The 268,355-nt window shown below is 47.4% G+C and overlaps 66 protein-coding genes and 1 non-coding gene across 67 annotated transcripts; 37 read left to right on the top strand and 30 right to left on the bottom strand.

Annotated features, from left to right (window-relative positions):
* Positions 1-5,719: 5,719 nt before the first annotated feature.
* Positions 5,720-8,513, top strand: HD556DRAFT_1307223 (uncharacterized protein; the record flags this gene model as incomplete). Its single annotated transcript, XM_041300013.1, has 3 exons — positions 5,720-7,495; positions 7,535-8,414; positions 8,470-8,513. The coding sequence occupies 3 exons, from the start codon at positions 5,720-5,722 to the stop codon at positions 8,511-8,513; spliced, it is 2,700 nt and encodes an 899-aa protein (XP_041161660.1).
* Positions 8,514-13,036: 4,523 nt separating this feature from the next.
* On the top strand, positions 13,037-13,801 carry HD556DRAFT_1307224 (uncharacterized protein; the record flags this gene model as incomplete). Its single annotated transcript, XM_041300014.1, has 1 exon — positions 13,037-13,801. One exon carries the CDS (start codon positions 13,037-13,039, stop codon positions 13,799-13,801), a length of 765 nt encoding a protein of 254 aa, XP_041161661.1.
* Positions 13,802-14,866: 1,065 nt separating this feature from the next.
* Positions 14,867-16,609, top strand: HD556DRAFT_1307225 (uncharacterized protein; the record flags this gene model as incomplete). Its single annotated transcript, XM_041300015.1, has 8 exons — positions 14,867-14,883; positions 15,187-15,269; positions 15,316-15,386; positions 15,617-15,757; positions 15,797-15,867; positions 15,944-15,984; positions 16,038-16,223; positions 16,407-16,609. 8 exons carry the CDS (start codon positions 14,867-14,869, stop codon positions 16,607-16,609), a joined length of 813 nt encoding a protein of 270 aa, XP_041161662.1.
* Positions 16,610-18,630: 2,021 nt separating this feature from the next.
* On the bottom strand, positions 18,631-20,334 carry HD556DRAFT_1441841 (cytoplasmic protein; the record flags this gene model as incomplete). Its single annotated transcript, XM_041306360.1, has 3 exons — positions 18,631-19,277; positions 19,358-19,476; positions 19,532-20,334. 3 exons carry the CDS (start codon positions 20,332-20,334, stop codon positions 18,631-18,633), a joined length of 1,569 nt encoding a protein of 522 aa, XP_041161663.1.
* A 1,858-nt stretch (positions 20,335-22,192) lies between these two features.
* HD556DRAFT_1234770 (CHAT domain-containing protein) lies at positions 22,193-25,879 on the bottom strand (the record flags this gene model as incomplete). The annotated part of the gene is made up of 2 exons (XM_041297685.1): positions 22,193-25,372; positions 25,604-25,879. 2 exons carry the CDS (start codon positions 25,877-25,879, stop codon positions 22,193-22,195), a joined length of 3,456 nt encoding a protein of 1,151 aa, XP_041161664.1.
* A 7,979-nt stretch (positions 25,880-33,858) lies between these two features.
* On the bottom strand, positions 33,859-39,467 carry HD556DRAFT_1526468 (CHAT domain-containing protein; the record flags this gene model as incomplete). Its single annotated transcript, XM_041309313.1, has 7 exons — positions 39,156-39,467; positions 38,923-39,105; positions 38,746-38,868; positions 38,549-38,699; positions 38,358-38,497; positions 38,186-38,304; positions 33,859-38,133 (listed from the first exon to the last, which is right to left on the bottom strand). The coding sequence occupies exons 1-7, from the start codon at positions 39,280-39,282 to the stop codon at positions 33,859-33,861; spliced, it is 5,118 nt and encodes a 1,705-aa protein (XP_041161665.1). The 5' UTR covers positions 39,283-39,467.
* Positions 39,468-43,195: 3,728 nt separating this feature from the next.
* On the top strand, positions 43,196-44,699 carry HD556DRAFT_358384 (isoprenoid synthase domain-containing protein). The gene is made up of 4 exons (XM_041310369.1): positions 43,196-43,780; positions 43,835-44,123; positions 44,179-44,535; positions 44,594-44,699. The coding sequence occupies exons 1-3, from the start codon at positions 43,359-43,361 to the stop codon at positions 44,512-44,514; spliced, it is 1,047 nt and encodes a 348-aa protein (XP_041161666.1). The 5' UTR covers positions 43,196-43,358; the 3' UTR covers positions 44,515-44,535; positions 44,594-44,699.
* A 1,998-nt stretch (positions 44,700-46,697) lies between these two features.
* On the top strand, positions 46,698-48,406 carry HD556DRAFT_1441847 (uncharacterized protein; the record flags this gene model as incomplete). Its single annotated transcript, XM_041306361.1, has 13 exons — positions 46,698-46,770; positions 46,822-46,854; positions 46,905-46,924; positions 46,977-46,991; positions 47,051-47,089; positions 47,153-47,181; positions 47,239-47,252; positions 47,306-47,335; positions 47,498-47,557; positions 47,616-47,750; positions 47,802-48,039; positions 48,096-48,147; positions 48,203-48,406. 13 exons carry the CDS (start codon positions 46,698-46,700, stop codon positions 48,404-48,406), a joined length of 942 nt encoding a protein of 313 aa, XP_041161667.1.
* A 430-nt stretch (positions 48,407-48,836) lies between these two features.
* On the bottom strand, positions 48,837-49,340 carry HD556DRAFT_1362386 (uncharacterized protein). The gene is made up of 3 exons (XM_041302667.1): positions 49,024-49,340; positions 48,916-48,964; positions 48,837-48,856 (listed from the first exon to the last, which is right to left on the bottom strand). Exon 1 carries the CDS (start codon positions 49,263-49,265, stop codon positions 49,029-49,031), a length of 237 nt encoding a protein of 78 aa, XP_041161668.1. The 5' UTR covers positions 49,266-49,340; the 3' UTR covers positions 48,837-48,856; positions 48,916-48,964; positions 49,024-49,028.
* HD556DRAFT_1441848 (uncharacterized protein) lies at positions 49,314-50,044 on the top strand (the record flags this gene model as incomplete). The annotated part of the gene is made up of 3 exons (XM_041306362.1): positions 49,314-49,521; positions 49,637-49,711; positions 49,887-50,044. The coding sequence occupies 3 exons, from the start codon at positions 49,314-49,316 to the stop codon at positions 50,042-50,044; spliced, it is 441 nt and encodes a 146-aa protein (XP_041161669.1).
* Positions 50,045-54,034: 3,990 nt separating this feature from the next.
* On the bottom strand, positions 54,035-56,885 carry HD556DRAFT_358998 (ferric reductase NAD binding domain-containing protein). Its single transcript, XM_041310370.1, has 11 exons — positions 56,105-56,885; positions 55,929-56,048; positions 55,853-55,878; positions 55,712-55,797; positions 55,517-55,660; positions 55,424-55,465; positions 54,847-55,373; positions 54,751-54,799; positions 54,635-54,699; positions 54,274-54,582; positions 54,035-54,221 (listed from the first exon to the last, which is right to left on the bottom strand). The coding sequence occupies exons 1-11, from the start codon at positions 56,469-56,471 to the stop codon at positions 54,094-54,096; spliced, it is 1,863 nt and encodes a 620-aa protein (XP_041161670.1). The 5' UTR covers positions 56,472-56,885; the 3' UTR covers positions 54,035-54,093.
* Positions 56,886-62,778: 5,893 nt separating this feature from the next.
* Positions 62,779-64,875, top strand: HD556DRAFT_1471426 (uncharacterized protein; the record flags this gene model as incomplete). The annotated part of the gene is made up of 5 exons (XM_041308442.1): positions 62,779-63,043; positions 63,069-63,257; positions 63,311-63,356; positions 63,961-64,102; positions 64,128-64,875. Coding segments are annotated over 5 exons (1,227 nt in total), but the record flags the coding sequence as incomplete, so codon positions are not given.
* A 358-nt stretch (positions 64,876-65,233) lies between these two features.
* Positions 65,234-71,283, bottom strand: HD556DRAFT_1290291 (uncharacterized protein). Its single transcript, XM_041299381.1, has 12 exons — positions 70,672-71,283; positions 70,567-70,618; positions 70,479-70,519; positions 69,189-70,407; positions 67,977-69,142; positions 67,611-67,927; positions 67,322-67,555; positions 67,223-67,269; positions 67,086-67,171; positions 66,753-67,035; positions 66,509-66,699; positions 65,234-66,457 (listed from the first exon to the last, which is right to left on the bottom strand). Exons 1-12 carry the CDS (start codon positions 71,039-71,041, stop codon positions 65,733-65,735), a joined length of 4,731 nt encoding a protein of 1,576 aa, XP_041161672.1. The 5' UTR covers positions 71,042-71,283; the 3' UTR covers positions 65,234-65,732.
* A 2,053-nt stretch (positions 71,284-73,336) lies between these two features.
* HD556DRAFT_1362426 (uncharacterized protein) lies at positions 73,337-75,550 on the top strand. Its single transcript, XM_041302668.1, has 14 exons — positions 73,337-73,855; positions 73,907-73,916; positions 73,978-73,997; positions 74,048-74,080; positions 74,133-74,229; positions 74,278-74,300; positions 74,355-74,457; positions 74,516-74,592; positions 74,640-74,700; positions 74,750-74,833; positions 74,884-74,994; positions 75,050-75,090; positions 75,155-75,180; positions 75,235-75,550. Exons 1-14 carry the CDS (start codon positions 73,808-73,810, stop codon positions 75,407-75,409), a joined length of 909 nt encoding a protein of 302 aa, XP_041161673.1. The 5' UTR covers positions 73,337-73,807; the 3' UTR covers positions 75,410-75,550.
* Positions 75,551-75,617: 67 nt separating this feature from the next.
* On the top strand, positions 75,618-77,977 carry HD556DRAFT_359285 (uncharacterized protein). Its single transcript, XM_041310371.1, has 2 exons — positions 75,618-76,184; positions 76,238-77,977. Exons 1-2 carry the CDS (start codon positions 75,784-75,786, stop codon positions 77,592-77,594), a joined length of 1,758 nt encoding a protein of 585 aa, XP_041161674.1. The 5' UTR covers positions 75,618-75,783; the 3' UTR covers positions 77,595-77,977.
* Positions 77,978-79,649: 1,672 nt separating this feature from the next.
* Positions 79,650-82,962, top strand: HD556DRAFT_1290298 (fungal-specific transcription factor domain-containing protein). The gene is made up of 8 exons (XM_041299382.1): positions 79,650-79,892; positions 79,952-79,969; positions 80,025-80,135; positions 80,186-80,833; positions 80,890-80,959; positions 81,014-82,013; positions 82,065-82,268; positions 82,324-82,962. Exons 1-8 carry the CDS (start codon positions 79,819-79,821, stop codon positions 82,833-82,835), a joined length of 2,637 nt encoding a protein of 878 aa, XP_041161675.1. The 5' UTR covers positions 79,650-79,818; the 3' UTR covers positions 82,836-82,962.
* Positions 82,963-83,293: 331 nt separating this feature from the next.
* Positions 83,294-85,562, top strand: HD556DRAFT_1362467 (aspartic peptidase domain-containing protein). Its single transcript, XM_041302669.1, has 7 exons — positions 83,294-83,416; positions 83,465-83,767; positions 83,815-84,259; positions 84,313-84,426; positions 84,479-84,747; positions 84,919-85,067; positions 85,119-85,562. The coding sequence occupies exons 2-7, from the start codon at positions 83,631-83,633 to the stop codon at positions 85,328-85,330; spliced, it is 1,326 nt and encodes a 441-aa protein (XP_041161676.1). The 5' UTR covers positions 83,294-83,416; positions 83,465-83,630; the 3' UTR covers positions 85,331-85,562.
* A 981-nt stretch (positions 85,563-86,543) lies between these two features.
* Positions 86,544-88,953, bottom strand: HD556DRAFT_1268698 (mitochondrial carrier domain-containing protein; the record flags this gene model as incomplete). The annotated part of the gene is made up of 8 exons (XM_041299146.1): positions 86,544-87,150; positions 87,206-87,286; positions 87,340-87,424; positions 87,479-87,570; positions 88,213-88,290; positions 88,437-88,447; positions 88,508-88,543; positions 88,596-88,953. The coding sequence occupies 8 exons, from the start codon at positions 88,951-88,953 to the stop codon at positions 86,986-86,988; spliced, it is 906 nt and encodes a 301-aa protein (XP_041161677.1). The 3' UTR covers positions 86,544-86,985.
* A 3,761-nt stretch (positions 88,954-92,714) lies between these two features.
* HD556DRAFT_359375 (uncharacterized protein) lies at positions 92,715-94,480 on the top strand. Its single transcript, XM_041310372.1, has 10 exons — positions 92,715-93,197; positions 93,263-93,308; positions 93,364-93,504; positions 93,555-93,620; positions 93,676-93,744; positions 93,799-93,845; positions 93,905-94,001; positions 94,071-94,078; positions 94,134-94,237; positions 94,297-94,480. The coding sequence occupies exons 1-9, from the start codon at positions 92,919-92,921 to the stop codon at positions 94,164-94,166; spliced, it is 786 nt and encodes a 261-aa protein (XP_041161678.1). The 5' UTR covers positions 92,715-92,918; the 3' UTR covers positions 94,167-94,237; positions 94,297-94,480.
* A 1,441-nt stretch (positions 94,481-95,921) lies between these two features.
* HD556DRAFT_1362488 (ferric reductase NAD binding domain-containing protein) lies at positions 95,922-98,742 on the top strand. The gene is made up of 11 exons (XM_041302670.1): positions 95,922-96,549; positions 96,607-96,726; positions 96,776-96,801; positions 96,851-96,936; positions 96,989-97,132; positions 97,186-97,227; positions 97,278-97,786; positions 97,834-97,882; positions 97,934-97,998; positions 98,060-98,353; positions 98,410-98,742. The coding sequence occupies exons 1-11, from the start codon at positions 96,180-96,182 to the stop codon at positions 98,535-98,537; spliced, it is 1,833 nt and encodes a 610-aa protein (XP_041161679.1). The 5' UTR covers positions 95,922-96,179; the 3' UTR covers positions 98,538-98,742.
* A 623-nt stretch (positions 98,743-99,365) lies between these two features.
* Positions 99,366-99,850, bottom strand: HD556DRAFT_1362493 (uncharacterized protein). Its single transcript, XM_041302671.1, has 2 exons — positions 99,687-99,850; positions 99,366-99,625 (listed from the first exon to the last, which is right to left on the bottom strand). Exons 1-2 carry the CDS (start codon positions 99,774-99,776, stop codon positions 99,515-99,517), a joined length of 201 nt encoding a protein of 66 aa, XP_041161680.1. The 5' UTR covers positions 99,777-99,850; the 3' UTR covers positions 99,366-99,514.
* Positions 99,851-100,599: 749 nt separating this feature from the next.
* On the top strand, positions 100,600-101,910 carry HD556DRAFT_1234840 (terpenoid synthase; the record flags this gene model as incomplete). The annotated part of the gene is made up of 5 exons (XM_041297693.1): positions 100,600-100,807; positions 100,861-100,899; positions 100,955-101,129; positions 101,185-101,467; positions 101,527-101,910. The coding sequence occupies 5 exons, from the start codon at positions 100,600-100,602 to the stop codon at positions 101,908-101,910; spliced, it is 1,089 nt and encodes a 362-aa protein (XP_041161681.1).
* A 957-nt stretch (positions 101,911-102,867) lies between these two features.
* Positions 102,868-104,482, bottom strand: HD556DRAFT_360240 (Pex19 protein family-domain-containing protein). Its single transcript, XM_041310374.1, has 6 exons — positions 104,323-104,482; positions 104,171-104,250; positions 103,513-104,117; positions 103,287-103,454; positions 103,065-103,224; positions 102,868-103,004 (listed from the first exon to the last, which is right to left on the bottom strand). Exons 2-5 carry the CDS (start codon positions 104,226-104,228, stop codon positions 103,114-103,116), a joined length of 942 nt encoding a protein of 313 aa, XP_041161682.1. The 5' UTR covers positions 104,229-104,250; positions 104,323-104,482; the 3' UTR covers positions 102,868-103,004; positions 103,065-103,113.
* A 936-nt stretch (positions 104,483-105,418) lies between these two features.
* HD556DRAFT_360335 (CHAT domain-containing protein) lies at positions 105,419-110,207 on the top strand. The gene is made up of 7 exons (XM_041310375.1): positions 105,419-105,747; positions 105,803-105,900; positions 105,950-106,100; positions 106,152-106,291; positions 106,345-106,460; positions 106,513-109,988; positions 110,048-110,207. The coding sequence occupies exons 2-6, from the start codon at positions 105,864-105,866 to the stop codon at positions 109,978-109,980; spliced, it is 3,912 nt and encodes a 1,303-aa protein (XP_041161683.1). The 5' UTR covers positions 105,419-105,747; positions 105,803-105,863; the 3' UTR covers positions 109,981-109,988; positions 110,048-110,207.
* A 1,155-nt stretch (positions 110,208-111,362) lies between these two features.
* On the bottom strand, positions 111,363-118,871 carry HD556DRAFT_1441863 (P-loop containing nucleoside triphosphate hydrolase protein; the record flags this gene model as incomplete). The annotated part of the gene is made up of 11 exons (XM_041306363.1): positions 111,363-111,833; positions 111,896-112,788; positions 112,845-113,334; positions 113,450-113,536; positions 113,586-113,695; positions 113,751-114,653; positions 114,707-115,425; positions 115,479-115,806; positions 115,856-116,424; positions 116,480-117,362; positions 117,413-118,871. 11 exons carry the CDS (start codon positions 118,869-118,871, stop codon positions 111,363-111,365), a joined length of 6,912 nt encoding a protein of 2,303 aa, XP_041161684.1.
* A 905-nt stretch (positions 118,872-119,776) lies between these two features.
* Positions 119,777-127,698, bottom strand: HD556DRAFT_1441864 (P-loop containing nucleoside triphosphate hydrolase protein; the record flags this gene model as incomplete). Its single annotated transcript, XM_041306364.1, has 10 exons — positions 119,777-121,449; positions 121,504-121,993; positions 122,050-122,202; positions 122,253-122,362; positions 122,418-123,320; positions 123,371-124,266; positions 124,316-124,652; positions 124,704-125,269; positions 125,325-126,198; positions 126,249-127,698. The coding sequence occupies 10 exons, from the start codon at positions 127,696-127,698 to the stop codon at positions 119,777-119,779; spliced, it is 7,452 nt and encodes a 2,483-aa protein (XP_041161685.1).
* Positions 127,699-128,637: 939 nt separating this feature from the next.
* On the top strand, positions 128,638-129,879 carry HD556DRAFT_1441865 (NAD(P)-binding protein; the record flags this gene model as incomplete). Its single annotated transcript, XM_041306365.1, has 9 exons — positions 128,638-128,898; positions 128,954-128,999; positions 129,059-129,211; positions 129,262-129,327; positions 129,384-129,452; positions 129,504-129,571; positions 129,637-129,733; positions 129,791-129,798; positions 129,847-129,879. The coding sequence occupies 9 exons, from the start codon at positions 128,638-128,640 to the stop codon at positions 129,877-129,879; spliced, it is 801 nt and encodes a 266-aa protein (XP_041161686.1).
* A 169-nt stretch (positions 129,880-130,048) lies between these two features.
* Positions 130,049-130,857, bottom strand: HD556DRAFT_1526489 (Cerato-platanin; the record flags this gene model as incomplete). Its single annotated transcript, XM_041309314.1, has 2 exons — positions 130,049-130,356; positions 130,447-130,857. The coding sequence occupies 2 exons, from the start codon at positions 130,855-130,857 to the stop codon at positions 130,330-130,332; spliced, it is 438 nt and encodes a 145-aa protein (XP_041161687.1). The 3' UTR covers positions 130,049-130,329.
* Positions 130,858-132,545: 1,688 nt separating this feature from the next.
* On the top strand, positions 132,546-136,185 carry HD556DRAFT_1518988 (uncharacterized protein; the record flags this gene model as incomplete). The annotated part of the gene is made up of 3 exons (XM_041309119.1): positions 132,546-133,900; positions 135,226-135,255; positions 136,160-136,185. The coding sequence occupies exons 1-3, from the start codon at positions 132,607-132,609 to the stop codon at positions 136,183-136,185; spliced, it is 1,350 nt and encodes a 449-aa protein (XP_041161688.1). The 5' UTR covers positions 132,546-132,606.
* Positions 136,043-138,800, bottom strand: HD556DRAFT_1362569 (nucleoporin protein Ndc1-Nup). The gene is made up of 7 exons (XM_041302672.1): positions 138,381-138,800; positions 138,152-138,332; positions 137,907-138,048; positions 137,555-137,857; positions 136,776-137,505; positions 136,472-136,726; positions 136,043-136,418 (listed from the first exon to the last, which is right to left on the bottom strand). Exons 1-7 carry the CDS (start codon positions 138,694-138,696, stop codon positions 136,306-136,308), a joined length of 2,040 nt encoding a protein of 679 aa, XP_041161689.1. The 5' UTR covers positions 138,697-138,800; the 3' UTR covers positions 136,043-136,305.
* Positions 138,801-139,272: 472 nt separating this feature from the next.
* On the top strand, positions 139,273-140,744 carry HD556DRAFT_1362573 (uncharacterized protein). Its single transcript, XM_041302673.1, has 4 exons — positions 139,273-139,639; positions 139,692-139,836; positions 139,884-140,172; positions 140,234-140,744. Exons 1-4 carry the CDS (start codon positions 139,371-139,373, stop codon positions 140,476-140,478), a joined length of 948 nt encoding a protein of 315 aa, XP_041161690.1. The 5' UTR covers positions 139,273-139,370; the 3' UTR covers positions 140,479-140,744.
* Positions 140,714-140,795, top strand: HD556DRAFT_t51. The gene has a single exon. It is a non-coding gene; the product is annotated as a tRNA-Arg (tRNA).
* Positions 140,796-143,960: 3,165 nt separating this feature from the next.
* On the top strand, positions 143,961-146,355 carry HD556DRAFT_1234769 (ferric reductase NAD binding domain-containing protein; the record flags this gene model as incomplete). Its single annotated transcript, XM_041297684.1, has 11 exons — positions 143,961-144,318; positions 144,366-144,485; positions 144,535-144,560; positions 144,617-144,702; positions 144,749-144,892; positions 144,943-144,984; positions 145,036-145,568; positions 145,625-145,673; positions 145,726-145,790; positions 145,846-146,172; positions 146,228-146,355. 11 exons carry the CDS (start codon positions 143,961-143,963, stop codon positions 146,353-146,355), a joined length of 1,878 nt encoding a protein of 625 aa, XP_041161691.1.
* A 2,640-nt stretch (positions 146,356-148,995) lies between these two features.
* HD556DRAFT_1362588 (uncharacterized protein) lies at positions 148,996-149,512 on the bottom strand. Its single transcript, XM_041302674.1, has one exon. It carries the CDS (start codon positions 149,354-149,356, stop codon positions 149,099-149,101), a length of 258 nt encoding a protein of 85 aa, XP_041161692.1. The 5' UTR covers positions 149,357-149,512; the 3' UTR covers positions 148,996-149,098.
* A 6,333-nt stretch (positions 149,513-155,845) lies between these two features.
* HD556DRAFT_1441874 (uncharacterized protein) lies at positions 155,846-156,759 on the bottom strand (the record flags this gene model as incomplete). Its single annotated transcript, XM_041306366.1, has 5 exons — positions 155,846-155,927; positions 155,981-156,147; positions 156,204-156,386; positions 156,451-156,600; positions 156,655-156,759. 5 exons carry the CDS (start codon positions 156,757-156,759, stop codon positions 155,846-155,848), a joined length of 687 nt encoding a protein of 228 aa, XP_041161693.1.
* Positions 156,760-158,817: 2,058 nt separating this feature from the next.
* Positions 158,818-160,633, top strand: HD556DRAFT_1471536 (uncharacterized protein; the record flags this gene model as incomplete). Its single annotated transcript, XM_041308443.1, has 4 exons — positions 158,818-158,979; positions 159,861-160,171; positions 160,226-160,379; positions 160,466-160,633. The coding sequence occupies 4 exons, from the start codon at positions 158,818-158,820 to the stop codon at positions 160,631-160,633; spliced, it is 795 nt and encodes a 264-aa protein (XP_041161694.1).
* Positions 160,634-162,504: 1,871 nt separating this feature from the next.
* On the top strand, positions 162,505-163,367 carry HD556DRAFT_1441876 (uncharacterized protein; the record flags this gene model as incomplete). Its single annotated transcript, XM_041306367.1, has 6 exons — positions 162,505-162,730; positions 162,781-162,881; positions 162,929-162,943; positions 162,997-163,185; positions 163,241-163,299; positions 163,352-163,367. 6 exons carry the CDS (start codon positions 162,505-162,507, stop codon positions 163,365-163,367), a joined length of 606 nt encoding a protein of 201 aa, XP_041161695.1.
* Positions 163,368-168,371: 5,004 nt separating this feature from the next.
* HD556DRAFT_1234860 (uncharacterized protein) lies at positions 168,372-168,704 on the bottom strand (the record flags this gene model as incomplete). The annotated part of the gene is made up of 1 exon (XM_041297695.1): positions 168,372-168,704. The coding sequence occupies one exon, from the start codon at positions 168,702-168,704 to the stop codon at positions 168,372-168,374; it is 333 nt and encodes a 110-aa protein (XP_041161696.1).
* Positions 168,705-170,749: 2,045 nt separating this feature from the next.
* HD556DRAFT_1431507 (uncharacterized protein) lies at positions 170,750-174,268 on the bottom strand (the record flags this gene model as incomplete). The annotated part of the gene is made up of 12 exons (XM_041305023.1): positions 170,750-171,108; positions 171,156-171,814; positions 171,867-172,005; positions 172,058-172,234; positions 172,270-172,550; positions 172,592-172,595; positions 172,662-172,788; positions 172,835-173,000; positions 173,054-173,247; positions 173,306-173,466; positions 173,506-173,893; positions 173,942-174,268. The coding sequence occupies 12 exons, from the start codon at positions 174,266-174,268 to the stop codon at positions 170,750-170,752; spliced, it is 2,982 nt and encodes a 993-aa protein (XP_041161697.1).
* A 2,607-nt stretch (positions 174,269-176,875) lies between these two features.
* Positions 176,876-179,139, top strand: HD556DRAFT_1441880 (uncharacterized protein; the record flags this gene model as incomplete). Its single annotated transcript, XM_041306368.1, has 7 exons — positions 176,876-177,112; positions 177,166-177,481; positions 177,551-177,650; positions 177,700-177,935; positions 177,986-179,000; positions 179,066-179,075; positions 179,122-179,139. The coding sequence occupies 7 exons, from the start codon at positions 176,876-176,878 to the stop codon at positions 179,137-179,139; spliced, it is 1,932 nt and encodes a 643-aa protein (XP_041161698.1).
* Positions 179,140-184,480: 5,341 nt separating this feature from the next.
* Positions 184,481-185,268, bottom strand: HD556DRAFT_1234897 (uncharacterized protein; the record flags this gene model as incomplete). The annotated part of the gene is made up of 2 exons (XM_041297699.1): positions 184,481-184,842; positions 184,893-185,268. Coding segments are annotated over 2 exons (738 nt in total), but the record flags the coding sequence as incomplete, so codon positions are not given.
* A 1,238-nt stretch (positions 185,269-186,506) lies between these two features.
* Positions 186,507-187,373, top strand: HD556DRAFT_1441882 (uncharacterized protein; the record flags this gene model as incomplete). Its single annotated transcript, XM_041306369.1, has 4 exons — positions 186,507-186,723; positions 186,782-186,990; positions 187,046-187,216; positions 187,269-187,373. The coding sequence occupies 4 exons, from the start codon at positions 186,507-186,509 to the stop codon at positions 187,371-187,373; spliced, it is 702 nt and encodes a 233-aa protein (XP_041161700.1).
* Positions 187,374-189,901: 2,528 nt separating this feature from the next.
* HD556DRAFT_1441883 (uncharacterized protein) lies at positions 189,902-190,499 on the top strand (the record flags this gene model as incomplete). Its single annotated transcript, XM_041306370.1, has 3 exons — positions 189,902-189,921; positions 189,980-190,035; positions 190,087-190,499. 3 exons carry the CDS (start codon positions 189,902-189,904, stop codon positions 190,497-190,499), a joined length of 489 nt encoding a protein of 162 aa, XP_041161701.1.
* A 2,563-nt stretch (positions 190,500-193,062) lies between these two features.
* Positions 193,063-195,319, bottom strand: HD556DRAFT_1441884 (uncharacterized protein; the record flags this gene model as incomplete). Its single annotated transcript, XM_041306371.1, has 4 exons — positions 193,063-194,283; positions 194,355-194,561; positions 194,612-194,902; positions 194,957-195,319. The coding sequence occupies 4 exons, from the start codon at positions 195,317-195,319 to the stop codon at positions 193,063-193,065; spliced, it is 2,082 nt and encodes a 693-aa protein (XP_041161702.1).
* A 235-nt stretch (positions 195,320-195,554) lies between these two features.
* Positions 195,555-195,946, top strand: HD556DRAFT_1441885 (uncharacterized protein; the record flags this gene model as incomplete). Its single annotated transcript, XM_041306372.1, has 3 exons — positions 195,555-195,588; positions 195,634-195,704; positions 195,752-195,946. The coding sequence occupies 3 exons, from the start codon at positions 195,555-195,557 to the stop codon at positions 195,944-195,946; spliced, it is 300 nt and encodes a 99-aa protein (XP_041161703.1).
* A 171-nt stretch (positions 195,947-196,117) lies between these two features.
* On the top strand, positions 196,118-196,986 carry HD556DRAFT_1471538 (uncharacterized protein; the record flags this gene model as incomplete). The annotated part of the gene is made up of 4 exons (XM_041308444.1): positions 196,118-196,258; positions 196,308-196,572; positions 196,646-196,758; positions 196,834-196,986. The coding sequence occupies 4 exons, from the start codon at positions 196,118-196,120 to the stop codon at positions 196,984-196,986; spliced, it is 672 nt and encodes a 223-aa protein (XP_041161704.1).
* A 2,433-nt stretch (positions 196,987-199,419) lies between these two features.
* Positions 199,420-200,689, bottom strand: HD556DRAFT_1471539 (uncharacterized protein; the record flags this gene model as incomplete). The annotated part of the gene is made up of 4 exons (XM_041308445.1): positions 199,420-199,554; positions 199,608-199,870; positions 199,932-200,364; positions 200,420-200,689. 4 exons carry the CDS (start codon positions 200,687-200,689, stop codon positions 199,420-199,422), a joined length of 1,101 nt encoding a protein of 366 aa, XP_041161705.1.
* Positions 200,690-203,452: 2,763 nt separating this feature from the next.
* HD556DRAFT_1234786 (uncharacterized protein) lies at positions 203,453-204,190 on the bottom strand (the record flags this gene model as incomplete). Its single annotated transcript, XM_041297689.1, has 1 exon — positions 203,453-204,190. The coding sequence occupies one exon, from the start codon at positions 204,188-204,190 to the stop codon at positions 203,453-203,455; it is 738 nt and encodes a 245-aa protein (XP_041161706.1).
* An 8,579-nt stretch (positions 204,191-212,769) lies between these two features.
* Positions 212,770-213,587, top strand: HD556DRAFT_1234960 (uncharacterized protein; the record flags this gene model as incomplete). Its single annotated transcript, XM_041297708.1, has 2 exons — positions 212,770-213,039; positions 213,090-213,587. The coding sequence occupies 2 exons, from the start codon at positions 212,770-212,772 to the stop codon at positions 213,585-213,587; spliced, it is 768 nt and encodes a 255-aa protein (XP_041161707.1).
* A 160-nt stretch (positions 213,588-213,747) lies between these two features.
* On the top strand, positions 213,748-214,737 carry HD556DRAFT_1234911 (uncharacterized protein; the record flags this gene model as incomplete). Its single annotated transcript, XM_041297701.1, has 3 exons — positions 213,748-214,059; positions 214,258-214,293; positions 214,414-214,737. Coding segments are annotated over 3 exons (672 nt in total), but the record flags the coding sequence as incomplete, so codon positions are not given.
* A 2,161-nt stretch (positions 214,738-216,898) lies between these two features.
* Positions 216,899-217,539, bottom strand: HD556DRAFT_1431511 (uncharacterized protein; the record flags this gene model as incomplete). Its single annotated transcript, XM_041305024.1, has 5 exons — positions 216,899-216,913; positions 216,959-217,108; positions 217,156-217,284; positions 217,338-217,438; positions 217,503-217,539. The coding sequence occupies 5 exons, from the start codon at positions 217,537-217,539 to the stop codon at positions 216,899-216,901; spliced, it is 432 nt and encodes a 143-aa protein (XP_041161709.1).
* A 541-nt stretch (positions 217,540-218,080) lies between these two features.
* On the top strand, positions 218,081-219,063 carry HD556DRAFT_1307269 (uncharacterized protein; the record flags this gene model as incomplete). The annotated part of the gene is made up of 6 exons (XM_041300016.1): positions 218,081-218,156; positions 218,224-218,262; positions 218,417-218,493; positions 218,528-218,625; positions 218,678-218,727; positions 218,786-219,063. 6 exons carry the CDS (start codon positions 218,081-218,083, stop codon positions 219,061-219,063), a joined length of 618 nt encoding a protein of 205 aa, XP_041161710.1.
* A 3,402-nt stretch (positions 219,064-222,465) lies between these two features.
* On the bottom strand, positions 222,466-224,486 carry HD556DRAFT_1441895 (uncharacterized protein; the record flags this gene model as incomplete). The annotated part of the gene is made up of 9 exons (XM_041306373.1): positions 222,466-222,654; positions 222,720-222,884; positions 222,935-223,117; positions 223,164-223,835; positions 223,885-223,974; positions 224,024-224,128; positions 224,175-224,198; positions 224,248-224,328; positions 224,391-224,486. The coding sequence occupies 9 exons, from the start codon at positions 224,484-224,486 to the stop codon at positions 222,466-222,468; spliced, it is 1,605 nt and encodes a 534-aa protein (XP_041161711.1).
* Positions 224,487-235,830: 11,344 nt separating this feature from the next.
* On the bottom strand, positions 235,831-236,528 carry HD556DRAFT_361235 (uncharacterized protein). The gene is made up of 2 exons (XM_041310377.1): positions 236,241-236,528; positions 235,831-236,187 (listed from the first exon to the last, which is right to left on the bottom strand). Exons 1-2 carry the CDS (start codon positions 236,382-236,384, stop codon positions 235,954-235,956), a joined length of 378 nt encoding a protein of 125 aa, XP_041161712.1. The 5' UTR covers positions 236,385-236,528; the 3' UTR covers positions 235,831-235,953.
* A 560-nt stretch (positions 236,529-237,088) lies between these two features.
* On the bottom strand, positions 237,089-239,361 carry HD556DRAFT_1471547 (uncharacterized protein; the record flags this gene model as incomplete). Its single annotated transcript, XM_041308446.1, has 3 exons — positions 237,089-237,708; positions 237,759-237,866; positions 239,195-239,361. 3 exons carry the CDS (start codon positions 239,359-239,361, stop codon positions 237,276-237,278), a joined length of 708 nt encoding a protein of 235 aa, XP_041161713.1. The 3' UTR covers positions 237,089-237,275.
* A 363-nt stretch (positions 239,362-239,724) lies between these two features.
* HD556DRAFT_361193 (uncharacterized protein) lies at positions 239,725-240,365 on the top strand. Its single transcript, XM_041310376.1, has 2 exons — positions 239,725-239,970; positions 240,026-240,365. The coding sequence occupies exons 1-2, from the start codon at positions 239,847-239,849 to the stop codon at positions 240,259-240,261; spliced, it is 360 nt and encodes a 119-aa protein (XP_041161714.1). The 5' UTR covers positions 239,725-239,846; the 3' UTR covers positions 240,262-240,365.
* A 599-nt stretch (positions 240,366-240,964) lies between these two features.
* Positions 240,965-241,949, bottom strand: HD556DRAFT_361347 (uncharacterized protein). The gene is made up of 3 exons (XM_041310378.1): positions 241,922-241,949; positions 241,453-241,863; positions 240,965-241,397 (listed from the first exon to the last, which is right to left on the bottom strand). The coding sequence occupies exons 2-3, from the start codon at positions 241,798-241,800 to the stop codon at positions 241,206-241,208; spliced, it is 540 nt and encodes a 179-aa protein (XP_041161715.1). The 5' UTR covers positions 241,801-241,863; positions 241,922-241,949; the 3' UTR covers positions 240,965-241,205.
* Positions 241,950-242,239: 290 nt separating this feature from the next.
* HD556DRAFT_1441899 (uncharacterized protein) lies at positions 242,240-243,504 on the top strand (the record flags this gene model as incomplete). Its single annotated transcript, XM_041306374.1, has 4 exons — positions 242,240-242,509; positions 242,565-242,997; positions 243,054-243,316; positions 243,370-243,504. The coding sequence occupies 4 exons, from the start codon at positions 242,240-242,242 to the stop codon at positions 243,502-243,504; spliced, it is 1,101 nt and encodes a 366-aa protein (XP_041161716.1).
* A 725-nt stretch (positions 243,505-244,229) lies between these two features.
* On the top strand, positions 244,230-245,385 carry HD556DRAFT_1234930 (S-adenosyl-L-methionine-dependent methyltransferase; the record flags this gene model as incomplete). The annotated part of the gene is made up of 5 exons (XM_041297705.1): positions 244,230-244,383; positions 244,453-244,641; positions 244,703-244,788; positions 244,850-245,057; positions 245,108-245,385. 5 exons carry the CDS (start codon positions 244,230-244,232, stop codon positions 245,383-245,385), a joined length of 915 nt encoding a protein of 304 aa, XP_041161717.1.
* A 1,865-nt stretch (positions 245,386-247,250) lies between these two features.
* Positions 247,251-248,136, top strand: HD556DRAFT_361391 (uncharacterized protein). The gene is made up of 4 exons (XM_041310379.1): positions 247,251-247,535; positions 247,590-247,622; positions 247,673-247,974; positions 248,032-248,136. Exons 1-3 carry the CDS (start codon positions 247,383-247,385, stop codon positions 247,889-247,891), a joined length of 405 nt encoding a protein of 134 aa, XP_041161718.1. The 5' UTR covers positions 247,251-247,382; the 3' UTR covers positions 247,892-247,974; positions 248,032-248,136.
* Positions 248,137-250,293: 2,157 nt separating this feature from the next.
* On the top strand, positions 250,294-251,452 carry HD556DRAFT_1535608 (S-adenosyl-L-methionine-dependent methyltransferase; the record flags this gene model as incomplete). Its single annotated transcript, XM_041309606.1, has 5 exons — positions 250,294-250,447; positions 250,518-250,706; positions 250,771-250,856; positions 250,919-251,126; positions 251,175-251,452. The coding sequence occupies 5 exons, from the start codon at positions 250,294-250,296 to the stop codon at positions 251,450-251,452; spliced, it is 915 nt and encodes a 304-aa protein (XP_041161719.1).
* A 1,070-nt stretch (positions 251,453-252,522) lies between these two features.
* On the bottom strand, positions 252,523-254,120 carry HD556DRAFT_1362675 (uncharacterized protein). Its single transcript, XM_041302675.1, is given in 8 exon segments — positions 252,523-252,732; positions 252,743-253,147; positions 253,199-253,307; positions 253,368-253,458; positions 253,510-253,534; positions 253,585-253,616; positions 253,731-253,967; positions 254,018-254,120. The coding sequence occupies 7 exon segments, from the start codon at positions 254,098-254,100 to the stop codon at positions 252,771-252,773; spliced, it is 954 nt and encodes a 317-aa protein (XP_041161720.1). The 5' UTR covers positions 254,101-254,120; the 3' UTR covers positions 252,523-252,732; positions 252,743-252,770.
* A 686-nt stretch (positions 254,121-254,806) lies between these two features.
* Positions 254,807-256,597, bottom strand: HD556DRAFT_1362676 (NAD(P)-binding protein). The gene is made up of 8 exons (XM_041302676.1): positions 256,347-256,597; positions 256,061-256,293; positions 255,992-256,007; positions 255,911-255,942; positions 255,836-255,860; positions 255,692-255,782; positions 255,522-255,630; positions 254,807-255,470 (listed from the first exon to the last, which is right to left on the bottom strand). The coding sequence occupies exons 1-8, from the start codon at positions 256,427-256,429 to the stop codon at positions 255,094-255,096; spliced, it is 966 nt and encodes a 321-aa protein (XP_041161721.1). The 5' UTR covers positions 256,430-256,597; the 3' UTR covers positions 254,807-255,093.
* Positions 256,598-259,847: 3,250 nt separating this feature from the next.
* On the bottom strand, positions 259,848-261,183 carry HD556DRAFT_1441905 (uncharacterized protein; the record flags this gene model as incomplete). Its single annotated transcript, XM_041306375.1, has 8 exons — positions 259,848-260,215; positions 260,271-260,379; positions 260,441-260,531; positions 260,590-260,614; positions 260,665-260,696; positions 260,746-260,761; positions 260,815-261,047; positions 261,101-261,183. 8 exons carry the CDS (start codon positions 261,181-261,183, stop codon positions 259,848-259,850), a joined length of 957 nt encoding a protein of 318 aa, XP_041161722.1.
* Positions 261,184-261,721: 538 nt separating this feature from the next.
* Positions 261,722-264,401, top strand: HD556DRAFT_1362699 (uncharacterized protein). The gene is made up of 13 exons (XM_041302677.1): positions 261,722-262,073; positions 262,130-262,183; positions 262,232-262,304; positions 262,352-262,616; positions 262,674-262,698; positions 262,800-262,888; positions 262,951-263,034; positions 263,092-263,133; positions 263,192-263,212; positions 263,258-263,505; positions 263,559-263,720; positions 263,775-263,866; positions 263,920-264,401. Exons 1-13 carry the CDS (start codon positions 261,784-261,786, stop codon positions 264,086-264,088), a joined length of 1,614 nt encoding a protein of 537 aa, XP_041161723.1. The 5' UTR covers positions 261,722-261,783; the 3' UTR covers positions 264,089-264,401.
* A 232-nt stretch (positions 264,402-264,633) lies between these two features.
* HD556DRAFT_1431516 (Sucraseferredoxin-like protein) lies at positions 264,634-265,547 on the top strand (the record flags this gene model as incomplete). The annotated part of the gene is made up of 3 exons (XM_041305025.1): positions 264,634-265,217; positions 265,273-265,311; positions 265,376-265,547. The coding sequence occupies 3 exons, from the start codon at positions 264,634-264,636 to the stop codon at positions 265,545-265,547; spliced, it is 795 nt and encodes a 264-aa protein (XP_041161724.1).
* Positions 265,548-266,655: 1,108 nt separating this feature from the next.
* Positions 266,656-267,282, bottom strand: HD556DRAFT_1234772 (uncharacterized protein; the record flags this gene model as incomplete). Its single annotated transcript, XM_041297687.1, has 1 exon — positions 266,656-267,282. The coding sequence occupies one exon, from the start codon at positions 267,280-267,282 to the stop codon at positions 266,656-266,658; it is 627 nt and encodes a 208-aa protein (XP_041161725.1).
* Positions 267,283-268,355: the final 1,073 nt, after the last annotated feature.

Here is a 268,355-nt window from a genome sequence, read left to right on the forward strand (position 1 = left end):
CCAAGGCTATGGTGGGATAATAGTACAAGAGCCGAATATGGAAGTGAGACCAAGAAAGGGAAGTCAAGACAGGAAGCGTCAATATGGTACATGGCGATAGATAAGTAAAGAGTAAGTTGATTGTAACACGGTGCTTCTTGTGTTACTGCGTGCGGATTACCAAGGAGATGGATTTCATTATTGGAGTGTGCATCAGCTTGCATATTTTGGCTTACAACTTTCTCCGAGTATAGTCCCAGCACTAACGAGAACAAGTAAAAAATCAACGCGGTTGAGTTTAAAAGGCCTCAGAGACGAACACCTCCTGTTGCAGTGAGTAGCACTCTTACGCCACATTAATGCATATTTCGTTGAGCAACATATAATAGCTCTTCCAAGATTTTGTCACAGCAACACCGTGCACAACGCACAATCAAAATTTCTGTCAGTGTGGTTTCCCTAGGTTCGTCGGTCGCATCGCAGACTGAAGCATAGTTATACCAGATACCATGAAGCTCGTTCAGATCGCTTACCTCGTACTCCTTGCAGCCTCCAGTGTCACAGCTAATAGTGCCAGTATGGTGGTGACAGCACCTTTTCCCCAACCATCTCTAAACTGCGTAGACGTTTGCTTCACTCGACCGCCTTCGTGCCAGTCAGGGTCGCCTTACCTTATAGACCCTACGTGCTGGCAGTGCTGCTCGCAGGTCAATTGAAAATGACCTTTGAACTGCTCGACAGGAACGGTATCTTATCATTTGGGTCCCTACGTGCTGAGTTGTATCTACATCACAAAATGTTAGTCGAACTGGGTTATTTTTGCTCTCAAATCAGAGTCTCAATACAAGCAAAATGTACGTCATATATCATTTTCCAAAAAGATTGAGTACGAGTCAAAGACATGATGGAAGTTATGAGTGTCGTGACACGGGCTCTCTGAAGCTGTAAACTTCACGGTATTTGCACAGAACACTTTCTCTAGGCATTTTTGTCGTGTCGTTATGACAGAAAATTAAGACACCGCCATTGTCACTAGTTCACTGAGCACACTAAGCTGCTGGGAAGGCGTTGTCCGTCGACTACCTACCCGCCTATGCGCGTAGAGTAAAGCTGGTGACAATAGAAGTCGAAGACGTGGCTCAACGAGATTGTTCTGGAACAACGTTTGACGCTGCACGCATGACGAAGCACGTGTATGGTCACAGTATTGATATCAAAATTGCAAAGTTGTTTAATAACATCGGAGTGGATATATCGATGTGGTTTGCACGTCCGATGGCAGTCGATAATTCAGACACAGCAGATAAAATGAGGTGCGGGAGTTTCTTTTCGACAATTTCGATTGAAGGTACTAAGGCGCTGGTTAACACGATAATCTGGATGGGACCGAGCAAAGCATGTATACGGATGATTGTGGAATACAGCAGGCAGAAGGTGATAAGTAAGCTCCTCAATAATACTTGAGCAGTCTGAGGTTGGTCCTCGAGGCTCGTATAGGTACTTCGGGCAAGTAATGCCTGGGATGAGTACGGGATCTCCATACTGCAGGATAATAATTAAGATGGAACAGCAGAAATATAGAGTTGGGATGGGAACTCAAGCATGAAAATTTTGACTCGTGTCAATGGAAGCAAGTGTTGCAAGGAGACGTTGAACAGGCTCGATGGGTTGGAGCTTCCCAGAGATTGAATCATATTCGACACTACCACTTGGAAAGCACCAGCCAACCCGCATAGGTCTGTGGGTGGGTGGGGCAGTATACAGGTTGGGGATCATAGACAAGTGACGATGTTAGCAGGAAGATGAACCTGGATTATACAGTAGGCCGATCACCGTGGTAAACGAAGTTGATCATCGTTATTATGGGCTTTGGCCCATATTTATTGTGGTAAAACGTGCGTATCGAGAAATGAGCCAAATCATCATACAAGCCTGAAGGAAGAAAGTCTGTTTTGGACTCCGACCGCGTTATGAAATTTGGCACGTCACACACGTCCCGCTGCGTCAAAATAGCCTGAATTCTGATTCATGTGGCTGACTCGGACAAGTTCTGACGACTTAAAGGTGTTACTTGACCAGCATCCTTACCCTCCACTCACAAATGGCCATGTTGAGGCTCCAAGAACGCTCAGCTCAACGGTGGTCAATATTTCACCTTATGCAAATACTAATTTACTGGGTCCTGACAATCCTTCCTGCTGGATCACTACAACCCGCTGGCTCGGTTCAACTTGGATTTGGCTTATCAGCAACTTGGCACGTCTCAGGCTTGCCTGCGTATTACCAAGGAGATGCATATCTTCTCGGTATCTTTTTCCGAGTATAGCTCACGAGAACAAGTATAAAACCAACGTGGTTGGGTTGAAATAGCCTCAGACGATTCGACGCCTCCTGTTGCAGTAAGTAGCCCTCTTGCGCTACACTATGCACATTTTATTGATTTGACATGTAATAGCTCTTCTAAGACTTTTTCATAGCAACGCCACACACATCGCACAGTCAGACTTTTGTCAGTATGTGGTTTGCTCACACGTTCGCATCATATGCTGATGCATAGTTATACCAGATACCATGAAGCTCGTTCAAATTGTTTACTTCACAATCATTGCCGCTTCCAGTGCCGCTTCCAGTGTCACTGGGGTGAACAGAGCTACAGCCCCTCAGAGTATAACCTGCGATGCCTCATGCGCCTCCTCTCCAAAATCTTTGGACTGCAAGCAATATGCAGGGACATCGCCTTACCTTGTGGGCCCCGGGTGCTGGTCGTGCTGTATCCTAAGTTGAGCCTCTCGGTTAGTTTTACTCTCCATACAAGCAACATGTGTGTCGTGTACCGTTCTCCAAAAACATTGAGTACTCAACATCGATAAGGTCCCTCTGTGAAGCGCAAACAGAGATGCACCGTTAGCTCTCTTTTGACCTGCATCCCCAACAACCTCCGAAGACTTGAGTGCGTCGCTTGATCACTGTCCCTCTGCTCTGCTCAGAGATGGCCGATGGTCGTGCGTTGATCCGAAGCCATGATTCGCGTAGTGGGGCGTAGCTGGCGTCGGTGTTGCTCATTATAATCGCACTTTTACAGGTAACTTGAAGTGTAGGTCACAATCGTTTACTTCGTATATATTTCTATTTATCTGAGGTATACTAAGGCATGGTCGTTTTCCAGGGCACCCTTCTCACTAATGGTGATACTGGTCCATCATTAGTAGGCCGATCACCATGGTGGACGAAGTTGGCCATCATCATCCATGGGCTATGGCCCGTATTTCTTGTGGTGGGATGTGCGCATCAAAAAATGAGCCGAGTTCCCAGTGTTGTAACTCCCAGGTTGGGTTTTGTCTGCAGCTGCAGGAAACGTGCCATATTCTCTGCGGACAATTTTTCACAGCCTGGGAAACTACTGAGCCTTGCAAGCCAATCATCTGCATCATCTACAACCCGTTCGGTCGGCATACTCATGTCTAAACACTCACATTCACGAACACTATCAAGTGGAAAGGCCTGGGAGTTGAGGATCGCGACAAGCTGAGCCGATAAAGTGGAACCATGAAATAAAAACAATGGTGGGCAAACTTGAACTTGCTTTGGAATTATAAAACTACGGAGTTCCGAAGGATCGAACAGCCTGGAGGTATTGGCAATTGGGGCGACAAGCCAGAAGGAGGACAGCACTAGGACGACTCAGATACGCGCACTCCGCGTTATGTGATTTGGCACGTATGTGCGTCAAATTCTCTGCTGACTCGCGTCAACCCGTCTGCCGACTTAAAAGTGTTGCTTCATCAGCATCCCAATAGCAGTGGCCAATATTTGTTCTTATGCAAATATTGTTACTATTTGTTCGTCATCCTTCTTGTTGTGCTGGCTCGGTTTAACTTGTAACTAACTTGGTGCATTTCAGGTAGCATGCGGAGATGGATCTCATAAATGGACCTCTGCATATCTTACCGGTATAAAACTTTCTCCGAGTATAGTTCCAGCGCTAACGAGAACAAGTATAAAATCAACGCGGTTGAATTGAAAAAGGCCTCAGAGACGAACGCCTCCTGTTGCAGTGAGTAGCCCTCCCGCACTACACTTTGCGCATTTCATTAAACCGACATGTAATGGCTCTTCTAAGACTTTTTCATAGCAACTTCCCGCACATTGCACAATCAGTCTTTTGTTGGTGTGTGGTTTCCTCACAAGGTCACATCAGCTGATGCATAATTATACCAGATATCAATCATAATCATGAAGCTCTTTCGAATCGTTTACATCACATTCCTTACTGCTTCCAGTGCCGCTGCCAGTGCCACTAGGGCGATGACAGCATCGCCTCCTCAAATATCCTGCGAAGGCCTATGCGTTTCCTCTAAACAATCTTTGGACTGCATATCAGGGACATCACCTTTCTTTACGCAGCATGGGTGCTGGCAGTGCTGTAGCGAAATTGGTTGAATCTTCTGTCATTTTTGCTCTCAGGATGTATTGATCTGCACAGCAGACAGCGCCGCTACAATTCACCTACTCCAGACTATAAATTTCCAGAGACCGATATGTACAATCCAGCCCTGACCGGCTGCTGAGTTCAGCATGAGAAATCGTTTGAGCACGGTAGGTCTATACCATCTGTGCACAATGTAGACCACTGTCGACAAATTGGCATTTTACTGATGCCAACCGTTAAGCGCGAGAGCGAACCCAAGGCAGCACAGATCTCTGAGTCAGATGACGAGCCTGGACCTTAAACCCATTACAAGCGCCGAGCCGCTGCGTTTCCATCAGGAACCTCATCAGTACATAGATCGGCGAGAAAGAACCATCGCTTTCGCTTCCAGACGCGTTCATTCGTACTTTGCTTTTGCTTTGCTATTCATCGCCCTGTCGTTCCGAATTACGCCGCACGCACGTACCAGCCACGTCATCTGTCCTCGTCCATGCCCGAAATGCTTGGATGGATTGCAGTCCACGTAAGTACATGCAGATGATAAAGTCAAGAGAATGTCCCACGAGGTTCTAGCCATAATGCCAGTAGGCTACTGCTGGATAGAAAGTCGCTGGCATCGATTGTATGGGTATATGTATCGCCGAGACTTGGCAGTGAAGCATAAGGAGACAGTGTGTCAAATAGGACAGCGCATGATGGGAAAATCATCATGATCGTGCTCTCTTTTGAAGGGTGCGGCAGCTGCGGCTACGTGTGAGTCGTAAAAGCTGCAACTCAGTGCTCATCGATGCATCATCCAAGTCAGGGAATCCATGTGTCCACTAAATCGCTGCGTATATTTCTCACGGTGGCATAACGAGCTCAAGCGGGAGAAGACCAAGGTGGCCTGTGATTGAGTTGCTTGAGAGAAGAAAAGAAGTCACCGTGTGACGGATGGACTGGTCCAGACCGATCACTGACTAAGTGCGAGCTACTAAGCCCCCTGCCACGTACGTTATCTGAAACAAAGAGAGAATCATATGTCTGTTAGAAATAATCACGAGCCTCTGTCTACATTACAGTATATAAGACTCTTACCTAGTATTGTAACAGTTGGCGCTCTTAAAATCCTATCTTGTATCTGGTTACTTGAACGTCTGAATTCCCTGAGTCTTGTGACGTCTCTAAAAGCTTATCGCTTCTTACCGCCGTCACATATTTTTTAACCTTCAACAAGCTTAACTTTTTACCTGCCTTTGATTCGGGAACTCTGGTTTGGCCAACCCGTTGTTTTGAATCTAGGCAACAATATTATTATCAACTACTACGACAATGTCTACTACTCGTTACCAAACCCGGTCTCGCGCACGTCAAGCGCCGAATGACCAATCGACACCGAACGCGAGGGCAGCTAGGCTGCCTCGCGCCAATAGTGAGTCTTCTCTTTCTACCGTCTCTGCACCTCCGGGGGAAGCAACGCCACGGGCGTCTTCCCCTGCGTATTCCGTCGACACGCCCATCCGCTTGTATAGCGATGTGGTGTTGACGCGTATTCCCTCGATGCCTGGCGCACTCGAGGCGACCCCGATCAGGGCGTTGAAACCTTCAGGTCCAAAGCCTAGGAAGCCGGCTTTGGCAAGGGCAGACTCTGTAGAAACAACACCTGTAAACTCAGAAATCAGTAGAGAAGAATATAAGAGACCTAGGGTCACCTTTGACCTGCACGACGAGTCAGAACTATCGTCCAGTGAGAAATCCGCTGAGTCTGGTGATGACCAGCACAGCGGATGGACGGATGTACAACGGAAGCGAGGGAGAAAGATCCCATCGCGTGAGGTATCGCAAGAGAGACGAGAATCCTCCGAGTTGAGCCAGGAACAAGAAAACCTGGTAAAGTTAGCAGAGAATGAGCTAACCGAAAACGATCGAAAGAAAATTGAGGCTAGGCAGCGCACCATGACCCTCAACAGAGAAAGTACCGAATCCAGAGGGGAGGGCTCCTCCTGGGACAAGGGTAAAGCTCCGGACCCTCGAAACTGGGGCGACGTTGAGCTAGACGACGGAGACTTGGACCTGGACGCCCAAAGAGCGGCACTAGCGTCCTTCCGTAAGGCCCGAGAACTTGACGAAGCTGAGCGACAGGAACAGCGTGAAGTTCTGCGCTCTCTCGACGAGTCTCGGGAAGACGATAGCTTGGTCTCGGGTTCCAGGGATAAAGGGGACTTTGTACCCCGCGCCCGAGCCGAATCAGCTGTGAGAGCTATTCGGGAAAAGGTTTCCAAGCAATATGAGGCCCGCATCCAAGAATTGGAAGCAAAACTTGCCTTAAACGAGGGTAGCGGTGGGAGAAAAGGTCGGAAGAGACCCTCCAACCCTGTAGATGGGATGGTGAACCGGGTGCTCGAGAGGGCGTCCAGTCCCCCACCAGCTAGATCCACCCCACAGGCGATGGAACCCATCCAGCAGGTGGCGCCCCGGAGTTATATTGGGCAGGCTCTCGGCAGACTGAAAACCTCAAATAAGGGTAAGAGTAAGAAAGCTAAAAGAAAGAAGAAACACACCTCACGTGACACCAGCGATAGCGAGGACTCTAGTGATCCGAGCTCGTCGTCGAGCTCGGCAGAGTCCTCCCCCAAATCCTCTGAGTCCAGCGAGTCGTCTTCGGACGATTCCAGCACTAAGTCCTCGCGACGGCGCACTAAGAAGAAACGTAGCCGTAAGAGTAAGAAAAACACTTTAAAACCAATCCCACCTGTGAACTATGACGGATCTCCAGATTCCCGTGCATTCCATCAATTCTTGACGGAAGGCACGGCGTATGTCAAAGACGGACAGGTGGAACGTGAAAGAAGGGTTTTTATACTAGCGCATTACCTAAAGGGTCGCGCGCGTGAGTTCTATACTAGGGAGGTATCTGGGGACCCTTACCGTTGGAGGCTGAGGAGGTTCTTCACCGAGTTATTCAATCATTGCTTTCCCATTGACTTCCGGATGAAGCAGAGGGAGAAGTTAAACCGATGCTACCAAAACGGTAAGACCGTTAGAGAGTACATCTACGAATTGAGTGAGCTTTGGAACATGATTGGGGACGTTGCTGAGAGACAGAGGGTGACGCGCCTTTGGACGGGATGAAACCCCAGCATACAGACCGAACTTTGGAAGAAAGAACTTAACCCGGAATCTTCGTCATTCCGGGAAGTGCAAAGTGCGGCCGAGGTCATTGAAATAGCCCACTCCGTGCCGGTCAGGTCCCGGGAGCATCGCACCAAAGAAGGGAGAGATGGCGCCAACCCTGGCACTAAGCCAGGTGACGGTGGAGGAAGGACCCAGTCCAAAACGGACGACCACAAAGGAAGGCGTGGAGACTGTCGTCGGAATGGCCGAAGCCAAGGGGGAGGTGATCGAACCCAAGGTGACGGACACTCTAGGAACGATGGCAATCAGAAAAGAGAAGGGGGGAGGTCAAAGAACTCACCCACAGAACGGAAACCGGAGAGACTAAGTCCGGCTGAGAAGGAACGTCACGCAGCAGAAGGACTGTGCTATGTGTGTCACCAGGCAGGACACATCTCACGAAACTGTCCAAAGAAAACGACAGTTAAGTCTGGAAACAGTGGGAGCTCACCTCCGGCGATCCAACATTATGGCATGGACGTTCTCGGCGATGACGCGCAAGAACAGACACCGGATGACCTGTTGCAATCTAATGATCTTTCAGGATTAGCATGTGCTTCAATGACGTTAGGCTATGAGGAAAACTCACCTCCAGTGATGCCTAGACCAACGCCTACTGCGATGGGAGACCCTCTAGCGGAACGAGCAATGGAATTACTCCACCGGGAGTCAGGACACTACCCCGGCGACGATGCTGACAAGACCCCGGATCCAGAGCGGTTCCTGGTGTATCGAGTCTCCGAATCGGAACATGCTATCATGGATCGTGAGGATAGAAGAGACCCAGAGGTAACCATACTCACCTCGTCGCTGCTGAACCCCCGGTTCTGCTTAGAAGGATGGTACTCCCAACGTGTAGGCAGGCTCCGCGGATATCTCCCAAGGAAGATCCGAGAAATGAGATCTAGACCACGGGGACCCGTCATGGGAGTACCGTTGGGACAACGAGTGACAGAGCTCTTGCAAAAGAACGGACCTTATGAAAAGGACTTAGTGCAATATTCTCATCCGAATCGATTTGAGTGCTTACGTTTACACGATGGATCTTACGAAGTGCGGGACTACGCGAAGGCGTATCGCGTATCGGTCCCGTTCCACCTTTTACTTCGAGAAATGTTCGATGTGGTCCGATGGTTCAAGTCCACGCTGACTCGTGCCTATGGAAGATTGTGCGACGCGATCGCTGCTAATGCGCCTGAGTATGATATACTCCGCCTTCTGGAAAGGGGAAATCTGACACCAGCAGAGTGTCAGCTAGATGATGTTGCGAGGAGAATCTATACCCCACCTCCGGACGCGAAAGTCGTGTGTAAGGACGCGCACCTGTTCGTACTTGAGCTCAATGGACAGCAGATTCCGGCAGGGACCTACCCTGCGCTGCATAGAACGGCTGCGGTTGCTAAAGACTTTAAGCGGGTGATCCCGAAACCCTTGGTGGTGACGGTCCACATCAATGGAAACCCAGCAAGGGCCTTAATCGACTCTGGGTCATTGTCAGATTTCATGTCCGTTACTTTAGCAGACCAGTTGAACATACCTCGCATTGAGCTGGCTAAGCCCATAGTCGTCCAGCTCGCCGTGCAGGGCTCTCGCTCCAAGGTGAATCATGGGGCCACGGCCCAGCTTAAGTACCAAACTGTCGACTCGAAACGCTATTTCGACATAATAAATCTGCAAAACTACGATTTAGTATTGGGAACCCCGTTTCTGTTCCAGCACAAGGTGATGATTGGACTGAACCCACCTAGAGTTGTGATCGGGAGCGTCGATCAGCAGCCCATGAGGGGCGAGCAGGTCACGACGTTGGAGTCTCGCATGTCGGAAGTGTACGAGGAAAGCCTGGATAAGGTTCGAGCGAAGTTGAACGAATTAGCCAGGCCATTGTGCGCTAAAGCGAGCGAGACGGGCTTACCTCCGTTACGCGCGATAAATCACACCATCCCGTTGATTGACGAAGGGAAGATCTATCCCTGGCGGCCGTCACGCTGTCCAGAACCGTTAAGGCCCCAATGGGCAGACAAACGGCAATCTTACCTTGCATCCGGCCGCTGGCAGGTGACCAGTGCCGGGAATACGGTACCCATGCTCTTCATTAGGAAGCCCGGGTCAGACAGACTGCGCACTGTAGTGGACCTGCGTGAGCGGAACAAGAACACGAGAAAATTAACCTCACCTTTGCCAGATATGGAGGGAATCTTGCGGAGGGTCGCCGGGAAGAAGTTTAAGTCCGTCTTGGACGGACAAGACGCCTATGAACAAATCCGGGTGGTGCCAGAGCACGTGCATCGCACGGCTATGACCACCCCGGACGGAAACATGGTTAGTCACGTTCTGCAGCAAGGCGATTGTAACGCCCCCGCGACTTACCAAGCGCTGATGAACCATCTGTTTGGCGAGTACCTGGGGAGGTGGATGGATGTATATCTTGATGACATAATAATATACTCGGATGACCTGCATGAGCACATTGAGCATGTTAAGACCGTTCTGAAGATACTAGACCGGGAGAAACTTTACCTGAGTCAAAAGAAGATCCAGTTCTTATGCAACGATGTGAAGATCCTGGGCAGGATAGTCGGAAGGGATGGCATACGCATGGATCCGGAGAAGGTCGACAACGTCCTGAACTGGAAGACGCCGACGAACCGCGACCTTTGTCGTGGGTTCATCGGCTCCGTAGGGTACTTGTCGGATGATATCTATCGAGTCCGAATCCCATTAGGCGTATTGTCTGAAGTGACTGGGGATGCCGTACCGTTTAGATGGGACTATGCCCAGCAACGCGCCTTTGAAACGATTAAACAGTATGTGGCGACTTGCGCACCACACTGTCGCGTGCCCTTGGTGTATGGTCCGGATGCGCCGGCCATCTACATGATGACGGATGCCTGTTTGGGAGGAATAGGAGGTGTGGTTGCCCAGGGCGCAGACTGGTGTACGGCTAAAGTGGCCGCCTTTTATTCGGCCAAGTTGAACCCGGCCCAAAGAAATTATCCTGTGCATGAACAGGAAATGTTAGCGGGTGTAGAGACCATGCTGCGACACCGGGACATCTTACAAGGAGCTAAGTTTGTATGGCTCACGGACCACAAGGGACTGGTTCATCTACTGAACCAGCGAAACCTGTCTGGAAGGCAGGCGAGGTGGATTGAGAAGCTGGGAGAATTCGATTTCGAAGTGAGGTATCTGCCGGGTGTCGAGAACCTACTGCCGGACGCCCTGTCCAGGATGTACGTGTTTGACGCGCCTGGAACGGTACGAACTCCTAGCGAGTATGTTCAGCACGACATGGGCAACTCCTTTGCCAAAACTGCTCACCTGGCGTCTATGCCCATGATAGTGGGCGATGAAGCGTTAGCAACCAAACCCCGGCGTGGGGGGAGGACGGAGGCGTTAGCGACCAGTCCTCGGTTGCCCGCGCTGGAAGCGTTAGCAACCGACCCTCGGCGTAGTGCGAGGGTGGCTCAGCGGGCTGTGGACGTACCGGTCCCGGCCGATCCTCATGCACTAGGGTCGGATAGCATGAGGAGGATGGCTGTTCATAAGGGGGTCCTGGCAGCATCGGACGTTGGGGTGGTGACACCTACCCAAGCCAGGATCAGGCGTGCACAGGCGGTGGTGGCGCCTGCGGAAACTGGGCGCCCAGAGACTGCGGCTGAGTTTGCACGACGCATGAGAAACCATTTCGTCCTCCTGGGCCCAGGAGAACGAAAGAAGGGGGGGAAGAGCGTGGACGCTTATCAACCCGAACCTGAACACTTTGAACACGTTAGCAACCCTAGCGCAATCCCAGACAATGGACTCACGGAAGGGCCCTTAGTAGGGATGCAGCTACCAGTGTACCCAGAAGAAGAGCTAATGGGTGACATAAGACATCAATATCATAGGGACCCATTCTATAGGAAGGTCCTAGACTCACCAAAGGAGTTCCGAAACTTTGTGGTAGAAGACGGTATCATTAGAATCAAGCTAAAAGACCGAACGGTTACGTGTGTGCCGGACCTCAAAGTAGAGGAACGACGACTACAAGAGATGGTCATCAGCCAGGCACACTCTTTACTAGCCCACTTAGGAGCTAGAAAGACACTTACCTACCTTCGCGACCACGTATGGTGGAAGACGATGGTGCAGGATGTCCAGGCCTATTGCGAGTCTTGCACTACCTGTCAACGGAGTAAGCCGTCCAACCAACAGCCATATGGGCTATTGAACTCACTAACGGTGCCCTCCCATCCTTGGGAGGCAATAGGAATAGATTTTGTGGGGCCGCTGCCCATATCTAAGAACAGAGACGCTGAGTATGATTCAGTGACAGTCGTAATCGACTTACTCACTGGAATGGTTCACCTCGTGCCTAGCCGAATCACTTACACGGCGCGAGAGGTCGCCGAACTCGTATTCTCGGAGGTGTACAAGTTACACGGACTCCCTAAAGCCATCATCAGTGACCGGGATGTCCTATTTACGAGCGGATTCTGGACTCACTTTCAGAAATTGATCGGCGTGAAACAAAAGATGTCGAGCGCCTACCACCCCGAAACCGATGGGGCAACTGAACGAGCGAACCGGACCGTGACACAGATGCTGAGGTCGTGCATATCCCCAGGTCAAAGGGACTGGGTCTCGAGGCTGCCGGCCATAGAGTTTGCGATCAACATAGCAAGTTCAGAAAGCACGGGATACTCACCGTTCTTCACCAACTATGGGAGGATACCTAGACCAATGATTTGGAACCACCCTGAGCCGTCTGAGTATCCGGGAGTTAGAGCATACGCAGTGAAATTGAAACATACCATTATGTCTGCGCATGACTCCATGATAGCGGCCAGAGTGAAGCAAACAAAGGACGCGAACCGGCGCAGACGCCCGTGCCCGTTGCAGAAAGAAGACTTGGTGTATCTGTCGACCAAGAACATCAGCTTCCCGAAAGGCTTGGCTAGAAAGTTCCTACCTAAATTCGTGGGACCTTATCGAATTCTGGAAGACTTTGGTAACAATTCGTTTAGGCTGGAATTACCTAACCGAATGAAGCAGCGTGGGATTCACGACGTGTTTCACTTGTCGTACCTCCGCATCCACCTACCGAACGACGACAGACTCTTTCCTGGGCGATTGGATAACCAGGTCGCCGAGTTCGAAGAAGAAGAACGGGAATGGGCGGTAGAAAGGATCCTGTCCCACAAAGGGACGCGGTCAGACGCTGTGTTTGAGGTGAAGTGGAAGTCTGGGGACGTGACGTGGATGCCCCACGACCGAGTCGATCATCTTGCTGCGTTGCAGGAGTATTTCGACGTCCTGGACATCGGAGATGTCTCAGAGCTGACAGAAGGTAACGGGTTGCCACCCTCCGATGACCCGCAGGTGTTTCTAGGCTGTCTTGGCACTGAGCTGGACTATATAGCCTCCACCCCTCCGTCAGATTCACCCATCCCTCCTTCATTTTCTACCACTTCGACATCACGACAACTATCTAACATGTCCACCCCCAACTCCGTTCCGTTATTTCGTGCCTTGGGCAATGGCCGTTTCGCCATGCCCGACCGGTACCGACCTGGTGTCACCCTCCTCCTCACCCTAGATCAAATCAGACTCTACCTTCAGCACGATGCTGACCTTCGAGGAGGCATTGAACCTACCACTATTCCTTCTCCCGTCGGCTACGATGAATTCGCCGTCGCGCTCAATAGCAACGCGGAGAACGGCATCCAAGTTGCCCTTGTGTTGGAGGACAATGCCGGGGTACGCATCAAGGGCCGCCCACCCACGTTGGCCGAGCTGGTTGGCATCGAGGCCACCCAGCGTGCTGCCTCCAACCCTCGCGACCCCAGAGAAGAGGCCGGAGGCAAGTGGTTGGATCCCCGTCGCATAGAGTTAATTGACGATGCGTTGTGGGACAACCTCGATCGTAACCGTAAGCAGAGGAAGTGGAGAGAGAGAGGTGTGGCTGAAAGACAGGCCAAACGTCAGCGCCGTGAGGATGAGGAAGCGCTCAGGCCATTCGCACCTTCGAGGGCCGGCCCAAACATCATCAACGCCGTAGCCGGACCCTCCAACACCACTCGCAGCCGTGCACCTTCCCCATTCCTTACCACCAATAATCCTCCTCCTCCTCAGTCGTCTGCGCCGGAGCAACCTGCGCCTCCAAACGATGACGACGCCGAGATGACGGACGGCGAGGCCACAGAGGCCGCCAAGGAAGCAGCGCGCGAGAAGGTCAAGGGGCGCATTCCCAAGAAGTAGAGATCGCAGGACGACCTCTGAAGGGGGGTATGTGACGGATGGACTGGTCCAGACCGATCACTGACTAAGTGCGAGCTACTAAGCCCCCTGCCATGTACGTTATCTGAAACAAAGAGAGAATCATATGTCTGTTAGAAATAATCACGAGCCTCTGTCTACATTACAGTATATAAGACTCTTACCTAGTATTGTAACAGTTGGCGCTCTTAAAATCCTATCTTGTATCTGGTTACTTGAACGTCTGAATTCCCTGAGTCTTGTGACGTCTCTAAAAGCTTATCGCTTCTTACCGCCGTCACACACCGGCAACGCCCGAAAAGTGGCTAACGTAGCAATTGGTTCTCTTCTCTCGCTGGTTCCATGATTGTCAAGGTCGGTGCTTTCGCTACTATGCATGTTCATGTTGGATTGTCATATTTCTGAATATCCTCGCACAGTCTGCTGCATGCGATCCAGCATACCGATGTCTTTCAAGTTAGATTGTCTCTTCGATTGGCATTTTACCGATTGTTGTTTATCTTGTCCAGGTAATTTGGATTGTTCCTAGAGGTAACATCAGTGAATACTTGGGCTTGCGTGCTCACCCCGCTCTTGGACGATGATCGATGATCTTCAAATATTGGCTTTCATTCTGGAATCTGTGCTTTGGCGTCGCCTTGGGTTACTCGCAACACAATTGTGATGGCCGTTCAAATTAGTCGGATCCTTTCAGCGCCGCTGCGCATGTATGTTCTCCCTCCCTCCCCGTGTCAAAAATCTGCATCATTTTCGTGCACCCTGACACAGTCCGGAGACAGACAGCTCTTGTGTGGGTTGTACTGTCGCCCTGCTCCGAGTATTTTCTGGCAGTCCTGGTAGTGGGGCCTTTGAGCACATGGGTGTACCGTCAATCCCCATTATAATCATGTTTCGTGACACTGATCTCCACCAGAGAATTACTAACTTTGTGTTAATATATCACGCGCGTTTTCGCCGTCGCCCGCCATGGTGCACTCTTCCCGAGTTCCTTGTTTATAGTCATGGGTGAACACGGAACAGATCTTGGACTTTAACTTGAGACTTGGAATGGCCCCTTCCAGAGTGTGAGTATAGACCCAATTCCTAGATTACAGAATTTTCGGAGCGTAGACTTCTATTGACCTCCGAGTCACCTCGCTCTCTCATGACGCATCTTTCTAGATCCTACTTGCACGTTTCTTGGAACACGGGCCTCTACTAGGCATCCACAAGACCTTCGCGCTGAATTTCAAATTCTGTATGCTATCCACCGATAGGTGTTTCAAAAGAGCATACGCATCTCTTAACGCCTTTACACTCCCCTAGCTCTTGATCGATTGTCATCCTATATTAGCAGTTCGGGCTCTGGCCCATATTTCTTGTGGTAGGACTTGCGTATCGAGAAATGAGTTGAGTCATCATACGCACAAGCCTGAAGGAAAAGAAAAACACCGCTCTGGGACACGCAGAGGTAAGTCACGTGAGTTCTGCGCACCCACAACCAAACAAGTCCCCAGAAAAACGCCGGGCCTCCAAGCAACCGCTAATGACGATCGAGATCCGACGACGACGAACGAAGGGCAGAGAAGTACGTGTTCGGTGTCATTCGAATGTGTGCGCTGAAACACGTATCAACAGCAACGTACTTGGATACGCCGCTGCTTTGGACTCCGACCGCGTCCACATTATGCAATTTGGCACAACCCGATTCATGCATGTGGCTGACTCGTCAGAAATGGCCATGTTGAGGCTCTAAGAACACTCAGCGCTCAACAGTGGTCAATATTCCATCTTATGCAAATACTAATTTGCTGACAGTTTTTCCTGCTGGATCACTACAATCCGCTGGCTTGGTTCAACTTGGATTTGGCTATCAGCAACTTGGCACGTCTCAGGCTTGCCAGTGCATGCGTATTTCCAAGGAGATGGATTTACTTAACAGAGCTGCATATCTTCTCGGTATAATTTTTTTCCGAGTACAATTTCATTGCTCACGAGAACAAGTATAAAACCAACGTAGTTGGGTTGAAAAGGCCTCAGACTCTCAGAGACGAACGCCTCCTGTTGAAGTGAGTAACCCTCTTACGCCACACTATGCACATTTTGTTGATTTGACATGTAATAGCTCTTCTAAGAATTTCGTAGCAACGTCACACACATACACATTGCACAGTCAGACTTTGTCAGTATGTGGTTTGCTCACATGTTCGCATCATAGGCTGATGCATAATTATACCAGATACCATGAAGCTCGTTCAAATTGTTTACTTCACAATCCTTGCCGCTGCCAGTGTCGCTGGGGTAAACAGAGCCACGGCCCTTCAGAGTATAACCTGCAACGGCCAATGTGAAGCCTCTGAAACAGATTTGGACTGCCATCATGGGGAATCGCCTTACCTTGTGGACGACGGGTGCTGGGCGTGCTGTAAATAAATTAGTTGAACCTCTCGGTCATTTTTGCTCTCAATACAAGCAACATGTGTGCCGTGTGCCGTTCTCCAAAAATACTCAACATCGATAAGATCCTCATCCCTCTGTGAAGCACAAACAGAGATGCACCGTTAGCTCTCTTTTGACCTGCATCCCCAACAACCTCCGACGACTTGAGTGCGTCGCTTGACCACTATCCCTGCGCTCCGCTCAGAGATGGCTGATAGCCATGCATTGAGCCAAGGTCGTGATACGCAAGTCCGAAGGAAAAACAATACTGTCGGCGAAATTGACGCAGTCGTGACGAGCCAGTACTCGGTCAATATTTTCCGCGTCAATATTGGCACGTCCCATGTGTATCACGCTGTGCCAAAATATTAGGATTTACTTCTGACCCGTGTGGCTCTCACAGCCAAATTCAAATAAAGGTGTTGCTTGACCACATCTCTGCAGAAACGACGATATCAAGGCTCCAACTTGAAGAACGCTCAGTGGTGACCAATATTGGATCTTATGCCAATATTAAATACTCGTCAATTTACCCTTTCTGTGGTCGCTGCAACATACTGTAACCCGCTGCATCAGGAAAATATCGTTCTCCTTATTGGATGACTTGCCGTAGGCTAAATAATCCAGAATATCTTATTTCGGAGCCTGAAATACATTTGCAATAACGTCAATAATTTAATCTATGCAACAATAATCCCCCATACGCTCGAGTCTTTAGATTTAGTCCAGTCTGAGTCGATGGACAGTCTGCTGCAGCCTGCATGCGATACAGCATACCGATGTCTTTCGAGTTAGATTGTCTCCCCGATTGGCATTTTACCGATTGTTGTTTATGTCCAGGTAATTTGGACTGTTCCTAGAGGCAACACCAGTGAATACTTAGGCTTGCGTGTTCACCCCGCTCTTGGACGAGGTCGATGATCTTCAAGTATTGGCTTTCATTCTGGAATCTGTGCTTTGGCGTCGCCTTGGGTTACTCGCAACACAATTGTGATGGCCGTTCAAATTAGTCGGATCCTTTCAGTGCCGCTGCGCATGTATGTTCCCCCTCCCTTCCCGTTGTCAAAATTTTGGCATCATTTTCGTGCACCTTGACACTGTCCAGAGATAAACCTCTCTTGTGTGGGTTGTACTGTCGCCCTGCTCCGAGTCTCGAATGCTATTTTCTGGCAGGTCTGGTGGTGGGGTGGGGCCTTTGAGCACATGGGTGTACCGTTTAATTATGTTTCGTGACACTGATATCCACCAGAGAATTACGAACTTTGTGCTAATATATCACGCGCATTCTCGCCGTCGTCCGCCATGGTACACTCCTCGCGAGTTCCTTGTTCATATCATGGGTGAACACGAAACAGATCTTGGACTTTAACTTGAGACTGGAAATGGCCCCTTCCAGAGCGTGAGTATAGACCCAATTCCTAGATCACAGAATTTTCGGAGCGTAGCCTTCTATTGACCTCCGAGTCACCTCGCTCTCTCATGACACATCTTTCTAGATCCTACTTGCACGTTTCTTGGAACACGGGGCCTCTACTAGGCATCCACAAGACCTTTGCGCTGAATTTCAAGTATTCATCGACAGGTGTTTCAGGAGAGCATATACATCTCTCGACGTCCTTACACCCCCCTCGCTCTTGACCGATCGACTGTTATCCTGTATCAGCAGTTCGACGCCTCCCAGTCCACGTACACATCCCATCCACTGAAATGCGTTTTACATGATTCTGATTCTGACTATGTACGTCCCCCCCTTGTCAATTGGAATGGATTTTAACGATATATGCGCCGAATTTTCAGTACGAGTTAAACAGCGCTCCTCTCCCCTACCCTCGGGAGCCTCTGAAGTTGAAATATCAACAGATCTTTCAGCAGGGGTGACCATATCCACGCCCGATTTGGTGTAAAGCGGCCAATGGTCTAAATCCACAACTCAGCTCAACTCAACTCAAATGGGCATTACAACAAGCTTTATTAACATTTCGTCGTAAAGGAGTGTCTGGACAGAAGAACGAAATATGTGGGTAGGATAATATCATGGGCAAGTGGGGAAGAATGAAAACGAGAATGAAAGGAAATGTGATATAAGTGTAAGTGTGTAAAGTGATAAACCTATGAAACTGCGATAAAGGAATGAAACTGTGATAGACCTATAGAACTGCGTTGAGCCTATGTAAGAGTATGTATAACTTGTGATTTGAACCCATGCAAGCGCAATACCGTGCGATGTCAAAGCTACATGTACAACGCCATAGTAGGCTCCAGATATGGTGAACAACAACAAAATAAGATAATCTCCGGGTTCCGGCCGCTCCAGGCAAAAAACAAAGGAAAGAAAAGGAAAAAGAAGAAAGGTAGCGCATGCTTATACAAGCGCCATCAACTCAGACCCCATCTTAACGTTTCCGCTTCACGCTGATAACGCCTTCCCCATCCACCATCATGGCCACCCCTCCCATCCCGCTCTCAATACCCATCCCCTCTGCACTCCCGTTGCCGCTCCCGTTACCACTCCCACCCCTCACAAACACCCCCGCATCTAAATCACCCTCGTCTGAATCTACGTCTATCAGATCCATCAGCTCTTCGTCGAGATCTGCATCGTCGCGGGGTGGATGAGTTTGGGCGATTGGGTAGGGGTGTGATAGACATTGTGGATTTGATTGTGATTGTGTTTGGGATTGAGGATGGATGACATGTCCCGCAGTCCGTATCCTAGCGCGCGGACCCCTCGCATCGCCCTCTACCTCCGTCTCAGCTCCATCTCTCACCATGGGAGGCGCCAGTTTATCCTTCTCCCCACTACCTCTATCGAGCTCGTCATCGTCGTCTTCTTCAGGTGACGAAACAGCCTCGGCTTCGAGCTCAAGTTCAGGTTCGATCTCAACTTCGACGTCTTCATCGAGATCTGCGAATGTGCGACAGAGGGGACAGCTGAATGCGGAAGTGTGAGCGTCGAGGAGAGGACGAATGCATTTGTAGTGGAATGCGTGACTGCAGGGGGCTATGAATAGGGCTTGGCGGATTGTTACTGCGAAGAGGCCTGTGCGTTATATTAGCGTGTGAGATAGCGTGCGGTGGTATGGGGAGATAAGGAAGGGGTGAAAGAGAGAATAGACGCACAGATACAACAATCGGGGATGTTAGTCTTTGGCATTCGTTTTTTGCCATGGGCGATTGCGCCTTGTGGGTGGCTGTGGGGGTCTGCGGAGAGGGAGCGGAGTTGTGAGAGGGCGTTTGTGCTAGAACACAGGTCAACATCAACTGAGATACATGAATCGATGGGGGAAAACTCACTTGAAAGCATTAGGAGCAGCCTGCCACTCCCTCCCTACCTCGATCCTAATCTTTACAGACTTGTAAATATCCTCGGTTCCTCCCTGGTAATCGACTCCCAGCTGAACGATATCCCCATCTTTAAGCTGATGGGGTTTACTCTCCGAGCCCGCGGGACTGAGGCGTAGATGATTAAGGAAGGTGCCTGAAGAAGATTTCGTATCTTTGATATAGAATTTGCCATTGTCAGCCCAGATCTCAGCATGGGCACGAGAGACGACTTTGCTCTTGAAGGCGAGTTTATTCGTGTTTAGAGCATTTACTGCTGCGAGACCTATTCCTGAGCGATCTGTGAAGCGGCCAATGCGGAGGGGGATGTCGTTGTCCTTGAGGTCGCGGGTTATGGGTTCGAAGCGGAGTGTGCGGCGAGAGTCGAGGTGGGGAACTAAGCGGATACGGTGGGTTTGGTTATTGTTATTGGAGAACGTTGTTGCTCTGAGGAGAGGTTGTGGAGCGGGCATTATTGGTTGATTGTTGACGGTGCCGGCTGACCGCCTGCGACGTAGAATGTTTGAGATTGGACCAAGGCTTGTGGTGTTATTTGAAGATGAGTTTATTTGAGGTACAAAACTTCGTCGCCTTATTGCTGACGGGGTTGTTGGAGAGGGTGGGGAATCTGCTGGTGATGGTTGTTGCTGCGAAGTAGAAGTTCCTCTTGGGCGTCGAAGAAAGGATCCTAAAATGGTCACTGTGGACCGTTGCGGTGCAACAACAACTGGAGAATCATGATTTGAAACAAGACCACCACCAGTTGTCGGCGTCATTGTTATCGATGTCGTGGTCGCTCCTTCCATCTTGCTCGTCGTTGAAGATGACAGTTGTTGTCAACTTGTGTTGTCGTCGCAATTTGTCGCTCAATTATTTTCCTATGCCTGATGGAGGCGCTGCGAGCGGCGCCGTAGTTCAAGGCACTTGAACATTTACGGTATCAATAAGGTCCGCTTCAACCGACACGACTCGGAGTTCACTGCTTTTAGTTAACAACCATCCTCACACCGTACTAGTACTGTCAGCAGTACTGAGCTAGTGTTATCGACCTAATCAGCATAGCTTCTTTGCCACACAGGAATCCCTTACAACATCCATTCAACTTCGACCGAGATGCCCTTTGTGAGCCGTTCAGGCCCACTCGCTTGCTCCGGTCGGTTAAGGTTTCACCGTTACGTGCCTAGATGATTTCTGTCCGATAAGTACTACCACCACCAGCGCTACCTCGCAAACAAAGAGATCCGCCCATTGTTCTCAATTCACATTCAATAACCTGTCACAAAGGCATTTGTCCGCATATGTACGATTCCAACTGATCTAATTTGTTATCGTTGCGAGTACTTTCATCTTGAGAAGTTTTCGCCTCCAAATGAATGCTGCTGTTGTCTTCTAAACTCCCAATTCCAAGCTTCACTCCTTCAGTGCTGTACCCCATGTCGGAATCCAATACCTATTACGGCTTTGGGCAGTGCCTGCTATGATATCGAGCAAAGTTAATCAAGATCACAACGTCATTACCTTTGAAGCTCACTTGATGAGATCATTGCAGTTGGAACCACTGCCCTTCGAGTTTTGCTCTTCAAAGCTTCTCTCTCCAGGTTCGCATCGTATCTTAGCTTGATGCCCGTCGTTGATCTCCCAGAAACATCAATATCATTTTTCTTTGCAGCACCATTACCTGATGTCATTTTTTCTCGACAAACGGGAGAAAAAATGCCAGGTGGTGAAGTTGCGTTTCGAACACATCGCAGGGTGGTTTGTGTCTTGGTTTTTAAGACACGGTATAGCACTGACCACGTATTTTGCCCCTCCCAGCGCAGGAGGCTCATTTAGTTTATTTCATTAAAGGTTCCCTGAGGTCGTTACACCATTTGGTCTTGAACTTGTGGCAGTACGCATATCAAGCTTTGGGCAGGCCCAATATTAGGCGTTCACCGGACTCGTAGCGTCATCGCCTGCGAGGTGTATTGTAGAGATCCCCGCAGGTGGCGTCACTCCCTTCCAAACTCACACTTCAAACTTTCACTCTCCCTACGGTACCCCCAATCTGATCGGAGCCGTAGCGTTATCACTCAGGAAGGTTCTCTTCAGAGTTACAAGACATCTTTGCAGGTGGCGGCGTTGCAGTTCAAGTATATCATAGGGTTAATCTTCACTACCATTTTCTAGGTTCGCATTACCTAGCTTGAATAACACAATACACGTGCTGACCACGTATCCTGGGGAGTCCCGCTATTCGTCTACGGTCTCCTACCGCGTCAAAGCTATTCATAAGCACCAGATTTCGGTGCTGCATAATGGATGGGAGTGCATTCAACGCCCTCACGCAATTCAGACATTCGGTGACTATCACGTTCATCACAAATTGTATCTTATCACATGAGGTGTTATGCTAGATCAGCATCGTGAAACTTCATTCTAACCGTAAGAGCGATCACCTTTGGCTCCGAGGCAACCAACTGGAAGATACAAATTGAAGTCGAAATTGATGTACATGTCGTGTAGGTATACAGTCTCAAAGTCTACAAAATCGAAGTCCTTAGCAAGTAACAAGTTGTGCACGTCTATGACTGGATGCTACATCAGATTGTCTCAAGAATGCTTTAATCAAGGTGGGAGGACGCACGGAATGGATCATATGCCAATATGCACGAACACTATGCGCTGGTCCAAGGTCATTGGAATGTCCTTGTCACAAGCCAACGAATGGACCGCTTGGTGCAGCGCCCAGGCAGCTCGTTTGGAATTCATTGGACCATCCCCGCGCAAGTTTTTGTAGAATGCCTCCACTAAGTGCTGCACGGTGCTATCCGTGACCCTCCACAATGTCCCGACGACGCTGTTGACCCCGGCAAATTGCAGGCCAGCTGCTAGGTGTATCATTTCGTCGGGCATGCTAAAGTCACCGACCGCGGTTTGACAGGCAGAAAGAAATGCGAATTCATGTTGAGACAGATCCATTTGTGTGATGTCGAGGAGCGAAAGCGGCTGATCACGCATAAGAAAGGCTGACTTGAAGGGTTCGTCAAGATCTTGTGTCCCGTGACACGCGAGATGAAACCAAGTATTGTCTCGCAATGCGCGCAGTGCTCTCGATTTCGTGGCATCGACGCTGGTTATCCTGGAGAAGGACACAGTGGGGGGAGGGGGCAAAAGTCTCTGAACCAATTCCAGCTCGGGCTCCACAGCATCCAAAGTAAACGAGGCACCGGCTGGGCGATTTTGACCAATGGCAACGAAGGGAACTGACGAAGACCTGTCATGACTTCGGCGGGCCTTGATCAGCGCGGTGAGTGATGGCGTGTATGAAGAAATATACTGCTGCGAAACGGATTTTCCCTTTGGCCTGTACTCGCCAGCAGCATGCAACGGCAAAGAATTAAAGAGAGACGTTGGACACCACCATATTCGGGAACCTCGTCGTACAAATCCGTCCAGAATCTTAACCACTGGGGAGACGACGACATCCCATAACTCTCTCAAAGCTTTTGTCAGCGCTGTCTGGTTCCCTTTAGGACTAGCCTCTTTCCTGGCCGCTTCTCGGAGTGTGACCAACAATGTGGCGAGTTTCCACAAATCGGTAGGAAGTTGGATGCTAGTCGGAGGTTGCCTGTGCGGGATGATAATGGCATGGCAAGATGACTTGCTTGCGATGAGCATGATGATGGGCCCATCACGAGCTGCATCCTGAAGATCGGAAAATAAGGGGGGAAGGAGGAAGCGAGAGAAGCCGTTGATCTTCCGGATCTCTTCTACAGTTCTATTCCACTCCTCCACTAGACGTCTGTGCTGTGTTTCCTCCGCTTCTACACCGACTCTTGGGGTTGCTTCTAGATAGTTCGCAGGAGGTTTATCGAGGAGGGAGCTAAGGTTTGTGAATTTCTTCTTCAGTGCCACTGCATGCACGCCGTGAGTCTGGAGGCCATCGAGAGGGGTACGAAGTCGCGTCATCTGGGTCCAGTTGATATTCCTGCCTTGCTCCAATAACTCAACAGCACGACAAACGTCACCACTACGAAGAGCGCACGATGCAGCATCCACGGCAAGTGCACGTGGGAAGTCCTTCATGGCCCTATGACGAGACGATACCGAAGCTGTCACAGACATATAAGCGTCGAGAAGTTGCATAGAAGTCGTGTAAGCCTCTAGTTGAGTATCATGTTTGTGTTGATCAGCGTGCTGAACCCAGAGTAAACTTGCTCGCAGGTGGGATAGCAAGCCTCCAGAGACAACATTTGCTGCTACCTTGAGGTGGTGCATGGCAGCACTCACACTGTCCGCACCTTCATCCGCGCTGATTCCATCAAGCCCTGACAGATAGACATAAGCTAGCGACTGGTGGACTGCTAATTGACGAGGATCATGTTGACTCAACAGAGCCAATGCACAGCGTAGGTTCTCTCGCGACTCGTCGAGGTCTTCTCTGTTGCCTCGGTGTTTAAAGCGGGATAAGAGTTGGGCCGCGAGGTTATTTAATGACATAGTCCGATCTGTATGACCGACCGGGCGCAAAGCCAAGGCTTCCCTGTGAAGTGCGATAGCTTGGCTCAAGTCTTGGTCATTGCCTCGGTGGTCAAAGCGAGAAGAGAGTTGAGCCGCGAGGTTATTTAATGACGAAGGCCGATCTATGCGACCAACCGGGCACAAAGCCAGCACTTCCATCTGAAGTGCGATAGCCTGATCCAAGTCTTCGTCGTTGCCTCGGTGCTTAAAGTGGGATGAGAGTTGATTCGCAAGATTATGTAGTGACATGGACCAACATGTGTGACCGACCGGATGCAAGGCCAGGGCTTCCCTATAAAGTGCGATAGCCTCATCCAAGTCTCCGACCTTGCCTCGGTGGCGAAAGCGGATAGAGAGTTGAGTTGCAAGGTTATTTAATTGCGTGGGCCATTCTATATAACTAAGCGGAAGCAAGGCCAGCGCTTCCCTGAGAAGCGCGATAGCCTGATCCAAGTCTTCATCATCCCCTTGGTGGTCAAAACGGATGGAGAGTCGAACTGCAAGGTCATTTAATGGCACGGGCCAACCTGTGTGACAGACCGGCCACAAGGCCAGCGCGTCCCTGTGAAGTGCGATAGCCTGATCCAAGTCTTCGTTGTGGCCTCGGTGGTCAAAGCGGGTGCCGAGTCGGTTCGCAAGGTTGTTTAACGACGTGGACCGATATATGTGACCAACCGGATGCAATGCCAACGCTTCCCTGTCAAGTGCGATGGCCTCATCCAAGTCTTCGTCGTTGCATCGGTGGTCAAAGCGGGTGGCGAGTTGTGCCGCGAGGTTATTTAATGACATGGACCGACGTGGGTGACCGACCGGGCGCAAGGCCAGCGCTTCCCTGTCAAGTGCGATAGCCTCATCCAAGTCTTCGTCGTTGAATCGGTAGTCAAGGCGGGTGGCGAGATGAGCGGCGAGGTTACTCAATGACATGGACCGATCTGTGTGACCAACCGGGCACAAGGCCAGCGCTTCCCTGTCAAGTGCGATGGCCTCATCCAAGTCTTCGTTGTTGCATCGGTGGTTAAAGTGGATGGCAAGTTGAACTGCGAAGTCATTTAATGATATGGACCGATCTGGGTGACCGACCGGGCACAAAGCCAGCGCCTCCCCGCCAAGTGCGATGGCCTCATCCAAGTCTTTGTCGTTGCCTCGACGCTCGAATCGAGTTTGCAGCATTGCAGCTAGATTACCTAGCAATCGCCCTCGGGAAGTATGCCCGGTGTTGTAGTATCCCAGGGCATGATAATGAAGGGATATCACTTCATCTAAGTCACGGGGTTCATCTCTCTGTGAACACCGCCATGCTTGATGTGTAAGCTGATTCGGCGATAACGGAAGCATGGATACGGGCCACTCCTGCCCAAGATTATGTACGTCAATGCTTCGAGCAGAATGCAGAGCAGATGTTTCGATTGCGATCAAAGCTACTCTGTAAATGTGGCTGTTGGCGTGACAGACATCGAGCACTTCGCTCAGTAACTCTTCAGCTGCATCAGCATCCGTTTGAAATCCACGTGTCGCGAAGCGAAAGAGCAGAGCAATGGCAACATGGAGTTGAGTGATGGGTCGGTCCGGATGATCAGTGGGACGCAAATCAAGTGCATCTTGAAATAGAGAGAGAGGAATGTCGATGTCACAATATGTTTTGTTGGCTTGACAATGAATAAACTTTGCGGTGGCCAGATTGGACAGTCCTGCAGGGCGGTAGGGATGATCTATGGGGCAGAGACTCAAGGCCCGTTCAAAGTGGTTTATGCATTGGTCCAGATCCACACTGTTCTGCGTCCTGCAGTATCGAGCGAGGAGACGATGTCCGGCATCCATCTTTAGTGCTAATGCATCCATATCGTGGGATGTAAGCTACACATTACAGGCCTCAGCATCAGAATGCCAGACTGCATCAATCACTAACGGTAGTAAGGGTACAAATAACTCCAGCATCGTTTTGATCAGAAAACTGCTGCCCCACTGTGATGAGCAGTGAAGTACAAGCGGATACGACTTCCTCCTGCTTTGGCTGAAAGATGATGGCTGTAATGCTTGTTAGCATCCGGTAGGCGTTTTTTGCAGTGGATAAAACTGACGATGTGATTTTTCGCTGCGATCCAGTAATTCTCCGACTGAGATCTCGAATGTGCGGAGGAGTTCCCCGTGACAGAGCATGGGACCGAATTTAAGTGAGGCATACACGCTGACACGAACTTTAGAAGATGGTTCACAAGGCCTAAAATCTTGCTCAATACCTGCAGAACAGACGGGGTTAACGACAACTTACAAGGAAATGCGCTCGTGCCATTCGACGAAAGTCTGGTCCACGTTTACAGATTTGTTACTTGTCTGGTGTTCAGCGCCGTCAGCCTTGACAACTACATGGAAGCTAGTGGGGATCCATCGAAGGCCAAGAGCGAGATCAGTTGCGCGAATGACTTGGGGGAAATAGTGAATACGAGCTTAGCAGAGATAGGTAAAACATACCAGTAATGACGACTCGTCGCACTCCACTGAGGTGTATCTCTCCTGGGTTCGGGGTGTGTTCTGGGTAGCTTGGCTCTTCACTAAACAATGCGCATATCGTAAAGCGTTTAGATGATCCGTGCTTTATAGGCTTACTTGTCCTTTCTTTGCCTGAAACCCCAAGATTAAGTCTAGACATGTGCCATATAACACAAACGACTTACGATCGTGAACTTTCTGAACTCTTCGTCTTGTTGTCATTACCGTTGTCTGACTTACGCTGACAATTTCTCCCTTTCAAGGGCTCGCCGGTACTGGGAGCATGTTTCTCTATTGGAGGACTTGAGGAAGTTTTGTGCGATGACGCTGAAGAAAAGTCTGATTCTGATCCTGATGAGCTTGAAGACTCGAAAGTGATATGTCGACGATGAGCCATAGTAATGATTGCTGAGGGATGGATTTAAACCAGCACTTGAGAGTAAGATGTGTGCTAGAGGTCAGGAAACACTGAAGTACCTTCAAGTCACAGTCCTGAAAGATTATAGAAAAGAAAATCACACCGTGCACATGGTATCCACACCGTACAGCGACTCAGATGGTGAGTCAACAGGACAGAAACGACTCGTAGCCGCCCATAGCCTCATTCACAATGGGCATCAACAGAGGCACGTTGTAGGGTGCGATCAGTGATTAAGAATCTACGCTTAAGAAAGGTCTCATGTTTTAGGGCACACAGAGTCCCCCAGCTCCATGCTCGGGGGTCTCGGTCACGTTTTATATTGGAGTCAAGTCGCGGAATACAAGTACAGACAGTTACAGTCAAGGACTTCGAGAATAGAGGCTTAAGAGAGACGGACGGAGAAGCGGAGGTTCGAGAGACTCGGAGAGACAGATGGTGAGTCGGGCTCGACCTGGGGATGGTGGGTGGGAAGCTTAAAAAACGCAGTTGAGCAGGTGGTGCTTTGCGAAAGCAAGAATGACGAGCCAAAATCTTAGCTCATGAGTAGATATACATTATGATAGAGGGGCCTCATGTGTAAGCCGCAGAGGCTGAGTCATGAATAAGATTTGACCGGCGTCGCGAATTGATTCAACTTGGTTAAACAAGTTAAACCGCGATGAATCAATCTACGCTTAAGAAAGGTCTCATGTTTTAGGGCACACAGAGTCCCCCAGCTCCATGCTCGGGGGTCTCGGTCACGTTTTATATTGGAGTCAAGTCGCGGAATACAAGTACAGACAGTTACAGTCAAGGACTTCGAGAATAGAGGCTTAAGAGAGACGGACGGAGAAGCGGAGGTTCGAGAGACTCGGAGAGACAGATGGTGAGTCGGGCTCGACCTGGATCCTAATGGGCTATTTTTTATTTTTTTATTTTTATTTTTATTTTTGGTAGAAGTCGATTTGAGCGAAGGCGATGCGATTGGAGTGAAGCAGATGAAGACCATGACTGATGAATGATGACCGATGCCGAAGAGAAGAGACTTGTGACGTGGGTTTAAGGCGCGCGAGCTGTGCCATGCATGAGTGCGTGCAATAAGAACGGATGCTGACGAATGTATTTGTTAAACTCGTCCGATGACCACCGTCCAGCCGCGCGAATAAGGTCTCCAGACATTCCAGCGCTCGCAAGGGCTGTTGCACCTCCTGCTCTCAATGAATGACCGCTAAATTCCTGGCTACCGAAGTCGTGCAGCTTATTCAAGAACCACCCGCGAGTAGGCACGGTACCTGCGCTCGTCACCCACAAAGCCGGGTGGTGCAAATGTTTGCGATCTCGCGCAGTAAGGTACTGCTCGACGTGTTCCACTGGGTCCACATGAGGTTCGTGTGATCTGCAGAGCAAGATCTTGTGACCCGTCCCCAGACTATCGTTCTTCTGGTAGGGTAGGACGTATGAGATGGTGTCTGCAGTCCGTGTCAGCGTGTGCCGCAATGACACCTTCCTGTAGCTCTGCAGTTTCACGGAGTCCGGCCAAGCTAACTCGCCCAAATGTTGCAAACTTTTAAACCCAGTAATTAGCATAGCGATGAACAGGGTGTTATCGTAGTCAGGTAGGAACCCAACTGCCTCAATGATACGAGTGATGTCGTGTTCCCCAATGGGGACTTTCTGACGTATTGGTTTCGATAGTCGCCGTTTGCATCCCTGCAGAGTACGCGTGACGAGAGGTGAACGTCGAGCCGCACGCACCTCAGGAAACATGAATTCGAGTTTGTTTGCGATCCCTGATAGATATGTGTCGACTGAGCGAGGTTCTATATGGTGTGAAAGCCACACCACGTAATAAGATAAAGTGTCTGGTGTAGGATCAATAAGGCGATGGTGTAATTGGCAGAAGTTGATGAAGGAATTGAGATGTGAATCGTAAGCAGCTGATGTGGAAGGTTCGATGGCTAGTCCAAGAGCGATTGAGCGTTCGAGGAACAAACGCTCCTCTGTCCAGGCAACCCTTAAGGGTTGCCTGGACCCTGCGGCTAGTGGGATCATTTTTCCACTCCCCCCAGCGCATTTCGAGGGGGTTCAAAGTCATAAATTTGCGCATTTGGCGCGAATTTGTATACACGTTCGTTCTGGAAACGTGATAAAGCATCAGCGACATTGTTGTCAATCCCACTGACGTGTTCCACTCGTAAATCGACATCGTGCGTCAGAAGTACATCCATTGCTGACATCAGGATCGTGTTATATGGAGGATGAGCGCGCAGGGAGTTGAACATGGACACGACGTTGGTGTTGTCCGTATAAATGAGCATGCGTTGTGGTGCCTCGGGCATAGTTTCAATGGCGTGAACAGCCGAACACACTGCTAAGGCTTCTGCAAAGAAAATGGTGTCCTTGGGACTATCATCCGGCAATGAACATTGACACGCGAAGTCTTCATCAGGGAACCAGAGTCCCAAACCTACTCCAGACGCGTCCGTATAGGCCACCACAACCTCCTCTGATGCTGGGCTAAAGTCAAGAGATTTATACAAGAGCAATCCAGGCGAGCGATCCACGTGATCCGCCATCCAGTGAAGCTCGTGAATGATGCTCTGATTGACGTGCAGACGTGCGAAGGGTTCTGTCTTCCCTCGGATTTTCTCGTATATGGCCGACAGCCCTGGTTTGAGCAAAGGGAACACATTAAAACTCCACTCACACCAACCTGCCAACTGTTGATATTCCCGGAGTGACCATCTAAAGCCCTTTCCTGCGAAACGACACAAGTGTGCAACCAATTCCCTCTTCTTATCTTCGGGCAGTGTAGCTGACATTGCATTCGGGTCCACGTCAAAGCCGATGACAGTCAGTGGTGAACCGAATACTTGTTTGGGACGCTCATGAGGTAACCCGATGTCGTCCCATAGCTGAAGCAAACGTGTTTGCTTCGCTGGAAAATAGCAGGCATATGGGCCATAGTAGAGTTGCCGTGATGCCAGCTCAAACGAAAAGGAATCGTCCATATATGTCTTTAGCGCCTCGATCAGGATTCGATGTATCGCAATCCAAGATACGAGGGACATAAAGGAGATCCATACCTTAGGTGAGCCACGGCCTCCAAAGTTATTATTCCGGTCAACGTGTCGTTCCCCGTTGACAGTTAGAATCTGCTTAGTCTGCCATAGTGGATGCATAGGCAGCCTACGAAAGGCTTGCGAGACATCTGATTTGAACATAACGAGTTCGTCGTTTGGATGTAACTCGCGAAAACGAAGGAGTGAGGCACCTAGCGAGTGCAAGCCGTCCAGCTTCGTGCCTTTGATTGAATCTGAATCAATCATAGAATTAAGTGAATAATCACCAGCCGTATGATCGACCACGAGGCGCAGCTTGTCTGAGTTTGGCTTTGGGACCGTGTGCATAGGTACACTATACATTCCTGGGAGTAAGTCTCGCCCGAAACTTTCTGAGACCCGTCCTAAGCGTATTTCCTCCGTGAGTTGCTTTTCTATGAAAGTTAATTGTTCTTCAGACTTGTGACAAGTGCGCATGGAATTGTCGTTAATGGATGGGTAGGTGGCATCAGGTACTCCGGCCCATGGCCAAAATCCTTCTCGTAAGGCGCGACAAACGGATAGCACGAAAGGCTGATTTGGGTGATTGGATAATAGTTGCTGAAAACGATCAACATTGATAGGGCAGATAATCTTGAACAAGTCCGGTCGGCTTGCGACTGTGTACTCGGAGTCACTCCCAACAAGACCATTGGGTGCGTCCGGTACAGGATCAGCATATTCAGTTGAACGTGCAGTCGGACTAAAACTGGAATCTAAGGGTGACCAAATGAGTCCTCGACGATGACGAGGACGTTTTAAAGGTCTCTCAATTTGACTTGGAGTTTGACTCCTCGAGGTGTTTTGCTTTAATGTGGCGCCGCCCGCAATAGTGTCCATCTTGCTCGTACGAGCAGATATGTGCGTAGCGACAGGAGCTTGCACTGCGAGTGCATTCTCCCGAATTCCACTTGCGACAAGGTTCGCGTTTGTTATTGGAAGCTGAGTTTCCAGAGATGGGTTTGGAATCATAGGGATCAGTGCGTTGTCTTCCATCGGAGTTGAAATGCGAGAAAATAAGGTCCTCGAACTCACGGAAGTCTGTGAGCTCGAGTCTCCTTGAACACCCGACCCTGTTCCTAACGGCTTTGTCGAAACGAATGACCCTTCCATGAGCTGATGCGTTGGCTTGAGAGAAGTATCTGGAGATGAAGGCGAAGTATCCATTAAGTTCAGCCTCTCGATGAGGGAAGGCGAACTTGACTGCATCAGCTGATTTGTTCCACGCTGCGTACCAATCTGAATCGGTGGCAACTTTCTTGGATGCAGTTTCTGAGACTCCGTATTTGATTTCGACTCCTCCGAGAACTTCTGTCTGTTTATCAACAGTTCGGGACGAGGAGATAATGGTATGGACGACGTCGAGGTTGATACATTCACCTGCGACGATCTCGGTCCATCCACTCTTGTGGAACTCTGGTGCGAATTTGTGATACATGAGGTATCGGCGTACTTCCTTTTGGTCTTGCGACCAGTTTTTTGAGTATCTCATTTGTTCGTTCGAGGTTAGGGGAGAGCGGTTCATATTTCCTGCTTTTAATCGCTGCCTCAATAGATGAGTAGTCAAGCTTTGAACGTTTCCGAGCAGGTTCTCCTGGCTCGACTGTCCCTGCTGTACTCCTATCCTCAGGTAAAGGGGCTTCTTCGTCGACGAATGCCGGTTCATCCGTGCATCCTCTTTGATTCTCAGCTGACGTGTTGCCAGCTCGTGTAAACTCTGCTTCGATCTCATCGAGCATGGAGATATAAGGTCCTGCAACTGTTGAGACCCGTTGTCCGGGTATGTTGAACAGTTCCTCTGAAATGGCTTCAATGACTCCAACGTTGGCATCGAGTTTGTTGATGCGTGAACGTCTGTAGTCGTCAACGTAGCCGAGACAGGACGTCGCCAAGATTTGTTGGGGTGTACGCGCTGTATTAACGTTGGTCTCAATTGTATTCCCTGATGTCGCTGGTCCTGCGGCTGTAGACGATCCAGCAGTTTCTGCCGTTTTTGACGATGTGCTGGCATTGTTGGACATGAGTGTGAATGATCAAATCAAGGATTTAATAGAAGCTTAAAAAACGCAGTTGAGCAGGTGGTGCTTTGCGAAAGCAAGAACGACGAGCCAAAATCTTAGCTCATGAGTAGATATACATTATGATAGAGGGGCCTCATGTGTAAGCCGCAGAGGCTGAGTCATGAATAAGATTTGACCGGCGTCGCGAATTGATTCAACTTGGTTAAACAAGTTAAACCGCGACAAAACGAGGAGGCTGTGCCAGGTATTCCACACTGACTTCACATCTTGCGAAGCCACACAGCTGGTACTAGTAGTGGCACTTGAACCCAACGATCCATTGCACTCACTTTCGAAAAAGACAACAACATTCATGGCCTATCTAGGTATCCTTGCTAGATCCTTGCTCCATCCCACATTCACACAGTAGTCACTACCAGTCAACCATCATTGAATAGTACTTATATTTGTGCCATGTCACGTGCCCTTGGATTGTCTGCTCTGACTCGGACGCCGGGTGGCCTCCAAAAGTAAGATTTGCATTTCTTGCTGTATCAAGCATGCACCCCTGGTATCATTGTTTGAAGACAGTGATAGAGATAACCAGTTACAGAGTTTGGCAACGTACGTTTTAGACGTAGTTGCATTGCAGTGTGTGGTGAGTACACGGTGCTGGCTTCCTTTTGTGTCCTCACTCATGTCACGGTGACGCTCTAAGTTGTCCGATCTGAGTCAACGGTTATCGGGTCCTCGAGGAGGCTCAAAGTTTTGCATCCCATTACGCGACATGTGCCAATCACCCGAGCCTTGCGTCAAACCACACCAAATTCTCGTGTCCTTCCTTTCCGGTGCACCCTCGTATATTCCGTGCTGGTGCTAATAGCTAGATCTGTTGCTGCATCAGTTGGGTAGCTGCTGACATGTCGTCTTGAATCAGATATAGTGCAACCACAGGCACCTTGGAGTGTGCGTACCGTGGAGAAATATCTATATCTTTGACTATAAGTGTGGTGAGTAGCATCGAGCTTCTGCCCATAACCTATCCCACTACTAGTTTGTATTAGCGTGTATATGATTTTCACTTCTTTGTGACTGCCACTTCACTGTTCACAGCTGAATTTCCATCCTTCCCTCAAGCCAAGTGAACTAACTCGGAAGAGTATGTGTCTGATGCCATGATGCGGCACAGTCACTTCTGCAGTCACAACTCTGTTCCATCTGCAAGTTTTTTCACTACCCATTGTAGGGTAGCATGCTTTTCTCTGACGTGAAGAATGCCAACAGGTCTCAATGAGGACATTCGCCATCATATTTTCAAAGGAGCAAGGTATTTTTCGAGCTAATATATGGGATTTCAGCATGTCGAGAAGCATAATCTATTGTATTCACTCTTGGAAAAGAGAACAGCAGTCATCGCCCATCTGGGTGATATCACTCGGATGAGCTTGTTGTGATCTGTTCCGATGGGTGGGAGTACATTCAATACCCTCGTGCAATTCAGACTCAACTATCATGCTCATCGCAAACTGTGTCTTGCCACATGAGCAGATCAGTTTGTGCAATCTCGTTCTTACCCGCAAATCGTGCACCTTAAGAACGATCACCTTTGGCACCGAGGTAACCAGCTGGAAAATACAAACTGAAGTCGAAATTGGTGTACATATCGTGTAAGTATACAGTTTCAAAGTCTGCAATATCAGTCCTTGTCGAGTAACGGATTGAGCGTGGTCATGGCTGGATGCTACATGCAAAGTCGTCAGATCGTCTCAAGAATGCTTTGATCGACAAGGTGAGGGGGACGTACGGAATTCATATGCCAATGTGCACGAACACTATGCGCTGGTCCAAGGTCATTGGAATGTCCTTGTCACAAGCCAACGACTGGACCGCTCGGTGCAGCGCCCAGGCAGCTCGTTTGGAATTCATTGGACCATCCCCGTGCATATTTTTGTAGAATGCCTCCACCAAGTGCTGCACGGTGCTATCCGTGACCTTCCACAGTGTTCCGACCACGCTGTTAACTCCGGCAAATTGCAGGGCAGCCGCTAGGTGTATCACTTCGTCAGGTGTACTAAAGGTACCGACTGCGGTTTCACAGGCAGAAAGAAATGCGAATTCATGTTGAGACAGATCCATTTGTGTGATGTCGAGGAGCGAAAGCGGCTCGTCACGCATGCGAAAGGCCGACTTAAAGGGTTCGTCAAATTCTTGTATCCCATGACACGCGAGATGAAACCAAGTATTGTCTCTCAATGCGCGCAGTGCTCTCGATTTCGTGGCATCGACACTGGTTATCTTGGAGAATGAAACAGTGGGGGGAGGGGGCAAAAGTCTTCGCACCAATTCCAGTTCGGGCTCCACAGCATCCAAAGTGAACGAGGCACCGGCTGGGCAATCCTGACCAATGGCAACGAAGGAAATTGATGGAGACCTGTCATGACTTCGGCGAGCCTTGATCAGTGCGTTGAGCGATGGCGTGTATGACGATATATATTGTTGCGAAACGGATTTTCCCTTTGACCTGTACTCGCCAGCAGCATGCAATGGCAAGAAATTGAAGACAGAGGTCGGGCACCACCATATTCGGGAACCTCGTCGTACAAATCCGTCCAGATTCTCGACCACTGGGGAGACGACGACGTCCCACAACTCTCTCAAAGCTTTTGTCAGCGCTGTCTGGTTCCCTTTGGGACTGGCCTCTTTTCCAACTGCTCTTTGGAGTGCGTCCACCAATTTGCCGAGTTTCCGGAAATCAGTAGGGAGGTGGATGCTAGTTGGAGGTTGCCTGTGCGGGATAATAATGGCGTGGCAAGACGACCTGCTTGCGACGAGCACGATGATAGGCCCATCACGAGCTGCATCCTGAAGGTCAGAAAACAAAGGGGGAAGGAGGAAGCGAGAGAAGCCGTCGATCTTCCGGATCTCTTCTACAGCTCTATTCCACTCCTCCACAAGACGTCTGTACTGGGTTTCCTCTGCTTCTACATCAACTCTTGGGGTTGCTTCTGGATTGTTCGCAGGAGGTTTGTCCAGGAGGGAGCTGAGGTCTCTGAATTTCTTCGTCAGGGCCGCTGCGTGACTGCCGCGCGTCTGGAGGTTATCAAGAGGGGTGCGGAGCCGTGTTATCTGAGTCCAGATGACAGTCCTTCCCTGTTCCAACAACTCAACAGCGCGACACACATCACCACTACGAAGAGCACACGATGCAGCATCCACAGCAAGTGTAGACAGGAAGTGCTTCATGAAATTGTGGCGAGACGAAACCGAAGCTGTGACAGACATGTAAGCGTCCAGAAGTTGCATGGAAGTCGCATATGCCTCCAGTTCGGTACCGTGTGAATATAGACTAGCATGGTGTATCCAACGTATACTTTCTCGCAGGCGTGATAGCAAGCCTCCAGAGACAACGTTTGCTGCTGCCTTGAGATGATATATGGCAGCATTAAGAGTGTCCGTATCTTCACCTGTGCCGGCGTCGTCAAGGCCTGATCGATAGAACGTCAGATAGACCTCAGCTAGCGATCGATGGGCTGATAATCGACGAGGATCATGTTGTGTCAACAGAGTCAATGCACAGCGCAGGTTCTCTCGTGACTGATCAAAGTCTTCCCTATTGCGCTGGTGCTCAAAACGGGTGGAGAGTTGAGCGGCAAGGTTATGTAATGACGTGGGCCGATTTGTGTGACCGACCGGGCACAAGGCCAGCGCTTCCCTGTGAAGTGCGATAGCCTGATCCAAGTCTTCGTCGTTGCCTTGGCGCTCAAAGCGGAGGCCGAGGTGAATCGCAAGGCCATTCAATGCCCCAAACCGATCTTTGTGACCGACCGGGCGCAAGGCCAGCGCTTCCCTCTGAAATGCGATAGCCTGCTCCAAGTCTTCGTGGTTATCTCGGCGGAGAAAGCGGATGGAGAGCTGGGCCGCGAGGTTGTTTAATGGCGTGGAACGATCTGTGTCACCGACCGGGCACAAGGCCAGCGCTCCCCTGTAAAGTGCGATGGTCTGATTCAGGTCTTCGTCGTTGCCTCGGTGGTCAAAGCGGGTGGAGAGTTGATTTGCAAGGCTGTTTAATGCCATGGACCGACCTGTGTGACCCACCGGGCATAAGGCTAGCGCTTCCCTGTCAAGTGCAATAGCTTGATCCAAGTCTTCGTCGTTGCCTTGATGCTCAAATCGGGAGGAGAGTTGAATCGCAAGGTTATTCAATGCCCCAGATCGATCTTTGTGACCGACCGGGCGCAAAGCTAGAACTTCTCTGTGTAGTGCAATAGCCTGTTCCGAGTCTTCGTCATTGCCTCGGTGCTCAAAGCGAATGGAAAGTGATTTTGCAAGGATGCTTAATGACATGGACCGATCTGTGTGATCGACCGGGCATAAGGCCAGCGCTTCCCTGTGAAGTGCGATAGCCTGATCCAAGTCTTCGTCATTACGTCGGCGCTCAAAGCGGGTGGAGAGTTGAGTTGCGAGGCCATTTAATGAGCTGGACCGATCTGTGTGGCCGACCGGGCACAACGCTAGCGCTTCCCTGTGAAGCGCGATAGCCTCATCCAAGTCTTCGTCATTGCCTCGGTGGTAAAAGCGGGTGGAGAGTCGATTTGCAAGGTTATTTAATGACTTGGACCGATCTGTATGACCGGCCAGATGTAAGGCTAGCGTTTCTCTGTAAAGTGCGATAGCCTGATCCAAGTCCTCGTCGTTGCTTCGGTGGTCAAAGCGAACAGAGAGTGCATTTGCAAGGTTGTTCAATGCCCCAGACCGATCTTTGTGACCCATTGGGCGCGAGTCCAGCGCTTCCCTCTGAAGTGCAATAGCCTGATCTAAGTCTTCGTCGCTTCCTCGGTGCTTAGAGCGGAAGGTGAGGTGAATCGCAAGGTTATTCAATGCCCCAAACCGATCTGTGTGACCGACCGGACGCAAGGCCAGCGCTTCCCTCTGAAGTGCGATAGCCTGATCCAAGTCTTCGCCGCTTCCCCGGTGTTCAAAACGGATGGAGAGTTGGGTCGCGAGGCTATTTAACGAGCTGGACCGATTTGGGTGACCAACAGGGCACAAAGCTAGCGCTTCCCTGTGAAGTGCGATAGCCTGATCCAAGTCTTCATAGTTGCCTCGATGGTCAAAGCGGGTGGAGAGTTGATTTGCGAGATTCATTAATGATGTGGACCGATCGGTGTGGCCAACGAAGTGCAAGGCCAGCGCTTCCTTGTGAAGTGCGATGGACTGATCCAAGTCGTCGACGTTGCCTCTGTGTTCAAAGCGGGTGGAGAGTTGAATCGCAAGGTTATTCAATGACTTGGACCGATCTGGGTGACCGACTGGGCACAATGCCAACATTTCCATCTGAAGCGCGATAGCCTGATCCATGTCTTTGTCGTTGCCTTGACGCCTGAAGCGAGTTTGCAGGATTATAGCCAGATTAGTTAGCAATTGTCCTCGGTAAGCATGCCCGGTGTTGTAGTATCCCAGTGCATCATAATGGAGGGATATGACTTCATCCAGGTCACGGGGTTCATCCACCTGCAAACACCGCTTTGCTCGATTAGCAAGCTGATTCAGCGATAACGGAAGCATCGATGTGGCAGGACGCTCCTGCCCGCGATCATTTGCATCAATGCTTCCAGTAGAATGCGCAGCGGATGTTTGGATCGCGATCAAAGCTGCTCTGTAAATGTGGCTGTTGGCGTGGCAGACATCGAGAACATCGCTCAGCAACTCTTTAGCTGCATCGGCATCCGTTTGAAATCCCCGTTTGGCAAAGCGAGACGACAGAGCAATGGCAAGATGGAGCTGGGTGATGATTCGATCCGGATGATCAGTGGGACGTAAATCAAGTGCGTCTTGAAAAAGAGAGATAGGGGTGTCGAGGTCGAGGTATGCTCCGTTAACCTGGCAGCTTACAAGCTTTGCAATGGCTAAATTGAACAGTGCTGCAGGGTGGTATGGATGATGCATGGGGCAGAGATACAAAGCCCGTTCAAAGTGCTTTATGGATTGGTCGAGATCTTTACTGTTCTGTGTCCTGCGGTATCGTGCGAGAAGACGATGTCCGGCGTCCGTACTTAGTGCTAACGCATCCATGCGAGATGTAAGCTGCACGTTAGAGCTCTCAGTATCAGAATGCCAGACTGCATTGATCACTCACTCTAATAAAGGGGCAAAGAACTCCGGCGTCAATTTGATCAGAAAGTCGCTGCTCCACCGTCATGGAGAGCGAAGTACAAGACGATAAGACTTCCTCCTGCTTTGGCTGAAAGACCATGGCTGTGATACTCGTTAGCATCTGTCGGGCGTTATTTGCAATAAACAATACTGACGATGCGACCTTTCGCTACGATCCAGTAATTCTCTAACAGAGACCTCGAATGTGCGGAGGAGTTCTCCGTGACAGACCATGGGACCCAATTCGAATGAGGCATACACGCTAACCCGAACTTCAGAACATGGCTCGCACGGCCTGGAGTCTGTCTGAATACCTGCAGGACAGACGGGGTTAAGAACCACTTACAGAAGAATGCGCTCGTGCCATTCGACGACAGACTGGTTTACGTATATAGATTTATTGCTTGTCTGGTATTCAGCACTGTCAGCCTTGACCACCACATGGAAGCCAGCCGGGATCCGTCGGAGACCAAGAGTGAGATCGGTTGCGCGAATGGCTTGGAAATCGTCAATATGTGCTAAACGGAGATAGATATCACAAACCAGTAATAACAACCTGTTGCACTCCACCAAGGTGTATCTCTCCCGGGTCCTGGGTGCGTTCCGGGTGGCTAGACTCTTCACCCGAGGCTGCGAGGGTATTGTCGAGTAGGTCCGATGCGGAATCTGTCATAGAAGATCATGGGTACCACGCGCTGAGTGAAAGTGGATAGCACATACTGATGGTGGCGACTTGTAGCACTTCAGTGATCACGAGGTTTGTCTTTCCCGAATCCTGGGGTTGTTCTGGTTGGCCTGGCTCCTCACCCAATGCTTGAGTGGTATCATCGAGCGGGTCTGGCGCGGAGCCTGCCGTCATACAAAATAGGAGATTAACGACGAAATAAAGTGTCGCCAGAGTTACTTTGGGTAATCATTAGTACGTGGTAAATGAAGATGGATGTGATACATACTATTGGCGACAACTTGTAGCGTTCCACTGATCGCGAATCCTCTGTCATGGGGGCGTTCTGGGCGGCTCGGGTCCTCTCCCGAGGATGGAGGGTTGTCATTGAAATGTCCAGGGACGAATTTTGACATGCGAGTAAGGGATAGATTCAAACTAACACTTGAGAATACGATGTGTGCTGGAAGCCACGAACACACTGCATCTGAGGTCCTGATGGATTATAAGTGAGGGAATCACAGCATACATGTGGCATCCACACCATGCAGCGCTAATGTCAATAGGACGTAAGTGACTCGCGGGATATCGAACGGCCCATAACCTCATTGAGTTAAAGTAGACTCATCATGTTTGTACAGCAGAGACACGTTGTAGGGTGCAATGTTGATTAAAGCCGCCGAAACGAGAAGCTGCGAGGCTGTTGAAAAGCGCAGGGCATTTCACAAGAATTCACATATTCGAAGCCGCACTAGTACTGCCTGAATCCTACTGCTGTCTGATAATATGTTGCGGGAGAAGGCACAGAACTGACAAGAAGTTATCTGACTGACATTTTGAAGTTGTTTTGCTCAAGGAGCAATGCCGCCATTAGTGCGAAGGATAAAAGCTGTTTATTGAGGCCACCGGATTAGCCCGTAATGAAAAGGCAGCTGCCTTCTAATAATAGAAATCCTGCAGACGTGCCGCATGCCATAGTTTCTGGTTTCAAAAAGATTTATAACTTTGCGATGCCAGGCCTTTCAACATTTGATACCCACGGACAAGTTAGCATCGACATTCTGCCTATAATTTATCTCACTACTACCATCCATCGCCCATTCATGTAGTACAACTCCACGCAAGTTGCTCCCCTTTCAGGCTCCGTCCCCATCAAAGTACGAGATTCCTACAGCGCTGTTACATCTCCGCCCGGTGGTGGGTGGAGTCAATACATGGCTTTATCACTGAGGTGTTCTCACCCATCATACTGGCGTCTACTTAAGCATCTACTTAAAGTTACAATCACATGGACGTACGTCTACTCCTCTTCTATGCCATTTTGCGTTCTCAACGCCACGACTCTGCTCTCATTCTGATTGTTGTTATACAGTATGAAGCAATCGTGCTTGTCCCATGGCAGACATTTAATGCCCAGTAGGTAAATTTTGTTTTCTCTTTTTCAGTCTGACTCGCATCTCCAGGGTTCCAAGGCATGGGTCTGTGGAGGACATCAGGTCAGATTAAGATGCATGTTTTATCGCACCCACGCATACGCTGTGCTTGATGATTGGTCCTTCCCGTACGGTGGTACGAAATGGTTCTGTCGTCGAGAAGTTCCAATCCTTGTGAAATACAGTGATAGACGCGATGACTGTACGTCTTGGACGTCGTTGCGTTGTGTGGGGAGTAGCACTGGCTTCCTCCTCATAACCCAACTGTCCCAACTCATGTGGCGCTTGATGTCAACGGTTATCAGGTCCGCCAAGGCTCAAAGTTTTATATCCCATTACCCGACATGCACCAACCACCCGAACCGCATCAGACCACACCCAGTTCTTGTGTCCTTTCTTTCCCATACGCCCCGTATCTTCCGCGCTGGCGCCAAGAGCAAGGTATGGATCTGTTGCTGCATTAATTGGGTAGCTGCTGACATGTCGTCTTGGACCAGATAGAGTATAACCATGCATGGAATGTGCGTGTCAATATATGCAATGACCGCCTCATAAACCCATGCAGCAATGCCCCTGAGATTGGTGCACTATTGGTGAAGTTCATTTTGGCAGCACTTGATATCGGGCATTCATCGGAGTCGTCACCTGTGAATAGCAGCTGAAACCCATCTAATAGATCTTCGCAGGTGGCCGCGCTGCGTTTTGAGTAGATCGAAGATTTCTCTTCACTCGCTCTCTAGGTTTGCGTCTTGGTTCTATGACATGTTACAGCACTGACCAGTGACCACATATTTTACCCTCCCAGCGCAAGAGACTTATTTATTAAAGATTCTCTGGGGCTCATCAGACCATTTGGACTTGCACATGTCGCAGGCCCAACATCGGGAGTTCGGCGGAGTCGCGGCATCATCACATGCGAGGTGCTTCCTAGAAATTCTCGCTAGCGTCACTCTCTTTCAAACTCACACTTCAAACCTTCACTCTCCCTCCGGTACCCCTAATCTGATCGGACTTGTGGTGTGATCTCTTCAGAATCCAAAAGATCTTCGCAGGTGGTGGCATTGCGGTTCGAGTATATTGTAGGGTTGATCTTCACTAGCATTCTCTAGGTTTGCATTGCCTAGTTTGAACAACACAGCACACGTGCTGACCACATATCCTAGACAGTCCTGCTATCCATTTCACCCCTTCCAGCGCAGGAGAAAGACAACATCACTACCACAGCCAAATGGCCATCAGTTCGCTGCACATCTATGCGGTACCTCCAATATCAGATGTTGTCCAACAGCACCCAGTTGGGCAACATCTGAGCGTGTAGTTGCATTGAAGCAACATCACCAGTGAACTATCTACATAAGCAATGGTCTGACTGCGGGAGCGACGTATCGGCGGAGGTGGTCGTGAGCACTGAGGATCGACCCTTCTGAAGCATGCGCGTGATGATTGGCTCCAGCTTGATTCACTGCGGAACGGGAGAATAATTTTACCCTAAGATCGATTTTCCAGATATAACCCAACATGAGTAGTGACGAAGTATCTTTTCTGGACTCAAATTCGACCTGGCGAAATTTTTCACGTTATAGACCTGTGAGATCAATTACATAAATCGTACGTTAGTTAGAGCAAACACGTATCAGACTAAATACTAACGCCCGACTCCATTGTTACAGTGTGTTGCATATGAGATTGCAGTACGTGTTTTTCAAAACTCGGCCTCACTAACGGAACCGGCACTTTTGCACCCTAATTAGGTCAAGGGATGTCACGTCTTGTATACTGGCTAGAGTGATATGTCACATCCCTTGACCTAATTAGGGTGTAAAAGTGCCGGCTCCGCTAGTGAGGCCGAGTTTTGAAAAACACGTACTGCAATCTCATATGCAACACACTGTATATATTGCTGTAGGAATCGAATCCATGCAGGCGCACGTAATGATTCAATTAATTCATAATTGCCAGCAGGCATGGACAATTTTCTTCCTCGTCGCCACAGAACGTTCGCTCGAACCCCCGGTATCTCATATATCTCCCTTATCGCTCGATGCTTTGAACCTGCAGTGACCCTGCGCAGAGACGAAGTTGAGAAGTTGATGTTCATTCTCACACAGATATCCATGAGCTAGCCTCCAAAGTTAGGCGGACAGATTCAAGAATGTTTGCGCAGTGTGTTCCATCTTCGCGAGAAGCGCAAAAATTTGTCAAAAAACAAACGTACTGATCGACTCCGAACTAGGTATTGCGCCATCAACGTTGCATCAACCACGATACCAAAGCGAAAGGAGAAACATGACTCGCTGTCGCTCCGGTTTCTGGCTCAATTTGGAGCATATGTGCTGGACAACAATGCATTCTAATATGCACAGGTGAGTAAACGTGGTCGAACCCTGGTTGCATGGCGACCTGCTCATACTACTTACTTTGTCAGGCTCACACATTCCTTACCCGAGCCATGGTTCAGGCCAGGGCCGGGCAAAAGCCATCTGGTGCCAGGCCAAAGCCGTGGCTTTTATGCCAAGCAGGGCCAGAACATCACCAATTGAGGACATTGGTCTTGATGTGGCGGCGATGAATCGTTGAGGCAGACCATTAGCTTTTGCCGCGTCTACCATTTGATTCCGAGTTGCACAACTCTATGAGTTTTTGGCGGTTTTCAAACTTGTGTAAGTCGATCAGGAACTCGTCTTTGCTCTATAAACTCATGCATGACCATGTAATAACCCGTAGCAGAATTATACTGGTGCTCGTGATTAATCTCTATACAAGGTGATATATGTCCTTCTCAGTTTTTCCTCAGTTCACTGATGCGTTGTGTTCTGCCGATAGATCAGTCGATCACCGGACACAGAGAATCACTCACTAGTGGCGCATAAACTGCACATCACGATAGAATGCGCCGTCAGTATTTCCAAAAGCATACAATAGTCCGAGCCAAAGGCCAGCAAGATCAGCATAAGTATAAAGGCTGACACGTTTCACAGCCCTTGTCTCATAACTCGGGTCTCTGATTTTTCCGAGTATTCACTCATCTCGACGTTCACGACACGAGTCCGACAACCTCCATGACTTCTACCGTAACACACACCATCAAATGTTCTGACTCCGAGTCCACAGAGTTCATTTTACCTGACTTCTTCAGCAATTGCCGCTATCCCATGCGATTAAACCCTCACCATGATCAAGTATCTTATGCTTCTGATCAATGGGCTCGTAGCGAAGCCAATCTACCAGAATCCAAGGCTCTCAAATATTCTACGTTATTGCGCCCAGCTTACTTCGCTTCATCTTGTTACCCTGATGCAGATGCTTTCCATCTCAGGGTCTGTGCGGACTTCCTGGGCTGGACATTCATAATAGACGACTGGCTCGAGCTCGATAAGTTTGAAGTTAATGATGCGTTGGAGATCCGTGACTGCTGCATGTCTGCGTTCCGTGATCCTGTCAACTTCCAGACGGAAAATCATATTGCAAAGTTGTGCAAATCGTGTGTCTATCTTTGACCGTCGCGCACACATTCTAACCATTGTGCGCTTTTTAGATTCTTCAGCCGGTTTAAGGAGACTGCCGGCCCTGGCTGTACAGAGCGCTTTATCCAGAGAATGGAGTTATGGTACACCTCTGCGGCAAAGGAGATGGACAGCCGCACCAAGGGATATGTCTATGATGTTGAATCCTACATCGAATTGAGGCGCGACTTGAGCGGCTGCAAGCCTTGCTTTGCCTTTATAGAATTCGCCTGTCAGATTGATCTTCCCGACGAAGTAATCTCGCATCCGGTCATCACAGCCCTGGAGGAGGCTGCCAATGACTTTGTTGCTTGGTCGAATGTAATACCTCATTCCGTCGTCGAAGTTGGGGCACTACTGATATCACTGCTGACAGGATATATTCTCCTATGATATGGAGCAATCTAACCATAGCACACGTAATTTAGTTCATATCCTCATGGTCAAACAAGGTCTCGACCTGCAAGGCGCTGTTGACTACTGCGGCCGGCTATGCAATATCTGCGTCCAAAACTTTGAAGAACACCGTGCTATCCTCCCCTCGTGGGGAGAAGAAGTTGACAAGGATGTAGCTATCTACGTCCAAGGACTGCAGAACTGGATTGCCGGTTCGGTTCAGTGGTCCTTCGAGTCCGCCCGCTATTTCGGGAAGGATGGGCATGTTGTCAAGCGGAACAGAGTCGTCAAGCTGTCTCCCAAGCGACCACTATGAAATCCACAGCTATTGCTCTATGTAAGGCTGTTTTCCCTTCTTGCTCGCATTTCATGATTCTCATTGCGATGGCTACCAGTATAGAAAGTTTCATCATTATCTGTGTCTTGCTATGTGTTAAGCTGCTTTTTTATTACTGAATGCGCATCATATTTCGCCTTCCTTCCTACTCAGAACGTTTTTGACTTTTGCTGCTGTGTGTATGATAGCACTAGTACTGTCGGACCAGAATGGAAGGAATACTATCTATGTAGAACGTACATCAGCCTCGCCAGCCCTCGGATTACGTCGCTTGGATAACCATCATAGATATCAATTCACTCTAGATGTCGGACCAACCCACCTTTTAGATCGAAACAATGACATTGGCAGTCTAACGTGTACATGCCGGTTGAAGCTATATGTGGTATTATGTGTTTGAATGCTGGCACAGATATCGGGTCCTTGATCCCATGTTCGAGTTATATGCGTACGGGAGACAGACTACGTTGAAGTAGGAGTTCCAGGAGACTGCACATGATTCGGGGTCTCCACGGTCCAAACACTAGTCAACACGTAAACTAGGTTTCACTGTGCTCGTGTTAAGTTTGTATCATGATCACAGCTTGTCTGCATTGCTCTGGCTCTGGCCCCTGGCCCCTGCTCCAACGTGTAAAATTTTTAGTCCGCCAAAGACTTCTTTGATCTGACGGACTCACTCTCACAGAATAGAAGCTTACTGAAACATGATATCATCAGGATCAGCCTGTACAATTAGAAATAAGGCTTCTAGCGTGTCACAGGCTTATTGACAGGCTTATTGTCTCCCGTGTGCAATTTCTCTTTCGATTTGAGGATGGTGTCGTATAGGTATTCAACCACGAATCATCAATCATGATGTATCTGGCAATGCAATACATCACCATCACATCAAGCGCATGATGCATTGAATATAGTGCGTTTTGGATTAGATTCGCTTCAACCTTGTCATATCTTTGTTCATCTTTTTGATATAATCATGATGGCCCAATATTTTAAGCGTATGAGGCGGCGGATAAGGTGAGATACAGTTGCTCCACTTCGACTTACTCTGTATCACTGTTTCTTGTCTGACTTCTCTGGTGCTATGCCGCAGAATGGCCCTTTTCCCGTAAGAGTCATCGGAGGGCAGTTACGCCTCGGGCTCGGCCTTGCTGGCTGAAAAGGGTGTACATGCGTGTTTCGATCACATCATGTTTAAACCTGTGTTAGATCGATGCCTACATGATTTCATAAAGAGCTTCTCGACTTTTGCAAGCTTGCAGCAAAAATACCCAAAAAATGGCATTGGAAAGAAGTTGCCGACATCACCAACGACTGGAACTTTCCTGGTGTCCGAGTAGTGGCAAATCAAATTATATTTTGGATATCGAGGGGCTTCCTCTTTTATTTTATTTTGCACCGCAATACTCACTTCGCCTGTGATATAGGTTTCTTCTTTCCCATGTGCAACTTCCTCTTCGACCTTGGGATGTGGCATATAAGTATCTAACAAATATCAATCATGAATCAGGATGTATCTGCCTGTGAAATATATCACCATCACACAAGTGTACAATGTATTAAATATGGTGCGCTTTGTATTGGATTCGTTCTATGCTTACATTCTCTTTGTTCATCGTTTTTGATATAATCATAATAGCTCAATGACCCAAGTGTACGAGGTGCTATGCCGTAGAATGGCTCTTGTTCCATAAGAGTAATCGGAGGGCTGTTGCGCCTCAGGCTTGGCCGGTGAAGCCAAAGAAAGTGCTCGTACTTGCTAGCTTCGATCACATCATGCTTTGACCTGTGTTAAATCGCTGACTACATGACTTATAAGGAACTCCTTCATTTTTCAAAGCTTGCAGCAGAAACATCTCAAAAATCACATTAGAGTCGTCGACATCACCGATGACTGGAACTTGTTCAAGTAGTCACGTGCGTAACACTGGTTCGGAAATAAAAATTTACTTTGATTCGAATCATTCGATCAAGGGATTCCACGTGCTTTTTGCTCGAGTTTGCACTCAAGCTGTTTGGTCTTGAGGCGGGATCAAATGTACATCTCCATTATACTGATTTGGGCGATAGAAATGCTGAGCGGTGGTATATCTATATCTAGCACGAATGCTGTCGTTATACATCACTAACCTTCCCCATTCGCTCACACCCATCCCTCGAACATGACCTACGTCTCAAATGATCCCAGTAACTGGCCGTATATCAGTGCAATTATGTTTTTAAATTATTGGAACGGTTCGTCGCATCATGATGTCTTAGATCTAACATTGACATGCAGTTTCGCAGTTGCCGCAGGCGTCGTGGTGGTATATAATTGGAGTGAGCAGGACAGTGTTCGAAAATCGCTGATGTTCTCATGATATTTCCAGTCTTAACACTCGGACAAGAGGTACGTCGATGTTATCGCCAGAGCAGCTATCTCACTGAGAATGGTGTCTTAGATTGAACTCATCTGGGTGAGTGACAAGGGTCCCGTATCAGAAGAAAACAAGAGAATGCAATGAATTCGCGACAGAGACAACCCTGGTCTCTCATGACCATGCTGTATTTGATTGTTCGTACCTCATGTTGTGCTTTAGCGTGGCGGGCAACTTGTGCTGAATCCAAAATGTTCTAGATACGCTATATTGGAATACCGTATTCTGTGTGTGTGTCGAGATCAACAACTTTGCACTGTAATAATAGCTCATCTCTTACAACTAGTGTCCATCTTCTGGGTATGTCTCATATGCGCCGCCAGTGTTCCATTTTTCTGACCAGCGGGACACAGAATTTTCCATCAGTATCGCTGACAGATGCAGTAAGTATTCTGCAACCATCTCGTTCCCATCCAATCAATACGTTCACATGTAGGGGTGAGTGATATTCCAACCATTGAGCGTGGCTCAATATAATGACTCAATAGGTGTGAGTCGGAGTCTTTGATACTAGTGCGAGGGCGTTCACTAATTGCGAGTTTTAGGCGCTATCACGTACTACGGAGTGAATGGCACAAATGCGGCCTCGACTGCCATGTTGGGCGGTAAGTTGCCCAGGTGCAATACCACTGTGATATTGACCTGACTGACGCACGATGCAAGTCATCATGATTTCTCGGTTGTATGCCATGTATCAGGGATCTAGAATGATGCTTATGTTCCTTGTTATTATCTTCCTGGCTGTAAACATCGCCTACGGAGTAATCGCAGCAATAGCACTCAAAGATGCTGTACTGGGTAAGCTTTACTTGTTGACTTGAAGAACACGACTGATTGGACAAACACCAGAGGAGTCGATACTTTCTGGCATATATATGTGCGGTTATGTATTTGAAGGGGACGAGCAGCTTCTTATATCGATGGTTTGGATGCTCAACGCTGTTTGGGAGGTCCTCGTACTGTGCCTTTCAGTCTGGGTTGCTATAAAACACTTCCGTGAGCTGCGACGACTCGGCCCATCGACAGGATCAACCATCGGGGACTGTTTCAGAGTGCTCATACAATCTCATGTTCTCTATTTTGCAAGGTGAGCTTGTGATATGAACGCGGTTATATTTTCTGCTCAAGTTCCGCACATGTTAGCTTTGTGGGCGTCTCTTGCTTCCTGCTTGTTCATATCTCTCCAGAAATCTGGGTGCGCTGACCTGTTGCTGATATCTGCATGTAACCACTGCTCATCATTTCTGTAGAATTCAGATTCTATTGGAACTCAGATACTCAATGGTACTCTTCAAATTTTATTGGTCGTGCAGACGTTTGTGCTGGGACCACGCCTCATCCTGAGCGTTCGAGAATACCACGCCAAACTCGTGGAACACACTGGCACAGAAACTAGCATGAATTCGATTGTTTTCCAGGAGCGTGTACATGTATCAACTAGCAGTACTGTGTAGGGAAATGCTTGCCGAGTGGTCTGCAGGGAGGAGAAATTTGGTGCAGGATCCGTCGTGGTATTTATTTAACGTATGGTGTTTCGAAGTACATTTGAAAGGTCTAGGCAAAGCTATTTCTTGTTGTATCACTACTGGAACGCAATACCCGCGCTTGAACCAAGTGGTAAGCTGAAATTATCCGAAACCAACCTGGTCCTTGATGACTGATGTTAAAAGACAACAAGAATCAGTTCAAGTGCCTTGACAGCTGATTCCGATTCTGCGCGTTGGTGGTCTACTGTCTGAACATATAGATACTGCGAATTGCGAAGCCAGATAGCTGATAATTCATTAGTGCTCAGATGCAATTTCCTCTATCTGATGGGCCAAGGAAAATGAAAGGAATGAATCGCGTAGACTCATGGCTGGACTGCACGTCTCTCGCGAATGAGCATGACAAGAATATGGGGTCTGCTGGGTGTGGAGTGGAGAATCAGGAAATTTTGTCAGAGAACCTCAAGCGTACGTACCTATCAAAACTACTGATGAGGCATCAATGCATCAACTACCAGCGATATTCTGTTGGAACCATCGTTAGGCACGACCCATCAGAGTAAAGCACCGAACGAGATATAGACATGGATCACAGTTCTAGGGCAAGCGAATGATCACTTGAACGAAGTATCTGATAGATTGTGGGAAACGGGGAAATTCGAAGATATTTGTTCGAGCGAATTGGGAACAAGGCATGCCTGGGAGACTCTGCATGGACCTCCTCGCTGATGCAACTCCAAAACATGCTCCCAGTCCAGTTTCTGTCGCAGAGGACCCGCCCTCGTAGCACGCTCCCAAGAACCCCCATCATTATGGCACTCCCCATATTTGATAAAACTCCCAGAACACCCTCATCAGCAGTTTGCGCGTGTGAATGGATGAAGAGGACGGACTGAGGAAACGGTATAACGAAGCTACTCAGTGGGCACTCACTGGAGAGCCCTTACTGAGTGATGGTGCTCTCTGGACGATTGACGGGGGAAAAGCCAAGGCTGTTCATGGACCGAAGAAGGATATGAAGCTTGTCGTCGACTTTAACCATCGTCAAAATCACGCTTTTCCGATGTGGCGTAGAACAGGTCGTATTGAACGGGCGCAGCTTACTGCATATGGAGCATTTCAGAACTAAGGAGGATGCTAAACTAGCTGAACACATCGAAGACGAAGGATAATCCGTTCTCAAATTCAACCCTGCAGCATGGTTCGAAAGTGACACCCAAGACGCCTTCTGGGACGAAACCTTCTCCACATGGACAGACACAAAACCCAAAGGTACGTCCCACACTCATTATTAACACTGAGACTACGACACTCAGCGCCCACAGGCCCCGAATCTCTATCCCTCGACATAACCTTCCCTAACCACGCCCACGTCTACTACGGAATCCCAAACACGCCACGGACCTCTCCCTCCCAAGCACAACAGGCCCCACCTCAAGATACACAGGCCCCTTCCATCTCTACAACGCAGACATATTTGGATACCCCTTGGATTCGCCGACTTCTCTCTACGGCTCGATCTCGCTCATGGATGCGCATTCTGCAACGCCGACGGTGGCTATTTTCAATGCCATTGCTTCGGAAACATGGATCGAATTGGAGTGAGCTACCATGCTCATATTGTTGAGATCGTCTGTGCTTTGCGTTGCCGATGTTGATCGCTTTCATGTGTTGATCGATCGTGCAAGGCTGTTTCGGAACGATATCTTGAGGCATACGACATCTACTTTTTGGACGACAAAGTACGGTTTGTCTTTACAAGATTCCTACAGCGCTGTTACATTCCCGCGCGGTGGTGCCATACATGGCTTCATGAGTCACTGAGACGTTCTCAACCCATCATGCTGGCATCTACTTAAGCATCTACTTCAAGTTACATGACCGTACGTCTACTCGTCTTCTATGCCCAACGCCACGATTCTGCTCTCATTCTTATTTTTGTTCTGCACTACGGAGGAATCGTGCTCGCCCCATGGTAGACATTTGTAATACCCTGTAGGTAAATTTTGTTTTCTCTTTTCAGTCTACTCGCATCTTCAGGGCTCTAAGGCATTGGTCTGCGGAAGATATCAGGTTCAAATCGCACCACGCATACGCTGTACTTGATGATTGGTACTTCTTGTGTGGTGGAATGTGCTATGGTTCCGTCAACGAGAAGTTCCAACCCTTGACACAGAGCGATAGACGGCCAGTGGATTTTTATATTGGCGAGGACCGTACGTTTTGGACGTCGTGGTGAGTATCACTGGCTTCCTTCTTATAAACCAACTGTCCAAACTGATGTTGCGCTTCGAAGTTGTCTGATGTCGGGTCCGTGAGACTCAGTCTTACATTCCATTATGCAACATGCACCAATCACCCGAACTACGTCAGACCATACCCAATTCTCGTTCCAACATCGTCTCTGCATGGAGACAATCTCTTTTCGGTTCGGAAATGACTGAAACAGCTCAAGGCCACGAGACTTGCGATCTGAAGCTTTCCACCCCCTTCCCTAACCATAAACTACCCTGCCGGTGGGTCACGGTTACTGAATACAGCTGAGCGGTCATCGGACGCGGTTTCAGTCATGCGACGGAACCTATATTCCCACTAGGTATATAGGTTCAGTGGTATTATCCTAAACAAAACGAGAAGGTCGGCGCAATTGGGGTAGTGGTAGCCCCTCGATGAGAACTTTCACAGGCTCGAAACCGCTGCCATCCCCACCATCCTACGTTCCTCTTACCCTAGCTAACAGACACTCTTATCCTAGGAGACGGGTGACTGCAGTAGGTGCTAAGAACGTTCTACCTCGCGACACTCTGCTGGACGCTCTGGGTTGGGCTTTGCTCATCCAAGCCGGTCGCTATGTCCTTCCTTTCCCATGCACCCTGTATCTTTCGCGCTAGCACCAATAGCAAGGTATGCATCTGTTGCTGTATCAATTGGGTAGCTGCTGACATGTCGTCTTGGACCAGAGAGAGTATAACTATGCACGTACCGTGGACAAATGGCCATATCTTCAGCTACAAGTGTGGTGAGTAGCATCGGGCTTTTGCCCATAAACCATTTCACTACTAGTTTGTGTCAACGTGGGGATGATTTTCACTTCTTCGTGACCGCCACTTCACTATTCACAGCTGAATTTACATTTTTTCTCGAGTCAGGTGAACTGTCGGGTAGCATACTTTGCTGTGACGTGAAGAACGCCGACGGGTTTCAATGAGGACATTTCGCCATCGTATTTTTTTACAAGGGAGCAAGGTGTTTTTCGAGCCAATATATGTCCAAAGCTACACTCGAAAGTCGTAGAGTTGCTCTAGACATTAGAATTTAGTAATGTGGATATCTACCTTATCGCCACCTGGGTCGACAATCTCATCTTGACATCTTATCATCAGGCGACGATGTAGTCCGAGGTAGTCCAAGAACCGCAGATGCTGGCGGAGGGGAAATTGGCAAGGCACAGGCCAACCTTGTCCAATAGTTTGTAACTTTTTTTGGCAAGCTCAAAAGAAGGCACAAGCTGGCACATCATACTAGTGGCTTCTAGGATATCTAATACTCCGCCTCCGGATCGAGAGAAAAACGCGATAAATAGTACTAGCAGCAGAATTACTCGTTTCTGAGAACTTTAAATCTGACTCACCCTCCTGTAGCTTATTCATAGCGTTTCGAATACTCTTTCCTCCAGTCGTAGAGGCGAAAAGCCTCGCTTCCACACCTTTGGGCATACATTATATGATATAGCACATGCATAATTCAGAACAATAAGAGTGAGAGCGGAAGATTGATAATGGTACGGGAAAATGACATGGAAGAAAAGACTCATTCTAAGACATCAGCGTCATGCACATGAATCAGTGCTTCTCAGTGATTGCGCCATTCCGCCACCATCAGAAGGAAAGCACTAATCAACCTTGTACAAGCAAGGTCTTTCGCCTCTACGACTGGAGGAAAGAGTATTCGATCGAAACGCTATGAATAAGCTACAGGAGGGTGAGTCAGATTTAAAGTTCTCAGAAACGAGCAATTCTGCTACTAGTACTATTTATCGCGTTTTTCTCTCGATCCGGAGGCGGAGTATTAGATATCCTAGAAGCTACTAGTATGATGTACCAGCTTGTGCATCTGCGGTTCTTGGACTACCTCAAACTACACCATCGCCTGATGATAAGATGCCAAGATGAGATTGTCGACCCTTGTACTCGGGCATGGATGCTTATCACCGAGACAACTACAGCGTCTCTCCCCATGGACATTACGAAACCTTTACCCGAGATCTAGCATCATGGGGCGCTGACGGTATGCCAAACATGCTGGGGAACTGTGTTATCAGTTCAACGCATGTCGACAGAGGAAACGAGTAACTTTGTATGAAATACCCGAGTTTGGAGTTCCCACGACATCACTGATCTAATTCTTTTCGTAAGGGTTTATCATGTACTAGTACTCGTGACACGGAAGCGGGCGCCAGCCATACCTGGCGCTACGCTTTGTTTGCTGTTTTGCGATATGAAGACTCAATGTGAGTCATAAACTTTCTCACTACTTGGCTCCTTATCGTAGCACTGGCAGGTGAGGAGTCCTTAATATCAATACTATGGATGCGGAAAAAATACAGCCGCAGCTTACGAATTCAAAGTTTACTAGCTCATGCATTTATGAAATCAACACTATAGAGCCCTCGAACAATTAAGTATATGCTGTTGCGCTCTTTCAAGTGCTTTACTAGCATGTGGCGTTGAGTACAAATCGGCCCCGAGGGAGAGTACTCTAGTTCTGTAAGTAATTATAATTGACTCTTTCATGTGATCAAAATGCTGACATCTCCTGCATGATCCATATCGCAAGATGTACCATATCAGATTGGTCGCCAATCATTGCATGCACGCATTGGTTAACGTCAACCCTACCTCGAGTATCAATCATCCTGCGGCACCTGCGCTTCTTTGTGCCTGGAGAAATTTAGTGCTGCTTCCCAACTTCTTTCCGTGATGTCTGAGACGCCCGAATATAACATATGGGCGAGGCTCTCATTTGTATCAGTCATGGCGCTCAGACATTCAGTGCTGATCGGATCAAGGGTGTGATGCCAGAAGTTTAATTCCGTTCTATGGGTATTTGCGAACTGCGCAACATATGTATTAACTATTCTACAGCCAGCGCGAGCCGCTCAATCGACTTTTTTCCGCAGCTGATAACCCAATGTTAACAAATAATATATATATTGACAATTAAAATGGAGTATTTCTGACGAGGGGGCAATGCTCTGGGGCGCCTGGATGAGGCCTAGGCACCGGCGGAACAGTTGCAGTTACTATGCCTGTACATGTAGCCTTCATACATCACACATATATACTTGTTCTGACTCGAAGCTGGCCGAAATTAAGGTTATTTGATGATACCTTAAAATGGTATTGTTTGTGGAAAAACTACGAAAACGCGCGAAACTTGAGCTCACTGTTGTCCACAACCAGCACGAATTTCATAAAAGTACATCTGCGACAAATTTACAAGCATACTTGGGGTATACTATCGGACTTCCATGGTAACGTGAACTATTGTCCACCACTTGTTAAACAGCTACAGCATCAAATCGCACAAAACCCAGGTGACAAAGAAACAGGATAGGTCATATATGAAAGTGAACCAGGTGACTCAGGAGATCATCAGGCATATCCGAACGATTCGACATATAGGGTTACACTCGGTCCTCCACTGAGAATACTGGAAGGTCCAGAGACAGGGAAGCGAAGTGAATGACGGACTGCGCGCGATATGCTCTGAGATCCGCAAACTAATGTAATACCCGTAAGTTGCCATCGGAGGCCGGTGGAATTAGTACTTACCGCTGACCGACATACTCCCCGAGGCCATGCTGACTTCTTCTTTGAGCAGTCCATCCAGATCCGATCGTCCACTTTCCATTTTGACCCCGTGTAAAGAGAATAGCATTGACGACGTTGAAGAAGTTTTCCTTGTCACAACTTGTTCAGGAATACCGTTCTTCTCTGTAGGAGTTGAAGGGCTGCAATTCTCTTCCATAGATTGTACCTTTGATAAAGAACTGGTGTCAAAGATACGGATGGATACTGTCAAAGAAGGCGGGGCAAGCTGAACAGCCTTGATAAGTGCTTCTTCAATCCATTGGACATGGCCTATAAAATATGACGTTAGTAGAAGCTATGGATGAATCATGAATCTACGCACCAACTCCGCGTATTGACCAAATGAACACAACTCGTTTGCAGGAGCTTTTCCCCTTGCGTACGCTCCTGCGAGAACAATGAGACATCGATGACAGTAAGTGAAATTAATCCCCGTACTCAATAACGCTCAGGAAGACCGGAAGGGTATATGATATACCAGACCCTCCTGAATTTGATAAGTACTGCGTGATTACGAAACGATACACAACTCACCTGCCACAAATACGCACGTGTCGTAAGAACCCAGGTCAGCAGACGGTCCGTAAGGACCGTCTACAAAAACCTTAACTATGCCCTTCGTGGCAGCTACCTCCTTTAGCTTTTTCGTAAACCCTCCATGTACGTTGACCAAAAACACGAGCTCTTTCCAGAACGGAGCGCTTGATCCCAAAACCTGGGTTTCATCATTTTCTCCGCTCCCAGATTGATCCTCCGTTTTGGGGGTTGAAAGCAGACTAGAATCGAAACTCGCAATAGTAAAGGGGTGCGCTTCGAATGGCAGTGTCGAAACCGAGGGCATGATTAGATATGCTGTTTGTCCTGGGGACCAATGGAAATGCGGGGGCCGGCGTAAGCGCAATCGAATGATATCTGAGGAAAGCATTTCAGTCGTTGCATCCATCGTTCCAGATCCTGACTTGAACCCAAAGTAAGAGTGATTGAATACAACAAGTCGAACCACTCGGATGAAGCGATCGAGAGCCCAGAACACAAACGAGGGCCATATCCAGTACGACCCGCTGTTCGCTACAAGTCAGAAACCAAGCTGTCTGTATTAATTTGCACTTACTAAGCACCCTTGGTGTGGTAATACCCTCCCACCAGAAATATCCTGTGCTCTGTGTCAGCGACAATTACAAGCGAATAGAAGTGCTACACCAACAGGACGCCAAGGAAGTGGACGTAAAAGAAGACCTCATAGACATCACTACGAACAGGACGCAGTGATACTATGATCAGAATAGAGAAGGCAACCATCGCAGTGATACCGGCACGAAGCCATGGCTCGCTCAACATCTCCTGGAAGCTTTCGGTAAACTCCATTAGAAAAGCGCAAGCCTAGATCGGAGGTACGTACGAGGGAAGGGATACTATTTCGCCCGCTGCATGTACCCAAAGGAGCATGAAGCATGTTCTAGCCATCATTCGATGAATATAATTGAGCTTCATAATCCATGATTAATTAAAGTGCCGTGTCGAGAATAATTAAGGGCCGTACCCTATCGTAGCTGATGCCCGTGACCACTGGTGCAAAAAACTCAGCGACATGTCTGATTCGTAGCTTTTCCACCTACGAGACACGATATTGTTCTTTGTGCCAAGAGCGGTGACAATGGGAAATTGACTGCTCGCCAGCATGGCTATGCGGTTGCTCCAGTAGATGATATCAAGTTTCTGACCCTCGACTGAGGTGGCTGCGTGATTTAGTTAATGCAGTGTAAATGGGACACAGGCGATTCCGTGAGCTCACTGTTAACGAAGGCATAGATCAACAGAAGGGCGATGTATGCCACAGTGACAAAAACCTCTGCCATATTGAGGGTATAAGATTGCCCTATTTCCAGGGTCCACCGGAAAGCAACAACACGATAGACATTTACGATCGCGAGCGGGATACGGCGGAGAGAGAATTTGTATTGAATGTCATTGGTGGCAGCAGTTTCTTCGTCAGACTCGTAGTGTCTGCGCCTGGCGAATTTGGAGTGAATGCGTGAGCCCCACTGGAAGCAGCCAACTACGAAGAGAAACGCGGCGATAGTATACCACACTTGTTCGGGGTAAGTATCATTTTCATGCACGAGTGCAATTATGTCAGCTTCGGAGAAATCAGAAGACATCCTAAGTGGCAAGGGAGGGAAATGGGCTGAGGCAGAAGGGGAGGAACGAGTGGATTAAATATGAGGACCATAGCTATGGTGCGACTTTGCATATAACCGACCCTCAGGCATGCTGTAGGGATCAATTCTCAGGATTACATCACCGAGGTATTCGTATTCGCCTTGTTCGCCGTTCAGGACATGATAGCTGTTGAACCTCGGTTTCCTAACCTAGGATTATCAAATAGAGGATATCGGGATTTGATCTGACCCCAGCCTATCCGGAAAACGATCTGCGGAACCGAAGCATTTTAGCAAAATGAATGGGTGCCGATGAGATAATCATCAGAGATCTTATCTAGACACTGCGATTATGTTAAAGGAAATTCCCCGCAGTCCAAATTCAACTTGACGTTGAGTCAGTGCTCAGCGCTCAGGGTTATTCTTTCCTGCGCGCTCAGGGCGAGGTGATGCTGTCATAAGTAATATAATTGTATAACGCGTACTTGCCCGGGACCACCAACCCATCATACAGGATGCACATGGCCTGCGAATTCAACGAAACCACTTCGCGGAACCTGAAAAGTTCTTGAATTGGGCTACAATTTATGACATCTATCGATGCGTTGCCAAATGATGATGTGAAAGTCTGTGAATTCAAGGCACGACTTGCGCTGTTGTCTGAAGTGAGTGTTGTTACCTTTGTTTACAAGGTCGGTGACTGGAACTGAGCCACTGAGTATTTTAAATATTTTTTTAACATGTGCAAATTCTGAGTGGCGCAGGGTAGATATATATGGTATCTATTTCCCATCACCGGAAAGATTCCACGTCGAAAGCATCATTTCATGCACACGCGCTCGCACCGTGCTAGGCTGCAAACTTAGCGCACGTTTGCTATCAGAAGACAGCTGCCTCTCCCAAGAACTCACCGGTTCGCCGATCCGGGCTAGTCACGAACTAATGTGGAGGTCATTTGGAAGACTTTATTCATTCATATCAGCCCATTGCCATGATGAGAACCACGTTCTCATCCCGAAGTTCACATGGCTTTTTGGTGGCTATTCGAGGACCGAGTCATCGCCGGTCAACAAATGGAAGTACGAAAACTCATTGTGCTGACACCGCCTGCGGTAGCTATGCCTTCATGTTGCTGTTTCGATGTATCACCGATTAGAGGCTCTGAGTCTTCACCTCGGAATGTGTTTACTCCGATCATTGATGTCTGTACATTAATTGCCTTCATAGTAACATCGCAGAGGCTATCCAAAGCAGGATCATACGATGTTGTACTTATACCATTACAGATTATCAACATACTCGATATTCATCACTGAAGGATTGCAGCTCATGTAAGTACATACAAAGTTGTATTTCACTGGTGCCGTTGCCATTACTATTTTACACTGCTAAGAAACGTTCCTACAGATCGCACATTACTATGCGTTAAATTGATCATCAAGCATACTTCGTGCCATTGTTCTCGGTCGCCAAGAGTTGGCAGGCCTAATACGTTACTTTGCTGTATAAACCAGTAATGGCTCGGATGTTTCGACAACCAATAGGAGCTGCGCTCATTGTCAACCTCCCACTATGTGAGTGGAGGCAGATACAGTGGATCACGACTCGGATCAGAATCAGATCTGCTAGATATAGACTCATCTTTTTTTCCTCTATGATTTACTTCTTTTCTGCACCCTAATTAGCCCGAGGTCGAGGTCAGAGGTTCCTCCCGCAGTAATCTTCCCGCACCAGCCCTATCAACACTGCATGTCGTACCATGCGTACACTGTGTTTTGTGAATTAGTGTTTCTCATGCGGTGATGCTAGATTACTCCGTCGCCGAGATCTCAGAATCTCACTAGCCCTTGTGGCCACCTTCCACTTTTACTCCTTTTGCTGAGTGCTCGGTCGAGCAACAGAAATATCCTAAATCGCCTTTGTTTTCAACCTTCCGATGGTTTCTCTGCGGTGTTCCAGTGAACAGCGACGCATTCGATGCAAACAGGCTTTCAAGATGTTCTAGACGACCCTATAAAAGGTCGTTCGTCATTCTTGACCGTTCTATCCGCTATCGTAGTAAGCAGGTCTAGTTTCTTTGTCTTCAGTGAATTGCGATAGGCTTCCACAGATACTACCACTTACCTTCATTATCCTGCGGTCATGCGTTGACCCTGTGTTCCAAATCGTGCCTTTTTGACCCTGGCATAGATCAGAATTAGGCATCTTACAACCGTCGATCTCGCTGGCAACCTGACTCAAGCATCTCCATGCTTCGCTTGGTTTCCTATATGTTTCTCAACTGACACCCCGACAACTTTCATTAACATGAAACCGTCCAAAAGGCGCTTCCGCACTTCTAGCCAGGACATGGATACGGATTTTGGGGAATCGGGTCTGAGTCCAAGAATACGAGGGGGGAAAAGGACGCCGCACTCGCAGCTCGTATGACTCTGTATTGACGAAGGGTAAACAGGCAGGACGTGGGTAAATCGAATTTGGGAACGCAATTGGCTCTCCAAGGGGCTTTGCTGTTTGTTTCTTCGGATACTAGTCGACATGGCGAGGGTGACAAGGATAATCATATCCAAATTGAGTGGTGCGAAACCGCACATCGTAACATATGACAACATGAATTATTCCATGCAGGTACTGCCAAGGGTTGAACGAGATATTCCCGGCCCGATGAGTCCATCATGTCACATCGATAGATCGATAGTGGCCATGTACCTGAATTGTGTTATGATATTGTGATATGACGCAATGTTCTAGTGCTCCCCGAATCGACACGCTACTACTAGTAGTGCGCTAGCAATAGTGCGCCACAGGGCTATCCCAGGAAGTCAACTTGAATGTTTGCGACTGAGCAATAAATGAATTTTCTCCTCGAACCGACTAGGACACTGTGTGCCAATCTTCTGAAAAAAGTTAGGCAGTCCGAGGCCATAACGATGCCACGGATGCGACGGGCAATAATGTCTGCCGAATAGTAGAGGCTTGCCGGTGAGAATTGAACTAACTTGTCTTGACATCATTCTCGTCCCAGGCTTGTGACAGGAAACGCGATGCAAGGCAGTTGCAGTCGGGAGTTCGCGAAACAAGGAACGAGGAACACTGAGGTTGTCAAGAAGGGTAAGTATATGATATAGATTCAAGGCAGCCTCCACCGCCACACTGTTATTTTGCAACTCGGAGGCAACTTTAAAACTCGGAGGATTTTCCGACCCAGTCTATTAGGGCAGCAATGTCACCCGAGCGAGCGACAATCTCCTGTGACCGCATTTTATCTTGTCTCGCAGGTACACGGTGGACGCGGAAGATGCCAAATGATGAGTATGCAGGGTCATACTGCGACGTCGTGACACGCGTCGACGCCCATTGCAATTTCTCTCGCGCGCCATTCATGCCTGGACGAAAGGTGACAAGAGCCTGTGTATCTAAGCAGTTAGCAAAAGCTAAAAGTGCGCGCTCCCAAGCACCAACTAAATCAGGAGCGGTGAGCCTCAGAGGCTACTCAAAGGTTCGTTTTTGGATTTTCAACTTTCAAATACTACTTGCGAGGCAACCGTCCGTGAAAGCTCGGTACTATGTATTCTCAAGGGCTTACTCACTGTGGATGAGCGCTTATGAAATTCATCGCTGCTTCTGATGGACCTATGAAATAGCTGAAGATAATATTCGCATCGATGGTTGGCCACCGACTGAGATCGTTCGAGACTAGGGTCATACTATTAGAGGATGGGAGGGAGTGAGTGGGGGAATTTGATGGATGTATAACGATCGCATTCGTGCTTGATATACCACCATCCATAATTTAGTACATCGATGAAGTGATTTCAGGGTTGATCGAAGAGTTCAAGCACGAATTCGAGTAGAAAGGGAATGTGCATCCAGGGTTATATCGATGAGATCAAAGTAGCAGTTGTTGATAAAACCATGTAATGCAGTGACACGCGCTCAATGTTTGAGCGCCGCATAAGATCGATGCGTAATATCTGCAACGTGCCAGATCGATCGATCTTCGAAGTATCTTCGCCACAGCACAGCCTGCAGATGGATTCTACCTCAATGTTCTAACACAGCTTTGTTGTTGTGGGGTACGCAGGTTTGCTCTGCGAAAGGAACGCCGCTTCAGGTTTGCCGTTACCGATGTATATGTATCCTGGGACCCTGCCTGTTGTGACGATGTCAATTCTGGTGGAAAGGCAAATGCCACTGGCCAGAAGACGTTGACTGGTTCATGGACTATTCCGATGATGTTTCAGGCAGCAAGTGACGACGTCCTTTTGCTACTGGGTAGCATGGGAGTGAGCAGCAGCATGCCTCATCATTTATGCCATGCTACCTTTCGCATCGCTCACAGCTCTCGAAAAAAATTGTCCTCCATCGATGTCATTGATTAATCAAGGCTACGGTACACAGTTTTGACCAAGTTCTCCTCTGTTGTCCTGTCTGCGACCAGATGCAATGCCAGAGGCCGATGATGTTCCTGATTACTTCGATAGTGACTGCGACTTTTTCCATCTTGAACTGGTCTTTTCCCCCGTGAGGAATTCCACCTGGTGGTTCCGTCTGTTCAGGAATTGCTATATAGATAGGTGCATTAAAATTATTGCAGAGTGCTGCAAATCACATACGCTGCGTGCTCTGCCTTTTACCTAGCTGGTATCTTCCTCCGAGTGGCATCTGAACAGATGTCGGTCATGGTTCTATCAGAACAGCATGTTTCAGTTCGTGCCCAAAATAATATGATGAAGCTTAGCATTGATCTCAACGACTTACGCTTTGGTGGTATCAGCACAATTGCTGCTACAATGATGAATACGGTCCGCGCATTTTGCGCGTCGTGAAGGGCCGAATTCAAGTGTAATCTTCAGTATAGATATGCTTACTGCAGTACCGGTGTGCGAGGAGGAATTAGCATGAAGAATCCAAGAGTCTTCATCATTGCGACGGCCGAATACAAGTTAATGACTGCCTCGTGGTTTCTTGCAGCGATAGCCTCGATTCCCTGGCGCCAGCACGCGGTGCAGTCTCTCTTGAAGGCTAAACAACCTCGGAGTAAGTGATCCGATTAGTAGCCTAGGCTCACTTTGGCTGTTATCCAGGGTTCTTGCACTGTGGGAAGCCCATGAATTTAAGTAGGAGAAAACGTTGAAAGTCAATAGCCTGAGAGAGCCACTGAAACCAATGAGGTAGCGCAATGAATTGGAACTACGTAAAGAGATCATCGGAACAAGACAGACTCAGCAGCAAAAAAACGTGCATATAGAACGTGTTACATGTCACGGTTTGGTAACGGTTTGTGTACAATTTGGACCTAATCTCTCCGTTTAAGTTCTCTCCTGTTTCACGCTCGTCTCGCACGCCGACTTTTTCTCACTTATGTTTGTTCTTAGCTTGTCCGTTTACAATATTTACAGATGCCTGGACCGATCCTCTTCAAACTTAACTGCATTGTCTTGAGCAATGATCCTCGCCGTACCAATATTTTCTCAGTCCACATTCCGCCGACGCAGACTGTTGATGACCTCAGAAAGGTTATCAAGAACGCGAAGCAAGATTTTGACCATGTAGATGTGGACCGCCTCGAGCTATGGCAGGTGAGTGATCTGATGCCTATGATTGGATGTTGATAATCTGATATTTTGGAAGGTCGACCTGCCTATCGACGAGACGATCGAGCACAATCTTAACAATCTTACACTTAACCCAAAGGAATCTATCACCTGTGGATGAAATGCTCGAGATTTTTGGCAATGCTCTTCAGCGTAGGCGTCTGCATATTGCTATCCAGGTCTTACCTGCCGGTGAGTTGTCTTTCGATATTGCCACCCTTTCTTCCTTACTGATCGCGGTCTGACTTAGTGTCTTATGGACCGCCCCACCTCAATCTCAACTGTATTATATTGGACGATGATTCTCGCAATCCATTTGAGATCAAGATTGCACCGACAGAGAGTGTCAGCGCCCTACAAAAGGTTATCAAACAGAATACGCATAAATTTGATGGTGTTGATGCTAAGGATCTCAAGCTATGGAAGGTGAGTGATCTGATGCCTACCATTGGATGTTGATGATCTGATCATTTGGGAGGTCAAGCTTCAAGATCGATGTGACCGACCTACATTTAGTCCGCGCGATCGGAAAGGAAGCCATGGAGTTGAATCTGTTAAACAAGCTGTCTAAAGAGTTCGCGGATGGAGTAGAGGACGGATACATTCATGTCGTCGTACAACATTCTGCCGTTGCACGACTCATTCCAATTGTCGAACGCCGATTGGCTTATCTCAAGAAGGGCGCAGGTACTCCGTCAGCTGGTGCAAAACCGGGCGTATTCTCTGTAAAGCAGGAGGAGCAAGAGTACCTTTGCAATCGTCCTCGCAGAGCCGCGAACCCTGTTCCGGTCACTCTTCTCGAGCCTATCTTCGCCGAGTTCGTGGATAATTGTCAAAATCATCAATCGATGGTCTATGATAACGAGCTTGTTTGGCGACTTTCGGAAAAGATGTCCTGCTTCTATCCCGATGAGCTCTCGCGGATGAATGTATTCCGGCATGTGCTCCGCCAGTGCGGTATCATACTCAATTCTGGTTGGCTCGACAAAATGTATGACAGACGGACATCTTTTGTCCTCCGACGGAATGTTTGTGCAGGTGATACTGGAGGGTAAGAACGAGATCGGAAGCGACGGTGCCGAACCATTCGCGGAGGCAATGTTGTACCACCGCAAGTTTATGCAAGACTCGAAGGTTGAGTTAGCCAAGCTCTGGTCTGTCATGCCATGCATCCATATCATCGTCTTCGGTTAGTTCATTTCATCAGATTCATTACTAAAGCCCTTTATTGGCCACAACTAGGGGCATGCATTGGCTTTGCAGGCTCTGTTTTCACATACAAGGTCCAGTCTGATGTCCTGGTCCCTATTGTAAGGACTACCGAGCGGTTGACGCCGGAAATAGCCGAAGTAACGCTCACCTCTGCCATCACCATCGAAAACTTCAGCACGGACCTCGTCATCATCCTATCCTTGTTCCCCATCAATGCCTCGTATAATCGACCCTTATTATTCTCGTCTCCGTTATCCTGCTCGCAGCCAAACCGCCGAAAACTGTCAAACCCATGCGCACTCTCGTTATCCTGTCAAACCATACCCATTCATACCTCCGCTCGCTCATTTTCGTACTCTTTCGCGCTACATCTACTCTACCTTCTCGGACGCGACGATTCTACCTTCGGACTCCGTTTTTCGCATTTAATTTCGGCCTAGCCATCAATAAGGACCCTTACTATTCTAGAGTATGAGTAGCCCATGTACAGTCCATACTGACAGGCAATCATACCCAGTCTCGAAGTCTCACTCTCGCATTCATTGATATAACTATAACTATCGTCTAAAAACGTCTCAAAATCATCACATTCCCTATTTGTCTAACGTTCGCTGATAGCTATCTACTCTTTAGCGCTCGTATATCCTCCAGCGGTCTCCACACCCCTTCGCACTCGCGAGTCTTACGCCGACTTACACTATCATTCCTCTGTTTTGGCATTCAACAGACCTCCGTATGCAAGTGATGGCGGCTCGTACTTTCGGGGCTCTCAAAATCGCCGTCGAGAAAATGACAGATCTGTACTCCTGTCCAATTCCGACCGTCGAATCCAAAGATCGATCTCTAGGATGTCCTTATCCTCGGGAGTTATACCCATTCAACCTCAATTGGTGACACTCAGGAATTCTCGTATGATGAGACTCAAATCCTCAGGGATCGACTTATCTTCTTCGGGGAAACCGTCGGCGATGCGGCTGGGAGCAAGATATGTATCAAGTTCGTCAGGCACTATTCCCCTGAGGCCCACAAATTCTGTGCCAACAAGGGGCACGCTCCCAAACTGATCGCCTACAATCCTTTACCCGGCGGCTGGAATATGGTGATTATGGATGCCCTTGATATTGATCATGATTACCTCCCGCAACAGCCTGGCTCATATCGACCGCTCAGTAAGATGGCTGTTATGGACCGTCAGCCGCTGAAGGAGGCCATCACCTCTCTCATCCAGGAGTTACACAAAGACGGCTACGTTCATGGCGACCTTCGGGATGCCAATTTCGTTGTGAGAAACAACCAAGACTTCATGCTGCTCGATTTCGATTGGGCTGGACTGAAGCAGGAGACCCATTATCCTATGCATGTTAATCGGAAGGATATTCGACGTCCTGATGATGCGTGGGATGGGCAGAAGATTACGTACGGTGGAGCATGACTTGGAGATGCTAAGCTACATGTTTAATCCTGAGCAAGATGATTGGGAGTCGGCTCCAAAGCGCCGCCGTATATCTAGTGAAGGGTCGCTGATGATTCATTCATAATTCGTTGTATCACCATTCGTTGTATCTCTACTACTTATTTTCACGTCATACTGCTAGTCAATAATTGCAGCCGGTTTCTTCGCGTTTCGAGGAACCGTTTTTTGGCTATACCGGCGCACGGGAGCCTCCTGGAATCCCATTAGGCTATCATACAGCGACTTTCTTTAGGAGAATGGCCACATAGCTAATTAGTATCTGTTGTATTGTAGTCAGCAAAAACAATGCGCGTGCCATCGGTGTATCTGAGATTTCCGAGTAAAATTGCCATGCATGACCTCAGTCGATCCTCGTATCGTGTATGTACTCTTGTTAACTCTCCCTCTATTCAGTACCTCCTTGGGGTCCACCGCCGCCTCTCCCCACTCTCATGTGGACACCTGCAACTAAGCATTTAATATCGAACGTCACATCCGGCAAGAGGAAAAGTAGCGTGGTCTTGACATCTCAGGCTTGAGTACTAGTATTGACAGAATGGAACGTGCTAAGGATAAGTAAGAGAGACTGCACTGCGTGCTAGGGCCAGGGAATCGAGGCTATCGCTACAAGAAACCATACTACAGATGCATAGAAGAATAGCTGCGCCATGTGAGATCCCTGGTCCTTTTCGAAACTACAAAATCTCCAGCGTCCTGAAATCTATCATCATGTGTTGGTCCTGAACGCCTGAACGCCTGGCCTTGACAAGTCCATTAAAAAATCAATGTTAAAAGTCTTTAGCTTGACATCGAAAAAAGGTGTAGGACAATAGATAGGGATGGCCATCTCGGTACCGACTACGAGTCCATGTAAATGCGAAATGCACAAGAGTGTTGCAATAAGATGTAGACAGGTCAGAACGAAAGCAAGGGTGAGTACAACAGTTTCACAACGTCACTCGTATGATACATCGACATCCAGCAGAAGCCAAAAAGACCTCAGAGAACCCGCGGCTCGTCCCACGCCAGTGAGCTGTCTGCCTGGTCTTCTTGATCAGATTCTTCTGGTCGATACCGACCTTCGCCAGCGTCGTGATCATGAAGTCCCTCTGGTTGAAGTTGAACGAGGGATTGCCGTCCAGGTGCCAGGGAATGAGGGTGTGAAGGGGTCTGCAGACGCGAAGGGGATTGGGACCAATCACGCGAGGGGCGTGGATAATTTAATCTAGGAACGGGAGGTTCAGGGCTCAGGGAGTGTGAGCGCGACGGCCCGGCAAATGTTTGGCTGCTTATTTCTCCTGATGGATACTTGTATAACGAGGGTGGTATGGGCGAGGGCGCAGGGATGTCAGATGGCGAGTAGTAAGAGGGACTGGGTGAGACACTATCTTCCGTGTTGTATGGATTCAGTAGAGTGGCCCGGGGGACCAGCTCGATAGCATCTGCGCCATTGTCGTCAGGACTTTTCCTATCAGAACCTGCGGGGGATCTTGAAGATGTCGGCTCGTAACTTTGCTGCAGAGCTAATTCCGACGCTGAACGAGCGTGAGGTTCGCGAAACATGGGTGCAGTCTCAAGATCAACAACATGTTTGTTTTTTGATTCCTTGCGATGGCGGATTCCCAGACGATCTTTGAGATCCCCGATAACCCACATCTCGCGAACAATGTCTTTATCCAAGGGCATATACGTCGACTTGAAGAACTTGGTGAGGAACCGAGGCGCTAATCGATTGTCAGTTAGGATGGGTCTCCAAAAACACCATTTCGACTTACCCAGTGCCACCAAAACGGAGAAAACAACTGTCGTCCAAAACGTGACATTGGAGAATAGAATCTCTACTTCGTCTATAAATCCATCCGTGTTAGAGAAGAAGGTGTTGACCGGAAGGAACGAGTAGATCACGATCCAAAGCATCATGACAAGGGATGATCCGACGATGACTATCCAAGTGATAGAGGTCCAGCTAGAATAAGCAACATTTAGCGTTATCAAACCAGCGCGAAAAAGCGTACTCACTAGTGAGTGTTCATCCCGACATATGTATTCGCTGCAAAAATAGCAGCAACCGCAACGGTTGTCCCGAAGTCAGCTAAAGAATCAATCCCTCTGCCGTTGGACGCCACAGCCAGCCCAAGCTGCCAGACCAAGTAGGGAATGAAGAAGACGACCGCAGATTGGTAAAGACCATCGAGCATGTAGAACCAGAACTTTGTCCGCGTGTACTCCAAGCCTCTGATGCCACGAACATAGAGCTGAGGGAAAGCAAGGGCAGCTTTTGCATTAATATCTTGATCGAATGCTAGAACAAACAGTTGAGCGGGATCCAGTGAATAATGAACAAAGGCTCACATCCGAGCACGATGACAGGCAGTGAGGTAAAGATGAGGTTGTAAAACAAAATAAAGCTGTAATCATATAGATAGGTTGCATCGAAGCTTTTAAAAGTGTTGTCAGCTAGTTCATATAAACCAAGAAGAGAAACTCACTAGCAAAATGGCATAAACCAAAACATGGCCAACGTCCAGATAACGTTCTGAAGTGACGAATTAACGGCAGGTACAATCAAACAAAATCGCTTGACATACCTTGTAGAAGAAATTACTATGCATATCAGCAATACGCTGGTACGACCACCTCCCATGGACGAGCAGCAACTTTGTCAAAAACCTGAATTGACCAAAGGCATAATCGGCAGACATAGCAGCTTGTGAACCTTCGTGTCCAAGCAGACCACAACCAACATTGGCTTCTTGAATCATTGCGACATCATTAGCACCATCTCCTATGGACAACGTCATCGCCTTCCGACCCTCCTTGACCTTGACACCGAACTCGAAGTCAGTAAGATACCTCAGGAAGTGACGGTATACTCACCAGCTTCACGGTCAATGCCTTCTGGGCAGGGGAGACACGACAGCATACGACAGTTTCGCACTGGGTACCAAGGTTCAGGAACAACGGCTTGATATCCGGCGTCAATGCATGACGTAGGGTGTCACCATCGATAACGACCGCAAAGGAAACCTTGGCGCCAATGACAAACCCGCGTTCCAGTGTTTTCGAGGTAGGCGGGCCCAATATTGACGCAATTTTGTTGAGACCCGCTTCTATCTGAGCAAGAGCGCCTTCGGGGGTGTCAGCAGACAGGATCATAACTTCCATATCTTGTTTCAGGAGGTTACAGCTGAAACCTAGGGAACGATGAAATCCAGTTGTGACGACATCAAAGACCCCACTTACCAATCTCGATCGCGGTCTGGAGTTTGTCGCCTGTGAGAATCCAAAGCTTGATTCCGGCGCGATGGAGCATTTCAATAGCTTCCGGCACTCCTTCTTGTAGCTTGTCCTCAAGAGCCGTAGCGCCCAGTATCTGCAACGAGTGTTCCACCTCCGCAGCCGCGTTTTCAATGGCCTCGTCGCGGTTGTCGATAGCCGACTGAGCATCTTCATACGTCCGCACCCACCTCAAGAACTCATCCTCCTCGAGCACTCTATAACCAATACAGAGCGTGCGCAAACCACCATTAGCGAAAAAGTCCATGTCCTTGGTCGTCTTCTCCTTCAAAGCAGGGTCTGCATCCTCGGCAAGCCGTTCGTATATAACACTGTCCGCTCCTTTGCAGTATAAGATGAGGCGTCCATCTGATGCACGAACGATGACGCTCATGCGCTTACGTGCGCTAGAGAACTCGAGCGTCTTCATATGCGTGAACCGTTCAGGTTGTCCAAGCACTTCAATGTCAATCGTGTCCCTCTGCTTGCCCACAAAAGGAAAGCCAACATCCCGCGCAGCAGCAACCAACGCCGCCTCATCTGGAGACTCAGCCTTATACTCCAAGTGATAAGGGCGCTCCTGTGGTTCAGGCTTATCTGCCAAGACCGAGTGACACACAGCCAAGGCACGGAAAAACGCGACGATATGAGAATATTGTTCCGTCGAGCGGTCTGCGAGGTCCTCTGCAAGCTTGGGCGAAACGAGCGTGAGTTTGTTGACCTGCATATAGCGGTTCTTGAATAGCTTTGTCAGCTTGGTAACCATGGTATCCTTGAGCGATGCAAGCTTTTCTGCCAGCTCTTCTGGTGCTACTGCGTCAGCCTGGCCTTCCCTCGTTGCAGCCCCGCGCTGCGCTTCTGTAACGCCCTCTCCGTATATGACTCCGTGCACCGAGCATTTTTGGAACTCCATCACGTTTTGGGTCAGCGTTCCAGTCTTGTCGGAGAATATATATTCGATTTGCCCGAGATCATCAGAAATACCCCAGTTCTTCGGGACACAGGCGGTGTTGAAAGGCTTGTAGTACATATCCAAATCTTGAGCGATGAAGTAGGCTTGGATGGTCTTGACGATCTCAATAGAGATGAACAGGGAGATTGGGACGATGTTCTGAAAGGCGATGAGACATGACCTGAAAGAGTGTTAGCGAGCGTGAAGATGGCATTACAAGGACATACACGAAAGTAACGAGTGCGTTGAGTGCATTGGAACTGGTGGGTTCAACACCTTGCTCATATATAAACGTGCTTGTGGCCGTTAGCCCATCCATGACGCCGTTGATGGTCGCCGACACCGAACAGATGATGACCAAGAACAGGAAGTTCATTATGACATTAAAGTTTGTCTCCTTCGCGATCTTCGATTGCTTGGATGGTGTCTGTCCACCGTTCAAGTATATCTTGGTGTCCGGGCCGGTGAAGACGACCAGTCCGATGATCCATGCGGTGTTGCGCACGGTGCAGCCACGAAGGAGCAGCTCATTGATAGTGACACCCTCTTTACGTGGTTCGCCTGTGGTAGCATCCGTATATCGCAGGACCCCATTGTATACATACAAGTTCTGGTGCGGAGGTTCTGAATCAAGGACAAAGGAGGATTTTTCGATGTCTTCTTCTGAGCTAAGGGATGCCGTAGCCTGTATTGCCTTCCGTACCTTGAGGTTCGTTTCGCCGTCAAGGTTCTTGGTTTCGAGATAGCACAGTCCGCTTGCATCTGATGTCGATAATACGACGATATCAGCAGGAACCTGCTCATCTTCCCGTAGAAGCACGATGTCGCCGACCTCCAGCTTCTTCCACAACGTCCTCTCCCAACGGGCTGTCCCATTCGTGCGCCTGCTCCAATCTACCACGCCCAGATATGACCGTGAAGGAGATGACTGCACATAGTTTGATAGGGACATACTGTGCTGGCCCCATGCTCCAAGCTCGTTTTCGGAGAGCCCTGGAGGATAGGTATGTAAGTCCACGCTGCCTATACTGCCTTCAATGTCCTCCAGTTGCCGGCCACCTGCCGTTGTAGGAGGGTGAGATCCGCCCAAGGCTGTAATACTATCGTTCATGTCTGTGGTACTCATGCTGACCCTATCCTCACCGCCCTTGCTCAAGATGACCTGCTTTCCTTCGCCTGCTTCCTTCTCCCGTAATTTCTGCACTCCACGAGTGATTTTTCCAGGAGCATTTATATGGAGCAGTCGTTGGTACCATGGCCGGGGATCAAGGGCCAGATTTACGTTGCGCCACTGCCCGAGTCGCGTTATTGCTGAAGTGTTCACTTCCTCATCGAGTCGGGCTCGTCTATAATCCTCAACAGCGTCCTTGACTGCCGTCACGACTAAGATGAACAACAACGGGAGAGCTGCAGTCTGCGGAGATGCGGCACCGAAGACGGAGAAAACTGCGCAAGTCTCATCAGCAAATGTTGCTCCACAAGGCACTGCTCTGATTATCCATATGAGCTGTACTCACGTTGAAAAATCACGAGCGCTAAAAAGTAAATATTGGCGATTCTAGGGGCAATCAATGGGGCTACTGTTTCATCGAGAGTGACACGTACCGGTGAAATTGTTCAAACAAGTTCTTTGGCAGAAATGTCAAGAGGGTATACCCTATGAACAATGTTACACTCGAATCGGAACTGAAATTTAAATATGAAACATACTGCTTGTGCGAACTTTGTTCCGTGCATACCGGGCGAGCGGTTCGCCATGATGGTCTGTCTCCATAGCAGAGAGTGGTTGATTAACGTATATGTTCCTCCGTGCGCCTGGAATCCGTGATTGCGGGGCAGAGGGGGCCTCAGCTACTTGGGGCGTTGATGGGCCTGGTTCTGAAATCTTTGGTTTCTTTGCATTCTTGCGAGAAAACAAGAATCTCTTCTGGGTCCGCCTCTTTTGCGCTCTAATTTCTGAACGGATGGATTCTGCGATAGTGGAAGCCGCTGTGTGCACTGTGCGGAGACGAAGTTGTGGGTCTATGGTATCATTCTCGTCGATGTCGGACGGCGGCGGATGCCGCTTGAACAAAGACATTGAAATGGTGAATTAGTGACCAGGGGTATTGTGAAAGGGCCTAGGGGCCGAGAACCAGCACGGCAAGGTAGAAATCAGGGAAAGAACGACAAGTGGAAAGACAAGCTTGATGTAGCTCGTGTTGTAGCCTTCGCAGCTATGCAGTGCCGCACCAATTTTGGTCGGTGTGTGATTAGGACCCCGATCACCACCAATATAAAATCGAATTCCGATAGATTTGGATTGGACTCTTGACGAAGTTGTCGAGGACGGTGGTGAAGCAAAGAGTTCAAGTTGTCAACGTGGCCGTCAAGCCACTCAATCGAATTATCTCCGCAAGTACATTACTAGTACGTTGGACACGACGACCACGGTCATAATTAACTTCATTTCCAATCGCAGTGATTATTATTTTCAGCACACGTTGATACATGCAGGCTAAACTATGGTGACCATGCCGCAGGGTAAGTACCCCGCATACTGCGCACTGCGGCCCGGGGTTGTAATATTGTTTAGGTGATCATTCGAGCGAGCGGGTCCCCGACTTTGTCGATGCACATCTACAGAGGTGTTGTTTACTAAAGTGACTCTAGTCACTAGTTTAGTAAAACGTTTCAGAGCGTACTTTGAATACCGTCTTAGTAATTAGTAACTAGTAATTGCAATATCTTCATTAATGTTGTTTCATATCTGCCGCTCCATATGATACAAGTTAGTGATAATGTTCCGCATGGTTTACAACTTAGAAAGTCTCATCAAGTGGAAGAGCTACTATGTATACATACCTTCAGACACGCACCGTGCCAATTATACTGCATGTCGTAATGTTGCCATGGGTTTTGGTTAACGTTCATCGTTCATCGATGCATCTTTGCACCCAGTCAATTGCATCTTGAACATGTTGATGTCGGAGAAAGTGTCGGCAATATCAGACACTGATTGTGGATCTCGATCATTGACACTATTTTGAACATTCTTCACGATCGAAACAAGTTTAAGGCGCTTAGCAGCATCGATGAAAGACAAGTCTGCTGGAGATACCTCACTGACTGACGGAGGGGTCAAGGAAAACACCCACGAGGCTGGCCGCTGTAATCACGATTCACAACAAACACGTTCTCCTGGGTTACGGGGTGATATATTTCAACGTCATTGCGAAGAGGATGTCGCCCTCCAAATTCGAGGTAGACCCGTTCAGCTCCCAACCCAACGGATTCAACCACGGCGCAAACATGTCGGCCTCGAGATTGCGTACGTCGGACGCCATGGCAGGAGTCCAGTTGGGAAAAAGGACGAGGGAGAAATGAGTAACGAAGGACACACTGTCGGAGGTTTGAGCGTAGTAGGATCGTACGATAAACGAAGAGCTGTATGTATTGAAACAGAGAGTCGAAGGTCCAACTTCGTCTGACTCTAGGGTCGCTGAGTCGCTGACATGTTGAGCTGGGCCGAGCGTTAGCAGGAAAGAACCGGATCGCTGGCTGAGCTGGAATCCTTGTTCCGAGATATTCCGGCGGGCTGACCCGGCACGTGCACCAAATATTAGTGACCATGTGCCACTGCCGCGACCAAGTCTTTCGGTCTTCTAAACAATCTTTCATTATAAATATTGTAGTCTGAATCCTCCCCATATTTCTTTCTTCAAAACGGCGTAGTCGCGGGCGTCATCTCAAGACGCGGTCAGTGCCACCTTTCTTCGCTTCTGAGGTCCTGACTTGTGTGTTGCTTGATATTGTCAATATCACTGAAATTTGGCCCGCGCCAAGGTCATCGTTATCTAGGACTGTTCCGGAAAGTGGATCACAAGCTCTTTCTCATCATAATCATAATCTCCTTCATCATGATCCTCGTGGTTCCAGTGGGATAGAAGCCCGGTATATGGCCCTGGGATCCAACCATCAAGATGGTTCCCAGCATCCATTCCCCGCTGATGGTTTCCTGCAAAGCCCAACCGAGCTGACTTTGAACAGGTGTTCGAAGATGGATCCACATTCCAGTCAACATCACTGTGCCTCTGCTAGACTGCTTCAAAAGGGTCATCCATGCAAATTCGAGAATGAATTCCTGTTGCGCGCCCATGATGCCATCGATGTCTGGGGTAGTCAGGATCTTTGCGCGTCGTATTGCAGACTCACATTGTGATATATGTGTTAGTGGCAGATGTTTGTGTCGTCTCAGAATCCAGAAAGCCGAAATCTGACATAGGCCTGCGGCGCTGGAACGCATTATAAATTAGTGTTCAGTGCAGACACCAGGAACCGAGTAGGTTATATGATCATGTGAAGTCCAAGGCGCTGATGTAGAGTTCAGTGGTCAAGTTGTATTTTTAGCAGCGTGAAACTCGAGTTTGGAACGTCACAACAAATACGGCAACAACAGTTGCAACAGTGGCACAGCAGTTTCCTGGTGCCCAAAGGTAGTGCTGTGAACACAGGTCACTATCTCCTGGCCTGGCAAGCGAATGACAAAACCTGTCACTGTCCTACGGCGTATAGTAAATATCAACAAGTACTATCCGTTGGACTGCACATAGTAAACAAACACTTCTCTCGACATCACGATCACCATATCGTAAGGCGTGCCAAATGAGTTTCTATTTTTGCCCTCTCAAGTGCTGTGCTAGATTGATCTGCATCTTATGATGATCACGACTTGGAGTCTCCAGAACTGGGTGGAAAGCTCTCATACGTGTGTCGACGACTGTACTTAAGTGGGGCCTGCAGCGACGTTAGTCCCTCAAGCAGGTCTAATAGAAGACAAGGGCAAGGTTTTATTTTTGTTTCTAAAATGACTTCTATTTTATTTTCGGAGATTGCGGATCTGCAGATATCCAAGGTGTGTGAAGATCGCAGCTTCGAAGTCACTGATCATTGATTCTTTACTTAGTTTGCTAATAGTAAGTGCCCTCGGATTGTCCGCGAGGGAGACGGCGACTAATTACTGCGTTGTATCGTCAGTCGGTGCTTTTGCGATTCTTGTAAGCATCAAGCCATTCATTGTTATCAATGACTCTTTTCGGCGTGTCAGATATTCGATTTCTGTATCACGTTCCAAGATGAGGTCAAGATTAAAATACTATGTCCGTGGCTGCTGTTCTCATCACTGTCTATAGGTAAAGTGGACCTGGACCAGGCCATGGGATATAATTCGTGTCATCTTCACCATATCTCGATATCTGCCTTTCATAGGCTCTGGATTGACTGCATATGGTGATTCATCTATCCTTATCTTTTGCGTATCATTCACGGTTGTCGTAGCTGCACTGCGTGTCAGCGGCCCGGTAAGCATCCATAAGAAATGGCTTCTAACGATAAGCTGATCCCATGACACAAAGCCGGCCCCCAGTCTCGCAGAAAACAGCAAGTCGTCGTTTAGTGGTTTCGACCTAACAACGCGATATTCAGTCATTCATATCATAGGTATCGTGGCTGCGGAAGGTGCGAGTTGCTCTTATCACCCATACAAAGAGCGGGCAAGATCATACTTCTTTGACAGGCTTGTTGGTCGTTCGAACATGGGCTTTCTGGAGAAAGAGCAAGAGGGTGCTGATTGGATTAGTAACTTATAGCGTTGTACGTGTTCCACAGGACTGGAACATTGACCTTTAACTTTGCAATAGGTGACAGTAATCGCCGCTGTTTCTATAAACGTCCTTCCCAATCACCACTTGATATCAGCAGGTGAGTTCATTCGTATTACCAACACGTGTCGTTTTAATATAGCTATCAGGCGTGTCTACGATACCCGGGCAAGACTTCTACTCGTCAAGAAATGCTGCTTTGGTATATGCTGTATTGGCACTCTTCGAATGTGGTTAGTTACTGTGTAGGGCGTACTGTTGGCCATCTGACCCGACCTGACAGTGATACTGGCCCTTACTGCGTACAAGAAGTTCAGCGACTACCGGAAAATTAAGAGCTCCATCATAAACACCATTTACGGCGGTAGCATATTTTACATGCTATGCATCATCGGTGCGTGAAAATAATTTTCTTCGACGTTATTGTTGTTTAAATTCGTTTCGCAAAGCCATCACAGTCACCAATGTGATTATTGACGCTGTATTTCCGGTGCGTGTGCTTGTCTATTAAACCCCAGCCATTCGGCGACTTATCTTTTGTTTCTCGGCTGTAGATTGGCTATACACAGATATTCGATACGTATGTCACCGGTTGAACTGCCATTGCTTATGAACTCACTGATGGGCTATTAAGGCTACAACTTGTCATTCACAGCGTCCTAGCCTCTCGAATTATGTTCCACCTTCGCAGTAGTCACCATGTCTGCGAGATGCACGCATCATCGATGTTGATGACTTCAGAAGCTATACAATATGGACAGCTTTCGCAAATGCAAACAAACGACTTGGAGAGAAGGAGTAATGTTTGACAGTATGCAAGCCAGCTTAGTTTGTCGTCAAGATTGGACATGCTTTTGTTAGAGTCCACTTTAATAAAACGTTCATGTAGCTACGCAAGTAGTATTTGAAAAAAGTCCTTTGAAAGGACGCCTCACTGCCGTAGACACTGCACGGAAGTAATTCGCTTCCCGTCGGATCCGACCGAAACAATTGTTGCGTGATGTCGTTAGTACGGCACGCTCTCATGACAATTGAATTCCCCTTCTCTTTTGTCTTGCATGACAGCTGAAACAAAGGGAGTGGCATCGCTGTATCGCAGAATTACAGCCTTGCTTAAGTAGGCGTAATAAGTATGGCATGAACGTTCAACTTGACTGCGATCCTCTTCTGCTCTCAAACCATCATGAACTACCAGATTCACCGTCCACAGTGTCATATCAACATTCTCCCAGTTGAGATACTATCGTACATATTCACGCTGGCCACCCACCACACCATATCCACCGATATTGATCCCAAACGAAGATATGAGGTCCCTTTCAGTCCCGAAAGCGTCACAATGCCAACTGTACTCGCTTCCGTACATCGCCAATGGAGACATATTGCACTATCTACCTCGACGTTATGGTCAAGCCTCTCAATGAGTCTTGAGCAGGTTGTTCGTGTTAAAGTCGGATCAGACGAACGCGCATACACCACTTTCCTCGACGTGCAGCGCCTAGCCGCTCATATCGCGCGGTCACGAAACTCCCCAGTGGACATTCTCATCGACACTCGAGATCCAGAATGGGACTTTGAAGAAGAGTAAGTCATGCTTTGTTTGAAGCTCGCATCGGTCCCAACATCTTCGCGCTCAGGGAAGAATGCTCATCTCACAATGCTGCGACGTTCTTCCAATATGCCACTTTCATCCCCCAAATCCTCGACCTTCTGTTCCCGCAGATGTACAGGTGGCGTTCGCTGACGATCCTCAGCGACACGTGGGCACCTCTTCGTGTCGCTCTTGAACGCCTCAGTGTGCCTACTCTGATAAAGGGCTCGGGTGCTCCGTGCCTTGAAACTCTGATACTCATGCGATGCAATGAGTTCTTGGGTCACTCGGACGTCTTCTCCCCACGCACACAACATATGTTCGACGGGATACCATTTGCTGCTTTGACGGGCGCGCCCCACTCTGCACAATCACACCCCCTTCCGAAGCTGCGAAACCTAACTCTTGTCGGCGTTCACCTAAACTGGGCACATCTCTCTCGTTATACTCTTGGTGTAGCTCTCAATGAGCCGCTTTCACATGTTTCCAGCTGCATTCAGTCATTGGAGCTTTCGCAACATTGCCGTGAAGTCAGGCCGACAGTGGATGAGTTTACGGGAATTCTCAAGGCTTGTCCTCTCTTGCGAAAACTCGTGATCAGGGTTTCTGGACCGAAGTTTGATGCAGGGGTGCAACGCAGCGATCGTCCGGTTTCGCTTCCCCTGCTTGAAGAGATTCATTTGGGGTATACCAATGTCGAAGATGCTGCCATGCTTCTCAGTCACATCCATGCCCCTAACCTCATCTCGCTTTCCATCGAGGATGCCAATCACATTGCCAGTCCTGATATCGAGGACTCTGGCCATCTCCTGACTTATCTCGCAACCGGCTTTCTTGATTTATGGGACATCTCTACGGAAGCTGGCTTGAATCATGGAGTGTGCACCTACTACTTGGCCACGTCCAAAGATTCCGTCGCCAAGACGCCATTTCCACACCTGGAGCGATTGTCGCTCAACGGTGTCGCTGCATGCTTGATTCCCTTCAGTCTCTTGATGGCTGTCATTCCGAAACTCCGCAACCTGTCGCTATCTCGTACCCCAAATGCGCTGCTAGCTCTGTTACCCATCCAGACTCCTTTTGCGGATGCCTGTACCCGCATCATACCTTGCCGTGCTCTCGAGTCCATCGAAGTATTTTGCATTGAAGAACAGACAAGAAACCTGCTCGAGTTTGTGCAGAGGGAACGCGAGCAGAGCGGTGCGCCACGTGTGTGTAACGTCGACATGCACCTTGAGGTATCCTCCGCGGATACCGGTGAAGAGATCGAAGGGTACCAGATTATTGAAGACGACGTGGTTGAGAACCCGACTGCATATGGGGAGTGGGAGCAAGATCCATTTGCGCCTGGTGGTGTCTTTAATGATCCCGATTTTGACGAAGCGTATCATTATCTATCGTAAGCATCGATATCGAAGCCTTCTGCGTACAGTGTACAGCCCTTTGATCTATATTACTTGTGGTCGTCGTAAGCAGCGGATAATGTTATTAACCTTGTCGTGACTATCCGCTGGGCCGGATTTGAGTCATCCGGCGGCAATGCGTGTTTAAGACGGTGCTACGGCCGCATGTCACCAAGTTACGCACGAAAGCTTCTCGTGTCGCAGCAAGTTTGAGGAATTACTTCATTCGGTGGCCTCATTACCTTATTGAAGTTTCTGTCAGAGTTTGGATTTCATTACTTGGAGTGTGAGAGTTGGTGGGGAAAGAAAGATAGACTCGTAACCATCATGATTCTGCGTATGCGCGTTTCAATTTTGCGATATAGACAGGGAACGTGGGGCAAGTCACTACTTGCTGTGTAGACGCATGACTGGCAGGCTCGGCATGTCGGGTATCGTTTCCGATGAGTCGTACGTTGTCTTTGTGCAGGGCCTCACCTAGACAAGCCAAGGCAAGCCCAGCCCACTAGTCCATACGATCACAGCCCAGTGAGCAGAGACTAAGTAGCATAGGATGTCAAAATGGGTCTAAGTGGAAATGAACGCGCAGTAAAGGGAAGACGTCGATCGAGATCCGGGTGCTTCGTCATTATTGCATCATGTGTCTTAGAACGTTCGTCCAATATGAATCAGTGCGCGATTAAAGCCGCGTTGTCACACATTCAATTGAACGAACTTCGGACTTGTTGGTTGCAGTGAGGTAACGTCATCTACTTGCGTGTCACGATGGGCCTTTTTTTTTTCTTTTTGAAGAGCCGGGGTGGCCGACGAGGATTGCGTGATACGTGGGAGGTCATGGGATGTGGATCTTCGTCCGAAACGTTCCGAACGAATGCTGACTGTAGGACGATGATTAACAAGAAAATCTCCGAGAGATGTGATGCACTTGACAATGAATGTGTGGAAATAAGATCTAGCGAACGTATATATCCTCTAATAGATGGAAAAGTCCGCGATTTGTCGCGTTCTGGACCCAAACAAGCGGCGCGCGAAGCTAAATAAGGACTCCGCGTCTGATATCAGGGTTACTGGAGACTGATAGGCTATTTGGCAACAACGCACTATTGAGAAGGCCGAGAACTAGGCCGTATGAATTCAAGAATGTCACGAGGAACTGTCTTCAAGAGGGGGGCTGCAGATCCAAAGCGTATGCTCCCAGCGCATAGGCTCGGGAAGTTTCGACCGATGGGTGGTGGAAGTGACGGTTGCAGGAGCTACCAGAGCTATGCTTTGTTAGGAAACATTGGGCCATAGCATCAGCTTGACGTGTCCATCAGTTCAATTAACCCTTTACTGTTACCTCGTGTTGCATTGAAAGCTCGTGGCGCCCATAAATGTGACGTTGCAACGACTTGACTTGCCTCTGGATGTTATGGATTGAAGATTCGGGCCATCATCCGGGTGTGTTCACTGTTGAGATACCGCGCTGTTCACGGGTTTATTTTCAACTTGATGTCGTTAGCTTGTAACCATCCACCCCAGATTTACGTTATACGACACGTCGAGGGGCTGTCGAGGATGTGTTAATGGTTCAGGTTCAGAAGAACATTTATTGAGCGTCTGGGTGAAGAATGAAGCTGTATCAGCCAATCAACGTTAACGATGAACGTAATGTTATGAAAGAACTTTATAATAACTGACCTGATGACTCGAGTGACACAAAGTTCAGATCGGGCAACATTATAGCGTCCGTCGTTACTTGGTCGCGTTCAGGGGGTAACTCTGAACAGGAAACTAGCATCTTACACACACCTTTGACAGCACCTGGACAGTCCGCGGAGTTATCCAGTAGCTAGCGCTGAGTTGCACAAACTATTACTGAACATTCGGGTGCTAGTCAGATGCAGCAGTGTAGCTACATGCAATTAGCTGTGTAAAATTTTAGTGTGCTAGAGGATGAATGATGTCGATCTTCACTTCATGATGCGATCTGGAGTCTACTCGGTCCGGATGAACAACAAATGTACAAAACTGATTGGGCAACCAACTCCAATACCCAGGAACAGACCGGGGGAACAGACCATAATTTCCCGATCTAGTACCTACACTTGGCTGCCGATACGGGCCGGCCATGGGAAGGATCATTAATATTGGGCCGCTCCTGCCAGACAAAGTCCGTTGCACTTGCTCTGATACTTGACTGCCAACCCTTTCAATTCACTTTTCATTCCTCATCTAAAAAATCATGTCCCCAGCTCAGGAGGAGCAAGAAAAGGCTTCAACGTCCATCCTCAAGGAGAGACGATTCAAGCTCAGTAGGTCAGTCGTACTCTCCCTCTCCTACTATACCAATTTACTCACCTCGGCCTATCTCTCAGAGCGTGTGATCGCTGTCGGTCAGTGCCTACTTCATATCTTATCTGTCATCAGCCATCGCTCACCATACTTCAGTCGAAGGAGAATCAAATGCGATGAGGGTCATCCATGTCAGGCTTGTCTCACCGCAAATTCACCCTGTACCTTCGAAGAACCAGGAAAGCGAACACATCCTCATAAATCAAAGTTCGTGGTCTATCCATATCGTTCTGAAATAGATACTCATCACCTTGTAGAAGAACTGCGACCCTAGAAGATAGAATGCATCAACTCGAAACTCTCATTCAAGCAATCCCCCCTGCTGTCTTCGCTGCTGGAGGTGCGGGTGCATCTGCACTTACATCCTCACAATTGTTATCTTCAGATAACATTGCTAGCCCTTTGGTGTCTTTCGCCTCAGCAAACCATAGCTTTCCTTCGGGTGTCCCACCCCCATCTCTCCACGTTTTCCCACTCACCAATCCATCTACCCACTTCAGGGCATCTCCATCCATGAGTTCTCCGCGGGCTCAGAGTCCAAACACGGCATTTTCCTCCATGCTTGGGCAGTCGTCTCATACCCCAAATGGATCAAACTGCGAACAACCGGAAGAGACTACACGCATGTCTATATGTGCCTCCTATCTGTACTTCGATGATGAAGGCTACACCCGTTGGCAAGGAGAGACTTCTGGCCTTCCTCTCTTAGACCTTTTGGTCGAAAATCACACCCAAGTCAAGTCTGAAACGGAGAAAGACTCCCCAGATCCGGCATGGGCAAATCCATCCCCTCATACTGCCAACCCAACTTGGTTTCCGAATAGGACGCCTAGACGCACAGACGTCAATCCTGAAACGTTGTGGCGCCTTATCACATCATATATAGTTCCAGAGCTCATGGACAGGTAGATTTTCTATTTTTTCCTTTTAATATCGCTTAGGCTAATCTTATAATCGTCAGCCTAGTTCAATGCTTTTTGTGTACTTCTTACTACCTGCTGCCATTCCTACATGTTCCGACATTTCTAGGGGTGTGTGACATTCACATGGTATCCTTCCCGTACTCACACGATCCACAATTTCAGGACTATGGAAATCCCAGAAAGTGGGGTGAACCCGGTTTCGCAGCGTTAATTGTAGCTATATGCTGCCTCGCGTCCCGTCATATCGATGATCCGAGAGTACGATCAGATCCTAGTGATGGGATATCTGCCGGCACTCAATGGTTCGAATTGTTTGGACGCCTACGTACTCTTCCGATTGCGGACCATCCCACATTGTACACTATCCAGGCCGATCTAATCGCCGCGGTCTATGCTGTTGGTCTGGGAAAACTTTCAAAAGCAGCAGCACTCTTATCAGAGGCTATCACCGTGTCGATAGATACTGGCCTCCATCGATCGGCCGACACCTATGACCTCTTTAATCCCATCGAGGACGAAGTCCGCAAGCGCACATTCTGGTGCGTATACCTATGGGATAAACAGCTATCTGCCCACTTTGGCAGACCCCCGATGATTCGCCTTCGGGACACAGACATTGGAGAACCTGCTGTTGTAGATGACGAGTTCATCACACTTGATGGGATGCTTCCACAACCCGCAGGAACAGAGAGCCGTATGAGTGCGTTTATCGCCGCTGTGAGGATCATGGTCGTAATGGAGTCGGTGTTGGACATACCGCCTCCACGCGATCGGTCGGGTGACACTTCTCCATTCTTGTTACGCGCTGCAGGCGTACTGTCTGGCCACGTACGTCCAAAAGACCTGCGCGAAGAGGAAGCATTGCTAGACGAAATCCGCCGATCAATACCCCCGTACTGGGCGCACACGTCGGCAACATTAGCGAGTGATGATGTGATCAGGGTCACCCAGGCCGTGCGTTTGCACTGCGCTGAGCAGTATGTCAGAATGTTGATCCATCGACATCGCTTCTCAAATTTTGTGGCGGAGAGAGCGTACAATGCGCTGATGGAGGAGGATCCCGCGGACATGGAGAAGGAGGAGATGAGTGCGGCGCAGTCATGTGCGCTGCAGATTATCTCGTCGCACATGCAGGTAGCAGGGAAGGGTCTGATGACGTATTGTGAGTGTTCTCATTATAGATCGTCTTGCATTGGTTGATCATTCATGTCAGATGGTGTGCATGTGATTCACCAGCTCACACAAGCAGGAAGAACCCTTATCACCATATTGATTAATTGCAAGACCGAGAAACTCCAACATTTGATTCAGCCGGCGATTGACGCGCTTCGATCGTGTGTTGGGTTATTAAGGCGATTCAGTGGGCGATACGTGTGTGGACAAAGATCAGGCGATCTGATGGAAGAATTTTGTCGTTGTGAGTGTTTTTTCCTGGCATCAGTGATCCTCTCGGCTGATTCATGTGACCAAAGTGACGCAAATTCCTCTGGAGCCCTCTCGCCCAGAAGGTCAGGAACAGCCAAGTTCGCGGCCTCCCTGGATCAGACCTATCCGCAAGAAAACACCCAGCGTGGCTGCCAAGGGTGCAGGCAGTGACGGTGGGTCGCAACATAGCAGTCCCGAGGCTTTCTCACCCTCCGAGTTCTTCGTTGACCCTGTTCTTGGAGCCACGAGCCCACAAACCATACCGCAGAGCGCCTTTTCGCCAGCACCTATGCCCTCATCATCACAATATCTACGGCGGTTGTCGCTTTCGGCGCCGAGTTTTATGGACCCAGGTGGCATGGGCATGGACGCGTCTCCGGGAATGTATTTGTCGTCACCGGCAGATATGATGAATATGTTCGGGGACGGATCCGTGGATGTTGCGGCCCTTTTTTCTGGCGCGTCTGATTTCAATATGGGTCAGAGTCTTGCTGAACCACATGAACCGTTGTACGGGCACATGAATGGGGGTAATAATAATCTGATCGCGTCCCCTTAAAACGGTCGCGTGCATTCTTATGCAGTCGAGCTGTATGATTTATTGCAGGCTTTTCTATTACTGTATTCCCATTATTACTTCGTTGTATGACGCCAGGCTTTCGCGAAATATGATACATTTGTTGAGATGCGATCACGTGTTGAAAGTCACTCGAAACAATCAATGTCATTACACTCACTTTCAACATATTCCCCCAACCTGAGATTTTGGCTGAAATCCGCTGAAGTCAACTAGCTGCTGCCGACTCGGTGATCCGTGCCTCGGGGATGCACAAACGCGTACGGTCCATTCTTGCAGCGTTCATTCTCTTGTACTCCGCCGCCGCCGCCGAACTCGCTTCGAGGAATTCTAGTTACTCTTCACATGTTGGGAAGCGAATGCAGGGCGGTTTGCACTTGCCCTTGAGCCGGAGGCTTATTCCCAAACGGATCACGCTCGGCGCGGATACCGGCGTAGCGGGACTTGGCGATTTCTTCGACGTGTGAGTCGTACGTATGAGACTTTTCTTCTTGACTGACGCTCCACCAGAACGTATAGTGTCCTCATAGACATCGGCGGCACATCCTTGCCTGTCGTCCTAGGTGAGCTTTCAAATATACAGCAGGAGCACTGCATCTGAGGCTGAGGAGCGCACAAGACACGGGTTCCTCGGATTTGTGGGTTCTGTCCAACGTATGCCAGGGAACATGCTCTTCAGCAGATACGGCTCTTTACCCACCGAACACGTTCCATGGTATAGGCCTGGATGCTTCCCTCGTATATGGCGATTCGAAGACTGGGACGTATGCGAGAGGGATGATTGGATATGACGCTGTGTCATTGGCGGGTCTTACTTTGCAGGATCAGTATTTCGCGGCGATCAACGATACCAATACGTCTGTGGCTCAGACTCGGTGCTCTGGGATCTTTGGGCTTGGGTTTCCTCTCAACAGGTGAGCGTCTACCTGAGACAAGGATGTTGTGCTGATAGTCTGTGGAGCGTGATATGGACCGATATGTTCATGAACCAACAACAGGTCTCGAGACCACGAAGTCTTCATCGTGATGTAGTTTCGCGTATCTCGGCTATGCGGAAGCGTTGGTTTGACAAGTCTGTCCTTGGAATTTCCTCGTTTCGACATATCGATCCTCCCTCTTACCAGTCTATGCCTCAGCTGAAACGTCAGGCGACGACCTCGTCTTCCGTCATTTCTTCTTTTGGAGTATCCGGTCCATTTATTCCTCGCCTTGTTTCGCTCGGAGGGCTTGCGTCGCCCATGTTCGCGATTGCTCTGCAGCGAGATACGATCGAGATTGGGGGGAACGAAGGCATGCTTTCTATAGGCGGACTGCCATCTGGGGTTCAGAATGAGAGCCTGACGTGGGTTCCTGTGCGTCAATATACGCTTCAACAAGACGGTTTGACACAGGATACTTCTCTCGAGGTATGTTTCACCTTGGAGTGTTGTACATCAAGCATTTAATCCGCCCGCGAAAGGCGTATCCTATTGCTTGGGAGATTCCGATAGATGATGTCTTTCTTGACGGCGTGAAACTTCCCCGGTCGCAGTTGTGTTCTAGTAACATCTCGTTGTCAGCGTTGATTGACACAGTTCGTCATCCATAGTCCACTGACTCGTACCGGATCTAACATCTCTTTGCAGGGCAATTCTTTGATTCGAGGTCCGCCTGACGTCATCTCGTACATCCAGAATATGCTGGGGGGACCTCACTTTGCCTGTTCATCTCCTCATACACTGGCATTCCAGATTGGTGGTCGCATGTTCCCCGTCGACCCAAGAGACTTTGTGAATCAAGTGCACTCCGGAGACGCACAAGTGTGCGGGGCGAATCTTGCGCAGACTGATGTGCCTGTTCTCGGTGGGGGTGGATACCTGTACAGCTGGAGTCTAGGAGATCCGTTTCTGAAAGGGTGAGTGACCGTCATATATGTATTTGTCTGCAGCTGTGGAGATAGAGAGGACGGATCCATGCGGAGCTCCTCGCGTATTCCAAGCGGGAGCTGCGGCTCACCGTTTTTTTGTTTCTTACTCCTTCGGTTGTCCTTTAGGTTTATTGTTCCAGACCGCTCATTTCTTGCTAGTGTGCTCGCAGCGTTCTATTATGGTTCTTTCACAGGACTTTCGCAAGACCCTCCTCGGATCGGGTTCCTGTCTACCGTTCCTTCTGATGCCGGTCAACGTTTAGAGGATGCTGTCTCGGCAGCATCTGCAGGACAGTATGATCTTCCTGGTTGGTTGTCATCTTTTGACATTGGCAGACTGTCTTATCATTCTCCTGCAGGAACGAAAATGTTGCCGCCATCTTCCCTTTCTTATCCATTGAGCACCGGAATTGGGGGGATTCCTATGGCATCTTCTCTTTCCGGATCTGCTCATGGTATAAGCGGGAGCAACCAAGTTGGACAGGTAAGTAGTGCACGAGAGCGCATGCAGGTGGGCTCTGCTGCCACTTTGTGGTGTTCATTCTTTACTTTAGCGATGTGGACATTTTAATCCGCATTTCAAGTTTCTTCCATTTGTATCATGTACCTCGCATTTGATATACTGTAGCCCTATCTACCCGCATACGTTTTTTATTTCATATTTTGGCTACCAGTGACGTTCAAGTTGTATCCACTATCGCAAAAATGGCGCCTATCGACCATTAATCGGTGGGCAAACATGTATCATTTCCTTTCCTGCAACTCACTGGTTCTGATTTCGAGAATCAATATGTTTTTGGTAGGGTAAGTACATAGGTTTGTGTAGCTTAGTCAGCCACAACGTCTAAGCAGAGGCCTTGTTTGAAATTGCTCTTGATCTACACAGTCTAACATGCAGTTTAGTTTGGGTCCAACTTCCGTCGTGGTGTCATTTTGCGTTAGGTGATAACGCATAACGCCGCAAGTTGAAACGTTGAACGTTGAAGCTTGACAGTCGTTCAGCAGTTCGTTCTTGAGTCATGACATCTATCACTCGGCTGAACGAGGCTGATCAAATAGATCAATGGAAGGATTCCACGGCTGTCTTCCTGCTATTGGTCTAGATGGGACTAGACCACTGACAAGCTCACTTCATAGACAGACTAGTCTCGGGAGACTCCTTCAAACAAACGCTATTCATGCAAGCGCGGCTCATACTACTCGCCTCCACCAACTCCTAGTCCTTATCTACCACGCCTACAGCGGGCCGCAGATATCCATACCCCTGAATCGATAGCTTAAGCTTCTTGAAGAACTGCATCCTCGCCAAGACTAGTACTATTCCCACAGCAAGTACGAGTAATTCCTGGGAGCCCCGGATCGCCGAGGGACCGAACAACGTCCGTTTGCTATTGTGGTCTCGACTTCGCCAACGATCGGGCAGGGTCGGTACTAGTACTAAAGCGTTCCTGGTGTACCGCATCCGTGGCCGAAGAAGTGAGTAAACTCGATGCAGGGTTATGCTACGCGAGAGGATGGTGACAGTTCATATACGTAGAGGATTGGCGTTGACATGGGCATGAAAATCCGCTTGATCTACGTATCAACTCCTAAGTGGAGAATGGATAATTCACAGGCTATGAAAATAAGGCGGTGTCCACGGATCAAATCGAATGTTTGGACGTGTGGATAACAAGAACTTCGCCTTGGCTTGACAAGTGCGAGAATGATTACAATGTGGGTGCTCAAAATTCGAGATCGATCGATACCCTTTTACTAATCTTTCTCCTGGTCCGGTATCGCAGTTCGTTTTCAGCATCCTCCCAGTCCCCTCTGACACGAATAATTTGTCAGATCGACAGAGGCCTCCGACCTCTACCCAGCGTTATGACGCGACTGGTCAGCGAATTCTCATCATCACATTAGCGGGTAGGTCGCGCTACAATATTAATAACGACAATCAAACACCATCCCCAATAACACGCTCACAAAATACGACCCTATTTTCTAACAACACGAGACAAAATCCACAAAAGCGTTATGCAACTAAAGTAAAATACAAAACCACAGCGTGGCGCAACGATATATTCTAGCGAGCGCCTAGAAATCAAAGATCGACAACTAACAGTACTTCCACTCAGTGATATCTCCGGGATAAATCTATGCGTGGTATCGCACACATGGTCCCTCCAAGCAAATCCACATTCAAATATTTTGATCATTCAAAAGGGATGAAGCACAATCAGTTTACAACGATCCGCGCTTCCAGTCGACGAGTTGTTTCAGTTGCTCGAGGGTTAAGAAAATCAGGATTGTGGTAGGCTGGAGACGCGACCATGCGGGGAGCCAGCCTTTAAACATGAACATCGGGCCTTCGGTCGCTAGAGAGGACCGGATCACTCCAATCGTCGACTTTAAGTGTCTCAGTGTCACGCGTGGCCGATTAATCGCAAAAAACGAGACTCACGCTCGATCCGGGCCCAGAAGCATTCATGATACGGCTCTTTAGCACGTCTGCGGGTGAGCAAACAGTTGTTGCAACCGTTCCCTGAAAGAGAGCTTGACATAAGAATGTAGGAAATGAGAAGAGCTAAAACGTACTGCTGCAAAACTGGCTGTGAAATGACAACCAATGTTGTCATCGAAGTACTTTGTCTTCAGGAGCTCAGCCTTGAAGAAGTCGTACCTGAATGCGGGTTAGACATGTGACATGGATGAGAAGGTGAGAAGGGCAACTTACGAAGCCAGCTGACTGGAGTTCATCAAGATACTCCGAAAGACATTTGGACCCACACCTCGCAATAGCGATGATGGGCCCTCCTCGCGGACCATCTGCAATAATGACGTCAGCACCTCGGCCTCGGAATAAACAAGACCGGATATCAGGGACAGTCCAAAACAGTTGGGAAATGACTGGAAGTGGATACTAAAAGGTAAGGAGAAGAAAGAAGTAGACTACAGTGTTGCACAATGCGGTGTTCCAGATTGGTACCCGCTGACCTCTGAGTGATCGGCAAATTAATGTCATATGAACGCATTAATCCATGTGTCCATCCGTAATGCATTATGACCTGGCCGTCAATGATAGCGCGCTTTCCGCATACCATGGCGCAGAGTCGTCGCGTGTAAACCAGAACCGTCCAAGCACGGGTGAATGCTCGGCACAGCCAATAATATCACAAGGATGACGAAAATGGCGGAATAGGCAAGATAGGAGATAGAGCGGCGCATGGGAGTATAAAGGATGAGCAAGCGAGGAACAATACACTCTTTCGCGTTCCCATTCTCCCATCGCTGCTACGCGGCCAGTTTAGATCCGTATGGCTTGCTGCGTTTGGATTCGCGCAGTGACGCCCCCCGATAATACTGTCCTTGAGACAAAGTCGACACTAGGAAGACCGACGACCAAAATAAAGAAACACGGAGCACGGAACCGCGCGGGACACGTCTAGATCAACTGGGCATGATGCTTACTCTGAACAATGCGTCAAAGCAGTGCTTATAATTAAACCGCTTTTCGGGTGGTTTCGCGAAGTCTCCTTGCAGACGGACCTGATAAATATGGCGCGATTTGAATCAGAGGGGGCGAAGACGTTCCGGGCGGGAGCGGAAATCATGGTTCGATGGCGAAATTGAAAATCACGTAATGGAAGGCATATTGTGAGCACGAGGCAAAGGTGATAGAGGAAGACACACACCATGACGACCTCTAATCAGGCGAAATCGCTGCTCAGCGCATGGGGTCACAACATATGACATCGAGACTTACCGCCAGGGTTACCAACGACACCTGCGATGGAGCCAGCTAACTCGGGTCTCAGTATCATCGATCGTACGATATAGGATTTCGTACTCACCCATGACACCTGCTGTGGCGAGAACCCATGCAGGGCTTTGAGGTGTAGCTCCCAAGATCCTCTTACTCTCATCGTATGCCCAAAAGCGACACAAGCTGTAGCTCATCTGGCGCATCCATGTTCCAGAGATACCATCGAAGAGCCCCCGGACGCCGGCAGTGCGGACGGTCTTCTTTATGGAATCTACCATACCCTTGTCACCCGACGCTTGAAGGCGGACCTTGGTAAGGTCAAGGGGGTGGGTGATGGAAGCAGCAATTGTTGCTGCAACACCACCGAGGTAGAAGGGGTAGGGTTGCTTCTTGGGCTTCGAAGCCACGGGAGGTAACGAAGAAGGTGCTGCAGCTTGTGTGGACATGGTGGTTTGTGAGAGAAGATGTTAGATTCAGTTGGAGTGAACCGGGCGCAACTAGTTCTTCCGATGAAGGCCTAATGAAGCCAGGTCTTGATTTATCAATAGGGGATTGAACATCTTACACTTCCGCTGACTAAGCCTTCCAGTACTTAATACCATTATGACCAGGCATTCGTCATCGTGCTAGCGCTGAGATCTTCCTTCTTCAGAATCTAGGCGTTCATGTGCTTTACAACGAGCTTCATAGTCCGTTCATCGCAAGTGCTCTGTTTTCATCACGCAGCCCTGCAAGAGACCCTGCCGCATGTTTAGAATTCATCAGCTGCAATAGACAGGCGGTCACATTGTGGCAAGTCGTGTGACTGCTCTTCCCGTCATCTCCCGACTCATGTTATCTCCGCTGCGCCGCATCTCCCTTCTTCGTCTTTCTACCACCATCGATTGCATAAAATCATCGCTTTCCTAAGCTACCTTTCATCCTCTCTTCCTTGCACCTCATCTATCTAGATGACCTTTCACGCCTTGAGCATATTTGTCATGATACGTTCTATCCAGCCGGCTTCATGAAATTGAATCGTGGGTCAGTACGCGACGAGGCACCAAAGCTCACGGACACTTTTGCGTGGACGATGCGCTGGAAAAATTATTGTGGCCCACGGTGCGTGCGATCCCTCGTACTCATAGTAAAGGAAGGCTCTATTGTCATTCGGTATGTTTTACAAGTGGTATGAGACAATTCACTCGATCGTATCGATCACCCTCGATCTTGGACGTGTCGGTGTGAAATTTACCACCCACGTTTCTTCTCAACACAGGCCTTGAACGTTAACTTTGACATCGTGAGTCCTGTTGCAGCCATTCTGAACCCTTGATCTTCCAGATGCTGTGCTACTCGAGGTTTGTTCCTTGTCCTTATCCTTGGCATCCATTTGAAGGATGGATTTTATTCCAGCTTTACTTGAGGGTATTTCCCAACTCGCGTACCGTGGATGACCATTTCCCTCATTCTGAGCAAACCGTTGCTGTGCACGGGTGCTCGGAATGACGTGAATGATGTATCTGACTGGACCATATAATTCAGACCAAGTGTTGTATTGAATCTGCTAACACGAAGAGCGGAACACATCAATGACTAATTCGTATCACATATCCACCGTCCAACGGTCTCGGTCCGTCCTGATAGGAAGGAAGCGTCTCCCAATGTTAAGAACTTTTCAATATTGCCCCGCCGACTGATCAGGCACATATCCATTCGCAGCAACAACATCCCAGTGCGCATACATACCTAGCTACAACATCCGTACTTGACGCAACCCATCCTGTCCCTCTGTCAGCGCAGGCTTACGACCGTCCCACGTCAAACTCGTCGATCAGCATTGATTTATGCATGGAACTCCCACCCGAGAGTCTTTTGGCCGCACCTTGTTCTGACGTTGGCTATTGTTCAAGATGCCATGAGAATGAGACCAAGCCCGGAAGCAACATCGATATAAAGGCGGGTCGTGTTTTAACCAGAAGGTGTTCCGCACGGTTGGCTTAAAATCCCTCCAGAAGTAATAACCAGAGTTCGCCATCTTCGACACACGCTTTGTTAGTTGTCACCGTGGACGAAGACTAGAACTGGGTGCCGACTTGCATGTCTTCGTTGGGAGCCGCATAAAATATTGATAGACAAGCAAGAATGATCTTGCGACACTCAGTGTCTGCATTTGCTATTTGTGGCGTCTTCTGTACATTCCCCCTGAATGTATCGATGAGCTACTTTGAGAGCCATAATATAATACCCGGCCCGTTCGTCCACGGTGAACGTTGGAAATCAAATGTCAATTCCCTTATCTTCTCTTCCAAACCAAGGAGCATACGGTATGTACTAGCAGGCTAACTTGAAGGAGTTACCGAATCAAAGCTCCGATAATTAGTGCATCCCAACGACAATGGAATCACAAGGCAAACTCAACCTTGGTTTGTGCGTCCATTTGGCCGAGATCACTAATTATAAACGTTTCATGTCCATGAAATGGTCAAGGATGACTTGATAAGTACATGGGCCTGCTTACGTGGCAAGGCGCTCAGCGCTAATGATCGACTCAATCCATGAGGCGAATGATAAACCCGGACAGTCTGTGCCAGCACCGCACCGAGATAGTACACCTTTAATATGACCTTATCAAACAATATCCAGCGCACGAATGTTTTCTCGGCGATTCGATATCTGTAGCGCCGACGGGAATCGACGTGGACTCGGAGTGGCGAGGGTCCGAGGGAGGCGTCACTGTGCTGCAAACACCAATCGAATTGCACGTCGACAGCAACCTGGCCCAAACTTTGGGCGACTTTACTACTTGCAAAGCAATTCCAAAAGGAAAGCCTGACTCTGCATAACGGCGCTCGCCCGCACCACCAGTCCCCGATAACAGAAAGGTGTCGTTGTCTGCGGTAGAATCAAGCTCAAGTCACAATAAACGCTCACCTATTCGAGAAGGGAAGTGATTTCCGTGCACTTCCTTGCCAAGGCAGTGGGAATAATGCGACCTATAGAACAACGAAATCAACGGAAAGTTGCTGTCGAACAAGGTTAGTAACTAAACGAGGCTTAGAATAGTAGCACGCAATTGCAAGAGAGCAGACGCTTCAATTGCAATGGGTACATATTACAGATCGGCGGCCGACCAGCGCACAGGAGTCATTTCCCGGAATCGGGAGACTACGAGCCCTCTTCATTGTGTATGTATGTATATGGTCGATTCATCGCTATCTAAGCTTTCAGTTCGTCGACGTCGAAAAAAGCATCAAGACTCTGTGCACAGGCGCCAATGCGTGATGTATGTTCTTGAGCCGACATCCAATAGACACGCGTCCTGTGTGCATTCTCTTTAAACTTGGGAAAGGGCAATAGGCACCTTCGTGAAGCTCATGGTGCAGTGCAAGAGGGACTGACACTTATTGTAGACACGCGCTTGCTTGTTAATAAACAAACGTGGACCAGGAAGGGACTTTCTGGACCGGGAGTTGTCGAGAAAAAAAGTAGTGTTAACGAGCGAGTAGAGGCAGAGCAGATTGTGCAGGTACCGAGTATCTTAGTCACAGGAACGTAAAGAAGGTCCAACAGAGTCAAGTGACAGGCTAATCCTTATAAACGACTACATAGAAAATATATTTCATGAGCAGTGATCCGACAAAGTCAGATAACAATAACAAGCTTTCCTAAAAATATACTTGGTGAGCAAGGGGCCGACGGAGTCGGATAACAATTGACAAGCTATTCCCTATAAATGACTAGAAAATATACTTGGTGAGTGGTGATTGAAATCTTGACTACTCTGCTGACACGTACCTCATTTACTTTGAGATCTGGGACTTGTGCTGTCTTAGAACAGGAAAAATTAGGGTCAGGAATGGAACAATCTAGGTTGACTCGGAACGTTAAGAGAGGCCTAATGTCAAATAGAAGAATACCTCCGTGTGCTCCGCTACAGGATAAGATATTGCCGAAAGGTCGCAGCAAAGTATCGATTACCGCGGGTTCTGCTGCCTTGTTTCGGGCAATACTACGCAAGTAATGCCACAAGCACCTCGTGCATAACAAAATGAGTTCGGTCTTGGCGGATGAAATGATGACGGGACGGATGAAATAACAGAATCAAATGGAACAAATAAGCCGCCTGTGCCAATTGGAGGACAGATGGGCCCGACAAAGAATCCCTAGCACAGCTCAGCTCTAAATGCGATGTTGTCGTGGAATGGTAACGTGAACAATGTACAGGAAGAGGACTAGGCACCTTCGTGAAGCTTCTGGTGCAGTGTAAAAAAAAAAACAAGGTTAGAAGCTTATGGTCAGGTGGCTCGCGCATCTATATTCTGAACAAATCGAGACGTCGGCATTAGCTGAGTGTTGGATACAAAAGGACCTGCGCCCCATGAAATGATAGTAAGAAATCAGCGTTTCCCCATATCCCAGGTCAAAGAATATGACGTCCACACAATCCAACTCCAAAGGCGTCGCAGTCGTCACTGGATCTGCGCAAGGAATTGGGCGCAGCATCGCAATACGCCTTGCAGGGGATGGCTACGACATCGTGATCAACGACTTGGAAAGCAACAAAGAGAATCTGGAGGAAGTCAAGAAGGACATCACTACCGATTTCCCGGAGCGCAGAGTGTTGATTGTGTTTGGGAATGTCAGTGTCGAGGAGGATGTCAAAGGCTTGGTCGAGAATACAGTCAAAGAATTTGGTCGCTTGAATGTTGTGAGTTGTTTACGACTGGTTCAATTGCTGGCAATCATGACTTGCCAAACTTATCTTATTCATAGTTTGTTGCAAACGCGGGCATCATCAGAACAAAACCACTATTGGAAAGTAAGACTTTATAGTCGACCGTCTAACACTGGAGCTTACTGAAAGCTTTCCGCAGCGACTTCTGAAGACTTTGAGTCCGTGCTTTCCGTCAATGTTACGGGCACCTTCTACAGTTATAAGTATGCAGCGCAGCAGATGATAGCTCAAGGTGAGGGTGGGCGAATTGTCGGTGCGAGCTCCCTTGCGGGAAAGAAAGGCAGGTCTACATATGCAGCTGTTTCTTCTTGTATGATGACATCTTTTCAGGGCATGCTTCACTTAGCGCTTACAGTGCGTCTAAGTTTGCTATCCGAGGGTTGACGCAATCCGCAGGTATGAGTGTACTTTAGTCTTATAAGCGCCCGACCTCAGTAACATTTTCCGTAAGCCATCGAACTTGGTCGCAATGGAATCACAGTGAACGCATATGCGCCAGGAACAATTCAAACACCAATGCGTAAGTTTCATTATCTGTGCGTTAATATATGGTGGTAAACTTTACCTCGTGTAGTTGCTAGGTTGGCTGGATCAGCAGATTACAACGACGTTTACGATGAGGTGACCTTTTTGCCAATGTGCATGAGATACTAATTTAACACTTTTTTTCTTCCTTTAAGTTCAAACGGTTGTCATCCGTGGGCGACCTCGGAACTCCCCAGGATGTTGCGAACCTGGTTTCATTTCTGGTGACCCCGGAAGCACGTTTCATCACAGGTGTGTATATCGTACATGGCCGGGTTTCATAAGATCAGCAACTGATGGATGTAATGCGCTGTTTCGCAGGCCAAACAGTAAGCATATTCTCACTCGTACCGAGGGACGCAATCTGATATGATTCACGGACAGATAACGATCGATGGTGGTATCTTCTTTGATTGATGGTGAATTGCCACAATGTTACGCGTTATATTCTGAACAGCAGAAATCTTCTCACATGTACCCACGGCCGTGTACGCCTCCGTGTCCAGTTTTGTACTTTTAAACTTTAATGATGGTACGCCTCCCGCAGCATGTTACATCCTGATCCATGCGAATCGTGTATTCCCAGACGGACATTCATAACAGTAGCCTTACTAAATAAAATTTTACTTCGCCAAGTTTTTTTGGAGCGTGCAGTACGAAATAAAGTGCGATAAACTATGATGTAAGTGATGTTCCTGTCGTGGAGAGTGAGATCTCACGAGCAGTCGAACGACTTGAAGGATTCTGCTTTCCATCTTCGTTCCAGTAGTCGCTTATACTGGATGACGTTCATGTCTTTCCCGTGAAAAGCAACTACCGGAACGAAGTACTCTGCCATGAAGGAATGCCCAGTATACTCATTATGGTGCGCGATAACTCAGTACATCGACAACGTCAGCACAGATGGAGCAGTAAGATAGAATCTGGAACGAACCTCTTGAAAACTCTCGCAGTTGCGATCTTCGCTGAGGTAAAGGGTTGGAGATCACGATGGGAGTGACAGGTAGGGCAAAGAGCTGATCAGAAAGATGGCGACGTGGTCCCATGAAGCAAGCTCGAGTGAGAGCTGTTGTCCAGTATGCTTATCATGGCGCGAATCACGGTAATGGTTGAATTTTTGGAAGAATCTGATGCTTTTAAGAAGAGACAAGATAAAAAAGATATCGAATGAAGAATAGAAGAGAGACAGAAGAAAGGGTAGCAGCAGGGGAGGAAAGAGTGGATGAGTGGAAGAGGAAAGAGGACGGCGAGGAGTAGCGGACCGCTTTAAATTGAAGAAGGATGTGAAGAGCTTGGAGAGTATGGATTAGCGCAGATTAGCGCCCTTTATTGCAATAGTGACCGTGGCTTACATAATAGTTTCGGTTGTAGAAATTCTCTCATCGCTTATATCTGGGTTAATCCGTTATATCGGCGGTTCAGCGTACACGATGGTCAATTCAATACGCTTATTCGAATCACACATTCCTCGTTAACGTGCCATCAAATCTTAACTAAATCAACGGCGACCATCATGGAGACGACAATATCAGAAGATTCAGAACTCAGCCACTGTGTTGGCGGTGAAAAGCTCATCCATGACTCGAAAAGTCTTCGTCCATTATCACACACGGATGAGTCTGATTATTCACCTCACGGAACTTACTGACTTTGACTTTTCATGTCCGCTATATCATCGGTAATCTAGAATCCGCAGCTTGGACACCTTGTGAACCCGCGAATCCAGGACGGAATATGTCAAGGCTGTCACGGCAATGAGTCAATATACGGAATTGGCCCGCGAGGCGTTGCCTTTGCATCCATGCGTTCGCAGCGTTCAGACGCAAACTAAGCAATATTAAATGATGATCATAGTTGAGGCAGCGGAGAGCGGTCGAGAATCAAGCTACAAGCTCAAATTGTAGATCCATCTCCCCGTTCATACATCCAATGGAGACAGAACACGAACACGACATAATGTGTAATACTGGCGTGCTCAAACATGTACCAAACCAATTGTGACAGCATGCGACGCTGGATGAGCTGCGCGATTACGGTAAAGCTTGCTATCGCACTGTTTTCGACTTTCGAGTTTTATGTAACTCTTGGAGCATTCGCACCTTGCAATTGCATCTTTGCTAGATAAGATTTTTGATGGTTACCCACTGAATTAACTGAAGTACTTCCGCAGCCCGTTCACCCGGTTTTCAGTAAGGCAGCCCTGAAGCGATCAATCCCCTCTTGGCCATCCTTCAAATCTTCATTCTTAGCCAGACGTGGTATGTAGTACGTGGCGTATGAGTATCGATTTCGGCATACAGAAATATCATTCCCTCGTGAACTCACACTGTATTCCAATTTGTCAAGCCGCACTGATATGTTCCTCCTATTTAATCTGCTCTTTTCTTGGCCTTCAAACCACTGGAGCCCACATTTTCTTCACAACTTGGGATGTCGAGCTCTCCATTCTCTGACGCTGACCTAACCTTGTTCAGAGATGAAAATACCAAGTACCCTGAACAAGTGTGGTATACTCTCGCCGCTTTTCTCTTCGTGATCGGCTGCTTCCAGTGGGGATTGTTCCTTCATTCCAAGTTCGCCAGGCGGGGACACCACGAGTCCGACGAAGAAGCGACTACCACCAATGGCCTTCATCAGAAATTTTCTCTTCGTCGAATTCCGCTTGCGGTCATAAATTTCTACCGCGTTGTTGCCTTCCGATGGACCCTGGAAATAGGACAATCCTATACCCTCAACATGGCAGAGGTCTTTGTCAGTGTGGCATACATCGTCCTTCTGTTGATCTATGCTTTCATTAATAGTAAGCACGCAAGATTGTGGGCGGCGGTCACACCACATTAACCACTAAATCACGCAGCTACCTCAGTCGAGGGTCAGAAGCTTGATATCGTCTACTGGAGCAACCGCATAGCATTGCTGGCGTCCAGTCAGTTTCCCATCGTCACGGCTCTTGGTACAAAGAACAATCCCGTATCTCGTAGGTGGAAACGCTCTTAATCCAATGTTTCGCTGAATTTTCGCATCAGTGGTCACGGGCATCAGTTACGATAAGGTATGACACTTAATTACCATCCACGTGGCACCTACTTATGAACGCAAAGCTTAATTATATCCATCGAATGACGGCTAGGACATGCTTCATGCTACTTTGGGTACATGGAGCTGGCCATATTGTATCCGATCCCTAGTATGTATCTTCAATTTCATATTTGCCATTTTCTGATAGAAATCATCGAAAGCTTCCGGGAGAGTTTGAGCGAACCATGGCTTCGTGCCGGTGTCACTGCCATGGTCGCTTTCTCTATTCTAATCATAGTATCACTGCGTCCCGTTCGCAGCAACATGTATGAGGTCTTCTTTTATGTTCACTTCCTTGGCGTCCTGTGGGTGCACCACGTCTGTTCGCTTGTAATTGTCATTGACAGACGAAACGCAGCATATTTCTGGTGGGAGGATATTACCACACCAAAGGTGCTCAGTAAGTGCAAACGAATACAGACAGCTTGGTTTTTGACTTGCAGCGAACAGCGGGTCATATTGGATATGGCCCTCGTTTGTCTTCTGGGCTTTCGATCGCTTCATCCGGGCGGTTCGACTAGTTGTATTCAACCACTCTTACTTTGGGTTCAAGTCAGGAACTGGGACAATGGACGCAGCGACAGAATTGCTTTCCGAAAATGTCGTTCGATTGCGCCTACGTCGACCCCAGCATTTCCATTGGTCCCCAGGACAAACGGCGTATCTAATTATGCCCTCAGTTTCGACCCTGCCATTCGAAGCGCACCCCTTTACTATTGCGAGTTTTGATTCTAGTCTGCTGTCAACCGCATCAGCGGAAGATCAATCCAGCGCTGAGGTTACGGGACCTAGCGCTCCGTTCTGGAAGGAACTGGTATTTTTGGTCAACGTGCAGGGAGGTTTCACGAAAAAGCTCAAGGAAGTAGCTGCCAAGAAGGAAACTATCAAAGTTTTTGTAGATGGTCCTTATGGGCCATCTCCTGACCTCGGTTCATACGATACCTCTGTATTGGTGGCAGGTGAGTTGTGTATCGTCTCGTAATCACATGGTACTGATCGAATTCAGGCGGGTCTGGTATCTCGTATACCCTCCCGGTCTTCCTTAACATCATCGAGTATGCGCGCTCATTTTGATTGTTGTCATTGATGATTGATCCTTCTTATAGACGCGTACGCAAAGGGAAAAGCTCTTGCACACGCGTGGTGTTCATTTGGTCCATTCGTGGGGCTGGTGCGTGTATTCACAACAATCCGCAGCTTCTTCTTAAGGTTATTAACGTCATGCATCGTAGAGTATGTCCAATGGATCGAAGAAGCACTTATCAATGCTGTTCAGCTTGCTCCGCCTTCCTTGGCAGTCTCTATCCGCATCTTTATCACCGCATCTTCATCCAGGGAAGATGATTCAAGCATTTCAAGTTCGACTGAGAAGAAAGGCAATCCAGAACACAGGGTAGTTAGGAAAAATTCCTTATCACTGTCATTCTTGTCGCTGCGCGGCGTTAGGACGGAAAATGGAAGGGCGGATCTAGATGCACTACTCAAAGAAGAGGTCGATGTAACCTCGGGGAGGATGTCAGTGGGCGGTAAGTACTTATTACCCCGACCTCCAAGAACGAGCAACTTACGGGTACGACATTAGTTTGCGGATCGCAGGGTATAGCACGTGCGGTCCGTCATGCGCTTCGGTTCCCGGTCTCTGGGCCTTCTAGTATCCTCAGTGGTGGACCGAGCGTGACGCTGCACGTTGAATCGTTCGGATACGCTTGATAGTCTCGAGTCCCTTTTTCTTAAACTTCTTATTCACTTACCTTTGATTACTGCGTAATCAGGGTTGCTCGCGATTTGTTGTTGTGGGTTTCAAGGATTCTTAGTATTGTATCCGTCAGCTGTGAAAAAAGTTTAAATGGTTCGCAACTAGAATAGAATATGTATTGATACATGGGCGCGACGAACATCAAGAGAACTTCTGACTTTGTTCAATCACGCCATCATCCATCAGTACTCTTGATCCCGATGAGCGACACTAATAGGGAGGGACCGAAATGCCCGGTCCTATAGTATCGAAGGAGTTTGTCAAGAAGTTAGAAAGATTATAGCCACCATCACGCATCACGCTCGGAGACATGGGCGCAAAGAAAAGCAGCATCAAATGGCCGTATGTATTACTGCTATTTCAGTCCTTAGCTAGCTAAGGAGTTTCGCCAAGTACAGTACTAGGTATAAGGTTGATGATGACGCACTGGCAGGAGGAGACACATTGAAATGTCATCATACTATCTTGAAGTGACTCACAGATCGGAAATTAACATCGAACTCGGGCTGATGCGCACTGACAGCCACCACTAAGTACGAGCCCGTCGGCAAAGCGCGTGAAACAGTTGACGACATATTTTATGTTTCACATCCACAGCGGAAATAGTTCGAAGAGTAAGTTTGCGGTCCAGGTAGACAACCTTGCGTGAACATACGATTAATATTATCAACAATTCCAGATATACCTTCGGTTCATCGTTCGGCACCGACTTTATCATGTGCGTGATAAATGAGTTCCCAGTTGTCCGGAAGAACTCTAGCTTGTAGGCTACATCAACATCGTATACTTATTAAAGCAACGTTCTGATTTTGGTTCATGTCAGTTCGACATCCGGACCCTTCGCCCTCTGATGCTACATTTATAGCTTGGGGTTTGAATCATGCTCTCAGGTATTCCCTTAAAGTTATTCATTCCCTCGGCCGATATGCATTCAACTGATAACACAGTTATCTGGCATATTTGGCATACCGTCAGCGCCCATGCTCAATCCGGGGGGCAATGGGCCCATGATTTCCTCTGGGGGAGACCCGTGTTTTTGAAGCTGTGATTGTACCGGCGATGTCAGTGCTATGTCGAGTTTAGTAGACTTGGGGCTGACGCACCTCGCCCATGATGTCGACGATTTCAAGTCTCGTCTTGTCGTCGTTGTCAGCGTAATCTTTCGATTCGAAAATTTCGAGGAGTTGCTTCATGCAGATGATCTGTGCATCGTAGCGTGACTTATCATCGGCCGTTAGTGTAGCTGCATTGGCCTTGAGGTAGTCCGGGAACTGCAGATATGACGAAGGGGAAAAATCAGAGGTTTCGCTATGTCAAGAACAGGCCTACCTTGTCCGAGAGTTCTTCTAATTACTGCTCATGTACGACGTTAAGCGACTTGGGTATAAATCAAAGTACGCTCGACGAGCGATTTCAAGCTTATCTTACGATGTCATAACGACTCGGATACGGCCGGTACCCGAGTCGGAAATTATCGTTCGGCTCCCACGGTATGACCTCGCTCACCGCATGGACCTTACATCATAAGCCCATTGATATTTTCGTTCTTTTTCTTGCAAATGAGCATTGTGGCTGCACTCCCTCTGATATTGGTAGTATATATATCAGTTCAGTATGACAGAGGCACTACTTACTAATTATCAGAGCTGACAAGGTTTCTGAGGTCGTTTTACGTTACACTGCTGATACCTTGTTTTCGCCCCGGCTTGGCAGCCGAACGGTGGCTCCGGGAGTGGTATCAGGTCACTACACACTCACTCGGATATGCTCACAGTTCCGCATGCAGTTTGATTTTTCGTTTACAAAGTTTGCGTCCGAACTTCGGTTGAGCACCCACCCAACGGTGGCAATACCAACGCATATATAAAACCTGACCAGTGCATGTATGAATACAAACCAGAGTAGGATCTTTCAGGAATCAGCATGGCGATCAGTGAAATATTCAACACTATCCTTGCCTGGAGCACGCATCTAGCGTCAAATGTAGGAGCGCAGTTGGCCATGAACCAGCGCGGTATGATTGCTTCCGATCGTCCCATTGCTGGCGATGGATGTGATCAACCTCTGAAGAAAATCTTCATACCTGACGTACTCGCAAGATGGCCGTTTTCCCGTCGTCTCAATCAGCACTATTCCAGCGTCCGTGCTGAATCATCTGCTTGGTTCGCAAGCTTTAAAGTCTTTAGCCCCAAAGCACAAGAAGCCTTCGATCACTGCGATTTCAGTAAGACATGGTGGCCCATAATAAGCCTGTTGATGTGCTCACGCTTTTGTCAGATCTTCTTACATGTTTATGCTACCCAAATGCGTGCGAAGGTGATCCCTAGAACTATACCAGTCAACGACTTACTGAAGAGTCGGATCCACACAGAGCACATTCGCAGCGCTTGCGATTTCATGAATCTTTCATTCTTCATAGATGAATGCTCCGATATCTCGGAAGAGGACAAGTTCCGTCAACAAAAAGATGCCATAATGGATGCTCTGCGTCACCCTCATAAGCCACGTCCCAAAGGGGAATGGGTCGGTGGAGAAATCGCTCGCCAGTGGGTGATTTACAATCTGATATTCAACGTCAGTACCTAAGTACCACACCGACAGATTCTGGGAACGTACTATACGTAACGCCAGTGGTCAATCGCAGAAACGGTTTATCTCGACATTCGATGACTGTCTAGGGGGAATATTGCAGCAAGTCATCGACCGAAGCGGACATCACACTCGTGACGTCCAAAGTTATTTCGACGTGCGCCGCAACACGGGCGGAGCATGGCCTTCATTTGCCCTCTTGGAGCTGGGTCTCGATATCCCGGATGAAGTAATTTCACACCCAACAATTGAGGATATGGTGGTGGCATCCGTTGATATGATCGTTCTGGCTAATGTCAGTATCTTTCTACAAACATCAAAAATGTCACTCATCAAGTTGGCATGATCTTACAGGACATCACATCCTACAATGTAGAGCAAGCGCGCGGAGATGACCGTCACAATATAGTAACAATTGTCATGCACGAGTTTGATACGGATATCAACGGTGCCATGTTATGGGTGACGGATTACCATACAAAACTTGAGAAGAAATACTTCGAGGCCATGGCAGCCATTCCGAAATGGGGAGAACCCATTGACTCACAGGTTAGGGAGTACTGTGATGGTCTGGGAAACTGGGTGCGCGGCAACTACGATTGGTGCTTCGAGAGCGAGAAGTACTTTGGCACCAATAATCTGGGAATTCAACAGAATAGGTGGATTTTGCTTATGCCGAAAGACCACTTGAAAGGAGAGATTGGACCTATACTTCCACAAGTCGGTGGGACCCATTGAACGACTCGTTTCTTAACAGATTTCGACCATGTTACACGCTCAGCCATGTCATCCATGTCATAACTTTTCCTCCGCATTCCGGATTATCTTCTTGGTCACTTGCTTGTTTTCGACGTGCTATTGCCACTATCCCATTCGCTCCTATGCCGTCTACAGCGATGGTGCTGTAGAAGTTGTACACCTTCCACTCCTGCAACTGATCTATTATGTAGCTAGTAATAATGCGAAATTCTTACTATGTGTTCCAAAGCTCGCAACTCCAAATTTATGGTCCTTCGCTTTGGGCACCAATGAAAACGCAAGCTAAAGTAAGCTCAGCATCGAACCTGTTGTTCGTGGTTGCGAGCATGAATTCTATTCATCGAACGATGTGTTCATGATCCGACAGCAGTGTTTGTGAGAAGGTTGCTCTGTTATTGAAGCCTTGGCCTTGATCGAAAGCCTGTTCGTCGCCCTATGGCGCAGGCACGGACTTGCACCCTTGTCGTCTGCCACTGGTCGAGGACGTTCAGCCGCCGCATCGAAGTGGGGGGGGGATAAAGATACCTTTTACAGAATTTACATTAGCTAATCGTAAATTTCTCCGGATATCCCGACTTATTGGGAAACCCAGGTGCATCATTATCAACGTTATACTCGAACACAGTTCCGTGACTCAATATCGAAAATGCACTGGCAGGAGGAGACAGAATAAAAAAAAGTTTGGAAGTGACATGTCAATCTCGGGCTGATGCGGACAGCCACTAATTAAGCACCTCTTGGCAAAACACGTGAAAGAGTTGACAACATTATGTCAACATAACACAACCAGACCTTAGAAATAATCTGAAGAATAAGTTTGCGGTCGAAACAAGAGGAATCTTCCTTGTACAGTCTTACCGATCAGGTAGGCAACCTTGAATGAACATGCGATTAAGATCATCGACAGTTCCAGACATACCTTCGGTTGGTCTTTCGGCCGCGGCGTCGATTTCATCATGTACGTGATAGATGAGTTGCGACTCATCCCGAAGAACTCTAGAGCATGATTCAAACCCCAAGTCGCTCAGCCATAAATGTAGCATCAGAGGGCGAAGGGTCCACCGGATATCGAACTGACATGAACCAAAATCAGAACGTTGCTTTCATAAGTATACGATGTTGATGTAGCCTACAAGCTCAGGTATTCCCTTAAAGCTATTCATTCCCTCGGCCGATAGGCATTCAACTGATGATACAGTTATCCGGCATATTTGGCATACCGTCAGCGCCCATGCTCAATCCGGGGGGCAATGGGCCCATGATTTCCTCTGGGGGAGACCCGTGTTTTTGAAGCTGTGATTGTACCGGCGATGTCAATGCTATGTCGAGTTTAGTAGACTTGGGGGCTGACGCACCTCGCCCATGAGGTCGACGATTTCAAGTCTCGTCTTGTCGTCGTTGTCAGCGTAATCTTTCGATTCAAAAATTTCGAGGAGTTGCTTCATGCAGATGATCTGTGCATCGTAGCGTGACTTATCATCGGCCGTTAGTGTAGCTGCATTGGCCTTGAGGTAGTCCGGGAACTGCAGATATGACGAAGGGGAAAAATCAGAGGTTTCGCTATGTTAAGAACAGGCCTACCTTGTCCGAAAGTTCTTTTAAGGGCTCGTACAGGACGTCCTTGCCCATAAGCTGGCCCATCATGGCTTCTAGGACACCCTGCATCTCTTCTTCATCCTCGTCTCCGAATTGAGATAGAAGCGCCTCGAGTGAATCAGCATTAGGAGCAGAACTGCTCGGATCCGATGACTTCAAGCCTGACTCGCTCTCCTTGAGCTTGTTCATAGTGTTCCGAATGCGTGATTGGAAGTCGTCCTTCAAGTTTTCGCCAGTTTTCGGGGTAATAGGTGGTGCTCCCTGTGTGAGCGATGGGTCGGTCGCGCCATCCATCTCTTCTATCAGCATGGCTTCCCAAGTTGCTGCAAGGGTACGCTCCCGCTCTTCTCGTTGTTCTGCGGTCTCGTCTTCATGGGTTATACCTTCAGTCGCTCCTTGTTGCGAAAAACCGCGCCAAAGAGCCTCCATTTCTTCAGCCAGCGATTTCGCAAAGTCAGCTTCGAAGTCGGCATTTGATGAAGACGTATTTCGTTTGGACGAGGTTGATTCATTCACAGCAGGTGATGACGTCGATGGTTGAGATAAACTGGACGCGGGAGCCTTGGACGGAGTAAACTGATCCAGGACATCTGCTAGCCTTTATAAGCGCATCTAGATAACGAAAACATGGTCGGCTTCTGACCGTCGAGATCATCGACGTCGTCCTCATCGTCAACACGTGGTTTGGTGCTGTTGGACATGAAGCTTAAGTACTGTGTTGCACTCGATTCAAGCTGCGATTAGTACATGACTACTGATGCATCGATGCCTTCTCACGGTTGGGCAGCCATTCACCATTTCTTTTATTCCCTGTATCTCTGGGGCCGAATTTACCGCACGCTGTATAAAAGGCATGGCGTTGATTGGTCTTTGATCGAGTACACAATTTGACAGCAGTTGCATGTGCCTAGACTGAGTAAACAAAAGCTAGTACTACGTACGGAGAATTGCAAAGTTCTAAGAAAAAAACCAAACTATTGCAGTGGCAGTGTCGAAGCGCACTGATGGAAACCATGCTCCAGCGCTCCAGCTGTGGCGGCACAGCCTGAGCTTCTATTTCATGCAGTAAAGGCGAGCTCAAATATGTACACTCATAACGTCTTATCAGTTCCCTGCCTTCTCACAGAACATGCTATCTTACAGCAGTAGGATAGCTTGTCCATGAGTGGGCCGCCGGCCGTGTTGACCGGGCGCAACTTCCTGCACATGCAACATTTCAGAACCAAGGAAGATTCCAAACCAACTGAACACGTCGAAAGCATTGGTTCTCCAAGTCAACTCTGCAGCAAGGTTCAAATTTCGAAAGCGACACCCATGACGCCTTCTGGGACGAAACCTTCTCCACATAGACAGACACAAAACCGAAAGGTACGTCCCACACTCACCATTGACACTGATACTACGACACCCAATGCTGCAAGGCTGAAGCTTATGTAAAGACTCGCAGGCCATTCCGCCATTCCACACTTTGACAAGAATTTACGTACCCTGAGAAGCCGCACTGCTTGGATACCATCGTCGTTGATATGCGGCCATTCCATACCACCCCGGATTCCAGCCATTAACCCGCGCATGAAGCCTCTACGCAGACTGAGGGTAAACACCGAGGGCGAGTATAGATCAACGAGTGAGTCTGGGAGACTCGTTCGGCGCGCAGAAAGACTCTTGGTTCGTCCAGTGCGAGCTCCACCTATACAAACATGGACATACAAGCACCCGCCTGAGGCAGGCGCATGTAGAACCAGAGCTGCCTCCGCCTGAGGCAGAAGTGGTCAACTGTGGGTAGAGAGGAGGGATATGGAAAAGCCGCAGCAGTAGGTAAGGCGTCATACGGAATGTTTGAAATGTTCAATCATCAGAAGTCAGGTTTGAGTCGGAGTGTCAAAACAGCGCGGGAAAATGTAACACAGCATTGCAGATCGACTGACGCATGGGAATCCGACAGAGCCTCCCCCACTAACGTGGGACTCGGGGATTGGGAGTCATACTTTCAAACGCAGTCACACGAAGTTGATAGTGACCAAGGTGATATGACACCCTACATGATTGTAACAATGTGCCTCTGTACAAGTCTGACGTCCACTGTAACTTAATGAGGCTATGGCAGCCGGCCGCCTGCGAGTTTCTTCTGTCCCGCTGACTTATCTAGGCTCTGCATGGTGTGGATGCCATGTGCATCCTGTGGTTCCCTCCTTTATAATATCCTCCAGGACTTCACAGGTACTGCAGTCTTTCGTGACCTCCAGCACACACATCTTACTCTCAATTTTCAAAGCGTTCGTTTGAATCCATCCCTCAGGCTTCAGCTATCATAACACCCCCAGGACCCAGGAGAGATGAACCTCGGTGGAGTGCAACAAGTCGTCATTACTTGTATGTGTTATCTACCTCTGCTCAGCTCGTATTGACGATCTCCCTCAAGCCATTCGTGCAACTGATCTCTCGATTGGTCTCCAACGGATCCCCGCCGGGTTTCATGCGGTAGTCAAGGCTGACGGTGCTGAATACCAGACAAGCAATCTATCTATACACGTAGACCAGGCTGTCGTCGAATGGCACGAGCGCATTCCTCTGTAAGTGGTCCTCAACCCCATCTGTCTTGCAGGTATTGAGAAAGACTCGAGGCCGTGCGATCCATCTTCTAAAGTTCGGGTCAGCGTGTATGCCTCATTTGAATTGGGTCCCATGGTTTGTCACGGAGAACTCCTCCGTACATTCGATATCTCTGTCGCAGAATTGCTGGATCACAGCGAAAGGTCTCATCGTCAGTATTATCTATTGCAAATTACACCTCATGGATGCTGACGAGTATCACAGCCGTGATCTTTGAGCCAAAGCAGGACATCGTATCCGCTTGCACTTCAGTGTTCATGACGGTGGGGCAGCGACATTCTGATCAAGACGACGGCGATCTTCTTTGTCCCCTTACTACCGTGAGTGATCAATGCAGTTTGGCATTCTGATACTGATCACTGTAACGTGTAGTTTACCTCCCGTGAAATGGATGCGTTAACTGTAAAGACGGATGCCGGACATCGTCTTCTCGCACGATACCGGAGAACGCAGAACAGTAGAGATCTGGACCAATCCATAAACCATTTCAAACGCGCCTCGGATCTGTGCCACGTGGATCATCCCTACCGCCCTGCGGCACTGTTTAATCTAGCCACGGCAAAGTTCATTCGTTGCCAAGCTAACGGAAGATCCCTGGACCTCGATATACCCATATCTCTTTTTGAAGAGGCACTTGATTTGCGTCCCGCTGGCCATCCAGACCGACCCACCACCCAGCTCCATCTTGCCATTTCTCTGCTCTCTCGCTTAGCGAAACGGGGATATCAAACAGATGTCGACATGGCTGAAGAGTTACTGAGCGAAGTCCTTGACGTCTGCCACCCCAAAAGCCACATTTACAAAGAAGCTTCGATTGCAATGGAAACACCCGCTCTGCCTTCTGCTGGAAGCGTGGATGCAAACAATGTTGAGCAGGAGCGGCCTGCCGCATCCATACTTCCGTTATCGCCGAATCAACTTACTGATCGAGCAAAGGGGTGTTTGCAGAGAGATGAACCGCGTGACTTAGATGAAGTGATATCCCTTCATTATGATGCACTGCGATGTTACAACACCGGATATGCTTCCCGAGGGCAATTGCTGTGTAATGTGTCCGTAATGTTGCTAACTCGGTTCAAGCGTCGAGGGAACGGCAAAGACCTGGATCAGGCTTTCGCACTTCAGACGGAAGAGCTGGCCTTGTGTCCGGTTGGTCACACAGGTCGGTCCATGTCATTAAATAACCTCGCGAATATACTCTTCTCCCGCTTTGACCTCCGAGGCAACGACGAAGACTTGGATGAGGCTATCGCACTTGACAGGGAAGCGCTGGCCTTGCGCCCGGTCGGTCACACGGATCGGTCCAGGTCATTAAATAACCTCCCGACTTCACTCTTCTCCCGCTTTAAGCACCGAGGCAACGACGAGGACTTGGATCAGGCTATCGCACTTTCCAGGGAAGCACTGGCCTTGCGCCCGGTCGGTCACCCAAATCGGTCCATATCATTGAGTAACCTGGCGAATCATCTCTCCTCCCGGTTTGAACACCGAGGCAACGAGGAAGATTTGGATCAGGCCATCGCACTTCTGAAGGAATCGTTGTCTTTGTGCCCGGTCGGTCACATAGATCGGCCCTTGTCATTAAATAACCTTGCGACTCATATCGCCCATCGCTTTGACCACCGGGGCAACGAGAAAGACTTGGACCAGGCTATCATACTTCACAGGGAAGCGTTGGCCTTGTGCCCTGTCGGTCACAAAGATCGGTCCATGTCATTGAGTAACCTCTCGAATCTACTCTCCTCCCGGTTTGAACGCCGAGGCAATGACAAAGACTTGGGTCAGGCCACAGCACTTCAGAAGGAAGCGCTGGCCTTGCGCCCGGTCGGTCACACAGATAGGTCCGCGTCATTAAATAACCTTGCGACTCTATTCTCCTCCAGCTTTAAGCACCGAGGCAACGACGAAGACATGGATGAGGCTATCGCACTTCACAGGGAAGCACTGGCCTTGCGCCCGGTCGGTAACCCAGATCGGTCCAGGTCATTAAATAATCTCGCAGCCGAACTCACCTCCCGTTTTGACCACCGAGGCAACCGAGAAGACTTCGACGAGTCACGAGAGAGCCTACGCTATGCATTGACGCTGTTGACACAACATGATCCTTATCAATTAGTCGTCCATCTGTCGCTAGCCAAAGTCTATCTGTCGTTCCATCGTTCAGGCCTTGAGGACACCAGCGCAGGTGAAGATACTGATAGTCTGAATGCTGCCATGCATCATTTCAAGGCAGCAGCAAATGTTGTCTCTGCAGGCTTGATGTTTCGCCTGGAACTAAGTCTATTTTGGGTTCACCATGCTGATGAACACAGACATGGTACTCAATTGGAGGCTTATGCAACTTCCATGCAACTTCTGGATGCTTACATGTCTCAGACGGCTTCAGTATCGTCTCGTCACAATATCATGAAGGGCTTCCCAACTACACTTGCCGTCGATGCAGCGTCGTGTGCTCTTCGTAGCGGTGATGTGTGTTGCGCTGTTGAATTGCTGGAACAAGGCAGGACCATCATTTGGACCCAGATGACACGACTCCGCACCCCTCTTGACAGCCTCCAGACTCGCGGCGATCATGCAGCAGCCCTGCTGAAGAAATTCAGAGACCTCAGCTCCCTCCTCGACAAACCTCCTGCGAGCCATCCAGAAGGGACTCCAATAGTCAATGTGGAAGCAGAAGAAACCCGGTACAGACGTATAGTGGAGGATTGGAATAGAGCTGTAGAAGAGATCCGGAAGATTGAGGGCATGTCTCGCTTCCTCCTTCCCCCCTTATTCTCAGATCTTCAAGATGCAGCTCGTGATGGGCCTATCATCCTACTCATCGCAAGCAAGTCATCCTGCCACGCCATTATCATTCCGCACAAGCAACCTCCGACTAGCATTCAACTCCCTACCAATCTTGACAAACTCCAGATATTAGTGCGCGCGTTCCAAGAGGGAGCTCAAAAAGAGGCCGGTCCTAAAGGGAACCAAACAGCGCTGAAAAAACCTTTGAGAGAGTTGTGGGACCTCGTCGCCTGCCCAGTGGTGGAGAGTCTGGAAGGATTTGCACGACGAGGTTCTCGAATATGGTGGTGCCCAACGTCTCTGTTCAATTTCTTGCCGTTGCATGCTGCCGGCGAGTATAGGGCAAAGGGAAAGTCTGTTTCGCAGCGATACATCTCTTCATACACGCCATCGCTCACCGCCTTGATCAAGGCTCGCGCAAGTCATAATAGGCCCTCGTCAGTTCCCTTCGTTGCCATTGGTCAGGATTGCCCAGCCGGTGCCGAATTCACTTTGGATGCTGTGGAGCCTGAGCTGGAATTGGTGCGGAGACTTTTGCCTCCTCCTCCAACGGTTTCTTTCTCCAAGATAACCAGTGCTGATGCCACAAAATCGAGAGCACTGCGCGCATTACGAGACAATACTTGGTTCCATCTCGCGTGTCATGGGACGCAGAAAATTGAGGAACCCTTCAAGTCGGCCTTTCTGATGCGCGACGAACCGCTTTCGCTCCTCGACATCTCACAGACGGATTTGTCTCAACATGAATTTGCATTTCTTTCTGCCTGTGAAACCGCAGTCGGCGTCTTCAGTACGCCCGATGAGGTGATACACCTAGCGGCCGGCCTGCAATTTTCCGGGGTGAACAGCGTTGTGGGGACATTGTGGAAGGTCACAGATAATACCGTGCAACGCTTAGTAGAGGCATTCTACAAAAATCTTTGCGGGGATGGCCCAATGAATTCCAAACGAGCTGCCTGGGCGCTGCACCGAGCGGTCCAGTTGTTAGCTTGCGATACGGACAATATAATGCCCTTGGACCAGCGCATAGTGTTCGTGCATATTGGCATATGATTCATTTCGTGCGTCCTCCTACCTTGATTAAAGCATTCTTGAGACAATCTGACGACTTCCCGTGTAGCGTCCAGTCATGACCACGCACAACCTGTTACTTGCCAAGGACTTCGATATTGCGGACTTTGAACTGTATGGTAATCTACACGATATGTACATTCGATTTAGACTTGAATTTTTATTTTCTAGCTTGTTGCCTCTGAATGTGATCGCTCCTGTGCACTGAAGTACTGATGCATTTGTGTTTAAGAATGAAGTTGCACAACGCTAATTAATCTAGCACAGTAGCATAGTACCTCATGTGGCAAGACATGGATATGCCACTGGTAGCGGAGTGTCTGAATTACATGGCGTTGAATGTGTTCCCATCCATCATGCGAAATCTGGTGTTTATGCCAAGGAGCATGGCCCCAACTCCGACCATGGGAGCTGCAGTCTCCAGCGATGATTGAGTCGAACTTGGCCCATCTGCGGCACTGTGCTCCACACCATCAGCTTCAATGAGACATTCAAAGAAGGCCAACTCATTGATCGAGATATCTAGCGGATCAAATTCATTGGATCGACAAGACTCAGATTCGAATCCTTCAATTTGTTCTTCTCTATCCGTCTAAATCCGTATACACGTTGCGCACCAAGTACTCCTCTCTTGCTCACCTAGCGGAAGGCCCAACTTCGACAGGCAAGATGTCCATTAGTCCGAGTCTGTGGTCAGTCATCGATTCATCGTTCTCAATCACAGTAACGCTTACTCTGGTAAATGTTTGTAGTGCGCGGCTCCCAGGAGCTAGTTCGATTTAGAGTCGTCGCGCCATTCAATTCCCGGCGTTGCAATGTTGAGCGCTGAGCCCTCTTAGCTAGTGTAGCCAATGGTGGTCCGAATGTTACTCCACACATCGAGTCCTTTTGGGTACACCTAGTACAACAGACGTCAGGCATATCCTGAAGCTCCTCTACTTCGAGCACTGTTATAATTAGACCTGCATGCATAATAATCGAATTTCAGTCTGCCTTGAATATTGTTGGAAATTCTTTGAGCCACGCGTGTAAGATCATTCGTATCTTCGAAGTATTGACCGCAGCTTTGATCCCTAATCTCGTGCTCGACGGTGGATAGTTCAATCTAGTCTTTGCAAACTATCCTAACGTTTCCTCAATGATTTACTCAAAGGTTTCAATGGCAGATACTATGATCATATTGAGTCAGGTAACATTGGATTGGCATTTGATTCGTCAGATTAACAGTAACTTACAGCAGAGAGTTCAATCAAGTTCAATGCATATAAACAAGAATAGAAAGAATGTTCGTCCATGATCCACCTTGGAAGACTAATGACAATGTAAGGCCGTCCAAGTGGGTTGGTCAGGATGTCGAATCTGACCTAGATACCCAGCCGGTCATTCGAAATGAAATGGGTACCACCAGCACATCGATAACCGTGCGACTGCTTGATCCAGCGAAAGCCTGCAACGCACACACCCATTTCCTGCAACTTCCGCTGTACTTGAGCCTCTTCGCGCCTCCTCCTCACTTCCTCTTCCTGCTTCTTCCTCAGCGCGGCCAAGGCATTCTCTCGAGCAGCCTTAGCCTCTAGCTCTCGGATGCGAGCAGCCTCTCGCTGGCGCATGAGCTCTTCATTGGCGGCATTATCATTTGCTTTTTTCTGCGCGAGTTTTCGTGCAGCAGCTTCTGCAGCTCGCAGCTCGTTCAGGGCATTCTGCTGCGCAATATTATGCTTTCGTAACTCTTCAGCGGCATCCTCTTCGGCTGCTTCCGCAGCTGCCTTGTCCGCCTGTAGCCTCATCCAAGTAGCATCATCTACACCGGGATCCCGTTGCGCCTCATCATTTGTCTGGGTAAGCGATGAACTTTGTTTCAGTAACCCTTCGCTGTCTTATGTAGTGTGACACTAACCTGAGATGAAACCGTGGTGTTTGGTGGAGATGGCCCACTCAGGCTGGAGGCAGGTTCGGGCCGCTGCCATGTTTGTTGACGAGATGGCTTGGAAGCAGGGGGATTTGGAGGAGCTTTATGAGACACATTCTGAGAGGTTGAAGGAGGAGGAGGTGCGATATTTCTCGACATAGCCATCTGTGGGATACCAGGGGTTGATGAAACTGTCTTGTCTGGTAAGTTGAGACGTTGTCGCTGCTCAGAGAGTTGATCTCTCATGATACGCAATGCGTCTTCTGATGAAACGACCAGTGAACTCCCTGGAGCTTTCCCAGCTGAGATGAACGCAGGGCGAGCCAACCGTTTCGCAATAGATTTTACGTCGCGCGCATTACCCCAGTTTTCGAGGCTCGACATATCAGTGATGATGTTGAGCATATCCTCGTACAGTGATGACGATGGATCAGACAGCCCTTGAACGGCGACCTTTGACCCACACAGATCTTTGTCAAGCAGTTCGAGGCATCGGGTTGGCGACATATTAGGCAGAATGAAATCCTCGGAAAACCGACTGGAAAGCCCAGGGTTTGCGCCCAAAAGTTGGTTCATCTCCTTCTCGTATCCTGCCAGGATGATGACCATCTTGCCCATGAACTTCTCGTTGGTCATCAGCCCTACAACTTCGTCAATGGCTTCCTGCGCAAAATGACCTTGGCTGAGTCGATAGGCTTCGTCCACAAAGAGGACTTTGCCGACGGCCTTCTCGAAAAGTTTCTTCGTCTTGGGACCTGTTTGGCCAACGTACTCGCCAACGAGATCCGACGCGGAACACTCTACTAGTTCTGTAGATGCGAGGAAGCCCATGTCATAATAGACTTGACCAAATTTCCTTGCGATGGTCGTCTTTCCAGTTCCTGAAGAGAAGGCATCAATGCGTGAACAACAACTTTGGATATTCGGATTTGATTACCAGGTGGTCCCTTGAAGATGAAGCTAGTAGGTATTTGCTTGCGCATATCCAGTCCCGATGCTTTCATCCCTTGCGCCATGTTCTGGTAATCTCCCAGCTTCTGAATGACAGCTTCGCATCCAACCATGTCTTCGAATAACTGAGCCAAGTTTGCTGCAGCGTGCTGATCACGATCCCAATTAGGATCGAAGTCTTCTGGTTCGAAGACGATGTCCTGAGACAGATGGGAAGGTTGCGATGCCTGCCGTTTGAGATATCGGTCTTTTGCAAAAGTCAGCATGTTTTCCACTTCCCCTCCGTTCCCAAAGTTCGGACGATTCTTTCTTCGGCTCAAAAGACCAAGCGCTATTTGCTTGGCTTTCTCTGTTGCACTGAGGTCTTGGTCGTTTAGCTTGCGTTCAAAAATCTCCTGTAGCTGAGGTTCAGTAAAGTCTTCAAACATGAACGCGTCCTCAATCGCAAAGCGCCGAGCAAAGCCGGGATTAACATCCTGATTCGTGTGTCAGAGTTGGCTTTTGATCATGAAGTCGTGCACTTGCCTTGAACATGTCTTCCATTTGCTCCTTGTATCCCAATAACAAGACACAACGATCATCCCCCGGTACGTTCTGTATCTCCGCAACCATGGTATCAATGACACCGGTCTTATAGGGGTCCTGGGCACCGCCATTCTTACTGTGCAGCATGTATGCCTAGCGGGGCGTTGAGAATCACAAGTTGAAGGCGGACATATATACTCACCTCGTCAATGACTAGAACCTTTCCGACAGTACTCTCCAAGATGGCCTTAGTGTTCTGTTCAGATTGGCCGAGGTGTTGGCCGGTAAAATCTGAAGGGTTCTTCACCACAACTAAAGACGGCAATCAGGTAATGATCCTCAAAGATTCTTCAGCAGAATTACAAACCTTCACCGTTACTGAGAAGCCCTAGGTCTGCCAGTGCTTGACCATAGAGTTTGGCGACAGTGGTCTTGCCAGTGCCTGGGGAGCCCAAGAAAACCCGGTTCAGACCCATATTGAGAGGCTGCTTTTCTGCCAACTCGCGATGATAGTTCGCCCTAATAAGGTTGAATAGGTTGTTGACAGATTGCTTCACGGATTCAAGACCAGTGAGTTTTTGCAACTTTATCCACGAAGGGCAGTGCGGAAGAACTGAGTCTGGATTGGGACCAATAAGATCTTCCTTAACGAGCAAGAAATCGTCCGGTAATGATCCGTTTTTGCGTTCTTTTCCTACCCTTGCAGCCTGTCGTTGACGTATCTGTGCAAACATGTTTTGCAGTGCACGGGCATTGCCAAACCCTTCGCGGCCACGACCACGGCCCAGGCGTCGGACTGCGATTCGGCCATAAAGACCCTGGATGCCGTCTTCGACCTTCATCCTGCCTCCATACTGTTTCTCCACCATATCAGCAAGCATATCAAGGAGCTCTTCGTCGGTGTAGTCCTCGAATGTGAATCTATGTGGCACACGACTCGGAAGGCCTGGGTTGTGACTGAAGAATTTCTCCATCTGACGGCTGTAGCCGGCAAGGATGAAAACAAGGCTTCCAACGCGGTTCTCCATCTCTGCTAACAGGAAGTCCAGAACATCGGTACCAGACCCACCCTGTGCGCTAACTAGCTGATAGGCCTCATCGATGAATATGGCGCCCCCACCGACTTTCATAACGTCCTCGATGAGCTTCTTTGCACCACCGACGCCATCATGTGCCAGGCTCGCTCCTGTGGTTTCCTTGAATGCGTTTCCTGGGAGTACTTGTATCGATTCGAGAAACTGGGCATATAGCCTTGCGACCGTTGTTTTCCCTGTAGAAAATTTTAAATTAGCGCAAGAAAATTACACGAAGAAGGGTTCCTACCTGTCCCTGGATTTCCCAAGAGCGCAAGATTCAGACGCTCCTTGTTGGCAGGCGTTCCTTGACGTTTCATCAAGTCTAGCTTCTCCTTGGTTTGTAGAACTTGCGACTTCACTCCTTCCAGTCCAGTCATCGCCATAATACTATCAATTGCGTCATTTTGCTCGCCCATGAGCCTCTTCTGCGATTCCCAGTCGTCGCGAGCAGCAGAACTTTTTTGGCTACCAGAAGGTTGCGAAGGAGCAGATGAAGGATGTGGGGATTGCTGTGAGGGAGAGGTCGTTGGTTTGGATGCGTCTGTACTGCCGTCTTTCGAGGAACCTGCTGTTTTCTGTGCGCGAACTTTTGCCTCTTGGATCTCTCGTTCCTTCTGCTTGAGCATAGCCTCTCTTTGCTTCGCAGTATTGACATCCGCAATAATTTCAACCTCGGCTTTAAGTCGCGCATCCATTTCAGCCATTTGGGTATCATGAGCAGCTTGCTCGGCATCACGTTTTTCCTGGAGTATTGCATCATGCAGTAACTGCTTTGTAGTGCGCTCCGCATCCTTCTCGCATGGAGTGCATTTTAGGGAAGGCCCTTTATGACACTTCCACGAAACTTTGTGGACGCCCGCACCACACTTCCCAAATAACGGCTGTTGGCAAGGTACTTTGGAGTGATCAGAAAGTTGATGGCACTTTGAAGGACAAGGGTGCACGTTGCAACTGAGAATGGTGCCACTAAAGGACCAACGTCAGCGAGATGCACCGAACATTGTTGAAAGGACACTCACCAAGGTTCCGCACAACCTCCATCTGGACATTGATCGTCGAAATCATTAGCATCTCGCAGAATAGCCTTCCGCGCAGGATGGCGCTCGCACTTAACGGGGAACCCTTCATAGATGTGTGATGCCTGTCTGAGAAGATCGAATAGACGATTCCAAAGGAGCGATTTGCTCTCGAACGTGTTCATATTGCCGATGAGAATGAAACCGTCACGGGCCCGAGACAAGAGGACGTTCAAACGTTCAGGGGACTTCATGAAGCCGATAGCGCCATCAGGATTCGATCGTGTCAAACTAGCAACCACGATATCACTTTCCTCTCCCTGGTAATTGTCTGCTCCAGTCAGTCAAACGTCAGGTATTCGTTCTAATGGAATTCATACCTATAGTAGCGAGCCTTATCTTCCTTTTGGATGACTTTGCAGCGTCGGGAGAGAGTAGCCCCGCACGGACCAAGTCATAAGAATCGAGGTCGTTTAACACTGGGTCATTGTCTGCCTTGAGGGCTTCCCGAAGTTTGGAGAGCTGTCCGAGATAAGGTGTTAGGATGACAATATTATCTGTCCCATAGCCTTGTTGAGCGAGGTACCGGACGATCTTCAGAACCATGCCAGCTTCGTAAGAGTTTTGTTTTGAAGTCATGGAACCAAGATCGCTGCGATCGCTGACTCTGCCCTCATTGTCCTCAGGATGTGCATGGTTGACGAAAATGATGTTATCTTGGATGCCACGAATATCAGCTCGGCCGCGAGTGCTGGCAGCATCGGTGAGTTCGGGGTATGTGAGTTCGCGCACGAGTGCAGATATTTCAGGCCGCATACGATGTTGCTGGGTGAGAGTAGCATGAGGGAATCCTTTTAGAACAAGGCGCTCGAAAAGCGACCTGTTCAAGTCGTATCCTTGGTCACTCTCAACCTGCAGGGGATAACTATTGATTTTCGGTCTCAATTGCCTAAATTCATAACTCAGAATGAGGCGCTAAAGGTAGTGATTGAAAGCATGCTTACTTGTGGTCTCCAACAAGGATCAGCTGATTTGTGTTTGCGCCAAGAGCAGTCAGAATATGGCTCTCCAAAATCTCTCCAGCCTCCTCTACAAGGACAACGTCGGGAGCGGCAGTTCGAAGGTCTTCACTAAATTTCGCAGCCCCTGTTGTAGTGCATGCAATGATCCTTTTCTCCTTGAGTGTTGCGACCAACGACTCGCCGAACTTCCGAGTGAGGTCTATCTGACAGCTATTGTATTCTCTGCCAACGGTGCCAATATCGTCTACCATCTGCTTCTGAAGTTCGTTCTTCCACTTCGCCAACAAGCTCTGACGGACAGGCAAGGGGGTAGTCCAAATCCGAGCCGATTCTTCCGTCTTCAGGTGAGCCGCATTTTTGAAGATACCCGCATCACGGCCTCTTTCCCATAGTGCGATTAGATATGTTGGGTCAATCTCCCGACCTCTGCGGCCTACAACGGCCATGCCATCATCTGAGCTGGGAACGCGAAACGCTTCAAAATGAGCCTCATCCTCGAATTCGATATGCGTTAAAATATCCTCGTAGCCAATCCTATTTCTCATGAACTCTACAACAGAGCTGTCAAGGCGACCGCAGAGATATTTGAGTCTGTTCTTGAATTCATCGATCATCGTCCAATCTGCTTTAGTCCGTGAGGGCTGGGACGTTCTCTGACTGGGATTGAAGAGGTTGAGATGCGCCAGCTGCGGTTTGGCTCTGCCCCCAAGTCGAACCATATTGTTATCAGGAATGCCGATTTTGCGAAGATCTTCTAAAAACTGGTCCAGAGCATGGTTAGTATAACAGACAACGAGAATTGTCTGATCGGTGAAGTCGTGAAGAGCTTTGGCTAAGAGGGCGCCCACAAACGACTTTCCGGTCCCTGACCCGCCACATAAGCATTGACTTAGCATCCAGCGTCAAAGAACATACCTGGAGGGCCCTGTATCAAAGACACCCTCTGAGTCAGGCCAGAAAGAATAGACGAGGCTTGCGAACGATCTAAGTGTATGGGGTCTGGAGTCTGAAGCAAGTGTTGCAAGTTTCCAGAGTGGTTGGCTTCGATAGCCGTAATAACATGATCAGCCATTTGCGGAGGGTTCTGCAGAGTAACACCACGCTTCCAGAACAGTAGTTCATCTGATACTGAGATGTACTGCGTTTTCTGCAATGCCTTGAGCACCGGCTCAAAAGCAAAAAGAGCAGTGTCAATCTGGAGGAGCTTCGCGTCTTTGGCATTGCGGAGCTGGAGAATGGTTCTGCTTGTACTCGCCCGCCCGTCCAGTTGAATAACGATAACAGGAGGGCTGCGGATCAAGAGATCTTCCACTCGATTCACAGTGCCAAAGCCGACCACTTCCTTATCAACCACCACACAGACGAGTGATTGATGACGAAGGATCTTGGAGCCAGCATGATCATCTGTGAGATACGCTTTCCTATCCTTCAGGGGAATGCGCTTCAGAGATGGCAGGTCGTCGACACACTCTAATGTTATTCCCCACAACATCTTCCGGTCATCAGTGCCATGATAAACGCCTTTGAGTATAACACCATCTATCAGGTTGGCGCGGTGGCGCTTGACGTTCTTTCCTTCTAGCGCTTGAAGTTCCTCTCTCATCTCTGCTATCATGTCTTCGCGAAGAAGACGAAATGTATTATCGAGGTAATCCGCGGTACGAGTGCTTTCTCCAGATTCATCTTCCAGTTCCGAGCTATGGCGCAAGAATGGTAGCTGTTTAGATCTGATCTCGTCTGCTGTGGGAAGGATAGCAATGTCGCGAAAATTGACAAGATCATTGTCATGTCGTCCGCCTGGGCCATTGACAGCCGATGGAGGGGTTGAGGAGCCATATGTCGAAAGGATATGCTTGATCTTCTCTCCAATAAGCCGGACTTCCAAGTTTGCAGAACTTGTAAGTTTTGGGAGCACAGTTGGCCTGCCAGCTAGTTCGAGATAAGGTGTTGTGTCGTGGTTGGAAAGGTTCAACAGCCGAAGGAGGAGGCCAGCAAACGCATGTTGAGCCTTTTCGAGTAGCTCTCCACGAGTAAAAGCGTGGCTAAACGCCGACCAGAAGAAATCTGGTTCGACTATCTGGACAAGCAGGTGATCCAGCACATTACTGCTGATGCTTGTGGCCTGGAGGAGATATACAAGAACGTTAGCACCAATGCCATTCATAAACTCTACCGACAAGTCCAGTCGCATCGCCTCCTGGACAATAGAGGGTCCTTTTGATTCTCCCACTATCTTATTTACGCATAACGCAACATCCGGTTGGGAGCATATGGAATCGAGAAATAAGTGACAGTTTCGTGGCTCGATAGGGACTTTGCCCTTGAGAACATCATAGAACCGTTTGTTCAATAATGCAGCTCGTCGATCAGACATATTCTGGGTGTCCTTCAGCGGCAACAGCGGTGTTGATGGTAGTGTGGAGAAAAAATACGTTCGAGATTGTGTGGTAATAGAAAGGTCTGATAGGTTGAACTTTGAGGGTTAGACTCGGAAGTGCACGTGTGATCGAAGGACAACAAACAGGATCTGCGCAAGCACCAGTTAGCACTAGTATGTGTTGGCGAATCCTGGATCCTTCACATGATGATAAGAGAGCGCCCAAGAAGATCCGAGCCCGTCGGCCTGTGGAACCCTAGAATTTGATCGATAAGGCTTCCGAATCGTCGCGACGGTATCATATTATTATGTGACCTATGGCTGAGGTGTAGTACTCCAGCTAGCGCTCAGCGCTCATTTCTTAACAAGGTTTTCAAGTTGTCCCAACGCCTGCATCATGATTGATGATTATAAATAGCCAATGCACTCGTTTGAACATCTAGGTTCTAGTTGAACGTTAACGTTGAACGTGTGTCATGGACGGATGCTGATTCGAAGCACAGGTTTCAAGTGCTCAGACCTAGTTGTTACTGGGGGAAGTACACTGTGTCCCGATTCCTGTCTGATCGCTATTAATTGTATTTATTCAAACCAGGCCGCCAGCCTATACGAACTTTGGAATGCGAACAGAACTCACAGTGAGTGTAATGACAGTGTAATCATTGGACTTGATGCATGATGCTTTGTGATTGCAGTACCACGCTAAGCTCCAGCTATTGTGAATTTCTGATCGCATTGAGCATGAGATATGTTTTTGTGTTGACGACATGTCTGCAAAAAGTAGTAGCTTCGACAGTTCGACTCAGTGTGACAGTCACACGAAATTCGTCATTACTCTAGTCTAAAACACAATCATCTAAAGAAAATGCTACCGTACGTAGAATCGACAGTGCACGGAACTACTAGCGCAGCTGGAAGTCGGGAATAAAATGGAATCCGCCCGCACAACGGTAACCAGATGCTTGTTTGATCCATGCGTAGCCTTGTACGCAGACACCTAGATTTCTCAACTTCTGTTGTATCCTCTCTTCTTCGCGTTTCTTCTTCTCTTCCTCCCGACGCATCTGGAAGAGTGCAGCAGCAGCTCTCTCCCTTTCTGCCTTTGCCTCCGCCTCTCGAATTCGAGCCGCTTCCTGCTGGCGCCTGAGTTCTTCCCACTCAGCCTGGTCTCGTGCCCTTTGCTGAGCAAGGGCCCGAGCTGCAGCCTCCGCAGCTTGCTGTCTTTGAGCGGCTCTACTCAATTCAGCATCACGCCTCTTGATCTCCTCGATCGCTTTCTTTTTTGCCTCCTCCGCCGCTGCTTTATCGGCCTCCAACTGCCTCCAGACAGCGTTGGCAACTCCTAGGTCACGCCGAACATCATTGGTAGACTGGGGCCGTGGTGTGCTTTGAACCGGTGACTGCGTGTTTTTCCCTCGCCGATCTGGAGTCGGCGGGATACTGCCTTTCGAAAGAATGGGAGAGGCAGTTTTGGCATCTGAAATAGAGAAAGGAGGAAGACTGTTTGAGCTGGATGGTGCGGGCGATGCCTGCTGGGAACCTCTGGGCTGTCTTGAGCGACGAGAAGTCGCTTGTGGAGTGACCTTTGCAGTAGACGAGGGAGTTGATGATCGGGGAGGTGGAACTTTCGGATGCGATGTGGTAGATGGTGCGTTGGAGCGTGAAGGTGGCTTATTAGGCGGTTGGGATCCGCCGGGTGTAGAGGGTGGCCCTGATTTCGGAGGAGGCCTTGGCGGCGACTGGTTGGATGAAGAGCTCTTTTGGGAAGGTGGTTTAGGTGGTTGAGATCCATTGGTTGCGGAAGAAGAACCTGATTGGGAAGGGGGCGGAGGAGGGGCGGAATTGCTGGACGATGCCACCGGCAGTTGGGTTGACGGGGGTGAAGTGGTTATACGTGGAATATTCAGTCGCTGGCGTTGCTGATTGAGTAGGTCTTTCATGATAGCTATCGCCTCGTCTGCAGTGAGTGATGGGGTACTCCCAGGAGTGTTTGCCACAGTATTGAATGCGTGATGGATGAGTCTCTGGGCAATAGTCTTGATGTCTCGGGCATTTCCCCAGTTCGACAAGCGTGACATTCGCTCGACAATAATCTCCATCTCGGAGTAAGGAGAAGAAGTGGTGTCGGCTAGCTCGGACAAGATGATCTGCGTCTTCTGCAATTCCTTGTCGAGCACTTGAAGACACTTGGCCGCCGTCATGTTGGTCAAAGTGATTTCTTCAGAGAAACGACTGGCGAGACCCGGATTAACACTCAAAAGAGCGTTCATTTCTTTCTCATAACCTGCAAGAACGATGACCATCTTGTTCATGAACTTCTCGTTGGTCATGAGGCCAACAACTTCATCAATAGCTTCTTGCGCAAAATGCCCGTTGCTAAGTCGGTACGCTTCATCCACGAAAAGTACTTTGCCCAAGGCCTTTTCGAAAAGTTTCTTCGTCTTGGGGCCGGTCTGACCCACGTATTGCCCTACGAGGTCGGAAGCGGAACACTCGATAAGGTCAGACGAAGAAAGAAATCCCATGTCGTAATACACCTGACCAAACTTCCTCGCAATAGTTGTTTTGCCAGTACCTAGGGATAAGTAAAGCATCAACATTCCGCTCTAGATAAGAAATTGTTACTTACCTGGTGGTCCTTTGAAAATGAAACTCGTTGGAATTTGTTTCCGCATATCCACACCAGTAGCCTTCATCGCACGAGCAATTTTCTGATAGTTGCCCAGCTTTGTCACAATGTCATCACAACCAACAAGATCCTCAAAGAGTTTCGTCAGATTAGCTGCAGCATTGCGATCGCGATCCCAATCTGGATCGAAATCTTGAGGCTCGAAGATCACATCGGAACGTTGATCGGGAGGGACTGATGCTTGACGCTTCTGATAGCGGGATTTTGCCAGACCGAGCATGTTCTCCACCTCACCAGCATTGCCAAAGTTAGGGCGGTTCTTGGCTCTGTTCAGAAGATCACTAGCGACTTGTTTCGCTGAGTCAGTGGCCCCAAGGTCCTGATCCTTCAGCTTGAAGTCCAAGATATCCCGCAGTTGGGATTCAGTGAAGTCCTCGAAAGTGAATGCGTTTTCAATGGCAAACCTGCGAGAAAGCCCAGGGTTCACGTTCTGAGTAGACATATCAAATTTTACACCCGGTAATTCAAGCGAACTTTTGAACGTACCTGGAACATTTCCTCCATCTGTTCCTTGTATCCCAATAACAAGACACAGCGGTCTTCTCCAGGTACACTTTGAATCTCTGCGACCAAGGTGTCGATTACAGTCGTTTTAAATTGGTCTTGGGATCCAGAATTCTTGCTATACAGCATGTAAGCCTGTCAGATGAGGTCAATATTAATACCAGCTAGAATCTGGGATCGCATACCTCGTCTATAACTAAGACTTTACCAACAGTACTATCCAAGATAGCTTTGGTGTTCTTCTCTGAGTGACCAAGGTATGCGCCCACAAAATCAGATGGATTCTTGACGACGACTGATAGAATGTCATCAGTCAACGGGCAGACAACAACACAAGTATGGATTATCACCTTCATTGTTGCTCAAGAGTCCTAGTTCTGCGAGTATTTGTCCATAGAGCTTCGCAACTGTCGTTTTGCCGGTTCCTGGAGAGCCAAGAAAGACGCGGTTCAAAGACATCGCAAGAGGCTCTTTCTCTTGAAGCTCTCGATGATAGTTTGTGTCAACAATATCAAAGAAATTACGAACAGAGTCTTTCACGGAACCAAGGCCTATCATTTTCTGTAGCTTCTCCCAAGGAGCGCACTGCGGAAGGACCTGGGATGGGTCAGGACCGATGAAGTCCTCTTTGGCGATTAGAAAATCATCTGCGATCCACCCCTGCTGGCGTTGCTTCTTAAGTCGTTCGGCTAGTCTCTGGGCGACCTTCGCAAACATATTTTGTAATGCCCGAGCGTTTCCGAACCCCTCGCGACCACGACCGCGTCCAAGTCGACGCACTGCAATTCGAGCATATAAGCCCCTGATACCATCTTCCACCTTCATCTGTCCCGAATATCGTTTCTCAACGAGTGCTTCCAGCATCGTTAGAAGCTCCGGGTCGGTGTAGTCTGCAAACTTGAGAGTATACGGAACACGACTGGGAAGGCCAGGGTTGTGCTCAAAGAATTTCTCCATCTGCTTGCTGTACCCCGCGAGAATGAAGACTAGAGTACCCACTTGGTTCTCCATTTCAGCAAGGAGAAAGTCCAGCACCTGACCTCCTGTATGCTGGTGTTCGCTGACGAGCTGGTATGCTTCATCGATGAAAATAGCGCCTCCTCCAACCTTCATGGCGTCTGCTATGAGCTTTTTTGCTCCACCCACCCCTTCATGCGCCAGACTCGAACCCGTCGTTTCAATGAACGCATCGCCTGGGAGAACTTGAACTGATTCAAGGAATTGCGCATACAATCTTGCGACTGTGGTTTTTCCTGGAGGGATGTGAGTGGCTCATTCACTAAAAACCTCGACCATTACTCACCAGTTCCTGGATTGCCGAGCAAGACCAGATTGAGACGCTCCTTGTTTAGAGGGACGCCTTGCCGTTTCATCAAGTCAATGTGGGCCTTGATACGGAGCACTTGGGCTTTCACATCCTCGAGCCCTGTCAACTCCATGATACCATCGATGGCGCTATTTTTCTCTCCATTGACTTGCTTCTGATGCAACCAATCCTGATGGGCAGCCGACGTAGGTACTGCATTCATCGGGGACGTCGAGTAAGGTCCAGGTTGTTGAGGCTTCGATTGCTTAGAATTCGAAGGAGTCTGGGTAGTTGGAGGTTTCGTTTTTGGTGGTGGGTTCAGCGACGGCGGCGATAATGGAGGAGTAGCGTTTGGCGGAGGTACGTTTGATTGCGCATTGGATGGAGGTGTGGGAGGTAGGGGATTTGTCGTCCTGGATGACGAAGCAGAATGGGCGGCATCAGCATGCGCCTGCGCATTTGCAGCTGCCTTCAGTGCATTGGCTCTGGCTGCCTCGATATCTTTGATTTTCTGCCTCATGGCATTTGCTCGCTGCTGCGCGACCTGGGCATCAGCTACAGCATCCATTTCCGCCTTCAACTCAGCATTCAGCTCAGCCATTTGTAATTCGTGCTCCAACCGCTCCTGTTCGCGTTGTATTTGACGTTGCAGTTCCTCTTCCTCCAGTTTCTGCTTCAGTTCGAGTTCGCGTTTTCGCTTCTCCTCGGCACGTTCGGCTTCCTTGACACAAAACGGACAAGGGTCTGGCTTTGACTGATGGCACTTCCATTTCAACTTGTGGTTGACAGGACACGTGTCCGAGTACGGGTGTTGACACGGCATTTGGGAATGGTCTGCGATTTGATGACATTTAAGTGGACAAGGATGGATGCCGCAGTTCAGCATGGTATTACTAGAGATAGTGTGAGCGAGAACAGTGTTAACAATTTCCAAATACTTACCATATCTCTGTGCATCCACCGTCGGGACAGAGAGTATCGAATTCGGACGCAGATTTAATCAGGACAGTTCGATTCGGGTGTCGTTCACATTTGATCGGGAAACCTTCGTACATGTGGTCGCCTTCTTTGACGAGCTTGAAAAAATTCCCCCATAGCTCCTTGCCCTTCCTCGCATTCATAAATGTCTGCGAGTTCCCGATCAGGATGAGTCCATCTCGAGCCCGGGAGATAAGCACGTTCAGACGTTCGGGGGAGTTCATGAAGCCGATGTCGTTGGATTTATTGGACCTCGTCAGACTGGCGATGACGATATCACTCTCTTCACCCTGATAATTATCTATTCAAACAATGTTAAATGTGCGCTATGAGTCGAGTAGCAGATCCATACCTATCGTGGCAAGCCTGATGCGCTTCTTGGACGTGTTGTCAGCTGCGGACATAAGTCCGGCACGGATGAGATCATGTGAGTCGAGGTCATTGAGCACAGGGTCATTGTCCCTCTTTAGGACATCTCGAAGCCTCGAAAGCTGCCCAAGGTAGGGTGTGAGAACGACTAGCCTCTCCGTCCCATAGCCTTGCTGAGCGAGGTAGCGTACGATCTTCCAAACCATTTCTACTTCATAGGTGTTCTGTTTTGACCCAGACGAAGCCCCATCACCTTTGTCTGAGATACGAGAGTCGTCATCCTCAGGATGAGTGTGGTCAATGAAGATGACGTTGTTCTGAATACCGCGAATGTTGTCACGGCCTTGGGTCTTGGCAGCATCCGTGAGGTCAGGGTACGTAATTTTCCTGATAAATGCTGAAATTTCTGGACGCATACGATGTTGGGCTGTCAGAGTTTCATGAGGAAAGCCTTTGAGAACCAGGCGCTCGAATAGTGATCTGTTGAGCTCAAACCCATCACCCTTTTCAACAGTCAGCTTGTAGTTGTTGACTTTGGGGCGCAGTTGCCTGTAAGGAGTCAACTTCAGGGAGATGTACTGGAAATCACTAATGATTCACGTACTTGTGGTCACCAATGAGAATCATCTGGCTTGTGGTCTCACCCATCGCGGTTAGGACGTGGCTTTCTAGGATCTCACCAGCCTCTTCAACGAGAAGGACATCAGGATTCGCCGCACGAATGTCCTGCGCAAACATAGCTGCTCCAGTCGTTGTGCATCCGATGATTCTCTTTCCCATGAGGGTTGCCACCCTGGCTTCCCCGAACTTGCGTGTCAGTTGATCTTGGCATCCGTTGTAGTTTGTGCCAAGTGTGCAAATCTCCTCGAGGATTAATTTGCGTATCTCTGACTTCCATCTCTCTATCACGTCCCGGCGAGCATCTGGAGGCATTTTCCAAATATCTTGAGCCTCACGTACATTGGGCTCGGCTTTGAACTGCCCAGCGTCGAATCCTCTGGCCCATCGAAAGATGAGTTCCTCAGTATCGACAGCTTTGCCGTCCTTGCCGACACGAGTCATTCCCGAAGTGTCGTATTCAGATACGTGGAATGCGTTGAAGTAGGTCGGTTCTTCGAATTCGATATACGTGAGGATGTCCGTGAAACTAATCTTCGAAGCTATGAACCTATCCATAGCGGTCTCTAGAGCTTTGCAGTGAAACGTCGACGACTTTTTCAAGTCGTCAATAATAGTCCAATCAGCTTTGGATCGAATGAAACGCTCTTTCTTCTGGCCCGCAATGCCAAGATGAGCGACCTGCGCATTTGGTCTGCCGCCGAGGCGGACCATGCTAATGTCCGGAATCCCAATCTTCATGAGATCTTCCAGGAATTGATCTAGGGCATGGTTCGTATAGCAGACTACAAGGATTTTCTGCTCGGTGTGATCGTAGATGGCCTTCGCTAGCAGCGCGCCAATGAACGATTTTCCAGTCCCTTTGGGATGTCAACAAAACAGATATGAGTGAGTGGCTGATGAACACTACCTGGAGGGCCTTGGATAAGGGAAAGCCTCTGCGTAAGTCCAGCCAATAGCGATGCCGCCTGCGACTTATCAAGGACAATACTAGATGAAAGCCCTAGAAGCTGCTTCAAATCCATGGACGGATTCATAGCAAGTGGACGCGTAACCTGAGCCGCGGTCACCGCAGCGCTACCGATGGTGTTCCCGTCTTTCCAGAATAGGAGCTCCTCCGACAGCGGAAGGACTTGCGTCCTCTGCAGAGCCTTCAAGACCGGCTCGAATGCAAAGAGGGCAGTGTCAATCTGAACGAGCCGGATGGCATTGGATGATTGCAACTGAAAGAGTGTTTTTGTGATGCTAGCCTCCCCTTCTAGCTGAAGTACAACGACAGGTGGTTTCTGCGCAAGAAGTGCCTCGACGCGATTGACGCTTGCGAGACTGATTGCTTTATTTCCCGAAAGTATGCATACGAGAGACTGATGTTTGAGAATTCTAACGCCCGCTGGATCTTTTTCGAGAAAAGTCTTGCGCTGCTTGTCGGGGACATTCTTCATCGACTTGAAATCATCTTGGCATTTGAGTTTGATGCCCCACCGAGTTTTTCTATCATCCGCACCGCTGTAAACGCCGTCGAGTGTGACACCGTCGATGGTGACCCCACGGTGACGGCCTTTCTTCTGCCCTATAGCGGTCTGGAGCTCTTCTCTTATCTCATATAACATGTCTTCGCGCAGCAAGCGGAAGGTATTATCCAGGTAGTCAGCTGTACGAGTTGCCTCGCCATCAGGATCCTCCAATACGCTGCTCGGGCGAATGAAAGGAGGCTGCTGGCAGAGAATCTCGTCTGCAGTTGGAAGAATGGAGATCTCCCTGAAGTCGTTGAAATCATTATCATGGCGACCACCAGGTCCCCCGACTGCAGTGACAGGTGTACCAGAATTGAATGTGGAAAGGATGTGTTGGATACGGTAGCCAATGTCTTTGACTTTCCATTGCGATGAGTCGAGAAGCTTCGTAAGAATACTAGACTTCTTTGCGATGTCACGATAACACGAGGTATTCCCCGTAGTGAGGCACATGAGGCGAAGGAGGAGTGCCGCGAATGCTTCCTGGGCTGGCTCATCGAGATCACCTTGATCAAATGCTTGGGTAAAGGCAGTCCAAAAAATGGGAGGATCAACTATGGCGATGAGTAAGTGATCCAAGACGTCACCGAGGTCTGTTGCTCGGAAGAGATATAGCAGAAGCTTGGTTGCAGGACCATTGAGGAACTGGGAGTTAGTATTGTGACGCATGGCAGCCTGAACTGCGGTTGAGCCTTGGGAGCTCTCAACGATTTTGTGGATGCAGGCTGCAGGGTCTTGCTGTACACAAATCGCTTCCAAAAAGTGAGCGTAGTTTTGTGCATTTGCAGGAACTCTGCCTTTGAGAATGTCGTTAAAACGTTTCTCAAGTTGAGCTTCACGATTCATGAGAAGCAAGCTAGTAAGTGATTATGACTCGTTGTAGGTTGTGGGTAGTAGCTGAGTGTTGAGAGCAAAATTGCGGGCGTTCGTACGTGGGTACTGGGCCTACTAATCTAATTATAGGGCCACTTTATTGGCAGTGCCACAAACCTAATGAATAGTAAGCACTGTACAGTCTTTTGAATGTACGCGAGTCAATTGGCACACGAGATCCAGGGATCTACGCACCATTGGCAATTTGGCGAGTCTGAATGTTGTTCGCAAATGATGCATATAAAACGCAAATCCGAGTACTATTAGAACAGGAAATGCAGTTAATTATGAATTCAGCGCTTAGCTGGGCTCATAGTAGTACACACCATCATGTATCAGCCCTGGCTAATCGTGATATGACCATCCATTGGTGAACGAAAACCCTGCAATGAGAATGCTAGGATGTCGCCTATCACTGCGCAGAGGAGCGGTGGGTGACATTCCTGCAGATAATTTACTATCAGAGCTGATGGAAAATTGAACTTCATCAGCGCCAACTTCGATGCCGTCTCAGCGAACGTAGAACTTGCACTTGCAGAGCCACTATATCAGTGAGTTGTACTTCTTGTGGATGTATATGATCAATGGACGAGAAATTCATCTTTTGAAATACAGATCTCAGAAAGGTCAATCATGACATATGATATGATAATCCAATTCCTCGGTCTCACTAATATTATTGATAGATCATACCGCTTCATATGTTTTGTTCGTTCAAGAAAATCACTCATAGCATCGATTGCAAAGCTAGTCATACCCTGTCATAGGGCCGTATCTCGGACCTTTGCTACCGAGTACTATTTTTGACATGTTCGAGGACTGAGACCCATGACCTGATGGACGCTTGGTCTTACAGTTATAATCTCAGGTTGCAGACACGATTCCCAGCATTGACTTACATCTCTGGCTACCATGTCTAAAGGGGTCGCTCTAATCACCGGTGCTGGTCAAGGCATTGGCCGTTCCATTTCTCTTAGGCTGGCCGCTGATGGCTTCGACATTGGACTCAGTGATATTCCTACCAACAAGTCGAACCTCGAGGAAGTCGCACGGGAGATAACGAGGACTTATGCAGGACGAAGGGCCTGCGTACTTCTTGCAGATGTCACAGTCGAAGATGACGTTCGTAAGATGATGGACGGCGTTGTGACAGAGCTTGGTGGTCTGGATGTCGTGAGTATAGATGCCATAGCATCGATTTATTCTCACCATTGATGCCACTTTTGAGATGGTCGCAAATGCCGGTATCATTGCAGTCGCATCATTGGTAGAAAGTAAGAAATTTAGCTCTGTAAATTATATCTGCAACGTCGTACTGACTTTGCTTGACTAGCTACATTGGCAGACTGGGAAAAGATCTTTGCTGTCAATGTCACGGGCGTGTTTTTAAGCTACAAATACGCCGCTCGAAAGATGATTGCCTTGAATGAGACCCACAAACGAGGTCGACGCATCATCGGCGCCAGCTCCCTAGTAGGGAAAAGAGGTGTGTGTGTCCATTCGTAGGTTTTAACGCTAATACATTCTTTCGCACAGGTGAACAATACCTTAGCGCGTATTCTGCTTCCAAGTTTGCAGTCCGAGGGATTACGCAGTCTGCTGGTATGGTGTCTATCTACATTGCGTTCCGACAATCTTGACAAGTGATCATATGTCAGCTATCGAACTCGGATGCCACGGTATCACCGTGAATGCCTATGCTCCAGGACCAATCATGACGGCTATGGGTGAGTAAAGCCATAAACAAGATATCTCGTGATGCAAGCTGAGCTTCAAAGTCGACGAACTAAATGAGGCAAGCATGAAGCTGATGGGGTCATCTGACCCTAGTGTCTATAACGAAAAGGTAAGACAAGACAACAGGGCTGTTCTCATGACTTCGCTCAAGTTGTTTACTGCTTTTCTCGGTAGTCTAAGAAGAATACGTGTGTCGGGTATTTGGGGGCTCCAGACGACATTGCAGGACTGGTCTCTTACATTGCCTCTGCAGAATCTCATTTCATCACAGGTAAGTATAATAGAACCTTCTTTGCAGTCTGTCTTGCTCATGTGAAATAATCAACAGGGCAAAGTGTAAGTGCTACTCTGAGAGCCTGTGCACGAAGACTGACAACTGTGTAGATCACGATCGATGGTGGAATGCGCTTTGATTAAATCTTGCTGGTTGGTGTAGGGTTTATACCTTTACATACGCTAAAGCCTGCAGTTGTATCATCTCGTGTACAATAGCCTACTATAGGCAAGCTCTCGCTAACGTTCAGGAACATGCCAATGATATTACCTTGCATGTCGGGGTACCGCTTAAGTCAGGTCCGCACCACATCCTCCTTCAAGTTTTGCACAAAATGCTGTATGGAATATGCTGCGATATCTACAATTGGTCTGTAACACTGTCAAGTCTGTGACACTACGTAAAGTATCCATGGACGATGCAGGTAAGTACAGAGTCGATAAGTCCAAATAACCGCAGTCTACATATGAAAGCCACTCCACAAAGAGCCTGTTGTCCGTTTATTCAGCTAATTTTGATATGCGATTCAAGTCCATCGAAACCGTAAGTCCCAAGTCTCAGCTTGAACATTATTGTCTGTCTGGCACTCAGAGTCAGAGTCCAGACGCAGAAGAAACTTCCTGAAGAGGTAAATGTTCAGCTTGCATATCAGACATGCAACAGCATACATACCGATACACTCCGACACAATGCAACTACAAGCCACATACTGACGCATCCACTTGGGTTGCCGTAGCATCCACTCTTCCCAGCTCAACGGCCAGGCCACCAGTCAAGGTGTTCATGGCCGACTCTGAAACAGTGAAGCCGGTTTTGGATACGTCGACCGCGAGGATAGCAACAGATTTACCCCCGTATGTGACGTTATAGCAGGCCCCGCACGCAGCGGAATTCCACCCCGTCACGGTGTAGACACCGCCGACATTAGGGAATGTGGGAAGTGATCCAAGGGTCGCGTATCCCTTTGTCTCAAGCCCGTTGGCACCATCTGAACAAGCGACGCTGGAAAGGGAGAGGGTGGCGTCATCGTACGTGCTGTCATATGAAAGGGTTTCTGTCGTTTGTGCTAAAGCGGAAAGGACAAAGACGGAGACGGAGAACAGGACGGATGAAAATTTCATGATGCGCTTGTGAGGTGTATGAAGTGTGGTAGTGTAGCTGAGGAAGGAATGAGCTGAAAGTTGAGGCCCGAGGTGCAATTTGCTTTTTAAAAGTCGCCTTTCTTTATGCGTTTATGTTTCGACTTCTCCGTTGGATACATGCACCCTAAAACGTCAGTACATGTGGTCGTATAGTGTCTCGAGAGAATCGTCGCACTCGGGAAGTCATAACCGCATCATTTGGGTCATTAATTCGCGTTAGGAAGAGTAATAGTAAATGCAAGAATCAAATATACTCGCGAGTGTAATGAAAATATGGAAGACTGAGCTTCGGCGATTGATCATAATTTTCCGATCGGCATGGAAACCACTGTCTAGTCTGTAGATTCTACCCTGCCGATACTAGAACGTGTCTTATTGTTTAGCGGAAATGATGGAATCTGCATTGCCACACTCACTGACTGAAGGAACACGATGTAGAAAAAACACAGCTTGGCCGGCAATAGTGTGGCGCGAAAACCATAGAACTGGTGTCAATGAGACAGTTAAAAGAAGCGAGCCTGTCGGGTAAATTAGTCACAGACCTACTGAGGTGGCGGGAGCCTGAGTGACAGTCAGAGAAGCAAGGCCTAGTAGCCAGATGTATACAAGCATACGGAACAACCTGGTAGCACCCGGGGCTGGCCTTGTATACATTGGGAACAGGCTTTTACAGCCCTCCGGGCACTTGGACCCGACAAAGTATATATCATGAGAGAATTTGCACACGCAAGAGACTAATCCCCTATATTTTTTGCAAGTGAATGAGCAGCACTATATCCATGCAGAGAACGGCGAGTGCGAGAAGGCGGCCCTGCGCACACCTGTCATGAGCTGGCGCTTCTCATGATGATTCTTGTTGATAAGAGGTCTGTCAACCAGTGCTAATTTCCGGGCGCTCCTTTCTATCCGAAATCAAGCTTAAGCTTGATTGTTGGCTATTTGGTAGCGTATAGAGCCGCGTGTATAGATGGTGATCGAGTGCTAACCTGAAGGATCTAAGTGCAAGGCTATGATGGAAAGTTCGGAAGCAATGGAGCAAGGCGTGGGCTGGACGTTGTCGTGCCGATGGTAGCCTCCCTTAGACCGAGCTGATGACGGACGTTTAACTTCCTTCTAATGTGTTGGGAGGTTTGAAGGGATGGAGTAAGGATGACGCGTACGAAGATGAAGGTACTCACAGTACATCATGTACACATGAACTTTCAACAACAAACATGGTCTCTGCGACCTCGGCTCAGTGGCTGACAAAGTGACAGGCATCCCGATTAAATCCCGAGAATTTGCCAATGTCGGATGGCACCAACATCAGCTCGAGGTAGCCAGCTCCTGTTTCAAACGTTACCAGAGAGAATATGTGTGGTGTGTTTGACTTGCATAAGAAGCAAAAGGCAGTAGTCAATGCAAAATATCAAAAGTAAACTTGAACGCGTCCAGGTGCTGTTACAAGTGAAATATGATCATGGGAATATCATACGAAAGAGGGTGATAATGAAAGACTGACGATAGCACAAAAGATGCTTGAGACATATGATTCCTACCAATCCGTGCATGCGACGTGTGTTGATGATGATTGCATGTAGAATGCAGTGCGTATCTCCGAGCCGTTGTCGTTGTCCAACTTGAACACATCTCCAATGCGGTAAAATCATTTCCCAGGAAGTTAGCGCCTAGAGGCTATGTAGATGCCAAATGAGCATGTTCGGCTCGCGGAGATAGTTTTACAACACCATGAATACCACCATTCTGCCCACCTTTATTGTACCCATTAACCAGTCGAATTTCAATCTCAATACATCTAACGTTGCTGGATTCCTTGGTGGCGATGAAGTTATCGCTGCAATGGCTACTGTGCATCTCTATCGTGGGAGGCGCTGGCTAGGCTGGTATAATTCACCAGGAAGCTATACCGTCGCCAAAAAGTTCGGGCAGCTTTCAAGCTCAAGATTCTGGGATGGTCTTTTCCCTGGCCCAAATCTCACACCCGCAGAGGTATTTGGGCTAGATGGAAAACCTGGCCCTCGTTATTGGGGTGTTTTCTCGGGTACAGAGATGATCACTGGTCACCTGGCGTACCTCATGGTACAGAGGTCGAAAGAAGTTGAGCCAGAGGCGGAAGTGCAAGGGAGGGAGACTACACCTCTGTCCGTCACCATCGTCGATGTCGGAGACGCAGACGTGAAGCACTTGGACCGGGCGCCTATGATGAGCATCCATCATGCTCTCTTGGCTGCTATTCCCATTACCATCAGTCTCGCGACGTGCATTGCTTCTGCTGCTTCAGGAGATTGGCTAGCATTTTCCCTCATCATGTTAGGAATCATTTCAAGTGGCGTATCTTGCCTTGTCATGGGCACTGCTCAAGTCGAATTTGCTTCCGTTAAGGAAGCCGCTCCGGGTGTGCCGCCTGCAGACGGGATACTCCTCATGCGAACCGATGTAGTCATCCTCAGAGGTGCAGAGAAAGACATCGATCCAATAACCAAAGGGAAATTTGATTTGAAAATCCCTGGTGGCCCAGAGTTCAGGCGAATCGGACTCTGCTCGCTTCTCCTCCTCGCACAATTTCTTCTCCAGCTCCTTCTTATCCCTCAGGCAACGACGTTCGGTCAGATCATGTTCATCGTATCGCTTGTAGCATCATGGGCATACAACTCATTCCTGTCGTCACTGGAGCCGGAGAAAATACAAACCGATATCCTGTTGAAAGCGCTTCATCATCCACCCATGTTGAAAATTGCACTAAAAAACAGAGCTGCTCAGGCAGTTTTTGCATGTTTGGTTCTCAGCGATAATACCCGGAGGCCTCCGAATTCTGACTTCAAGCCAAAAGAGGTGTTACAATGTTTCATCCCAAACGAAACAAGAGTATGGAATACATGGAGAGACAAAGTAGTGGAGGAACTGGAAGAAAACGGTGGAGAAAAGTCGTTCGACCTTAGCTCTAGTGACCTGTCCGAGTTTAAAGTTGGTGAGAAGGAACTCCTGAAGTCATTGCTTCGTGATGCCCGCAATGCGTATCAAGGTTACCACAATCACATACACAAAATCAGGTCGATTTCTTCGTCAAACGAGAAACGACCATCTTAACTAGACTACTATGTCCGAAGTTGTATTATACTTGTTGTAACATAGCATCCATTCCGCAATAAGTCCAATGAATACATGGCCTTAACTGAAATGACTCGAAACTCCTCAACTTCGGAAACTGGGTGACGCTATGCATCTGGCGTGCTCCAAATTATACCACCATCTCCCCCATCGCCTCCACGACCCTTGGCCCGATTTTACTCTTCTTCTGCGAGGCCGTAGTTGACGCGCTCGCACTACGGGCCCTAGGAGTGAGAAAATCAACTGCGAGCCTAGACCCTGTGGGGATCATCGGTAGCACCTGCATTATCTTCTCCGCATCGTGCACGAATTCGGCAGGATCGACAACTTTGGATGTAGCGCGCCCGCGTCGAAAATGATACTTAGGGCGTGTAAGAGTGACATTGGCATCGGATTGAGCACGCTTGAGCTTCGAGACCTGCACAGGCGTTGTAAGGCTTGTCCTTTGGGAGTGCGAACGGAGCATGCGGGGAGGTTGTGCTGTGGGTGAAGATGCAAAGGGGAGGCGAATTACAACTTCGCGCGGGTGGGAGTTGTTTCTGGAGAGACGAGCACTGCGTCGACGCTGTACATTCCGTTGAGCGCTGGTCAGGGAGCTCACGACCTCGCTGCTGTCTGACCCGAGCAGAGGAGAGGCTGAAATGTCAAGACTCTCGAGGAGGCGTGAGCCCGACGTAGTAGGCACACGACCAGGTGGGGTATTAGCATTCTCCGGTGAAGCACGCCTCCGTTTTTTCAAAGGTTCCTCTTGTTCTTGTTCCTCCCTCAGCATTTCCAAGCGCGGGCGACGCATGGCAAGTGGGCTAGAAGGAGAAACAATAGTCCGTTCGTCCGTCACGGTTGCACTCGAGTCAATATCCACATCCCAGGGTGCTTCATCAAATGCCGCACCCATGCTCTTTATTCGTACCGCCCTAGGTGCGCCTGGAACGGGTGGGACTGATTCCCGTGTTGTCTCTGCGCGGATCCCAGTTAGGACTTCTATCGCTCCCCGAATATCTGCATCTTCCACGTCATCACCGCATGCAATTTGCAGTGCCTTTGGCAGACGTCCATTGATGTTCTGAGCAACCTGCACAAGTTCAGGGCGAGGCATGGTAACAAGGTCCTCATGGCAGCAGAATGGTGCGTGTTGGAAGGATGTGATGATGATACTGTCGGTGGATAGAGACGCGGTCTGAAGAGCGACCGCGGGGGGAGGAGTGTAATAAAGGGGGCGACTGATTGATGGCCTTACAGTGTCCGTAGAGTGTGAACGTGGACGGGAATGTACCCCGATTTGAAGCGGAGAACGCAAGAGAGAAGTTACACGCCGAATGGGAGTCTGGGATTTGGCGAGAGGGATGGAAGAGACAGGCATAGACGAAGATCTGTCGGTGAAACGCATGGCAATCACTAAAAAGAGGAAGTTGGTGGGACGTTACCGACTTGAAGAGCAGCCATGAAATATGACAACTGATTCAGTGGAGGCTGACTGCGAAGCATTCACGCAGGAGTGGTCAGCCACTACTTGCAGTTGATGATGTCCTCCAGGTTATCCACGGGGTATCGGTGCATGTATTCTAAACCTTAGATTACGCGTATGACTGTTGGGAATTTAGAAAGATCGAAACGATCAATGCAGGTGGCCTTCAATATCAAGAAATGGTTCAGTACATACCCTCGATTGGAGGAGTTGAACGATCTAGTGCAGTGGGCTACTAGTGCTTGTCAACTTGCCCGCCAAGTGTACTGCCAATGTTGTTCGTTCGATAGATACCATTCTGACATGTAATGAAATCTTCAAAATGCAAACAAGTTGTCTATCGTCGACGTTGAACGTGAGCAAAGGAAAGTCACGTGACTACGTTGTGCGTTCACTGCACGTTGCAAACTTCACTCAATCCAGCATGTTGTTCGGTGATAACAGCCAAGAAGTTATGCCGGGTTGGGGCTTCACCCAAAACGTGCTCAAAGATATGTCGATGAATGCGATAAGCACACGTTCACGACGCACGTTCTCCCCTGCCGTCACGCATGTTGGGCAAAAAAGCACTATGGAGTTCTTGTCCGCGGCTCGTCGATAACTGCCATGTTTTATTTGGCAAAGTGTATTTTTGTTACTGTAAAGCAAGCGGCACACAGGATTATTGATTGCGATAGATAGTTTGACGTTCTGAATCTCGAAGGATAGATACAGTGTGGGGACTGCTTGCCTGAAGTGTCAACAACGCTGCCCACTATTACCTCACGAGATGCATAATACGGGAGCAGTCCCAGGGCGCCTGAGATTTATAGGACACGGGGATTCATCATCCACGGCTCCAACTCGCCGAAACACTAAGTGTAGTCAACAAATGACTGTAGTTTCCGTGCAGTCCGAGGGGGAAACTTGAAAGCAACTAGCTTATCGCCGAACGTCCGCGATATGTTTGCCACCCCAGTTTTCAGTGCTGTGAAATTTGAATTATCAGCTAATTTCTGGGCGAGGCATGAAGTCACAAACCATCTGAGACAACGACCAGTACGTCACCGGCTCTGGCAACTTCTAAACGCATCATCTCCTTTTCTTCCAATATTTTTGTGTCGCCTTGAGAGAGTTCATCAGGCGTCGGTGGTGTGTATTTCGCGTTCACCTCGATCTGATACTCTTCGATTGCAGATAAAAACGAGAGGAAAGCTTCGATGATGCGTGGTATATCCCTTTGAACCACACCATACCGATCTTCGCTCAGGGAAGTACAGACGAAGTGCGATAGCGCTGTTGTTGGGTTCAATAGCCGCATATAAAGTATGGAAGTCGGCCGCACCTTCAATGATGAGTGCATCAAGCTCCCTGTTTGGCAGGCAAACTTCAACGGCCTTATTCAAGCGCTCTCGATAAAACCATTTATTCCATCTCATCGCCGACTCCTTCAACCAGACTGGACAATAGCCCACAACGAGACCCCTACTGTGCGATTCCACCTGTGCAATGAAGCTGGATATAATACTTGATGTAGGTTTAGCCACAACAGCATTGGCTGATGGGGCAGCCGCAGATGACGGCGCCACAGACCGGAAGAGCTCTGGAATGTGCATTTGACTGGCCCGTCCCTCCATTTCGCCTGCCACTGCCTCGGCAGCCTTCGAGAGCTCCGAATCTGACGAAACTGAATCCAACATAGTGCTAAGAGGAGATTGTCGTGGAGCCCTGAAAATAGCCTTTCGAATCAGAGGGGTCGATGGCGGATCCTTGGGTTTGGGGATTGTCGGCGCTACAATGACAGGAGGAGTGATCGGTGCGCCGCGTCGCAGGAATGTTTGATAATCCTGTCCAAGACGGAAGAGCGATTGGCGGGCCACGACATTCCACAAGCTCGGGCTATATTTTTGGTCACCAAATAGGGCTATTCTACGTGCGTTCCCTGTCGAGGATTCGTCTGAAGCGAGCTCTGCTAACTCAGAATATGCAAAATGTGCGAACACCGTGTCTTGAGTCGTAATCCCCGAGACAACTGTCACATTGGGATCTGCAGTAAGGTTACCAACTTTGATCGGCTGGAAAAGACCTCAGAATGCAGATTTGCCGTTGCAAAAGGATAACTACCTGGGGAACATATGCGTCAAATAGCGACTCCGCGAACTCCCAACTCATCAGAGTCACAAGGCCCATCATAAATGAACGAACCAGAAGCGACCAGTGTAATATAGGTAGAGTTAGAGTCCATGTACCCTTTGCATAATGTGCAACAAACGGTCGGATAATGTTGCTTACCGCTGGAAGCTTTAAGAGTAGTGGAAGAACAAGCATCCGCGATAGACCAAAAGCGACGCTATACACCATCAATGAAAATGAGGTGAAAAGAGCCATTGTTAAGACCAGTTTCAGAAGATTGCTTGTGGCGTATGGCTACGGGTGGATCGTCAAACATGGTCCAGAAAGGAAGGAAAACACTGACAAGTTCCGACGAATTCAAAGGTTTCGTCCACTTGAACACAAAGCGGTCTAACATGATGTTTCGAAGCAAGAAACTAGCGGCTAACCACAACTGGGCCAGGACGAGGAAGAGCAGTCGACCATTGAGGTAATACGGATGTTTCCTGGTAAAAATCTCAGCCTCCAAAATTTAACAATACTCGGGATGAGATCGTGCACACGCAACTCTCTTCCGGGCACATCCAGTAAGATTGCTAAATCACATACCTTGACTTTACGAAGACATTCAGACGAAGGGTTTCGCGTTCTTCCGATGTAAACGAGCTCATATAGAGCGCAAAAAGCATCAATGTACATGACATGTACACTGCCAAGCACCGTCGTGTGCTTGGTTTTGCAATAGCATTCGTGAGCATTTTGGCTGGTGAAGTTGCAGGTGTGGCGGCAGCTATGCAACAGATATAAGACAGCATGCACACGAGGTGAAGTAACTCACAGGTAAGATAAACCTTTCTCATAGCAATCACAGGCAACACGCCAACGAACCACTTAAGGCACGCTATCGTCCAAGTTCCAGGCGAAAGCAACCTGGCGAAAGCACTCGTCTCATCCTCTCCCCCCAAAAGAATGCTGACAACTAAGGTAAATGCAACAGAGAACACGAATATATTGTGGGTGAGTCGCTGTCGAAGGGCGGACCTAACAAGGGGTTCATAAGTTTGAGAAGCAGATGGCACAGTCGGGGATAAGCGTGCAGTCAATGTGGATGTTATTGCTCGTGTTCGCAAAGTTTCTCCCATTCCCGCAGACATCGTAGCCTTGAACTATTCCAGTTCTGAGTATCTGTCGCCACAGTAAAAGGATAGGCGACGGTAAAGTTCTTGGTGAAACTTTGATGGGAAGAGACAAATGAAGTTGACGTTTTGAAGCGCCTGGTGATGCGTAGGGTTAGGGTCCCCAGCTGGACTCGAACTTTGCAATTCCAATACATAAACAATTACTGTACAATTGAATGCTGCAGTCTGCAGAGAAGAACGCGATAAAGTGGATTTAACGCGCAACCAATAGTACTTATATTTACTGGTGAATCACTTATGACCAAATTTTCACATGTAGGACCGTCGTGCACGTTCGTTTAACACGAACAACGTGCAAAGCCAAAACTCAGTAGTAGGCGCTCTTGGGTCTTATTACTAGTAGTACTGTCGCTGTCAGAAAGCTGTACATGGCACTGTGTGTCCCTTCGGGCCTTCAGGTTGGTGTGGCAGACTCTAGGGTGATGCAGCTGCAGTCCCGAGTCCGTCCGTGTGACAGCGAATGCCTGTATTTTGTATTGACAAAAATGGATTTTTCAGGCTGCGAAGTTTTTGCCAAGGCTCGCACCATATCGGTAAACGTGCCATAAACTGCCATTATTGGGCTCTTTAAAATTACAACTCGATGAGCGGGACGTTGGTTCCTTCTCTCGCCCCTTCACGTTCGTGTCATGTTCGACGTGTCCATCGAGGATGCGATACCCCCTGCGTTTTTGTACTCACTTCTGGCGCTGATAGTGGCTTATCACATCTTTGCACCTTTATGTTCCACCGTGAAACAACAATCATGGATATTGACCACAATCAGTAGCGCTGCGATGTCTCTGTCAAGTTTACCTCTTTTCTTTCTCTACGTCGGTTCTCGTGGAGATTTAAGAGGGATAAGGTCGACACTTTGGACGGAGAGCACCAGTCGATTCTTTCAAGCTTATCTTGTCACGTAGGTCCGAGTTTCCGCTTTTAAAACGTGCGCTCATGTGATGTATTTATAGAGACCTACTGATGGGTGTGATTTACTACCGTAGCAAGGTTAACTTGCTAACAGGCTGGATTCATCACACGATATACATTTTCATCGTCGAGTATGCCTGTCGTCAGGGCTGGAGTCATCTGTTTGCGCTGTCTGCTGTGATGGAGGTGAAACTCCAATTCTTATGGCTCACAAGAGCGCTAACTTAATACAGGCACCTACCTTCCTCCTCGCCATTGCGAGTCTCAACCCTCGCTTCCGCTCGGACGTGGTTTTCGCGATGTCATTTTTTGCGACTCGTATTGTTCTTCATGTAGTCTTATGTGTATCGATGGTCGCCAGCCGGCACCATGTTGCGAATGATTCGTATGGCCCAGGCCTGATCATGGCTTGCATATTTCCTCTTCACGCATACTGGTTTTATGGGTGCCTGAAGGGGTTCGTCAAGCGCGCCAAATCCCCAAAGCCTCAGCCCGTCAGCCAAGGAACTGTCACGGCATCAGGTCAGTATCGCCGCTTGTACTTCAAATATAGTCACTGAGCCCTAGCGCTACCCTTGCTTAGGCTTTACTTCCTTGCGTGCAAGGTCTTGGATGCTGCCACGCCGCCGTGGCTCGCTTAGGCAGGCTGTTCATGTTTGGGACAGGCTTGAACTCAGAAAGGCAGCTGGACGTTTCAGGGATGTCCAGCGCCGTCTGAGGGCTTCAATACCCGCGGCGCGCGAGCACGTGTATGCTTATGTTGGATTAGAGAGGCCCCCGAGTGGAGAGCCGCAACAGACTGGTGCTAAGACTGAATCCTCTTTCTGATATAAAGACATTTTACAAGGTGTAGTCTTTTTCATCCTTTATACCTCGATGGTTTATGTGGGATAACTTTATGCTAAACAATCCTATACCCATACCCCTGTAATAACAGTATACCAGGCCAGTAACGGCTTCTACCCTTTATCCATGATGTTTTAGATGCTACCACTGTCTTATGTACTCATGTATCCCACTGGACATTTTCCCCAAATATCTAGGGGTTTATCCATGCATACATGGCCGCCTGGCGAAATGGCATCGCGTCTGACTACGATGACACGGCGATCAGGAGATTGCAGGTTCGACCCCTGCGGTGGTCATTTTTAGCGCTTATTCTGTTTTGGATCGAAACGTCGAAACATACCTAAATTGCACCTCAAGCTCAAGTGCTAAATAGCCCCTGATACACCTATCCGAAGAAAACGCTCTTACGGTGTGTGTGGTGCGCGGCATGCCATGGGAATTTTTGACCCGCTAGGGTATCCTAAATTTGGATGGCTTACTGGCTCGTAAGATAAGTCAACTTTATATTCCAGGGTTGTCAGGTAACTAATAAGTTTCACTGTCAAGATCAGTAAGCTGATTCTGAAATAAGGGTCCTCAGAGGGCCCTGGTGATTGATCTTGTTGGGAGCTGGTCAGGGTCTGTCAGAGCACACCATGATTTTTTTTTTTTGGTTTTCCTCTTGGTTCCTCAGCGGTGTCTTGATTGACCCGCAATCTGATTTGTGCCTTAGGGTTCTGTTGAAGGGCCCACCCATCTTAGGAGTTCATATTTTGGTCCGACGGGCCTGTTCGATGTGGCGTTCGACGCGCCGGGGTTACTCAGTAGTCAGTGCTCGTGCTCAGTCACTGACTCTGATACTGTTCGGTGCTTGTGATTATTCTGGTTCATGCGGCAGCGCGAACTTGAATTCAGAATATCATCTATTACCGTTTCCAAAACAAGGAAGTCGAACAAAACAACAAGGACAAACAACTCAATCCTGGCTGGGGCGCGCTTTTTCCGAGTCCAATTTCTGTCCATTCAGTATATCATGATGTAGAATGCAGGGCCCGCTCGCCAAGCATCATCTCACGTCTGTAACGCTCCGTCTACTTACTCGTAAGCCGGTGCTAATCGCATGGCAGCAGGATACACCGTGATCACGTTCAAACGAACGGCAAACACAGCTTTGACCCCAAAGTCTGTGTTAACATCCTGGATGGGCTGCTACACGAAGAGCCGCGCAGGCAATTGAAATCGTAGAGAGTTGCCTCTCAAGGTCAATAAGATGAGCTAAGATAAGTATTTCAAATTCGAGTCTGTATGTCTTTCCTTTTACTTTAATATTTGTGCGTCCTTTCCTCTCGTATTTTTATTTCCTCTTACCGACATATTCCTTCCAGAATCCCGTTGCTGGACTTGACACAAATCAGGTACCTGATACATTGACTGCCGTGTCTGAGTCTTGTGCGCGCTTGGGCTGCTACATTGAGACATTTTCATCAGAAGCCCAAGGATCCGTTCTTAAAAGCTAAAGAAGGCACGCAGGGCCTATCGAGCTGTCAGAACCCATGTTTGCGGTTCGGGCAATTAACGGTGTGCCTCAGGTAGCGCCTGTCACCGATAAACTGAAGTTGGTTAAACGCGTACGCTGTGGATGTCTACAAACATCAAGTTGATCACACCGATGATCTCGGGCCTAAACTTGACATTTATTGAGTCAATCGGACAATCCCACCCTCAGTGATCTCAAGGTAGCAGACACGAGCTCGCCACGAATGTGATTTTACGACGGACGGACATGTCAGTAAACATGCAGGACTCCTGCTAGTCCTGAGCTAGACGTTCCAGGTCTATGTAAGTCTTTTGGATGAACGGGGCCCAGGGATAAATTGACCGATTAGTGCTGATAAAGATTTTAGCTTGACAGCTCCTGGTGCTATTAACATTTCTTTAACACCAATGGTCGTTTTGCGTTAAATGACGAAAGAAAGGGTCGCTTATTGCACAAATTGCGATTCGCCACATGTCTGTTTTCTGTGCATTAGGGGGCCGAAAATATCGCATCATTCCGGTGTGCTCACATACTTTTCCAGGCTACAATGTTGATGATACGCCTCGTTTTCGTTCTGCCGTGGAAGCTATGTACCTGAGATTGTGATGAAATGATGCATCAAACAATGGTTCTGAGAGGAACTAAACATGTCAATCGGGCCATAGTCCGAGTTATGGTGAAATTCTTGACTCGACCAATGACAATAAATAGCACATTGTTCGAAAAGATACCCATTTTCCCTGGTCTTCAGAATGACCTGCACCATGAGTCTCGTGTCTTCATCGCTAGTTAGCTCCATGACAGACCTTTCCACTAGATGCTTGAAGACGAAGATGTGCAGCGCACGAGACAAGATGTATTGTCAAGTCTCTGCCCGGGCAGCCCGGCAAGTGCTCGACATCTGTCATTATGAGGTGGACACGTATCACTGTGGGATATTTTATAAGATGTGAATCTTGCCTGTTTCGGAGCAAACAATCGCCCGAACGACTCTAGTGGCTGCAGCCAGTCGCCTCTATTTGCAATGTGGCAAGCGCCGGTGCCGAAAGTGTTAATTTTATTATTATGGTATTATACAGGTGGTTAGTTACAATGTACTAAACCGGAACCTTCCTGTCATGGTACCTTATCAGACGTTATCAGATAAGAAGACGATTCAGACAGGCTTGGACAGGGGTGATTGGTTTCGTACATTTTTTGACCTATCGAATTCTATGAGAAACAGTTACCTACAGGCTAGCGACGGCGGAGAAAGGGTTCAATCGACCCACGAGTTAACTTGGCGAGGTACTGATATGGCATGTGTGTAGACACGACCTACCCAGAGATCTGGCACCGGGAAGATTGAGGGGGAACGTCCATTGAACTATAACTCCGACTTAGCCTTTAAAGCCGCCCGATTAGAGCCGACGAGCTTCGGACCACTAGGTAATATCGATCGATCCTGCCAAGAAATGCGGACAACATTGTAGGTCTGTCCATCCAGTAATAAGACTCTTTTCAGATCTTTGATGCACACGGGTGGGAGGCTCTGGTAAAATGGATAAATAGTGTACTAACAACAAGATGCATTATGAATGTCAGTAGCTGGGTAAGTATGCAGAATAACGATCAGATCGCCGTTTATGAGTGTCAATTGGATGCTACGGGGCTGGTGCTTTATTAGGCAGGTGGAGACGGTCTTGCACGCACACGTCTGGTCGTGTGTAATTCAAAAGTTTCGCGGAGTGCCAATTAGAGCCAAGAGCTTGATTACATAATCTTACGGGTTCGATTTCTTTGCATATTTCTTTCATCTGGGCGATTATCTGATAATTCTTATTTTTTCCAGGCACTTCTGTATACATACAACTTATATGTGGACGTCGACTATAAAGGGGGCCATGCTTCGAGGGTGGTCTGACAACTCCTTGGTGTGAGTTTACTTGGGCTCCCTTTTTCATTCATGGCTGTCACCGACAAGTTTCTGCGAGGCGCCCGAAACAAGCTGTACCCGAAACAAGCATGGTATTGCATTGGACTCTTCATTTTTATCATTGCCATCTTCCAATGGATCTCTTTCCTTCACTCCAAGTTCGCCGGGAGGCGTCAAGCGTCCAACGCCTCCGACCCAGAACATGCTTCTGTGCATCGTCGTCATGCTTTTTCTTGGCGTCGCATTCCATTGGGACTCGTCAATGCGTACCGTGTCATTTCTTTCCGCTGGACACTCGAATTTGGAAAGTCGTACACCCTCAACATGGCTGAGGTTTTTGTGACTGTGGCATACATCATTTTTCTTTTTGTATGGACATTTATCAACAGTGAGTTCCCTGGCGATGTCACTCGCATATTCTGAGAGAGCTTCTAGCAACCGACCTCCAGGGCCACAAATTGAACATTTCATACTGGTGCAACCGCTCAGGCATGCTGGCATCGAGCCAGTTCCCGCTGATCACTGCACTTGGAACTAAAAACAACATAGTATCCTGTACGGCCTCTGTGCTTGCATATTAACTTGCTTTGCTGACTGCCTGCAGTAATCACCGGTATCAGCTATGACAAGGTAAATCTATTCACGATATTCGCCATTGCTTTATTCTAACGTGATTTTTCTTCAAGCTCAACTACGTTCATCGCATGATGTCTAGAGTCGCCTTCGTCTTGCTCTGGGTTCATGTAGGCGGCGAGGTTGTCCGACATGCACCGTACGTGCAACATGTATAAAGGATTCAATGCACTAACACGACACAGATTCCAACCATACTTTACGCAGCCGTGGCTCTTATGGGGCTTGGTTTCCATGGTCGCATCTGCCATTCTATGTGTCGTCTCCTTGCGTCCCGTCCGAGCCCAAGCATACGAGCTTTTCTTCTACGTTCATTTCGCTATGGTTTCGTGAGCCAATTCCAGTTCTATTTCTTTGTCACACTCACACAAATTTTCAGCATTTTCCTCATCGGCGCTTACATCCACACACAAGATTCTGAGTGAGTTTCATCAAATACACGACTTACATGTTCCACACTGATAATCACCAGCGTCGCCTTCTGGATCTACCCCTGTTTCATAATCTGGGGATTGGACAGGCTCATTCGGACCCTTCGTCTAGTGGTGTTCAACCACTCATACTTCGGATTCAGGTCAGGGTCTACGATGGACGCGACCGCCGAACTCCTATCAGATGATTTTGTTCGGTTGCGTTTCCACCGCCCGTCTCATTTCCACTGGACGCCCGGGCAAACTGCCTATCTCATCATGCCGTCCGTCTCACGCTTGCCATTCGAGGCCCACCCTTTCACCATTGCGAGCTTCAATTCGACCCTTTTTGATGTGCCTAAGGAACAGAAACCAGCAAGTGAAAAATATGCTGAGATGAGCCTTGCAGAAGGGAATCTTGGTTCTAGTGCTCCGTTCTGGAAAGAGCTCGTATTTTTCATAAACGTGCGGGAGGGGTTCACTGCCCGCTTGAAAGATGCTGCCTTGAAAGGTGACAAAGTAAAAGTCTTTGTCGATGGGCCATACGGGCCTTCTCCTAACCTGGGTTCATATGACACATCTGTGCTCATTGCTGGTTAGTCGCTGAACTTTCTACATGTCGAACATTGCTCATGCATGTCCCGCATTCAGGTGGATCCGGAGTCTCGTATACGCTACCGGTATTGTTGGATACAATAGAGTATGTCGACTGCATTATCGATTCTGTATATTTAACCTGATTTTTGTTTCAGGCGTGTCCGCAACGGTGAAAGCAGGTGCCGTCGTGTTGTTTTCATCTGGTCAATTCGGAGTATCGGTAAGAATTGGTAATACGAGGCTTGTGGCGAGGTTAATGTGTCTATGCTCCTCAGATCATATTCACTGGATCGACGATGTGCTTATCCGGGCACTCCGGCTTGCGCCTCCTTCTCTATCTATTTCAATCCACATTCATGTTACCGGTACACCAGAAACTGCTGAGACTTTGCCAGGATCGTATGGCCGAACTGACGACGTCAAACCTGTGCGCGACGATTCCCGCTCTGAGGTGGTTGAGTTGCAGGATGGAAAAGCTATGGAAATAAGCAATGACTCCCTTTTCGCGATAGAGTCAGTCAAGCTCGTACATCAAAGGGCCGACCTCCGGGCTATCCTCAGAGACGAAGTGACAGTGGCGACAGGCAGGATGTCTGTTAGCGGTCAGTTTTTGCCTCCATACGCTGCAAATTATGGTGACACTGACTCTGTTTTCAGTGTGTGGCTCACAGAGTATAACTCGGTCTGTTCGTGGTGCTCTTCGGTTCCCGGTTTCTAGTCCTCTCAGTGTAGCCAACGGTGGGCCGAGTGTGACTCTACACATCGAGTCGTTTGGTTACGCTTGAAAGAGGGTTTGGACGTCTACACTGAAACAGACCTTAGATATTATTGATATTTACGAAATGACAGTGTGCCCATGTACTTCAAGTGATTCTTGCGGATCTCGGACAAAGGGTATTTAGACGACTTCGGGACTGACTGCAATTGGTGCTGTATTGAAATTCTACCCTTCTATCATTCCTATGAATTGTTCCTGCGATGTAGTCGACCTGGAGCTTGATCGTCGATCGTATAACCTTACCGAAGGAATGGGGTGACAGTGGTTGTCGCCCAGGAAGAAGACTTCACACGCAAAATCATGCTAACTCAGCTTCTTAGGGGGTACCTAGTACGGCATCACAGATGCCAGCAGTCCCTGGAGGTGGGAGTCCGGTCACGGTTGGTGCGGTCCAACTGCCCAACTGGTATGCACCGTTGTCGCTACGTGTGCAATTCTTATTACAACTCGTATGGCTATTGCCGTGATTTGAAATAATCATAGACCCATTGTTCGTGCCCTTGCTTCCTGACCGGGCCCAGGCTGCCGTGATCGAAGCTTGGCGCCGGCGATGTAGACACAGGCGATAATTATTAAAGGTGACCTACCTGCACTAGTTCCGTTCTGGTGGTTACCAGGTAGCGAGTGGAAGCACATATTTGTATTAGTCGTCTGTAGCTGCAGTGGATGTAGATCTTAAACCCCGCAGATGATGATATCAGTAGATTCTATGTGCATTGTGCGACGAACGCAAGGGCCATTATCAGCGTCAAAGTGACCAAAGAAGAAGCCGATCGCCAGAATAGTAGAGTGGTGAAAGCGTGTAATCATAATATGGGCCTGACAGTGCTGGTACTCACAGATACTTTCATGAGTGCTATGTATGCGAGTCTAGGATGACAAGGATCCCATGTATGATATCGCTCGCTTGCCGGGTGCCTTCACAATGTCGCGGACTGCTGGCCGACAATTTAGGACAAATTGCAGCATAAGGTCGACTGTAGATCCAGGCACATATGAAGGAGAGGACAAATCTAGCATCAGAAGTGACTCAAATACCTTAAAATGCTCTTGTTCTCCTAGTTTCATAGCTATGCAATCCTTCGACTTTGCATCCGCTCGCTGCTTATGATGTGTGGGGTTTGAACGGATAGTGATCATACAAAGCATCCTTCCGGATCATACAAAGCCTTTGTACCCTCCGCTCACGCCATGCACTAAAAGAAAAAATTATCAGTGAGGTGCGAGTAGTATTGCTTGAGGCCCACACTAGTACCACTGGCGGCCGGGTTGAAGGAATTTTGAAGTGTTCAGAGGGTGATGTCAGAGCAGTGGCGGGAATTACGCGACCAAGAGAGGTACCGGTTTTGACTGCCGAAAGACTTAGATAGATCAACTGGTGGGCGAGACATTTTAGAGGTCGATATGATAGAGATACATATAAGCACCAAAAGAGAAAGGACATCCCAAGTGAAAGCTTTGAAACGTCGGATATTCAAATCAGGATATGAGGACGTATGGTGAACGTGAACAACTATTACTCACTATACAGCGTCGAAATCGAAGAGCTTGAGACATGAAACAAGAGCCGTATGCTGCTTCAACTCAGTAGGCTGATGACGAGAGGGTAGATGAGTTCTAGGAAGGCGACCACAGTATGATCATTTTCTGCAGTTCTTCGATCTATGGAATTTGCTCGAGGTTCTGAATCTACTGAGAATACTTCCTGCTGGCGCGCAAGTACTTCGAACAACTTTATTCCATCTTTGCTGTGATACCGGGATAATCTTCAGAGCACTCCTGAAGCTTTTGCCAAGATACGCACATCTCACCAGCTGAAACATATACTCAATAACCCCCCTTCGCAGTCATAGTTCGAGTGGCGACTCTTGTTGTGCCTCCCACCTCACATGGTCATCAAAGTCACCTCAGAAGCACCTGGAAAGCGGAAGAACGAAGGTGATGTATGTGTAGCTCCTCGATGATACTTGTGTAATCTGCAATGTCACGCCTCGAGAAGGCGCTTGGAGTCACATAATACCTAGATGAGGACGGGTTCTCCATACTGCAAAGTAGCAATTAGAATGGCACAACAGAAGTGTGGCGTTCGGATGGGAACTCACATACAGAAGAGTCGACGGACACGTTGTAAGGAGAAGTTGCACAGACCCGATAGGTCAAAACTTCCACGCATGAAAGAGGGAGAGTCAATGGAGGCAAATATTGTGAGGAGACTAGGGCTCCGTGAAAAACTATCCACGGAGTTAACGACGAGTTTTTAACTCACCCCCACCCTCGAGGGGTTTTTGACACGAGTTAAAAACTAGTTTTTGACCAGTTTTTGACAGACTCAAAAAATGCGTTTTTTCAGGTCATTTTGACATTTTTTCGCTACGGTAATGCAAATGCCCACTGTACAGGCCCTCCCGGAGGCGTTGGAACTGTGCTATCCTGTAGTTGAGGTGTCCTGCTTGCCCCTTCCACCGGCTTCTCTGATAGTAAGTCCAACAATCGAGGAGCATCAAGATGAGCATCCTCGCTACCCACAAGTACTCTCGTATCACAAGACCAGTACATTGGATCACGCTCAATCTCCGGGTCCTCGCTCTCCTCCAACCAATTGTCCTCCGAGTCTGAATTAGAGTCCTGCGGCTCCGGGTTAGCCTGTTGTCGTGTTTCCTTTTCTGACCATTGCTATCGAGATCGACATCGAAAAGAGTACTTTCCAGGTCACGAAACTTAACTGTTGGTTTTGAGGGAGGCCTTTTGGTCTACGGGACATCTTGAAACTCGAATGGACACGGTGCCGACTCATCCTTCCGGCCTCTGGGTGCAAATGTGACCTCGAGCACATTATTCAGTGCGGCTTCGGTACTGCCATAGAGTTCGACCCTCTCCGGATCTGGAGCATAGTGCTCAAAATTATATTTGGAGTTTCCGAGGGGGATACTATGTGGAAGTTGTGCGAGTGCCTTTCGGAGGTGGCTCAACTGTGCGTTGTTGCGCCCAATGTCCTCGAAGAAGCTCATCAAGGTAAATTTTTGTTGTAATCATTGAGCCGATTCAGCCGAACGCTCAATTGGACGGTAGTTGACAGATTGTCGGTCATATCTTAACGATTTTTCGGTGATTTCGGATGTTCGGATGGAAAATTCGATAGGCTATGTTCCCGAGATCATATACATATATATTTTAGTTTTTGACACCCCAATATCAACCCCGAGTTATCGACTCGTTAAAAACATGTTAAAAACCTGTCAAAAACTCCAACGTCAAAAACTAGGTAGTTTTTCACGGAGCCCTAGAGGAGACGTCGCACAGGCCCGGCGAGTTGGAGCTTCCCAGTAAGCGAGTCATATTTGACACAACCACTTGGAAAGCACCAACTAACCGGCATAGTTCCGTGGGTGTGCGGGGAGTAAAAGGATTATGCTGATCGTAGAAAATTTGATATTGATCCATCATTAGGCCGATCACCGTGAACGAATTTACCAGGTCATCCATGTGCATGGACCATGTTTCGTGGTGGGATGCGCAGAAACGGGGGGCAGGTGGATCGTTGAGTCAGCAGTGTGCGAGGCGCCGCTTCAAAAATTAAAATAGCCGCTTCGAGCTTCTGCTAATTGCAAGTGCCAACAATTCCATGTCTCAGAGTATAGTCCCAGCGCTAACAAGAACAAGGATAAAATCAACGCGATTGAATTGAAAAGGTGGCCGTTCCCTTCCTCGCTTCCACTTGCAATTGCCTTTCCAATTCCTTTCTGCCCACGACACTATGAACGACTCTAGTAACTGGGTGTCGTAACTTGCTCGGATCGTGAACGCGAACTTTGAGAATTGAGCAGCCCTTTTGAGTCCCATTAGTAACTAAGTGTCCACGTTCACCAGTGCAGACCAATCATGCATGCATGGACTTATACAGGCAGGATATGTCACCTTGCAGTATGTCGCGTTCTGTATTTGCCTCTAGTAGCACTAACGTTCATCCAGTGAACATTGGCCAACCAGCCTGAGACGCTTGGATACGATGATCACGTACGGTTCACCATTATTCGCGTGTCAAGCCTTGTCCCCGCTGTATCGAGCGGCGAGCCTCATTCATGTCGTATGACTTGTATCCATTCCCTCTCATACCTCAGCAAAACTGCATAAAGCTTTGGCTATGCCGTGTCAATTTTACTCCATGATATGCCAAGGCTGCGTCAAACCATGCGGAGACAGGAAGAGTAGACGATAATATCAGGAATTAATATTGTAGGCTAGTTGGGTACGCTGCTAATAGCTTTGACGCGGCATCTTTGCCTCATCACAACCGCGTCACTGGTGAATCATGACAAAGGTAGAACTCCGTGGCTGCCGGAATCACTACACCCACGAAATGACCAGAAGGGATAGGTTCTCCCGAGTCCCACAGTATCATCCGCCGGGCACAACCATTTTGCCAAACCTTCTTGTTGATGATATAAAAGTGAGTCATCTTCCTACTGTCACCAGCGTCCACCCATCTCAGACTCAAAGAGATCATTCGAGTACCTCAGCAGATCATACCACCCTAAACAGACAATGTGTTTCTTCTTCCCACCATTATTATTGCGTTGACCGCATCTATAATGTCTGTTACAGCAAGGAAAGGCTGTAGTCCTGAAGGCGAGAGATGCAAGACGGCTAGCGACTGTTGCGAGAATGTGGACTGCGTTCTTATGTGCAGGGGGCCCAACCAAAAACCTAGCGACAAACTGGTGAGTACTTTTACATTTGTATTGGTGCTGTTGTTAATATAGCAATATGCAGAACACTGCTGAATGAGAAATGAGCAGAGGCAGTATTGGGTGGAAGGAGTACATGATATGAGTGTATGAGGGAGGTATTTGCGTACTGTCTGGTCTGGGATAAATAGAGCACCATGGGTCGGACTGGCCAGCTATAACTCGAATGCTTGTTAGCTAAAAGACACGCAATTTGATTAGATCAAAAGTCTACTCGACAGGGTATGCAATCATTCATACCATTTTTACCTGTGATACAAATCATAAACTGATTTGGCTTGACATGGCATTTTGCCTCGTCACAGTTGCATCATGAGTACATCATAACCGAGGCAGGCGTTTCAAAATAGCTACAACCATTTTGCTAAACCTTTTCATGATACTATAAAAGCAAGTTATCATCCTAGTACCATCACCAGCATCCATCTACCTCAAAGTCATCATTCAAGCCTTTGGCAGATCATAGCACCTTAAACAAGCAATATGTTTATTGCATTGACAGCATCTATAATGTATGTCACAGCAATGTGAACAACATCAGTGAATTCATGAGCATTGAGTTCATGATATTGTAGCCATGATGACTGTAGAAATACATAATTCTGTTTCTGCCAAATATAGCTATTTATGCACCAATAAATTTGACTTGCTAATACAAATGTATGAATGAAGCATCAGGAAAACTGCATATTACTTAATGTTCCCTTCAATGAGGTCAGAGTCGCCAAAAGTCCAATTCAAGTCCAGAACCAGTAAGAACACTGCACTTAAAAAAATTAGATCCATTTTCTTATGTTTGAGCTTAAATTTGTCTTAACGCGCTTTGCAAAACAAATGTCAAAATTGTCCAACTTGAAACCACTCATAAGTGCGTAACAAGACACGAGTAAGTATGAAGTCAGGAACAAGTCAAAAACATGCCAAGCAGAATGAAAAGTGTGGTAGCAGTGAAACAAAACAAGTAGCAGGCTCAACTGAGACGATTAATGAGATGGGAGAAAATAACACAAAAGCATGCAGCACTGGAATGATCAATGAGATGGGAGAAAATAGCACAAAAGCACGCAGCAATGATATCAAATCATCGTACTAAGCTTGTGAGAATGCAACCAAATGGGCGAGAAACATAAGTGCACCTGTGAACATCCAGGAAACAGCGATCTGGAAATCAGGATGATGAGTGAATGACAACAGTTAATGCATGCAGTGAAGTGAACTTACCTTTAGCGGAAGGCAAGTAAATTGACACATTCCTCATCAATCTCTTCCTCAGGCTCGTCAGCTCCCTTGGACCGTTGTAGGGATTCATTTCTGGCTAGGCTTGTAGAGACTGTTTTTACCTTACCTTATGTTGGCACTTTTGTAGCTTACATAAGAAAGCTATCTTTTCACCAGTTACCAGTAGGAGTCAGAGTACTAAGCAGTTTTTCATGATATTTCCTCTCCTCTGAGCCTTGAGCCTGGTCCAGAAACCCTTTAGGGTCGAATAGCAGCTAGGTTCTGCAAGACCCAACATTGTTCAGACTCACCATCAGAATTGTTGTACCTTCAACGTGCTGACATCCATGAACTTCTGTCCCCCGATATCCTGCATCAACTTATCAAAGGTACCTTCAAAGACCACCTTGTCACCTGGGTTGAGAAGTACTTGGAACGCATACATGGAAAGACTCACGCCAAGGTGGTGATGGATGACATAGACAGAAGGTATGCTCGTGATATCTCTCTGGTGACCCTTACTAATCCACAGATTTGTTCCTCCATAATCGCTGCAGCGCCATCATTCGCAGGCCTTCGCCGGTTTCCTCAAGGCCATGGTTTTACTCAATGGACTGGTAATGATTCGAAGGCCTTGATGAAGGTATATTTACCTGCAATTGAGGGGCACGTGCCCGATGATGTTGTCCAGTGTTTTTGTGCCTTCCTTGAATTTTGCTACCTCGTACAACAGGATATTATTACAGAGGACACGCTCAAGGAAATTGAGGAGGCCCTTGACCAGTTTCATCATTATTGCAAGATTTTTCAAGAGACCGGTGTTCGTTTTGATGGATTCTCATTACCACATCAGCATTCCCTGGTGCACTATGTTACACTTATCTGCATGTTCGGTGCGCCAAATGGTGTGTGTTCATCCATTACAGAGTCAAAACACATCAAGGCTGTGAAAGAACCATGGCGATGATCAAGCAAATTCAACGCACTTGGACAGATGTTGCTCACAAACCAGCGCCTCGATAAACTCGCTGCTGCACGTACTGACTTCATAGCATGTGGAATGTTAGGTCCACATCCTGGTATGTATGTTTATTTTGTATACTAATGCATACTGAATAACAACTTGTGTACTAGATATCGGCCCACAACACCCATCGCAGGACAATGGAAATATGAAGGACGGTGGTGAGGCAGGTGATGGTGGCAAGGTGGACGATGGTGGCAAGGCGGATGATGGTGGCAAGGTGGACGATGGTGGCAAGGTGGATGATGGTGCAGTAGAGGGAGCCCGAGTGCAATGTGATGTGAAACTGGCACGCATGCCTCGTGCGTTGTCTTTTCTTTTACATATACCATTATCTGACCCAACAAAAGAACACAGACGACTGTACACCACTCGTGCACTGGCTAAAGAACTCGACGTACCAAACTTGCCTCAACTGGTCCGCCTTTTTCTCTATGACCAACTCCTCGCAGATGATGATCATACATCTGATACTGTCCCACTCAGTGCTTGCCCCAGATTTGAAGGCCACATCAAGGTTTTTGGCTCAGCAGCAGCTACTTTCTTTGCACCAAGTGATCCAAGCGGTATTGGGGGAATGCGACACAAACATATCCGTTCTGTCCCTTCGTGGTGTGGAGGGCCAGGACACTATGACACCATATTTGTGAACACCCGAAGCGAGGGTGGAATACACAGTATGGAGGTTGCCTGTGTGTTATGTTTCTTTTCCTTTCATCAAGGTTATGGCCATGATTTGAAGACTTTTCCGTGCGCTCTGGTACACTGGTTTAAGCTGGTCTCTGACGAGCCCAATCCTGGAAACAGAATGTGGATGGTCAAGCCATCATTTCTCGACTCAGAGCTGGACACTCGGGAGCTCTCAATCATTCATATTGACATGATTGTTCGTGCAGCTCACTTGCTGCCCATCTTTGGCAATGAATTTGTCCCAGAGAAAGCTACATTCCACGAGACTCTAGATATTTACTGTGCGTTCTATGTTAACAAATTTGCAGATCATCATTCCTTCGAAATAGCATCTTGAGTGCATTATTTGAACTTGGTCACTTAAATTACTTGATTATCTTGCAATTTTTTCTCAGTCAGATGCCTAAGTAGTGTCAAGTAAAAATGAAGTAACTTGATGTCATCTTAGCTGACTTAACACAATTTTTACATTTTCAAGCTCGGTTAAGTGAAGTGTAGATTTGCTGATGAATGTAAATCTGTTGGAGCTAATACCAATGCCAACCGCAGAGGATCATCAAATGTTGGAATGCCAACATGTACTATATATTACGGACTCGTTTAGCTGCACCCTTTCCCTCAGTCACTTGTCCTGGACTGACGGTATGTCTAGTGCTGCCGCAGTCTGGTTCCGAACCTCGGTTCGAACCTGAACCTTTCCGAACCAGATGCATGGTCCGGTCCAAGGTTCGGCCAAGACTCAGAACCAAACCTTTCCAGAGGTTCGGGGTTTGGGCTGGTAGTGAATAGGTTCGAACCCATTTGAACCTCTCAATTTTTGTAGGCTTCACACTTTTTCTTAAATATGTAAGTATTTACTATGTGTCAATATATGCAAATGCATGTGTCTGCAACCTGCACAGGTTTGAGCTGGGTGAAATTGACGCGGTCCTGTCGTGCCTGCTGCAGTCATGACGCGCTGTGACACAGTACTGTACCGTCACAACATGTAGGGATCTTATGTCGCTATATGAATTCCAAACACTTTGAACTCTTGCTAATGATCAATATAGGTAAGTACTACTTGGGAATGTTATGAGCCATGCTGATCAAAGTTGTTGCTTATTGTTCGCAGGAAGTGAGTATGTCAAGATTTTCGAGCTCGAACCATTCTGATCCAAATCATTGGCCACTGTTCCTTGTTCGAACAAGAGCTGTGCTGATCCAAGACATTGGCCACTGTTTTAAGGTCATGAGTGTGTCAATCCTCATTCGAGCAACAGCCATGCTGATACAAGTCATTGCCCACTGTTCACAGTTCGTTAGTCTGTTGATCTTCATTCGAGCTCGAGCTATGCTGATCTAAGTTGTTGCCCACTTCAAAGACAAGGATTTTGGATACATTGCAGGAATGATGTTTGGGGCCGGTTCTGAAACAGTGAGCTCTTACATTGCATCACGTCTTAAGTTGACAACTGTTGTAGACTGCGTTCGCAATCACAATCATAATTATGGCTGCTGCCACTCACACAGATGCGCAGGCTGGCGTACAAGAGGAGCTCGATAATGTCGTGGGGCGTACATCAGGAAAAATGTCCTTCTCAAATCGGATGAAATATGATACAACTTGCGTGAATCTGCGAGAATTTGATGGATTTGAACATTTGATCCATTATTTTAGTCCCTTGAGAATTTTCAACAATTGGATCTCACTTTTTGCCAATCAGAACAGAATTTGCGTCAAGCAGAACATGATTTTCAGGCAGTTAAAAAATTTGTCCAATGCTATCAAATGAGTACCATTGGATCTGAAATCTAGACAATACAATGTGTGACCAGTATCAATCCTCCGCCATACCATCAATATTGAGGAACATGAGACTATCGGCTGCACTAGGTTCTTCAGTCTTGCGCTTCGACCCACTACAACACGATGGAATCAGACAATGACAAGTGTCGAAAAAGATAGAACTCACCAGACAGACTTGTACAGCGAGTGTACGAGTATGTGAAATTTGCGCTCGCTGGCCTTGAAGATGCCATTCAACACGCCAACCAATGACTGATAGATCCTGCCGTACATGTCCAAGTTGAAGTCTCGGTCAAATTTTTCGGAGGAGTACTGCATAATGATGGAGCACACCTTGAATTGTGTGATTGATTAATACATATAACATACCCACAGCAATTAAAACATACTGCAGTGCTAGCAAGTGCCACCATCGCGACAGGCAGCTCAACCTCATCAGGATGATTATCAATTGTTGATGTCAGATGATCATGCCACTTTACTCCCACTGCGAGCTCATCGCTGAAGAATGCATCCTCGATGGTGTCCAAAATCGCCGGCGCTTGAAATGGTTTGGTTTGGATAAGGTCCCCCTGTAATGTATGAAGCCACTGGCATCAGCTCAAACATAAAATAGACAATAAATATTTTATGAACCTTCGTGTTCACCGGATAAATGTATGCATTGTTCTTGAGAAGGTCCGCGACCCTGTTGTCAGCACCTTTTGTGAGACCATAGTGGCTTGCCACATGTGCTTGCGCAGCCTTCCTGACATTCCCATGAATGGTGCCAATATGACCTTCAGGCTGCAAATGAGTTGAGATGACAGTAGTAAACTCAAGGCAACATGATACACATACCACAGAAGATAATGCACGTACATACTTCGCATCCTTCATAAGCCATTTTCTCACATCTATGAATTCCTCTCCATCTTTCGCACATGACAAGAGTATGTCGGCCATAATTTTCCTCCTTTGCTGGAGGTCCAAGTACGTGTTTTCGAAGAGGATGTGCTCATGAAGGCAGGTAATTGAGGCCCACAGCAAGTCCTGGATGTGAGGTCGCTGCTCGGTTAGATTGACCTTACCGGAACTACTATATATGATGCGACAAGAAGGCAACCAGTCATCTTTGCGTGAACAAATAGACCGCGCTGACACTGCTTCATCATCTGCAGGTGGCCCACTGGTGGTGTCATCAACCTTGTCTGGCATGCACCAAGTTGGTTTCTGAAACAACGAGTGCAGTGTGTTAAGACCATGCACAAAGGGTAGGACTGATTCCAAGGGGCTTGGCTTCAGCTCGTGCGCTGCGCCCCTTACCCGAGTATGTGCCCTTAATTTCAGAATGATGTCCGAAGGACTTTCCAGACGAGTGCAAGTAACTTCCGGAAATTACGATGAGGTTTCATCCTGATACGGATACATGTAATGGCTACTTAGGACAAGTCCTAAGTAGAAGCAAACAGAGGAAAGGCTGCAAGGACAAAGTCCGAAGCAGAATAGGTCCGGAGGACCACGGGAAAGTTTCGGACGAACGTCCGGAAACTTTGGAGGATCGGATGAGCGGATGAGCGGGGATCGGATAAGCGGAGCTCTGGCCTAGGGAATTCCTCCCTAGGCCCAAGATGGATATTGACTAAGTCAATAGACTAGAACTGATGTGAGGACTTAGAGTGAGATCTAGTGCGAGGACTAATATGATATTCCGACTGAGGAACTACAGGACATATACAAGAGTTTATATACTAAGGAAATAACGGAAAGATCAGTAATCAAGCGTCTGAGGCTATGTATGAAGCATAAGCAAAGTTATCAAGCGCGAGTCGGAAATGAAGCATAGGTTAACGAATCAGTAAGCGTACCAGTAGTAAGTATAACCGAGATACCGAGGACAAGGAATACCGAATAGAAGAATAGGCTGTGTTAACGTTATATGCACAGGAATGAATTAAGAAGCTTATCGTATATTGGATCGAAAGCGGATCTATACATCGGACCGGACCGGACCGGATAGGATCGGATGTGACGCATGGATAGACATTAGGGTGATGGGACAAAGGATGAATGATGCAGGCTAGCTGAGGTATGGAGGTAAAGGGATCTGGATGTGCAGATGTGGATGTGCAGAGGTGCAGGGATCCGGACGGATAGAGGACTGGAGACATGGATAGGGCGTCCGAAGGTCCGGATGAGGTGTGGGAACATTGTCGGATGTAGGTCCGGAATACAGGATATGACACAGTGAGTGAATGTTCAAGAGAATCAACAAGACTCATTCACCTCTTGTTCTCTTTGCTTCAGGTATTTACTTCCTTTTGACAGCGCCCCTTTCTGATTGGCCTTACTGGTCTCTTTCAGCTTGGAAGAGCAATAGCGAGGGCCAGATTTCTTCATGTTAGTAAGCTGACTGTTCCTGCCTATACAACCAAACAGATGGTCCAAGCTTAGTTGAACTTGGTTCGAATGCGAACTGGACCTCCTGAATGTGTTCGGTCCAGGGTTCTACTAAATGCCTGAACTGAACCATAGGTTCGGTTCAGTGTTTGGAAAATTTGCCCCAAGAACCGGACCAAACTGGACTTCAGCAACACTAGGTATGTTGTTGGTCTCCCGCCCATCTATATGCTAACACGTACTTTAGTCTAACTGTATTGTCTAGGTACAGCAATACAGTCACTTATCCTGGACTGAGGTCTAACTGTATTGTCTAGCTTTTAAAGGTTATGAGCCTCGGCTCTGCATAAAGAGCCAGAACCTCTAGACGGTTTAGATCACCAGGACTTTCTCTGAGCGCTTTAGTGTACCTCAGACATCACCTTACTTGTTGTTCTAGCAGGTGCTGAACACATTTTTCCATTGACAGGTGCTACCTAGTAAATCAATACTCTATGCCTGGACCATCAGCACTTCCCTAATTAAGGCTGCTTCTTCGAAGGATCCTCCAGATGTGTCAGGCATATATATATCGCCCCTCATGTCATTACACCCTTCCCCACTTCTTTATCCCCTACCATCGTCATGGCGTCTCACACTTGTGCAAAAACCGACCTTGACGGAAGCAGGGCACTGCTACCTGGACTTAATGTACCACAACCAATCACCACTCCAGTCACGCAGCCCACCATACCTACTCTGCCTGCTGCACCTACCATGACCGCTGCATCATCCAGTATCCTGCAGGTCATACTGACCCATCCAGCACTGTATTACCCCCCGCTGGCACCTCATTGGCTGTCTCTATCACTGCATGCCGCCTCTCAAAAACCGACCTTGATAAGATCAAACTCCTTGACAGAGTTAAGAATAACTGGACCTCATGGTCTGAGCTCATGCTGGAGTTCTTTCACCTGAATCTCCTTGAAGGTTACACCACAGGTACAGTCACTCGCCCAGATGCAACACATGAGCCTCTAGTGGCTAGGAACTGGGATCTCAATAATGCTGACATAGTTGCTGTGTTGCGCAACCATGCTGTCACAACCCAATAACGAATTAACGCTGGGCGGAGACTAGGACTCAAACAAAGATGATTGCAACAAGAACCAAGTAGAATTGAGCAGGTACGTCTGGGCTGGTACACAATGTACAGACAAGAGGTTTGAACTAAAGAACTACCGACTACAAACAAGCTACCTATATACATATATTAAGTCGGAGACTGAAACTGAGTTCAAACTAACTACCAATCAAATAATAAGAAACAGTATCGTACAATTCTATATATAATCTATGATGTCATAACACGTGCCACAGCAACCGACAGGTTCTGGAACATCATATCAGGTTCACGTGGTATAAAGTTTAGTCTGGCATATTCTGATAAGTCACGTGACTCAACCACATGCTCGTTGGGTAACTCTACAATAGATGCAACCACAGGTGCATCTTCAACTGTAAATACATTACTAGGTACAGGCACTGTGACTGGGCGCTTAAAGGACTTAGAGTTTAGAAAAGAATAGTGATTCGTGTGAGGTACTCATGACACTAAGTCCTCATACCAAGTTCTAGTCCTCCGACTTAGTCAATATCTATCTCAGGCCTAGGGAGGAATTCCCTAGGCCAGAGCTTCACTCCTCCGCTCCTCCGCTCCTCCGCTCCTCCGCTCCTCCGCTCCTCCGCTCCTCCGCTCCTCCGCTCCTCCGCTCCTCCGCTCCTCCGCTCCTCCGCTCCTCCGCTCCTCCGCTCCTCCGCTCCTCCGCTCCTCCGCTCCTCCGCTCCTCCGCTCCTCCGCTCCTCCGCTCCTCCGCTCCTCCGCTCCTCCGCTCATCCCATCCTCCATCCCTCCGAGTTTCCGGAAGTTCCTCCGGAACTTTCCTGCGGTCCTCCGGACCTATTCTGCTTTGGACTTTGTCCTTGCAGCCTTTCCTCTGTTTGCTTCTACTCAGCACTTGTCCTGAGTAGCCATTACACATCTCCGTATCAGGATGAAACCCCATGGTAATTTCCGGAAGTTCCTCCGGAAGTTGCTTGCACTCGTCTGGAAAGTCCTTCCAGAGTTTCCCGTGCTCCTCTGGAAGTCCTTCAGACTTTCTTGGACTTTCTCTGGACATCATCTGAAATTAAGGGCACATACTCAGGTAAGGGGCGCAGCGCATGAGCTGAAGCCAAGCCCCTTAGAATCAGTCCTACCCTTTGTGCACGGTCTTAACACAGCCACGCATAGCATTCCACATGTGTCATCACCGCCGACATCACACTCTGGCGGGTTAAGCGTGTCCCCCACAAACAGCTCATGTCCTGCAAAAGAGAGTTCAAACTCAGCGGCTCCCATTCCAAGGAAGAAGAGCCAGAGAGGGAAGACACTGATGCAGGGGACCAGGAGGACACATAGACGTTTACCTTTCTCCTTGTTTTCTGTGCTCATCCACATCCCGATTCTTCAAAGAGCTTAAACTTGAAGACACTATCATAATGGTAGGTAGTTGTAGGCTCAGGCTGGAGTGGTATAGTTTCGGGTCTACATGCTCTTGACTCTAAATGCCAGCCTTAGCTTGATTACACATGGACGTGCCAGGAATCTCAAGCTGCAGCAGTGACTATTCTTGACTAAAGATTTACATGCTCACAATTTCTCGAGGCCATCATCACAGACATCCGTCATTCCTCATTTCTCGCTATCTCACTCTACTGTTTTCTGTCTGTGGAAACTATGCTGAACTTTCAGGACACTCACAAATATCAGTATGGGATATGTTGAGCTCGTTAGATGATCTAGGTGTGAACCTGGAAGAATTAGACAAGTATCATATAGGGAAGGACCTGGGGAGATATGCGAGCAGCAGTGCCAGGAGACTCGACAATCTCAGAGGTATTGATTACTTATTCAATCGCTCACTGATACCCTCCACTCCCAGATGTGACATATCACGCTCACAAAGTGTATCGTCAATGCCAACCACTGTGAAGCTCAAAAAACCACCTTCATCTATCCCACAGCACATAACCTCCAACACTGTTTCTGACTATGTGACACAGGTCAACTGCTCTGCCCACCACGTGTCACAGTCATCGGCCCCTCCTACCCTGTCTCACACTGGTCGACTCTGGGATGACATACATGGAGGAAAACTTGAAGGCGAATTGAAGGGTCCCACAACAAACCCATGTTTTCCTCTGTGCCATCCCCCACAGACACACCTGTTTTTCTCCCAAATCCTGCACGTCAGATCTTGCCTGTAAGTCATCATTTTTAACACATTCATTTGAGGTCTCATGACAGCATCGCTATTATGATAGCCCTCAGTGCTCACACGCACACGGCGGACCACGCATCTCGCACATCCACCCATATTACTACTGGGCAACCAGAAACCATACTATGGCATCGGTGTCAACACCCCTTGGAATTCGTCTGCATCAGGCATTAATAGCACGCAGAGGGAGAGGCATACCCAGTGCATCTGGAGTGACTTTCCATGTGGAACCATAAATTACTAAAGGGTAAGATAGTGGTCTGGAGTTTCTTGTATATATGTATACAAGCCTTGGACTCTACCCTGCCTGGCACATGGAATGATGACCGTCTCTCCCGAGTCCGAGTCGCTGGCAGTGTGGCACAGTGCCCACTGGCAACATGTGTGAACCATCACCAAATTTAAAAAGATCTACCTTCAGAATATTTTGGCTACCCTTCCCTGATCTGTAGTCTGCTGTTGTTTTGAATCTGTTCTGTATCAATAACTACATATAGGATGCGCTCACTGTCACACATTCATCTGTCTGTTCTGCAGGTGCTATCTATGATAATTCTGGAATGTTGGTGTGATGTGACTCGTGTGACTGCTTCTGTGATGTACGTGACCAGTGGTCGCGCTTGTGGCTGGACACGTACATTTCTTGAACACAGTGCATGTGTCTCGTTCTTTTCAGCTCTGATTAAAGATGTCTTCTTTATGCAGTGATATTTTCAAATGGCTTGGAGCTACAGACTCAGAGGAGGACTCAGAAAGTCTTATAAACGAATGTATGATTTCACATTTGAATCCACAAAGAACAGTCATCGAACATGTTTTACAGGCATATCCATATGTCAGATGTACAATCTGACAGCAAAGGACCTCCAATATAAATGGGAAGCTCTCTCTTACGGTAAAGCGCAGACAATACTCCGCTTTACATGCAAATCTGCATCAGACGCAAAGGCCCAGATCCAACAGGAGATGCAAGCCAAGAATGCCAGCAGCCTATGTATCCAAGTCAGCAATGACAGGCCTTGTGCGCAGGAAGTTTGCGAATTCTGCAAAATTCATGGGGGTAAATGCTAAGGGACTTACTGGGCCACTCAAGGCTGCGGCTCAACCACTGAAAGCGCTTTTTGGAGGTATGGCGAGCATGCCTGTGAAGCTTGAGCAGGACTTTGATGGGCTGATCGCCAGTTCAAGCAGGGTCACTTTTGTAGGTCAGAAAGAGGCTAGACAAAATCGTGCATGTGAGTGTCAATCATCATTACCTTGGTCTTCCCTGCTCATCCAGCCCAAGATCGGTATATCTATCAAACATTAGTAGGCCCAGCAAACGAAGCGACAGTGCGTGTTTATCTGGATATTCATCAGTTGGGTCATCCTGGTGTTTTTTCCAAGGTATGAGTGCTTTGATGACTGGTTTTGTTAGCTGATTTTTGGTGCAGGAATCATGTGTTGTTGTGAGCTGGATTGTGCTAGATGCTGAGGCTTCTGGGTCAAGTTGAACAATCAGTTGCTTATTCTCGAGCCATCGCAATCCCATGGCGATGGACTCTGTGCGCCTCTGCAAGTCACACCAGATCTCAAGATTCAGGGAGGGTATAAAGGCTTGGGTGGTGTAGGCCTATTTCTTGGTGCGGTAGTAGCAATCAAAGGGTGCAATGGTGGCAGAGGTTATTTCATTGCATCTGAGATTCTAGCTGTGAGTATTTGAGTCTCTGGTTTTTTTGTTGAGATAGAAAACACACTTTGCATAGATACCCCCAATGCCAGCATCTCCTGCTACACCGAGTAACATGGCAGCAAGTTTTGACATGTGCATAGCATGTGGGCTATTCACTCCAGATGCTAACCTCGACTACAAACAGTGGAGAACTCTTATGAGCAACCTCAAGATATCAAACCTGCCATCGTCTTACTTATACACACACTCATTATTCAATTTAATATTTGAATCTCATAATCCAACCAGCTCGGGCCATTCGTAGATGCCATCAGACATTTTCAAACACCAATTTATAGCCCCCCCTCCACAATTTCCTTTCTCAATTGCCAACAAGCACAGTCCTTCTCGTGCCAAGTGTGAATGACGTCATTAGCAGCTTGATGATGAGTTTCGTGGTGATCCAGTGAGTTTTTTCGAGCGCTATTTCTCTTACTCTCGAGCTAATGATGTATTGATTTCAGTGCATATGGCTCCTTCCTAATCCTGCATGCTTTTCACTAAATGAGATTTCTTTCGTTGTGTGCAGTGTGCCATCAATTTGTTGTATCACTTGCGGAAGGAGGAGTACTTTAGATGTGGACAAGAAGTAGATTCTATCGTATGCGAACTGGAGGCTGCTAGTGACCCCCAAGTCTAATCTTAGCAGATATGTTTTGCAGCAGAGAAGGTGAGACTTTTGCCATAATTCAACTTCCGGCAACTCACATCCAATGATCTGCATAGCTTTTATCTGATGTTCTCTGTTCCCTTAGACATTGCACACAAAGTCCATCTTGATGTATGGCATTCCGCAGAGTTGAGAGTTGCCAAAAGTCCTGAGGATCCAGGTTTTGACGTGATGGTACTACCCCAGTCGGTTAAAACACTTTTCAAAGGTGAATCTATTTCATCAATACTACCCCGTCATCTCTTCAACACTGTCTGCTGCAGGTTGTGGACAGGTCTTTAAATATTTTGCTGCCAGTGGAGAATAGTATTACAGTGCGATAGCAAGACTGTGCTTGTGTTAAGACCATGCACAAAGCATAGGACTGATTCTGAGGAGCTTGGCTTCAGCTCGTGCGCTGCACCCCTTACCCGAGTATGTGCCCTTAATTTCAGAATGATGTCCAAAGAAAGTCCAAGGACATCCAAAGGACATCTGAAGCGTGGGAAAGTTTGGAAGGACTTTCCGGACAAGTGCAAGTAACTTCCGGACAAGTGCGGGAAAGTTTTGGAGGAACTTTCGGAAATTACGATGAGGTTTCATCCTGATGCAGATATGTGTAATGGCTACTTAGGACAAGTCCTAAGTAGAAGCAAACAGAGGAAAGGCTGCAAGGACAAAGACCGAAGCAGAATAGGTCTGGAGGACCACGGGAAAGTTTCAGACAAACTTCTGGAAACTTCAGAGGATCAGATGAGCGGAAGGTCAGATAAGCGGAGGATCAGATAAGCGGAGCTCTGGCCTAGGGAATTTCTCCCTAGGCCTGAGATGGATATTGACTAAGTCGGTAGACTAGAACTGATATGAGGACTTAGAGTGAGATCTAGTGCGAGGACTAATATGATATTCAGACTGGGGAACTACAGGGCATATACACAAGTTTATATACTAAGGAAATAACGGAAAGATCAGTAAGCAAGAGTCCGAGGCTATGTATGAAGCATAAGCAAAGTTTATCAAGCGCAAGTCGGAAATGAAGCATAGGTTAACGGATCAGTAAGCAGTCTGGTAGTAAGTATAACCGAGATACCGAGGACAAGGAATACCGAATAGAGGAGTAGGCTGTGTTAACATTATATGCACAGGAAATGAATTAGGAAGCTTATCGTATATCAGATCAGATCAGATCAGAGGCCCGGATGAGATGCGTGTATATACGGGATATGACATTAGGGCGATAGGACAAAGGATGAATGATGCAGGCTAGCTGTAGAGGTATGGAGGTCTGATGTACAGAGGTAAAGGGATCTGGATGTGGATGTGCAGATGTGGATGTGCAGAGGTGCAGGGATCTGGATGGGTAGAGGACTGGAGACATGGATAGGGCATCCGAAGGTTCGGATGAGGCGTGGGAATATTGTCGGATGTAGGTCCGGAATACGGGATATGACAGCTTGATTATAATAGTCATGGCTATAGTACCAGGGACTCACTGGTTTACTGATAATGATCTTCTACTTGCTGTGCTACCTTTGGTGTTTGCCGAAAGTCAAGAAATAAACCTAACTGTGCTTCCGAGTCAGTAACCTCAGTTGGACTTTGAATTCAAAGTTTGTACGCTATATGAAGATACTCCAACCCTTTTCACCCATGCCAAAACATCTAATTGGAGACTTGCTCCTCTGCCAACAATAACACTACTTTGCATTTTCTATTTCATTCCTTTCATTCATTTTCATTTCTGAATATGATTGCCCTCCCTACCACTTACCCCACTAATCCTCTCAGCTCATCTTTGTCCCAATCCGGAATCAGGTTCAAATCGACGTGTAAGATACGTATCTTTAGCCAAGCGCGCTGGCATAGCTCTATTCTACAACTCAACTTCATCTCTAAATGTCTTCTCTTCAGACTTCCAATCTAATAATGCCTGCCCTTGTGTATCCACACTAATCTGCGCATTCAATATATGGAGTTCGCACCCCAAAAATAATTGGTACGGGTGTTGGAGATGGCTTATTTAGGGTATCCGATTTTGACCAGTTGTAAGTTGCTTACCCTGTCCCATTACTATTGGGGACATATGCTAACCTGACTGTCAATATATCAGTGCTCATGTGTCCGCTGACCTCAAGCGTAGCACAATTACTCCTTCAAATATTTTTGTACCTGAGGCTCCTCTCAGCACCATCGGAATTGGAGCCATGTATGTACATTCATTCTCTACCTTTTTTGGAGGGAGTCGACATGATAATGATTCTTTCAGCCTCCCTGCCCAAAGAGGTGCTTTAGTGCTAGCCTTTGCATTTATTGCTCATACGTTTCCCAGTCTTGAACACTCCTCCTCTTTTCCCTGTCATGAAATTCGCATAGTTATTGGTCCACGTCTAGACCTATGCTTGTCCTAACCCCATCCAAGAATGATTAGCCCATCTTTCATATATTTCAATGCTCAAGGTAAGCATTTCTATGGGTTGTCATCTAGGATATGCTCTAACTCCCTGCGACCCACTTTTTCCCATAGTCCATCTATACGGATATCTCAGATGGAGAATAGGGAAATTGTGATCTCAATGAAGAACCATTGCTTTATCAGCCATTATGGTTTCCATGAATCTTCATTTTCAAGAATTCTTCCATTGTTCTCCATTCGCCCATGTTCACTAACTGGTACAGATAGATGAGTAGGACCATTTTGTGACCAGCTGTCTGAACTGACACACTACACAGGGTGATAGTGATCAATGGTGATGGTGTCAACAGTTGGGTCCGTGTCATAATATAGTTCGATGTTTCATGCTGACAGATGTGCTACTTTCTCTATGGGTATCGACAGATCACAAGGACCAGAATAAAAAGCTAATGCACAATTCTACGATCACCACACCTCATCTTCTTGCCATGCGCATCTATGGCAGAGGTAAATACTCGAGTCCAAGTCTCTTAAAATCATCATACTCTACATTGTTGGATTGTGCTGGACCACAGACAGTTGTCAGCTTTGAGTTGGTTCTATCAGGTTATCAACTCCCCTACCTTCCAGGCACTCTGGCTGATCTGATGCATTATTAGCCATCTGTGGTGTTGGACTCGCTCCGAGGTCGCTTCTTCTTTTGCTTTGCTCGGGCACTGCATGACAGAGCCAGTGTGATTTGGTCAGAGTACGTATGTCAGAATATTGTGGTCGGCGCCTCAAGGCCTCACTGATGTTTCCCAGGTGCACTTGATGCCTTTTGACTTGAAGCCCCAAATCTCTTCTCTACTCAGCACTCAGCACTTGTCATCTCCCTGCCATGCATATACTCACCCCGTAAGTCTCTTCTTATACTCAATATGTTTGAATCATGTGTCTGGCCCATTCTGCTCCATTCTTATGTATGACCCTTTGCCACTCGACAGAAAAAGAAGTAGACCGAGAAAACTATTGGTCTCCCATCACACCTTGAACCGAACATGGATGTTCTTCTGTCAATTCACTCAATATAGATAATAAAACCTGGAATACTAACAGGATCAGTGATCTGATTTCCAATAGACCTTCTTGATCAACACAGTTCATGCCATCGTCCCTCATACAGATGTGCGTCTTCCATCCCTAATCCCGCCATCATTACACCTCACATCTCCATCGATAATACTTAAAATATCCACTCCGGAACTTTATTTTCCTCATGCTGTGTGATATATAAATATATCACCAGTCACTGGCATCCACCCTCATTGCAACAGCTCATATATGAGACATCATGGTACCCTTCAATGTGCCTGCAAAATATCTTCAAGTGACTGCTTGTATGATGTCACATTTTTGATATAATTGCATACATTTATTGCTCTCTTCTGATGTGTTCATACTGCTGCTGCAATCGAATCATGAAACTGTTTTACATATCTGTTGTGACCTTGTAAGATGCATGTCAAAATGGCATGTCCCAGACATGGTCTGATATACTTGTTATGTCCTTGTAAGATGCACGTCAAAATGGCATTTCCCAGGCATGGCCATGTACCGTTTCATATATTTGTTGTGTCCTTGTAAGATGCACGCCAAAATGGCATGTCCCAGGCATGGTCATGTACTGTTTCATATACTGGTTGTGTCCTTGTAAGATGCACGTCAAAATGGCATTTCCCAGGCATGGTCATGTACTTTTTCATATATTTGTTGTGCAAAGATAATAATATGTAATTCTATATCTAGATGTATCATAATTGGTTTTATTTGTCAGCACTACCTGATCATATCAATTTCAGGTTGATTTCCTGATGTAGAGGTCTTATTGTAGAGTCCAAGGGTAAGGCTTTGGAAAACTACCCATTGCGGTATTTCTGGAAGTCTGTACAGCAACATCCAAACAGCTTCGGAGTCTCTGAAAGTAATCCCCATCTCTGCAAATCTCCTTTGGCCATTCTCAAAGACACTAATGTATCATGAGGCGTCGTCAGCATCCTTTAAACGTTCTGAAAAGAGTTAGTCCCATAGCTCAAATTGTGAGGTTACATCGAGTCATCCAAATCATTTCAACAACGCGTCCCACTGCTGATGAGCCATTAGCTTTTCGCCTAGCATGTTTTGAACAATGGAGGAAAGGCATCTGCTGATGATGGCTTTTGCTTGAGCGTCCTCCTTGACCCATTCCTTTATAGAGGCCAATTCTGTGGCGGTGGGCTGTCCTGGCGTGGTGACTTTGGGCATTACACTGGTGTATTCGGCTATGTCGTTGGGGTCGGTGCCATCGCTACAGTGATTCCATAATCCTTCCCCGGCTAAGGCTAATTCTACAGCCCTTTGCCAGCTGGGATATATGTCCGTGCCAGTCAGTTCTATGATGTGATCATATTTACCCATTGTAGTGATTGTGGGTTCCAGCCATTAGATGGACCTTCATGATTTGATGAGTGTTATCCACATGCATATGGATGTCGAGCTCATCTAGAGCTCAGGGCTCATAACCTATACGTGCTAGTGGAGACACTCAGTAAGTCATGTAGAACAATACTAGATTGTCATGTATCTACCTAGCGGAGACGCTAGGGTACATCAGTAAGGATTGAGTGTGGAAACAAGAGTGTCTACACACCTCAGTAAGTCACATAGAACAATACTGAGGTGTCATGTGAATGACACGAACTATATAGCACAAGAAGTGAGATTAGGTAAGAGACCGGGAAAACGATGTGCGGAGAAGAAGCAAGAAGCTGTCAAAATAAGGTGTTGCATGCAGTGTTGATGCTGATAACATCAAGAAGGTAATACAATATTTAAAGGTAAAAGTCAAAAGTGTCAAGAACGTTAACAACTTTCCCGTCCTCGCTTGCACTGGCAATTTTCTTTCCATTTGGAGACAATGCTACGAACCACACTCCATTTCCCTTGTCTTGCCAGACTTCACCTATCTGTGTGCCACTTTCAATGTCCCATAGTTGGAGTGAACCATCCAATGAACATGTGATGATGTGTCGTCTGCCAGGCAAGTGTACAGCACCATTTACCCAGTGAGTATGACCTTGCATCATCCGGTGTGGCCTGATAACTGGCATCTCACTGGTAGATGAAGACATGATCTGTGCTCAGAATATCGACTATGGGAAATTGTGGATTGTATATGAAAGAAGTCTTCCAGGATCTTGGAATCCAACCAGATTATCTGGCAATGGAACAGTTTACTGGTGAGTCCAGGCGGCTATCTCTTTTCAATTTGACGCTTATCAGAACAATGCAAACCATAGATCATGAGGCAGCATGCTTACAGGATTTAATGTTTAACCCTCGCATACAAGACAGTGTATGCAAGTGCTACAAAATTCGAGAATGTGTGTGCCAGAGATCTTAGTGGGTATCTGAAGTCCCTGGTAAGCAACTCATTAGCTCTAAATGAAGAATTCAGAGCATCACTCACGAAAAATATCAACCCAGCCTGAGTGTCCAACTACCAGTGATCAATTGGGAGTTGAGGGCAATCGTTCATTCATGCCATTTTGAGGTGCGTCTTATGTGTTGTTCTTATATTTGAATTTTGCTGTGGCACAGCTTCATTGCTGTATAGATGCAGCACGCAGGTCTGCAACTGGCACTACATGCCTTGCACCTTCCTATATGTTCATAATTCCAACAAATATTCAACAGTGTCTCATGCTCCCTTTCCATTCCGCATGTTTCTTCATCAGGGAAAACCTCCTGCACAAACTTAGCTAAGTTTAGATCTAACTTCAATAATTACCAAAAATTCTTCCTAAATATAGTGTTTAGCAGATTATTAAGACTCTTTTACCCCCCTTTAACTTTTTCATAATTAGACGATGTTTTTGCAGATTATGCAGAACTTAGCACTAATGTTGTCAAGATTTTCCGCGCTTTCAGATTTATTATTGCTTACTAGAACTGACTCATATACAAGAAAGAAATTGGTTTTCATTAGAAAGAATGTAAATAGTCAAGTACAAGTATATAATAATTTCGAGAGGTAATACTAAGGAGATTTAGTCCTCATCCATCCTGCGATACACTCGGAATGACACAAATGAGGACAAGTGGCAACACACTCACATGAAGGAGGTGCGGACTAGTGCAAGTAAGCACAAATGAGTGGCAGTGTGCCGGCATTGGACAGAGTTTTGAGCGAAATGCTGGTGAGTGCAGAGAGGGTGTGAAAGCACCTGCTGGTGTCATTCTGATGTATTAAAACTGACCCTGTCACTGTAATAGTGATACATAAACTGGCTAGAGTGTCACTAGTACTACACCCTGAATAACACTGCTAATGATACATTACATTGATGCATCACACTGTCTGAGTCCGAGAGTGAGCAATAATATATCACACTGTGAGTCCAGGATAGTGAGCAATAATACATCGGCATCGAGACAGTCATCACATTGACAGTAATACATCATTATATAACATCATCAGGTGGTGGGCCCTCCATGGTCAGTAATACATCACATATCTCCGCAGTGTTCTCTTCATTGTCCGGAAGAAGCCGAGACTCTACAATTGACGGAATGGCTGCCCAAAGCTCTTGAGCGTGCTTGACCATTGCGAGCCGGATGTGAGCCTGCCGTTCTGCATATGCAAGAGCCCCTTCTTGATGGGTGGGCTTCGCAAATATGGCTGCTGTTCCATGATCTTTCCACCAATTAGCCTGCCACTTGAGGAACTCAATGACTCTCCGCATTTCCTTGAGGAGCAATAATACTTCTTCAGACCACCATCCTTCGCATGCTCGTGCTTTGCACCACTCAATACGTAGACCTGGATCATGGGTGAGTAAATGCCAGATCACAATGTTGGCCACATACAATCTTGAAGGCTAGCATCGTCATCTTGCAAGGCACCCGGCGCCTTCCAGATCCATGAGATGTCTCTCGTGCCCTCCGACTGACCAGGTGCAATGTCACCTAATGGACGCAGGTCTGCGACCTGCAGCATACATAAGTTCCCCTCCCAAGTGACCTTACCCAGAATTGGAGCAAGAACAATCAGCGCGGTGCGAGCGGTGTCGTATTTGAGCTTGTTTGCCATTTTCTTCGTATCGGCAAGGTCTAACATGCTGCGAGCTCGTGTTGATGCCTGTTGTCCATGAATGTGAGTCCGTTTGAATGTCTTAAGATGAGATGAGAGGTGAATGCTCTGGCACACTTCATTTAGGGCATCGTGTGCTTGGGCAAAGCGGAGCTCCCATTCGAGCTCTTGCAGATGGCGGTCGCAGGTATACTTTGTACCTAGTGAGGAAGGGAGCCAGAGATGTAAATCCTCAGGCTTATCTGCATCGTTATTTGCCCCTCGTGTGAGCTCTGGTGTTGAACGAAGTAGGGCCACTGCAGGCATGTATAGTGTCTGGATTGTTGTCCATGACTCGATCTTGTGTAGGAGCGCATTGCTTCGCGTGCAAATCTTGGCTTTCTGTATTTCAGTAGCATGAACTCCAAGCGCAGCAGTATCTGCACATAGACGATGCCTGAAACAGGAGTCAGCTTGTGGAGAGGTTCTCTCATGGATTGTAAGTGTACTGTTGGTCCTCTAAGTCTAAGCCTATAGAAATAAGTATGAAGGGTGATACCTCATCATGCAAAGAAGCATTCATGCCAGCTTGTAAGTCACGAGCCTCGTTCTCGGTCAGTTGAAGTCGAACAGTGGTTTGGGTCATTGCTTGAGCAAGAAGATAAGAACGAGGTACTGAAATCGAGACACATTCACTTACGTGCTATGTGGCTCTCAAATGGGTTGGGCTGTGAACCATCATCTTCCCAAGCCTCAACCTCAGATCTCCATGCGCTCAGGGACACAGCATCTATCGCACTCTGCAGTTCGGCTAGCTCATCACCATGCACCTTAGCACTCCTCACCGCTTCTTTTAGTTTGCGTAGCAAAACATGACCTGTTTTAGTTCAAATTAGCTCAACATCATCACACCAGCAGTCACCTTAGTGCTGGTAGCTACTCTGTTCACATTTGCCCAGCCTCGCTCTGGTGCTTCTCCATCTGTGCGACCGACACCCTTAGAGTAATTGAATGAGAAGTTTGTTTGACAGGCGGGGATGTGGGCATTGATGTGGAACTTTGGCACAAAAAATTGCACTGTCTTGTTCTCACGATTGAACTGCAGCCTATCAGGCATCGAGGCCAAGTGTGCCCATATCTTTTTATGCCATTGACAGGCCACATCGTAAGACAAATTGAGGATGGTTGCACCACTGCCAACGATGATGGAGAACACCAGGTAGTCCATGTTTACATACCTGTGCAAAGGTCAGTCTGAGTCAATGAAGATAGCTGTTAAACAACTCCCCCCTTTTGGAGGTCACCTACTCCGCTTGCCAGTTTCATCTCGTGTCGTGCACAGTCAACAGTCCCTATACCAGTCGCAGCAAGACCTCTTGATGACTTAGTATCTGCCATGTTGACGGCGTTATGACTAACACATGTACTTCGCTGAAATAATATTGAGCACAGTGACAGTGTTAGGGTGAAATCAAACCTCTTGTGGCAATGTGACTCGCTCAGCCAGGTATGTTTTGTAGCGCGTCTCTTCTACAAAATATGACGACCCAGCATTGAGGCTGGGGTCGCGCTGGTCGTTTGACACTGCTTTCAGTTTCAAGCGGAAATTTGCATCAATCAAGAGAAAAAGGGCATATACCCATCTGCCATGAATAGTAGTTAGTGACTAGAAAATGCGTGAAGAAACAAATATTACTTTGACCTGGGCTCCACGTTCTCCCATCCCACCGCAAGATTTTTCCCTGGTTGCGGGCATGCAGGACAAAGGACGACACAGTCACCATCTTGCGTGGTACTGATTCCATCAGGGTGGTGTCCTCTCCCTGAACATTTAAGAAGTTTGAGGTTATGCCACTCTCGTACCATGCACAGGAATGCTGAATAACTATCCTGTCAAATTGGGATAAGCTATGCTAGTATATATTATGGAAATCACGATGACACATACCTTGATTGGTGTAATTCCTGTATTATCTGTGTGACGGGCAAGACTGTGGTAGAATTCATACGGTGAAACTTTTGATTCGAAGGACAACAAATGGAAAAATTCCATGACAGCAAAGCTAGCAGCTGTTTGGGGATTAGAGGATGTGGAAGGGAACAAGCGAGCTCAGAGGAGTTGAATATAATGAATTTGTGCCGTTTCACAGCCGCAGAAGTCGAGGCCAATTTCATGGATCCCATGGGCATCAATGACAACAAACTCATCACCACTTGCTCTCTGTTTGTTCAAACAGACCTCGCCAGGAGTGTGTCCAAGTTGAATGCGGAGACCGAGGTGCTTGAGTGAGACGCGCGCGAAATGATCTTGTGTCCATTGTTCTATTCGGTGCAATGGATTGCATCTATGACATTCAATTACACAGCTCTGACAAATCATCTCTATCCCAAAACAGTCCCTGCACCTGTAAACCGGCAGGTCCTCACTTCCACAATGACAAAAAGAGCGTGTTGCTTCACTTCCGCGACCTTCCAGCTGAATCATCTCATCTAGATACATTGAGCGCTCTGAGAGCCATGATAACAATGGATTATCCTAAGACATGTCAGTGAGTAAAAGAACATCTGTATGAGGAAAACATACCCCTGCGGTCCTTTTCCTCTTAGATTTTTGAAAGGACGGTGTTTGGTCTGCTGACTCCATTGGCAACTCGACTGTTGTTGTCTGGTCATCGAGACCTGGAGGAAGTTCGTCCCAAAGGCCTGTGAAGTCATGTGGCTCGTTCTCACCAGATGCAAGCTCGGGAAATGAATGAGGTATCGAAGATGAAGAAACAAATTGGGTAGATTGGAGACTGACTTCGCCGTCATGAACACCATAGACACGATGCTGTTGGTACTCGGTCTCGTCCTCCTGGATGTCCACATAGCGCACGAGCTTTGGACGCTTATGCTTGCTTGTTCGAGGCATTAAATGTTCGAGTTAGTGAGTGAAGAGAAGGGGGATGGTCGTCTCACCAGGCACCAACACTGAGCATAGTCAGCCGAGTAGAAACCCAAAGCAGTAACTGGTTGACTAATTTATCAGTGAAGTTTCAATTTATAGTCTATTTTGCTGAGTCCAGCATCACCGAACTTCCCGCAAGCCTGTGATCTGCATGCCAAATGTTCTACCAAAAAAGTCAAACATTAGGCTGAGTATAAATGAGTGAGGCGCTGCCTACCACTGCACCTCAGTGACACCCACTATCCTAGCAAAAACTCGACAAAGTGAGTACACTCAAAAATACGCAATATGCTTGACACACACTGATGGTGTCTGCTATCAGATGCCAAGAGTGCTCTGGACATCTGAGCAGCAAGCATGGCTACAGGAACAAATCGAAATGTTCGTCCTAAATCAGGGAGAGCGTTGGCTCGAGCACTATTGGGCCATTGAATTTGATGAGAGATGGCCGTTGAGGAAGAGATTGTGGCCAAGGCTTCAACTCCAGGCTGAGCTAACAGAAAACCAAGAACATCTTTTAGCCCAAGAGCATGAGGCATGCGGACGAGTTGAGTCGAGATTTTGATTCATAGGACATGTCTTGACTTACCTTCATTGCAGGCATGCTACCACTTTGTTCGGCGGACTTTCCTGGCGAATATGAGGGCGCGTCACATGTGTAGGGTAACATTGTGACATGTACAGGGTCCTGGTGTCGAATTAGCAGATCATCTGAGGAAGAAATGACTGGTTAATAAGTTAGAAGCATCAACGAAGTATGAGAGTCACCAATATTACAAGTGTGATATATCAATCTACAAATCAGCAGTACCTAGTGGAGTGCCTGTAATTTTTCTCCTCAGAAATACGTCCAATTACAGCCCTTATCAGTCTCGAAGTCCCAGAACCGACCAAAATGAAAGCACAAACTTCATTGATCTCAGACGTCCCGTACACGATAGCGAGTTGTGTTGCTATCAATTGAGCTAGCTGGCTGTAATATTGTGGAGTATAATGAGAACTGATTTGGAGCGATGGGCCAAAGGAAGAAAGGGGGCTGGGTGTTCGCGTGGTTGTGCAAGGATGGGCTACACGAACAATGGAAGAATGAATACATAGCCTGGTGATACCCTGTCTCATTCAATATACTATTAGAGCACCAAACAAAATGAAAGCACGAACTTCATTGACCTTGGACATCCCGTCATTTTGGTGCTCAAGTGTGGTTTAGAGTAAAGTCGATTCGAGATGTGATGGTTCATGTTCTTGATGAGCGTTCAAGTTAATGACTAATAATGAGGGTCCAGCCTGAGTGTATCTAAAAAACATTAGCCCTGTAGTATGCAATGCAAAACTTCGGAAAATTAGGTTCAATAGTCGATAAATCCAGGCTACAGAGAGGCATGTATAGACGTAATTCTCGGTAGGCAGTAGCTACAGGAAGCTTGCAAATTGAAGTGTTTGTTGATAAAAATCGTATAAATCTGGTGTTAAATTCAACCACATTCTTTGGCTCTCACTGAGGCTGAGTTGTGTTATATTTCTGTCCTTGTCGTCTCTTTGACAGTCAGCAACAAACATTCAACATGGCTCGTCCTTGTATCCACAATACTGATCAAGAACAAGCTGAAGCTGCTCGACGTCACAGCCGTGAATACTATCAACGGTAAGGGTGATATTTTTGGTCGATGCTCATCAGTGTTGGCATTGTCAGTGACAGCATACTTACCTTGTTATACTAACAGCAACAAAAAGAAAATCAGTTTGAAGAATCAACTGCGATACAAAAAAAATAAGGAAAGGTATGTCTCACCACAGGTACCTTGCAGATTGCTCATAAGATTGATGTTGTCACGATGCTCTGTAAGGAACACTCATGCACATAGTACTGCACAACCTGTACGAATGCGCAGCAAAGTTAGCAAAATTGGAACTCGATCAAGATCTCCTATGTACTTCTCATATAGTACTGAATTTAATAAATGTACTCATTGAATTTATGCAGTGCATGTCGAAATACTATCTCCTCGTGCCTCAAGCTTCTGGTCAACAACTCCCCACATGCCCACCTCGATAGCATGTGTCTCCATCTGAAATGTGGTGAGATCTTACCCGAAGATATCCGTGTTGCTCTTAATGCACTCGAGGACCTTCGTACGGATGCCCATGCTCTTGAGGATGATGTACTCCAACAAGAGGGAGTAGGAGATGCATTTAAGGAGGCTCGAGAGGCTAGCAAAAGTGTTCATGAGGTTGTCAGTGCAGTGGAGGAGATATTCTTCCTATCGTTTGATATTCCGAATCTTACCAAGGCCTATAGGCAAGGGGATCTACTCTTTCAGTGGTCAGCTGTTTAGATAAATACAATACCTCGACTCGTCTATGGGAATGGGCATCTGTACAATTCGAAGATCAATGTTATATTTTTAGTTGGCCTAGATCGAAGTTCGATTGGCTTTGTCATGCACGATGTTCCAAAACAAAAATTCTTTCCCATCCTAGTACTGTAACGCGTTAAAATTTTAACAGACCTCTAAAAGTACGTGACATATTAATTAAATGTATCCGAGAGTACCGCTGACCTTATTTCAGATGGCCCCTCGACGATGGGCATCATCAGATGAGGAGGAGTTTGTCAACACATTCTATGAGAAGTATCAATATTGCCAAGCAAGGAGGGACTACACCACCTTCTGGAACCCTTTCTACGAGGCTTGGGGCGCCAAATTTCCTGAGTGGCTTGTTGTTTTTCCCGAAATTCCTTTGGACAAAGAGCTAAATGTAGAACAAAAGCAAATTGTTAGTGCCGCGTATGACCGGCGGAAGCTGGTACGTACATTGGATACTTGCCATCACTGTAAAGGACGCATTCACAGCATCAGCAACTCATGAACAAGCTTCGTAATAACTGGGGATCATCAAAGGCATCGCGTAAAGCAAAGAATACTGGAGAAAAGACGCGCCAAAGCTTGATTGCCAGCATCACTGCCCCACAGAGAGCCCGTTCTTTGCAATCCCACGAGGCCTACTCCAAGTTGTATTTTGCAACCTGCGTGAAGCCTGCTGTAGATGCCGAGATGCAGCGACTTCAACATGTTGCAAATTTGGCGAAGTTAGGTAATGGAACGGATGAAGAAGGGGAAAAGGATCTCGATGACACTACCACTGGCGATCCATCGAGTAGCTCCATGGAGAAAGGTCAGCTTCCCAAAAGGATTAGTGTTGTAAAGCGTGTAACATGAGAATTGTACGATGCCGAGACGCCAGAGGTCAAAGCTGAAGTGGCAGCATACATCGAGCAGCTCAACGAGAAGAAAAGTCAGGACTTAGAGGCTGCAAAGACAGGAGAAGGGATAGATCACCAAGTGTAAGCTCACCTTCCTCGTAACTTGATGTCAGCTGATGTTGATTCACAGAACTATTGACCGGCTTGTTGACATCCTTGCCGAGTTCTTTCAAGAACTTGAGCGACTCACAGGGTGGTCCTTCTCCGTCCTCATGGGTGGGCCTACACCTGCATTAGGAGGGAAGATCAATGTCAGTAGCTTCCATGTTGGATGCACTGAGATGGGAAACCTCTTCTCAGACGCATATCCTGACTTCAATAGTACAATTATGAAACCTTGGGTGGAATTCATTAACCATGTGCATCGTAAGTGTGAAACTGACTTACCCCGCATGTGAAACTGACTTGATTTGCAGCAACCGCTGCTGCAAAAGGACTTAAGAGATATTGCAGCGTCGAGTCGATGAACAATATCAGTCTTGAGAAGGGTACTGGTACCATGAGCAAATCGGTCAATACGATGGCGATGTCTGGGCCCTCAAATTCAAATGTCACTGCCACCACTCTTCTTCCACCCCTTGATGAGTCAGACGAACTTAATCTTCTCGCTGATGGCTTCTTCGCATCAAATGAATACTCTCAATTGCACAATCTGGATTTCAGTATCCTACAACCACAGTTGCCTCCGTCTTCGGCACTTTCATCTTCCAATTCGTATTCCTCCATCAACCCTTATGACGATTTTTCTTGGATGCTGTCAGCCTTGCAGCCACCGACACAAACCTCTGGACAGGGCGAGGCATATGCACCCAGGCCTGGGCTCATTCTACCCCAGCCTTCCCCACCTCCGACGTATCCTTCACCACGATCAATGTGTGCTCCCACACCCTCCACTACCACACTCGAATCAACTTTGTCACAGTCCATTCTGCCCGCCAAGCTGGTATGCAATCCTCCCTCGTTGACTGAGTTCCTTCAAGACGTCATGAAGAAACCGGCACATCAGTCACCTGCACCTACTGACAAACAAGCACCCTCATGCCCACCGCAAGTATCCATGAACGCTCCTCCTGAGATGACTCAGACTGTGCCACTTGCACGAAGTTTGCCAGGAGCCCCTCCTTCGCAAATTCTACTACCAGGAGTCATTCATTCACAGACCCCATTACTCCCAGAGGGATCAACAGCACCTGCTGTACAAAATCCGACTCCACCTGCTGTTCCCACACAGAGTTCACCTCCCTCATCGACCACGAACTCTGCTAGTCCCTCCACAGTTGGCGTTTTGACACTACCGGCTGTTGATCAAACTATAGACTCCCCTGATGTGGCTCCTACCTACATATCTCCTCACCACGCTTCCAAACGATGCAGGCACCACGACAGCAACAAAGGCGAAGTCTCTGATGGTCTGGTGACTGGTCGTTCCAAGTGAGTCCAGGTGGGATAAAAGCGCAATGATATTGCCAATACGATTGGGCAAGACACTAAGTCAGCTATCCAAAGGTGAGTCTCATTCTGACACGGAATTCGAATGCTAACATACTTACAGGAAAAGGGCTTGACTTAACAGTTCCCTCGGTCTGTGATGCATGTTCAATTTGTACTTGATGTGTAGTTTGTCATCTTGTAAGGTGTCTATGTCGTTTCATAAATATTATTTCTTGCCGCGCACATATATTTTTGGCATCTTGAAAGTGAAAGTTCATGCCAGTGACTGCTCAAGCGCTCATGAAGCCCAGTCAAAACCCGCAACACGCACATACTGTATGCGTGTGTATGAGATAGCCCACATGTGTATGTACAAATATCTGAAAATGATCTGGCATGTAAGACCATGTATATTGAGAACAATGTGTTTTGGTGTTTCCAGGCGTGTAAGATCATGTATAGCAAGGAACAGTATGTTTTCGATTATCAACATCATGAAGCAAATTTAACAACAGACGAGAGCATAGTGCAGCGAGCGGATGTGAATGATGCAGCGAGTGAGACGATAAGAACATAATACAGTGAACGTGTATGAATAATGCAGCAAGCAAGTGAAATGAGCGCACAATGCAGCGGCACGCAGGTGAAATGAGAGCACGCAGGACGTACAGATGAAAAATGAGCCCCTCATTATACAGATGCTCCAAGTCCCTCACCCTCTAGAATTCCTTCGAGTGTGCTGGTGTCTGCGTTCGAGGGACCAACAACAGACTCCAAGTGATGTTTTGGCTGAGCTCGCTGTGATAAACAGCAAGCAGTGTCTGTTCCGACATCGTGAGAAGTGACAACGAAGGATATTACCCCAAATGGGAGCATGGACAACATGCCCGATATAGCCATAGGTGGAGGATCTGAATTGATGTATCACTTTTGTCAGTGGTAGTACTACTAAGTATTTGAATGATATATCACCCAGTGCTGATACAGATCTGTGCTGATATATTAATTGATGCTGGTACAGCGAGCAGCGTCTATTCCGACGTCATGAGAAGTGATGACAAAGGATATTACCCAAAACGGGAGCATGGACAACATGCCCAATATAGCCATAGGTGGAGGATCTGTGTTGATGTATCACTTTTGTCAGTGCTAGTACCGCTAAGTATTTGTAATGATATATCACCCAGTGCTGATACGGATCTGTGCTGATGTATTAATTGATGCTGGTAAGTTTTGGGAGGATCTGTGCTGATTTATCACTCCTACAGTCTGCAAGCTCTGGTACCTGTTGGGAGGATCTGTATTGATGTATTACTTCTGTCAGCACTAGTAGCTACTGCTGAGTATTTGAAATGATATATCAACTGGTGCTGGTAACTTCTTGGAGGATCTGTGCTGATTTATCACTCCTATAGTCTGTAAGCCCAGGCTCATCACAATGTTTTATGTATTACCATTAAATGACAACTGTCATGTAATTAATGTATTATTATGACAGTATTGACTGGTGAAAGAGGTGTGAGAGGACATAGCTCTATGATAGTTGTCAATAGAAAAAAGAAAAGAAAGCAATGAAAAACTTACGAGCCAGGAAGAGAGTATGAGAGGTCTCACAACAAGCACAACAAGCGCAATGAGCATGAACTTGAAGGTAGGTGTTGTGTTGAAGAAGATGGAGGAGCATAGCATGCTATAGTAGGCATCCTAGAATAAATAGTTTTGCTTAAATAGAAAGAACAAGATTAGAATTTTAAAAAAATTCATTGCACACCTTAATTGTATGTAGTGCATGAACACCAGCAATATTTGAAGCTTTGAAGACAAGAGAGAGTGAGAGTCAAAGATGCAACATGGCGCCACTTTGCTCAAACATTTCAAACTACAAGTCACATGATACGAACAAATACATACAAATGTTGGACTTGAGATATTTCTTTGCTCAAACTACAAGTCACATGATACAAACAAATACGCACAAATGTTGAACTTGGATATTTCAAAATTTTGTTGTGTGACCAATTCATTAATGATCACACTATTCAGGTGTCGAGTTTCTCGATACCTGTAGATAGGCATAATTTTATGACTCTTAGGCAGTACTCTATAACTTGGCAATAATTACATGTATGTTATGAATGATATTGATATCTAGCTCTAATTTGTGATAGTTTATCTGACTTAGAAGAGTTAGATGTATTTTGCACCACACTTCTGTTGTGCTATTCTAATTGCTATTTTTCAGTATGGAGAACCCATGCTCATCTAAGTATTATGTATCTCCAAGCGCCTTCTCAAGACCTGACATTGCAGATTCCACAAGTATCGTCGAGGAGCTACACATACACCACTTTCATTTGTCCTCTTTCCGGGTGCTTTTGAAGTGACTTCGATTACCACATGGTGTCGAATGCGCTGGATTTGCTCTAGATAATGCTCGTTAATTGATGCTTTCTATGTGTTGGTACAGGTGACAAAGAGTAATGAAAATTTTCGGGAAATACGTGATACATATCGCTAGTCAATGTAAGAGATAGTACTGCAAACACATTGATAAAAAAAAAATACATTTGCTCAGATATCACCCGATTTCTTCCACTTTAGCATTCCCGGGCCCACAGGCCGCAAAGATATTGAAGCAGCACGTTTCAAGTTGGGTGTACTATTGAGAACAGTGGCAGACTTCTTCAGCATTGTCAGAGTGGATTGAAGCTCCTCATCGTCGGGAAGTTGATCGAGATGAGAGTTGAGTACGTGAAGAATGGTGTCAAAGGTAACAGGGTGAACCATGTTATCCTTCAATGCTGCACACCAATCTTTTGCCAGGGGGATGAAAGGCTTGAAGTATGGGTGAAATTCATTTAGAAGACGTTCTTCATCCAATGGGTTCGTGAAGAAGGTAATCTTGAAGGCAGCGCACGATGCCAGGTCAAGGCTGGTCCAGCAATTGAGCAATGAATTAGCCATGCGCTCCTGACGGACCGTGCCATTGGGACCACTGAACTTGATACAAACCCAAGCGAATGTGAAAAAGAGAGATTCAAGGTCATCAGAGTAACCTTGGATCACATGAGAAAGAGGCAGCGCCAAAGAATCCGAGGAGGTTTTGGGAGTTTTGGGGGCTGGAGCTTTCTTCGATTTCGACTTGTGAGTTTTTGATAGCCTTTTGTTCTCGGCTTCTGCCTTTGCCTGTTGCTGCATGAGTGAAACTTGGCTGAGAAGCCTGCGTGACATGAAGGGGACCGTGCCCTGGAAAGTGAATTAATATTTGAACTCGATATGAAGTGACGTACTTACTGTACCACCAATGGTATACTTATTATCTGCAGTAATACATACTGCAAATTCCCAGTCAATAAGGAACCCCTTGCTAATATCTAAATCATCCAGGATCATTGCATTATTTAGACTGCAATCGCGATGCAGAATCTTGCGCTCCTCCACCACCGTTTTCTGGACTAGCAAAAGAGGGGACATTAATTCAGCACTCGTGTTCAACTGTGAGTCAACCCGACACTTACTGATCACAATATCCCTTAGCGCCCTCACCAACTCTTTTAGCGTTCGAAACATGTGGAGGGGGCGAGCACATGGTTTTAAGATAAGGCGGACATGAGTACGACTTGTGCCCTGGGTACTCCGGTGTTCTCTTTTGTGATAACTTTGAGTGTTGTCGACCTCGCCCTCGGATGTTGTGACGAGCCAATAATCTACCAGTTCCGGAATGCCAGGGACACCATGCATCAATTTCAGCATCTTGATCTCGTTCAGGATGACATCGTCCTGCTTACCAAGAACCCAATGGTCCTTGACAATAAAGTCCTCTTCATCCAAACTGGCCAGATAGCAGATAGTTCCACGACCAACGAGGCCCCGACTCGCGAAGAGAATTCTCTTGATGATATATATGTTATCCCCTACACGGATCTTGCCGCAAGGTTCAGGTGAGTGCGCAGAATAAGGAAATTGGGAAGGATGGGGCGTGACAGAGCATATGCTCTCTGTCAAGTCCTGGGACATTTGGGACGCGAGGCCGAGAAGGGGGGCACTGGATACCATAGTAGGTTGCATGTGAAAGGGAGAGGGGGGGGATTCTTCGTGTGCAAGTGGTTGAGTAGTTGTATCATTTGAGCTCACTTCAAGCGAGTCCTCGCTTGAGCGTTCCTCAAAGGCAGAGGCAGAGGCATCAGAGACTACAGACTCGAGGTTATCATCAGACTCTGATGGGCTCTCGGAAACAAGCAGTTCAGCGAAGGATTCAGAGGTGGAAGCAGCAGGGTCTGCTGAACTGCTACGTTGTGCAGGAATATTCTTGATTGGACGATAGACTTGGATGTCTGTGGAAAGGGGTGGCGAAACATGTTTCATGAAGGAGACCGTTGAGTCATACCCAACACATTCTAGACTGCTGAAATTGATGGCAGCGATAATATGAGAAAATAGATCCGGTTGCTGATAAATATCAAAGCGAGTAGATACAGCGCCACCAGAGTGATTGTACATGAGGACTCTGAGGTGGCGATATGCATCGGTGAATGATAAGATGAGCGCAAAGTGCCTCCAGGGTTGTTCGCTCATCATGAGGTAGGCATGGGTGTCTGCAGCCTTCCCAAGCCGCATTGCAGGCTTGTAAGGACTGTGTCAGTTCGCCGGATACCCTGATGTTTCCCCATCTTGCTGTGATATCATCAGAGAGGACAAGATCAGGTTTACGCTTTATGTCGCTGCCGGGCAATGCCTTGTGAGCACTGGCTGCGCTCCAAGTGCGAGTTGCATAGCACTCGCGTTTGAGCAGGGGGTGTGATGCTGATAAGCAGCCAGCAAGAGCGTTTATAAAGGATGCGATGATTTCTTCGTAAGTCACACTCCCTGCAGCCTCTGTGTCTGGACTCACTGGAGTGCCACTAGTACTACTCCCAGTATTTGAGTCTGACTCGTCTCCAGGAGGGTTAACTGGAAGATCCCAGTTCCAAGTGTGAGTTGCAGTGTCGTACAGTGGCACTAGGGAATCTGGCGATAAGCCCTGGTATTGTGATCTGACGTGTTCGTTGGGATAAATTATCTTTCTAAGGGGCATTTTGAGGTCGGATACATTGGGGAGAGGGATTTTGAAAGGCTGGAAGATGTGGGACAGCAAGTGTCCTAGCGGTTGCGATGCCTCTGGTGGATCCTCGTGTGTAACCAAGCGATTGAGTTCATCAGAGGTGATTTTGTTCATGGCATGAACATCGCTGATGTCGGGGATGGACAATAGGGAAGAGAGTTTAATTCCGTTGTCAACTGTCGTGAAAAAGAAAGCCATTTTTTGGGCGTTTACACTAATTATGACAAGGGTGGGACCGCTGGAGAGCTTATCATGCACCGCATAGTGCCCAACGAAGCTCAGCGTTTCAGGTGAACTAATAATAAAACGACTTCTAACCAATAGTGATTAACACTGAAAATAGCGTGAAGTGAAAAAACAATACAGCTATCTGCAAAAGCTAGTACATGGAAAGTGGGAGGAATGTGTTTTTATCCCAGTATTTATTAAGCCAGAATTCTGAAGAATGTTCCATACTGTTATATGGGGTGAGACGATGGTCCGCACTTGCACCAAAATGAGGTACAAGGTTGACAGGTGCCCTAAGCTGCATGACTGGTACGATATCACCTACCCAAGTATCATTTGAACGTGTCGCTCGTTTGAGTACATGCAGTTGCGTACTCAGCTCATGATCACTTCTACCTTGCAGAACAAAGTCAAAGCGATAAACATAGGCAAGGAAACGGTCCTTCCACGACCAATTTGTACCAGCCTTGCCAACAGGACACATAATAAGCCTTATTTCACCAACAGTGTGCCCTGGTATTTGATAATGAAAATAGGAAGTATGGAAGAAGAGCAGAACGTACCATGAAGACCATCAATGGGCCATGTGCATTTCGCATCGTTGTTAACGATGACCGGATCATACTGGCCGCAGGTCCAGATGTCAGAAGGTGGTGAACAATTCAGGGTCTGGGCAGGCCGTATGATACTAACGTCATGAAAATCAGTATCCTGCAATCGAAGCTTGAACCAGACTTTGAGCTTTTCGAATGGAAGTGGAGCAACAGGTCTAGCTCTCCTAGCCCCCCCAATGGTGTGAACAAAATCCTGCCCATGCGCAGCTTCGTGACCGAGAAAGTCAGTGATGGCTGGTCGTAGGTCGGGAAGGCCAAATTTGAGAGCAGTGTCATCAACAGAAATGTTTCTGATGGATGGGGCATAGGCGAGATGAAATGATGTGCGTCCAACAGAGAACGAGCGCAATGGCACAGGGACTGTCCCCACCTTACATATTACAGTGACCTATCTCCGTATAATACGAGGGAACGAACGTGCAAAATATCCCATATGATATGGGCCAGCGGATCATGGGCCCATGATAAAAATATCCTCGACTATGACGGATGGGCCAGGAGGGAAATTATTCCCGATGGAGGCGGGTGGGCCCATGCAGGGAATGTATAGAGTAGATGAGTGGGCCGATGTACATGAATATTCGGTAGACGGGTGGGCCGAGGTAGTTGGATATTATGCAGATGGGTGTATTAAGGTAGATGTGTATGAGATAGATGGGTAGGTACTTGTTATCACATTCACGGGTGGGCCCAGACACATATTAAATTAGACGGGTGGGCCGAGGGTATTATAAAATATTGTATTAGACAGGTGGGCCCAGACGCATATTAATTAGACAGGTGGGCCGAGAGTGTTTTATAAAATATGTCATTAGATGGGTGGGCCGAGGGTGTTGTATGGGATATTGTATTAGATGGGTGGGCCGAGGGTGGTATAAAATATAGACAGGTGGGCCCATGTGTATCATAATTGTAGACATGACGGAGCTGAGGTAGTTGTACATCAACCAAATCAGAGGAGGTAATAAATCAAAGTTCCCGGAGCAGCAGGTGATCTCTTGACATGGCCTTTGATGGTGCACAGGTTGTCTTGCAGAATGTGGAATCCGGGGTGCGAGGCTTGTGTTGCCTTACGAGACACCCACTTCTGGCCACCAAAATTCTCTGAGTTCCAAGTTCCGGGACCTGGGACTCAACACATAATTTAGTTAATACTTTCCGTGTTAAATGGCCAACCGAAGTTGAGATGTTTCTGAAGAGAGCAGCAGGTGCTCTCTTGACATGGCCTTTGATGGCATGTAGGTTGTCTTGCAGAATGTGGAATCCTGGGTGCGAGGCTTATGTTGCCCTACAAGAAGCCATGTTACGACCACCAAAATTTGAGTCAACTGTACCGAGTTCTGAGTTCCGGGACCCGGGACCCAGGAGTCGACAAATGAATATCTGATATCCAGCACACTTCCAATCAGGTAGTATTTCATTGAGCAATGGATGATAATACATCTTTGACAGCCAAAATTATCCAAGGCTCCCTTATCTGATCCTCACTATCTCCACTCCCTTTAACACCAAAGTCTGGACATCCAGCATTCAGCATCTGATTTCCCAAGATCAACATCCAGCATGAACATCTCTTCCCCTTCCACTCCTGATAGTATAAACATCTGGCGCACTTGGGCCCTGACTGTCACTTATGAAGCAGGGGAATATACCGAACAGAAATTCAAGGCAGAGAAGACTGGAGGAGACCCAGTCATATCTTCTCCCAACCTAGACACTGATCTGGTGATGGCATGTGATCGCTTGGCTGATGTACTCATAAAGGCATATAAAAATCCCAGTGGGTCTTCCTGCAGATTCAAAAAATTCGTTTTATCATTCAAATTCCTGCATGACAGTTCAGATGCAGATGGATATTGCAAGATATAGCAAATTGATCTCCCCGAAGGACACCGGGCATAATGAACAGAGAGAGGCGAAGTTGCTTGAGAGGTGTCCTTCTGGCCATGAAGGCAAAAAGTTGGTCAACAAACCTGCCACAATTCTCGATGCATCTGGTGCCATCATCGCATGGTACCTCCCAGATGCCCTGACCGACACCACCCAGGTGTGTAATATACATTGTTACTCAATGGATATTGAATGTCAAATGGAACCTACAGAAGGAAATCAGGGAGGCCACTGATTTGCTTGCTCCAAGCCTCGAAAAAAGTGTAAGGGCTGATAACAATTGGCGAACTAATCAAAAGTGGTTCAAACGGGGCTTGGACAATGTTAGCACAACTCCTGGATGCATCAATTTATCTCCGGCATGGTTTCAACAGGGACACGAGGTAGGATCTGATGAGATGGTGATTCCGGCAGTCATACTCACCAATCCCAAAGAATGTGTCTGATCCGGAGGTATCTGCATCATTGAAGGGACCTTCCTGTGAGAATATCCTCAAAGCCATTGCAAGGCCAGTAGCCATCGCGTCTGCGGCACGATAATTGGAACTCAGGACTTGACATATGGGAGTCCCGAGTGCCGGGGTACTGAGTCCCAAAACCCGGAACTCGGCACTCAATATTTGAGACTGGGAGAGGATGTATAAATATGCTTGAATTAACATGTGTGATTGCCGTACACATTTGACAGAACCCTGAACCCCAACATTGTGGACTCCCTGGGTTTCAGGGTTCGGGACTCGTGACTCGGAATAGGATACTTTGTTCTGAATAGCGAGACCCGGAAGCCTGGGTCCCGAGTCCCGAATTTTGGGGTTTGGGGTTCAGCGACCCAGAGCTCAGCAACCGTGTCAGGTGTCAGGGTATCCGGAACATTGGGAATCGCATGTGTCAGTGTTTCATGTTTCATGGTTCGTGTTCCGTGATTCGGGAATCGGGTGTCAGGGACTCGGTATTCAGAACAGTGTCAAGTCCCGAGTCATGAGTCCCGAACCCCGAGCTCCGAGTCCCGAGTCCTGAATGTGTTTGTGTTCCATGATTCGGGAATCAGGCATCAGGGACTCGGTATTCAGAACAGTGTCGAGTCCCGAACCCCGAACCCCGAGCTCTGAGTCCCGAGTCCCAAACATGTTCGTGTTCCTGTTCCATGATTTGGGAATCGGGCATCAGGGACTCGGTATTCAGAACAGTGTTGAGTCCCGAACCCTGAGCTCCGAGTCCCGAGTCCCGAACGTGTTCCTGTTCCTGTTCCATGATTCGGGAATCGGGCATCAGGGACTTGGTATTCAGAACAGTGTCGAGTCCCAAGTGACGAGTCCCAAACCCCAAATCCCGATGTTCGGGACTTGGGACTCGGAACTCGGGGTTTGGGACTCGACACTGTTCTGAATACCAAGTCCCTGACGCCCGATTCCCGAATCATGGAATACGAACACATTCGGGACTCGGAGCTCAGGGTTCGGGACTCATGACTCAGGGTTTGGGGTTCGGGACTCGACACTGTTCTGAATACCGAGTCTCTGATGCCCAATTCCCGAATCATGGAACAGGAACACGAACACGTTCGGGACTCGGGACTTGGAGCTCGGGGTTCGGGACTCGACACTGTTCTGAATACCGAGTCCCTGACGCCCAATTCCTGAATCACAGAACATGAATAGATATTTGGAAGTTGGTATGTGATTTTCAGTACTCATTACATCATGTATGGAACATGGATTTCAAAATTCTGAACTCAGTGACTAGGGCTACTCTCCTCTGCCTATCTTCAATCTGTCTAGGATGGTGGCATACATCTGCATCTCTGCCATCATATCATGGATGCCCTCCTGTTGCTCCTCAAGCAATATCAGGAGGTGTTCTCTAATCCACCTCAGTCCCATCAGTGCTGGAACTGAGGTTTGATCCACCTGCTCTGGAAGAGTCAGACCATCATTCTCAACACCACCCTAGAACAGATTAGTCATGAATCATGGAAATGGAATAAAATTCTTACTAGCCAATGCTGGTAGTGAAAGATACAGCAAGTCATTACCTGATCCAATTGTCATGGTTCATTCGGGATTGCAGTTTGTCTCATCCACCATGGAGTATCATAGTTGTATACAATCCGGGATGGATCTCCCGGATCTGCAACATCATGAAACTCACATAGGTGGGATGAAAAGATGTGGTCCGGAACCATGTTCCAGGTGTGTCCAGGAAACAACTGAAGAATATGAGCGACTGGGCTGGGAACAACCAAAATGATGTTCCTTTGTATGATAAGGATCAGCTCAAAATAGGCTGGAGTTTTGAGCTAGTGTGGATACTTGCTATTTCTACTTATAAGGAGCCCATACTTTCAAAACATCGAAATTTAATAATCAGACCCCTGGAGTAGATTTAAAATATATTCACTATCATATATCTAAATTTACAGAACAATCCAACAAGAATTGAGTGCTGAGGAAGTGAAATAGATAAGAAATTGAGTGTGGGAAAGTTCAAAGACCCAAAACATCGAAAATGATCAGTTGGACAGTAGTAGGACTTTAATGCTGGGTCAACTCAGATATACACCACATTACTTCCACAAACCTCTAATCTCAGGGCAGTATGTAGTATAGGTTCCTTTAGTAGCCCACCATATATCCTACATATTTTGAATGATATATTTGACCTGTACCATATATAAATGTGACTTTGTGTAAAAATATGTCAATTGTCACTTTTCACAGATATGTCATTTTACTTGTCATTCAGTCAGTCCTTCATGGATCTTTCTAAAACTTCAAATACATCATCTGGGACATATATGAGAGGTATAACAGGTATCTGATCACTTATCACAAGCTTGATTACTATGTAGGCTTCTTATCAGTAGAAATACCCCCTGTACATCAGATATCAAATTTGTGCCCTATGTAGGGCTGATCCTTGGCACAGAATATATGTGTGAATGTACTACTTGTAATATATGAGCAGGGCTGGTTATTTATGCAAGAGTAAGATGCTGAAAAACATCAGAAATGTCAAAAGTGAGATTTTCTATGTTTTTGTTCTTGTACTGATATATCAGTCCTATAATAATGGATATCTATGCACTACAGTAATCCATGTATCAGACTTCCCTTATAATTGTAGTAAATGATACATTAATTCCACAGGGACAGGTGCAGCAAGACCATCACTGCCATCAAGGCACCTACATCTGCATCAGCTCGTATGTCACTCGAATTTTCTATGACCATTTGACCTCATTTTCCACTTGTAGGAGTTCCATCATCAACCTCTGGAGTTTCTCATTCGGCACTTGATGTGCCCATGGCAATGGCTATTCAGGATGGTGCAGCTCGAATTGCAATTCTCGAGGCTCGTGTCGTGGAGCAGGATGGTAAGATTGACACCCTGCAATGCCTCCATGAAGGTCTTCAACGAGAAATCATCCTCCGGCACCCATCATTTCCACTTCCGGATCCCCCTACCAATGCAACATCCTTGTTGCTTCATCAACCAGTCCCCCCTTCCATGTCACCCCCCGAATCAGCACTTCCTCCTCTCATTGATCTGTCGATGGCAGGGATGGAGCTCACCCTCCCAAAACTTGAGGATCCTCCTGCCATCAAGGGTCTCATGTTCGAGCACAGCCAAGTTGAACCCAAGGGTCCACAGATGTCCATAGAATAAAAAAGACCATTTAAGGAAGTGGTGCCGCCACTGTTCATTTGCATCAAGTTGGCAAAACATTATTTTTTGATCCAGATACAAACTCAGTTTTCTACCACAAATCACCGGGTCTCAAAATCCGAAAACCCGAAACACGAAGCTCAGGATTCAAGACTCGAAACTAGCAAAAATGTGTGAAATTTCTATTTCCTTGGACATTTCACTGATTTCTGAGTTCCAAGTTCTGAGTGCTGAGTGCTGAGTGCTGAGTGCTGAAGCTTGAAACTTGAAATCAGTGGAAAATGAAATCTCGCAACAATGTACACATGAACATGTTTCATTTCCATAAACAATTCCCCGAGTGTCATGTACCAAGCCCCGAAACCCAAAGCCTGAAGCCCGGACTGTCTTGTCAGGTTAGTACAAGACACTCAGTGAATTGTCAAAGGAAATAAAACATTTTCATGTGTACATTGTTGCAAGATTTCGTTTTCCACTGATTTCAAGTTTTGAGCTTCGGCACTCGGCACTCGGAGCTCGGAACTCGGAATTTGGCGCCCAGAACTCGGAACTCAGTGAAATGTCCAAGGAAATAGAAATTTCACAATTCCCTGAGTGTCGTGTACCGAGCCCTGAAGCCTGGACTGTGTTGTCAGGTTAGTACAAGACACTCAGTGAATTGTCAAAGGAAATGAAACATCTTCATGTGTACATTGTTGTGAGATTTCATTTTCCACTGATTTCAAGTTTCAAGCTTCGGCACTAACCCAGAACTCAGTACTTGATTTTTGAGATGAAAGACATTTTTCAAACATGTTTGAATCAACCTTTCGTATATCCATAAACATTTTACCAACTCCCGAACCACGAAATTGTGGACTGCCGGGTCTCAGGGGTTGGGGGTCGGCACTCGGGACTTGGGAAATTTGGGGAGATCAATAAAATTTGATCTACAATAAATTGGATTTACAAACAAATTGATTTACAAACTTTTGAAAGATATGTTGTCTCACATATCGAGTCCTGAGTTCTGGGACCCCCGAACCCCGAGACCCGGCAGTCCACAATTTCGGGGTTCAAGGGTGATCTACAATAAATTTGATTTACAAACAAATTGATTTACAAACTTTTGAAAGATATCTGTGTTGTCTCACATATCGAGTCCCGAGTTCCAGGACCCCCAAACCCCGAAACCCGAGACCCGGCAGTCCATAATTTCAGGGTTCGGGGGTGGTAAAATGTCTATGGATATACAAAAGGTTGATTCAAACATGTTTGAAAGATGTCTTACCTGGAACTCGGGACTCGATTTTTGAGATGAAAGACCTCTTTCAAACATGTTTGAATCAACCTTTCATATATCCATAAACATTTTACCAACCCCCAAACCCCGAAATTGTGGACTGCCGGGTCCCAGGTTTCGGGGTTTGGGGGTCCCGGAACTTGGGACTCGATATGTGAGACAACAGATATCTTTCAAAAGTTTGTAAATCAATTTGTTTGTAAATCCAATTTATTGTAGATCAAATTTTATTGATCTCCCCAAATTTCCCAAGTCCCGAGTGCCGACCCCCGAGACCCGGCAGTCCACAATTTCAGGGTTCAGGGTTCGGCACTGTGAAAATTTGACATTTATATTTTTGCGAGTGTTGTGCTTCTGATGTCCGTGTGTAGAAATAGGATATGTTGCACACCAGGGTTCAGGTGTGGGGTTTTCCCACTTCAGTACTTGATTATTGGTCAATGCCACACATGGTCGATTCATGTTTTTGTGCTTACGGGTTTAGATTTCAGTGGTCGATGGTAGGTATATGCACTCATAGTGTGCATGTATCCTATGTGTTTGATTCGCTGGTGGCTACATCAGCTGTATGTCTTGATGAAACATATCTAGGCTCACCCATATATGTACCCATCTATGTACAATTCCCCCACGTCAGCCCACCCATCTATGTAATATCCCCCACATTGGCCCACCCATCTATGTAATACATCCTACGTCGGCCCACCTGTCTATATAATTATACCCCACCTCGGCCCACCTGTCTATGTAATAAATATTTTATCACACCCTCGGCCCACCCGTATATGTGATATTCCACCACCTCGGCCCACCTGTCTATGTAATAAATATTTTGTCGCACCCTCAGCCTACCCGTCTATTTGATATCCCTTATGTCGGCCCACCCATATATGTAATACTCCCCACATCGGCCCACCCATATATGTAATATGCCCCACATCAGCCCACCCGTCTATGTAATATTCCGCTACCCCAGCCCACCCATATATGTAATACACCCCTGTCGGCCCACCTGTCTATATAACAATATTTGCCTTACCTCTCTCTTCAGCCCAGCTGTCTATAATATCCTACTCTACATATTACCCAGATGGGCCCACCCATCTCCATAAATGATCATATTCCCCCGGCCCATCCGTCAACATCAAGGATATATATATCATTGGCATACATGGGCCCACCCGTCTTCATCGCAAATAATATGTTACCTGGCCCATCTGTCATCATTGAGGATATACACAACATGGGCCCATGGTCCGCTGGCCCATCTGATACGGGATATTATGTAGGTCGGGTGGCCCGTATAATACGGAATTTGTCACTGAAGGGGCTCCCCACCTCTCTGTACTGGAGGAGCTTCACAATTGCAAAGTGATTGGTGATGGGGCGTGAATGGCCAGGACATCCAATGGTCGCAAGAAGCTCTGCTGGGATGTCATGATCGTCGTCAACATCAAAATCAACGTCATCATTAACAGCATCACCATGATCTGTGTCAACCTGCTGCTTCGAGCCTGGCATGTTGTCCAGCAGATTCGTGGTGAGTTCGAAGCGACGGCATTTGTCAGTGCGGTCCAGATGTCGACAGATCTGTGAATCATAGTCGTGGTTGTTGCTCAAGCATGCGGGATCCTTGATTTCGGTGATGTGTGCATGTTCTGTAGTGTCAGTGGTCCATTGCATGATAACTCCACTGTTTCGGATACTCGGAACTATGCTCTGCATAAGCTCAATCTTCAGGATATACCAGTTATCGATGACTGCACCATGCTGACCACGCCGAAATCCACCAGCTAAAATTGAGTCTTTGTTGGCGTGAAACACTTTGAGAGCTGCAGAAATGTGCTCGAGATCAACATCGTCAATACGAGGTGACTGCACGAGATAACAAAAGTCCATTAGAGCTCGAATGGCAGTGATCACGGCGCTAGGAACCGCATCTGCACTAATTGCAATGATTGAGCGCTGGATGTCGCGCTGAGCACACCCTGTAACTTGTTTGAGCTTTGTAATGCCGCCGTGAAAATGGCAAAACCCTGTGATGGGCTGTAGCACAGAAAAGCGAAAGTCAAGTTCAGCGTCCCCCACTGCACAAATGAGCCACTTCACATCGTGGTCATAGAACTCTCGATGAATGTGATGGAGTGTCTCAGGAGTAAGGAAATGAGATGGTTCAGAAAGCACCCAATCCTCGAAGAATGGTTCAGATACGCCGTTTAAGCGAAACATCTGGGCTTCACAAAAGAATGCTTCGATATCGTTCAGATCAGCCCTTGTCCGGATGATGCGCAGCTGGGCCAGTGTAGTTGATTTGGTCCGAGGCTCGTGGCGGAAAGAGTCTCCGAACTGCTTATACATGGCCATAGTGACTGGAGAGGTTTTCCCACCAACACTAGCCAGCATCATGGCCTCTGGAGTATCGACGATGTAGCTTGCAAGCGGTGTAAAACAGTATCGACTGTGTCCAACAGGATCAGACAACATGACTCCTTCGCGAGCAGCCTGCTTGAGAGGACATAGCACGATATTCAAGCATTTGTGGATTAGGCGATCTTCGAGTACACCTTGCATACATTTTTTTTATAGATAAATTTCGGTACCGGGAGGAGGGCGGTAAGAACGAAAGTGTTAGATGATGATTTGAGCCGCATGGACCTGTGTATGTTAGCGAGGCTGATGAGGAGGGGATGTGCGACTCTGTCACCCGTCATCATGGAGATATTGGTCTTGTCAGATGACAAAATTGTCCCAAGGAGCATTGCACCTCTTGGCAGGGCTGACTGTTTGAAAAAAGTAAGTACAGCAACACAGAAAGAAAGAAAAAATGCACCTGCATGTTCCATGCATCGTCAGCAGTCATCCATTCAGAGTACACGTGACACAATCGCTGCGCTGTAGTATACACCCTGCGAGGCGTAAAATCTATCCAATCGTGAAAGAAAGGGTGATTTAAAATACTCGCGATGCACTCCAGGGGATCACGCCAATACAAAATGACAGGCAATTTCGTCGGATGTACTGTAGGGATGACTTGGGACAACCAGCATGGTCCGCTGGGTAGCGTTTCGGCTTGACTACGTAGTTCCTTGGCTGACGAAAATGATAACGGAAGACTTTTTATCTTAACAGGATACTTGTCAGAACCGTGAATGCAATGAAAAAGTTTAAAACTGACCATCTCAAGTGAAAGAAAGCTGTCGATCTTTGCCATGCTCAACCCTGAACGTAGTAACCACGATGCAACCTCCCACTCTTTCCAGCCACTAAACGGATAATAATGATTTGTGACATGGTACACACTGTTCTCATCAGAATGAAACAGATCGAGGAATGTATAGCCCCTGCCGTATGTTTGAGGGGGTTCGGGATACCAGTCGATGAAGCCTGAGTCGGTTAGCTCGTTGACCTGACTATCACCCTCACCACTACCACCTTGAAATTCCTCATCCCAACTTGGATGTCCAAATACAGGCCCATCAAGCTCAGGGTCAATGTCTAAGTTCAAGTCGGGAATATTTGGTTCATGGTCCATATCCATGGAGGTGGCACAAACAGATGCTGAACATAAGTTTATGAGATCCTCTAGCCAACTGTTACAGCCAGAGTGGGGCTGGCTCATGTGTCGAGCAACAGCGCTATGATCTTGGAAGTTGCTTTTGCCGCACGACGGACACTGGTATGACATAGATAGATTGGATGTAAGCCAAATCATGAGAACGTTAAGTTTCATTTTCGGAATCACTGCAGTATTACTAACACATTTTCTATGTGCCATGTCGAACAGCAAACCAGTCCATCTTAATATAAGTAATATCTCATCAACTTCACACCGTCCCATTCATTGTTATGCAGGCATTAACCCTCTGTGTCCATCCGGTGCTATTTCTGACTTGTATGAAGTAGTGGATGCTATCGGGTCAATGGTAAGTTGTTTGCTATGTACAAGACAATGCTCTTTAACATTTTATAGACAATCTATGATATCGACGATCTTGAAGCGAACCTCATCATGGACCTCACAAGGGCCAAACGAGACGTTTTCAATGCAGAGAAGAAGCTTGCTGACTGCTTGCTCCGTGAACACGAAGTCATGGCCAGTCTCTCAAATAGTGATGTGCACGGCCCGGCTTCAGGCCGTGGGCCGGCCAAAGCCGAGCCTGATTAGGCCAAGCCGAGCCGGGCCCAAGTCAGGGCCTGACCACAGCCCAGGGCCCGGCTTGAGGTGTTGAAAAGCCTGAGCCGGCGGCTCAGGCTGCAGCTTTTTGTCCCTTATCGGCCTCGATATTTGTGACCATGTAGCTATGAAAACAGGGTCAGTCCAGCTAATCCACCAACCATGTACATCCCTCCATTCAATAATCCAACAGAGGTCTCCTCAGGCTGCTTCATGTGGTTCCTCAAGATGGGTGTATTGGTTGATGCAAGAGGCACTGTCCGCGTGGTCGAATTTGCCCCTCATCATTTTGGGTTGAAGTTGGTACATCAGGTGTTCGTCTCATTTAAAAATTTATGAAAACCTCTGCAAGGCAACTGTCTCTTCAAATAATCCCGTTCGCATCTACGAGTGCTTGGAACAATCATTGCTAGCCACATGGCAGCTCTCAGAAGAAGTCGATGTCTCAACGCTCCCATCTGTATCACTGTCCTCATCGTACTCCGTGGTGTTTGCATTCCATTCAAGAGCCTCAAGCTTGTCACCAACATATACGAGTATATTCTGCACAAGGTCCGTCGTCCGATCATCAAATTCCTCACGATGGACCGCTAAGCTTTTAGCAGGCATCACCCTTCGTGAGATCTCCTCATCCTCTTCCCTCCTCCTACTCGTGTCTGTCGTCCGCACTCGTTTGAGCCATATCAGCAGTTGCTGACATGCGCTGGGCGTTTGCGCATGGCATTTGTGGTGTTGGGAATGGCGTGGTGGAGCTTCTCAACCTGGGTGAATTCACGCGCGACTCGGAGTACCGATTTACATTGGTATGCGCGTGTCGTTGATTGCTCACCATTACAAATATGCTTAGATTGAATTTTGGATCATTTTGTTCTTGAAAGCCGTTGTTGAGCCCAAGCCAAGCCGCAGCTTTGGCCTGGCTTGGGCTCACAGCTCAGCCTGAGCTTTTGCAAAGCCCAAGCCCCCCAAAGCCAGGCCTAAGCTGGGGCTTTCAGGCTGAGCCGGGCCCGCACATCACTACTCTCAAAGCATAAATCCGACATTTCACAGCAAAAACTCGCCAAGGCGGATGTATGAATAGGCCACATGCGGATTGCGTTCAAAAAACATGGTCTTTCTCATCATGGACGCATGCCAAGTGATTTTCAAGGTAAGTTCATACAACTGTCACACTGGTAGCGCTAACGTCAAATAATAAATATAGAATCGCTTGGATGTCATCACATCAAGGTCCAGTTGGATTGATGACTCAGAGACGAGACTTTCTGAACGCCCACCCTATCGTGTCTATTTACCGTTATACCATGCATGTAGTATATAAATATTCAAATGTATTGCGCAATAGATGTTGTCTTATTGTAATATAATGATTGCGTTTGAATTTAAACGTTCAAAATGAACAAGGTCTTTGAAAAATGATGAATTCTGGACTTAGCTGCCTCTGAGATTTCAAGTTTGGACTTAGGAAAATTTTCGAAACGCATTGTACTAATTGAATCATCAAAGTACTACAAGTACTACATTGATAGTATACAAATTGAATTGTGCTGCACAGTCCTGTAGGCCGTGTAGAACTGTGAGCGGCTGGATGCTTTGTGGTTCGAGTGCGCTGGGACCCTGGCAGAACTGTAGAGTCTGTCGCTAGCTGCACAGGAACACGAATTTTGTGCTTCCTGTGGGAAAAGTTGTGGTTTGCTGATGTGCATACTAGTAGTATGAACACAGAGGACAAGCACTGTAAATTGGTGAGAGGTGAATACAGCACTATAGAGGCTGTACGCAGGCAGACACTCATATGTTGATCATTAACGATGATTCAAAGTGTTTGGAATGCGATATGAAGTTGTGTAAACATGATCTGTAGGTAGGAATTTGTTACAGTGCCGCGTCACATATGCCGCGTCACAGGCGCGTCACGACTGCGGCAGGCGCGGCAGGGCTGTGTCAATTTCACCTGGCCCATGTGCCAAATGCCAACAACTCTAAGTTATCTCTTGACCACTATCCTTGTGCTCCGCTCAAAAATGGCCAAGAACGCTCAAAAGCTGTGGCCAATATTGGACCATGCAAATATCCAATATAGCGATTAGCCTTCCTGCGATCACTGCGACCCGCTGGCTCGATCTTACTTGGATTTGACTATCACCAACTTGGTGCGCCTTGCGGCCCTTGCCAAGGAGATGGATCTTATGAGTCATCATCAGAGCTGCATATATTCTCGGTTACAACTTTCTCCGAGTATAGTGACAGTACTAACGAGAACAAGTATAAAATCAACGCAGTTGGGTTGGAAAGGCCTCAGATCAATTCCTCCTGTCGCAGTGAGTAGCCTTTCTTAATGTGGTACACTATGCAATTTCATTGAGCCAACGTATAATAGCTCTTCTAAGACATTTTCAGAACAACTTTTCGCACATTGGACTTTTGTCGGCACGTAGCGTTCCTAGCATGGTCACATCATAGGCTGATGCATGGTTATACTAGATACCATGAGGCTCATCCAAATTGTTTACATCACAATCCTCGCCGCTTCCAGTGCCGCTGCCAGTGCCACTGGAGTGAAATCAGCACCAGATCCTCATATAACCTGCTCAGGCCCGTGTGCCTCCTCCGCAGAATCTTTGGACTGCACTCCAGGGGCAAGGACACAACCTCACCTTCAGTATACTGGGTGCTGGATGTGTTGTACCTAAAGCGCAATAAATGAGTAGGTGCCAGATGATTGTGGGATACAACAGGCTGAAGGTAATAAGTTAGCTCCTCAACGATACTCGAGAAGTCTGAAGTTGGCCCTCATGTAGGAACCCCAGGCAAGGAATGCAGGATGGACCGGGCCATGGGACGAGTATGGAATCTTCATACTACAGAATAATAATTAGGATGGTACAGCAGAAATACAATGCTAGTATGGGAACTCAAACATGAAAGAGCAGACTTGTCTCAAGGGAGGCAAGTATTACAAGGAGACGTTGCACAGGCACAATGGTTTGGAGTTCGACGATCACTTGGGCAGCACCAATCAATCTGCATAAGTCCGTGGGTGTATGGGGCAGTTTGCAGGCAGGCGATTATAGACAGGTGGCGATATTTAGCAAGAGGATGAATTTGGATGATCATACTAATCAGCCCGATGATACTGGTCCATCATTAGTAGGCCGATCACCATGGTGAACGAAGTTGGTCATCATCATCCATGCGTGCATGGCTTCCCAACCAGGACTCCCACTCTGAGAACAAGGCGACTTGCACGTAGCGACAAACTAGTGAGTACTTTTACATTTGTATTGGTGCTGTTGTTAATAGAGCAATACATAGAACACTGCTGCATGAGAAATAAGCAGAGGCAGTATTGGGTAGAAGGAGTACATGATATGCGTAAGATAGACTGAGATAAAGATTAAGCACGATATCGAGCGTATACAGTAAGGTAACATCTATTCTAAGGTATATTACTTACAAGACCTGCTCTATTGCTGATCATTCTCTGGCGCAAAGGGCCAATCCGAATAACCTGCCGGTGTGAGATTACCGCCCATGTACCATGTCGCTTGGTCACCCCGCTCAAGCGCGATGCCCTTTCGCAGACGGAATGGAAGATCGGGCTAGTAAAGGTTACATGTTGGTCACTGCTTAGTCGAGGAAACAAATGACTCACGTTCGGCATGAACAACCTCCCGAATCCAATGAGGCCGCCTTTCTTGTCTACCGTCTCAATTGCGGTATCCCGGGTATACCCGTTTGTGCTGATGAAAGTACTGCCCTCAACCCCTTGCCAAATATCACGGAGGAAATCGCTGTTTTTCTCAGCAGTGACTTCGGCAGGCATCGGCTCTACGACGTGGATGTATGCGAGTTTGTGTTTGCGCAGCTGCTCAACCACGTAGGAGAACTGGGGTTTGGGGTCTGCCATGCCCATACCTGCACCACAAATCAGCTGAATAAAGATCGCTAGTATTGAATGATGTGATGTGACACGTACTGCTGAATACGCCCCACGGGCTCATTCGGAACCCCGTCCTCTCAGCACCAATGGCCTCCACGATGGCATCCGTTACTTCGAGTGCAAATCTTGCGCGATTCTCGATGCTTCCGCCATATTCATCTGTGCGTTGGTTGCTGACGTCCTGTATGAACTGGTCGATCAAGTAGCCATTTGCGCCATGAATTTCAACGCCATCGAAACCAGCCCGAATGGCATTCTTTGCCGCAGTGCTATACGTGGCAACGTATTCTTTAATTTCATCCGTGGTGAGCGCGCGTGGCACGTCTGTTTTTCCCGAGAGGGGGATGGGTGAGGCACTGACGAGGGGACTATTGTCTTCCTTAGCAAGAACAGCTGTGTCTGCGGTGCGGCCGAGCGCCCAAAGTTGTAGGAAAATGAAAGAGCCCTTCTCATGGACGGCTTCTGTCACCTGCAGTCCGGGGCGTGAGTCGACTCTCATCATTATTAAGCAAGATACAACATACCTTTTTCCATCCCTCCACATGGGCATCGGTGTATATCCCAGGGACATTATCATAACCACCAGCCCTCTGAGATATGAACGTGCCCTCTGTGATAAGAAGAGTGCCAGGGGTAGACCCTCTCTGAGAGTAGTACGCTGGTGCTTGTGGGGTTGGGACGTGATCTGCGTGTGCACGTATACGGGTGAGTGGGGCAAGGACGACGCGGTGCTGCAAGTTGATGTTGCCTACGCGGATGGGGGAGAAGAGTGCGGAGGTCCAAGAAGCAGACATGGTGATCTATTGCAAACTAGGTATGAAAGGCTTTGAATGATATTGATTGAAAATCTGGGCAATCGACATCGTGTGTTTTATATCCAGGCTGAACGAGTTTAAAATAGATAGATTTGTCAGGCTGGCTGTAGGCCATCAGGAAATCCTGGATGGCACCCAGCACCGGCAGGCCTAGATGCACAGCGCTGCGAAATTAATTGTGATATGCTCAGCTAGCGCTGGGCTGACTGATTCTGAGTAACGATGGCGGAAGCTGAAGAACTGATGCCTATCACCGAGTCGGATTTCAGATTATTCATCATCGATTATAAATATTTCACAGCCACAACGTTAACTGGAGGGCCCCTTCACGACGTTGCACATCAACTTCAGTAGTCATTCTCCGAGTCAATGGCATCAGTCGGAATTTGACAAATGGAGGGGTCAAGGTAAGCTTCTAAACGTTGTTCAAGCGATATCGTTTCTAAGATATCGCTGTAAAGTGTTAGATGGCAGTGCTCAAGAATGGACTTTGCGACACTGGCAACGCATCATTTGCACCCGCCAGTGGATAAAATGGATCCTGACCTTGGCCCTGATGATATGAAACGTGTGTCACAAATTTTCATTTCCAACAAAGTGGGGAACTGCAGCACCATGCTGCATGCAGAACCAAGTCATATTACGCGAAGGGGTGAAAATGCTGCGCCACTGCTGCGACTGCTGCAGCAACTGCCGTGACTACTCAATTATTTGGATGTCGGATTATAGGCGTACCTGTCACACTCTCATTGCATACTCGAGTACCATAGAGCGGCAAGCAGCAACAGATACCTTCAGACTCCAAACCAATCGGCGGTGTGTAAACAGCGTTGAAAAATTTCAGTCTGAGCATGCTCCATTCGGAACAATGTTTTGGAAGGTGGTGCGTCACTCTCCCATTGTCAACAGTGAAAGAACCTCGACAGGCTGAACAAGTTCAAAATAGATGAGGTTGGGTATACGTAGAGCCTCTTTGTCCATTCAGAAAATCCTAGATGTACTCAGCACCGACAACGGCTGCGAGATTAACTGTGATATACTCTCACAGGGCTGACTGATTCTGAACAACGATGGTGCCAGAAACCTTTCCGAAAAACTGACAACAGCCGCTGGAGGCCTCTTCAGAAAGTCCGAGCGGTACGGCTGTTGCACACCAATGATTGCCAGTAATCAAGGTCTGTCTTTCTCCTAGTCAATGGATGAGTCGGAATTTGACAAAAATTTCAGACTGTTCGGCAACTCCTGGCAATCTTGGTCGATATTAATGAGACATGCACAGCAGGATCTCGAAGGCCGCCAATGATCGAATATTGAAACGATGCAACTTGCTCAAATTTAGCATGACATCATCGTGCATGTTGACTCGATTGTATTGGTTTAACACATAATGCGGGGACCAAGTGAGATACGCTTCGTGGCTAATGACTGGTTTCATGGCATATCTTCGTCCTACCTCACAAGTGCACATGGAGCTTTGGTTTCTTGTTCTCAAGCTCTTCACAAGCATTGTATTTCGATGCTATATGGTGTGGGGTGCATTCAACGCTTTCACTCAATTCGGACACTAGACTATCACGTCGATCGCAAATTATGTCTTGCCACATGATGCATGAGATATCATGCCAGATCAGTGTTGTGCAACTTCATTCTTACCCGCAAATCATCAGCCTGAGTGCACCTTAGGAGCGATCACCTTCCACTCCAAGGCAACAAACTGGAAAATGCAAAATTAGGTGTACATATCGTGCAGGTATACAGTCTTAAATTCTGCAATATCGACGCCCATGACAACTTGGCAAGTAACAGTTTGTGCGTAGCTATAACTGGATGCTGCATGTGAAATCGTCAGATTGTCGCTTTAATCAGCTACATCAGGCAATTGACTGCAGTATGACAAAGAATTAGCTAGTTTTGTCTAATGAATAATATTGAAAATATACATCACAATGGGTGACTTTCCGTAGGCCAAATAATGTAAAATAGAATATGACGGACCTTGAAACATATCTGCCAAAGATAATCTGTACAGAAAACCAAACCATAACACACTTTGAATAAAATAAGTTGACATCCGTGTTACATGCGGTGTGGGAACTTTTATTAATCACGTGATAGAGACCGTTCTTAAAACTTCACAAGAGAGCTTAAGAATTGGGCCATAGTGGTTCCTGTATATTGCAAGATGGTGGAACGAGGCAATAACTATCACTATGGAGGAGATGCGCGAGACGGGGACCTCAGATGTAGATTACTAAGCGATGAGTAAGCAGATAGCAAGGGCGTTAGTGGCCTAAAACGGAATAATCCGTCAATTATAATCTGTAAGGGGGGGGGCCCTTACAGATTTAGAGTTTGTAAGAGGGTGAAGAAAATAATGCGCGGGAAAGTCGTCCTAAATGGACAGCGGCATCGTGGCAGGGTTTCCTTAGATGGTATTTTTTATTCTATTCTATTCTAAACCGCATTATTCAGGTCTACGGAAAGTCACCCAATTGTAGATCAAATGATAAAGGAATAAATAGTTAGACTACAGTGATGGAATCTTCCAAATGTATAATATTGGTGGGCCTATGGTGGTAAGTTGTGATATATTACCACACTGTTATATTGTTATCAAATATTTCTACCCTTACATAAATTGCTAGTAATGGCTATGACACTCCAAATGCCACTTTAATAAACTGCGCGATACACACCGAGTGCGCGATACCATACTAGTACTATGTCAAGTAGGTAGTACTTCTAATCAACTGGATGGCTGAAATCTTCGAAGCTGGGCTCAACGATCAAGCATTTTGCAAGATTGTCAGCTGTACGAGTGATGAGTGTCCGCTCGTGATCAAAAGTGCTTTGAGCTTTTACAGTATATAACACCGCCTTCCAACAGTCCAAGTTGATCTCTCCAATGTCAAGTTTTTCGAATCGTTCAACAGCATCCTTGTAAGGTTGTGGATTTTGTCCGTCCAGCAAAAACCTGCCCATTCCGTTCCACCACAGCTGCTTCCAGTCTTCCTCACATCTCGTTTGCTTCATGCAAGTTGCTGCATGCACCATGGGCGGGGCTTCGCATGCGATGATCCGACGGTGTACATCGAGGCGTTCCTTGACTTTGAACATTGTGTTCCATATAATAGATCCAACCGTGTGACGTTCCTCGTCAGATACATCATTGATGTGAGCTGAAACAAGCTGCTCAAAAACATGCGGAAAGAAGTCTTTGATATTGTACTTCAATGCGAGTGAGATAAGTTGTGTTGGTTTGGGTGAGTAGTGTTGGCGCTGGAGATGACGAACAGTGTAGACACGTGCATCTTTGCAAAGATACATATCACTCAGCTCCAGTAGTTGAATGACGGCGTTATTGGGTATTTTGAGAACATCGGGCCTCCATCTGTAATAAGATATTGGCCATTGGAGTCCATTGCAAAAAAAAAACGACTCACTTATTGTGTTACAGTAACATTTAGCCCCTATACTCATTTCTTTTACCTTGCTTACAAACGGGCTGTCCGTATCATGCTTATCTCTTATCTTCACCAAGCGTGCTGTCCGCCTTATCCTTGATCCCTTATCTCTTATCATGCTTCTATCTTGATAACACATTTACAAGCTCCGCTTGAACATTCGTATATAAACCTAGCTACTTACGATTGTATTCCTTACTTTAATCTACTGGGTTTTACCTGGAACATTGTCCTTCAGTAAGGTCTCCAACCTTACTGTCTAAGAACCATTATTCTAAGGGAGTCAGCGACACTCGCCTTAGCCAGAACCTTTGATCTCTCAATCGAGAGCAGACTTACGTCTATCTGGCGTTCAGCCGATTGCCTATTCAGACAGAGATAGCTCGACTCATCCCAGTCGTAACAAAAGATTAAAGTCTTATCAACTGAACCGTTGCCATCCGCAACGACACCGACACCACGACTTCGTTAACTCCTTTGATCGGAGCCTTGAACTTAGGAGCCCTACCAAATATCCCTCCTTTGAACACCATGACGACCAAAACCAAAGATATAGAACTCAAGATCGGCTCCCCTCCTGAATTCGATGGAGACCGAGAAGAATCCAAGAGGTTCATGATGAAATGTCACGCGTACCTTGATATCAACGATCAGGTATATAACGAGGACAAGAAGAAGATCATCCTAGTATTGTCTTACATGACAAAAGGGAACGCAGCGATATGGGCAGAAGACTTCATGGAAGCAGCCCTAGACCCCAAGAGGAAAGACACCTCTGGTCAAATAATCGGCTACGGAAGCTGGGCCACCTTTAAAAAGGACTTCGACGAAGCCTTTAAACCCATGGACCCCGCCGGAACCGCTATGATAAAAATCCGAGAGTTGGAAATGAAAGGAGATCTCCACACCTACATCTCCAATTACAAACTCCTCGCACACAGGGCAGGGATGACTGAACAAGCCCCCCTGATCGAATTCTTCAGACAAGGTCTAGACTACGGGCTCCAAGAAAGCATGCACCGTACTGGTGAAAGCCTCGACAACTTCGACACCGTAGTCAATACCTGCATCAACCTCGATAACGCTTTCCAAAGGATGAAGGCTATCAGAAGAAAAGAGAGACCCCACCAGCAGAAGAAAAAGAACTTCGGGAACAAACATTACGTTCCCAGAAGAAGCGACGATATGGAAGTCGATCGCATAAGCCGTCTGTCCGACGCAGAATTAAAGAAACATCTTAAAGAAGGGAGATGCTTCAAGTGTCACCAAGTAGGGCATCGCGCCAACGATACCTCGTTCCACCCTAGGGAGAGGGACCAGATCCGAAGAAAACAAGAGGAAGAAAGCAGCAGCGACGACGAAGTCGAAAGTCGCGCTTCCTCCTCCAGAACTCCTATTAGGAGAAAGAAGGAGAAGAACGAAGAAGAAACCCCGAAAAGAAAAGCACCAATCCGAAGGAAAACTATGAAAGAGAAAGCGAAGGAAGTCGAAGAAGAAGAAGATAGCGACTTCACTGAAGTAGAACACCGCTTCGTGGAAATGGATTTTTAGAAAGGAGAACTGCCTCGACGTCAGTAACTCCTATCCCTGTACGACTAATACGTTCTATCGGAACCAGAAATGAATTAAGAATTCCTGCATCCATTTTTTCCGATAAACGCGTACAAACCGTCGAAACATCCATGATCATCGACTCCGGAGCATCCGGAACTTTTATAAGCGACGCCTTTTGCAAAAGACATAAAATCAGGACCCATAAACTTTCTCGCCCCTTTCCCGTCATCACTGCGGACGGATCAGACGCCCAGGGAGGACTCATCTCCCGATATTGCGTACTCACGGTCAAAATTGACCAGCGAACCATGATCGGAAAGTTTAACGTGGCAAAATTAGCCAAGCAAGACAAAATCCTCCTAGGATTCCCTTGGCTCTCCGCACTGAAACCCCAGATCAATTGGGAAGCCAAGACAGTATCACTTCCACCAACAAAGAGATCATTGGCTATAGAAAAAGATATCGATAGAAAACGACGAAGAAGAGCCCTCCCACCTCTCTTCAAAGAGAAAAGGATCGTCGAAAAGGAAGCCTCTCGAGTTTGGGTAAATTCTAAACTACGGAAGCCAGTACAGGTGAAGGTGGCAACTAATGAAACCCCCTCCCCCTATACCGCTTCCGTAGAAGAAGAAACGATGGATGAAGAAACTCCTAACTATGACACCAAGGACGACGTCTGGTCAGAAAATTTTAGACCCCCAGTCCGCGATCCCCTGGCTTATCAACTAGCCAACGATGAAGTACTCGTTGAATACGCCACTGACGGAACAACAGTACGCATCATCGAAGACCTATCTTTCGATACCCCGCTCGTTCGAGACGGAACATCAAAGAGAGAACAAAACTTCGGAAAGACAAGCAATAAGGCCCAGGAATTCGCAGTCGCAGGAGAAATAGAAAAACAGAAGAAAACCTTTGAAGAACTTGTTCCCCCCTTTCTACACCAGTACCAAGATGTTTTCGCCAAAGACGGCCTTAACAAACTTCCGCCCGAGAGACCTGGGGTAGATCATCGTATCGACCTCAAACCAGGATTCGTACCCAAAACATCAAAAATTTATCCACTATCAGGAAAAGAACGAGAAGCGGTCAAAACATTTATCGAAGAAAACACCAGGAAAGGTTTCATTGTCCCGTCCAAATCCCCTCAAGCTAGCGGATTCTTTTTCGTAGGAAAGAAAAGCGGAGAATTACGCCCCTGTCAAGATTACCGGTATCTTAACGACTGGACCATACGAAACCAATACCCTCTTCCCCTGCCAAAATCCCTCATCGAACGACTCTATGACGCCAAATACTTCACAAAGATCGATATAAGATCTGGGTACAATAACGTTAGAATTCACCCCGAAGATCGCTGGAAAGCAGCGTTCACCACACAAGAAGGGCTATTCGAGCCAACGGTCATGTTCTTTGGACTAACAAACTCCCCCGCAACATTCCAGGCGTTTATGGCAAACCTCTGTCAACAACAGATAAATGAAGGGTGGTTGGTTATCTATATGGACGATCTCTTGATCTTCTCAAAAGATCTGCAACAACATCGATTACGGACGATTGAGATCCTCAATATCCTCCGGAAGGAAAAGTTGTTTGTCAAACCGGAAAAGTGCACTTTTGACGCTCAAGAAGTGGAGTATCTCGGAATGATAATCCGACCCGGAGAAGTAGGAATGGAACCCGCCAAAGTAGATGGAATTAAGCATTGGCCGACCCCGGAAAACCTGAAGGACACACGATCATTCTTGGGGTTCTGCAATTTCTACCGAGCGTTCATCGCTCACTACTCTGACATCGCCCGACCCCTTATTGACCTTACCAAGAAAGATCATCCCTTCTTATGGACAGCCGACTGCCAAAATGCCTTCGACCATCTCAAAAACGCCTTTTTATCACAGCCAGTACTACGAAACCCTGACCCAACCCGACAATTCGCAATTGCCACCGACGCATCGCTTGCGGCAACCGGAGCGGTGTTACTACAGACTGATGAAAATGGGATGTACCACCCATGCGGTTATCTTTCTCAATCGTTCAACTCTGCGGAACGCAACTACGAGATCTTTGATAGAGAATTATTGGCAGTCGTCAGAGCACTTTCCGAATGGCGCCACTACCTGGAAGGAAGCCCCCATGTTGTGATAGTATTCACAGATCACATGAATCTCCTCTACTTCCGCTCCGCTCAGAAGCTAACGAGAAGACAAGCACGATGGCAACTCATCTTGTCCAACTTTCAGTTGGAACTACACCACGTCGCAGGAACCAAGTTAGCTGCTCCTGATGCGCTTTCCCGACGCCCGGACCATTCACTTGGAAGAGATGACAACGAGAATCGCATTCTCCTCCCTGACACCATGTTCGTACGACTGATTGACGGAAACCTATCGGAAAGTATTGCACGTAACTCCGCCGACGACCCTGTATACCAGAAAGCCCTGGAAGCACTAGACGGAGTGTGCCTTCCCCCCATGAAATCCGCCCTCTCTGACTGGACGTGCACCAACGGCGTCTTATTTTATAAAAATAGAGCTTATGTGCCAGCGGCCCAACGGCACAATGTGTTGTTCAAACACCATGATCATCCTACTGCCGGACACCCTGGCCGGTTCAAGACTGAAGAGTTGGTGAAGCGGGACTTTTGGTGGCCCGCCATGGGGACCTATATTCGCAAATACGTCGATGGTTGTGCCTTATGTCAGCAGATGAAGGCCGACACGCATCCTACTACCCCGCCCTTACGGCCGATCCCCTCCTCCGCTACTCGCCCCTTCTCCCAAGTGTCTGTTGATCTTATCACTGACCTACCCGTGTCGAACGGTTTTGACTCTATCATGATCGTGGTAGACCATGGGCTTACGAAGGGGGTAATTATTTCACCATGCAACAAGAACATCACCTCGGAGGGGGTGGCTAAACTATTCCTCAAAAACGTATTCAAAAGATTCGGCCTCCACGAGAAAGTGATCTCTGATAGAGGGCCACAGTTCATTTCAAAGTTCTCTCGAGAACTCGCCCGACTTCTCGGATATCAGATCGCTGCATCAACTGCCTACCACCCTCAGACAGACGGACAGACAGAACGTCTCAACCAAGAACTTGAAACTTATCTTCGAATCTATTGCAGAAGTAACCCGTTAGAATGGGCCAATCATCTTCCCATCGCCGAGTTCGTCCACAATCATCGAAAGCATGATGCCAGGAACACGTCTCCATTCTTCCTCATGATGGGCTATGAGCCACGAGGAATTCCCCACATCCTACCCGTATCAGATACGCCAGCAGCAGAAGAAAGACTCAGGAACTTACAGAAGATACGCGAAGAAGCACTCGCCTGCCATAACATTGCTATGCAGCGAATGGCAGAAAGATCTCGCCATGGGAAATATCAACCATGGAAGATAGGAGATAAGGTATGGCTAACGGCCACCAATCTCCTAACATCGTTACCATCTAGGAAACTTGCGCCTAAGCGATACGGCCCATTCGTTATCACCGCAGTCTTATCTCCCATCACGTTCACCCTGAAACTCCCAGATCAATGGAAGGTTCACCCCACGTTCCATGCTTCCGAACTATCCTCCTATCGCGAAACAGAGATACACGGACCGAACTACACCGAACCTCCACCTGACATTATCAACGGCGAAGAAGAATACGAAGTAGAAGCTATTCTTAGCCATAAAGGTACGGGTAAACGAAGACGCTATCTCGTATCTTGGATTGGCTACTCTTCCGGAAGCAACGAATGGATACCTGAGGAGAACTTGCGGAGTTCGAAAGAACTTTTAACAACATATAAAAGGAGGCACAAGTTAAACTGAACGAACCATTCTCCTCGAACAAACACCCCAGATAACATGACTCCCCCATTGACACCTTCCCCCACTGGATCATCTTCATCATCTGACCGCTCTCTTGGAAACTCCACATATAAGAAAAACATCCTTGACCTAGACGACGACGCCATCGTCGAGACAACCCTTCTGTCCCTCCCCCACGCAATTGAACTAGAAAAACAACTTGCTAAAGAACCCGCTCATATTGCCGCCCCCATAATTTCCCAGATCCACGTCATACGCGCCACCTCCGCTCTTGAACTTAGGTTCAAAGAAATCGAAAACGATGCCCTCAGACTCGCTTGTCAACACCTCCAAAGACAGATACGCAGCCTTGAGATTCAGCTGCTTCCTTCTGCTTTTAGTACTGTCTGCAAGTCAGTTATACGGGCTGTTGAAGAACGAAACAAGACCGAAGTCGGTCGCCCGCCAAGCCCTGCTACTAGCACTTCCCCCGGCAGCGTACCTGTTGCAGATACGCCTAGAGAAGAAACTCAGCCTGCTGCTCAGCCAGCACCAGCTGAAGAACCATTACCTATCCCCAAACCCACCGTCGTCTTTAAACGAAAGACCCGCAGAGGAGCCGTCGTGCACGGAGTGTCAAAGACTAAAGCTTCTAAGGGAAAGAAGCGTGAAGTCATTGACCTCACCAAAACCCCCGACGTCATCACAGTAAAACAACCCCAGTTCTCCGCAGACAATTTCGTCTGTCGCGTATGCAAGAAACTCGGGCATCGCCACAAGAACTGCCCTGAATACCACTGCCGCGTGTGCCAAGGCCAGAAGCCTGGCCATCTATCTATTTACTGCCCCTATGCCGCCGAGAAAGTATTATTCCCATTGGTTTACACCGATGAAGGCTTCTATGAAGCATTGTCAGCATGGGAAGGAAAGAAGGACGAAGAACTCCAGGAGGAGATAGACCGGGCGAATAGGGAGTACGCCACCAAATATAATGAACCGGAATTCTGCAACGCGGACGCTGATCCCATCTACTACGACTACATGGACGAGTATACCAATACCGAGGAATATTGAAGCCGGAGACTTCAACCATAACACGGGGGTAATGTTACAGTAACATTTAGCCCCTATACTCATTTCTTTTACCTTGCTTACAAACGGGCTGTCCGTATCATGCTTATCTCTTATCTTCACCAAGCGGGCTGTCCGCCTTATCCTTGATCCCTTATCTCTTATCATGCTTCTATCTTGATAACACATTTACAAGCTCCGCTTGAACATTCGTATATAAACCTAGCTACTTACGATTGTATTCCTTACTTTAATCTACTGGGTTTTACCTGGAACATTGTCCTTCAGTAAGGTCTCCAACCTTACTGTCTAAGAACCATTATTCTAAGGGAGTCAGCGACACTCGCCTTAGCCAGAACCTTTGATCTCTCAATCGAGAGCAGACTTACGTCTATCTGGCGTTCAGCCGATTGCCTATTCAGACAGAGATAGCTCGACTCATCCCAGTCGTAACATATTGTAACACACAGAAAGAAACAATTCGAAAGCACTTTTGCTTACTTGCAACGGCACACAGATGGGCTTGTCGTCAGCGCTACCATCAACCTCTTGAAATTGGGTGCCCTGGCTTGCAGCAAACATATCCCGAAAAGCAAGTGATTTATCACCAAGAATGCTTGCGTGCACCTTGAAGAGCAAGTTTCCCGCCTGCTAGTATATCAATCCACCTGGAATAAGGCTCTGATAGTTAAGTGACACACGAACCTGGAAGATGTGAGTGCCATCCGGGAAATAAAACATTTGATGGTGTTGAGCTGCAGTTATTGAATCACCGCAACAATTTGAACTTCAATCGAGTAGATATTGCATGAACACGAAGGAGTCGGAAGGACAGCTTGGAAGAGATAGCCTGAGTGAGTTGTTAGTAATAAAACCGGACACAGAAAAGTAATACATTGAACACACACAACATGTCACCTGTGAATTATGCTTGTGGAACTCTAGAACAGTTGTTTTTCTAGCCGACATTGACTCCTTGGAGTACAAAAACAATGGATACTGGTCCTTCATTGCTGTTGTCGCTTCCACTTCTCCCTGAAACTAAAAATTGGTCAGCAGAAATCCAAGCTGCCTACGAGAATGTCCAATGTACTTATGATCATGCCGTTTGAGTTCTTCGAGCAGACGGAGCTGACCCTACCCGCATTGCTTTCCATGTGGATGCCATCTCATCAAATGCTCTTCCAATCCTCGAAGCACTCATACCAGATAATGACATTGCCAATTTGGATGACAATTCAGAGTCTCTCCCAGTCAAATGGCTAGCTGATGTAGCTGCAATACTTGGGTGCGCAGTTTCGAATCTGGAGCAGCTAGGAACAACTGTAAATGAGCAGTAAGTCAAATTTTCGATAAACATATAGATACTGACACAGGATCTTACAGAGAGGAGCATAACATTGATATACGAGAGTACACTGGAATTGCAAGAACTGGAAAACGAGGACGTCTGAAGAAAATAATAGATCTTGATTTTTTGAGGGAGGCCACCTCTGCTCGACATCAAATCAGGCATGTTGAGCTAGCGAAGATTGTTGATGTTCATCGAGAAACACTACGGTGCTACATGCGTCAACATGGCATTGAAAGGCAATATTCCAACCTTCGTGACTGTGACCTGGATGCTTTGGTGAAAGTATTCAAATGTCGTAGACCAGAGTCTGGTTTTTGGTACCTTGTTGGTTTTCTTCGACAACAAGGTGTCCGTGTACAACACAGGCGAATATGGCAATCCTTGCGGCGAGTTGACAGAATTGGACAGCACTTAAGACGGCAACAAATTATTCGAAGAAGGAAGTATGAAGTAAAATGGTCCAATGCTCTTTGGCATTTGGACGGACACCATAAAATGATCCGATGGGGGTTCGTCGTCCATGGTTTTATTGATGGTTACTGCAGAACAGTGTGTAATTGTCATCACAGGTTGAAAGTTCAACTAATACCTGCCTAGGTGGTTGCACTGAGAGCAAGTACAAATAATCATGCTGCAACAGTTCTTGATTTATTTCTTGAAGCACATGAAGAGTATGGTATGCCATCACGTATGCGAGGCAATCGTGGTGGTGAAAATATTGATGTTGCCACTTATATGGTCATGCGAAATGGCCCAAATCGTGGCTCATTTATGTGGGGATCGTAAGCACTGTATTAGAATATAATTCTTTGAATGTTATGCTCACACAAATACTATAGGTCCACACGAAATTCCAGGATTGAGCGGCTTTGGGTTGAAGTAGGAACTCAGTTCGTGAGACGTTGGAGGGCATTCTTCAACCGCTTGGAGAGACTGCATAGTCTTGATATCGAGAAGACAGGCCATCTATGGCTCCTCCAGAATTTATTCTTGGATGCTATCAATGACGACTGTAAGACTTTTTGCGAAGAATGGAACCTTCATCCAATTGCTGGCCCATCAACAAACAACAAGAGTCCACAGGTAGGTAACATTTCAAGTTGAAATTTGAACACAGTCATATTTTGTCACAGGATCTACGACTGATAAGTCAGGCAACACTGGGTGTTTACAGGGACAACTGCGATGGAGTTCACCCAGACACAATTGAACAATATTATGGCACCCATGGCCAAGAACAGACTCGTTGTCATGGGCAGACTGGTGCTGACCATCCTGATGATGAAGACACCAATTCGGAGGATCAGCTCATCTTACAGATAGAAGAAGATCAGGAACAGAACGTTCGCCATGCTGCTATTGAAGTTCCTGGAAAGAAAAGCCCCTTTGTGACCCAACATGATGAGAACCTTTTTTTTTCGATGCTTGAGCAGATAGTTATTGAGGGCATCGTACCAGAAGGTTATGGCTTGCTCCCTGGTGAGCAAGATGATGATGATACAGCTATGGCTGAAGTCTTACAATTTGGGAGGCACAGAACAAAATCTGTCGTAGTTTCATTAAGAGATGCTGTCTGGGAAGCTCGTGCGACACTTTGGTGTCAAGCACTATCAGCATTATCTTTGTTCTAAACTGAAGGATATTTTTAGCTATACATACATAGTGAATCAAATAAGCTCGAAAATTGACGAGAGACTTAGAATCAATATCCAAAGCTTATGCAAGACGTAAATATATAAAGTACTACATCTTCTTGTTCTCCCGAACCATCTCTATTTCATCCTGTATGCTGCTATGTCCGACCGCAATGAAAGGTACTGCCGAGACTTTCGTGAAGGCAGGCAAGCATGCACATGTGAATACTTCACCCCACCTTCTAATCCTGATGCTCCTTACTACTGTCAAGAATGTCAGCATGGCTTTAGCAAGCATCCCATGGCTCTGGATTCTACAAGAGACGTACCTCAAAAGCAAGACAGCACAGCACCATCTGGAAAAAAGAGGCTCGTCAGCATATTCAAAGAAAAAATTAGTTCAGGGTCTGCAGCAAGACCCTTGCGAACTGCTACCTCATCCAAAAGCATGCTCAATCAAAAAACAGGTGTCGAGCAAGCTAGGGATGAAGTCTTGAATGGATACAGGACTGGTTTGAATTTGCAGAACAGTAAAGTCAATAAGGTGTGAAACGTGCAATGCATAATGAGTGGCACTCACAGGTTGAAACAGTTGCAATTTCACCGAGTTACCAGTACTAAGGCAAGGGCTGCAAGCCAATTCGATTTGGAGGATAAAGTTTCCAAGGTTGCATCGTGGCTTCTTTTGGTGAATAATCTTGATGTAAATTCAGAATATCTATCTCTTTCTTCACACAAGAAAAACTAACACAATATGACGAAGGATGATGGTAATCTCATTAACACAAGTCCACCATCACAAACACAGTTACTCAACATGGAGCGCCGTCAATGCGCACATATTGAGACAGCTAATAGGTTTTACTTCAGTCAAACGTGGACTCATGACGAAGTCCATCATTACCTGCAAAACGAGGTGTTTCTATTAGCATTTGAGTACGTCAATTCAACAGAAAAGGGGAAAGGAATTGGCATACCTTCTTGCCCATGGGTTTTAATAAGCAAGGAGAGGCTCCGACATGAGGTTGTAAACATTGACAACCCCACCGGCAGTGATCTTGCACAATTCCAAGGCAGACCCAAGTGCCCTGTAAAAGATGCCAATGTCATCATAGGTAAGGAGCCTCTGTCTCGTATAATCTATTGATGTTAACCTTAGTACTATTTTCAGCCTTGTGGAGAAGAGTTCCGGAACATATATATGCGTCATGGGATCCTGAATATCGAGAAATGGGGGACAATGGGATGTTTCTTGATTCCGATGATGCTTCAAGTTTCGAGGCCAAACCAAGAATCCTAACACGTGCGGGTAAGTTTATTGGTTTACTTATCATTTGGTACATATTTATCCAACTTTCTTTCTCATTTGCTAGCCGCTGCAAAGCTCAAATGTGGACGACAATCATCACCATCCATTGAGATTCTCTCCGACACTGAATACAAACCAACCACCAAAAAAATGAAAGGTGCACACCATGTAGTTCACAGAATATACTGTTGCTTATTCATTGTCTTGATACTACTAGGCATTGTAACAGTGAAACGAGAGGATTTTGCATTGTATTTCCAAGCACCGAATGCAGCGGCCTCTCAGCCTAAAAAACGTGAGTTTGTAGTATCTAAACACTATTTTTCTCACTAGCTCGGAATTCAGTTTTTCTAGAAAGTTCCAATGCAGATATGGATGAACTTCCTGATGTTATTTGACAGTTGTCACTGGTGCCACAGACCCCACAGAAAAACACTGTCCCTTCCAGCTCTTTTTTCAGCGCTGCGTCAGAGGTTGGATCAAGTTGTCAGGTGTCCCATTTTGGCACTGCTGATTTACTGTCTGCACAGTTCCAGTTTTCGAACCTTCGTCGTGTTGCCATGCCGCCTGATTTTGTGGAACCCCAACCATCCGATATAATCTTACAGGGTATCCGTGACCCTGATAGCCTATCTGCCCCTCCTCGTATTAATCCTTGGTCTGAGGATTATTTCATCGGCGACATAACTATCTCTGTCTAATTTCTCGTGCCCTACTGCGATCTACTTGATATCTTTTCTAGTACAATAATTATCATGACAAAGCTTCAAGTTCATTGCCACCTATGCCTTGCTACTCTGACCAAACTTACCCTTGCCGCATACCATGATGCACTCCCTTAATGACAACAATACAATCATTACTACTACTGGCCAGGCCCTTGGTTGCCAATGCTGGCAACTTTCGGGTCTTTCTTTCCTACTCTCGGACTCTACTTTGTTAGTGCTTATAGAGTTTAGTTTTGCCTTCGAAATCTATGATATTGTTATTTTGAAGCACTTCTAAGACAACTTCAAGGCCCAACTTGAAAGCTCAGGCTGTGGCTCTTTTCGTGTCGCGCACTCGACGTCGTGTATCGCGCACTCGGTGTGTATCGCGCATTTACGTTGTGTATCGCGCAGTTTATTAAAGTGGCATTTGGAGCATCATAAATGGCAGCATCTAGCATAGCTGACATCATGCTGATATGCGACACTGAGCTACCATGCCATATCATGCTATTAAATTTCTGCCACATGTGTCTGGCTTTGGATAGGTAGACTATGGTGGCGGGATGCACCATTGACATCATTGTGCCAACGTGCAACACTGAGCTACCATGCCATATCATGCTGTTGAATTTCTGCCACATGTGTCTGGCTTTGGATAGGTAGACTACGGTGGCGGGATGCACCATTGACATTATTGTGCCAACATGTGACACTGAGCTACCATGCCATATCATGCTGTTGAGTTTCTGTCACATGTATCTGGCTTTGGATAGGTAGACTACAGTGGCGGGATGCACCATTGACATCATTGTGCCAACATGCGACACTGATCTATCATGTCATAGCATACTGCCAATATTTTGTCAAGCCTAATGACAGCTTGCTTGTGATGCCATCATAAATGGCATTATGTCAACATGACACACTAAGTTACCTTACTGTAGCAAGCTGCTGATGCCTTGCCAAATATACATACCCTTACAAAAATTGCTTCTGATGGCAGAATCTACCATCAATAACTGTGTGACTAGGTGCTTATCTTCCATAAAAAGTTGCTGATATTTGGCAGACATACTAAATCTGATGAAGTTATTCATTGTGCTGTATTTGACTTTATGGATAGAATAATTATCATTTGTATTTTGGGTATATTTACTACAGGCAACAAACATTACAAAATATCTAATTAATTGGTGTTAGTATTGGCCAGTGCTTGAAGAACAGCGTGTTTTTCCTGAATTTTGGCTAGCGTGCTGTTTTTGCTGATACTTCACTGTGAGGAGGAGGAATTAGGGAAAATGCGACTGTAAGGTGTTAATATAGAGCTCGAAGATTATGAAATATATTACAAACTGTGTCCACCATGTCATCAGGTCAGCTACTTCCTCACTTTTGTCAGGATCTTCTAATAGATCAAGAATACTGTGATAGAAGTTTTCCGAGTCCGTAACCATGTCTGTGCATGAAAATACAGATGAGGAGCTCAATGAAAATTGAACCTAGAGGAGCGATAAGTAGAGGGATCGTTATGAAATTTCCAACTTGCCTGTGTGGCAATATAAGCCAGTGATCCTTTCATCACGGACTTCATCCCATGGAGGTATGTGTTACCGGAGCGCATGGCTTTTGGCTCCTTTTCTACAGAGCTTGGCGAAGTGAATACGTGTTTGAAACCCTATCAATAGAAATGGCATTGAGTAAAAACTTGACTGCTAATAGTGACCTTACACATATAAGTATGTCGCTTCTCAATAGACCTTGCCACAGAGCTTCAGGATCATAGACATACCCGGCATATAGAAACAACGACCACTGGTTGCTGTTACGCACTCAAATAGGTCTGTTATGCGGAGCCCTAAGAGGGGTATCGTTTGCTAATGTTCATGACGTAACTGGAAGGATCTGGTATAGCGAGTGAGACTGGCGACATCGAGTCGGCAGATATCACAGACACGCGTGTTATGTGACTTCTAAGACGACAGTCTTTAAAGTCACTAGGCCCAAAGTGCGGACTGTCTTGTCCGACGATGAGGCTATCGATCGAGGTAGACTTAAGCACGAAGAGCACTTAAGAAAAGATACTAGAGACTGAAGCTGAGAGGCTTCAGAGGGAAGTATGTTCCAGGGAAGATTGAGTAGATTCAAGTTAGAGAAACTAGTACAGGGCGACCGACTACTTATACAAAAGGGAGAGGTTTGAGGGCAGGGTTACCGTACTGTAGGTAAGGGTAAAGGGGAATCAGAAAGAGTATAGGTACATTGGCAACAGAGCCGGATTAGTGATGGTAGGTTGAATGCGGAATGAGACTGAGAAACGTTGGAATGAACCAATGGTAAAGATACAATGCGCAGCAAGCACGAGTCAGAAGAACATAAAAGGAAAGCCACATTGGTGGCATGAGTCAGGACGAGTCAAAGTGCAGGGGCACGTGTGCACGTTGGTGCGATAGCAAGATAAGGTCGAGGAGAAGATGGAGATGAGGGACGGGAGCAGTCCGGAGGATCCGGTCAACAGATATCCGGTAGAGAAGTGCAAGCCGATAGATGGTGAGGGCGAGGACAAAGGGAAAATGATAGGGGGGTCCCGTGACTGATGTTACTTGTAACACCATAGGTATTGTAAAGAAAAAACTTGGCATCCTATGCACCATAGGTGTTGTAATGAAAAAAAACTTGACATCCTGGGCGCCATAGGTGTTGTAATGAAAAAATTTACCATCCTAGGTGCCATAGATGAGATGGTGTATTGTCTCACTTGAATATAGCCATTATTGTACGTAGATATAAGCCTATGTGCACTGCTACAGCAACTCTCATTATTAGAGACCTCACATATCCAACTCATCCTCTCCAAAAAGTTTGCGACCCTGTGTACATGTTTCAAGTAATTTCACACTAAAGTAAGCTCTTCATTATAGGACTCTGTACCAAACCATAAGTTTACCTTCAGCATTCAACTTTCCTCAGTGCACAGGAGAAGCTCTGATGTGGATGAGCCATGCAGCACTGATTGTGAGTGAGTGATCAAGTGTTCCAGAGAACGATTCAGAACCAACATTACTCTGCAGGCAATTCTTTCAAATGAAGGAATTGGTCCATTCAGGGACTCAGACAACAGGTGAGAGTTAATAATTTAAAGACCTGCAACCTTAAGATGAATCTGAAATATCTCCTAGGAGAGAACGAAGAATCTGAAGCCAAGGGCAAACTAGAATCGGAGCTATGTCGTGTCAAGGAACAGCTAAAGGGCTCACAAATAAATGTTGCGTATCTATCAGAACAGGTGGGGACATACAGATATAGATGGTTGGAAGAGTACCACCGCGCCGAGAACCTTGAGCAACATATGCCGGATGAGGTCTATATACCCCACCTTAACCAGATCCCAGAGGATGCCCCTTCTCCTAGGGACCTCTTGCCCAAGTTCTTGAGTTGGGATGATGAAGGTTCATGAGATGATACATCTTGATAGCAGTGGGCACTTACAGGGTATTATAGGGCATGACCGCATGGTTATCTGATATCCAGGTCTAAATTAAATTTAAATTTGTGCATTAAATATTCAAGGGTATGCTTACTACTTCTGTCTTGACCGTGTGGCAAGCTTCTAGCACATTGTAACATGCGTTGAGTGCTTTGAATGATGCCATCAGTTGTGAAAATGATCGCGACATTGGGCAGTCATGCACTGCTCTATCATATCACACCTATACAAACTATGCAGTTTTAGAAATGTAAGTAACTTGAATATACAAAGTTAAAGTTCTCCAACTCAAGACTTAAATAAAAGAGACTTGGTTATACTATGGACGACATCAAGACAAAGTACTACAAAGTTGTAAGTAGAGTATATGAAAAGCAAAAAAGAGGCTTAATTTATGTCAAGGAACAGTAATATAGTGAACAACTATATTAAAGCTCTGCCGGCATTCAGCGTGAACACTTCAAGGCCAGAAAACCTGACATTCAGCCAGTGATAATCTCTTGAGTAAAGAATGTATTTGTCATATCCTGCGTTCTGGACCCGGACCTATCACACACATCATTTCCAGACTTCCGGATCCAGCCGACTTCTATCTATCGTCCGGATCCGACCCGCATCTATCTTCCGTGCCTTATTCCTTTGTATGTTCCTTCTCCAGTTAGACTATACTCATTTTCCGTACTTCGTTTCATTTCCGCCTTTATTTTCCCATGTCTTCATCTCCGTCTTCATTTACTATTTTTGATAGACTAGTGTTTGACTTTTCTATACGCTCCGTCCACAGCCTTGCATAGCTTCGGACTGCGCAGACTGACTCTCCGATAAGTCCTCAGTAGTATATAAACCCTGTAGAATCTTTGTACTTCCTTAGTTTGAATATTATCTTAGACTCTGCTCATTCCCTCCTCTGTCCGACTTGAGTATCTCCTCTCGTCGTCCTCCAATAGTCTTAGGATTGACTCCTATAGACTTAACACTTCCGCCTCTACCTTTGGTAGTCCTCCGCTGTTTCCTTTCTAGTTCGGACATCGTCCGGATTAGTCTTATCCCTCATTTCCCGAATGTCCGCTGGAATTCCCACGCATCGGACATCGGACCCTGGACCCATCTGACAACCTTCGGACATTGTCCAAACAGCCCTCAGAAATTAGGGGCATGTACTCGGGTAAGGGGCGCAGCGCACGAGCTGAAGCCAAGCCCTTCAGATCCGACCCTTGAGCACGTTCTTAACAGTATTGAGTAAAAGAATTTGTGTAAATTTACCTAGAACAGAGAGGGGTAACTTGGAGCAGCAAATGGATATGTTACAAACCACATGTACATGGCCTTATATCAAGCTTGCATAATGGAAATTTGAATAGTGTCACCTATTGAATGAAATCAGTGAGAACCACAGTGTTGTGATATTGGTCCAACCTTGGAGATGGGCTGGCTGAAAATGAGGCCTCTGAAATTCCGTCACGGCAGAATGGGTTGCAGAACAAACATGTACATACCACCCATATGGAAGAGGAGACCAAGGCTGAAGGTTTGAATACTATTTCATGATGGGTATGCGCCAAAAGAATCATATGAATGATTGGTTATCGAGGGTAGTGGTAGAAAAGCAGCACAAATGACATAAACCTAGTCCAACGTACAATTAACTTAGATGGAATAGCGATACAACGTCAAAGGGATACAAAGAACAAATGATGTGAACTTCGACCAGGAAGAGAAATAAATAAAAATCGGTAAGACAACTACAAAAAAGGTTTCATGCATACAGAGACATTGGAAGAGGCGCATGAGGATGAAAACCAATCATCAGAGCAATCATCATCATGACCATCCATCACAGCACTTGCAGAAGATCCTGCAGTGATTGTTCTTAGTGTGAAAGAAAAACAGAAATTAGGGCTGCATGCTCACTGTCAGATGAGTCTGTCATGCCATCAGACTCAGCAATGTGTGATATCGCTTCAGATAACATGTCTACTTCTGTCTGTGTGCGGTACTTCTTCAGGTCCAGGATGTGGATATCAGATCTGACCATGTCCAGACTTTTGGACTCTTTAGCCTTGAAGCTATGCCTCATGTTGAGGCATGGGGTTTGGCTTCTGTGAGGGATGCGCTCATGTATGTACAATATGTAATTTGATTAACCCAAGCTTTCAGAAAAGCGGGTAAAAGAAATATATCTTTGGACTGCAAAGTGTCAGAGTGCCAAGTCTCCATAGTATAGGAATAGCACGCATGATTGGAAGGTATTCAGGTTCTAGGGGTTGTGGAAAAGTAGATTTCCAGCTGACATTAACCTTCGTAGCATTTGTCTATGATTTCACTCAGAGGCTGGAAGCAACCCAATCTGACCAAGCTAGGTGCCGAGCATACTTGCACATTCTCGACAGCCTTCACTGCAGCCGGCTTCTTTGGATCAACTAGGGACAATTTTAAAGTGTTAGACGTAAATATTAAACACTATGACTCACTTGTGTGTTCGTCTGAGCGGGACCTAGTTTCCAGCTCCTCGCACACATTTGCAATAGCATTGCTAAATAATGAAACCTCCATCTGAGCTCGAAGCATTCTGTCCTGCATTAAACATTGTGCTCCTCCTGGAAAGAACATTGTTTGCTCTTCTTGCTAAAGCCGCTTCTGCATCGCGACCTCCGTGAGGCTCACATCAAGGAAAGCCATGAGATCATGCGAGTCAACCCATGCAAACAGCACTGAAGCTGTGACAAAGAGAGATTCCGGAAGCTGGAGATACAGTTAGAAAAATATAAGAGAGATGAGGGTACTGACAGTGTCACATCCCCATTTCTGGAGCCAAGATACAAGAGCTGCCTCACTCTGGTCATTTCCAAGAAAATGAGCTCTCACAGGTCTTTCCCATGTAGAAAGAAAACGTGAACAAATGATATTGAACATACTGAAGTTGAAGAAAAGAGACTTGGGGGACGTTCGCACGATTGTTCAATGATTACATACCTATAGTCCATTGGGAAGGAATGACTAGGCGATGGCGGTCAGCAGGTGTTTATTAATATAATTGGTCTCAAAGCAATGGCACTATGGCCAGTTGGTAGCGATCAAACTCTAAAACAATAGTAGGTTAGACAAAATAAATGAAATAATTAATTAAATAATGACACAAATATGCACTTTGTGCTTCACATGGGAGCCGAATTATCCATCTTCAGACTGTCACAAAGTTTACAGGCTAACAGGGACTGATGAAATTTCAAAATGCAGAATGCGAAACTAAGTTCTAGCGGACGTTGAATGTGTAGTTTTTTTTTCTTTTTCGTCAGCAGACTGATGCGGCAAACATCAGCCTCACTGCACATTGCAGTCATAATCAGCAGTACAGCAGTAGTATATATGAACTCACATAATGGTGCACAAACTGCGAAGGACATTGAGGAATGAGACATATCCAGGATCATTCTCCTGAAGCAGCAGCATGAAAATAGTTTCGCACAATTCTTGGTGCACCTGGATGATGGTCGGAAAGTTGGGCATGATGTCAGTTACGCCCCAAATGTTAATCAGCCATGCCAGCAGGCCCTCATAACACTGACGTGACAAAAGTGAACAAAATGCATGCCAGGAGAGTCAAAGGCACTTATGCTAGACCCTACCAGTGCAAGCGTGTCTAATGGAGGATGCAGAGCATGCCTGAATGCAGCAGGATCGAGATCAGCCAGAACGAGCCTGAACTTGCATGTCCTGTTGATACGGAAGACTATATGATATGCGATCTCTTTTGTGATCTGCTCTGCTAAGAAGATAGCAAATCTGTTGTTCTGTGACACTAAATAAGGTTTGACAATAAAAAAAAATTCAGATAACTTACTGCGATAGGGAGCATATTCGCATATGGGCGAATGAACATTTGCATAAGGCCCAGAAGCTTGTCCCTTAGAGCTATGCCCCATATTGTATCACTTCTGAGGCCAAAGCCTGCATGAACATTGTCTATGGAACGAATTACTACTCGCCTAATATCATAAAGAAACAGTGACAGCCATGGACCCGTCTATCTTGGGATCAGACCAGTAAATGAAAAAAAAAATCACGCATACCATGAGCAACACCTCATCATGTGACAAGGGCACCTTGGTCACTGTGTTCAAAACTAGAAAGGAATAAGCATTTGTAGATATCTGGAAGTTGGGCTGTATACCTGTTTCCAACTGTTCAGCAGTGACATTTGCCTTGACGAGGCACTGGGGCCAGAGAGTATGAATAAGCTGGCATCTATGCCTGGCATACACACTAGTGACAAGAATATGAGGATTCTCCATCCGGCCAAGACAAACCTCGAGGTGGTACACATTTTTTAGTCGAAGGTGTGCGAGGGCCCTTTTCCACTTGGGACACGCCTTCATGATCATGTAGAGATTCAATTGAGCTGGTTCGACCTTCTTCTTTTCTGGTTCGACCTTCTTCTTTTCTGGTTCGACCTTCTTTTCTGGTGCGACCTTCTTTTCTGGTGTGATGTCCTCTTCAGGTGTTGTGTCAAGGACACTACTAGAGCCAGCTGACACAGTATCGACAGTATAACCCAGCCAGGATATGGGGATTGACGAGTCTTGGACGGAATGGCTTTGCCATAAAGCATCTGATTGGGACATGTTGTCTGAAGTCGGAAAGGAAACCGAGTAGTCAACATCAGGGATAGTGGTATAGAAGCCCATAGGGAACCCCACATAGTGAATGATTGTTTGCACCTCATGCTCGTGGGCAACGCCGTCCTGCATAATTTTAGCATGAGATAGTCATACCGTTGTGCAGTGAACTTACATGAAAATATACTCCGTACAGCATTGTGTCAATGCCTGTCTTGTTCTGCACCCATGAAAGATTCAAGGGTGGCATGACATCGTCACGGTTCTACATGACTGATCAGCATAAGCCATGATGCAGTCAAGAGTGTACATACAGCAAGCACAAAAACAGGGACATCGGTATCCGCAAATATTTCGAAAGCTGAAAAATGCGCAACAGGCATGGCCACGTAAGCAACGAGAACAAGATGATCCTTGAGCTGGGGAGAGGTCAGAATATAGCACCCATAAAATAAAATTTCCTACAGCTGCATGACAGGTAGGCAGAACCTGCATATATGTTGAGATATAATAACTCGAAAGGTACAGAAATGCTCACATAGAGATAGAGAGGATGCAATGTAGGCTGAGGGCCAATAGATAAATATCCGACAAAGTCGATAGAGAAAGTGGGCAAACCCTGCCAGCGATGGAACCATGAGCAATGTTTTATGTGGTGCGCAAGATGAGGAAACAACTTACACACAATATGCTCAAGGCAGAGAACTGGGGGTCATAAACATACGACTTGTGTTCAAATCCTGTTTGGGTATCTTCATAAGATCCAAAGTTTGCCATAGTAGACAAGATGCAGTGGGTAAGCAAAACATGAGTGAGATGGAACATATTTAAAGAGAAATACATACCCTGATCGCCGTAGTTAGTTATTAGATATTTAATTACATCGAATTTTGATCACGAGGCCTTGGCCATCAACAAGCAGTCAGAGTGCCATCGACAGAAGGATATGTACACACAGTTAAAAGTGTAATATTGACATGAGGCCTTGACTGCCAATGCAATGTCGCAGTGCCATCAGGCTAAGAAATTAGAAGGTTTCAATACAATCCCATAACTGATTTATGTACATAATATTTGGATGCCTAGTGGGATCCTATGCATAATCGATGGTTCCTTGGTTTTAGAAATTAAACCATCGATAATGAGGATAGTGGGCAATTCCAAGTTTTCCTGAAGGACCCCTGCACTCACTGTAAGAAACACTGTTTTAAATGTGATTCATATCAAAACTTATGTTCACCATGGTGTTCCCATGGCCTCCAATCTCTTTAAGGCCCGGCTGGTGGATGAGTTTATACAGTTAAGCTCAGCGCCATGAAATGGAAGTCATGGAGCTTAATATGTATGTAATATTCTAGTGCATTAGTTCTCATAATCCAGCTCTACTTCTGAGTCGTACATTTCCTCAAATTCGCCTATCAGTGACTCGGTGCTGCTGCCAAACTGCTCATCACAGTCCACCATTGTGGGACAGTCATCATCCTTTTCAGAATCACTACTATCACTATCTTCCTCTTCATCTCCACTTTCAGCTTCCTCCATAAGGTACGAAGCACCATGAGTGACAGCAACCTCTACCTGCAGGGAACTGTAATGAGAGAACACATGTCCAACACCCAAACCGAAGTGGAATCACATCATCATGTCACGGTCCATGAACCTAAAATAATTGGTTCCAGAAGTGTCATGTGAGAAACAGGACCCGTACTTACTGATTAATGTAGTATTCACGCCAATTGTCCTTGTCCCCTGTGCATGCCGACATGCCCAATCCATCAGGGTGTTTCTTGCCACTGGCAAATAAAGGTATGATGTGGCAGCTGCGAAGTACATCTGCTGGATCCAGGAAGTCAAATGAGTACTTGTCCGCTAGAGGCGGAAATATAACCTGATCAAGGGTGGAGGTGTCCCAAGCAGAGAGCTGCTATATGGGCTCATACCAACGTATCCATAAGAACTCCATCCACCATGGAGTGTAGTCCACCATACCAACACCAATCGTGATTACATTCACGTGGTAGATACCTAGTACCTTGCCATATGTAAATTTATGACCTTTGGGCCCCATATCATTGTCAGGTGTCATATCCCGTATTCCGGTGTCTTCTTAGATAGATGGTCTATAGATAAACACCTATAAAAACAAATATCTCCACGGTCAGTGATTCAGACAAATACCAATGACTGATAATGTGGTCGTTCGTGGGTGGCTAGTTGTATACTACCCAAAGTACGTTCAGCTAAAGGTACTTCTGCAAGATCAGTAAATACGATGGTCAATCCAATCTATGGACTTGACAGAAACAAACAAAGAAACAAATAATGGTCAGCCCGACAGTATGGCAGTAACCAAAGAAATAGAAAGTTCTCCCTCAAGCGTCCTTTCAACAACAGTGCCTCTTACCAAACTGTACTCCACAAAGAATGGTGCGGAATTACAATGATCAACCCCCTCAGCACAAAACAGGTAGAATCAAAGGTCAAGACTAGTCCAATGCTTTATTGTAGAACTCTTAGCTCGATATTGAACCTGCTGTCAAGGAACTCACTTTGAGTATTCAAACAGACTCAGGAACGGACGTCCTTGGATTTACTACCAAGTCCCCTCTTCAACAGCTAAAGCCTAGCAGGCACAGAAAACCTTGGCTCAGTATCACTACTCAGATGAGTGAGGTCAAGCTTCACTATCAATCCCTTAAGTCTCCCCACTAAGCTACTCTGAGTCTTAGGTGGATGTAGAGACAACACGAATATTTTGGAATATGCTTTTTGGAAAAAGAACACCAAAGGCTGGTGAAAGTAAAAGAAAAGAGAAAAGAAAAGAAAAATAGAAATTTGAATAAAACTGTGGCTGTACCTTGCTTGCTGGTTGTTGCACACAGTGAGCTTGCAGCTAGTCGTTTAGTATGATGAGCTTGCAGTATTACTGTCTCTTGAGAATGTTCCTCTCAGTCTTGAACAGTTCTTGACACTGATGCTGACACTTATCACACCTTACTCACAACTTAATGTTAGATGGGCTGAAAACTCCCACTTGGTTGCTTCTTATTTCAAAACTGGGGTCATTATATACACAATAAATGTGGCTGTGCTACTAGTATATTCAAGAGTCATAATGAGTCATATATTCAGGGTGAGTCATAGTGAGTCAGTTCAAAGTTATTTCTAGTCATAGTGAGTCATATATTCAGAGTGAGTCATAATGAGTCATATATTCAGAGTGAGTCATAATGAGTCATTGGGTATTTTGCTAAGTCATCCTGGCTTGTTGCTAGTCATGTGACCTATCCAACTCCTGATGACAAGTCCAGAAAGAAAGTAAGAAATGTCACATGATGTGAATCCTTTGTGTGTCTGTCTTTTCTTTGCTTTGTTTGAAGGGTGAAAATGACGCGAGCCTAGTATTTAGGGTTTTACGAATGTTTTTCCAGGACAACATATGTGGGAAATATTTTTCACAGTCACCTGACATGCGCGGGATTTTGTCTGTGTCATCACCATGGCTGACTAAGCAAAACTCATTGCAGAATTAAATGTACTAAAATATTCAGCCTGCTTGCATGCAAACTTGCAAAAGCGAAAAATATTCCCTTAGCCTTGGTCTGACTTCAGGTCACAGGGAAAATGATTTCATAGGGTATAGGGCTCTTAGGAGAGTATTAGTCATCCATGCACCGAACCAGTTTGGTGCAGGTCACCGGACCTACATCCGACAATGTTCCCACGCCTCATCCGGACCTTTGGATGCCCTATCCATGTCTCCAGTCCTCTATCCATCCGGATCCCTGCACCTCTGCACATCCACATCTGCACATCCACATCCAGATCCCTTTACCTCCATACCTCAGCTAGCCTGCATCATTCATCCTTTGTCCCATCACCCTAATGTCATATCCCATATATCCACGTGTCTCATTCGGACATCTGATCTGATCTGATCCAATATACAATAAGCTTCTTAATTCATTCCTGTGCATATAACATTAACACAGCTTATTCCTCTATTCAGTATTCCTTGTCCTTGGTATCTCGGTTATACTTACTACCGGTACGCTTACTGATCCGTCAACCTATGCTTCATTTCCGACTTGTGCTTGATAACTTTGCTTATGCTTCATACATAGCCTTGGACGCTTGCTTACTGATCTTTCCATTATTTCCTTAGTATATAAACTCTTGTATATGCCCTGTAGTTCCCCAGTCTGAATATCATATTAGTCCTTGCACTAGATCTCACTCTAAGTCCTCATATCAGTTCTAGTCTACCGACTTAGTCAATATCCATCTCAGGCCTAGGGAGAAATTCCTTAGGCCAGAGCTCCACTTATCTGATCCTCTGCTCATCCACTTATCCGATCCTCTGAAGTTTCCGGACGTTCATCTGAAACTTTCCCGCAGTCCTCTGGACCTATTCTGCTTTGGACTTTGTCCTTGCAGCCTTTCCTCTATTTGCTTCTACTTAGGACTTGTCCTAAGTAGCCATTACACGTATCCATATCAGGACGAAACCTCATTGTAATTTCCGGAAGTTCCTCTGGAACTTTCCCACACTCGTCCGGAAGTTACTTGCACTCGTCCGGAAAGTCCTTCCGAACTTTCCCGCGCTTTGGATGTCCTTTGGATGTCCTTGGACTTTCTTCGGACATCATTCTGAAATTAAGGGCACATACTCGGGTAAGGGGCACAGCGCACGAGCTGAAGCCAAGCCCCTCAGAATCAGTCCTACCCTTTGTGCACAGTCTTAACATCAGGGCACAGCACCATGATATTACAATGGGAAGTACACGGGTTGATGACATCTTGCGATCGGCGAACATCGTGTGTGGTGTAATTCACCCTGGCAATATTGTGGTGGTAGATTCGGTCGTCCTTCAAGATAATTGTGTTAGTGTCATGATCTTCTGCTAACTCCAGAAGATTTCTCAAGATGTTAATGCGACACAACAGGTGTTCTTTTGGTTTCAGCATGAAATTCTGGGGACATGTGAGAGAGTGTTTGCAGAAGCACAATGGAACTAACTTTGACTGCCGGATCACCTTCATGGTTATGCAAGAATGACCCTATATGAATTGGGTACTTTTGTGTCAAGTTGATATGGTGGTGAACGTCCGGGTTTCTTGCTAATTCAGTGAGTTCAATATGGGGGCGATGAGTAAGTTTGTCACCTATCCAGTGAATGCAGACCTGCCAGCGTTTGATTTTAGTAAGCTGCTTAACAAAAGACTTGCGATCTGTGCGGCAATATCTAGCCTTGGGTGAACGGTGTTCAAGTTCACCCTGGAAAAGTCAGTCAGTGAAAAGCTGATATATCAGGGAACAGACTGGTTCAGTACTGTATGAATCACACGTCCCATACTGCCAGATAGTCAATACATAATCTCCCAATGCGTGGAATTTGTAGGTCTGAAAATTAAAAACTTTGATGCACTGTGCATTCTTGGTGGCATTCTCTGATCCAGCCAAGCCCCCTTGACAAATAAGGCGGGCGGTGCCCTTGCCCTTCTGTGCCTTCTGTGCTCCCTTTCATTTTGCTGCTTGTGTGGTCTGGCATCGAGTGCGAGCCAAGATCTCCTGATGAAGTTCGTGGGTATCATATACCGAGCAAACTGTTGCTTTAAATTCGCGGAACTGTTGACCGACGGATGAAGTCACTTCGTCCATGATGCTAAGGGTCAAATCAGAGTGCATCCGGAGCTTTGATAGGCCATGCCAATGGGCCATTGTGAATAGCAGCTTGAGGACTTTTGTATTGTGTGGTTCAGGAAGGAGATGGTCGAATACAGGTATAGAGCACTGCATGTTGTATTAGCTTTATCCAACCATGATAAAGATGAAACCCTGCCTGAAGCAGGTCTTCAAAATTGTGAGCCACCATTCATTTCATCTCTGAAGAGTTGGTTGCAAACTTGCGGATGGTTGCTTGGCCGAACGTTGGAGTCTGCCTGAATCTAGTAGTAAAGGTCAGTTAAAACTGGCGAGCACATGAGGATACATCATACCTTCGGTCTAATTCATGGATGAGACCTTTATCCTCTGCGCAAATAATGCATAACAGGTGAATAAAAAGTGATTTCCAAACACCAATCTCAAACTCATGTAAGAGATTGACTACAAGCACGCAAAAAATACTGAACCCCAGAGGGCCAAGGCGCTCTGAAAATGCATTCTGAGGGATTTTTAGCTAGTCTCCGCAACGAACATTAAAGTTTACCAAGGTGGGGACCCAGGACTGAGGTTTAAGAAGTCATTCCACTGGTGCGCTGCTAACAATGTAGTTATCCTCGTAAATCAGTTTGCGGGCGGAACTGACCATCACTCGTCTTCTCTCATCATCGTGCTCCAGGGTTGTGCGTTGTTGTCTATCTCAAGACATTCCTATGTTCTGAATCCAAGCCTTTGGTATTAGGCAGTGAGGACATGGACATCCCCCTAGGTTTCGAACTGTAGCAATAAGTACTCTGATGAAATAAGAATCAATGATTTTTATTGCGCACTCATAATCCACGTACTTTTCTGGATAGTCCACTGAGTAAGTCAAGATCCTTGGGTAGAATCTGCACTTGAGCCCATTGCAGCAGCAGATCACGATGCTGTGTTCATATGCCTGTAGGGAACTGCACGGGTATGGGTAACCCGTGGCGGGTCGCAGGTACGGGTACTGCCGGGTATGGGTACGGGTCAGGATTTTGTGACGCATGCAAATACCTGTACCCGTGATGTACCCGTCACAGTCGCAGTGTAGCCATTCTATGCTTGGGTACATTCACAGCGCGCGCACGCGGCGCATCTAGAGTCGACTCTAGATGGGGAGTTGGTGGTATTAGGGCTGCAAAGGTGCGTGTTTTTATGCTACTTCATCATGCTAACTGATCATTTTTAGTAACTTATGATTACTCTTGTGCATACCACCACAGTCCACTCGTGCCCTCTCATTCTTCCTCAGTCGTTCGCTGCTTGTTCCAGGTGCGCATGTTTTTTTTCTTCTCCTTTACTACTATCTTTAACTTTACAGTGTGCTACTACCACCACTCATCCCACAGACCCGTATCCGTACCCATACCCATGGACCCGTACCTGTACCCATACCTGGCCACACGGGTATGGTGTGGCACGGGTATGGGTATGGGTACAGGCTGGAATACCCACGGGTTACCCGTGCTATTCCCTATATGCCTGGAGGAACTCATCATCTAGCAAGATCTTCCACTACTCGTGGAAGAATTCTCTATGGCAATGTGTCATGCAGTCACTGGTCATGCCATTTCCACCTGTCAAATCTTTGAACAAGTCCAGGAGCTGCCAATATGATATATATTATGTCATGCAGCAGAGCCAACAGTGAAGGAACATACCATCTCAAAATACACCACATGATTACTCAAATGGCACGATGGCTTGCAATGCCGATACTTCAACTCATTGCCAAAATACATGTAGGTAGGCCACAGCTTGGAATTGCCAAATGAGGTAAGCTGTGTAGCATCAGACCAAAACATAAGGCCAGCTACAACGTGGGGCAAGTCACAGTCTGGTTCCCCTGGTGATTCCTGCAGTGCGGTGTGGGCTTCATGGAACACGGGCGATGTGTACAAGTCGTCGTATATAGAGACTTTGACATTCATGTGAGGAGGAGTCCAACGGAGCTGGTACAGCTCGTAATGGAACAGCTTGTCATCCTGAGGATTAGCAAGTTTCTCCTGTAAGACAGTGACCAGGGATCGATGATATAAATGGGTGGCTGCTTTGTAGACATGAGGACCTGTTACAACACACGCGAGTGTATCGTGTTCGACCAGGATAGTTCTAACAGCGACAACCACGACAGTGGTACCTGGATTTTCAGTGGTACACAACGAAGGTACCTCAATCGAGATTGGGCTTCTGTGCCAGCCAGCATCTTCGTCCTCCCATTCATCTCCATCGCCTTCATTGTACCCATTCGAGCCAAGAACAGAGTTAATGTTCTTCCACTTTGTAGTGGTCACATCAACACTGTTAAGACTTGTAACAACTGTACAATCTCTGCACATTTTGTGTACTAGCTTTACATTCACTACATTCCATGTACAAACTTTACATTCCATAAATCTCTGCCAGTGCTTGCATACATGCTACAAGCTCTTGCATACCTTCTACAATTCTGTTCGGAGTTTGTAAACCATACAAGGTGGCAACTGGCCTTACATGCCGGTGACACTTTTGTCGATGGTATACCAGCTGTTGCACATCAACCAGGTAATTATTAATTAAGGTCTGTCATTCTCTGAGTCGACACATGAGTCGGAATTTGACAAAACGAGCGTTCAAGGTAAGCCTCCAAACGTTGTTCAAGCGATATCATTTCTAAGATATCGCTGTAAAGTGCTAGATGCAGTGCTCAAGCTCAAGAATGGATTTTGCGAGTCATGACACTGACATCTCATAAGCGCGGTGTAATGCCGCCATTTGCAGCCGTCAGTCGACAAAATGGATTCTGACCTCGGAAATGAAAAATTGTGACATGCATTTCATGTCATATGAAACGCGCGTCACAATTTTTCATTTCCATGGAGGCATCACCATGCAGAACTAAATCATATCACGTGCAAGCATGAGACGATCCAGTACCTATCAGATCTCCCCTACATTGCTGTCCTTCTCGACCTCAATGTGGTCCTGGACCCCCGAACCTTGATACCACATATCCGAAGAGGATCCCAGGCCACCGCGAAACAGACTGATGTCTGCGGATCTATGCTTCTGGAATGAGCTTTACCCCATTTCCAACTTAAATCGACACACCGGCCTTGCGACAGGGCTACAAAGGATTCTCTCGATAGAAAGAAGCACCATCACGGACGACTCTCAAAGCCCTCGTCAAATTTGGGAGTACTGCTTACTAGGTTGCGCAACTTAACTGAACGCCTCGGGACAGCGAACGCGACAGTATCTTGACTCGGGTGAGTCTATATTCAGTTCTGTGCCAGACTCCGACAATGGCATCAGGCAGGAACACAGCATTATTCAGAGTAGATTCAGCGCATTCGACATCCGTTTATGAGATCCATCTCCGCATGCTACCTGAAGTGAACCAAGTTAGTTATAGTCAAATACAAATTAAACAGAGCCAGCACAACAGGAAGGATGGTTAATGATTAATGAGCAATAACATTATTTGCATAAGAACAAATATTGGCCACTGCTGAACATTTTAGAGGCTCCATGGGGACGCTGATCAAGCAACACTTTTCAGTTGGCAGACAGGTTGTCAGCCACGTGAGTTGGAAGAGAATTTGACGCACATACACATAACGCGGAGCGTGTGTATCCGAGTAGTTCTAGTACTGGCTTATCGCACCGATTCCCAATAGTATCCTCCTGTTCGATTCTGTAGTTTTATAATTCCCAAGGAAGTTCAAGTTTGCCCACCATTGTTTTTATCCACTTCATTGGCCCGGGTTGTTGTGATCCTTGACTCCCGGGCCTTTCCACTTGATAGTGTTCGTGAATGTGAGTGTTTATCCATATGAGTATGCTGAGCGAACGGGTTGTAGATGATGCAGATAATGATTCAGAAGAATTTCAGATAACGATTGGCTCGGTAGTTCGCCAGGCTGTGCGAAATTCCCACCGTGTGGAATATGGCGCAAGAACCCAACCTGTGGGAGTTGCAACGTTGGGAACCCGGCTCATTTCTTGATGCGCACATCCCACCACAAGGAATACGGGCCATAACCCATGAATGATGATGACCAACTTCGTTCACCATGGTGATCGGCCTACTAATCATCGATGGACCAGTATTATCGGGCCGATTAGTATGATCATCCAATATCGCCACCTGTCTATAATCGCCTGCCTGCAAACTGCCCCGCCCACCCACGGAACTAGTATGCCGGTTAGTTGGTGCTTTCCAAGTGGTTGTGTCAAATATGACTCGCTTACTGGAAAGCTCCACCTCATCAGGCCTGTGCGACGTCTCCTCACAATGTTTGCCTCCATTGACTCTCCTCTTTCATGCGTGGAAGTTCTGACCTATCGGGTCTGTGCAACTTCTCCTTACAACATCTCCGTCGACTCTTGTATGCATGAGGCTCCATCCCAGCGCTACACTTCTACTGTACCATGCTAATTACTATTTTGCAGTATCGAGAACCCCGTACTTATCTAGGTATCATGTATCCAGAGGTACTCAAGGCCTGCCATAGCAGATTCCACAAGTATCGTCTAGAAGCTCCCCATACATCGCCTTTGTTCGCCCTCTCCGGGTGCTTTTGAAGTGACTTCAATGACCACGTGGTGTCAAATGTGCCAGATCCGCTCTAGATAATGCTGTGTTCCTGCCTGATGCCGTTGCTGGAGTCTGGCACAGAACTGAATATAAACTCACCCCAGAGTCAAGATACTGCCACGTGTCCACTCAAGAGATGCATGGACCACTTATTTTTGACACTTTCACTTCTCCCCGCCCAGGATAAATGCGACTTGGGCGAAATCCGCAAGAGCTGCGACAGGTGAGTGCTTGACCACTGTATTCACACTTGTTGCAGATACTCAACGGTACCCAAGAGTGCCATTGCAGGACGGTTCTTCATTTTTCAGGTTTTCATTTACTACTTTGAATAATAAACACCTCATATCACCTCCCAATGATTTTATAACGTCGTGAATAATTTGGATTGGTGGTGCTATTCCCTCAAGTTCGCTTTCTATTGCTGAGCTATCCTGATCGTAACGACTTGCCTCGCACTCGTCCCGGAAGCACCATACCATCTGGGTGAATGGTCGCGGGTGGTCACACTGTGTGCAGCTGTTGCTACTGTTCGTGCTGAACGTAGCAGTATTATTGGAGGGATGATTGTATTTACAACCAAGGTACGCATTCGCTGTCCCGGGACGTTCAGCTGATTAAGATCTTTACTTGCTGCAGGACTTGTATAGTCGTTTGAAAACATTTCCTCAAAGAAGAACGGTACCATCGCTCATCTAAATATATGAGCTCCACCCTCGTTTTGTGTTTGTACTGATATTATAGTCCTAGAACTTCCCCTTGACGATAATACAAGGATCCACTAAAGACATCAAGAGCAATCAATAATGTGAGGATGTTTCATCGCATAATGCCCATACTGTGCTTATTGATTGATGCTTTCTGTGTTGGTGTTCCATGGCTTCAGCCCCCATCACGCTGGCCTGGAGACGTTCAAACTTCAGCCAACAGTGAAATCAGACATGATCGTTTCCACGCAGGTTGACGAAATAAGACTTTGTAGATAAAGGTACTCTATTGTTACTTTGACCGAATTCTGATAAGACTTCGACTTAGCTTGAGCATCATATGAAGTGTCATAGCCGCAGTAAATCTGTGTAGTAGCGCGTGCATATAGCTGTATCTTATTTTCACTGGGACTGATGGGTGAGGAGGGATCACGTAGCTGATATCCTTAGTGATGCATATATTACCAGTGCAGAGAGCGTATTTATTGCAACAGTCGCTGTTCTTTCGTAACTCTCGTCACGTTCACTACATTTGTCGCCTTGCTGTAACAGACATCATAGATGCTGTCAATGCAATAAAGGTGAGGAAGAAGAAATATATTGCTTGTTTGAGGTGCTATGATCTGCTGAAGGCCCGAATGATGGCTTTGAGGTAGATGGACGCTAGTGACGGTAAGAAGATAACTTGCTTTTATATTATCATGAAAGGTTTAGCGAAATGGTTGTAGTCATTTTGAGGCGCCTGCCTTGGTTGTGATGTACTTGTGACGCAGCTGTGACGAGGCAAAATGCCACGTCAAGCTAAATCAGTTTATGATTTGCATCACACATCTTGACCGTCTTGTCGAGCTCCAACTAGACGGTTAAGTGAGACTGACACAGAAAATAGTACGAATGATTGCATACCCTGTCGAGTGGACTTTTGATCTGATCAAACTGCGCGTCTTTTAGCTAACAAGCATTTGAGTTATGGCTGGCCGGTTCGACCCACGGTGCTCTATTTATCCCAGACCAGACAGTACGCAAATATCTGATACACTCATATCGGTGCGACTTGAGTGGTGCCAGTTCCTCGTGTTTTTGACCAAGAGACACAAAGGCGGAAGTAGGACTAGATTGTATGATTGAGTATGTATGTATACATGAGTTGGGTTTCCCGACAATCGTGCAACCGAGGGCACTAGAAGTCTTTCATTGCGAGGAATGTACAGACTCCCTCGTACACGTCCTTGATGTTGATTCATATTTTTGATATTTCTAGAAGTATTAGTCTCGCGCTAAATCATCGAAGCTGCAAAAAGTGTTCAAAGACGTTTGGAAGCACCAATTATTGAAAAGTGAACGAAAATTGCGGAGGGTACAGGCATGAGCGTAAATATAACTCACTAACACTAGACCAAGATGATAGAACCAAGGCCCGTTGAAGCCAAGTAACGATCCTATGGGGCCAGGTCGCCAACAGAGTACAAGTGGACAAATCCAGTTCACCGCTTTCATGGCCTAGAAATCGCTTCATTGATTTCCACCCTCGACTTCGAGTTGGAACCAAATACCTTACCCCAACTAAGATCTGGGCTTGTCGTGAACCAAATCCGTAAATGAAAGACAATAGATGTTGATAGCAGGAGTCGGTAACAGCGCATTTTCCGCAAGTAGCATATACCCATTCTCTGCCAACTCTTGATAACCTCCTGCATCACGACCGGCCCATCTAAAGAGATCACGAAGAGTCGCAAAACACTGTTTGCTCTCGAAAAACGCGACTTGACTGACGATGTTTCTGTAATTCACGGAACACGCTGATGATTTCTAGCCATAGGAAGGCGCGATACGGCAACGCTGGCAGAGAATGGTTTCAAGCTCCGCTTGAGGCACATCCTGGAAGTGAACCCCGAGGAAACGATGTCGGAAGGCACGGGGCAAAACCTTCCTCCCTGCATATAGGCCAGAAGGATTCCGCGTTGCGAAAAGTGTGGATGTAGGCGAATGACCTCTTGTGTCTTCGGAATGATGAGCTCCCGGTTGCCATCTAGCAGCCGATTAAGAGCTTCCAACACGTCTGTAGGTGCCAAGTTCAGCTCGTCCAGTACAATCCAATGTCCATGTCGGAGAGCATGGACAAGCAAACCATCTTTTAATACGAGTTGCCAGTGGCAGGATCAGAAACGTATGAGCCGAGGCATTCCTGCACGTCGGTGTGCTCATGGTTATTGATACGGATGAAGTTGTGACCGGTTCTGCGAGCGAGGTACTCCACTGCGTTCGTCTTGCCTGCCGAGGTGGGGTCCCTCAATGAGCACGCGAAAGCGTCGAGTCAAGACGATTCTTGCAAGGTCGACAAGCTTCTTCTCGATCGATGGTGTCATGATATTCCTCCATGGGGTCCTCGGGGAGTGGTTCCTTCTCAAGATGAAACGGTCTAAACTGGATGAATTCTTCTATAGACCACCTAGGAGGAAAACTCGGTTCTCTGGCAAACAATGATCGAGGGTTGTGGACACCAGCAAGGATATGCTTCTGTGCAAGGGGGCAGTTACAGTTTCTGCGCGTCCCTCATCTAACACCATGGTGAATACCATCAACATCCCTTACCAAAGCGCCCGTCGCAACCTGAACGGCCCTGCAATATATGCAGCAAACATCAAGGCTCTCGCCAAGGTGCGTATACTGTGACGTGGCTTCTTGTTTGAGCCATCCGCGAGCTCTGCAACATCCATCACAGCACCTTTATCACAGACGCGCTCAATTTTTGCCATACTAACATACGATGCATAGCACCGAGCAGCAAGTAATCGTACATCTGTATCAGGGTGAGGCGGGAAGAGTAGTTTGGATAATAGCGACCCGTCCCATAGCAGATGCTTGGGAAGGAGACGATTAGCGCGGAGAACTTGGCGATAATATGCAAGCAACATGCGGTGCAGACGAATGGTTTCAATTTCAGCAACAGACGGAGCCGCGGCTATGAAAGCAAATGGTCCCTTGGATAGACATGGTTTTTGCAAGAAAGCGTATAAGCATCTACAACCAGACGTGAGACGAAACAACACAAGTGCGATAAGAAAGCGCACGGGTATAGCTCCTCATGAAGCTCAATGAGGAGGCGGAACGCGATGAACCTGTCTTCGATATCGTCATCGTCGTGAAGCCATCTGGCGCATAAATCGATCGAAAGAGGTCTGAACAGGTCGGGGATTGTCAGAGTGAGAGTTGGAACAGCTAGCAGTCGAAATAATGTGGATAAGCGTGTGTTGGTGTATTCACTTTAGTTATATGTTGGATATGGAAGTGGTTGATATCAACTCCAATTTTTCGTCACATCGACTAAAGTTTGGTCCAGAGCTGAGGGTGAGTTCTCCTTGGGGATCTACGCACGGGTTAGCATTGTCTATAAGGTTGCAGTTATCACATACCGAATAAACAAGAGTCTAGATGCAACGCCAGAGCACACGACTTTGAAAGAGAGACTCCGAGTCGAGAAGGACGAGAGTCCACATGCACTGGCAGCGCTAGAGTGCAGACGAACAAAAGACTCGACTCGGAGAAGAGCAGGAGTGAACACTGAACGAGCCTGGGCCTGAGAGTCTTCATGCAGCGCCGGAGTACAGACGAATTAGAACAGGCGTTCGAACCTTCAAGCTTCAAGCTTCAAGACGCAGTGCAAGTGAGGTATTTCAACTTTACTACTAGTAACGAGTTGAACATATGCATGACCCACGGTAACTGTCACTTGAGTGAATGGATTACAGGTGGCAGTGAAACAAAGTAATGATGCGTATGCAATTGCTACGACGAAATGTATCTGTACAGCGTGATTTGATGAAGTCAAAGTTCGAAATGTGTGTGCTAGGAGGTTCCAACGATCGAAATTGACGGTCCTCGTGGAGCTGACCTAAGCTTATCGGCGCACGTGCACGGTCCACGGACAACCTCAGGCAAGAGAGGACATCCAGGAAACGGCCAGTCTGGGGCCAAAGTCTGGGGCGGAGTCTGGGGTCAAAGTCTGGGGCTGCGGCTGACGCGTGCGGAGCTTAATTCTGAGTTCCAATTATATCTGGTCACGTTTGCAATACCAGTGTGACCCGTCCATTGTGAGTTGTGACCCGCCCTTTGTGACCTCTTGCAGGCCGCACTGCACTTGGTGACATCAATGATCAGTACTCAGTACTCCCAGTGAGAATCAGCTGTGCTCGAATAGGGCTGAATGTGTTGAAATGTGCGTTTGAGAGACAGCGCACATACTCGCGCATTTCGCTCGATATCCGGACTGACAGCATATTTTCTATAAGACGGGGCAGTGCCCCATGTGCTCTATTGTGCTTCTTTTATATTGCGCACATTTAGGCGCATTCACGCACACTCGCGCTGTCCTCCCAGAATGTGCTTAAATAGTGTCAAATATGCTTTGATTGCTTAGTAGGTATTATGCGGAATACAATCGGTATACGAAAGCAGCTGGAAAATAGTGAAACCGATGCGAAACAGGTGGAGTATACCTCGAAAGTACGTTGAGAGCCGAGCATAAACGAAATAGACGACAGCCTGAGAGCGGATCGCAAACATCGAGAGCCAAGCAGAAAGGATGTAGACAGCAGAGCAGATCGAAAACATGTTGAGAGTAGACAGTGGAGGAGATTCTCCTAACCTGGGTTCATATGACACATCTGTGCTCATTGCTGGTTAGTCGCTGAACTTTCTACATGTCGAACATTGCTCATGCATGTCCCGCTTTCAGGTGGATCCGGAGTCTCGTATACGCTACCGATATTGTTGGATACAATAGAGTATGTCGACTGGATTACCGATTCTGTATATTTAACCTGATTTTTGTTTCAGGCGTGTCCGCAACGGTGAAAGCAGGTGCCGTCGTGTCGTTTTCATCTGGTCAATTCGGAGTATCGGTAAGAATTGTTGATCTGAGGCTTGTGGAGAGGTTAATTCGTCTATAATGCTCAGATCATATTCACTGAATCGACGATGTTCTTATCTGGGCACTACGGCTTGCACCTCCTTCTCTATCTATTTCAATTCACATTTATGTGACCGGCACATCAGCAACTATTGGGACTTTGCCAGGATCGTATGGTCGAACTGACGACGTCAAACCTGTGCGCGACGATTCCCGTTCTGAGGTGGTCGAGTTGCAGGATGGAAAAGCTATGGAAATAAGCAATGACTCCCTTTTCGCGATAGAGTCGGTCAAGCTCGCACATCAAAGGGCCGACCTTCGGGCTATCCTCAGAGACGAAGTGAAAGCGGCGACGGGCAGGATATCCGTTAGCGGTCAGTTTTCGCCTCCATACGCTGCAAATTATGGTGACACTGACTCTGTTTTCAGTGTGTGGCTCACAGAGCACAACTCGGTCTGTTCGTGGTGTTCTTCGGTTCCCGGTTTCTAGTCCTCTCAGTGTAGCCAACGGTGGGCCGAGTGTGACTACACATCGAGTCGTTTGGTTACGCTTGAAAGAGGGTTTAGATCGAAACGAACTTCAGATGCTTATTGATATATACGAAATGACAGTATGCCCATGTACTTCAAGTGATTCTTGCGGATCTCGGACAAGGGATGTTTAGACGACTTCGGGACTGACTGCATTCGATCATAATTGATATTTTTCTGTATTGAAATTAACACCTCATGTGGCAAGATGCAATTTACGATGTACGTGATAGTTGAGTATCTGAATTGCGTGAGGACGTTTAATGTACTCCCACTTACCATACAGCGCCAAAATCCAACGCTTACGAAGATCTTGAGACGGGAAACAAGAGCCGTATGCTCTAACTCAGTGGGCTGATGACGAGAGGGTAGGTGAGTTCTAGCAAAGCGACCACAGTATGATCATTTCCTGCAGTTCTTCGATCTATGTAATTCGTTCGAGGTTCTGAATCTGCTGAGAGTACTTCCTGCTGACGCGCAAGTACTTCGAATAACTTCACTGTGATACTGGGAGAATCTTCAGAGCCCCCCCCCCCCCCCCCTGAAGCTCTTGCCAAGATATGCACATCTGACCAGCCGAAACATATGTTCAGTAACCCGAGTTCCACATTCCCCTTCACAGTCATAGCTCGAGTGGCGACTCTTGTGGCCCACATCAGGAAAACCCTCTCATGTAAACCTGTTCGAATTAGATCTTTTTTTGTGCAACTAATACAAATTAGTACTCCCGAATTTGACGAGAGCTTTGAGAATCGTCCGCGACGGTGCTCTTTCTGTCGAGAAAATCCTTTGTAGCCCTGCCGCAAGGGCGGGACATCGATTTAAGAATGGAAATGTATGGTGACCGCATTTCCATTCTTAAATCGATGTCCCGCCCTTCGGCAAAGCTCATTCCAGAAGCATAGGTCCGCAGACACCGTCTGTTTCGCGGTGGCCTGGTACCCTTGGGACCTATATGCTGGGCTTCCATTCCACTGGAACCATGAGGATTGTGATGAAGGATATTCCGATTATGATGAAAGCGTCCTTGAGGTACTATGCTTTCTGACTTTCGAAACGGTTCTTGTTAGCAATCAGCTCAGCGCGAGCCAGGTTCCAGTGACAGCAACAATGTCGAGCAACAAACGCCAGCACCTCGGAAACGACAGGTAACAAAATCCCATGGAGAACCGAGAAAGCGAAGAAAAGTGGCACTGGTCACGGGTTGAGATAATGCCCGCGACTGTCGTTGAAAAGAAAAGAAAACAACATTGTATGCGGAGGAATCAGACTACAGTGCAATATGAAAGATTGTTTAGCGACAAGGAAGAGTTTATATGGGATACCTGGCTTGCAGACCTGAAGTACTTCTGTGAATCTCGATGCCGCCTGACGGTGACTCTGAGAGCGTGGGTAAACATATAAGGAATCGGAGCAGGCTCAAGTCCATGACTTGTTTGGAGGACAAGTAACAAGTGTCGACTAGATAGTAAAGTGTATTTGATGCGCACCGGCGGCACCGCAGCAGTAGTCACGGCAGTTGCCGCAGCACTCGCAGCAGTGGCGTAGGATGCCCCTTGCGCGTGATATGACTTTAAAGTTCTGCATGGTGATGCCTCCACGCTTTGTCGGAAATGAAATTTTGTGATACGCGTTTCGCGTATCATATCATCACGGTCAAGGTCAGGATCCATTTTATCGACTGGCGGCTGCAAATAGCATTGCACTACGCTTATACAGTGCCAATGTCTTGAACACTGTCAATCTAGCACTTTACAGCGATATGTTAGAAACGATATCGCTTGAACAACTTACCCTGACTCGGAGAATGGATTGGTTGATGTGCAACGTATAGTATCCCCAATCATTGTGGCTGTGAAATTATAAATATCTATAATCGTAATCTGAAATCCTTCCGCCATCGTTACTCACAATCACTCAGCCCAGCGCTATATCTTGCAGCGCTGCGCACCTAGGCTTGCCGTTGCTGGGTGCCATCTGATGGCCTATGCCCAACCTGACAAATCTATCTATCTGTTTCAAACGTCTTCAGCCTATAAAATACACGATGTCGATTCCCGTCTCCAGTTCTCCAATCAATACCATTTCATACCTAGTTTTCAATAGATCACCATGTCTGATTCTTCGACATCCGCACTCTTCTCCCCCATCCGCGTAGGCAACATCAACTTGCAGCACCGCGTCGTCCTTTCCCCACTTACCCGTAAACGTGCACACGCAGATCACGTCCCAACCCCACAAGCACCAGCGTACTACTCTCAGAGAGGGTCTACCCCTGGCACCCTTCTTATCACAGAGGCAACATTCATATCTCAGAGGGCTGGTGGTTATGATAATGTCCCTGGGATATATACCGATGCCCATGTGGAGGGATGGAAAAAGGTATGTTGTATCTTGCTTAATAATGATGAGAGCCGACTCACGCCCCGGACTGCAGGTGACAGAAGCAGTCCATGAGAAGGGCTCTTTCATTTTCCTACAACTCTGGGCGCTCGGCCGCACCGCAGAAACGGCCGTTCTTGCCAAGGAGGGCAATAGTCCCCTCATCGGTCCCTCACCCATCTCCGTGCCAGGTCAAACAGACGTGCCACGCGCACTCACCATGGACGAAATCAAGGAGTACGTTACCACCTATACCACCGCCGCAAAAAATGCCATTCGAGCTGGTTTCGATGGCGTTGAAATTCACTGCGCAAATGGCTATTTGCTCGACCAGTTCATGCAAGACGTCAGTAACCAACGCACAGATGAATATGGCGGAAGCACTGAGAATCGCGCAAGGTTTGCACTCGAAGTAACGGATGCCGTTGTGGAGGCCGTTGGTGCTGAGAGAACGGGGTTCCGAATGAGCCCCTGGGGCGTACTCAATGGTACGTCCCACATCATTCAATACTAACGATCTTTATTTAGCTGATTTGTGGTGCAGGTATGGGCATGGCAGACCCCAAACCCCAGTTCTCCTACGTGGTTGAGCAGCTGCGCAAATACAAACTCGCATACATCCATGTCGTGGAGCCGATGCCTGCCGAAGTCACTGCTGAAAAAAATAGCGATTTCCTCCGCGACATCTGGCAAGGGGTTGAGGGCAGTACCTTCATCAGCACAAACGGATATACCCGGAATACCGCAATTGAGACGGTAGACAAGAAAGGTGGCCTTATTGGATTTGGGAGGTTGTTTATGCCGAACGTGAGTCACTTGTTTCCCAGACTAGGCAGTGACCAATATGTCCCCATTACTAGCCCGATCTTCCATTCCGCCTGCGAAATGGCATCGCGCTTGAGCGGGGTGACCGGGCAACATGGTACATGGGCGGTAATCTCACACCGGCAGGTTATTCGGATTGGCCCTTTGCGGCGGAAAATGATCAGCAATAGAGCAGGAATCGTCTTGTAAGTAATATCCATGTTACCTTACTGTATACACCCGATATCATGCTCAACCTTTATTTCAGTCTATCTTACGGTGACTTGACTGGTGACAGTTCGTCGAGTTTTTGACCGAGAGGCACCAAGGCGGAAGTACATGAGATATCAGATTGTAGGACTGAGTATGTATATATACGAGTTGGGTTTCTCGACAGCCGTGCAACCGAGGGCACCAGAAGTCTTTCATTGCGAGGAATGTACGTACTGTAGATGCAGAAGAAAACAAGTCTTTTTATTTGTCAATACCATTCGTCTTGTACATATCGGGATTCGGGAAAGCTAGCGTCATACTCTGACTTAGAGGATTTCCCTTTGGGCGCTCTCACCAGTACTAGCTAGTGGCGTTACTTTCTCAAACTGCTGTCACGGTAATCAATAATCATACCCCGGTAACCCAAGACCTCTATGGACAATGCGGCAAAATCCTAAGGTCCGACTGCCCGACGAGGTCTCCAGACCTTAACTCCTTGATAGTCGCTCCTTGGAAGTTCTATCTCAAGGGGGTGCCCGATACGTACATGAGTACTTCCGATAGTACCGACGACCTCATGTCATCGCCCATCATCTCAATACCAATTAGACGCTCTTTGGAGTATTTATACCCCCCGTGCATCCTTGTGAACAGTCCTTAAGTGCCACCGTCGACTGCGTGGACACCTGTTACCACCTCTGCAATGGCAACTTTCGCCAAATCCTCCTTTGACAGCGCCATCTATGCGACCTTCAGGCCGACCTACCCTAGGTCCCTGTTTGACTTCATATTCCGGTACCACGAGCGCAACAATAGTGCAAGATGGAATAGAGCGGTGGACCTTGGTTGTGGGACGGGTCAGTTCTAGCTGTACTCAATTTGGAGGGTTGGACACTTGACCTAATGTTGATCACTCGGGATTTCAGGTCAAGCAACCGTCGAGCTCACACCCTTCAAGCGCGTCACTGGCGTCGACCCGAGTCCTAAGATGATCGAAGTTGCTCAAGGTACCCTCAAGAATACCCCAGAGAGCACTGGTCAATACGAGTACATACAGGCGAGCGCAGAGAATCTAACATTCTTGGAGGACAGTAGTGTGGATCTCGTCATTTCCGGTGCGTGTCACATGTTAGAAGGAGAAACTGCTATTTGTTCACGATGACTGTGTGATTGTAGCCCAGGCATGCCATTGGTTCGATTGGAACAAAATATGGCCTGAGGTTGCAAGAGTGCTGAGGAAGAATGGAAGTGTTGCATTCTGGGTACGTGCTCCCATCTCCGAGCCATTACATGTCCTGTCACACTTACCTTTTACTTGACTAGGGTTACTCCCAATTGCGCCTCACCCGCTATCCGTCACTCACACCGATAATTAACGCTTATGTCGAAGGCACTGACCCGCTGAATAGCATTGGCTCATACTGGGAGCAACCCGGCCGTGCGATTTTAGATAACCACTTGATTGAAGTGCCAGATGCCAATGAAGTTGTACCTGGCGCGTTCAGCGATTTCTCGAGAGTCTTCTTTACAGGTCTGTCTTATATCGTTACGCGACATTTCAGCTTCACTAATGCATCGCAGGCGACTACTACCCATCTCTTCCTTCCCCACGCTCCGTCATCATGCGCAAGAAGATGACGTGGGATGACCTGCTATCGTATCTTAATACGTGGAGTGCATTGCACACGTTCCGTCAGCACAACCCCGCAGATAGGGAGAACCCGCGTGGAGATGTTGCGGTGCGGTTCTGGAAAGATCTTAAGGAGGGTGCCGAGCGGGAGGACGGGAGAGCCGTGGAAGGACATGATGAAGTAGACATTGAATGGCCGGTGGCGGTGGTAATGGCTACGAGAGCGTGATAGCGCTAGAGGGCGAACCGTAGATGTGCCTTTGTTGGCGGCTTGTAAATTATCAGACTAGAGGCTACTAGCTTGTGTAGGTGAAGTACTGACAATACCACGATTCGGATGACTAGCGAGGTTGTTATGTCTCCAAGATCAGTTTATCAAATGCACCACTGAAAGAACGCACGGGCTTGGACGTTTCATCATGCTATTACTGCAAAGTCTCGTCACCCTGGCTGCAGGGAGACCCTCGGTGACGTCGGACGAACCAACTGTACCATAATCAACATGACCTTGGTTACTGGACTTCGTTCATACCCGCAGAATTCAGCTGGACATGATACTATCGGAGGAAAGGGCTGGACTTCGTCGGCAGGGACGTTCCTTGTTTACTGTTTAGTAAACTTTAGTTTGAATTATTGATATTAATTTTCTTTTAAAAACGTTTACATAAACTCGAGTTACGACTAAAATAGAAGGTCCCGACTCGTACGGTATTTCAATTCAACACCACAGTTTCTACGCTGCAGCAAAGTCACTGTCTACTGCTCGCGGACTCGAAGGGCTATTAAAACACCATACGGATACAACAGTTGCTTCAAGTCTGTCCAGTTTATTGACTATATCCACGAAAATGGCATAGCCGCTTAGTACTAGGCCACCCGGAGGATTTTCACCGCACCGGCAGGAAGCAGCAGAGATGATCTCGCCCATACCATACACTCAGCATTCAGCACTGCATCCCGCAATTCTGTCGACTTTTTTCGAAATGGCTGGATTCAAGGCATGCAGTCACGAATATCTTTCAAATTAGTGAGTCTTGGCTTGTGCCGCGAGTTTTCATACTCACTGTATTCTTGCCAAAGCATACGATTTCGTGCATTCCAGGCGCAGGGTCATGTACTTCATCACTTACATCACGATCTCGATACTGTCGAAAGTCAACAGGGAGCTCGCTATGAACTTCATAGCGAGCTCCCTGTTGACTTTCGACAGTATCGATAGTATGAACCGAGAAGGAGCCAGCCTGAGCGCCATCAATGGGGCACCAGGGCGGGAACAATTGAAGGAGGGTCCAGTTAAACGGTGGTGCGCAGGACCGGATGCTACTATATGCAACTTTCGAGGCTACAAGAAGCCTTGTCCACTCTTTTCAGGAGTCAGTATTCAAGGATTCTTGGGCGGACAGTAAGCCGCACGCCAGCCCTCCGAATCTAAGTGCATGTTGGCCGGTACGTCTTCCCAGACACTTGACAATATATACGTCAATTTATACAGTATGTTGGACAGTCGGACTCGTCTGGGGATGCGTACCAAACCTGCCCCAAGCTATACACAAGCTGCTGCGGCCCGCTGCATTAGCCTTTCTCTCAGTACCAACGAGTGTGGTCGACGTTTGAGTTCAGCCAGCACGTGCGAAACCTGCTGCTCCGTCACCCCTTAGTTCATACCCGGACCATCATCATCCAGGGGGACTCCAAACGTGCAGACCCTGTCAAGCACCACAGGATGTCACTTCCAGAGGGAGCCCCATACCCTGACTTGCTCTTGGCTCTTGTTTGCTCTCATACATCTCAAGGATCAATCATCTGGCAGATCTTGGAGGATACAGCTCACCACCATCTACAGAGGTTTCCGATATCACTACTTTTCAGCCAGACGGGTAGGGAAGAGGGATATTCTATCATTTCCGCTATGTTCTGATTGTTTATTATAGTGTATATATTAATCAACGTTCTCATTATTCGGCGTCGTTTATTGTGTAATCCTTGTGCTTTATCGTATGAACGATTGAACAGTTGCAACTTCGTGTCTGTGCAAGGGTATCATCAGTTGCCTAACGCAGGCAGATAGACTTGAAGAGATAGACGCTGTGTGTAGCTGTTTTGTCATAAGCCACAGGAACGCTTGCTTTGTGTTCGTTCGCCGTCATATCTCACCACAATCCCGTTCTGTACGACAGTGCATATTTCACGATAAACCAAATTCAGGACGCACATCAAGATCTCCCAATGGCAACCATCGATTCCCAGGAGCTCAGAGAAAGATTTGTGCGCTTTCGAGTTCTGATCCTAGGGAGAGCAAACGCAGGCAAAACAACCATCCTTCAGAAGGTCTGCAACACCATGGAACGCCCAGAAATTTACGATAACAAAGGAAACAAGGTGCGAGTGAGGATCTATATCATGCACAGGATATCATTTATCAATTGTGGGTAGATTGATGCTGCCGTCGTGGAATCCTCGATCAAGGTGTGTGCACCATTTGCCCTGAGGGAATACATGCGCTGATAGACACTCAGCGTGGAAATCACGACATCGAAAACGAAATGGTGCTCAAAAGCAATCCCGGTTTCATCTTTCACCACTCGTGCGGTTTCGAAGCAGGCTCTGAAGAAGAATTTGAGAATATGAAGAAATTTATCTCAGGACGCATACACGACGAAATTGGAGGAGCAAATTCACGCTATCTGGTAAGTAGCCCCCTTCCGATGTTGCGCGCGCATTGTGATTGCCATTAGGTATTGTATTCCGATGGACGAACATTGTCGAACATTCCAGCGGTCGGAAGAGAAGTTCTTCCAGGAATGCAACACCAGGCACAGTGAGCTTGCAACTTCGTTGTCACTTGCCATGCTCAGACTCAATGATCAATCTTCAGTTCCTGTAGTAGTCGTGGTATTCACCAAGTTCGAAGCTCTGCGCCCAGCTACATATGGAGAAGAATGTTCGAAGAGGATTGCCCGGCGTGTCGAAGAACTATTCACAAACACAGGTGTCTTAGATCGGTTGTGCGACTCTGAAAAACTGTGCACGTCCCAAGTCCTATGTACGCTTGGAGAGTAAGTGGTTCAGATTGACTCATCCCATGTCAAAGCTGATATCAGTCACCATCATAGATATGAACAAACCGAATACTCTACTGGAACGCACCACTCTCGCATTGGACAATAAAGAATTGCCGTTGTGCTTGATTTCAACACAACAATTAAACATGGAGCTTTGTATCAAATGTGCTATCACGCGAGTCGCAGAGTTGCAAGTCATATAAGAGGGTGCAATAGGCAGCGAAGGAATCATCGTCCACTGCTGCGAACATCAGTATTCAGACTGTCATTGGTTAGTTTCTCGCTGTATGACTAGCTGTAGCTCTAATTACAGGAAGCAGCTACTATCATCATCCTCGAGTACTCTGCCTTTCTCCCGATTCGCAAGAACCGCCGGAAGAATTGGCAGTGCATCGAGTCTGCCGTGGACTACTACCTGAAATCTCCGATGGCTGTCGCAGTGGAGAAAGGAGCGACAGAGATTTCTCGTCAAGGCTACGAGGGAGAGGAACTGGGGAAGAAGATTCTTGAGCTCACCCTTGAAAATCACTTGTGTATGTTCCTCGCCTCATTGTGAAGTCGAAGTTTACCAACAGCCTGCAACAAAGGACTAGAAGTAGATGGTACTTCGAGCCAAGTTTCCCATTTTTCGATGCGTTTGTTATGTGCTCGTCTTGTGTACGATACCAAGCACGCCAGCTTCAACTGTTGGACGGTGCGGACCGTGATGTTTCTAATGCTTTTTCCAATGCTATGTACTATACTCGGCACTGCCAGCTTCAACTGCTGAGGGCTGCAGACTGTATTGGGTTTCAACACCCGTTTTCGTTCTGTTTTGTACTACGTAGACTTAGGCTTGCGCTCGTCAAATGATCGCTGTTCATTCTTATTTTCAATCATGAGAAATCGAGAACGGGCTTGGATACTTCAATGCTAAAGCAGACGGCATGACAACATTGTCGATGCTCGTCGGGACAGCACGCCGCCTGGGGGAGTAAGTCATGTGCATGAAAGTCCGGGAAACCGCAGTAAATTTAGAACAGACAAATCATACAGGAGGTGATCACGGCATTGTATCATTGTCTCGACAAAGGGGAAGGTATCAGACAGAAACCCAAGATGACAGGAAATGACGCGGACATATCGATCGAGTCGTTGACAGCATCGTGAAGCGTAGGTACGCTAGAGACACCACAAAAGTAACTCCTGAATAAGCTGAAGTATGATGGGAAAAGTAGGCAATAGAGGCTGGATACGAGCAATTGTGAAGATGAGAAGAGATGCACCATCAAGTGTATTACGCCTGCTCTGCGCGGTTCTTATCGAGTCCATTCTTCCATACGTCATAGAGGATGAGGGTATTCCACATCTTTGTCTGCGACCCCAAAAAGACGTGTTCAGATGTAGACCATCGGGTCAGGCCAGACGGTGGTGTCGCTAAAGACCGTTCGGATGATGACAGGCATGGTAGGTCTCGCATGGTAGGTGTGGTCACTGGTCCGGCTTCGGTATGTGGATTGGCGACATTCGGTAGAGTGCAAACGGGTACTGGTGCAGTCGCTGCTTGTAGGTGACCAACTTGGACCAGATGGGCCTCCGTCAATATATCACTGAGCAGACTTTGTAGACCTAGCCCAATCAGCACGGGGCTAACGCGAGAACGGTAACAGCCAACAGTGGACTTCTTGGATTCGCTGAACGCTACCATGGCTCGTTTCAGAGTCACCGGTACTTACCAAGGGAAAAATGATTGGTACAAAAATTAAATTCCGAATGTGGTTGTGGTTGGGAGGGAATTTCAAATTTCACAACTCAGCCTGCTGCCAGTGCTCCCGGCCGAAGTACAACATCACTTATTCCGGGCGTTGGGAATTTTAATACTGAGCTCCCTAATAACTTTTCCCCCGAGCAGGTACTTCTTGCTCAGATCCCCAAGTGAACTCGGAAGTACTTCCGATAGCACCGACGACCATATTTACATCGACTGTCATCTCAAGACCATCTGACACGCTCTCCGAGTATTTATATTCCCCGCATGTCCTCATGAATAGTCCTTAGCGTTATCGTCTGTTACGTGGACACTCGCTGCCTCTGCGATGGCGACTTTTGCTAATTCCTCTTTTGACACCTCCATCTATGCGACTTCCAGGCCGACCTACCCTAGGTCCCTGTTTGACTTCATATTCCAGTACCACGAACGCAACAAGGGTGCAAGATGGGATAGAGCAGTGGACCTTGGTTGTGGGACGGGTCAGTTCTAACTGTGCTCAATTTAGAGGGTTTGGACTCTCGACCTAATGTTGATCATTCGGGATTCCAGGTCAAGCAACAGTCGAGCTCACACCTTTCAAGCGCGTCACTGGCGTCGACCCAAGCTCTAAGATGATCGAAGTCGCTCAAGGTATCCTCAAGAGTATTCCAGAGAGCACTGGTCAATATGAGTACATACAGGCGAGCGCAGAGAGTCTAACATTCTTGGAGAATAGCAGTGTGGATCTAGTCATTGCTGGTGCGTGTGTTAGACAGGATAAACTTGATATCACTGTTTGTTCATGATGTCCGTCTGGCTATAGCCCAGGCATGTCATTGGTTCGATTGGAACAAAATGTGGCCTGAGCTCGCAAGGGTGCTGAGGAAGAACGGCAGTGCTGCATTCTGGGTCTGTATTCCCATCTCCGAGTCATTACTTGTCCAGTCATTCCTAACATTTATTTGACCTAGATTTATTCCGAGTTCCGCTTCACCCGTTATCCGTCACTCACACAGAACATCAACGCTTATAGCCAAGGGATCGACCCACTGAACAGCGTTGCCCCATACTGGCAGCAACCCGGTCGTTCAATTTTAGAAAACCACCTGGTTGAGGTGCCAGATGGCAATGAAGTTGTACCTGGTGCGTTCACTGACTTTGAGAGAGTCTTCTTCACAGGTCTGTCTTGAACTTATCGATACGTGACACTGTACTAATGCATAGCAGGTGACCACTACCCATCTCTCCCTTCCCCACACTCCGTGATCTTGCACAAGAAGATGACGTGGGATGACCTGCTATCTTATCTCAATACATGGAGCTCGTTGCATACGTTCCGTCAGCACAACCCCACGGATGCGGAGAACCCGCGTGGAGATGTTGCAATGCGGTTCTGGAAAGATCTTAAGGAGGGTGCCGAACGGGAGGATGGGAGAGCCGTGGAAGGACATGATGAAGTAGACATTGAATGGCCGGTGGCGATGATAATGGTTAAGAGAGCGTAATGGTGCTAGCGGTAGATATTCTTTCGTGGGTGACTTGCAGATCATCTGACTAGAGACTATCTAGGCAACTGTCAATCCCATGATTCGGAAGGCCAGCAAGGCTATCATGTGCCCAAAATCAGCTTGACAAACACAGTACTAACAGAACTGGACGTTTCACTATACGTCCCGTCAGAGCAGTTCCCCTGACCGCAGTGAGATCCTCGCCTGTTTTCGGTGACTGACTAACAATCAACAATACAACCATATCAGCATCCTCGCATTTTTTTCGAGTGCAATTTTGTCACCTGTGATGCAGAATTACGCATGCCCTCTCTGAGGTGGCCCGTCGCGAGATCCACCTGCTGACCTTATCAGCACTATTGTTAACGGTGTTTTCTTGGTTACTGAACTTCTTCATTCAGAATGTAGAATTCCGAGTCAGCTGGACAAGCCTGTGACACGTTGCAACCCCATGTTTAGCCTCCAGAACGTGCGGAGTCCGGACTGCCAGCAGTATGTTCAGAACGCTTCTTATCTGCGCTGGACAACGTAGGTAAGTCTATTTCACGGTTGTGTAGGCTAATTATAGCAGACCTTGGGGAAACTGCCGCAGTAGTGCTATCTCCCGTCCGAGCAGAATGCGATAGAACTCAAGATGTACTCAACAGGTAGTAGAACATCAATATAGCGTAATTTTTTTTCGTTAATTCTGCCACCTGCCACAATGGTTTTGCCAAGTTCCGCCAGTTCTGCCCATCACATCGTTTGAATTTTTTATGCACAGGGAAGAAAGGTAGCGGGAGCACGCTCCGTTCCACTACATGGGGGTGTACCATACCGTCATTCGTGCCATCTACCATGATCTAAAGACATCTTGCTGTCTTACACAGCCAGCAACCCGGCTTTTCTCATATCACCATATGCTCGCTTTCAAACAGGTCTTGGCTACTCCCGCTCGAGCGCTCTTGATCTGCGATTTCTAGAGATCGACCACCTGAGTTTTCATGATTCAGACTATGAAGTATATAAGTTGTTGCTGCAACTCGCACAGCTGGGTACTGTAATGATTCGATGTTCGACATTAATTGCAACAGACGAAGGGCCAACAAATTGATGATGTAGAAATGGCATACAGTAAGATGTAAAACACGATGCAAAGATGTACTAAAAAGGAGAGGGAAAGCGCGCAGGCTGGATGGGCACCAGTGCCATGCATCAACAGGGATGATTGTTCCATCATATTTTAGTGCCCAGATTAACATCCTTGTCCGTTCAACACCTCTTAGAGGTACGGCTGTTCGTCAAGCATCAACTCATCAATAAAACAAAACATCCATCAAATCCCCTTCTCCTCCAAAAACTTATCCACAGTATCCCAAAGCTCCTTTGCAAGCCCCTCATCCCTCGCCACCTTCGTCGGGTCCGTTATCTTGCCGAACGGTATCAAATACATGCCCTTATACTTCTCGCGCTGCTTGGCGACTTCTTCCGACGCAGCTGCAAACGCCGAGGTATATGCACCCTGGTCTGGACTTAAAATGAAGTGGGACACGATGGATATGATGATGAGCTGGATGCGGGATAGGGGTGGTTTAGGGCGGATGGTGTCGACTGATCCAGGGTGAACGGCGATAACGGTGATGGGAGAGCCAACAGCGGTGAGGTGTCTCTGAAGTTCAGAAGCGTAGAGTATATTCATGAGTTTCGACATGCCTAGTGAAGGGATTTCGTGAGACAAAATATACCAATGGACGACCGACGTACAATACCGCGCGAAGCTGGGTGAAAACCAACTCTTGGGCTCGGTGTTAAGGTCATCAAGGTTACGGAAACGAGGTTTCCCTGGTACAAACCGGTGGCCGCATGAAGTGACCTGGATGGTAGTATGGAACTGTGAGTTTTCGGGGTGCACGGGTGCACGATGTTCACATACGACGACTATGCGAACGTCTGAATTTGGTTCTGCTGCTGTCTGGTCCAGCAGCGGTTGAAGGGTGCGTGTCAGGACGATATGACTGATGACGCTGGAATGAATAGATGAGTGCTTGGTACATGTTTTTTGCCAGAAGATGCACTTGACCACCAGTGTCTCCTGAATTCCTGGAATGTTGCGTAAGTGTAGATCTTTATGGAGCGAGACCAAAGCTTACCATCTGGCGTTATGGCGTAAGTCTCAGTCGACCTTTAGGGCATTCAGTATCAATCACGCCCATGCGAGCGGAACAGCTTACGTCCCGGCATTGTGGACTGTGATTCATTCAGCATGCCAAAATCGTGAACAAACAAAAACATATACTGACTTAGAACATCCAATCTCTTCTCCTGCTTCATAAATACCTCTGCCGCTTCCTTCGCATTTCGAGGGTCCTTCAAATCGAGGTCCAACCAGATAACATCGCCGTTCCCAGGACCCAGTCCCTCTGCTTTCAATTGTGCGATCGCCTCCTCTGCCTTGCTTTGGTTGCGTGCGCCCATGTACACCTTGGCACCATGACGTGCCAGGTGCTTCACAGTCGAGTAGCCGATACCTCTGCTACAAAGCAGCTGTGTGAATAAAATCCGTGTCATGAGTGACATACTCACTTTCCGCCTGTAACAAGTATGACTTTACCAGACAAGTCTGGGAGGTCAGTGACTGGGTCGAATGACTTTGAGAAGAGACCCATGGTGCTGAAATAAATGAATGCCACTTGAAAGGAGAAACAATGGAATGTAGATATCGGGCATAGTTAACTGTTTGTATATCAGGCGATCAGGATGATTAGATGATTGGGCGACGACATGTTTTGTCAATAGTACGTGTGTCAGTTCACATAGTAAGTAATACGCGGTGCTGGCAGGCGCAAGTGCAGGACCACCAGGGACCACCGCACTCTATTTGTCAGTCAAATTCATACCATATAAGGCAAGTGCTTCCTAAGGACCTCGTACCGTACTTCAAGAAGTCCAGAGTCCAAATGATATACAACAATATTTCAATTGGTGTTGTAGACGTGTCCGGAGCCAAGATGATGTAGATACAGAGTCTAGACGCACTAGACTCTACTACCGAATGATGAGTATCACCAACACGACAGCACCTGCTGAAATTTAAACTCTGTGCTTTCCCCCCCTCCGAGAATCCGAGATCGACCAGTCTTATTACGTCAAACATTTAACAACATCTCAGACGTAGTAAAGACTGCCAGTTACGAGTCTACTCAACAGATAGTAGAACATCAATGTAGCCGTCAATTTTTTTGGTCAATTCTGCTACCTACCACACTGACAGAATGCCAAGTTCCGCCAGTTCTGCCCATCACATCGTTTTTTATGCACAGGGAAGAAAGGTAACGGGAGCACGCTCTGTTCCACTACATGGAGGTGTATCATACCGTCTCGCACAGCTGGGCACTGCAGTGATTCAACGTTCGCAACAGACGAAGAGCCGACAAATCGATTATGAAGAAATGACATACAGTAAGATGTAAAACGCGATGAAAAGATGTACTAAAAATGGAAAGGAAAAGCGCGCAGGCTGGATGGGCACCAGTGCCATGCATCAACAAGGATGATTGTTTCATCATAATTTAGTGCCCAGATTAACGTCCTTGTCCATTCAACACCTCTTGGAGGTACGGCTGTATTAATCTCAGCTCATCAATAAAACAAAACATCCATCAAATCCCCTTCTCCTCCAAAAACTTATCCACAGTATCCCAAAGCTCCTTGGCAAGCCCCTCATCCGTTGCCACCTTCGTTGGCTCTGCTATCTTACCCACCGGTGTTAAATACATGCCCTTGTACTTCTCGCGCTGCTTGGCAACTTCTTCCGATGCAGCTGCAAACGCCGAGTTGTACGCACCCTGGTCTGGTCGTAAAAAGAAGAGGGACACGATAGGCTTAACGATGAACTGGATGTGAGAAAGGGGTGGTTTATGGGTGAAGGTGTTGACTGCTCCAGGGTGAATGGCGATAACAGTGATGGGAGAGCCAACAGCGGTGAGGTGTCGTTGAAGTTCAAAAGCATAGAGCATATTCATGAGTTTCGACACGCCTAGTGAAGGGATTTCGTGAGACAAAATATGCCAATGTACGACCGACGTACCATAACGCGCGAAGCTGGGTGAAAGCGAACTCTTGAGCTCGTTGTTAAGATCATCAAGGTTGCGGAAATGAGTTTCCTCTGATACAAACCGGTGGGCTTCTGAAGCGACCTGGATGGTAGTATGGAACTGTGAGTTTTCGGGATGCATGCGGTGAAGTAGATTCACATACGATGACTATGCGGACATCTGAATTTGGTTCAGCTGCTGTCTGGTCCAGTAGCGGTTGAAGGGTGCGTGTGAGGACGACATGACTGATGACGCTGGAATGAATAGGTGAGTGCTTGGTACATGTTTTTTTAGCCAGAAGACGCACTTGACCATCACTATCTCCTGAACTCCTAGGATGTTGTGTAAGTGCAGATCTCTACGGAGCGAGACCAAAACTTACCATCTGGTGTCATGGCATAACTTTCAATCATCCTATAGGGCATTCAGTACCGACCACGCCCATACAAGCGGAACAGCTTACACTGCAGCATTGTGAACTGTGATTCATTCAGCATGCCAAAATCGTGAACGAACAAAAACATATACTGACTGAGAACATCCAATCTCTTCTCCTGCTTCATAAATACCTCTGCTGCTTTCTTCGCATTTCGAGGGTCCTTCAAATCGAGTTCCAACCAGATAACATCGCCGTTCCCAGGACCCAGTCCCTCTGCTTTCAATTGCGCGATCGCCTCCTCTGCCTTGCTTCGGTTGCGTGCGGCCATGTACACCTTGGCACCACGACGTGCCAGGTGCTTCACAGTCGAGTAGCCGATACCTGCACTACAAAGCAGCTATGTGAATAAAATTCGGGTCATGAGACAGATAGTACTCACTTGCCACCTGTGATAAGTATGACTTTACCAGACAAGTCTGGGAGGTCAGTGACTGGGTCGAATGACTTTGAGAAGAAACCCATAGTGATGAGATAAATAAATGTAACAAGAAATGGAGAAACAACAGAAGGTAGATATCGAGCACAGCTAGCTGTTTATATACAGGGCGGTTGGGATGATTAGATGATTGGCCGACGACATTGCTTTGTCAATAGTACCGGTCACCGTGTGTCACAGTTGTACGCGCAAGTCTACAGCAAGCTAAACTCCGAGGCAACTCCGAGGTGTCGGAAAATAGCCTGAGTCTGTCCGTCGGCTGGAAAAAGGTATGACTCTTTTCCTTTGGTTTTCCTTAAACTTGACTGTAGTCTGTCAGTCCCGGGCCATCGGGGGAGCCGGCCTGAGCCTGCAGGAATAGTACGACAGTTTGCATTTTGACTTCACCAGATCTCAGTTAACCAGGTCCAACTTGGTCACCGAATAGGCTTTGGACTCTTCGCCGCCCACCCAATGTAATTAGCGCCTGAAGTCAACACAGCAGCAAATATTGCCTCAAGACCCACCCTTTCTCCAACTTCTTGTCTTACACCACGTTGATCATTAACCTCAACTATTCACCACGAACGACCCCAATCAATTGGGGAACTCGAGGTCAGTTCCTCCTCCGGACATCGAGACACCCAACGAAACAAACGCTACTGAGCGCCCGGGACTCGTGGCATGAGGATGATTGATCGACATATGGCTGAAACGCAATGTCAATCATCCATCTTTAGGACCGACCCCGTGGCAAAATCTGTCGTTTTCTGGGGAAGGTTAGGAATGATGCAATCAAAAGGATTTCTGTAAGTCGAGACTCGAAATCAATACTGAGTGTACTAGGATCCCAGGGATAATCTTACACAAACGAAGTTCAACGGTCCACACAGATGACATTCCGATTTCCGCTCTCTCTGTCTAACTTCTGCTGACCACACGGATTCAGGATACTTCTGCTGTTGTGAAACAAGGCGCCGATCCCCAATCTGTCAACAAGGCACCTCGGGATGCCGGTCATGGTGTGGATCAGATGACTTTTGGGACGCGCAAGACCCGTATTGTCCGCATGCAAAAATGAACCAGCAGCGCTCGATGATATAGATAGTGTAGAGGCCATTCATATTCAACTCCTCAGGATATTCGATGCTGTGATCGGGACGATCGCAGAGGTATGATCTCTCTTTTCCACTTTAGAACTGGACTAAGACCGTTCTGCAGGTACATCGTATGCAAAGCTGGCATTGTGCGTGCTATCTTGCGCATCAAAAGTACGTTTTCTTTGCCGCTATTCGTACTTCCTGCTCAGTTGTTCTGCATGCAGATAATTCTTGCTCAAGCAGATCGCGACGAAGCGATACTCGACCTCTACAAGAAGTTGGGTCAAGTGTATGGCCTCATGACGCAAGACGACACGCTTCTCAAGATTTCGTCGACGAGGACCATCTTGGGACAGATCTCTCAACGGACCCTAGAATGCGCCAATTTCATCGGGGATTATTCGGAGAAGAAAATTTTATTGTGAGTCTCTAATGAGTCGTTACACTTCGCAGATCTTCAATCGTATCATAGGGGAGAGCTCAGAAAGAACATCATCTCGGAAACAAACGATACGATACAACAGTGTAACGAAGTGTTGGATGCACTCATGCAAAATTTCCGCGGCCAAGTTGCTCGCGACATAGCCATCTACATTCACCGTACAAGGATTCGGACGTGCTTCTGACTCGACATCCATTCATACTTCTACAGGTGAAATACTGGAATTCAATGCTGTGGGTTATGCAGAGGCTGCAGGACTAGATAGTAGAAAGCGATGCCTGTCAGGGACGGACGCGCACGGACATTCTCTCCAATATCGTGGGATGGATCAATGACAGCAGAGATGATGTTCCACGCGTGCTATCATGGCTATCCGACCCTGCAGGGACGGATAAATCAGCCGTTGCTCACACGATCGCTAGCTCGTTCATCAGGGTGGTTCTTGTTACTACTTCGACCGAAACACAAACGATCGCTATCAAAAGGTCTTCACCACAATCGCGCGCGACCTGGCTGATCGTCATCCGGAGATGAGACGAGTGTCAGCGGATGCAGTCAAGAACGAAACTGCGCTCAAGGCTACAGCAGATGTCGTACAGCAGTGGCAGAAGTTTTTTGTGGAACCACTAGGGAAGCTTTCTGAGTCAACCATGGGACCTGTCGTTATCGTTATCGACGCACTGGACGAAAGTGGTGAGGCAGTGGAGACACGCAGCGAGCTTTTTCTGGTAAACTTCAGAACCTTGTTGTTACCCGAATCACAGAGCTCCCAAAGAACTTTCGGTTTATCGTCACCTTTTGCCCGCTTCCCGACATTCAAAATTCGTTTGCGAGCGCTCAACACATTCGAAGGATTTACATGGACGGAATTCCACCAGGAGTCACGGAACGCGATATCTGCGCTTACGTGTCAAAGACGCTGGAAGGGCTTCCATATTTTGGGAGCAAAGAGTTCACAGCCCTCGCTAAGAAAGCTGATGGTCTTTTCGAGTGGGCACGTCTTGCTTGGGAATCCATCGAAGCACCTCCTCCTGGCTTACCTTCCGATCAATCGTTCAATGTCATGGTGTCCCGCGATCCTGTCGAACGGGAGCACCTGTTGTACGATATGTATGACTTAATTCTGACGCAGATTATGCCAAAGGATAGACACAAAAGCTCCAAGTTTCAGCAAACACAGTTAGCGATGTTTCGCTCCGCGATAGGACAGATTCTCGGCACAGCCGAACCCCTCCCTTTGAATTCCCTGAATACCATGTGAAGCTATTTTTCAGATGAAAGCGAGCGTTACAAAGTGGAGGTCACAGTAGAACACATGGGATCCCTCCTCGGCGGCGCCACCGACCCATCTACCCCAATCCGACCCCTTCATGCATCTTTCCGCGATTTCCTGACAGACCAATCACATAGCAGAGGATTCTTCGTCGACGTGCCGAAGGTACAACGACACCTTGCTTTCGCATCACTTGGAGTGATGAAACATTCAATATCTGCGATTTGAAATCATCATATCTCCCCAACTCCGAAGATCCCGGTCTACGACAACGAGTTGAAAAGGCCGCAAGGAGTGAGTCTCCAGTGTTTTCTGTTCCTCGCAGTTAATCAATTCGATCCTTATAGCTCTTCATTACCGTGAGCTCGTCCCAGTAAACTGATTTGCGGAGATGACAGAGATACTTTATTGATTACAATATGTAGTGTACAGTTAATTATATACGTAGCATTGGATCTGTACTCAACAAAATGAGAGGAAAAGCGCACAGCCTGGATGGGTATCAGTGTCATGCAAGTGTACATGACAACACATCAACAGATATCATCGTTCCATCATGATTTAGAGGTGAGATCAACGTCCTTGTCCATTCGACACCTCTTGGAGGTACGGCTGTTCGCCGCGCATCGATCTCAGCTCATCAATAACCATCAAATCCCCTTCTCCTCTAAAAACCTATCCACAGTATCCCAAAGCTCCTTTGCAAGCCCCTCATCCCTCGCCACCTTCGTCGACTCTGTTAGCTTGCCTGGTGGCGTTAAATACATGCCCTTGTACTTCTCGCGCTGCTTGGCGACTTCTTCCGATGCAGCTGCAAACGCCGAGGTGTATGCACCCTGGTCTTGACGTACAAAGAAGAGGGACACGAGAGGCTTGACGATGAACTTGAAGTTGGATTTATGAGAGAAGGTGTCGACCCCTCCAGGGTGAATGGCGATAACGGTGATGGGAGAGCCAACAGCGGTGAGGTGTCGCTGAAGTTCAGAAGCATAGAGTACATTCATGAGTTTCGACATGCCTAGTGAAGGGATTTCGTGAGACTGGCAGAAGATACCAATGGACGACCGACGTACAATAACGCGCGAAGTTGGGGGAAAGCGAACTCTTGAGTTCATTGTTAAGATCATCAAGGTTACGGAAACGAGGTTTCCCTGATACAAACCGGTGGCCGTCTGAAGCGACCTGGATGGTAGTATGGAGCTATGAGTTTTCGGGATGCACGGGGTGAAATATGTTCACATACGACGACTATGCGGACGTCTGAATTTGGTTCTGCTGCTGTCTGGTCCAGCAGCGGTTGGAGGGTGCGTGTAAGGGCGGCGTGACTGATAACGCTGGAATGAATATAGGTGAGTACTTGGTACATATTTTTTTTCTTGCCAGAAGACGTACTTGACCATCACTATCTCCTGAACTCCTGGGATGTTGTGTAAGTGCAGATCTTTACGGAGCGAGACCAAGGCCTACCATCCGGCGTCATGGCGTAATTCTCAAAAAACCTATAGGACATTCAGTATCGATCACGCCCATGCAAGCGGAACAGCTTACACCGCAGCATTGTGAACTGTGATTCACTCAGCATGCCGAAATCATGAACGAACAAAAACATATACTGACTGAGAACATCCAATCTCTTCTCCTGCTTCATAAATACCTCTGCCGCTTTCTTCGCATTTCGAGGGTCCTTCAAATCGAGTTCCAACCAGATAACATCGCCGTTCCCAGGACCCAGTCCCTCTGCTTTCAATTGCGCGATCGCCTCCTCTGCCTTGCTTCGGTTGCGTGCAGCCATATACACCTTGGCACCACGACGTGCCAGGTGCTTCACAGTCGAGTAGCCGATACCTGCGCTACAAAGCAGCTATGTGAATAAAATCCGGGTCATGAGAGAGATAGTACTCACTTTCCGCCTGTGATAAGTATGACTTTACCAGACAAGTCTGGGAGGTCAGTGACTGGGTCGAATGACTTTGAGAAGAAACCCATGGTGCCGAGATATTATGACGGTCAAGCATAGTAGTTAGCTGTTTATATACGGGTTTGGCGATTGGGATGATTAGCCTACGACATGCTTTGTCAATATGTGTCAGTTCACATGACGCACAGTTGTATGCGCACTACAGCGGCAGAGCTAAACGTAAACTCCGAAGTGTCGGAAATTAGTCTGTCGGTCAGCTTGAAAAGAAGGATGACTGTTTTTATGTAACTTGAGCATAATGGTTCTATAGGGTTCTATGGATGATGTAACATCCATACACGTACTACACGTGGTTGAGGCTGTTCGGCGCTTCAACTTCAGGCTGGTTAATCATTCGAGTTGAATACTGAATACTGATTTATTTCGATGTCTTCTCAGTCGAATTTACGAAGCCGTGCTAGAGGGGGGCTAAGCACCATCTTTGACTACATCAGGGCACGCCGGTTCGTCTGCAATGTGGTGTTCTATTCTTTGTAGCAATTCAATCATGTCCATCTTCGCCTGTGGTTAAGGCTCCAACGGTCTTCTGCGACTTTGCCAACAAGCTATCCTCTTCCCGCGTTGTCACAGTATGTCTTACCCCGTCAACACTCTCAAGCAGCAAAAAGATGCTAAGGCAGTCACTCGTTAACAGAACAGTACCTCATATCACAGTCAGCAGTCCTGGAGGCTCGGTAACCCCACAGAAGTCGACAACCTCATCTCCGGTACCTTCTGCTAGTGCAACTTCGGTCGCTACAGCAAGCGGTGCGTGCGCCGCGCCGAGCGGTAACATCAACCCTTCAAATTCTGGCATATCTGTATCGTCATCCACAACATCTCCGTCTACTACATCGATACGCAAGGCGAGGCCTATTCCAGCATCTGATGTGAATCGATACGAGAGGAAGCGTACAATGTAAGTCGGTATAAGGCGCTTTCGGCCTCTTTTTTCGATTCCTAATCATGGCGTAGACCCCAAACGAGGGACCGCGTATTTATTGAGCCGGGGAACAAGGTGTTCGAGGAGTATGTACTTCTTCTGCAGTTGGACTATTGTAAGCTGACGACGCCAAGCAAACCACCCTCTGGTCGCTGGAAACCACTCGTGCACCCTGAAGGTGCCTTGTATTACTACGACAGCAGTCGCGTAGGTTCATATTTGACGTCCCACACAATTATTGACGAAGGTGGCAGCGGATATACACTGATGCTGACTTATCAAAGCCGTCAACCCTCCTTGCGATCGAGGCATTCGCAGATCAACTATATAACGATGCACAGGCCAACCCAAACGTGGATATCACTAGCAAAACGGAATTAGTCGTTGAGGATATTGACGAGAACACCTGCGGCTACTATTTTGTCGAACAAGACACGCGGTGCATCTTCTGGCTAGAACGTTTTGACGCAGAAACCTTGTTTGAGAACATCAGACGAGTGAAGAATATGGGTCATATCAGTGCGTGACTTCTGACCATCTCCCGCATTTTCTATATACTAACATGCACGATTTCAGAATACGCTATTGAGGCTCAGTACTGGTGAGGTCCAGGTATGTTTATTACTTTGGGTGACCGGGGTCAGTTTCTGATATCGTATCAGCCGTTCGTGTAGATTTTATGCCGACTCAAACAGCTTCAAGGATTCACTGTGAACTGTTTCCACATGAAAATCGAGTGACGCTAGTTGTTCTCGAGGAACTCAAACAAATGATTATGCATGCCGCAGCAGGTAATTTTCAATATCATATCGCATTTTTTCGAGCGATACATTGACGTCTGTGAATCTCACAGTGACCATCACATCTGTGACGTGTGTCGCTCCGTTTGAGAAAGAGGAGCTGGAGAAGATGCTGGACCTCGTTATGAACATCCAAGGTAGTACTGGTAAAGGTTTGCGAACACGATTCAGATGACTGATGTTTTCTATGATAGGAACCCTTGATGGTCAATTTACGCACACGAGATGTGTCGTGGGTGTGTTTTCATCCTGAACGATGTGCTTCGCGAAGTATGTTGACCCATCTTCTTGCAGCTCGATTTATGTCCGAGTTCAGTGCGTAACTAAAGACTCTACCAGCTTTTGCTAATATTACAGTAGTCAAAGCAAAGTTTTTCAATTTCTGTGGACAGCCGGGTGCAAGGCTGGATTCCGACCAGACAATCTACTTCAAGGGCCATGATCACCAGTCGCTTCTGTTCATTATTACCTCTTTCCTGCTCTTTGGCTCCCCTCGTACCCACCAAGAAGATCTGAAGGTGATATGGGTTGATAGGATCATTAATCGCGTCCTGTGGAATCAATTCATCGACAAACTCAATGACGAGTGGACTGGACTTGCGCTTTCGGTAAATTGTTATTAAAATAAGTGGAGTCAGCAAACACTTACGACTTACTCCAGGCAACAGTCATTCTCAATGCTAACATAGCTTTTCTTGCAATTCCATCTGTGCCAGACACTGCCGGATTACTAAGCTATATATCAGTGGTTTGCAGCATTGCAGTTGTCCTCCTCGTACTTCTTCTGGTTCGTCAAAACCAGAAAAGGGATTGCGAGCGAGCTGTAAGAGAACTTCTTAAATATTACTGTTCTATCAAGGACTGACCCAAAGGACAGGTTGCGCTTTTGACATACGTGGAACAGTCTTTCTTCGGCACGGAAGTGCTAGCCATATTGTATAGCTTGCCATATGGACTGTTGGTGTGGGCGTAAGCATTCATGTTACCGCATGAAGAATGTTGTTGCTGAACTCTTGCAATAGCCTAATAAATTTTGCTGCAGGCTTCGGTGATTTGGTCTTCAAAATTGAAAGCCAATGGACGCGTGGTGCCGTAGGTTTCGCTGGAGCACTTGTCGTCTGTTTCGTGGTGTTGGTATTGCAGATAGGGAGACATCAGATCAATCCGAAAGATGAGGGATCTGTGGTATAGCTTGTATATTGACATCTTGAAACGAGTGCCAGGGAATATCGTTGACGTGGCTGCTGAAAGAGTTCGAGAAATATTCAGGTAATGCATGATGGCAAGATATGTATCACGCCAGTCACACACTAGCAACATGCCCAATCGAAAAGACATGGTCTACGAGACGAAAGTCGAATGCTGCGCACACGACACAAATAATGGGTCTATAGTAGAACCAGCAGGGGTGACATTGAAATCTCAGAAGCCTTTTCACAGTGATACTAGCAAGACCTTCACATTGGTTAGGATCCTTATGAATGTCAATTCGGTAGAGTTAGACGATGTTAGTCTGATCCATACAGCCAGGAGCGATGTGTTGTCATTGTCCCTGCCAGTGGTACAGCGATTAAGTAGTATCGCGCTTCATGCATCATGTTCAACGTTCACGTTCAATTCCGAGGTACTATCATTCATCGATGATCCGGTCGCGCCGGTCACGTGTATGATCACGTTCCCAGACTCAGTGCCGCCGCCCGCAGTTCCGTGAATCAATTCACAACTCGGTCCTCTATATGCCAGCTTTCCGTGCGCTCAAAACGCTCGCGCGGTCGCTATCCACCACTGCAAGGTCTACATCTGAGCTCGTTGGCACAGCCCCTTCGCACCGGTGCTACATCTTCTTGCATACCCCACAGCCGCCTAGCGAGTATCCCGCCAAGTACGCAACCCCCGTCCAGCGCGCACTCCTTCTGCGCACTGCTAAATGGGGTGGGTCTGTCAATTTTTCGTGGTCTGAGGACCAACAATCTATCTGTGCACGACCACCTGGGGAGGAAGACAAGCAGGAGTATCATCTGACGGCGTTTGCGCATCCACGGGGAAAGCTTGAGGCTACTGTGTCCATGGATAATATTGAGGAGGTGGGAGAAAAGTTGAGGGCGCATGCTGAAGGTACCTCTGGTGCTACACCCTCGAATTCAGATGATGTGCATTTGTATGTCTGTACTCATGGTGCGCGAGATTGTCGGTGCGGAGACATTGGGGGAGCAGTCGCCCAGGCTATAAGGGATGAACTCCGCAAGCGCAGAGATACCAATCCAAGTGATCCCAGTACTCGCATTAAACTTGCAGAAGTGGCACATGTCGGAGGGCACAAGTATGCACACGTCACATCCATTTCGCCAAGTCTGGTCGCTCATACACCATTCTAGATATGCAGCAAATCTCCTTGTGTACCCGCACGGAGAATGGTATGTTTGAAGCCTTCTAATTGTATGTTATTGTGCATGCGTTTATCTGATCTTAATTATACAGGCTAGGTGAAGTAGAGCCCGAGGATGTTCCAGAGATTCTAGATGCTATTCTGGCATTACCAGTGCGCCCGCGCAACATTGACGAAATACCTATTTGTCCTCGCAATTGGAGAGGTCGCATGGGGTTGAACAAGGACGAGCAGGTCCAGCTCTTGCAGCGAACTTACTCATGAGTCGTAGAGTGCGCATACCATAGTACCAATTTCACACCTAGACCTGGAAGCATGCATGTGTATTTCATACTAGCGTGCAGTGTTGTAAACACATCAACCAAGAAGACACTGATGTTGGAAGACAAACGGAAATCTGGCTGACTTGAGCGCATGGAGGACAGACACAAAACTCAAAGGTACGTCCCATACTCACCATCGACACTGGGACTGTGACGCCCAACGCCCACAGGCCCGAGCTCGAGGAAACCGGCCCATGTATTTTCATTCGTCTATGGTCTTCTATAGTCTATCTATCCCGCCAGGTCCAAGCTCCTTGCATGAGCACCAGATTTCGGTCCTGCATGATGGGTGGGAGTGTATTCAACCAGCCTGGCTGCCTGAGCGCACCTTGGGAGCGATCACATCTGGCTCCGAGGCAATAACTTATACGAACTGAAGTCGAAATTGGTGTACTATATCGTGTAGATATACAGTATCAAGGTCTGCAATGTCAAAATCCTTGGCAAGTAACATGTTGTGCATGGTTATGACTGGATGCTATATGCGAAAGCGTCAGATCGTCTCAATAATGCTTTAATCAACAATGTGGAACCTTGTTGTATAAACCGGCTCGGAGGTAGTATGGGTGGGAAAGGACCTGCATAATTATGGAAAGCAGGACCACCGCGCTCTATTTGTCAGCCAAAATCGTACTATATAAGGCAGGAGCTTCTCGAGTACCCCGTACACCGTAAGAAGTTTGTTTTGTTGTACAGTCCAAGAAATACCGTGCAAGAATGTTCAGATAATATTCTAAGAGGCAATTGGACCATCTTCCCTACATCCGGCTTCTCCAGCTTCCGTCTCCTCTGTGCTTTTGTCTTCTGTTGTCGTGGCGAAGGGCACCAATCCAAACCCTGGCCACTCACAAAACTCATTGCATTTGTGCTGTTTCTCGAACATGCTAACCGTGCATTCCATATTCCCCTCGCCAAAAAGATCCTTCCCTTGACCAACCGACCTAATCAAAAAATTATATAAGCGAGCATGGAATGACATATTGACGCACGGGTCTGTTAGGATCTGCGGGTCCGTCAGCAGCTCTGTGCTTCCTATCAGGATATCCGAGTCAGTAGTGTATCGAGCTGCAAAGCAATGAATTACCTTGATAGTCTGAGATGAAGGCCAAGCCACCTGTCTTTACATACTGCACGTGTTGCGTGAAAGAAAAGAACGAAGCTACTTCATAGCCATAGTAATCATCGTGATCGAGCAGAGGATTAGAGTCCATGTTGTGAATGAACTTCATAAAAACGTCTGGCCCGCCTTCAATAAGCTCCTCTACAAGATATCCCACACACGACGAGCCTGTTTTTGAGCCTGCCTTCGTAGGTTTGGAATCATGTTGAGAGTAAGAGATCGCCAAGCCAGCGTCAACGAAGCGCACACGAGGGATGTCAAATGGCGGAGGTTCCTCAGAGGAGGCAATACAGTGATCGATGAAGGCATATGTGAGCTGTAGGAGAGAATGAGCCCAATATAAAATGTTTGCTTCCTTGCCAAGCTTGGCTATTTCGTCAATTGACGAAAAACGACCTATTTTGTACATAAGGCTTGAGGCGGATGGAAACACCTTATGAAACGGTCGCTTCACTGCAACATTTTGACCAGGAACCGATCCTAGCCCACTTTTAACAAGAGGAGTGAGAGAAAGCCAACCAGGATGAGCAGTCTTAAATCCACCAGCCCCCAGCATGCTGCGTGTAGATGAATTGACTGTCAGCTGTCCGATTATCACCTGCGCTGGTTCTACCTTAAAAGAACGATAATTGAGATTCTTAAGGATATCTGCAAGCGGACGAGTGGGGATCCCATAGAAATGAACATTCTCAGTGTATGTGCCAAGCACTGCAAGAAAAACAGTAGAGAAACGGTTAACAGTGCACCACTGTGAACAGGACACCAAACTCACCTTGTGCAACATCAAAGTTTGTTGCACTGCCTCCACTCCGCAGTGCTTCCTTTAGGTCGCTGCGATCAGGCGAGCTAAACAGCGCTTTGGGTGGCGCAACTGCAAGCTTTTTGTGAGGCGGTGATGAAGATGTGGTGGTGGTGCTCAGATTGTTCCTGTGGGACTGTTTGGTAGACTCGAAGGCACTTGATGATGTAAGATTTTGAGTGGACGCGGAGGTGCTTTGCAATACAGTAGAGACCTGTAGCATAGATATGAATTATCTGAAATGCTTACCTCTCCTCATACTCCCTTATCTTCATTCCAGTGCTGATTCAAGCCAAAGCAAGCCAAAGATATCAGCATGTTCTTGCGACTCTATTCTCGCCGTTGGAATTCTGGGTGCAAGTTCTGCTGATTCAAGGCATAGGAGCGGGTGGGCAGGTTGTGCACCGGTTGGAATCCTGGATGCAGGTCAGTTCTCTCCTGTTGTCATTATCATTCTTCTTGAAAATCCGTTCAATGCAGTAAGTCTTTAACCTCTTTGACTACCCACGTCTTAATATGGTGTCACAGTGCGGTAGAACATTCCGAATTCTACCCAAACCGTAACCTGTTGTCCACCTGGCATGGTACTTGGTGAGCTCCATCCTGATTGCCATGTACTTACTGAATATGGTATCACAGTGCGGTCGGATTCGACCTCCACCGGGTTAGAGGTGTATATGTAGCTTGCGTCAAATTCCTCCCATATCCCACCCACTGTCAGCAGCTGCACCAGTATGCTCAAAGCTCAATGCCGAACCAGAATAAACCATCCCGTATGTACTACATGTACTACCCGTAATTGACATTGTCCAATGTGCTGACATTGCACT

This window comes from Suillus plorans (genome assembly GCF_016647745.1).
Source record: "Suillus plorans strain S12 chromosome Unknown HD556scaffold_20, whole genome shotgun sequence".
In the NCBI taxonomy this organism is placed as follows: Eukaryota; Fungi; Basidiomycota; class Agaricomycetes; order Boletales; family Suillaceae; genus Suillus; species Suillus plorans.

Excerpts from the sequence above, each read along its gene's own strand:
- HD556DRAFT_361235 (XM_041310377.1), bottom strand. The coding sequence starts at position 236,384 with ATGCAGGAGGTTATCAAGAGTTGGCAGAGAATGGGTATATGCTACTTG. Across the intron at positions 236,188-236,240 it reads CAGATCTTAGTTGGGGTAAG|GCCATGAAAGCGGTGAACTG; the intron begins GTATTTGGTTCC and ends AGCGATTTCTAG.
- HD556DRAFT_361347 (XM_041310378.1), bottom strand. The coding sequence starts at position 241,800 with ATGGATCCTGACCTTGACCGTGATGATATGATACGCGAAACGCGTATC. Across the intron at positions 241,398-241,452 it reads ACTTCAGGTCTGCAAGCCAG|TCTGATTCCTCCGCATACAA; the intron begins GTATCCCATATA and ends ATTGCACTGTAG.
- HD556DRAFT_358998 (XM_041310370.1), bottom strand. The coding sequence starts at position 56,471 with ATGTCTTCTGATTTCTCCGAAGCTGACATAATTGCACTCGTGCATGAA. Across the intron at positions 56,049-56,104 it reads GATCTATGCCTTCGTTAACA|CCACCTCAGTCGAGGGTCAG; the intron begins GTGAGCTCACGG and ends TAAATCACGCAG. Across the intron at positions 54,800-54,846 it reads CACGTGCGTATTTGTGGCAG|GAGGGTCTGGTATATCATAT; the intron begins GTGAGTTGTGTA and ends TATCAAATTCAG.
- HD556DRAFT_1362386 (XM_041302667.1), bottom strand. The coding sequence starts at position 49,265 with ATGGGGAGTGCCATAATGATGGGGGTTCTTGGGAGCGTGCTACGAGGG.
- HD556DRAFT_361193 (XM_041310376.1), top strand. The coding sequence starts at position 239,847 with ATGGAAATAAGCAATGACTCCCTTTTCGCGATAGAGTCGGTCAAGCTC. Across the intron at positions 239,971-240,025 it reads GGGCAGGATATCCGTTAGCG|TGTGTGGCTCACAGAGCACA; the intron begins GTCAGTTTTCGC and ends CTCTGTTTTCAG.
- HD556DRAFT_1362675 (XM_041302675.1), bottom strand. The coding sequence starts at position 254,100 with ATGGGTCTCTTCTCAAAGTCATTCGACCCAGTCACTGACCTCCCAGAC. Across the intron at positions 253,968-254,017 it reads ATACTTGTTACAGGCGGAAA|CAGAGGTATCGGCTACTCGA; the intron begins GTGAGTATGTCA and ends GCTGCTTTGTAG. Across the intron at positions 253,308-253,367 it reads CAGACGTTCGCATAGTCGTC|GTCACTTCATGCGGCCACCG; the intron begins GTATGTGAACAT and ends ACTACCATCCAG.
- HD556DRAFT_1290298 (XM_041299382.1), top strand. The coding sequence starts at position 79,819 with ATGTCCCCAGCTCAGGAGGAGCAAGAAAAGGCTTCAACGTCCATCCTC. Across the intron at positions 82,014-82,064 it reads GAAGGGTCTGATGACGTATT|ATGGTGTGCATGTGATTCAC; the intron begins GTGAGTGTTCTC and ends CATTCATGTCAG. Across the intron at positions 82,269-82,323 it reads GATGGAAGAATTTTGTCGTT|TGACGCAAATTCCTCTGGAG; the intron begins GTGAGTGTTTTT and ends ATGTGACCAAAG.
- HD556DRAFT_360335 (XM_041310375.1), top strand. The coding sequence starts at position 105,864 with ATGAACCTCGGTGGAGTGCAACAAGTCGTCATTACTT. Across the intron at positions 106,101-106,151 it reads TGGCACGAGCGCATTCCTCT|GCCGTGCGATCCATCTTCTA; the intron begins GTAAGTGGTCCT and ends GAAAGACTCGAG. Across the intron at positions 106,461-106,512 it reads TTCTTTGTCCCCTTACTACC|TTTACCTCCCGTGAAATGGA; the intron begins GTGAGTGATCAA and ends TGTAACGTGTAG.
- HD556DRAFT_1362573 (XM_041302673.1), top strand. The coding sequence starts at position 139,371 with ATGTTCGACGTGTCCATCGAGGATGCGATACCCCCTGCGTTTTTGTAC. Across the intron at positions 139,640-139,691 it reads TTTCAAGCTTATCTTGTCAC|AGACCTACTGATGGGTGTGA; the intron begins GTAGGTCCGAGT and ends ATGTATTTATAG. Across the intron at positions 140,173-140,233 it reads AGGAACTGTCACGGCATCAG|GCTTTACTTCCTTGCGTGCA; the intron begins GTCAGTATCGCC and ends ACCCTTGCTTAG.
- HD556DRAFT_1362699 (XM_041302677.1), top strand. The coding sequence starts at position 261,784 with ATGCTAAGGCAGTCACTCGTTAACAGAACAGTACCTCATATCACAGTC. Across the intron at positions 263,134-263,191 it reads GCACACGAGATGTGTCGTGG|CTCGATTTATGTCCGAGTTC; the intron begins GTGTGTTTTCAT and ends ATCTTCTTGCAG. Across the intron at positions 263,867-263,919 it reads TATGGACTGTTGGTGTGGGC|CCTAATAAATTTTGCTGCAG; the intron begins GTAAGCATTCAT and ends CTCTTGCAATAG.
- HD556DRAFT_1362426 (XM_041302668.1), top strand. The coding sequence starts at position 73,808 with ATGACTTCTATTTTATTTTCGGAGATTGCGGATCTGCAGATATCCAAG. Across the intron at positions 73,998-74,047 it reads TCGGTGCTTTTGCGATTCTT|ATATTCGATTTCTGTATCAC; the intron begins GTAAGCATCAAG and ends TCGGCGTGTCAG. Across the intron at positions 74,081-74,132 it reads GTATCACGTTCCAAGATGAG|GTAAAGTGGACCTGGACCAG; the intron begins GTCAAGATTAAA and ends CACTGTCTATAG.
- HD556DRAFT_1362493 (XM_041302671.1), bottom strand. The coding sequence starts at position 99,776 with ATGAAGCAACTCCTCGAAATTTTCGAATCGAAAGATTACGCTGACAAC. Across the intron at positions 99,626-99,686 it reads TCGTCGACATCATGGGCGAG|CTTCAAAAACACGGGTCTCC; the intron begins GTGCGTCAGCCC and ends GTACAATCACAG.
- HD556DRAFT_1362676 (XM_041302676.1), bottom strand. The coding sequence starts at position 256,429 with ATGGGTTTCTTCTCAAAGTCATTCGACCCAGTCACTGACCTCCCAGAC. Across the intron at positions 255,631-255,691 it reads CAGATGTCCGCATAGTCATC|GTCGCTTCAGAAGCCCACCG; the intron begins GTATGTGAATCT and ends ACTACCATCCAG. Across the intron at positions 255,471-255,521 it reads ACCCAGCTTCGCGCGTTATG|GCGTGTCGAAACTCATGAAT; the intron begins GTACGTCGGTCG and ends TCCCTTCACTAG.
- HD556DRAFT_1362488 (XM_041302670.1), top strand. The coding sequence starts at position 96,180 with ATGTCGAGCTCTCCATTCTCTGACGCTGACCTAACCTTGTTCAGAGAT. Across the intron at positions 96,550-96,606 it reads GATCTATGCTTTCATTAATA|CTACCTCAGTCGAGGGTCAG; the intron begins GTAAGCACGCAA and ends TAAATCACGCAG. Across the intron at positions 97,883-97,933 it reads GTCTTCCTTAACATCATCGA|ACGCGTACGCAAAGGGAAAA; the intron begins GTATGCGCGCTC and ends TCCTTCTTATAG.
- HD556DRAFT_1362569 (XM_041302672.1), bottom strand. The coding sequence starts at position 138,696 with ATGTCTGCGGGAATGGGAGAAACTTTGCGAACACGAGCAATAACATCC. Across the intron at positions 137,858-137,906 it reads CTTTGAATTCGTCGGAACTT|CCATACGCCACAAGCAATCT; the intron begins GTCAGTGTTTTC and ends ATCCACCCGTAG. Across the intron at positions 136,419-136,471 it reads ACTGGTCGTTGTCTCAGATG|CACTGAAAACTGGGGTGGCA; the intron begins GTTTGTGACTTC and ends CAAATTTCACAG.
- HD556DRAFT_358384 (XM_041310369.1), top strand. The coding sequence starts at position 43,359 with ATGACTTCTACCGTAACACACACCATCAAATGTTCTGACTCCGAGTCC. Across the intron at positions 43,781-43,834 it reads ATTGCAAAGTTGTGCAAATC|ATTCTTCAGCCGGTTTAAGG; the intron begins GTGTGTCTATCT and ends TGCGCTTTTTAG. Across the intron at positions 44,124-44,178 it reads ACTTTGTTGCTTGGTCGAAT|GATATATTCTCCTATGATAT; the intron begins GTAATACCTCAT and ends CACTGCTGACAG.
- HD556DRAFT_1362588 (XM_041302674.1), bottom strand. The coding sequence starts at position 149,356 with ATGAGCTTCTTCGAGGACATTGGGCGCAACAACGCACAGTTGAGCCAC.
- HD556DRAFT_359375 (XM_041310372.1), top strand. The coding sequence starts at position 92,919 with ATGACGTCCACACAATCCAACTCCAAAGGCGTCGCAGTCGTCACTGGA. Across the intron at positions 93,198-93,262 it reads AATTTGGTCGCTTGAATGTT|TTTGTTGCAAACGCGGGCAT; the intron begins GTGAGTTGTTTA and ends TCTTATTCATAG. Across the intron at positions 93,621-93,675 it reads AGGGTTGACGCAATCCGCAG|CCATCGAACTTGGTCGCAAT; the intron begins GTATGAGTGTAC and ends ATTTTCCGTAAG.
- HD556DRAFT_1290291 (XM_041299381.1), bottom strand. The coding sequence starts at position 71,041 with ATGTCTTTGTTCAAGCGGCATCCGCCGCCGTCCGACATCGACGAGAAT. Across the intron at positions 70,520-70,566 it reads TTGTTTGAACAATTTCACCG|AATCGCCAATATTTACTTTT; the intron begins GTACGTGTCACT and ends GATTGCCCCTAG. Across the intron at positions 67,556-67,610 it reads AGGCATTGACCGTGAAGCTG|GTCAAGGAGGGTCGGAAGGC; the intron begins GTGAGTATACCG and ends TTCGGTGTCAAG.
- HD556DRAFT_361391 (XM_041310379.1), top strand. The coding sequence starts at position 247,383 with ATGGCAACCATCGATTCCCAGGAGCTCAGAGAAAGATTTGTGCGCTTT. Across the intron at positions 247,536-247,589 it reads ACGATAACAAAGGAAACAAG|ATTGATGCTGCCGTCGTGGA; the intron begins GTGCGAGTGAGG and ends AATTGTGGGTAG. Across the intron at positions 247,623-247,672 it reads TCGTGGAATCCTCGATCAAG|CGTGGAAATCACGACATCGA; the intron begins GTGTGTGCACCA and ends ATAGACACTCAG.
- HD556DRAFT_1362467 (XM_041302669.1), top strand. The coding sequence starts at position 83,631 with ATGATTGGATATGACGCTGTGTCATTGGCGGGTCTTACTTTGCAGGAT. Across the intron at positions 84,260-84,312 it reads CACAGGATACTTCTCTCGAG|GCGTATCCTATTGCTTGGGA; the intron begins GTATGTTTCACC and ends CGCCCGCGAAAG. Across the intron at positions 84,748-84,918 it reads GGAGATCCGTTTCTGAAAGG|TGTGCTCGCAGCGTTCTATT; the intron begins GTGAGTGACCGT and ends ATTTCTTGCTAG.
- HD556DRAFT_360240 (XM_041310374.1), bottom strand. The coding sequence starts at position 104,228 with ATGTCCAACAGCACCAAACCACGTGTTGACGATGAGGACGACGTCGAT. Across the intron at positions 104,118-104,170 it reads CGACGTCGATGATCTCGACG|ATGTCCTGGATCAGTTTACT; the intron begins GTCAGAAGCCGA and ends AAAGGCTAGCAG. Across the intron at positions 103,455-103,512 it reads TAAAAGAACTTTCGGACAAG|TTCCCGGACTACCTCAAGGC; the intron begins GTAGGCCTGTTC and ends TCATATCTGCAG.
- HD556DRAFT_359285 (XM_041310371.1), top strand. The coding sequence starts at position 75,784 with ATGAACTACCAGATTCACCGTCCACAGTGTCATATCAACATTCTCCCA. Across the intron at positions 76,185-76,237 it reads GAATGGGACTTTGAAGAAGA|GGAAGAATGCTCATCTCACA; the intron begins GTAAGTCATGCT and ends CTTCGCGCTCAG.